Source organism: Eubalaena glacialis, chromosome 6, assembly GCF_028564815.1.
Source record: "Eubalaena glacialis isolate mEubGla1 chromosome 6, mEubGla1.1.hap2.+ XY, whole genome shotgun sequence".
Classification (NCBI taxonomy): Eukaryota; Metazoa; Chordata; class Mammalia; order Artiodactyla; family Balaenidae; genus Eubalaena; species Eubalaena glacialis.
In genome coordinates, this window is record NC_083721.1 from 16,616,534 (window position 1) to 16,904,891 (window position 288,358).

The following is a 288,358-nucleotide window of genomic DNA, read 5'->3' on the forward strand; positions in this document are numbered from 1 at the left end:
TTATCTTCTCAAAGAACCAGCTTTTAGTGTTATTGATCTTTGCTATTGTTTCCTTCATTTCCTTTTTATTTATTTCTCACCTGATCTTTATGATTTCTTTACTTCTGCTAACTTTGGGGTTGTTTTTTTTCTTCTTTCTCTAATTGCTTTGGGTGTAAGGTTAGGTTGTTTATTTGAGATGATGTTTCTTCTTTCTTGGGGTAGGATTGTATTGCTATAAACTTCCCTCTTAGAACTGCTTTTGCTGAATCCCATAGGTTTTGGGTCACCGTGTTTTCATTGTCATTTGTTTCTAGGCATTTTGTGATTTCCTCTTTGATTTCTTCAGTGATCTTTTGGTTATTAAGTAGTTCATTGTTTAACCTCCATGTGTTCGTATTTTTTACAGGTTTTTTCCTGTAACTGATATCTAGTCTAATAGCATTGTGGTCAGAAAAGATACTTGATATGATTTCAATTTTCTTAAATTTACCAAAGCTTGATTTGTGACCCAAATATGATCTATCCTGGAGAATATTCCTTGAGCACTTGAGAAGAAAGTGTATTCTGTTGTTTTTGGATGGAAGGTCCTATAAATATCAATAAAGTTCATCTTGTTTAATGTATCATTTAAAGCTTGTGTTTCCTTATTTATTTTCATTTTGGATGATCTGTCCATTGGTGAAAGTGGAGTGTTAAAGTCCCCTACTATGATTTATTACTGTTGATTTCCCCTTTTATGGCTGTTAGCATTTACCTTATGTTTTGAGGTGCTCCTATGTTGGGTGCATAAATATTTACAATTGTTATATCTTCTTCTTGGATTGATCCCTTGATCATTATGTAGTGTCCTTAGTATCTTGTAATAGTCTTTATTTTAAAGTCGACTTTTTTTGATATGAGAATAGCTATTCCAGCTTTCTTTTGATTTCTATTTGCATGGGATATCTTTTTCCACTTCCTCACTTTCAGTGTGTATGTGTCCCTAGTTCTGAAGTGGGTCTGTTGTAGACAGCATATATATGGGTCTTGTTTTTGTATCCATTCAGCCAATCTATGTCTTTTGGTTGGAGTATTTAATCTATTTACATTTAAGGTAATTATCAATATGTATGTTCCTATTACCATTTTCTTAATTGTTTTGGGTTTGCTTTTGTAGGTCTTTTCCTTCTCTGGTGCTTCCTGTCTAGAGAAATTCCTTTAGCATTTGTTGTAAAGCTGGTTTGGTGGTGCTGGATTCTCTTAGCTTTTGCTTGTCTCTAAAGATTTTAATTTCTCGGTCAAGTCTGAATCAGATCCTTGCTGGGGAGAATAATCTTGGTTGTAGGTTTTTCCCTTTCATCACCTTAAATATGTCCTGTCACTCCCTTCTGGCTTGCAGGGTTTCTGCTGAAAGATCAGTTGTCAACGGTATGGGGATTCCCTTGTATATTATTTGTTGTTTTTCCTTTGATGCTTTTCATATTTTTTCTTTGTATTTAATTTTTGATAGTTTGATTAATATGTGTCTTGGCGTGTTTCTCCTTGGATTTATCCTGTATGGGACTTTCTGTGCTACCTCAAATTGATCGACTATTTCCTTTCCCATATTAGGGAATTTTTCAACTATAATCTCTTCAAATATTTTCTCAGTCCCTTTCTTTTTCTCTTCTTTTTTGAGACCCCTGTAATTCGAATGTTTGTGCATTTAATGTCATCCCAGAGGTCTCTGAGAGTGTCCTCAATTCTTTTCATTTTTTCTTCTTTATTCTGCTCTGCAGTAGTTATTTCCACTATTTTATTTTCCAGGTCACTTATCCGTTCTTCTGCCTCAGTTATTCTGCTATTGATTCCTTATAGAGAATTTTCAATTTCATTTATTGTCTTGTTCATCATTGTTTGTTTGCCCTTTAGTTCTTCTAGGTCCTTGTTAAATATTTTTTGTATTTTCTGCATTCTATTTCCAAGATTTTGGATATCTTTACTATTATTCTGTATTGTTTTTCAGGTAGCCTGCCTATTTCCTCTTCATTTGTTTGGTCTGGTTGGTTTTTACCTTGTTCCTTCATCTGGTGTGTATTTCTCTGTTTTCTCATTTTGCTTAAATTACTGTGTTTGGAGTCTCCTTTTCACAGGCTGCAGGTTTGTAGTTCCCACTGTTTTTCGTGTCTGTCCCCAGTGGCTAAGATTGCTTCAGTGCATTGTGTAGGCTTCCTGGTGGAGGGGACTGGTGCCTGTGTTCTGGTGGATGAGGCTGGATCTTGTCTTTCTCATGGGCAGGGCCACATCTGGTGGTGTGTTTTGGAGTGTCTGTGACCTTATTATGATTTTAGGCAGCGTCTCTGCTAATGGGTGGGGTTGTGTTCCTGTCTTGCTAGTTGTTTGGTATAGGGTTTCCAGCACTGTAGCTTGCTGGTCTTTGAGTGGAGCTGGGTCTTAGCCTTGATCAGGAGATCTCTGGGATAACTTTCATCATTTGTTTTTAAGTGGAACCCGGAAATCTCTGGTGAACCAATGTCCTGAAGTCGGTACTCCCACCTTAGAGGCACAAGCCTGACACCCAGCCCGAGCACCAAGACCCTGTCAGCCACACGGCTCAGAAAAAAAGGGAGAATAAAAATAAAGAAAGGAAAAATAAATAAAATAAAATAACGTTATAAAAATAAAAAAATTATTAAAAATAAAATAATTGAGAAGAAAAAAAAGAAAAATAAAGAAAGGTAGAAGAGAGTAGACAAACCAAAAAAGAAATCCACCAATGATAACCAGTGCTAAAAGATATACTAAAAAAAACAAAAAAACGGACAGACAGAACCCTAGGACAAATGGTAAAAGCAAAGCTCTACAGACAAAATCACATGAAGAAGCATACACATACACACTCACAAAAAGAGAAAAAGGAAAAAAACCATATATCTATATATTAAAAAAAAATGAAGAGAGCAACCAAATCAAGAAACAAATCTACCAATGATAATAAACTCTAAATACTAAACTAAGATAAACATAAAACCAGAAACAAATTAGATGCAGAAATCAAACCCCAAGTCTACAGATGCTCCCTAAGTCCACCACCTCAATTTTGGGAAGATCTGTTGTCTATTCTGGTATTCCAGAGATGTAAGGTACATCAAGTTGATGGTGGAGATTTAACCTGCTGCTCCTGAGGCTGCTGGGAGAGATTTCCCTTTCTCTTCTTTGTTCGCACAGCTCCTGGGGTTCAGCTTTGGATTGGCACCCCCTCTGCGTGTCGGTTGCCTGAGGGCATGTGTTCCCGCCCAGACAGGATGGGGTTAAAGGAGCAGCTGATTAAGTGGCTCTGGCTCACTCAGGCCTGGCGGAGGGAGGGGTACGGAATGCTATGTGAGCCTGCGGCTCGCAGAGGCCGGCGTGATGTTGCAACAGCCTGAGGCGTGCCCTGTGTTCTCCCAGGGAAGTTGTCCCTGGATCACGGGACCCTGGCAGTGGCAGGCTGCACAGGGTCCTGGGAGGGGAGGTGTGGATAATGCCCTGTGCTTTCACACAGGCTTCTTGGTGGCTGCAGCAGCAGCCTTAACATTTCATGTCCATCTCTGGTGTCGGAGCTGATAGTCGTGTCTCGCGTCCGTCTCTGGAGCTTGTTTAGGTGGTGCTCTGAATCCCCTCTCCTCACGCACACCGAAACAATGGTCTCTTCCCTCTTAGGCAGTTCCAGACTTTTTCCCGGACTCCCTCCTGGCTAGCTGTGGTGCACTAGCCCCCTTCAGGCTGTGTTCATGCAGCCAACCCCAGTTGTCTCCCTGGGATCTGACCTCCGAAGCCGGAGCCTCAGCTCCCAGCCCCCACCCACCCCGGCGGGTGAGCAGACAAGCCTCTCAGGCTGGTGAGTGCTGGTCAGTACCAATTCTCTGTGTGGGAATCTCTCCTCTTTGCTCTCTGCACCCTGTTGTTGTGCTCTCCTCTGTGGCTCTGAAGCTTCCTCCCCAACCCCCGGTCTCCGCCAGTAAAGGGTCTTCCTGGTGTGTGGAAACTTTTCCTCCTTCACAGCTCCCTCCCAGAGGTGCAGGTCCCGTCCCTATTCTTTTGTCTCTGTTTTGTCTTTTTTCTTTTGCCGTACCCAGGTACGTGGGAAGTTTCTTGCCTTTTGGGTTGTCTGAGGTCTTCTGCCAGCGTTCAGTAGGTGTTCTGTAGGAGTTGTTCCACATGTAGATGTATTTCTGATGCATTTGTGGGGAGGAAGGTGATCTCCACGTCTTACTCCTCTGTCATCTTCAGGAACATTAATTATTGTTGGCGATGAAGAAGAAAGGAGCGCACTGAATCAATACTTCGTCTCTTCAGCCCTTTTGTAATAAGATGCTCTGTCCACGCAGTGTTTTAAAGGACCCCGAGACAAAATATAATAAAAAAGAGTAGGGATAAAATGAAGATTTTAAGGGTAGCCAATGGGTAGGAAAGAGTAAGAGCTCCTTTATAAGTTTATGTTAGTATCGCTGGGAGGAATGCTAATGGGTAGTAAGATGAATGTTTCACAAAAGTCATCTCTTACAGTATCATGTGATTTGGTGAAAGTGAAGTCAATTTACAGAACGGTAGTAGATTTACTTTGGCTTTGATTTATCTCAAGTTCTCTATGCTGCCTATGGTATTTACTTTATGTGCTTTTAAATATATGTAGCTAGAAAATGACTTCTCATAAGACATAAAATTCTATGAGCTATCTCTAGTCTTCTTCACAAACGCTTATCTGAAACCAGTGTATTGGTTACCAGGACTGCCATAATAAGGTACAACAGACTGGGTAGCTTAAATAACAGAAATACATTTTCTCACAGGACTGGAGGCTAGGAGTCTGAAATCAAGGTTGGTTCCTTGTGAGAGCTGTGAGAAAAAGATCTGTTCCAGGCCTCTCTTTCTTGGCTGGTAGATGGCTGTCTTCACATGGTCTTCCCTCTGTATGTGTCTGTGTCCAAATTTCCTCTTCTTATCAAGATATCAGTCATACTAGATTAGGGCCCACCATAATGGCTTCATTTTAATGTAATTCCCTCTGTAAAGTCACTATGTTTAAATACAGTCACATTCTGAGGTGCTGGGGGCTAGGACTTTACATAAATATTTTTGGGGAGACACAGCTTATAATAACCAGTATACATGAAATACCCCACCAGAAAGATAGTTTATGATTATTATATATAAACTTAAGTCCAGAAATTTTAAGCACTGAAGTCTAATTTTCCCCTGTTATACTCATGTGTTAAAAATGGTCACTAGTCTTGAGTGAGATGTGTGCCGATATATGGTTAAAAAGTAAAAATACTCACTTGAAGGGGAGTGTTCTCACACAAGTGCAAGGATGAGTTATGGGACAGTGTTTATAGGATCACTGACAGATTTAAAACTAGTCTTTCCAACCATATCAGTTTACACAGTAATTTTAGGGAAAAAGTAGATCAATCCAAAACATACAGTTAGAGGAGGTTCACTTGTGAGTCACCAGCGTTTAACCAGAGAACCTAGCTTTTCTAATAGTCAATTCAAAATAAGATTCCAGGTTGCATTTTGGCACAAATCTTTTATTTATAGTGGAGAATGATTTAGAAGTATAAAACAAACTATGAATTATGGATCAACATATAAGCCATTAATCAAGGGACGAGTGCACAGTCATTATAAGAAAATAGACCAGCAGATTCCTCTTGTAAGAAGTTCAAACAAAAAACATTTTTGTTTTTGTGGATATAGGGTTGCAAGTCAGGATAACCTGAACATTTTATTTTTAAAAGAGAGGTGGCAGAGAGAAAGACTTATGAGAGATTAAAAGTCTTGAGTGACGTTTCAAGCAAAACTAATTTTAATATGCTTATTGTACCACTGATACTATAAAATTTAAATTCCTGTTCTAATTTTGATGCCACTTGGTTTTATTCTTCCTCTTATTCTTTTTGTATTTAAGATACTCAAGAATTTCAAATAATAGAATATTAGACATTGCTTAGGCTTTTTTATTTTGCCATTTCCAGGAATAGCCTACAATTTTAATTGAAGACCTTTAGAAATACTATTTTGTCCAGGCATTGATAGGCAGCTAGGGTGACATGAATCAACAGATTCTCTGGATCACGAGGAATGGCTTTTGTCTGCCTCCATATGGCAATGATCAAATGCTTTGTAGTGCAGAGAGAAATATTGTAACTAGAGGTGGCACTTCCTAGAACTTAGGTCAATGATTGGCTGATTGAGAGCCCAGCAGTTAATAGTTATAGAATGTGAAATGGAGGCAGTGAGAGATTTGTTAATTATTTGACACCCTTAAGGATCTTGAGTATAAAATCAACATAAAATTACATATTCTTAGCATGGCATACAAGGGCCTTCATTATTTGGCTCCTGTTTGCTTCTCCAGCCTCGTTTTGTGTTGTTCTCCCTTCTTCTTCTAATTCAGCTCTGCTTGCCTTTCTTCAATTCCTCAGTGCCAAACTACTCCCTACCTCATGGCCTTTGCACAAGTTGTGCCTCTGCCTGACAGGTTCTTTTTCCAGATCTGAACATAAATGTAACCTTCCTCAGCCAGGCTATTCTGGACCCAATTAAAATTAGCCACTAAGTCACTCTCCATGTTATCTCCTTGCTGTACTTCTCTCCCTGGCTCTTATGTCCATGTCATATTTTTCTTGTCTATTTATTTTTTTTAATAGCCAATTGTCAGTGGCCATCTGACTGGAGTCTAACCTCTATGAGAGCAGGAGTTTATCTATCTTGTTATCACTGTACCTCCAATGCTTTGAAAAGTGCTTGGCACATAGTAGTTTCTTATTTAATATTTGTGAAATAAATAAGAAAGGAAGACAATTATTTACTCCCTGCCACACTGGGTAGATACCATCCTGAAGGATGTTTTGAGTTCTACATCATTTTTGAGGTAAATATTTGCTGTAATGAGCAGAGTTTTAGAGCTCAGTCCACTCCTGTTTGCCTGCTGACTCTTTAGTGCTGATGCTGGAGTGCCCATGGTCTCCAGCACTATGACTCCACATTTCCTTTTAATTGTCCTGCATTCTAATCTCAATGTTTGAGGGAGAGAGAGGAAGAGGGAGTGAGAGAGAGGAAGAGAGAGGGAGAAGAAGAGGAGAGGAAAGGAGATGAAGAGGAAGAAGAGGAAGGAGGAGAGGAAAAGATGAAGGAGGAAGAGGAGGGAGAGAGGAAAAGAGGGGAGAGGGAGCCATGACTCTAGTAAAATCCTGAAGAGTATATTTTTAGCCCTTCCTCCTTCCCAGCATCTTCCTTCTCCATTCTGGGTCATGACCACAGGTTTTTCTAAGAGTGACCTGAATGCAATCACTCTGGGTGGGAATTTAAGGTGGCCAATAGGGGAGCCAGTTTTGAATGAGAAAAGGGAGAAGTCTCTTTTATCACCCTTACATCTCCCCATACTAGGGCATGCCTACTCCACATTTAAGATCTGTCCCTGTAGACAAAAAGAGGCCTTCCAAAACTGTGTATTCCAGAGAAACACTCAAAGGTTAGGAAGGAGTTAGCAAAGGCTGGTTACTTTGTGCTCTAAAATGGAATTCTGTATAGGATGGAAATACCTCACTGAAAAAGCAATGCTTACAAGATTGAAAAATATCACTCACTGTCCAAAAGTGTTTTCAAAACTCAAAAAGAGAATCACTTTTATGTTGTCTTTAGAGGCTTCTGTATTAGCTAACTCACTAGGTAAGGCTGTACCATGTGCCCTGCGGAGACACTTATGCTACTTCCGATAACAACTTCTTGGATGAGATTTAAGTCAGATGGCACCTATTAAATTCCATATTCCAGTGGCTCATGTTTCAGTGAAATATTACTCTAATCTAATTTATCTGAGGGCATTTTCTTCCAAAAAATATGTCATTTAGTTTAACAAATTGCCTATCATGTTCTTCTTAATAGCCTCAGAATCCAAGAAAATGGTGAAAACTCAAGTTGAAATCATGGCTTTGTCTTAAGTCATTTGATCATATTTTTCACTCTAAAAACTTCTGGAAAACTTTTCATTTCAAGGTTTTGTTAAATTGCAAAATGTTTGATGGGCAGGTTTCAATATGTTTCCTGTGTGTGAAAACCAGAAAAGTGAATTATAAGCAACAATCGTGACCAAAAATAAGCTCCTTCACTAATAGTTGAAACAAAAGTAAAAGCAGTATAATAGAAATTGTAAAAAATAAGATTGTGAGAATCTGAATATAGTTTAAAGGATATATACGTTCATAGTTCACAGATAAGAATTGACATCTTAAGTAGTTTTGATTTTATAAACTGTTCATGATTCATCTTTTCTGAGTCAGTTATGTGACTTGTTTAAAAAATTGTGGACATAGCATCATGATTTTGGATTCAATTCCTGGAGAGAGAAAGATATATATATATATCTTTATATATATATATATATATATATATATATAGAGAGAGAGAGAGAGAGAGAGAGAGAGAGAGAGAGAGAGAGAGCGCGCGAGAGAGAGATTGCAAATTTTACTTTCATCCATACACGTTGTGCCAAAAGGGCCTCATAATGTGTGTGTAAAATAAGCATTAATTAGCTGGCTTTTCATGAAAATGTTTCACTGTGAAGAAAACACTACATTGTATTGTCAATACTTGTCCACAGGAGGAAAGTCTGGGATATCTTCCTTTCTGAAGAAAGGGCAATTTTATAATGATGCTTTACAATGGAAGTGCAAATACTAGTAAGAAAGCTTAGCTAGCATCGGAGCACTAAAACATGGATCTGAGGACATTGCCTACATTACTAACTACATTTCTTTTAGTCAAAAATAGTATTAGCCTTGAAACTAATAGTTTTTAGTTTATTGGATATACAAATTGACAAATGCAATTGATACCTACCTTAAAGTGAATTTTAGTAATCAGAGAATGAACACATGTTATTAAACTGGCCTAGTTTTCACTTGAAAGCTTCTCATGATTCTTAAAGACTGTAAGTTTATATTTCTAGACCCACCCTTTCACTTGAGTGTTCCATGTGTTTGATTGAATACTAGACATTTACATTTCAGTATTCTGCCTTTTTTCAAACTCAACTTGACCACAACTGATTTATCAAATCTTTGAAACCCGTGCTGCAACTCAAGTTTTAGGTTTTGTCAATGATATCGACATATTTTGGCTATTTGGGATTGGAAATATGGGGCAGAGTAGCTCAAAATAGTTGTTTGTGAAAGCACTTATGTGAATTCTTAAATTCTGTCCAAATGCAGACTATTAATATTTTTGTCTCATCCTCCATTTGCATTTTCTATATAAAATCATGCTAGTCTAACTTTCAATGTTTCAGTATCTTTCTCTATCAAATCTTCTGTTTGAACTATTGTTGCCATTCAAATCTTCATTATCTCAGGGGCCTGTATTCAGTAATAGCTCTGTTCATTTATTTATTCTCTTATTCAGAGCTATGTATTGCCCAACTATTCTGCCAGGTAATATGGCAGGTGGTTCAGTGGTTACAGTGATAAGAGAGAAATAGTTCCTGCCTCCATGAAGTTTACAGTCTAATGGTAAACGTAGACAGAGAAGTGGGTTGAAGCATGGTAAATATAATGAAGAGGAGCAGAGTCCTATGTTTGCATACACTGGTGAACCCAGTCTCGACTGTCAGAAAACCTTCTAGCTGATCTCTTTCTGGTCTGCAATGATGACATCAGTTTTCCTCAAACACCATTTATATCATATCATTCACACTAAAAAACTGACTAAACCTTGATCCCTAGTCCAGTCTGAATATGTTTAAAAGCCTCCATAATCTGGCCGGTTCCTACTCATTGACATATGTTTCTCAGGACACTTGCTTCTAGTCAAGAAGGTTTTCTCACTGTTCCATGAATATATCATACTTTCCCCAGTCTCTATGTCTCCTTTTCAGACATCACTACCTTTGTCCTTGATCCACACACAGTTTTACCCAGTTAAAAGCCCTGGTCAGAATGAATTCCTCATGTTTTGGATTTGAATGGCTAACCACTTTGAAATACTATCTCTTGTGTATCTCTTACAACTCCAAGTTTACCTTCTAGATTTGTACATTTTTGGATATTCCAGTTGGCACATCCAACACTGCTTTCTAAGGTGATAAGCAATTTCTTTTTTTTTTAAATCTTGAAACAAGTTACGTGAGCGTACATATGTGTGTGTTTTCATGGAGATTTTGCTTTAACAAGTTGGCCAAAGAGAATTCATCATACTTGACAAGTCACTAATAAGTCAAGATGACAATTTTCTTTGTCCAAACTATTGTAAATACCTTTAATAGAACATAATTATCATAATTTTATTGCTTTTCTATTTTGGCATTGAAATAGAAATATTCTAGTTATGGTACTTACTAATGAAGTATTTGGAACTTTTCATGTAAAACTGACTTTGGGATTAACATTTCCCATACTTGTTTTTGATATGCATATATACATACATAAACATACGCATTATGTATACATTTACTCACACTGTTACATATATACACATATACAGATTACATATTTATATATGTATATATGCATTAAGACCTTTAAACAAAGGGAAATTTGGATTAGCCATTCATGAGGAGGGAAAAATATGGTTTTTATAATTGAAGAAAAGCTTCCAGATGCACTCAACTGTGTTTAAAAATTAGCTTAGTTAAAAAAAAATCCCATCTCGCCATGGCCTTTATTCTTAATTAGAACAAGTGTCTTTGACATATTTGAAGACACTTGACTTAAAAATAGCCAAGTTGAAAGTATGTAAGAGTGACACGTGAGCACCATTCTTGACTGCACTTTGCACTCTATATCTGTTGCAGGCATCCATCTCCTTGACTTCAAAGGGAGTCCCCCTTCCCATGAAACCACTACACAGTGAAACAATCTGTCCATCTTCCACTTCCATTGTTTTTGAAACTCAGCATTAATATCTGTACAACTGAGCTCAGTGAAGTCTTGTGTCTGACAAAACATCCAGCACTTTACCACATGATAATAAAGTTCCTTTGCAAAGCTCCTGGTTCCCAAATGGAAATCCTGCCTTCACTCTGTGGAGATGATGAGGCTATGAGTAAGAGCAGACCAAGGTCTGTGTGTTTAAAATTATGGGTGTTTCATTAACATAAGTGCATCAACATGTGGATCAATCCTGCCTGATCTATGCCTAAAAATCAAGGGGAAGGATGTATTCAAGGACATATCCTATGGTCAGTATGGACAGATTTAGGACAGTCCTCTCCTCTTTAAGCAGTTACATGCACAGACCTGTACAAGACAAATTCATGCTCAGGAACAACAGTCCTGAGGCATGTCATGGTCCCAACACATCAAAGAAACCTTCAACTCTGATCACTCCACTGTACCACAAAAGCAAGAAAGAGGACAAAGACATTTCAGGAAGATCTGTGCAGAACTGGAAAGGAAACGATGGGAGGCTTTGGGGAGGTGGACTGGTATATAGAGTCCAGGCTTTGACAGCAGACAGACCAGGGTTTGAAACCTGGAAATATTCTTTACTTTGAAGTCTTGAGATAAGTCATTAAAAGTTACATAGCTTCTGTTTTCCCATGTGCAAAACAGGGAGAATAATATGTACCTTATTGTTTTCTTGTGAAATTAACAATAATTCCTGGCACGTAGTAGGTGCCTGTATTAGAACTCTCCAGAGAAAGAGAACAATAGGATATTTATCTATATCTATCTATATCTGTATGTCACATGAGCCAATCCTATATACATAGATATTTATATGTTATATATATGGAATTGGCTCATGTGATTATGGAAGTTGACAAGTCCCAAGATCTGTCATCTGCAAGCTGAAGACCCTGAAAGAGCCAGTGTTTCAGTCTGAGTCTGAAGACAGGAAAAAATGATGTCTCAGCTCGAGGCAGTCAGGCAGGAGGAGTTCCCTTTTTTGGGGGAAAGGTCAGCCTTTTTGTTCTGTTCAGGCTTTCAACTGATTGGGTAAGACCCACCACATTGGAGAGGAAAATTTACTTAGTCTACCAATTCAGTTGTTAATCTCATCCAGAAACACCCTCAGAGAAACACCTAGAATAGTATCTGACCAAATATCTGAGCACCCTCTGGCCCAGTCAAGTTGACACATAAAATTAGTCATTAGAGTGCTTTATAAATGATAAATTCTATTAATTATAATGACCAGAAATGCAGTTTATTCCCTTTTCTTAGCCCTACTTCTGTTTAACATCCTGCTGAAATTGAAATCTCATATTTTGCTTTGAACTTGATCCATTTAAATAATCAATACTTATTATTTATTTTAAAAATATTAATAATAACTATTTATTACTAATAAAAATGGCTACTTAAAGTCAAGAGAGCACTAGAACTTGGAATAAGGAAAATCATCAATGTGGTCTACTGTTTATAAGTGTGTTTTTTTAATGAAAGTTTTTTTAATGACACTTTCAATAGTAAAAGAAAAAATATAACATTGCCATTAGTACAGGGCACAGGAGTATAATTGGCCACGTAACTGTAATGAAGCCCACTGCACCCAGCCACGACTTCAGTATGGTGGCTGGAGGGTTAACGGGATGAACTCTAGTCATTCCTCTCCTCTGATTAGTTCCAAGGCTCAGTCCAAGACTTTCCATTTTATAACTTTGGGTAGCAATGCCTACCAATCTCCTCCTCCTTGCTGAGCATTATTGTACACCAGGTCACTCGCTGGTCAGCATGGTATAAAATAGACGTGTCTAACTTCACTCACTGTAGACATTTGTTGAATGAAAAGCCAAAGCTGTGATTCATCTGGAAGGGCTCCATCTGTCTTTCTCATAGAGGGAGTGGTAAAAATTACTACTGTCACAGGCAGAAACTTGAAGGGGTCTTTTTCAAGGGAAAGAGACAAAAACTTAGTCCTTTCCAGCAGTGGGGTGGCCAAGGAGTATGGACACACTGGTTCTAAACTAAGAGCCAGCACCAACACCTCATGTGACCTTGAGCAGCCTCAGTTTCCTCATCGGAAAGTGAAGGCTTGGACTGGATGGCTTACATGAACTTCCAGCCACAGAATCCTTTACTTCTAAGGGCACTGCTCCCTGTGGCAGTCGGCCTGCCCGGACCAGATGAGTGAATGAAACTTGCTGTATTGATGAGCTTAGACAGGCCACCTGCAGGGCTCACCTCCGTCCTCTGAGCAGACACGCATCTTGGAGTGAACCAGGTGGAATCTGAGCCCTGCCATGAAGACAGCATTGCTGTCATCCCATCTTTGAACCAAGAGGCAAAGTACATTTTTTTGCAAGTGCAGGCTCCAACTGAGCTGCTGAAACTAAACAAACACCACAGTGAGAGTGATATGGCATTATGAGCTCATTCAGAGAACAAAAGAGTGAGACAAATAAAGCTGCCCTGAGGCTGCAGAGTCATGCAAGTATGGAGAAGGAAATATGAAAAGGAGATCACTTCTCAATAAAAGCAATTAATATTCCAGAGCATTAAAATGTTTTATCTCATTTCCTCCCTGCAATTTAAAACATGCACAAACACATGTGTATATTTCCTCAGTATAAAAGTATTTTGGAAGAGAGGAAGCTCTGTGGGTTATATTCTGGAAAGCGATATTGTCATTTGCTAAGTGTCACTAAGGGGTTGCCTATGTTACTATAGAATAAGAAAAGGCGGTCTATTGGGGTATGCTTGAAAGTGAGACCAAGAATGGTGACTTAGTTTGGGTTCCCCCAAAGTGAACTTTGAGACAAGTATTAGTGGTAAATGATTTATTAAGGAAGTGTTCCTAGGAGAAATCTGTAAGAAGGCAGGAGAAGAAAGACAGAGGTAGAGATGAAACTAGTAGATCGTGGAGGAGAGCAGAGGATTCCCTTGATTCTGCAGGGGAAGTCTGGTGTGTGGCTTAGCCTCAGTTTGTCTCTGCTGGAGGCCAGGGAGCTGAGCTTTCTTAGTCTCTTGCCTGGAAGTCATTGGCTAATGCTGCACCTAAGGGATGAAAGCTTCCCAGTACTTGGGAAGCCTACAGGCAAACCTGGAACCCCTGAAGACAGTTCTTCAAAGAACAGTGTCAAATGCTGGCCACTGGGAGAAAACAGGCACCAAAGTTGGGGTGGGGCTAACAGAAACAGAAAGGAACTCAAGGAGATCTGGGAGGAGCCCTAAGTGTCCCTGAGGGACACGTCTCTGTGGCTCAGATGTACTGCATGAAGTCCACTGCATCCAGCCACGATTTCAATATGGTAGCTGGAGGGTTAACGGGATGAACTCTAGTCATTCCTCTCCTCTGATTAGTTCCAAGGCTATAACTGATATCTATTATCTCCTTCACTACCCATCCAAGTTTCCTCTCATTCTCTTCAGACTTAGGGGGCTTGCCTTCTGATGTGACCCAGATTTTCCTTCCTGAGCTATCTAGCTCCTGATTACTATTCCCTTTTCAGGTTGCAGTTGTTGTAAATTGTCCATTCACAGTAAAAATTTAGCATGGGGACATGAAGAGATGCCTAGCAGATACCCAGAGACACAGTCTTAGAATGGCATGCAGTGCACCATTATTCACTTTCAGGATTAATACCTATGAACAAAATGTAGAATACAATGATTTTAAATTCTAAAATGTTAATTATTTTATTTTATATAATTTTTCGGCTTTGTTGTGGTTTAATTGACACGTAACATTATTTATATTTAAGGTGTACAACTTGATGTTTTGATATACATGTACATTGTGAGATAATCACCACAGCCAAACATATCTGTCACCACACGTAGCCACCATTTTCTTTTTTCTTCTCTTCTCTTCTCTCCTTTCTTCTCTTTTCCTTTCTTTTTCTTTTTTTGTGGTAGGAACACTTAAGATCGTATCCTCTTAGCAAATTTCATGTATACAATACAGTATTGTTAACCATAGTCACATTACTGTACATTAATTAGACCTCCAGAACTTATCTCACATAACTGAAACTTTGCTGCATGATCTCACTTAAATGTGTGTCTTAGTCCATTCAGGCTGCCATAATAAATAACACAGACTGAGTGGCTCATAAACAACAGAAATTTGTTTCTCACAGTTTTGGAGGCTGCAAGTCCAAGATTGGAGAACCAGCATGGTTGGGTTCTGGTGAGGAAACTCTTCCAGGTTGTACATGGCCTACTTCTCATTGCATCTTCAAATGTCAGGGAGCAGAGAGAAGCAGGCTTTTTTGGAACTCTTAGAAGGGCAATAATCCCATTCATGAGGGTGCTGCCCCATGACCTCATCTAATCCTAACTACAACCCAAGAGTCCCTCTTCCTAACACCATTGCATTGTGGGGTAGAGTTTCAATATATGAATTTTAGAGGGATGGAAACATTCAGTCCATAGCAACATGTGATCTAAAATAGTCAAACTCATAGGAGCAAAGAATAAAATGCTGGTTTTGAGGGGCTCAGGGGAGGGGGAAATAGGGAGATGCTGGTCAAAGGGTAAAAAGTTTCTGTTATTTTATATAATTTTTATTATAATGAGAAATTTTAAGTCCAGTAAAATAAATCTCTCAATTCTATTGAGTTGTTTTGCACATTCCTTGTCACCTATTAGGCACCTAATACCTATTTGATGATTAAATAAATAAATACATTGTAAGATTTCAATAAATATATGTACAATGGAACAATAAAGTAATTTTAACAAGATACAGCCCACAAATTTAAGTTACCAATAAAGTCCAGTTTTCTAGGAAGAAAAAAGTCCAAATATACTCTTTTTCCTTTGTACTTAAAAGAGCATCAAGAAAAAAAAATGTTTTCTTTTTTGGGAAGCCAACATTCTCTCCACAAAGAGAAAATATTGGGCTTGCACAAGCCATTATTTGACGGCACTGCAAGATTGGAACGTTGCATGCTTCACTAGAAGCATAGTGTTCTGTTGAGTATCTGTCCCTTGATCCTCACACTTCTTGCTTCCTGACAAGGTAACGGAAGGGCGTGTCTGAAGACTGGGTTTAATGGTGTGCCTGCCAATTATGAAATGAGCAGCCATGCTGCCCTCTTCTTTGATTTTCAAACAATCACTAATTCAATGAATTCAGTATCTGTTGAGTACTTAGTCGGAGCCAGCTTCAGTTCTTGGGAATAAGTAAGTAGCAGTGGAAAGAAAATCTCTCTGCTCCTCTGGGCTTACACACTAAAAAAAGAAGAGTATTCATCAACAAATTTCAACAAAGAAGAGAGAGATATCAGAAGGTGACAAGTGCTAAGGGGGAAAACAAAAAGTGGGGAGGGGGTGGAAATTGCCAGGGGCTGAGGTGGGTGGTGCAATTTTAAACAGTAAATGTGTTGATAGAGAAGGTCTCAATTGCAAGATGATATTTGAACAAAACCCTCAAAAACCTGAGGTTGAGAAATGTGCTATCCAGGGAAAGAACAAGTCCAGGAAGAGGGAACGACAGGTAGAGAAAACCTGAGCATGTTTGAGGACTGGGTCAGGAAGTGTAGGGCTTTGAAGGCCATTGGCAGATTTGGGTGTTTACTCTGAGTGCTTGGATGACACAACCTGACTCGTGTTTTAACAGGACCATTCTGGCTGCGGGGTTGAGTATAGACTCTGGTAGAATAGGCCATGGTGCAGCATAGGGGTGGAGGAAGGGGACCAGGCAAATGGCACTGGTGTCTTGGATCACTTTGGTAGCACGAAAGTGGTGGGAAACAGTGCATTTGAATATATTTTGAAGTAGAGCTGATAGAATATTCTGGAAGATTAGGTATTTGGTTTGAGAAAAACCTGTCAAGAATAACTCCAAGACTTTTGGCTTAAGCATCCAGAGGAATGGAGTAGCTATTAACAGACCTGGATTATTATGGGGAGTGGAGGTCTGGGGTGATCAGGAGTTTGGTTTTAGACATGTTAGGTGTCCAGGTAGAGGAATCAAGTAGGCAGTTGGAGCCTAGTGTTCAGGTGAAAGTGCCATATTAAAAACCTACTTTGGGGAGTTATGAGCATATAGATGATACTTTAAAAACCATGAGACTGAATCAAGAGAGAGAGTACAGAGAGTAGAGGGCAAAGTTCTGGAACACTTCAACACTTAGAAGGGGAAGAAGAAGAGAAAGTTACAAAGGCAGTTGAGTACATCCTATGAGGTAGGAAAGGAAACTGGCAGAATCAAGTGTAGTCTTCTGGAAGCCAATTAAAAACTATTTTAAGGAGGGAGTGTTCAACCATGTCAAGTACTGCAAAGAAGTTAAGATGAGAACATTGACTTTTGGTTTTAGCAACATGGAGGTCTATTACCTTGACAAGAGTATGGTGAAGTGGTAAGAGGAAAAACTGAATGGAATGGGTTCAAGAACAAATGGGAGAAGAGAAGCTGGTGGAGAGTAAGCTTGGAGAGTTTTTCTATAAAGGGGAACAGGAAAACCACACAGTAGCTGGAAAAGAGAGTAGGATTAGGATAGAACAAAACATTTTTTAAATGTGGGAGAAATAATAGCATATTTGTATGCAAATAGAAATGTGTCAGGAGAAGGAAATATATTATTGGTGCAGGACAGAGGGGAGAATTGTTAGAGCAATGTCCTTGATTTCATGAGAGGGGATGTACATGCGGAGAGTTTAGCTCTCTACAATTTCTCACTGAGGTCAGACTCCATCCACCCTCCTGAACCCCAAATGTAGGGGTAGCATATCAAATTTATGAGTAACTCTGTAAGCCTTTCCCACATATTGCTGGTAGAATATCATATCTGATGTGTTGTGACGCCTAGACCACATATTCTACCACACAAGAAATTTTGAATTTCTTTTTTTGACATTAGCCATTTGCATTTTTTTTAAGGAGAAGGAATTGCGTTGTTATAAGACCAAATCACTTTCTAAGCCTAGAATATAAGGATCATGAAAACGAATATGGTATCCCTTCCCCAAATGATACTTCAATTTGTGATTTGTTCTTGTTCTCTGGCAATAATAACCTATTTGGCAAGCTCAGCAGAAGAAATGACACAGAGGACACTACTCCATCATCAAGGCCATTGATACTTCTTTGTTTCGAAGTCGGCCTCTGTATTGCCTGTACTTGCGTTCCCTGGGCCATGTGACCCTCATGGTGTCTTAATCCTGTCATCTATATTTGCTTTCACCTTCACTTGCACCACCCCAAGGAACACAAACCAGATTGGTTATCCTCTGCAACTTTACCCATCATTTCTGAAGTGCTAAACTCTGACATTCCATCTCCCACTACCTTCAATCTTTATTGCCACTGGGGCTCTTTCTGACCTTATCAATAACCACAGGGACTACTATTGGAAAAGACCTGGTTCCTTTTATTGGAGAATGGTATTAGAAACTAAGGTCGGCACTATGTCTACTGCTTTTAGGGTGGTGTTGCATCTAGATTCTCTCAACTGTCAGAGAAGGAAATATACTTGTATACCAATCCATATATCTATGCATATCTATAAATATTTCTATATGTATCCATCTTTATATTAAGCTAAGCATGAGTTCATATGGCTATCTCCAATTCTACCAGTATACATGGGGATCATTCCAGCATTTCCCCCTTGCTTGTCTGTAACTTTTATGACAACATTGAGAAATCTGGTCCCCACTCTCCACCATCAAATACTTAATTGTTCAATTTCAGTATACATGAATAGTGGTTTCAGAATTGTTAGCCCACATACCCATGAGAAACAACTTTACTAACTAAAGCACATGCATAGTACTTTGCCTAAAAGTCTTATAGTCTTTATTCATTTCCAAAATTATTTAGATCAGTACCTTACTTCCTCATCCCTTTCAGTGATGTTGTTTTATATACTTGTAATACAGTTAGATTGCTTTGTCACATCATGGGATCCCTTGACCTCTTAGATTGTTTTACAAAAATTTACGTACATTAAAATCCACTCTTTTGCTAGTACAATTCTGAGTTTTCACAGATATAGAGTGTCATATATCCACCACTACAGACTCATACAGAATAGTTTCACTGCCTTAAAAAATGACAGTGAAACTACTGGTAAAAATCTCTCTACCAACTCTAAAGTTTTGCCTTTTCCAGAAGTTCACATTAATGAAATCATACAGTATATAGCCTTTTAAAACTGGTGTCTTTCACTTAACAATATTTATTTAAGATATTTTTGCATGACTTGATAACTTATTCCATTGTATGGATATACTGCAGTTTGCTTATCCGTTCACTTATTTAAAGACACCTTGGTTGCTTCTAATGTTTGGCAATTACAAGTAAAATTGTTATAAATAGTTACATGCAGGTTTTTGTGTGGAAGTACTTTTCACATCTGTTAGGTAAATATCTAGAAGCATGATGGCTGGGTCATTTGGTAATACTATGTTTAGCTTTGTGAGAAACTTCCAAACTGTCTTCCAGTGGTTGTACCATTTTTTATTCTGCCCAGGAACGAACGCACGTTCCTGTTGCTCCTTATCTTTGTCAGCAATTGGTATTGTTAGTTTTTGGATTTTAGCCATTCTAATAGGTCTGTAGTGGTATCTCATTGTTGTTTTAAGACTGGTTTGTTTATTTATTTGCTTATTTTTTTCCTTTCAGTTTTATTGAGATATGGTTTACATACAGCATTGTATAAGTTCAAGGTGTACAGCATAATGATTTGACTTACATACATCATGAAATGATGACCACAATAAGGTTAGTGACCATCCATCATCTCATACAGATACAAAATAAAAGAAATAGAGAATTTGTTTTTCCTTGTAATGACAGCTCAGGATCTACTCTTAACAACTTTCATATATAACATACAACAGTGGTAATTATATTAATCATGTCTCTGGGGTGGGGCCTGGGGCTCTTGGAACTGGTGCCAGCCTGCTGGTGAGTGAGGCCAGGTCCTGGGGTTAGTGTTGGCTCACTGGTGGGAGGAAGTGGGCCCTGGAGCCTCTGGCTTTGGGGGCCAGGGGTCCCGGAAGCTGACGTCAGCACATTGGTGGGTAGGGCTGGGTCCTGGGGCAGCTGGGGACTCAGAGAGGTCTATAGCAGCTGGCCTGCTGTTGGGTAGGGCTGTGTCCCCACCCATCTAGCTGCTTGGCATGGGGAGTACAGGCCTGGTGCCAACCGGCTGGTAGGTGGGACCAGTCCCAGCGCTAATAAACTAGAGAGAGGACTCCAAAATGGCCTTTGCCAGCACCAGTGTCCTTGTGGTAAAAAGAGTTCCCCAAGTGGCTGCTTCCAGTGTCTCTGTCCCCAGGGTGAGTTCCAGTTGCCTCCTGCCTCACTGGGAGGCTTTCCAAGATCAGTGAGTGGGTCTGACCCAGGCTCTTTTCAAATGACTGCTTCTGCCCTGGGTCTTGGAGTGTGTGATTTAGCATGCACCGTTTAAGGGTGGAGTCTCTGTTTCCTACAGCCTTCTGCCCTCCTGAAACCAAGCCCTGGTGGCCTGCAAAGTCAAATGTTCTGGGGGCTCTTCTCCCAGTGCAAGACCCTTGTGCTGGGGAGCCCAGTGGGGCTTGGAACCTTTGCTCTCTGGGGAGGACCTCTGCAATTGTGATTATCCTTCCAGTTGTGGGACGTCCACCCAGGGGTATGGGTCTTGATTCTACCACATCTCCACCCCTCCTACATGACCCTCTGTGGTTCGTTCTTTATATCTTTAGTTGTAGAAGATATTTTCTGCTAGTCTTCAGGTCATTCTCTTTGATAGTTGCTCTGTAAATAGTTGTAATTTTGGTGTGCCCATGGGAGGAGGTGAGTTCAGGGTCTTCCTACTTGGCCATCTTGGCCACTCCCCAAGATTGTCTGGCTTTGCATCCCTGGATAGTTACTAGCTGTGTGCCCTTGGTCAAATTACACAGCTTGTCTAAGCTTCATCTTTAAATAGAAATAATGACAGTATTGATCTTCTAGATGGTGTTGGAAGGTGGTGATTAATGCCATATGAATAGAACTTGGTGTGTACTAAGTGCTCAATAAACATTGTCTCCCATCAGACTAAGAAATAATTTCCCTGAATGAAAGTACACAATGGTCAGAAGTTAACTGATATTAACTGTTTATTTTAAAACTCTCCAAATTCACCCCATTATTTAATACATACAAAAGTCTGCTCTTTATATTTTTAGAATAGTTCCCTGAAATTTTGCTACATACAGTATTCCTCATTGTCCTCCTGTAGGATTATGATGTCTTCATATATAAAACTGACCTTTACTTTCCAATTGCTGTACCTCTATTCATGCCACCTTTTTGACATCTTTTCTTTCAAAATTCAAGCCAGATTCCACTAAACCCAAATAATATGTCATTTTACCCAAAGAGCCCTTACTTAATGCTCTGGCTAGAAGAGACCTCTTCCTTGTTTGAAATAGAAAGTTTTAAAAATCTATTGCGTATTTATGGTTTATATAATATCTACTTCCAAAAATGTGAGACTATAAATAAACATGACCAAAAATTATATACGTATATACATAATGTATATACATACATATTAGAAAGTATATATCCTTCAAGGTGGTTGATTTGACAGGCTTCACTTATTTAAATTCCTCATTGGCAGTTTTATTCACAGCCAATATCCTGCAATTTTTGAATATCCTCAATTGTGGCTAGCATTCATCCTTTGTAAATTTTCTTTAGCTGCCTATCCTCTTTCTCTTTACTTCTCACATTAGTCTATTCAATAATCCCTGACTGTGTAACCCTATATAGAAATATACATGGAAATATGTCTATATATGAATATTGCTGGTTATTTTACAACAGGGGATCTTACAATTGCTCTTTTCACTCAAAAATTCCTTGTTGGAAATCATTACAAGTCATTAAGTATAGCACTAATTTGTTATTTTTAATGTGCTTTCTGCCACTATAAGTACATGACCTTATATTCTAGAGATTTGGACAAATGTATAAATGATGTATACCCATCATTATTATATCATACAGAGTATTTTCACTGCCTTAAAAATCCTCTGTGTTCTATTTATCTGTACCTGCCTCCCAGCTCCCCTGGCAACCCCTGATCTTTTTATTCCATATTTTTTGCATTTTCCAGAATGTTTTATAGTTGGAATCATATGTTATGTAGTCTTTTCATTTTGGTGTCTATCACTTAGTAATGTGCATTTAAGCTTCCTCCATGTCTTCTTATGGCTTGGGAGCTTATTTCCTTTTAGTGCTGAATAATATCCTATTGTCTGGATGTACCACAGTTTATTTATCCATTCACCTACTGAAGGACAGCTTGGTTGCTTCTAAGTTTTGGAAATTATGAATAAAGCTGCTATAAACATCTGTATGCAGATTTTTGTTGGACACAAATGTTCATCTCATTTGTTCACCTCATTCAGATAAAGATCAAAGATTGTAATTGCTGGATAGTATAGTAAGAGTATGTTTAGTTTTATAAGAAATGGCTAAGCTGTCTTCCAAAGTGGTTGTACCATTTTGCATTCTCACCAGCCATGAATTGTTGCCAGAATTTGGTGCTGTCAGTGTCTGGTTTATGGCCATTCTGATAGGTGTGTAGTGATATCTCGTTGTTGTTTTAATTTGCAGACCATAAGGTTTTCAAAGCTATGGACTGGTTCTTATTTGCTTTGTATCTCCCTAGTGCTTTGATAAATATTTGTTTAATTAATGGCTTTATCAAATAATACAATATGAATGTTCTATTTACAATGATGAGTATTTGAACTGCTGCTTTTTAATAATTTGATACATGTTCTTAAAGCACCTATTAAGTGCAATGCACTTGCTTTATGCAGAAATATAGCATAAAAGACACAGGCTTGTGGGAGAATATCAATAACTATATAGTGACAAGTCATGTGATGAGGGTCATGGGAGAGTTTTTGGTTTCTGCATTTCTGGAATGGTCATATTGGTCTCTACACGAAGAAATTGACCAGAGGTGGTTGCTGTGGTCATGACTTTCAAAAGATTAGGCTTTGATGGTTAAAGCCAATATTTCTAACTATAAGAATATGAATTAGGTGGGTTTTCATGCCTGAGAAATGACATCTCAATCAAAATAATGTGATCATTGATTATGTCTTTTGAAATCATTTTTAGAAAACTACCTAGTGTAATTTATTCTATAATTTTTAAACTCTTCTATTTAATTATGGTCAAAAGTATCACTTATTCAATTCAGATGAGGCATGAGACATTTTTCTCACCAGTATACTTTTACTATAATATATATTGAATGCTAGTTAGATACCTTTGAAAGGAACTTATTTTTGTACTCATGAAGCACTACAATTTTCAAGTAGAAGTGTAAGTTACAAGGGGATAATACATTGAGACTTTAGCCTTTTGAGCGAATGACTTAGGAACTTTAGAAATTTGATATTAAAAGTTAAGTCTAATTGTTTCAACATCTCACCTACTCAATAACTGGACATTGAACGTTCACACATACAGGCTTTACAGACCAGGTCAACCCCTAGGGTAGTTCCTCTTTGTAAATCTCAGAGAAACACCTTGGCAAAGTCAATGAGGGTATGGGCGTAAGATTTGGACATAATTCTGTGACTTAAGCAAATTCCTTAATTTCCCTATTTCCCTATTTTTTTTTAGTTGTAAAATGAATAAAATATTAGTTACTCATCTGCAAGGATTACATGAGATACTATAAGAAAACCTCTCAGCATTTATGAATTGCTCCAGAAATGGTAGTTATTATAATTGCTGCTTCAAGCTGATTAGTAAAAAATCCAAAGTGATATTATAGAATTAGTCATATTGTTTTTAATGTTAAACAAAAATAACTATGGAGAAGTTATTGGTTTTGGTCTGGGGCCAAGTTCAAGGTGATCCTGGGTCATCTTCACGTGCCAGAAAACAAGAAAAATCTTGAAGACTAGTGGGATCACTTCAAACGCGGGCATCTTAGAGAGGATACCATTGGCCAATTTTGGGAAAATAAAAAGCACCAAAAAGAATACTGACAGTGTATTGATTATAATACACTAAAGTTTTAAAAGATCCATCACTAATTAGGCACAATAAAAGAGAAAAGGAGGAGGGGTCAATAAAAGCACTTACTTTTATTTTTTATTTATTTATTTTTTTTAAACATCTTTATTGAAGTATAATTGCTTTACAATGGTGTGCTAGCTTCTGCTTTACAACAAAGTGAATCAGTTACACATATACATATGTTGCCATATCTCTTCCCTCTTGCATCTCCCTCCCTCCCACCCTCCCTATCCCACCCCTCTAGGTGGTCACAAAGCACCGAGCTGATCTCCCTGTGCTATGCGGCTGCTTCCCACTAGTTATCTATTTTACATTTGGTAGTGTATATATGTCCATGACACTCTCTCACCCTGTCACATCTCACCCCTCCCCCTCCCCATATCCTCAAGTCCATTCTCTAGTAGGTCTGTGTCTTTATTCCCATCTTGCCACTAGGTTCTTCATGACCTCTTTTTTTTTTTTTTTTTTCCCCTTAGATTCCATATATATGTGTTAGCATACTGTATTTGTTTTTCTCTTTCTGACTTACTTCACTCTGTATGACAGACTCTAACTCCATCCACCTCATTACAAACACCTCCATTTCATTTCTTTTTATGGCTGAGTAATATTCCATTGTATATATGTGCCACATCTTCTTTATCCATTCATCCGATGATGGACACCTAGGTTGCTTCCATGTCCTGGCTATTGTAAATAGAGCTGCAATGAATATTTTGGTACATGACTCTTTCTGAATTATGGTTTTCTCAGGGTATATGCCCAGTAGTGGGATTGCTGGGTCATATGGTAGTTCTATTTTTAGTTTTTTAAGGAACCTCCATACTGTTCTCCATAGTGGCTGTATCAATTTACATTCCCACCAACAGTGCAAGAGTGTTCCCTTTTCTCCACACCCTCTCCAGCATTTATTGTTTCTAGATTTTTTGATGATGGCCATTCTGACTGGTGTGAGATGATACCTCATTGTAGTTTTGATTTGCATTTCTCTAATGATTAATGATGTTGAGCATTCTTTCATGTGTCTGTTGGCAATCTGTATCTCTTCTTTGGAGAAATGTCTATTTAGGTCTTCTGCCCATTTTTGGATTGGGTTGTTTGTTTTTTTGTTATTGAGCTGCATGAGCTGCTTGTAAATCTTGGAGATTAATCCTTTGTCCGTTGCTTCATTTGCAAATATTTTCTCCCATTCTGAGGGTTGTCTTTTGGTCTTGTTTATGGTTTCCTTTGCTGTGCAAAAGCTTTTAAGTTTCATTAGGTCCCATTTGTTTATTTGTGTTTTTATTTCCATTTCTCTAGGACCTGGGTCAAAAAGGATCTTGCTGTGACTTATGTCATACAGTGTTCTGCCTATGTTTTCCTCTAAGAGTTTGATAGTGTCTGGCCTTACACTTAGGTCTTTAATCCATTTTGAGTTTATTTTTGTGTATGGTGTTAGGGAGTGTTCTAATTTCATACTTTTACATGTACCTGTCCAATTTTCCCAGCACCACTTATTGAAGAGGCTGTCTTTTCTCCACTGTATATGCTTGCCTCCTTTATCAAAGATAAGGTGACCATATGTGCGTGGGCTTATCTCTGGGCTTTCTATCCTGTTCCATTGATCTATATTTCTGTTTTTGTGCCAGTACCAAACTGTCTTGATTACTGTAGCTTTGTAATATCGTCTGAAGTCAGGGAGCCTGATTCCTCCAGCTCCATTTTTCGTTCTCAAGATTGCTTTGGCTATTCGGGGTCTTTTGTGTTTCCATACAAATTGTGAAATTTTTTGTTCTAGTTCTGTGAAAAATGCCAGTGGTAGTTTGATAGGGATTGCATTGAATCTGTAGATTGCTTTGGGTAGCAGAGTCATTTTCACAATGTTGATTCTTCCAATCCAAGAACATGGTATATCTCTCCATCTATTTGTATCATCTTTAATTTCTTTCATCAGTGTCCTATAATTTTCTGCATACAGGTCTTTTGTCTCCTTAGGTAGGTTTATTCCTAGGTATTTTATTCTTTTTGTTGCAATGGTAAACGGGAGTGTTTTCTTAATTTCACTTTCAGATTTTTCATCATTAGTATACAGGAATGCAAGAGATTTCTGTGCATTAATTTTGTATCCTGCTACTTTACCAAATTCATTGATTAGCTCTAGTAGTTTTCTGGTAGCATCTTTTGGATTCTCTATGTATAGTATCATGTCATCTGCAAACAGTGACAGCTTTACTTCTTCTTTTCCGATTTGGATTCCTTTTATTTCTTTTTCGTCTCTGATTGCTTTGGCTAACACTTCCAAAACTATGTTGAATAATAGTGGTGAGAGTGGGCAACCTTGTCTTGTTCCTGATCTTAGTGGAAATGGTTTCAGTTTTTCACCATTGAGGACAATGTTGGCTGTGGGTTTGTCATATACGGCCTTTATTATGTTGAGGAAAGTTCCCTCTATGCCTACTTTCTGCAGGACTTTTATCATAAATGGGTGTTGAATTTTGTCGAAAGCTTTCTCTGCATCTATTGAGATGATCATATGGTTTTTCTCCTTCAATTTGTTAATATGATGTATCACGTTGATTGATTTGCGTATATTGAAGAATCCTTGCATTCCTGGAATAAACCCCACTTGATCATGGTGTATGATCCTTTTAATGTGCTGTTGGATTCTGTTTGCTAGTATTTTGTTGAGGATTTTTGCATCTATGTTCATCAGTGATATTGGCCTGTAGTTTTCTTTCTTTGTGACATCTTTGCCTGGTTTTGGTATCAGGGTGATGGTGGCCTCGTAGAATGAGTTGGGGAGTGTTCCTCCCTCTGCAATATTTTGGAAGAGTTTGAGAAGGATAGGTGTTAGCTCTTCTCTAAATGTTTGATAGAATTCGCCTGTGAAGCCATCTGGTCCTGGGCTTTTGTGTGTTGGAAGATTTTTAATCACAGTTTCAATTTCAGTGCTTGTGATTGGTCTGTTCATATTTTCTATTTCTTCCTGGTTCAGTCTCGGCAGGTTGTGCATTTCTAAGAATCTGTCCATTTCTTCCAGGTTGTCCATTTTATTAGCATAGAGTTGCTTGTAGTAATCTCTTATGATCGTTTGTATTTCTGCAGTGTCAGTGGTTACTTCTCCTTTTTCATTTCTAATTCTATTAATTTGAGTCTTCTCCTTTTTTCTCTTGATGAGTCTGGCTAATGGTTTATCAATTTTGTTTATCTTCTCAAAGAACCAGCTTTTAGTTTCATTGATTTTTGCTATTGTTTCCTTCATTTCTTTTTCATTTATTTCTGATCTGATCTTTATGATTTCTTTCCTTCTGCTAGCTTTGGGGTTTTTTTGTTCTTCTTTCTCTAATTGCTTTAGGTGCAAGGTTAGGTTCTTTATTCGAGATGTTTCCTGTTTCTTGATGTAGGCTTGTATTGCTATAAACTTCCCTCTTAGAACTGCTTTTGCTGCATCCCATAGGTTTTGGATCGTCGTGTCTCCATTGTCATTTGTTTCTAGGTATTTTTTGATTTCCCCTTTGATTTCTTCAGTGATCACTTCGTTATTAAGTAGTGTATTGTGTAGCCTCCATGTGTTTGTAGTTTTTACAGATCTTTTCCTGTAATTGATATCTAGTCTCATAGCGTTGTGGTCGGAAAAGATACTTGATACGATTTCAATTTTTTTAAATTTACCAAGGCTTGATTTGTGACCCAAGATATGATCTATCCTGGAGAATGTTCCATGAGCACTTGAGAAAAATGTGTATTCTGTTGTTTTTGGGTGGAATGTCCTATAAATATCAATTAAGTCCATCTTGTTTAATGTATCATTTAAAGCTTGTGTTTCCTTATTTATTTTCATTTTGGATGATCTGTCCATTGGTGAAAGTGGGGTGTTAAAGTCCCCTACTATGATTGTGTTACTGTCGATTTCCCCTTTTATGGCTGTTAGTATTTGCCTTATGTATTGAAGTGCTCCTATGTTGGGTGCATAAATATTTACAATTGTTATACCTTCCTCTTGGATCGATCCCTTGATCATTATATAGTGTCCGTCTTTGTCTCTTGTAATTGTCTTTATTTTAAAGTCTATTTTGTCTGATATGAGAATTGCTACTCCAGCTTTCTTTTGATTTCCATTTGCATGGAATATCTTTTTCCATCCCCTCACTTTCAGTCTGTATGTGTCTCTAGGTCTGAAGTGGGTCTCTTGTAGACAGCATATATATGGGTCTTGTTTTTGTATCCATTCAGCCAGTCTGTGTCTTTTGGTGGGAGCATTTAATCCATTTACATTTAAGGTAATTATCGATATGTATGTTCCTATTCCCATTTTCTTAAATGTTTTGGGTTTGTTATTGTAGGTGTTTTCCTTCTCTTGTGTTTCTTGCCTAGAGAAGTTCCTTTAGCATTTGTTGTAAAGCTGGTTTGGTGGTGCTGAACTCTCTCAGCTTTTGCTTGTCTGTAAAGGTTTTAATTTCTCCATCAAATCTGAATGAGATCCTTGCTGGGTAGAGTAATCTTGGTTGTAGGTTTTTCTCCTTCATCACTTTAAGTATATCCTGCCACTCCCTTCTGGCTTGCAGCGTTTCTGCTGAAAGATCAGCTGTTAACCTTATGGGGATGCCCTTGTGTGTTATCTGTTGTTTTTCCCTTGCTGCTTTTAATATGTTTTCTTTATATTTAATTTTTGATAGTTTGATTAATATGTGTCTTGGTGTGTTTCTCCTTGGATTTATCCTGTATGGGACTCTCTGTGCTTCCAGGACTTGATTAACTATTTCCTTTCCCATATTAGGGAAGTTTTCAACTATAATCTCTTCAAATATTTTCTCAGTCCCTTTCTTTTTCTCTTCTTCTTCTGGGACCCCTATAATTCGAATGTTGGTGCGTTTAATGTTGTCCCAGAGGTCTCTGAGACTGTCCTCAGTTCTTTTCATTCTTTTTTCTTTATTCTGGTCTGCAGTAGTTATTTCCACCATTTTATCTTCCAGGTCACTTATCCGTTCTTCTGCCTCAGTTATTCTGCTATTGATCCCATCTAGAGTATTTTTAATTTCATTTATTGTGCTTGTCATCGTTTCTTGGTTCCTCTTTAGTTCTTCTACGTCCTTGTTAAATGTTTCTTGCATTTTGTCTATTCTATTTCCAAGACTTTGGATCATCCTTACTATCATTATTCTGAATTCTTTTTCGGGTAGACTACCTATTTCCTCTTCATTTGTTAGGTCTGGTGTGTTTTGACCCTGCTCCTTCATCTGCTGTGTGTTTTTCTGTCTTCTCATTTTGCTTATCTTACTGTGTTTGGGGTCTCCTTTTCACAGGCTGCAGGTTCGTAGTTCCCGTTGTTTTTGGTATCTGTCCCCAGTGGCTAAGGTTGGTTCAGTGGGTTGTGTAGGTTTCCTGGTGGAGGGAACTAGTGCCTGTGTTCTGGAGGATGAGGCTGGATGTTGTCTTTCTGGTGGGTTCGTCCACGTCTGGTGGTGTGTTTTGGGGTGTCTGTGGCCTTATTATGATTTTAGGCAGCCTCTCTGTTAATGGATGGGGCTGTGTTCCTCTCTTGCTAGTTGTTTGGCATAGGGTGTCCAGCACTGTAGCTTGCTGGTCGTTGAGTGAAGCTGGGTCTTGATGTTGAGATGGAGATCTGTGAGAGATTTTCGCCGTTTGGTATTACGTGGAGCTGGGAGGTCTCTTGTGGACCAGTGTCCTGAAGTTGGCTCTCCCACCTCAGAGGCACAGCCCTGATGCCTGGCTGGAGCACCAAGAGCCTTTCATCCACATGGCTCAGAATAAAAGGGAGAAAAAATGGAAAGAAAGAAAAAAAGAGGATAAAATAAAATAAAATAAAGCAATTATAATAAAAAATAAGATAAAAAATTATTAAGAGTAAATTTATTAAGAAAAAAAATTTTTTTTTAATTTTTAAAAATAGATTTATTAATTTTTTATACTAAAAATAAGAAAAAAATTATTTAGAAAAAATTTATTAAGAAAAAAATTTTTTAATTTTTTAAAATAAAAAATATGAAAAAACTTATTAAAAATTTTTTTAAAAATAGAAAATAAGGAAAAAATTATTAAGAAAACATTTATTAGGGAAAAAAGAAAAATTTTAAGCCAAAAAAAAAAAAAAAAAAAAAAAACGGACGGACCTAACCCTAGGACTAACGGTGAGAGCAAAGCTATACAGACAAAATCTCACCCAGAAGCATACACATCTACACTCACAAAAAAAAGGAAAAGGGGAAAAGTTAATATATCCTGCTCCCAAAGTCCATCTCCTAAATTTGGGATGATTCGTTGTCTATTCAGGTATTCAACAGATGCAGGCACATCAAGTTGTTTGTGGAGCTTTAATCCGCTGCTTCTGAGGCTGCTGGGAGAGATTTCCCTTTCTCTTCTTTGTTCGTACAGCTCCCGGGGTTCAGCTTTGGATTTGGACCCGCCTCTGCATGTAGGTCCCCTGAGGGCGTCTGTTCCCCGCCCAGACAGAACGGGGTTAAAGGAGCAGCTGATTCGGGGGCTCTGGCTCAGTCCGGCCGGGGGGAGGGAGCGGTACGGAGGAGGCGGGGCGAGCCTGCGGCGGCAGAAGCCGGCGTGACGTTGCAGCAGCCTGAGGCGCGCTGTGCGCTCTCCCGGGGAAGTTGTCCCCGGATTACGGGAGCCTGGCCGTGGCGGGCCGCACAGGCTCCCGGGAGGGGCGGTGTGGAGAATGACCTGTGCTCGCCCACAGGCTGTTTGGTGGCGGCAGCAGCAGCCTTAGCGTCTCATGCCCGTCTCTGGGGTTCGCGCTGATAGCCGCGGCTCGCGCCCATCTCTGGAGTTCGTTTAAGTGGCGCTCTGAATCCCCTCTCCTTGCACGCCACGAAACAAAGAGGCAAGAAAAAGTCTCCTGCCTCTTCGGCAGCTGCAGACTCTTTCTCGTGCACCCTCCCGGCTAGTTGTGGTGCGCTAGACCCTTCAGGCTGTGTTCACGCAGCCAACCCCAGTCCTCTCCCTGGGATCCGACCGAAGCCCGCGCCTCAGCTCCCAGCCCCCGCCCGCCCCGGCGGGTGAGCAGACAAGCCTCTCGGGCTGGTGAGTGCTGCTCGGCGCCGAGCCTCTGTGCGGGAATCTCTCCGTTTTTCCCTCTGCGTCCCTGTTGCTGTGGGATCCGCGCTGATAGCCGCGGCTCGCGCCCGTCTCTGGAGCTCGTTTAGGCGGCGCTCTGAATCCCCTCTCCTGGCACGCCGCGAAACAAAGAGGCAAGAAAAATTCTCTTGCCCCTTTGGCAGCTGCAGTCTTTTTCCCGGACTCCCTCCCGGCTAGCACCGAAGCCCGAGCCCCAGCTCCCAGGCCCCGCCCGCCCCGGCGGCTGAGCAGACAAGCCTCTCGGGCTGGTGAGTGCTGGTCGGCACCGCTCCTCTGTGCGGGAATCTCCGCTTTGCCCTCCGCACCACTGTGGCTGCGCTCTCCTCCGTGGCTCCGAAGCTTCCCCCCTCTGCTACCCGCAGTCTCTGCCTACGAAGGGGCTTCCTAGTGTGTGGAAACCTTTCCTCCTTCACAGCTCCCTCCCACTGGTGCAGGTCCCGTCCCTATTCTTTTGTCTCTGTTATTTCTTTTTTCTTTTGCCCTACCCAAGTACGTGGGGATTTTCTTGCCTTTTGGGAGGTCTGACGTCTTCTGCCAGCGTTCAGTGGGTGTTCTGTAGGAGCAGTTCCACGTGTAGATGTATTTCTCATGTATCTGTGGGGAGGAAGGTGATCTCCGCGTCTTACTCTTCCGCCATCTTGCCCCTCCCTCCGCACTTACTTTTAAATCAAGGCAATATTCTAAAGAACAAAAGTAGGGAGAAATTAGACAGTGAAATAGTTAATTTGGTAAGTATCAATATGGATATTATAATCATTGGGTTATATAAAAAAATTCATGAGGCACAGTGTTAAACTATCACCCCACAATTGCAAAGAAAAATATGTGTCTCTGTAACAGTAGATGAAGTTGATATTTAATCAAGTGATAAAATTCAATATCATTATTAGTGGGATAACTTGATATTATGTGTCTTCTGAAGTGATGCAACATGGACTGTACAATCCTACCTGTGAAATATTGTTTAAAAAAATGTTCACCTGCATTTAGTCAAGTCTTTAGACCTAACTTCCTGGTCATAAAAAATAGAGGAGCAAATAAATAACTCCAAACTGAAACAAGAGGACACATCCAGTATGTGGGATATTGTATGACTGGCCAAGACTCTTTGGGTGACTGTCCCACATAAAAAGATACACGTCAACTGTATTCAGTACATGACTCAATTGTAACCTGGATTAAAAAAAAAAAGAACAAAAGAAAAAGAAAGTCATTATATTTTTTAGCATATTGTATGTGTTATATGTATAATATTACATATATATGTAAAATATTACTTGTGTTCTTAGGTGCAGGAATGGTACTGTGGATGCTCTTATCTATATGATCTCATATATGAGTATGAATATTTGCTTAAGTATTTACAGTGAAATGTCACATTGTCTCAAACTTACTTTCCAATGTGGAAGAATTTTAACACTTGGTGAATCTAGGTAAGGAGTATATGCTGGTCATTGTATAAGCGTTTTATCTTTTCCAAAGTTTTCATGTTTCTCAAAATAAAAATTTGAGTGAGAAAAAAACCCAAAATAATCATTTTACTTTTTCAAGATTTAAAATTGTAATTATTGAAAAATTTTCCTTCGTGAATTACTTAAGGTAGACATAGATAATTATGCTCATTTGCGTCATGATAGAAGAAATTAGCTCTATTTACCAGTAAGGCAGACAGTGTCAATTTCTTTTAGTGGCAAGGATAACTCTTTCAGATTATCTCAAGGCATTTTTAATGTTTTTAATTTAAGTTTTAAAAATAAAGAGTCACATGGAGATAGAGAAAGCAGGAATCAGCTTCACAGCCCGGTTTAAGGGATCTGAGGAAGAGCTGTAGCACCAGCCCTTGTGGTGACAGCCCTAGTTCAGGAAGCCGAAGTGTCTAGTGTGGTGACTTTAATAGACGGAGGCTCTGGCGTCTTCAGCAACAGGAACTTGGTGCTCTTCCAAGATGCTGGACTCTCTCTACCACTCTTGTTGCTACCACATTACATCTCTCTCCCAAATTCTGTGACTCCCCCCATCCCCCATTTAGCTCTTTTTCTTCTTTCTCACCCATGGCTTTTTTTGTATCATGGCGTCTATGCTGCTCATTCTTTGTATATTTTTCAACTTCTTCATCTTCTACCAATTGACTGACTTTCCTTTTGTATTTCTGGTTTGAATTGTCCCCAAAAGAAAAAAAATCAATCAGCTAAGTTGATTACCGTCATCTCTGGTTGGATGTAATTTTGTTTATCTCAGGTCACCTACTGGATGTGATGGCAAGCCTTGAGATTCTCAGCCCTGCTGCTTTGGCCTAACCAGGTGTGTTGGCTTACAGAAAACCTATGTGTTAATGGATGTTACATAACAAAGCCATCTATGTGTAAGGAACCCCCTAGCGTTGCTTCCTAGGCAGAGCCTGTGGTGTGAGGGTAGCAGTTTCCCACAGAGTTAAGCAACGGGTGGACAAGAAGGTTGATAGGCTTTTATGGTACACAGAGTCAGAGTTCTTCTTACATTTGGTTCACCTTGTCTAAGTATGACTTCAAGAAAGTAGAGTCTCTGTTTACATTGTGAGAATTTTATTTGCCACGTAATTTGTGAGTCCACCTTTCAACGATCTAAGAGATGTTTTGAGATCTGTGAACTTTCAGCTATTGAAAAGCTTATATTACTCTCAGATGTCCATTGGGATGGGAGAGAGTGAGTACACGCTGCACTTAATAGTCCTGATCTTCTTGCCAGCTACATCTGGGGCTGGCATGGAAATTGTCTCGCAACATCACAGTTTCCTTATCCTTTGACTGAAATGCTCCCTCTGCATATCCTGCATGCAGAGAACACCAAAGTAGATCGTATCTAATTGCCACAGGCAGATGAATCACCTCTAGGAAACTGTGATAGTCAACAAAACTTGGACAATTTGTTTATCTATTTGGGCTCAGAAGAGTTTCCAAGCAAGTTGCATTTTGGATTTCTGGAATACCTATTATATAGTAGGTGAAGAGATGCTAGGCTGCAAATAAAGGTTTTTTTTTTTTTTAATGAGAAAAATCCAACTCCATTGGCATTCATGGATAGTTGGAAATGTCATTTACTGGGGATAACAGTAAATTATAAAGAAATGGATGGGTCTGCACACACCCATTAGTAACTGTAATTGGGAGCTTGTGGAGAGGAAGGGTGAATAATCCATGCCAGAAGGAAAGAAGTGTTATGCATGTAGTAAATCAGTTTTGTAGGTCACATGCTACCAGTGAGTGTCCTAGCAATTTGTAATAGTAATTTCACATTATTTCTGTACCACTAAGGAATAGATTTAAAGAAATCAGTCAATTAATTTCATATCTATTAATACACCATATCAATAAATCATAGTTATTATAAGGATTAGAGTAAGATAATAATAAATCAATTTAGCACACAGCCCAAGTTTCTTGAATGTCTCTAACATGAAAAGCATCAAGCTTGGTAATAGATGGCTTGAATAGTTCAGAGCAAGAGCTGTGGAGTCAGAGAGCCTGGGTTTGAATCTCAGCTCATGCTTTAGCCAGTGTTGACCTTGGGCAAATGATTTAAACTCTCTGAATTCCGGTTTGCTCATCTGTAAAACTAGAATAATACTGAGGATAATCTACTTCACAGGGTTGATGTGAAGTCTTGATATGCAAGCAAGGTGCTCAGACCCTGGCTTTTAGTATGTGGTCAGTAAATACCAGCTCTATCTTATTGGCAAAAAAAAGTGATACACACACAAACACCTACCTTACTGGGAGAAAAAGGAATATAACAAGTGCTATGAGACAGAGTAAAATAAGTGCAAACAAACTAACCATTAACTTCCTTAAGTTTATGGACAGGGAGCGATTAATTCCAACTTGGGTGACCAGAGGAAAGTTAATGGAAATTTTGACTGTAACTTAGAGAGAAGGAGGTCCTATAAGGCCTACAGATTTTGGTAAATCTATGTTTTCACAGTCCCCCAAAGACTCTCATTTTGCAAATGAAAACAATGAGGCTCAGAGAGGTTAAATAACTAATGCAAGGTCACAGAGGTGGTAAGCAGAAGCACACCGAGAAACCTAAATTTGTCAGATTACAGTGGTCTAAGTTTAAAAAATGGCCACATTGAGATTTTTTTAAGTATATGATTGCATTAAAGATTTTTTCCCTAAACATTTTCTCAAGCTATAGAGATATGTCCATGCCACTCTCTCACTTTGTCCCAGCTTACCCTTCCCCCTCCCCATATGCTCAAGTCCATTCTCTAGTAGGTCTGGATCTTTATTCCAATCTTGCGCCTAGGTTCTTCATGACCATTTTTTTTTTTTTTTTTTAGATTCCATATATATGTGTTAGCATATGGTATTTGTTTTTCTCTTTCTGACTTACTTCACTCTGTATGACAGACTCTAACTCCATCCACCTCATTACAAATACCTCCATTTCATTTCTTTTTATGGCTGAGTAATATTCCATTGTACATATGTGCCACATCTTCTTTATCCATTCATCTGTTGATGGACACTTAGGTTGCTTCCATGTCTTGGCTACTGTAAATAGAGCTGCAATGAACATTGTGGTACACGACTCTTTTTGAATTATGGTTTTCTCAGGGTATATGCCCAGTAGTGGGATTGCTGGGTCATATGGTAGTTCTATTTTTAGTTTTTTAAGGAACCTCCATACTGTTCTCCATAGTGGCTGTATCAATTTACATTGTCACCAACAGTGCAAGAGGGTTCCTTTTTCCCCAAACCCTCTCCAGCATTTATTGTTTGTAGATTTTTTGATGATGGCCATTCTGACTGGTATGAGGTGATACCTCATTGTAGTTTTGATTTGCATTTCTCTAATGATTAATGATGTTGAGCATTCTTTCATGTGTCTGTTGGCAATCTTTATGTCTTCTTTGGAGAAATGTCTATTTAGGTCTTCTGCCCATTTTTGGATTGGGTTGTTCATTTTTTTAATGTTGAGCTGCATGAGCTGCTTGTAAATTTTGGAGATTAATCCTTTGTCCGTTGCTTCATTTGCAAATATTTTCTCCCATTCTGAAGGTTGTCTTTTCATCTTGTTTATGGTTTCCTTTGCTGTGCAAAAGCTTTTAAGTGTCATTAGGTCCCATTTATTTATTTTTGTTTTTATTTCCATTTCTCTAGGAGGTGGGTCAAAAAGGATCTTGCTGTGATTTATGTCATAGAGTGTTCTGCCCATGTTTTCCTCTAAGAGTTTGAAGGTGTCTGACCTTATATTTATGTCTTTAATCCATTTTGAGTTTATTTTTGTGTATGGTGTTAGGGAGTGCTCTAATTTCATTTTTTTTACATGTAGCTCTCCAGTTTTCCCAGCACCACTTATTGAAGAGGCTGTCTTTTCTCCACTGTATATTCTTGCCTCCTTTATCAAAGATAAGGTCACCATATGTGCATGGGTTTATCTCTGGGCTTTCTATCCTGTTCCATTGATCTATATTTCTGTTTCTGTGCCAGTACCATACTGTCTTGATTACTGTAGCTTTGTAGTATAATCTGAAGTCAGGGAGCCGGATTCCTCCAGCTCCGTTTTTCTTTCTAAAGATTGCTTTGGCTATTCGGGTTCATTTGTGTTTCCATACAAACTGTGAAATTTTTTGTTCTAGTTCTGTGAAAAATGCCATTGGTAGTTTGATAGGGATTGCATTGAATCTGTAGATTGCGTTGGGTAGTAGAGTCATTTTCACAATGTTGAGTCTTCCAATCCAAGAACATGGTATATCTCTCCATCTATTTGTATCATCTTTAATTTCTTTCATCAGTGTCTTATAATTTTCTGCAGGTCTTTTGTCTCCTTAGGTAGGTTTATTCCTAGATATTTTATTCTTTTTGTTGCAATGGTAAATGGGAGTGTTTTCTTAATTTCACTTTCAGATTTTTCATCATTAGTGTATAGGAATGCAAGAGATTTCTGTGCATTAATTTTGTATTCTGCTACTTTACCAAGTTTATTGATTAGCTCTAGTAGTTTTCCGGTAACATCTTTAGGATTCTCTATGCATAGTATCATGTCATCTGCAAACAGTGACAGCTTTACTTCTTCTTTTCCAATTTGGATTCATTTTATTTCTTTTTCTTCTCTGATTGCTGTGGCTAACACTTCCAAAACTATGTTGAATAATAGTGGTGAGAGTGGGCAACCTTGTCTTGTTCCTGATCTTAGTGGAAATGGTTTCAGGTTTTCACCATTGAGGACGAATATTGGCTGTGGGTTTGTCATATATGGCCTTTATTATGTTGAGGAAAGTTCCCTCTATGCCTACATTCTGGAGGGTTTTTATCGTAAATGGGTGTTGAATTTTGTCGAAAGCTTTTTCTGCATCTATTGAGATGATCATATGGTTTTTGTCCTTCAATTTGTTAATATGGTGTATCACGTTGATTGATTTGCATATATTGAAGAATCCTTGCATTCCTGCGATAAACCCCACTTGATCATAGTGTATGATGCTTTTAATGTGCTGTTGGATTCTGTTTGCTGGTAATTTGTTGAGAATTTTTACGTCTATGTTCATCAGTGATATTGGCCTGTAGTTTTCTTTCTTTGTGACATCTTTGTCTGGTTTTGGTATCAGAGTACTGGTGGCCTCGTAGAATGAGTTTGGGAGTGTTCCTCCCTCTGCTATATTTTGGACGAGTTTGAGAAGGATAGGTGTTAGCTCTTCTCTAAATGTTTGATAGAATTCGCCTGTGAAGCCATCTGGTCCTGGGCTTTTGTGTGTTGGAAGATTTTTAATCACAGTTTCAATTTCAGTGCTTGTGATTGGTCTGTTCATATTTTCTATTTCTTCCTGGTTCAGTCTTGGCAGGTTGTGCGTTTCTAAGAATTTGTCCATTTCTTCCAGGTTGTCCATTTTATTGGCATACAGTTGCTTGTAGTAATCTCTCATGATCCTTTGTATTTCTGCAGTGTCAGTTGTTACTTCTCCTTTTTCATTTCTAATTCTATTGATTTGAGTCTTCTTCCTTTTTTTCTTGATGAGTCTGGCTAATGGTTTATCAATTTTGTTTATCTTCTCAAAGAACCAGCTTTTAGTTTTATTGCTCTTTGGACCATTTCCTTCATTTCTTTTTCATTTATTTGTGATCTGATCTTTATGATTTCTTTCCTTCTGCTAACTTTGGGGTTATTTTGTTCTTCTTTCTCTAATTGCTTTAGGTGTAAGGTTAGGTTGTTTATTTGAGATGTTTCTTGTTTCTTAAGGTAGGATTGTATTGCTCTAAACTTCCCTCTTAGAACTGCTTCTTCTGCATCCCATAGGTTTTGGGTCGTCATGTTTTCATTGTCATTTCTTTCTAGGTATTTTTTGATTTCCTCTTTGATTTCTTCAGTGATCACTTGGTTATTAAGTAGTGTGTTGTTTAGCCTCCATGTGTTTGTATTTCTTATGGTTTTTTTTCCTGTAATTGATATCTAGTCTCATAGCATTGTGGTCAGAAAAGATACTTGATACGATTTCAATTTTCTTAAATTTACCAACGTTTGATTTGTGACCCAAGATATGATCTATCCTGGAGAATGTTCCATGAGCACTTGAGCAGAATGTGTATTCTGTTGTTTTTGGATGGAATGTCCTATAAATATCAATTAAGTCCATCTTGTTTAATGTATCATTTAAAGCTTGTGTTTCCTTATTTATTTTCATTTTGGATGATCTGTCCATTGGTGAAAGTGGAGTGTTAAAGTCCCCTACTATGATTGTGTTACTGTTGATTTCCCCTTTTATGGCTGTTAGCATTTGCCTTATGTATTGATGTACTCCTATGTTGGGTGCATAAATATTTACAATTGTTATATCTTTTTCTTGGATTGATCCCTTGATCATTATGTAGTGTCCTTCTTTGTCTCTTGTAATAGTCTTTGTTTTAATGTTTATTTTGTCTGATATGAGAATTGCTACTCCAGCTTTCTTTTGATTTCCATTTGCATGGGATATCTTTTTCCATCCCCTCACTTTCAATCTGTACGTGTCCCTAGGTCTGAAGTGGGTCTCTTGTAGACTGCATATATATGGGTCTTGTTTTTGTATCCATTCAGCCAATTTATGTATTTTGGTTGGAGCATTTAATCCATTTACATTTAAGGTAATTATCGATATGTATGTTCCTATTACCATTTTCTTAATTGTTTTCAGTTTATTTTTGTAGGTCTTTTCCTTCTCTTGTGTTTCCTGCCTAGAGAAGTTCCTTTAGCATTTGTTGTAAAGTTGGCTTGGTGGTGCTGAATTCTCTTAGCTTTTGCTTGTCTGTAAAGGTTTTAATTTCTCCATCAAATCTGAATGAGATCCTTGCTGGGTAGAGTAATCTTGGTTGTAGGTTTTTCTCCTTCATCAAGTTAAATATGTACTGCCACTCCCTTCTGGCTTGCAGAGTTTCTGCTGAAAGATCAGCTGTTAACCTTATGGGGATTCCCTTATGTGTTATTTGTTGTTTTTTCCTTGCTGCTTTTAATATTTGTTCTTTGTATTTAATTTTTGATAGTTTGATTAATATGTGTATTGGCGTGTTTCTCCTTGGATTTATCATGTATGGGACTCTCTGTGCTTCCTGGACTTGATTAACTATTTCCTTTCCCATATTAGGGAAGTTTTCTACTATAATCTCTTCAAATATTTTCTCAGACCCTTTCTTTTTCTCTTCTTCTTCTGGGACCCCTATACTTTGAATGTTGGTGCATTTAGTTTTGTCCCAGAGGTCTCTGAGTCTGTCCTCAATTCTTTTCATTCTTTTTTCTTTATTCTGCTCTGCAGTAGTTATTTCCACTATTTTATCTTCCAGGTCACTTATCTGTTCTTCTGCCTCAGTTATTCTGCTATTGATCCCTTCTGGAGAATTTATAATTTCATTTATTGTGTTGTTCATCATTGTTTGTTTGCTTTTTAGTTCTTCTAGGTCCTTGTTAAAAGTTTCTTGTATTTTCTCCATTCTATTTCCAAGATTTTGGATCATCTTTACTATCATTACTCTGAATTCTTTTTCAGATAGACTGCCTATTTCCTCTTCATTTGTTAGGTCTGGTGAATTTTCATCTTGCTCCTTCAACTGCTGTGTGTTTCTCTGTCCACTCATTTTGCTTAACTTACTGTGTTTGGGGTCTCCTTTTTGCAGGCTGCAGGTTCGTAGTTCCCATTGTTTTTGGTGTCTGTCCCCAGGGGCTTAGGTTGTTTCAGTGGGTCATGTAGGCTTCCTGGTGGAGGGGACTAATGCCTGTGTTATGGTGGATGAGGCTGGATCCTTTTCTTCTGGTGGGCAGGTCCACATCTGATGGTGTGTTTTTGGCTGTCTGTGGCCTTATCATGATTTTAGGCAGCCTCTGTGCTAATGGATGGGGTTTTGTTCCTGTCTTGCTAGTTGTTTGGCATAGGGTGTCCAGCACTGTAGCTTGCTGGTTTTTGAGTGGAGTTGGGTCTTTGCATTGAGATGGAGATATCTGGGAGATTTTTGCCATTTGATATTACATGGAGCTGGGAAGTCTCTTGTGGACCAGTGTCCTGAACTTGGCTATCCCACCTCAGTGGCACAGCCCTGACGCCTGGCTGGAGCACCAACAGCCTGTCTTCCACACGGCTCAGAATAAAAGGGAGGAAAAAAAGAAAGAAAGAAAGAAGATAAAATAAAATAATATAAAATAAAATAAAATAAAATAAAGTAAAAAGTTTTTAAAATAAAAAATAATTATTAAGAAAAAAAATTTTTTAAGTAATTAAAAAAAATAAAAAGGACAGACAGAACCCTAGGACAAATGGTAAAAGCAAAGCTATGAAGACAAAATCACACAGAGAAGCATACACATACACACTCATAAACGGACAAAAAGGGAAAAAAATATATATCGTTACTCCCAAAGTCCACCTCCTCAATTTGGGATGATTCATTGTCTATTCAGGTATTCCACAGATGCAGGGTACATCAAGTTGATTGTGGAGATTTAATCCGCTGTTCCTGAGGCTGCTGGGAGAGATTTCCCTTTCTCTTCTTTGTTCGCACAGCTCCCGGGGTTCAGCTTTGGATTTGGACCTGCCTCTGCATGTAGGTCGCCTGAGGGCGTCTGTTCCTGCCCAGACAGGACCGGGTTAAAGGAACAGCTGATTAGGGGGCTCTGGCTCACTCAGGCTGGGGGGAGGGAGGGGTACAGATGCGGGACGAGCCTGCGGCGGCAGAGGTCGGCGTGACGTTGCACCAGCCTGTGGCGCCATGTGTTCTCCCGGGGAAGTTGTCCATGGTTCACGGGACCCTGGCAGTGGCGGGTTGCACAGGCTCCATCCAGGGGAGGTGTGGAGAGTGACTTGTGCTTGCACACAGCCTTCTCGGTGGCGGCAGCAGCAGCCTTAGCATCTCATTCCCGTCTCTGCGGTCCGTGCTGATAGCCGCGGCTCGTGCCTGTCTCTGGAGCTCCTTTAGGTGGTGCTCTTAATCCCCTCTCCTCGCATACCCTGAAACAATTGTCTCTTGCCTCTTAGGCAGGTCCAGACTTTTTCCTGGACTCCCTCTCGGCTAGCTGTGGATCACTAGCCCCCTTCAGGCTGTGTTCACGCTGCCAACCCCAGTCCTCTCCCTGGGGTCCAACCTTCAAAGCCCGGGCCTCAGCTCCCAGTCCCCACCCGTCCCGGCGGGGGAGCAGACAAGCCTCTTGGGCTGGTGAGTGCTGGTCGGCACCGATCCTCTGTGCGGGAATCTCTCCGCTTTCCCCTCTACACCCCTGTTGCTGTGCTCTCCTCCATGGCTCCAAAGCTCCCCCCCTCCTCCACCAGCAGTCTCTGCCCGTGAAGGGGCTTCCTAGTGTGTGGAAACCCTTCCTCCTTCACAGCTCCCTCCCACTGGTGCAGGTCCCCTCCTTATTCTTTTGTCTCTGTTTTTTCTTTTTTCTTCTGCCCTACCCAGGTAGGTGGGGAGTTTCTTGCCTTTTGGGAGGTCTGAGGTCTTCTGCCAGCATTCGGTAGGTGTTCTGTAGGAGTTGTTCCACATGTAGATGTATTTCTGATGTATTTGTGGGGAGGAAAGTGATCTCCACGTCTTACTCTTACGCCATGTTGAAGCTCTCCCTGGTAACGTTCTCATTGCAGCTTTGATTTGCATTTCTCTAATGATTAGTGATGTTGATCATCCTTTCATGTTTGTTGGCAATCTGTATAGTTTCTTTGTAGAAATGTCTATTTAGGTCTTTTGCTTATTTTTGGATTGGGTTGTTTGTTTTTTTGATATTGAGCTGCATGAGCTGCTTGTATATTTTGGAGATTAATCCTTTGTCAGTTGCTTTGTTTGAAAATATTTTCTCCCATTCTGAAGCTTGTCTGTTCATCTTGTTTATGGTTTCCTTTGGTGTGCAAAATGTTTTAGGTCCCATTTGTTTATCTTTTATTTTATTTCCATTTCTTTAAGAGGTGGGTCAAAAAGGATCTTGCCGTGATTTATGTCATAGAGTGTTCTGCCTATGTTTTCCTCTAAGAGTTTTATAGTGTCTGGCCTCACAATTAGGTCTTTAATCCATTTGAGTTTATTTTTCTGTATGGTGTTAGGGAGTGTTCTAAATTCATTCTTTTACATATAGCTCTCCAGTTTTCCCAGCACCACTTATTGAAGGGACTGTCTTTTCTCCATTGTATATTCTTGCCTCCATTATCAAAGATAAGGTGACCATACGTGCATGAGTTTATCTCTGGGCTTTCTATTTTGTTCCACTTATCTATATTTCTGTTTTTGTGCCAGTACCATACTGCCTTGATTACTGTCACTTTGTAGTATAGTCTGAAGTCAGGGAGCCTGATTCCTTCAGCTCCGTTTTTCTTTCTCAAGATGGCTTTGGCTATTCGGGGTCTTTTGTGTTTCCATACAAATTGTGAAATTATATGTTCTAGTTCTGTGAAAAATGCCATTGGTAGTTTGATAGGGATTGCATTGAATTTGTAGATTGCTTTGTGTAGTATAGTCATTTTCACAATGTTGATTCTTCCCATCCAAGAACATGGTATATCTCTCCATCTGTTTGTATCATCTTTAATTTCTTTCATCAGTGTCTTATAGTTTTCTGCATACAGGTCTTTTGTCTCCTTAGGTAAGTTTATTCCTAGATATTTTATTCTTTTTGTTGCAATGGTAAATGGGAGTGTTTCCTTAATTTCTGTTTCAGATTTTTCATTAATGTATAGGAATGCAAGAGATTTCTGTGCATTAATTTTGTATCCTGCTACTTTACCAAATTCATTGATTAGCTCTATTAGTTTTCTGGTAGCATCTTTAGGGTTCTCTATGTATATTATCATGTCATCTGCAAACAGTGACAGCTTTGCTTCTTCCTTTCCAATTTGGATTCCGTTCATTTCTTTTTCTCCTCTGATTGCTGAGGCTAAAACTTCCAAAACTATGTTGAATAATAGAAGTGAGACTGGACAACCTTGTCTTGTTTCTTAAGTTAAAGGAAATAGTTTCAGTTTTTCACCATTGAGAATGATGCTGGCTGTCAGTTTGTCATATATGGCCTATCTTATGTTGAGGTAAGTTCCCTCTATGCCTACTTTCTGGAGGGTTTTTATTAATCGGTGTTGAATTTTCTCAAAAGCTTTTTCTGCATCTATTGAGATGATCATATGGTTTTTATCCATCAGTTTGTTAATATAGTGTATCACATTGATTGATTTTCATATGTTGAAGAATCCTTGCATTCCTGGGATAAACCCACTTGATCATGGTGTATGGTCCTTTTAATGTGCTGTTAGATTCTGTTTGCTAGTATTTTGTTGAGGATTTTTGCATCTATGTTCATCAGTGATATTGGCCTGTAGTTTACTTTCTTTATGGCATCTTTGTCTGGTTTTGGTATCAGGGTGAGGGTAACTTCGTAGAATGAGTTAGGGGGTGTTCCTCCCTCTGCTATATTTTGGAAGAGTTTGAGAGGGATAGGTGTTAGCTCTTCTCTAAATGTCTGATTGAATTCACCTGTGAAGCCATCTGGTCCTGGGTTTTTGTTTGCTGGAAGATTTTTAATCACAGTTTCAATTTCAGTGCTTTTGATTGGTCTGTTCATATTTTCTATTTCTTCCTGGTTCAGTCTTGGTAGGTTGTGGTTTGCTAAGAATTTGTCCATTTCTTCCAGGCTTTCCATTTTATTGGCATATAGTTGCTTGTACTCATCTCCCATGATCCTTTGTATTTCTGCAGTGTCAGTTGTTACTTCTCCTTTTTCATTTCTATTTTCATTGATTTGACTCTTCTCCCTTTTTTTCTTGATGAGTCTGGCTAATGGTTTATCAATTTTGTTTATCTTCTCAAAGAACGAGCTTTTAGTTTTATTGATGTATGCTATTGTTTCCTTCATTTCTTTTTCATTTATTTCTGATCTGATCTTTATGATTTCTTTCTTTATGGTTTATTTCAGATTTTTCTTGTTTCTTGGGGTAGGATTGTATTGCTATAAATTTCCCTCTTAGAACAGCTTTTGCTGCATCTCAGAGGTTTTGTGTGGTCGTGTTTTCATTGTCATTTGTTTCTAGGTACTTTTTGATTTCCTCTTTGATTACTTCAGTGATTTCTTGGTGATTTAGTAGTGTACGGTTTAGCCTCCATGTGTTTTATTTTTTACAAATTTTTTCCTGTAATTGATATCTAGTCTCATAAGATTGTGATCGGAAAAGATATTTGATAGGATTTCAGTTTTCCTAATTTTACCAAGGCTTAATTTGTGACCTAAGATAAGATTCATCCTGGAGAATGTTCCATGAGCACTTGAGAAGAAAGTGTGTTCTGTTGTTTTTGAATAGAATTTCCTATAAATATCAATTAAGTCCATCTTGTTTAATGTGTCATTTATAGCTTGTGTTTCCCCATTTATTTTCATTTTGAATGATCTGTCCACTGGTGAAAGTGAGGTGTTAATTAGTGTGTTAGTGTTGATTTCCCCTTTTATTGCTGTTAGCATGTGCCTTATGTATTGAGGTGCTTCTATGTTGGGTTCATAAAAATTTACAATTGTTATATCTTGTTCTTGGACTGATCCCTTGATCATTATGTAGTATCTTTCTTTGTCTCTTGTAATAGTCATTGTTTTAAACTCTATTTTTTCTGATATGCGAATTGCTATTCCAGCTGTCTTTTGATTTCCATTTGCATGGCATATCGTTTTCCATCCCCTCACTTTCAGTCTGTATGTGTCCCTAGGTCTGAAGTGGGTCTCTTGTAGACAGCATATATATGGGTCTTGTTTTTGTATCCATTCAGCACTCTATGTCTTTTGGTTGGAACATTTAATCCATTTACGTTTGAGGTAGTTATCAATACGTATGTTCCTTTTACCATTTTCTTAATTGTTTCTGGTTTGTTATTGTAGTTCTTTCCCTTCTCTTATGTTTCCTGACTAGAGACGTTCCTTTAGCATTTGTTTTAAAGCTGGTTTGGTTGTCCTGAATTCTCTAGATTTTGCTTGCCTGTAAAGGTTTTAATTTCTCTGTTGAATGTGAATGAGATCCTTGCTGGTAGAGTAATCTTGGTTGTAGGTTTTTCCCTTTCATCACTTTAAATATGTCCTGCCACTCCCTTCTGGCTTGCAGAGCTTCTGTGAAAAATCAGCTGTTAATCTTATGGGGATTCCCTTGTATGCTATTTGTTGCATTTTCCTTGCTGCTTTTAATATTTTTTCTTTGTATTTAATTTTTGATAGTTTGATTAATATGTGTCTTCTCATATTTCCCCTTGTATTTACCGTGTTTAGGACTCTCTGTGCTTCCTGGACTTGATTGACTATTTCCTTTCCCATATTAGGGAAGTTTTCAACTATAATCTTTTCAAATATTTTCTCATCCCTTTCTTTTTCTCTTCTTCTTCTGGGACCCCTATAATTCGAATGTTATTGTGTTTAATGTTGTCCAGAGGTCTCTGAGACTGTCCTCAATTCTTTTCATTCTTTTTTCTTTATTCTGCTCTGTGGTAGTTATTTCCACTATTTTATCTTTCAGGTCACTCATCCGTTCTTCTGCCTCAGTTATTCTGCTATTGAATCCTTCTAGAGAATTTTAAATTTCATTTATTGTGCTGTTCATCATTGTTCGTTTGCACTTTAGTTCTTCTAAGTCCTTTTTTTTTTTTTTAATTTATTTATTTATTTATTTATTTTTGCCTGTGTTGGGTCTTCATTTCTGTACGAGGGCTTTCTCTAGTTGCGGCAAGCGGGGGCCACTCTTCATCGTGGTGCGTGGGCCTCTCACTATCGCGGACTCTCTTGTTGTGGAGCACAGGCTCCAGACGCGCAGGCTCAGTAGTTGTGGCTCACGGGCCCAGTTGCTCCGCGGCATGTGGGATCTTCCCAAACCAGTGCTCGAGCCCGTGTCCCCTGCATTGGCAGGCGGATTCTCAACCACTGCACCACCAGGGAAGCCCCTCTAAGTCTTTTTTAAACGTTTCTTGTATCTTCTCCATTCTATTTCCAAGATTTTGGATCATCTTTACTATCATTACTCTGAATTCTTTTTCAGGTAGCCTGCCTATTTCCTCTTCATTTTTTAGGGCTGCTGGATTTTTACCTTACTCATTCATCTGCTGTGTATTTCTCTGTCTTCTCATTTTCCTTAACTTACTGTGTTTGGGGTCTCCTTTTCTCAGGCTGAAAGTTCATAGTTCCCATTGTTTTTGGTGTCTGCCCCCAGTGGGTAAGGTTGTTTCAGTGGGTTGTGTAGGCTTATTGGTTAAGGGGACTGGTGCTTGTGTCCTGGTCGATGAGGCAGGATCTTGTCTTTCTGGTGGGCAGGACTACGTCTGGTGTTATGTTTTGGGTGTCTGTGACCTTATTATGATTTTAGGCTGCCTCTCTGCTAATGGGTGGGGTTGTGTTCCTGTCTTGTTAGTTGTTTGGCATAGGGTGTCCAGCACTGTAGCTTGCTGGTTGTTGAGTGGAGCTGGGTGTTAGTGTTGAGAAGGAGATCTCTGGGAGAGCTTTCACCAATTGATATTATGTGGGGCCTGGAGGTCTCTGGTGGACCAATGTGCTGAACTTGGCTCTCCCACCTCAGAGGCTCAAGCCTGACCCCAGGCCAAGACCCTGTCAGCCACTTGGCTCAGAAGAAAAGGGAGAATAAAAGAAAGAAAGAAAGAAAGAAAGAAAGAAAGAAAGAAAGAAAGAAAGAAAGAAAGAAAGAAAGAAAGAAAGAAAGAAAGAAAGAAAGAAAAGAAAAAAAGGGAAGAATAAAATAAAATAAAATAAAAATCAAATCAAATAAAGTTATTGAAATAAAAAAATTTAAAAAGTATTAAAGATAAGGAAATAAAAAAGTAATTAAAAAAAAAGAAAGAAGAGAGCAAGCAAACCTTAAAACAAATCCACCCATTATAACAAGCACTAAAAAGTTTATGAAAAAAACACAAAAAGATGGACGGACAGAACCCTTGGACAAAAGCAAAGCTATACAGAGAAAATCACACAAAAAAGAATACTCATACACACTCAGAAAAAGAGAAAAAGGAAAAAATATATATATTTTAAAAAAAGGAAGAAAGCAACCAAACCAATAAACAAATCTATCAATGATAATAAGCTCTAAATACTAAACTAAAACATAAAACCAGGAACAAATTAGATGCAGAAAGCCAACCCCAAGTCTACAGTTGCTCCCAGAGTTCACCGCCTCAATTTTGGAATGAGTCGTTGTCTATTCAGGTTTTCCACAGATGCAGGGTACATCAAGTGATTGTGGAGATTTAATCCGCTGCTCCTGAGGTTGCTGGGAGAAATTTCCCTTTCTCTTCTTTGTTCGCACAGCTCCTGGGGTTCAGCTTTGGATTGGCCCCACCTCTGTGTGTAAGTCGCCTGAGGGCATCTGTTCCTGCCCAGACAGGACGGGGTTAAAGGAGCAGCTGATTAGGGGCTCTGGCTCACTCAGGCTTGGGGGAGGGAGGTGTACAGAATGCAGGGCGAGCCTGCAGCAGCAGAGGCCAGTGTGATGTTGCAACAGCATGAGGTACACCCTGTGTTCTCCCAGTGAAGTTGTCCCTGGATCATGGGACCCTGGCAGTGGCGGGCTGCACAGTCTCCTTGGAGGGGAGGCATGGATAGTGACCTGTGCTTGCACACAGGCTTCTTGGTGGCTGCAGCAGCAGCCTTAGCATTTCATGCCCGTCTCTGTTGTCTGCGCTGGTAGCAGTGGCTCGCGCCCATCTCTGGAGCTCGTTTAGGCATTGCTCTGAATCCCCTCCCCTCGTACACCCCAAAACAATGGTCTCTTGCCTTTTAGGCAGTTCCAGACTTTTTCCTGGACTCCCTCCCGGCTAGCTGTGGTGCACTAGCTCCCTTCAGGCTGTTTTCATGCAGCCAACCCCTGTCCTCTCCCTGGGATCTGAACTCCAAAGCCGGAGCCTCAGCTCCCAGCCCTCCCCCGCCCTGGCAGGTGAGCAGACAAGCCTCTCAGGCTGGTGAGTGCTGGTTGGCACCAATTCTCTGTGCGGGAATCTCTCCATTTTGCCCTCTGCACCCCTGTTGCTGCTCTCTCCTCGGTGGCTCTGAAGCTCCCCCCACCCGCCCACCCCCCGTCTCCGCCAGTGAAAGGGTTTCCTAGTGTGTGGAAACTTTTCCTCCTTTGCAGCTCCCTCCCAGAGGTGCAGGTCCTGTTCCTATTCTTTTTTCTCTGTTTTTTCTTTTTTCTTTTGCTCTACCTATGTACGTGGGGAGTTTTTTGCCTTTTGGGGAGTCTGAGGTCTTCTGTCAGAATTCCGTTGGTTTTCTTTAGGAGTTGTTCCGCATGTAGATGTATTTGTGGGGAGGAAGGTGATCTACACCTCTTACTCCTCCGCCATCTTGAAGGTCCCTCTTTCTAGTATATCTTTAAAAAACATTTCCTAATTTATGTCTGGGGTTTATAGAGCTGTGTTATAGCACATACTTTAACAATTATACTGACAGACATAGAATTATAGAATGTTAATATTAGACAGGACATTAAAGGTTATTATTATTATTTTTAAAAACCCATCTATATAATGCTTAGTAGTTGCCAGGCATAATTTAACATGCTTTACAAATGTTAACACATTTGAACCTCATAGCAACAATACGAGTGGTAAGTAGCATCATTACTTCCACTTCATATATGGGAAAATTGAGAGCCATAGAAAGGGTAAGTGTGTACATTTCTACACTAACTACCCAGAGTTAGTGCAGACTTCACAGGTTAAGGGCACACTCTTTAAACAGACTGCCTTTACTTTATTTACCAGCTGCAAGCTCTGGGGATTCTCAGGCTACTCATGCTTTTGACAAATGGCTACAAATCTGGGGGTTCACAGAACTCAGGAAAGCACTATACTTATGACTGCAACTTTATTATAAAGATACAAATAAAGTGGACCAGTGAAATGAAGAGATGCACAGGGCAAGGTCTGGAGGGTCCCAAACGTAAAACTTCCATGTCATCATGACATATCACCATCCTGGCACATGTATATCACCAATCAGGAAGCTCAGCCAAGCTCTGATGTCTAGAGTTTTTATCTGGATTTCATTATCTAGGTGTGATTGATGAAATAATTAGCCGCACAATTGAACTCAACCTCTAACTCTTTTTCCTCCCTGGAGGTTGGTCAGAAGTTATCTGGCTGAAAGGCCCAACCCTCCAATTACATGTTTGGTCTTTCTGGCATGACATAGCCCACCCCCATCCTAAAACTATTTGGGGACCCACCAGGAGTCACCTTGTCAGCAAATGTTCTTTATCTGTAAGCAATGCTGCTCTAATATCAGCCTCATTCAATTCTCTCATTGAATGAATTTTATCTCGTTTAATCACTACAAGAATTCCTGAGGGAAATGTTATTCTCAGTTGATAGAGAAGATACAAAATGAGATTCAGATAAGTTATATTTCCACTTGTATATGGAATCATAACCCAGGCTCTCAATGTTTAATGGCAGTGTCCAGAGAAAACATTTGTTTCTTTTCACCATCAATTGGTAGCACAGGTCATTGAAAACATTCTAAAAAGTTAAAATCATGACTCTCATACAGATATAAAATGAACACATGTTAAAGATTTTTATTTATCTCATTATTAATGAGGGTCCCAGGCAGAAGATACAACTAGTTCAAAGAAAAAGTAAAATAGCAGAGATATTTATGAATCAGAAATACTGAAATGAATTGCAAATCTTTGCAAAACTGGATCTCTTTTGGATGTGGGGAGAGTTGTCTCTTCAAATGAGAGAATTTGTTTGCATGTCTATAGACAAGAATTATCTGCATCACCATCAGTTATCTACTAAAGGCAATGAAAGATTAAGAGCTTCCTTAGAATCAGAATCAGATAACAGAAGGTTGTGCTCTAAAGGATGAGTAGCTTTACATGTAACACATTTTCCTACACCATCAAACAAAGATTGATCAGGTTATCAGTTTGAGATGCCTTTATCTCTTCCTACAAATAGAAACATTTAAGACTTTAACCACCTTCAAGTTTTTAAATTCTAGGATATCTTTGCCTATATCTTAATTGCAGAGACTCTCATGTTTGAAAAGGTTGTTTGGCTCCCTGGAATTCTAAATGAAACATTCCAAGAAGCCAAGGAAACTTCTAGGGATGTATAAAGCTAAAAGAGAAAAACTTCCGCCATCTAGGAATAGTCCTAATATATTATTAAAAGAAATAAAACTGACCCATGTCAGAAATAAAACTGATGTTGCAAGAGAACATCTATATGAGTAGAAAATTCATGCAGTATGGAGAGGTAAAAAATTAAAAAGTAAAGGACACTTTACCCACCCCCAGGTGGCTCTCCAATATTATCTACTATTAGCAATGTATATGTCATTTTTATTACCCAAAAGAGAGTATATAATACAATGTTCTGAAACTTACATTAAAAAAATAATATATCTTGGAGAGTTTTACATGTATGTGAACACAAATCTACTCCATTATTTTTACCAGTGACATAGAATCCCATTGTAAGATGAACCATATACATTGTGGAAATAAAGGAAGACCACCCAAATGAGAATGAAGAGAGGTCATTTATTCAGTGTTTGCCGTAGCAAAGGAGTCATTGACCATTGCTTGTGTTTGGTAGATACTCAAAGGCTATCAGGTGACTGGGAAAGCTTTATAGTGAAAAGGGGAAAGGTTTAGGTATGTACTATTTCTGTTTCATACCTTTTTATTGCTCCCATATCCTCTTTCCCAGAGACAATTATTTAACTTTATTTTATAATTGCTCCTCCTGGAATTTGTGCATCTCTATTGTTATAAATAATGTGTGTATCCTGCCATGTTATAATTCATGAATTTTAGGGAATATCTACTTACTGGATATTATGGTGACTCAGGATTGAACTCTCTTATACTGTGTCTTGTGCTTTCTTCTCTCTTCTCAGTATAGTTATATTAGTGTTTATTCTATTTGACATTCATTGGACTTCCTTTACCTGAGGAATCATGTCTTTCAAAACTTTGGGAGAAAACTCAGCCATCATCTTTTTGAGTATTGTCCTTCCCCATTTTCCCTATAATTTACCTCTAGAGCTCAGAATAGACATATTAAGACTTTCTTACCCTTTTCTCCATGTCTTTTAACCTCATATTTTCCATATAATTTTTTCAGATGTATCATCCAACTCACTGATTCCCTTTTCAACTTTGTCTATTCTTCTGCTTTACATTTGTGTTGTTTTAAATTGTAATTACTATATTTTTCACTTCTATAGATTCTTTATTTTTCAAATCTTCTTTGTCATTTTTATAGTTTTGCTTCAATCCCCTCTTTGATTTCCTTGCACATATTTCCTTACATATATTTGATTTCCTTACACACATTTATTATTCCTTATACATATTTGTTTATACATAGTTACTTTATGCTCTTTATGTAATATCTCAGATCTTTGTGCTTTGGTGTTACAACTGATTTTCACTGAACATAGTTTATTACTTTGGATTACTTCTGATTTTTTTTTTTAATGTGAGGATATGCTTATTGTAACCACCTCTGGGAATCCTGTGAGGTTTGGGTGAAAGGTAATTTTATTTAGAAGGGAATTGCCCTTGTTCCTACGGAATAGGAACCAGGGGTACCATCAACTGGTGTCCATTTTTAACTAAAATTCTCACCCTGGGCTTCTGCATAGCACATAGTATACATTTATGCCATGGTGGGTGGCTTTGTTTTTTGGGTTTTGAAGAAATGGTTGACTTTCTTTTCTTTCTATCTCTGTTGTACAGTTTTTCTTCTTTTTCATTATTTTTTCTAGGGTGTGGCTCTCCTTCAGCCTCAGCTTTATGTAGGGTTGTCATTAGTCTGGTTCTCTGCTCCACCCAGATCCAAGGCTTAGTTGGCAGTACTCCAGACCTCTCTACCACCTACCCAAACCCTCTGACCACCAGACCACCAGGCTCTGATGATGTCCTTAGGGTATGGGACAGTTCTCATTCCTGGAGCAGTGCTTTCACCTTAATGAGATGTGATTTCTCTTACTTCCTTGTATGTTCTACTTATTTCAAAAGTTTTATTTTCCTGGCATTTTTTTTGGTGATATATTTCAGGAGGATTTTGGAATCTTTAGTCCAAGAAATTACAGGAAACAAATTTTTCAGTTGCCTTTATATATTGTAATAAATTCATTTAATTTTCTTCCTCAATCATATGCAGAAGATGCAAGGCAGAACTATTTTTATTTTACTAGTAAGTACTGCTTCCATTACTACTGGTATGGGTTTGCTGAAGAAAGCAAAATCTTTACAAGTTAGACCCAAGTTCCTGAATCCTAAATCTATTGAGAATTCATATAAAATATTGCGTTGAATGGCAGCTCCACCAAAATATCACCAAATTGTTGATAAACCAAAGCTGAGTTTATTCTTACTATGGAAAAGAGAACACTACTTTGAAAGAACCTTGTTAGTATCTCAGATTGAGGAGGACAAAATTGAGATATTTGTGAGATTTTGAACGCTGGTTTTAGGCAGGTCTTTCAGTGCAGGGACTTGGTTGTGATTGGGTAAGAATCATAATATAATTGTTTAGTTCTGTTGTGTATAGCAAAGATTTTGAAATAAGGGTTTCAAAGAGTCTTGGGTTATAAATTTTCTTTTGGTTCTTTCTATTGAAGATTTGATGGGTATTTCAGGAAGATCTTGGAATGAAAAATAAAATGATTTGCAACTTTTATATTCTGGGCAAATAAACATTTATATTCCTGGAATAGTAAAGTCTGGTTGATGGAAACCGTAAGACGTATGAGTGTAGATGTTTTCAGTTCTCAAGTGGAAAATAGTAGCTGTTTGAGAACACTTTATAAAATGGTACAACTTAATGATAAAAGGAACATCATTCACAGAACCGTGCAGTGCTGCACAGTTTGAACAAAATATGGCTATGGTGCTAAATGCACTTTTCTCAACAAAACTTCCAGTTGTGATATAATGATAGATGTGATCTCTAAAATTATATAATGTAACTAAAGTGATAAGACACTTTTTGGCACTTGGATTTATAAAATCTGAGGTGATGTGTTCAGGAGACTACATTTTTGAGATGTTCATTGTGATGCCTTTAGCCCTATTGTAAGGATCTTTTTTCTTCTGTAATCCCATCAACAGTCTCAGACTCCCTTACACAAGGACAACCAGAGGGCAGAAAAGCCTTTTTAGAGGGTTGCATGCTTTGGATGAAAGGGAAAGAATTCCTAAGGGGGTCTTTTGGCTTGAATCTTGCTTTTGTGCCCAATAATCTAAAGATATTGTATATCATTTAATCTAAGACACTGTCAATTGGAAGAAGATCCATTGTTTTATGTACTACAACAGAGAAACCCTACCAATTGAACTATGTAGTAATGCTCTCTTATAACCTAGATTTTTTATTTTATAGTCATTAAAATAGTTCTTTTATATCTAGAGATGTATTTTTATCACATGTCATTCTTTAGCATAGGTAAAAAGAACATATGCCAAATAAATTGTTTATTCTTAAGATGCTTTCACATAACATCTCTTCAGAAATACTTTTTGACTTGGAGGCATTGACGTTAGTGCTTTTCCAACAGTATCATCATCTGTGCCATTAAGAATGTTGGTAACACAGCATTTCTTAAGAATATTCCTCTGCTGTTTCTGAAATTCTCTTCCAATGACACCTATTCTGTAAACCTTGATGCAACATGTAAACTCTCTGGATCTTATGAGCCAATATCAAGGGAAGATTTTCAGGTAACAGTCAGGATTCACATTTCTTCATCAAATGGTCCTTAAATAGTTTGCTGGCTGATAGTTATGCCACCAGGAAAAATAACCAATTTGGTTTGTATGAGGTAATGGCAATTATAGTATGACAATAGCCTGGCTACTAGCAATTATAAGATATCATTAATTGTGTATCTTAGAATGAATGAAATGAAAATTTGTATTAAAAAAGCTACCAACTATAGTATTTCCTCCTAATCTTTCCTAATTTATTCTCTACTATATAATCTTGTTAACTTGATTTTCTTAGCCCTCTGGGAGAACTTCATTCCTACTTTAAATATTTAGCTCTAGGACTGAGTAAGCTGGCAAACCCTCTGCAGTGCCTTGGAGGGCTGGTCCCCTTTCCTTTTTTTTTTTTACAATAGGAATAGAAAAGAGTTTTATTTGAGCCAAACTGAGGACTATAGCTTGGAAGCCAGCTTCCCAGATTACTTTGAGAAACTGCTCTAGAGAAGCCTGGTTTTCAGTACAGTTTTATGTCTTGTGAGAACAAAGAACATCAAGCAAGTCAGGGATACATTCCTTCAAGGTTTAAAAAAAACAGATCAGCTCATGCACAGCTAGTCAGTATGGCCTTGGCACCTGGGAAGGGAGTCTTAGTATGGAAGGAGTACCAGCATTGGCATCTCAGGAAGGGAGGCATTTAATCTTTATTTTTAACATGGACATTCTTTACTTCTGGTCAATGCACACTTTTCTTTAATAATTAAAGCAGATGTACAATGTATGTTTGATAGGCCACAAACAGGCTATTTTAGTTAGCATAAAATGCAGGTTAACTCATGTATAAGCCAGAATGACTTGCCCATACCTCAATATGTGAACATTTCTTTTTATCACAGGTTACCAGAAACTTAGTATCTTAATCTCACCCTGAAGGCTATAATGTACAATTTGCAGAATGATATTTTACTGGTAAAACATATTAGATTCCTGGGTGGTATAAGAGGAAGTTTCAGTTGCAAGCTAGAATATGACATCAAATTAAGGAACTGGCCTTAGAAAGCTCACCATCTGAGAAAGAGATGTGATACTTATATGTCCCTTTTGGATTAAGTTATATAACCCAAGGTGTCCATGTGTGTGAGCTGGACTACCATCTGGTCCTGGAATGAAGTGAGACTAATAAATTCACTTAAAATGTCAGCTTCAGTTTAAACTATAAGAGCTAAGTGGTCCCCAAACAGAAAACCCAATAACTCAGTCCTTTGCTATTCAAGTTTCTTTAACACTCAGCAATAAACTAATCCCCAACTGGTGGAGTAACCTCAGTGGTTCTGACTCCTTTTTAGTGAATTTGTATGATATGCTGCTGATTATAATATTTTAAGGGAAAGCATAAAAACAGTTTACATATTTTGGAAATATATTCTCTAGTCTTTAGGAACGTAGTAAAGAATTATATCTACTCTACATCATCAACAATGACTTTTAAGGCATTAAAAATTTTTTTTCTTTCTTAATGTATCAGCCATTCCAAGCTTCTATGAAGCTTTTTTGCATTTCAGGGTTTCCTAAGACCACTGGACTCAGCTCAGTTTTCTTTTTTAATTCATAAATATAAAAGATTTATATTTTTGATATGGAGGGGCAAGAGATTTACCCTTGTCCTTCTTAAGTTAACATAACAAGATTCATTGGTTCCAGAGCAAAGGCTGTAATCTACATTGGGTATCGAGGTATGGGGAACTCATTATTATTAAACTCTCATATACTTAAGTATAAATTCTGAGCTTGCTTACTAAATACAAAAGGCATGGCCCATGGTTTCTCTTGGTTTCTTTCTTAGTTTAACTTTCTAGTTGAGGAAGGAAAACTTGTGCACAAACTTGAGAATAACAGCAGGAACAGTATATGTACACAGCAGAATGAGGGGCAATGGCAATAAATGCTTACAGATGTTGAGGGGGAGGGGTAATTTTTGGCTGATGAGTTGGAGAGAGTTTAGTGTAGGAGGCATAGTTTGTGGTGAGTTTCAGTGACATTTTCTTTTCACTGGTTTTACAGGGAACAGGGTAAGCACTTTGCTTTTCCATGTGAAGGCTTTCTTTAGTTCATTAGAGTTTCATGTTGTAGCAAAACCAGTTGGACTCGGTAAAAATGGCTGAGATGGTGCACCAGAAGCCAGGAATGCTGTCATTTTTTGCTTAAATGGGTGGGGAGTGGGGCGGGAGGCTAAACAGGATTCAGCAAGCAACTTGTTGGGGAGCTCTGCCCATCCCATCCTCCCTCTTCCCTCAGGTTACATTCTTTTTCTGAACCATCTGACCTTGCAGGGCCCGGTACATAACTGCTCCCTGCCCTGAGGTGGAAAAGTATAATTCACTGGGCCCATCGTGATGGGAATGGGCCCAAGAGAATGTGTAGTGAGAACTTTTCTAGGGTCTTCCTTTTTACTTTTGTTCAGATTTGGGAGAGGATGGTGGTGGAGAATCACCTGCTTCTTTTGGGAAGAACCTCTCTGCCCACATGTTTCCTGCAGCCACTGCTTCTCACCAAGCTCATTTACATAAGACGTGCAGCAAATGGTAAAAGCCAAGTCACATGTAAACTATATTAGGAAATTAATGATGTTCACTTTTAGCAACAAAATCTCAGTTTTTGCATACTGTCAGGTTTCTTGATGTTTTAGAGATTCAGAATTGTCATTTAGCAACTGTTTGTATATGAAAATTTGCTGCCAAGCCTCTTTTATGCTTTGTCAGTCAAAATGACACTTGCAATTGTCAGGTGTGACCTAAGCTACTTTCAGGGTAAGGAGAGTTTTGGAATTAAGCTTTTTCAAAGAAAGTTTAGTCACCAGAGTGAACAGCCAAACTTTGAATTTGGAAGAAAGCAAAACTGGAGCCTTCTGCACTCCCTGAGGGTGAAACATTCTTCAGTATTTCCAAGCAAAGGATTGGACCTGGGCTAATGCCCTTAGTGTTAGACTAAGGACTAGCGAATATGCATACTTTAGAATAAATAAAAATTGCTACACTTTTTAAATGGGCACATATGTCTTTCCTGTCCCATTTTATTTTTTTTTGTGGTATGTTTACTTAGTTCTCTTAAATATTTATCATTTTAAATTCACAAATTAAATAAAATGTACAAATCTAATAAAAGTCTATTATTTTAAAAAAACTAATAAAATTTAAAAAAATCTTAGTTTCACTGCCTCATTCAAGACAACATTTACATTTAAGTATGTTTGTATTTCCTTTACTAAGATAGTTTTTTTTTTTTTTCTTTTAAATCATGGTTATCTTCATTGCTAAGGTATAATTTTCAAAAAGGTAAAATCATGACTCATGAAAATGTAAACTTGTATCAAAGATGATATTAAACTCCCTAATTAATGAGAGAACCAGGAAGATGTTCAAACTTGTTCAAATGAGAATTTGAAGAATATATAAATATAAACATATATACACACACATAATCAGGAATGCTGACATGAATTTACTAATAGGTGGAACAAAACTGATTAATATCCTACAGGATGATAAAATATAATCTAATGATATATGTTTAGGGTCATCTTCAGGCTGGGGATAAATATTTCTACTAACAAACTTCATTTGCAGTGATATAAATAAGAATCATTTGCGGTACCATCAGTTTTCTGCAATGTGACTTCTACCTCTGCAGAGCTTTAAAATCACCTAATCATTAGAAATAGAATCAAATGTACATAGTTAAAAAGAATCAGATAACCCCTGGCTTCCATAACTCCACTGAAAGGACAACCAGTAATCTCTTTTGCCCATTTTTAACTGTTGGACAATTTTCCTGACATTACATTAAAAAAAAAATTTATTGGAGTATAGTTGATTTACAATGTTGCGTATTGTAGGTGTACAGCAAAGTGAATCAGTTATACATCTACATATATCCACTCTTTTTTTTTTAGATTCTTTTCCCACATAGGCCATTACAGAGTATTGAGTAGAGTGCCCTGTGCTATACAGTAGGTTCTTATTAGTTATCTATTTTATGTATAGTGGTGTGTATATGTCAATCCCAATTTCCCAATCTATCCCTCCCCCCACCTTATCCCCTGGTAACCATAAGTTTGTTCTTTACATCTGTGATTCTACTTCTGTTTTGTAAATAAGTTCATTTGTATCCTTTTTTTAGATTCCACATATAAGTGTTATCATATGATATTTGTCTTTCTCTGTCTGACTTACTTCACTCAGTATGACAATCTCTAGATCTATCCATGTTGCTGCAAATGGCATTATTTTGTTCTTTTTTATGGCTAAGTACTATTCCATTGTATATATGTACCACATCTTCTTTATCCATTCCTCTTTTGATGGACATTTAGGTTGCTTCCATGTCCTGGCTATTGTAAATAGTGCTTCCATGAACATTGGGGTACATGTATCTTTTTGAATTATGGTTTTCTCTGGGTATATGCCTAGGAGTGGGATTGCTGGGCTGACATTACATTTAATTACATTTCTGACTTTGGTGAGAGATAAATCTAATCCTTTTCAGGTGTCATTTTAGATGGAGGCATGATGTGTTGTGCATCCTTACAAGTTCATTAGTTATAGTGTAAGGCCTAAAATTAAGGTCCAATATTATGTGCTGACTTGACATCTGAGGAAACTGAGAGGGCCTTGAATGGTCCAATCGCAAATTCTCCTCCCCACTCTTCTCCCATTGATATTGACCTTTAGTCAAACAACTCTTCTTATCAAGGGGACAAGGCACATTTCCTGCTTATCCTGAGTAGAGATGGTGTTCTCTGCCAGTCCACATAGTAATTCAAACAGGCCAATCACATCCTCCTGTGGTAACCAGGGGCACCTCACCCTCTTGATACTACAAAGCCTGCCTCCCTCAGACCTTGGTTGTTCACTCTGGGCCCAAGTGCAACCCCTGTGTGTCTCTGTGCAATGTCTTTGGTTCCCAGGCTATGAGTATCTGTGACTAATGCTACTGTCAGTCTTATCTGTCCTGTGTTGCGTGTCAGGGTTCAGCCATCACCATAGTTGGAGGGTAAGAACCTCTCCTTCATCAATAGGTAAATAGGGGGTGGTTACAACATCAGTTTAGAGAGTTGAATAAGAACAGAGCAGGGGAAGGGAAAATAATATATCTAAGGGCAAACAGACCCAGGTCCAGCAGAAATGGTGAGTGAGACTCATGGGCTGAAAGAATGCTCTAAGTAGAAGAAAATTCATGTGTGAATATTAAAACCAAAGGGCAGAGTCTAGCTTCTTCAAGAGACTGAAAGTTTTTTCAAAATGACTGGAATATATGGAGAGTACAAGATCATGATTGCTTAGAGATAACCTGGACAGGTAAGATGTAGCAGTGAAAGCCAAGTTTAGGAATTTGGACTTTATCTTAAAAGCAATGGGAATGATTGAAGAGGGTGTTATGTGATCAGGATTGTGTTTAAAAGAATCTTTATGGTTTTAACACAGAGTGAAGAATGTTTAGAATAGAGGTTGGTAGCTAGTAAGGAAGTCATTAAAGCAATCTGGGTATAAATATGGTGCCTTTCCAAGAGTACGAATAGTAGAGATGGAAATAAATGGGCTTAATTTAGGAAATATTGAGAAATTAGGATTTAGTGGGTTTGGTGATGAATTGGATGTGGGTAGAGTTGCCAGATTTAGCAAATAAAAATACAGGATGTTCACTTCCATTTGATTTTCAGATAAACAACAAATAATTTTTTTAGTGTAAGTATGTACCAAGCAATAGTTGGATCACATACAAATTATTACTTGTTTAACTGCAATTCAAGTGTAGCTGGGTGACCTGTATTTACTTGACAACCCTAAATGTGTGGTTGAGGAAGAAGGAGGAGTTAGATGACTCCCAGGTTTTTGAAGTATGAAGTTGTTAGAGGAGTGAAACAAGGATTTTCTATTTACTCAGAATATGAATGCTTATTACAAATCAAACATTCCACAAAGAAAACCCACTTCAAAAACACATGTTTGTGAAGGTGATTTTACATTTTGATCTTCTTCATAAAACATGGTATATTTTGAATTTTTTTCCTTGGGAGGAAAGGAAGAACTGTCAGAAATAGAATAAAGTAAAATATGGGAGGATAAAGTAGCAGTATATTGTGAAAGGGAGCTCTGTTTAGGGGCAGGTGAGTAGGGTCTAAGGTGAGAAGACCCTGACCTTGGATTGTTTTGATGTCAGGTGACTATAGTTATGCTTGTTTCTGCTTTTCATTGTGGTTATATGTGAGTTTTACTTTATATTAAGGGAGGTTGTTCTACTCAACAAAGTAGTAGGGTTTATTAACTTTCAAGGGCAAATAAGTGAGATTCTGGTTATTAAATCTCAGCATCTAAAAGTAATGAATCACAGAGATTAATTTGGGATGAATCATAAACCAAAAAGTAAAAACTAAACCTATAGAACTTCTCAAAGAAAACATAGTGGATACCTCACAATCACAGGATAGACAAAGATTTCTTAAATAAGATGTGGAAGGAAAAAATCATAAGAGAGGAAAATTGTAAGTCAGATTTTAGAAAAATTAAAATTCTGTTTATCAAAGACATTGTTAAGAAATTGAAAGGACAATCCATAGATTGGGCAAAATATTCAAAGTACATATATCTGACAAAGGACTTGTATTAAAAATATTCTTAAAACTCCTAAATCTCAATAATAAAAGACAAACCTAATATAAAATAGACAAAAAACAGAAAGATATTTCACAAGAGAAGATACATGATCAGCCAATAAACTCATGGAAAGAAAATCAACTTCGTTAGTGTTCGGGGAAATGTATTTTCCTGAAGTCTACAATGAGATAGCACTTAACACCCACTTGAATGGCTAAAATTAAAAAGGCTGACGGTACTGTTGGAGAGGATGTGGAAAAATTGAAACTCAGACATGCTGGTGGGAGAATAAAATGGTACAACCTCTTTGGACAATGGTTTGGCAGCTTCTTATAAAACTAAACAAATATCCATCAGAAATTCCTCTCCTATGCATTTATACAAGAGAGGTAAAACATACACCCACAAGAAAATTTATATAAGAAAATTCATGGATGTTTTATTCATGATAAACCCAAACATAAAAAAATCCAAATAACCATCAACCAGTGAATAAACAAGTTGTGCCATGATCATACAATGCAGTAACACTCAGTGAAAAAAGAAACAAGCTACTGATACACAGAACAGCATGGGTGCATTTCACAACTTTAAGTTGAGTGAAAGAAGCCAGGTACAAAAGAGAACATACCGTATGGCTCCTTTTATGTGACTTTATATGATGTTACAGAAATCTAAGCAATTGTTGCGCAGAGGTGGTATGGAGTGGGATAGGCTGGAAAAGGGCAGAGAGGGAACTTTCAGGAGTGATGCAAGTGCTCTGTATCTTCATTGGGTTGTGGTTATGTGGGTGTACACATTGGCCAAAGTTAATTGAACTCTACACTTAAAAGCTCAGCATTTTCCTCCATGTAAATTATGCCACAATTAAAAAGATAATAGAAAAATAGACAGTGATAGAACTCTTTCTTATTTTGTGAGTAGAATAAATTACACAGATGGTTTTTTCTGCCACGAAAGATGAAAATGCAAAGGCAACACAAGTTGTCATTGGAGAGAAGAGTAAGAGGCTCAGGTTTGCACTCTAGATTCTCTTGATATCATCCAAATTTCTTAAACTCACCGTCCTCTCTGAGACAATATGCATAAAATTACATATGTAAAAGATCTTAGTAGAAACCCAAGTGGTAAGTACGTATCGTGAAATATCAGTCTTTTTCTTTTTCTCATTTGTGTTACTGTCCTGAGTGGTGACTGATGAATAAGTTGAAGAGTTTGTTCAAATCAGTTCACATAGGGTTGGTCTCATGCACACAGCATCAATCAACAATATCTAAAAAGAGAGAAAGTCTTGAGAGAAGATTTATGTATTTTTAAAGAGCGTATCATGTTTGCAAATTATATGACATTGTTTTCAAATATTTTGCTTGTTTAATCACTGGGAAGACTTTTTTAAAAAGAGCTACTCAAAATTATTTCTTTTTAAGAACTACTTTCAAACATATTTTTCTCTAGAAAATATTTTTCCCAAGAATGAATCTCTGTCCTGTGTCTCATGGAACACATTTTGAAGACACTGTTAGTAATTTAAAATATTCACAGATTCTCAAGTAATGCTGAGATGACAAGCTTATTAAGATAACTGAAATGAAATAAAAAAAGTACAAGCTTTGTAGCATGCAAGTTAAAACTAATGAACTCATGAAATTATGATCATATTATTTACAGGTTAAACATTCAATTCAAACATCTCTCACATCTGTAGTGAGAATTTTCAAGAGGTATAAAAGGGAAATCTTGTCTTATGGAGATTGCAGTAGCATGCTATTTCTTTAATAGAGTTAACAAATTTCTTCCTCTCAGTAAATTTAAGACTTATGAAATAAACACTCTACTGAATGAGGAATAAGGGACATACTATTTCAATTTAAAATGTTATACCATTTCCCCTTCAATAAACAATCAAAAAATGAAGAGAGAATATATTTTGCTTTTTTCTTTAACAGGTTTATAAATGATACCTGATTTTAATGTGGGTGAAAAATAAGTAAATGAATACTGCTTCTGTATACACTTCTATTTTAAAGCCTATATTCTTACTATTTAATACAATTTTCTAACACAAGAGACATAGCCCATGTCAAAACAGGATCACAGAGCCAAATGTGCTTATGAGAACACAAGTCTCCTGGAAATTGAAAAGAAATGTTGAGGATGGCTTTGAACTTCCACAGTGCATAGAATGCCTCATATTAACTAGACTTCAAGAGACTGTAATACTCCAACTAACTGTTGATTTATAGGTATTTTATTTTTACAATTCGCCACCTTTCTGAGTTTACTATTTTCCAACTGGGACTTCTAGATATAAAATTATATCACCTGTAATAATTGTAGTGGTGTTTTCTTCCCCTTTAATATTTTCACATTTCATTTATTTTTATACTGTATTTCATTGACTGGTACTTACAGGAAAATAATTATGGAAAAATGGGCATCTTGCCTGTGACAGATTTTAATAGAAATGCTTTTAAATTTCACCATTAGGCCTGATTTTTGCTTATTTTATTTATATATACATAAATGTGTATAATTTTCTACATTAAATTAATAGTCATCTATTCTTATTCTAAGTTAAAAAAAAACAGTCAGGAATAGAAGTTAACTTTTACAAATTAAGTTTTGGGTGCCTATTGGGAAACCATATGATTTTTCTCCTTTGACTTATAAATGGGATAAATTATACCTATAAAGTTTTACTGTATGATTTTATTTGCAAATATTTTATTTAGTACTTTAAAATCTATACTCATTAGTGACATTTGTCTGTAATTTTTTGTGATATATAAAATTTTGTTATTACTTATATGATTATACATAATGAATTTTTTTTTGTAAGATAAGGGATAGTTTGAACAACAAAACATTATATATTAAACATTTGAAAAAATTCACCTCTGAAACCATCTAGGCCTTTGGAAGATAGTCTTTGAAACCATTTCAATTAATTCTATGATTATAGTATTAATTGTCAATGAATTCATTAACCCATTTTATTCAACAGAGATATTAAATTGTTTATTAGTTGAACTTTTTTCCACAAAGTATTTAAGATGGCTAGTGGAAATATTAAAAATAGGAATTTGATCTTAAATTGCATGGTATATGCTGCAATTCAATTTTACTAATGAAAAAGCTATAGTTCTATTATATTCCATATTTACGTTGAGTGGAACAACACCTTCTGTGAGATATAAAATAAAAGTAACTGGTTAATGTAGCATGTCGAGAATCTGTTTCTGCCTGAAACTTGAGTCATAGGTTCTTTTGAAATAAGGGACTATGTTTTACTCATATAGGAATATATATTTTATTATCTGTATCTATACAGTTCTCTGGCATATAATGAGTGTTCAATAAATATTTGCTCCTTTAAAAAAGACATGAATGAATCAGGCAATATAAACACACATTTTTTTTTTTAGGATTGGCAGAGCCGTGCTGAGGACCATGGCACACGGACTCCTACTGGCGCCATCCCAGCCCTGGGAGCTATAGCATGGTCAGAACAAGTGTTTCTGTTCCTTTTTCTCTTAGAAACTGCAAAATACATCAGGCTAGCAGCCGGTGCTGGATTTTCCCTCATATATCCTATTGGAGGTTAATCATTAGGGAGGGGAAGAAATACGTTGTTTTGTTAGGATTGGTAGAAACAAAAGGAAGGTTAAACGATGCGATAAAATGTTAAGATTTGCATTTGGAAGGAAAATATGTTATATATTAGTTGTTAGATGCAGGCTTAATGAAAAATATTAGCCAAGGAGGTGAAACACAATATCCTGTTTAGACTTTTTGCTTTCAATTATCATAATAAAGTTACCATTTATTATGCTTATGTAACAATTAAAACTCATTTACTCTAACAACAATAATAAGTAATTGCTAGTTGCTTTTCATTTTTATCTCACTTATTACACATACCAATTCTATGAGCGAGGCAATCTTTTAATCCCCAGCTTACAGAGAAGTGAACTGAGTCTCAGAGGGAATGCCTTCGTAAGTTATGTGTGGAGTAAGTGGGAAGCCAGGCTGTAAATTCACACTTGTCTGGCTTCAAAACCATGTTCTAAAACACTAGACAACATCATCTGACCATTTCACTTTAAGCTATAAAACTGTTTTAAAATGTTCTCTCTGGGTCTCTTCTGTATCACCCCTGTTCCTTCACCATATTTCATCGCTTCCTCAGAAATCAAGTGGACATACACTACTGCAGCAAGCTGACTCTAATATTCCAGTCTCTTCAGCTTTTATCACCCTATATGTTTCAGCTTGCATATTTACATGACCATCAGAACCAAAGTTTGTTCATATGACATAAAGAGCTATGCTTTTTTTTCTTGAATAATCAATCACTGATAATAGTCTGGATGCTTTTTACAACTAATTTTTGCATATGGAAAACATTTTAACAACCTGATAGATAATACAGGGAAATTATATGAAAACTATCAGCATGTTCAAAATAAAGGTCACATGCAAGGCATTTCAGTTATTTGATAAAACTGTCATAAATTTATACTGCCGTCATCTCCTTTTGCAAATTTCTGGAGCAGTAAATGATCTTCTCCAACCTGTTAGTTTAGTTTCAGTTTTGGAATAGTAACTATTTCTCTTGTTTACGTCCAGAGACGTTTTAAGCTAGCAACCTTCCCAAGAATTGAGTACATAAAAGGTCACATTGACCCTGACTTATCTGAACATTTCCAAGTTTTCTGGCTAACCCAACAGGGCTCTAGATAACCCAGTGGCTACACAGCACAAAAAAGGTCACTGCCAAAGACATGTCTTGCAACATTAGGGCGGGTTTGCATTTTTTTTTTTTTTTGGAGTGAGTTTCTCTCCATATGAGATGAAGCAATTTTCATTTCTTCCAGATTAAAATTTCATTTCCTATAGAAGCTATCTTCTTTAGCTCACTCACCCCAAATGCATGCATTTTGGGATAAAAATATTGAAACCTACGAGGACTATTATAGATCAAGCAAAGGATAAATAGGGTGCATTAATAAAATAGAATAATAAATATTGATTTATATTAAATATAATAGTATATAAAACAATTATGTATCATAATTATAAAATATTACATTTATACATAAAATACACAATTGCAAAATATACCATATATAATATGTGTTAATTATGTATTATAATAATATAAATACTAGTAAATAAAATAATAAAAATAAAAATAGAAAGAAAGCAAGGTAAGAAAGTTTGATGGCCCAAGTAGTGCTTGAGCTCAGAAGAGTACTTTGCATGGTAGAACGGCTGTACGGTGGAAGTGACACTCTCATATAACCTTTCTTATATAATATTTTGCTGACCCTGATGATACTAATTCAATTACTCTATTTAAAAAATACATTGTAAATCAAATATACTTCAGTAAAAAAAATTTAAAAAACATATTAAAAATAAATTTAAAAATAAAAAAAAATACAGAAAAACACACAAAAAAGAAGTAAAAATCACTTTAATTCTACTACCCTTAGCCCCATGAATTTATAAAAAGAAAGACATGAAAATATATCTTCTATCTCTCCAGTTCTGCCTACTGAAATAGCCACTGTTTCTCGTTTGTTTTTAGTAGTTTCTAACAATGCGTCTTGAAGTGGCTGCCACCTCATCACCAGAAGCTCTGGCTTTCCCATGACCTATCAGTCTACCAAGAAGTACAGCCTGAGCCATAAATGGGGTTCAGGAACAGTGCTCTGCTATCTATCTATTCGAGTCACTGCTTCCCTGTCACATGTGAGGGAGCTCTGCACACAACCACTTTTTAACTGCTTGACATCAGGGCTGCCTCTTAGACCTGTACCTACTCCTTGCTTCTGCTTCTTTCTAGAATCAGGTGCCCAAACAGCCTGATGCTTGCTCATTTCTGCTTGGGAGCGCCTCTAGTTCTTCTCTCCATCCCTTGGCTTCAGTGTGAGATGCAGCTCCATAAACCCCTACTTCTTAGATGCCTTCAGTAAAACACACAGATCCCTTCTGCTCCAGAATTTTATTGCAATTTACTGTGGGGTGTACAGGATGTTGTTATACATTATTGGGTGCCCCCTTTAGCACTGAAGACACTCATTCTTCCTGCTGCAAAGAATGTTACCTGCTGACAGCTCACAGCTGAGTCCATCTTCAGGAATTGCCCTCTGCCAAAGGAAACAACCTTGCCCACGGTTATGGTTATGCACCTTAAGGGTGGAACAGCCCACCTTCAATGACTGGTTGATGAGAAGGTACAAAGGTGCAAAGAAGATGGCCCCCTTTGCCCATCATTAAAGGGCCAACCAGCTTTAGAGCTCCCTGAGGCATCACTGATAGCCTCCGTTGCAACCACATCACAGTTCAACTTCTCCCTCGGCTCAGTCCTGCTGCCTCCTCCCACCTCCCTTACAGGTGTTCCTGAGGACTGTCCTTAATTAACCACCTGCATACACATCCCTGTCTAGTTTGTTTCCTGGGCAACCTGACCTATGGCATGAGGATAAAAAGAATAACATTAAAAGCTGCACAGGTTTTAAAATTATGGTCCCAGGTCTTTAATTTCTGAGTCCTGAAATTGTAAATTGTTACTCTGATGGGATTCTGCCCTCCTCTATAAAATGGAAATAATAAAAGAGCTGTATGAAATCTATTTTCTAGGAAGATTATCTAAAGGTAATCTGAATAATAGTTTTCCTTTGCCTTGTGTTGGGTGACAAGTTCTCTAGGACCCTGTCCTACCCAAGAATTATCACTTCTCAGATTTACTTATTATCCCATCTGACTAGTAAATTGTCATGGAACAATAGATTTGTGTATATGATAACAGTGGGGAGGCTGACCAGTAAGTTGTAGTTCCTGGGCAGCAGAACCAACATACATACTAGCTGGTTGTGAATTTACTTGTAAAATGTGAGTGTGATCCAAGTCCCATATTAAGCAAGCCCTGGAATTTATAAGACTGAAAACTCCTTGAGGGCAGGGGCCAATTTTGATGGTAGGTACTCAACCTACATATGCTTTATTCCTGAATTAATATTCCTCTTCTACATGGAAGTAATAGTCAAATACAACCTGTAATTTGTTGATGAATATGTTAACCGACAAAGCATACAAACAATAAATGGATATTTCTCTCATTCCTTAGCATAGAATTAATTTGACATTAGGGATATTCTGAATATCAATAATGTTCCTTAGGATTTGCTATATATATAAAATCATGTCTGAATACATTTTTATTTCCTTCTTTCCAATCTTTATGACCTTACTCAATTTTTACAACCTTATTTCATTGGTTAGAACCTCTGGAACAATACTAAATAAAAGTGGTGAAAGTCCACATCCTTAATCTTGAAAAAGTGTTCAATATTTCACCGTTAAGTACTATGTTAGCAGTAGGTTTTCAATAGATGTCTATTATAATATTGAGTTAGTCCTCCTGCACTTTTAGTTTACTGAGATTTTTTTCATGAGTTTTTGTTGAATTTCTCAACTTTTTTTGCATGTATTGATATATTCACATGATTTTTCTCCTCTATTCTGTTAATCAATTACATTGATTGATTTACAGTTGTAAAGTCAGTCTTGAATACTTGGTCATGATGGATTATCCTTTACATATTGCTGGATTTGACTTACTAATATTTTGATAAGAATATTTACATCTATATTCATTAGGGATTTTGTTTCTTATAATGTCCTCATTAGGTTTTGGTATTAAGGCTATGTTGATCTCATAACATCAGTTGAAAAGTATTCCCTCATCCTTTATATTCTAAAAGGGTTTATTCAAGACTGGTATAAATGTCTGATGGAATTCATCAGTGAAACCATCTTGGTCTGAAGCTTTCTTTGTAGCTTTATGGGAAGGTTTCAAATTACGACTTCAATTTCTTTAGTGCTATTCAGATTTTTCTCTTTCTTTGCATCAGTTTTTGTGAGTTGTGTTTTTTTTTCCAAGGAATTTGTCTATTTATCTCAGTTATCAAATTTACTGAATTATTTTGAACATAAATGTCTTCAAAATATTTCCTTAATAACCGTTTGATGTAGGATCTGTAGTTATGTCCCCACATTCATTTCTAATGTTGGTAATTGGTTTCCGATGTTTCCTTCCTTCCTCCTTCCCTTCTTCACTTCTTTCCTTTCTACCTTCCTTTCTTTTTAAAAATTAGTCTTTTTAGATGTTTATACACTTTGTTAATCATTTCAAACCCAACACTTGGACTTTGATTTTCTCTGTTGTATTTTTCCTGTTTTCATAATATTAATAATTTCTTTATTGCGTGCCCACCATGTGCATCATGCCTTTTATAACATTTATCTGTAATTCTCAAAATAATATTGCAGGGAAAATATTACTGCTCTTAGTTTAAATTTGTGTAAAATAAGACACAAAGAGGTTAATTTTTTTGTGTGTGTATCTTATAAGTATATTTGAATTTAGAACTATATGATCGCAAAGATGATATCTTTTACTACATTATAGTGCCTCATGGCAAAGTTGTAGAGAGTTTGAATATATGAATTATGATTCTAAGTCCAGTTCTTGCCTCAGCACTAATCAACACCGCTAAACTTATCAGCATCAATACATTAGGGATGCCTAGTTTGCATAGCAATACGATAAAACCTATAGCCACTTTTGATGAGGTAGTCAAACCAGCATACATACTAATCATATCTAGAAACAACATATTGGTGTTTTATAATTTGCAGACAGGCAATCTTATCAAGGATATAAACAGCAAAATTCCTGGAGGAACCAATCACAGAATGGGAGTATTACCTTTTATTTCTCCATCCAGTTACTCTCACTGAAGCACAGTATTCTCTCCCTCTGCTTTCCTCCCTCTAGAAGATCAAGTTTTTGGAGTTTTCTCTAATGAGAGATTTCCTATTGGATCCAGTCCACAGTGATGGTCTAGGAAGATGCCAGGAGAAAAGATTCAACCACATTTGATGGATTGCAAAAATGACCCCAAGTCTTTATCCCTTAGAGACTAGTGGACCATGTTAGGAACCCCTAGGTGCTTTAACCTCTACTCTCAAGGAATATGTGTGTTAGGGTGAAATGTGTATCAATAAGAATATTTGGTCTGCAGGATTACATGATTTTATTTTGGAGAATCATCTGAGATGTTGGAGTAATCCTACAGTATATATAAGTAATTCGAAAGGCTACCTCAGATCAGCTTTCTGTTTATTACATCAAAGTCAGTGGAGTAAATGAAAGAATGATTTACTTTAGGTCTTAGACCTCTGCAGCACTGGTAAAAGAAAATAAAAATTACTACCAGGATGACCACATTTTTTCTTTGAATGCTTCATCTGCTCACAAAGTTACATGTGTTCATGAAGTCGTCTGACTGCCCAGATTCCTTCCCTTTACTACTTGTAGCAAGAAGCATCCAATCCTGAACTTTTAGTGACTTGTTCTTTCTCTGCTTCCTTTTTTCTAATGAAATGTATTTATCTGTTTTCCCATTCATGCGAGTTCTAAGATGAGAGAAGGTAATCAGATAAGCAAATTCACTTTATTGATGACCAATAAAGTATTCACATAGGTCATTGATACACTTACCCAAATACGAGAAAAGGTAATAATAAAAATTTCATAAACCCTAGGTGGTGGTTAATTCTGCCAATACATGAGTCCGTATATAAATTGTACAGAATGTTCAAACCAGGCTAATAAAATTTGAATTAGTCTCCTGTTAACTGGACTTCCTCATCTGTGAAATTGACACAGTGATAATATCTCTCTTAAGGTTTGTCATAGTGATAAAAATGAGATGAAAAAGTTTTCAGTTTTGTGCTTGTGCCATATTAAATCCTCTACAGAATATTAGCTACATAATAATTATTATTTCTAGAAATTTAGCAGCTTAAGAATATGTAGATTTAAAAGGATCAGAGTTTAATCTTTTTGTGAACACCTTAGGAGAAAAATGTATTTCTAAAATTAAATTTGTACAGCAGTGGTTTTTCCATCCATTCCTTTTGCAATTAGTACTGCCCTTTTGGACAATGTATAATATTTACACATTTCAAGAGTACTTTATAGCATTGATTGGTCGTATTTCATTAACAAGGGTATAGGTTTACCAAAAAAAACCCCTCTGACTTGAGAAAACATGAAGACAAGGTCATAAAGATGAGCAGGGGCCAGCCATAAATCAAATAATAGTGACAGTTGGGTAAGTGGGAGCCAGATGAGGGGGAGTGATGAACTCTATAAGGCAGACTAAAACATTTCCAAATACTGAGTAATCCACCCTTCAGTTCTCTCAAATGGCACATACTAATTTTTATAAATGACATGTTTATAAATGCCTTTATTACAAAATAAAAATTTCTAGACTATCATCATGAAGGGACAAAACACACAAGGAATTAATAAGGTCCTAAATCTACATGAGACAGCCAGACACATAATCATATTAAGACAATACAACGTGGCCAACATTCTATTACAGCCTGGAGAAAGAGTTAAACTTTGCTTGGGGGCCTTGGCAAGGACCGTAAAAAGGCAGTGACACTGCATAAGGATTGCAAAGCATAAGTAGGAGTCACTGAGTAAGAAATTAGGGGTTCTGGGGAAATAATCCTTTACTGAACTTGCCCTTCATCTTATCCTATGATGTAGTGGTAAGTGTTTCATGAATATTTTCTTACTTGAACTGTATAACCACCATATAGAAGGATATTCTATATCTCTATTTTACAGGTCTTGAAATTGATGGTCATATATAACAAATGCTCAAGTTTACACAGTTAGCTAGAGGCAGCTGTCCTCCAAATCCAGGACTGTATGACTTGATATTTTTTTCATTTCAAAACACTACCCTGAAGACATTCCAGGAAAAGATCCTCGAGTGGCAAAGTTATGGCATTTGGGGACAGAATGGTAAGTTGGAGAAAACGTAAGCAAGTGTCACCAGTGTGTAGCTCTGGGAAAGGGAAATGTGCTATAAGGAAATAAAGTTGAAGTATTGTCTCATATTCCATTCTCTTTAAGGCTTATCCTGTAATTTCAATGTTTATATTAACTCACATCTACTCACTTATACAACTATCACCCTGACTTCTCTGATCGGCATATACATGTCATCACATCAAACTACAAACCCATGTTTCTAGGTTTATTCTGTCTCTGTTTTCTTTCGCTTTCAGTATTATCTCTATCCTCATGAAAATAAAAATATCCAAACATAGATCCAATATTTAGACCAAAAGTGTAGACATTCTGTTCCCCCAAGCCCCGGACTCCATCTTATTAACTTGAACTTAAGAAAGAACTTTAAATGAACCAATTGTAACTGACCTGTAGCTATTCATGTGTTTTCCGAGGTAACTTTTTAAAAATTATGATTTACACTTCTGTTGGAAAGCACTCTGGCCAAAATAAATTAAAGGCCAAACTTTCTAGTTCAAAATTCACAAGGCTTTAAGTTTGCAGTGGTGTTTCATTTCAAATAAAGGTGGTTTGGCCAGCTCTAGTCCTATTCTAGGCTGGTCATCAGAAGTCCCATGACATCGTTTTTGAAATAATTAGAAATGTTAAGCATAGAGTTTTGGCCAAATTCCAGGTTAGGTCATTGGGTTCTGCCTCTTAAATCTTCTCTGTGGCCTCTAAAATCCTCTCTTTGGATTGTTGGGAAGCTACAAATGAGGTATCTCCTCACTCTGCTCAGAATGGCCATCATCAAAAAGTCTACAAATAGGTACTTCCTTGGTGGTCCAGTGGTTAAGACTTCACCTTCCAATGCAAAGGGTGCGATTCAATCCCTGGTTGGGGAGCTAAGATCCCATATGCCTAGCAGCCAAAAAAGAAAAAACATAAAACAGAAGCAATATTGTAACAAATTCAATAAAGATTTTAAAAATTGTCTACATTAAAAAAAAATCTTTAAAAAGTCTATAAATAATAAATGCTGGAGAGGATGCAGAGAAAAAGGAACCATCCTACACTGTTTGTGGGAATATAGCTTGGGGCAGCCACTATGGAGAACAGTATGGAGGTTCTTTAAAAAAACTAAAAATAGAGCTACCATATGATCCAGCAATCCCCCTCCTGGGCATATATCCAGAGGAAACTATAATTCGAAAAGATACATGCACCCAATGTTCATTGCAGCACTATTTACAATAGACAAGACATGAAGGCAATCTAAATGTCCATCGACAGATGAGTGGATAAAGATGAATGGATAAAGAGTATGTGAGATATATATATATATACATACATACATACACACACTCATATACATACATACACAATGGAATATTACTAAGCCATAAAAAAGAATGAAATAATGCCATTTGCAGCAACATGGATGGACCTAGAGATTATCATACTAAGTGAAGTAAGCCAGACCAAGACAAATATCATATGATATCGCTTATACATGGAATCTAAAAAAAAAAGATACAAATGAACTTATTTCCAAAACAGAAAGAGACTCACAGACATAGAAAACAAACTTGTTACCCAAAGGGGAAAGGTGGGGGGATGGATAAAACAAGAGGTTAGGATTAACATATACATACTACTATATATAAAATAATCAACAAGGACCTACTGTATAGCACAGGGAACTATACTCCATATTTTATAGTAACCTATAAGGGAAAAGAATCTGAAAAAGAATATATATATAACTGAATCACTATGCTGTACACCTGAAACTAACACGACACTGTAAATCAACTATACTTCCATTTAAAAAAAAATAGTTGACACACATGCTTGTGTATGGTACTAAGATACAAGTCAGTAGGTTAGTAGGTTTGGGAGATTCCTACAAAATTCTTTTACTGTAATAACTGAGGAGTCTTTATATTCTAGCAATCTATTGCTGTGTTACTAATACCCCAAAACTTAGCAACTTAAAACAATGACAGCATTTATTTTACTTATGTTTCTGCAATTTAGGTGAGGCTTGTGGAGACAAATGTTTCTGTTTCACTTGTCATTAACTGGACCAGCCCAAAGGCTGGGGTCTAGAATCATGGGATATCTTGATCATTTGCATGTCTGACAGATGATGCTGGCTGTCAGCTGGGACTACTGCTGTGGTTATGGTCAGAACACCTATATAAGACCTTTCCATTTGGCCACTTGGCTTCCTCATAGCTTGGCAGTTAGGTTGTGAGTATCTGAAGAGAGAGTCAAGTTGAGGCTGAATCACCTTTTTCTAACTTATCCTTGGAAATTATGTAAATGCCACTTCAGCAATGTTCTATTCACTTGGAATGAGTCACCTTGTCCAGTTCATATTCAAGGGGAAAGAATTAGATGCTATTTTTTTGAAAGGAAACATGTCAAAAGTTTGTGGCCATATTTTACAACACTGTACTTATCTTTTTGTCTTCATTTAAAATGAGGAAATGGAGCATCAGAAAGTGCCAGACTTGAGATTACATCCTAGGCTATCTGACCCCGACTTTAATTTTTTTCTCCATGCTAAATGTATTAAATGTATTAATGAATTTTTAAAGTGCACTTTTTATGATAAAGAACTTGTACTATTTTGTCTAAATCAGGTACTGGCAAACCATGGTCCATGGCTAAATCTAACACATCATCTGTGTTTATAAGTAAAGTTTTATTTCGACACAGCCATATTCTTTCATTTATGTGTTGTCAATGGCTACTTTTGCTCAACAATGGGAGCTGAATAGTTGTGACAAAGACCTTATGGGCTGCAAATCTAAATTATTTACTATCTGGTCCTTTATAGAGAGCATTTGCCACACTCTGCTTTAAATTGTCCATTTTTGTACACATCGTTTCTCAGCTTGAGGAGATGGACCACTAGCTTAATGCTAAAACTGAACAATGGTGCCCTAGGATGGTGGAACCCTAAAACTTCTGACCTTTTGTCCCAGGGGCCAAAGTGTCTGGAGCGTTGGACTATGTATTCAAAGCTGTGTACAATGACAAAGCGGTCTATAAAAACTACCCTTGTTATGTCCCTCAGGGTTTAATCAGAGAAGTAGACCTAATAGGGATTTCCTATAGAGATTTGACCTTATGCAATTTGGGGAGCTGGTTCACAGTACATGAGAGATTCTTTCTTCTGTATCTGGTACTGCAACCTGAAGTCATCAAAACAGGCATTCAAGAAGGGAAACATGGACAAGCTGTAACCTCTGATGATGAGGTAGAACCTTTGAGGGCACACTGGAGCCAATGAGATGAGTGGACACATGAAGATGGAATGGGACCCTCATCTGTCTCCTAATACCTCTAAGCCTCCTACTTTGATAAGGGGGGGTGTCCTGTAGAAGAATCTGGCAATTTGTGATTCACCTGGCCCAGGAGTCAAAGATGCAATGCTGAAGAGGGGTCTACAGTAGGGACAGGAGATTATGCAGGCTCAAATGCTGAATGCTGCCACCATGATTAGTTACCAGGTAGAACATGGGTATGTAGCTACAGCATCTCATGTCCAGTTACAACAACTACAAAACAAAAAAATCTGGTTGCTACTTCACTTCTGTCTTTTAAATCTTATGCAAGGTGCCTCTGGTCACCTACTCTCACAAGAAGAGAAGAAAATCTGGGATATGGAGATCTAGTCCACTTGACAAAATACACATCCACCATATCATGAAAATACAACTTCACAAAGTGTGTTCCAGGGCTCCCTGGAAGAATGTTTCACAGACATCTCAGTCTACACATCCTTACCAAACTGACCCTCATTTTCTATGTTCCACTCTTGGTGATGACACCACATCAACACAGACGTCCAAGCCAGAAACCTGCTAAACTTTGTAGATTTCCTCCTCTTTTCCAGCCAATCTGGCTCAAGTGCCCATTCTACCCCATAAATATGTATCTAAATCTTTTCCCTTTTTGCACTGCCATTACCTTAGTCCAGCCATCAGCATTCACTATGAGATTATTGCAATGACTTGATGGGAGAGGGCCTCTCAGTTGCTAATCTTAAGCTCCTTCAGTCATCTTCCTGACTGTTATATGAATAGGATTTCTAAAACTCAATGACCTCCCACTAAGTTGAAAGTCATTTCATGTCTCCTTGTATTATTAAGGATAAAGTCTCAACTCAGCATGGCATACAAAATCATTCATAATTTGAACAAACTACTCTTTCACTACTCTCCCACATTAAGATGATGCCCTGGCCGAAACACATTTGTGAGGCAAACAACATTCCACATTATTTCACATTCCCATAGCTTAGTTATGCTATTTCATCTCTCTTCTCCCCACTTCCTGATCAATGCCAATAGTTCCTTCTCCAGGATATCTCATATTCATTCTTAAAGATTTTGCTCAAGTTTTATCTCCTTTAGGACCCTCCTATAAACCTCCCCCACAGCTCCAATTTGGGCAGTGCTGTCCCTCCATACTCTTATCAACCACAGCATCCTAGTCTATGTATAGCATAGATTTATCACAACATGTGGCAATTGACTATGGATTTATTAATGATAATAATAGTTATTAAGGTATCTGAAGGTTATTGAATGTAAACTATACACCAAACACAGTGCTCAGAGCTTTACTGTGTCATTCAAGTCTTAGAGAAAACTCATGAAACAGGCACTATTATCATCCTTATTTTAAATGTGGAAATTGTCTCAAAAGTTAATTTACCCACGATTATATGCCTAAGAAGAGAGGTTCAAACTTAATTTCCTTCATCTCTGTGTCATTAGTGCCTTGAACAGAATCTGGCTAATAGGAGATACTCATTAAGTGCTTAATGAATGGGCAAGTCAATTAATGTTAATTTCAATCTTTTAACATGGTTTTATGTTTTAATGTCCTAAATCAGAAAATGACCTTCAAGTTGGTAATATTAGTTTTTATAGAAACCTGGTGGGAGATATATTTTTTGGCAGGCAGGCCATTCAGTGCATCTTGGATTACACCAAACCAGGATGTGCATGTACTCTATGACCACACGAAGGACCACACTTTCAGGAACCAGGGCTTTTTTTCTAATAACATCTCAAACACTAATATTTACTGTCAGCGCTGGGTGAATTACAGTGTCCTTACTTAACCCAAAGATCCAAATCATAGCAACAATTTCAGGTGAATGAATAATAAAATAATTGACAATTTAGATATGACAAAAATTTAAACTGCTTTAAAAAACTTGAGTACACAAAATAATAATTTAAAAAGATAAAATATAAATTAGACAAAGAAAATACAACTTATAATTTTAAACATATTAATAGGAAAATATAATGAAAGAAAGAATGGGAAATCAGTTTTCATCTGTTAGAAGGGCTACATTCAAAAAGAATCAGTGCTGTAGACATTGATTATTCTTTCTTGCTGCCCTGCCCTGAAACCCTCTTTCTATGGTTTGAAAAACTTCCTTCTGAGTAACTCATCTTATGAGTTTTTGTGGGAGACAGAGACTGCCTCTTACTAGAAAAGTTGAACTTCAGATACTAAATTTCCCAGCTTCCCATGCACTATGACTTAGATTCCTTGATGTGGTGCAAGAAGCAGGGATGGTAAGGCATTCTTTGGAGGGAGGTGGCAGTTGCAGCAAGTTCAAGTTTCCTGGTGCAGAATTAGCAGTATTATCAACTTTTTTGTTTCACAGTCTTTGAAATGATCTAAAATTTCTTTTCAGACCAATTCTGTGCCATGGTTTGTCTGTCGTTCAGGCTGTTTATCCCTAAGCCTAGTTCTTCAACCTCCCCAATGATTCTTTGAGCTACCTATTATCTTTTTAATAAGTGCTTTTTATGCCTAAGTCACCCAGAGTGACTCAGTTTCTTACATCTCCACAGGAAGAAGACACCTCTAGACATGCAGCAGCCAACTTATAAGTACGAGCTGATAGCCAAAGGAATCCTATATCATTTAACTCAGAGAACTAAAATTATGGAGCTGCTCAATTAACCAGCCTTGGCATTGCCTGTGTTTGGGCATCCATATCGACATAGTTGATAAAATTCTGGACTAGCAAGGATGTGGGGAAATTGCCATTTTCATCAGTGTTCAGCAACACTGATGTGAGTGTGAATTGGTACAACAGTTTGGGAAGTAATTTAACAGTTGGTATAAAAATTAAAAAGTACATATGTTCCTTGACCCAGCATTACCAGTTTTTGGAATCTACTCTGCAGATAAAAAAATCACTAGCATATATGGATATATAGAAGAATATTTATTGTAACATTTATAGTGGCAAAATCTTGGAAGCAGCCTGAACGCTCAGCAATAGGGTATAATCGCATGTACTATCTATATCCATATCCATATGTACATGTATATCTGTATGTCTATCTATGTATCATTATATAACTATTAAAAAACCTGAAAGAATGGCCAATATAAAGAGTAGCATCCTATTTTTATAAAATACAGGAATAAAAACTCCTCTGTGCTTTTCTGGGATATATTTGCATGAATGTAGATAAACATGTGGAAAGATAAGCTCCACACTGTTGACATTGGTTACTTCAAGGGAGTGAGGTTATAATCTGGAAAATGAAAGTAAGTAACATTAATTATTTTCTTTATGTGACTCAATATTATTTGGCTTATCCATGCATTATTTTTGAAGTTAAAAAAATCCAGAGTGGAAAATCTTTCTCCAAACACTATCATCATCTGATACTGATGAGTAAGTTTTGGGAGACAGCATATGGCAGTGGTTATGAATACAGGACTGGAGTCATTTCTGGGCTTAAATACTGACCTTTTATTTACTAGCTGTAAAAGCGGGAGCAGAATACTTTATCGTTAAGCACTGGTTTCCTCATTTATAAAATGAGAATAGTGATGTCTGTTAGTCCCTTGCCTTTCACTGCCTGTTATGGGACAGCTTCTCATTCCTTTCAGCAATCTCTCAGTGAAGAGATGGACCACAGGGTTCAAGAATTTTAGCAAATTTGTTACCCAAGCAAACTGTTAATGGGAGGCTCAGTATCCCATTCTATCCACTTCGTTGGATAGAATACAAACTCCCCAACGAAGGGCAGCAATTCTCTTCTCTTAGCTGGTCTTCGAGTAAATGCAGGGGAGTTAGCAAATGAAGATACTTGAAGTCTGAGCTGAGAAAGCACCAAAGATTGTCATTCCTTGTGCTAGCAATTCTTTTTTTTTCATTTGCCACATGTTCTTAAAGCACAGAGAAATGTCCTTCTTGGCTCTGTCGTATCTTATTTAGTTCAGGGATTCGATTTAATTTATAGCTACTAAACCTCATGAACAAATTTTTAATCCACCCTACCCATGTCTAAAATATTTACCCAATATTGTGTGTATTAGTTTGCTAGGGCTGCCATAACAAAGTATACTGTGTACCAGGTAGCTTTAAGAACAGAAATTTATTGCTTCACAGGCCTGGAGGCAAGAAGTCGAAGATCAAGGTGTCAGCAAGGTTGCTTCTCTCTGAAGGCTCTGAGGAAGAATATGTTCTATCCTTACTCCTAGATTCTTGGAGTTTATTGGCAATCTTTGGTGTTCCTTCACTTGTAGACACATCACTCAATCTCTGTATGCATGTATGCATTCCCCTTTTTATAAGGACTCCAACTGTATTGGATTAGAGGACCACCTTACTCCAGGATGACCTTAGCTTAATCAATTACATCCCCAAACAAGGTTACATTCTGAGGCACTGGGGGCCAGTATTCCAACATGAGGGTTCTTGGGGGACACAATTCAACCTACAACAGTATAGGTTGTAAAAAAGTGATTAATTTTTCCATTGACCTTTTATATACAATACTGGAGAAGAATGTACAAGGCACTCAGATGCATTAGTAATCACAATGGAAAGATGAAAAATAATCTTGAAAATGATGATTGTTAACAAAATATTCATTTAGAAGATGAGCAATCAAAAATGATATTTCTGTTAGAAGTAATTTTCTGTGAAATTTTAACCACTTTCTCTACCGCTAGTCTTTTCCATTTACTATCAGTGTGTCAACGTTATTTCACAACTAGTCAACTGGACCACAGTACAAATCCAAGTTCTCATTTTCCTTCATTTAACTTTTCTATATTTCCCTTTTCAATCGTTAATCACTATTGTTGATGACAAAGTTCCGAACATGCAGAGTTCAATTGACTTGACAAAATGGATGAATTATGAACCAATTTGTGCTTAATTTTCTAGCTGTTGTTTTCCAACCAATCAGTTCAATCAAGCACCTTACATAAATAACAGGAAATAACAATTAGTAAATCATTGAAATTCAGCTTATAATTCTGAGAAGTGAGCATATGTTGGCTTAATGGACATTGAGACTCTGGCAACTCTAGGCTTACAGCCCCTAGCCTTTTCTCCTCTAAAAACTTTTCTTCATTTCACATCAGTAATTAATTTATGTTATCACACTTTGGAAATTCTAAGTGGAACTGGGTCTTTCCTGAAATTGAAAGCTGGAATTTCCTTATTTTAGCATTTGGGTCTTTTATTTTATCATTCCAATTTTCTCACTCCCTTCTTGCTTGTTCTTCAACTCTTACCATAATTGTCAGTTTCTTGGACCTGCTGTGTTCTCCAGATCTAACATCCTTCTTTTGGTTTCATTTTTCTTTCCTGCCATTCATGGAATTTATGGTAAATCTGTCACTACATCTCAACAATCTTCAACCCTGGCTTCTTAGTAGAACTGGAGAAAAATCTGTACCTTACAAGTCTTTTTTGTTCACTACAAAAGGTCACTAGAAGGCAAACATAGCTTAAATTCTAGATTTAATAGTCATTGTTCTACAAATGCTTTACTGACATTATAAATGGGTGCTGTGGTGATTTGTAACACCTGTTCACAATATTTTCCATGTCAAAATACTTGTAGCCATGGTCTATAATGGATGACTTTGGGGCCTCAGTTGCAGCTGAGAACTAAGTAAAATGTTAGGTTTTCCCAGAGTCACTATCTTGGATCAAATCCATGCGGTAGTTGGATGAGAGTCTATTCAAGCCTGAGTCTTGGTTGGGTTTCTCATTTTAATAAGGGGATGTCAGTCTCCCTATGGGCCCATTAACATATAAAACTCTGCTAGCTATTGTTTACATGCCTACATGCCATATGACCTTCAGGTTCTAGCCAGAGAATTCCCTGCTATGCAATTTTTATCAAAAAAGAGTTGGGGGTAATAATATTCATGGAGAATTGACTAAAGAATTTGTAATCCATGTGCTTCCAGAAATATTCTAAATTCCACCTTAGATGATGCTGAATTAAGCCACATTTTTTGTTTGCTCATAAAATTATTTTTATGGAAATTAAATGTTGGAACTACGCCATTGGCGTTATTTAGGGAAACTAACTGGTAGGTTGCTTACTGTACCGCAAAGTGCCCTTTTCATGAGGATCCACAGGAAAAATTTCTCTTAAGTTTCTCTATTAGAAAAAAGTTTTTCAGAGGGAAAGTCTATTTCATTCCCTGCTTTGTTAGATAGAAAACTTAGAACATAATTGTAGACCAGCTATATAAATACGATTTCATATTATGCATTTGGGGGTATAACTTTAAACTTGGCCATTTGTGACGGTTAATTTTATGGGTTAGCTTGGCTGGGCCACAGAGCCCAGATATGTGATCAAACACTATTCTGGATGTTTCTGTGAAGGTGTTTTTTGGATGAGATTAATATTTAAATTGGTGAACTTTGAATAAAGCAGATTGTGCTCCATAATGTGAGTGGGCCTCATTCAATCAGTTGAAGGCCTGATTAGAATGAAAGGCTCTGCCAGCAGATGATTTTTGGGCTTGAACTGCAACATTGATTCATCTTAAATCTCCAGTCTGCTGGTCCACTCTGCAGATTTTGGACTTGCCAGTTTCTATAATCTTGTGAACCAAATTCTTAAAATAAATCTCTTTCTACTTATATACACATCCTATTGGTTCTGTTTCTCTGGAGAATCCTGTTAATAAATCATTATTCCTTCTATACTAATTTCTCTTTGCCTTAATTTCCTTACTCTGTTTTTTATACTACATATTTTTTAGGATCTTACAACTCCTTGTAAACATTAAACATGGAGTAAATATATAACTCAACAAGTAATACACAGAAAGGGTGACTTCTAAAAAATATGTTTATAGTGTCTTTTAAAACAAGGCTATTCTGTTGGCCTTGAAGGAGCAAACTTCCATATTGTGGAGGGAGCCACATGGCAGAAAATGATGGATGGCTTCTTGGAGCTGAGAGTGCCCCCCAACTGACGGCCATCAAGAAAGTAGAGATCTTAGTCATTTAGTTGTATGGATCTGAATTCTGCCAACAACCAGCGGGCTTTAAAGAAGACCACGGGCCTCAAAAGAGATTACAGCCCCTGACAACTTCTTGATTTCATCACAGTGAGACCCTGAGCAGAGAATCCTGCTAAGTTCCTGGACTCCTGATCCATGAACACTGAGAGATAATAAATTTTGTTGCTATATTTAATAAATATAAGCTACTATATTTGTGGTAATTTGTTGCACAGCAACAGAAAACTGATACAGAGAAAATCAACCAGATTTACCAATATCAAGATAAATTTTAGTAAAACAAATTAATCATGCAAATAAAATCAGATTTTTGTACGACTTGCTTATGTCAATGCTTTATGCCAGAAGGCAATGGAGTAACATTATTATGATATTTGAGAAAAAAATGTGAGCCAAGGGCTTTATATTCAGCCAAACTACCTTTTAACTATAAAGGCTAGTAGACAAACTACTATGAGCATATGAGAACTTAGAATTTATTGTTTTCATGAGTGCTTCCTGAGGAATCTATTAGAGAAAGATTTTTCAGACAACCAAATGACTGGAAAAGTGCTGAAAACAGAATTACTGTGAGCTTAAAATATATACTGACCTGTATAAGTCACATAAAATGATGACTATAGCAGAGAAGCATACATATGTAATAGCTATATTCTCTGGCAATATCAACATAGTACAAATATAAAAAATGGAGGCAGAATGGAGAAGCCATATAAAATACAGAATACAAATTATTCACCTTATTGTTAATAATTGAAAGCAAAAGATAATACTTCAAACCAAATGTGAGATGGCAGGAGAAGAAAGGGTAAAAGAATATACTAGTTAATTTTAATACTGTTTGTAGTAGGAAATTCATAACCAAACTATACATAATTTATATGCATTATATTTGTATGGTATATAGTAGAAAATCAGTTGATAATGACCAAAAATGGAGCCTAATGGAATTATATAAAGATATTGTATACAGGTTACCCTTTGGAAATCAGAGAAACTTTTCTATGTAGTCTTCATACACTACTATGGAGCAATTGTCTGGATAAGTGAAAATATGAGATGAAACCAATTTTGTAATATGCTACAGTTTATTAATTGTGAGGGGAAAAGTATTATGCATATATACATCTGCTTTTATTAAAAAAATTAAAGGATAAACCATAAAATTAAAGAAGTTACATTGGAGATTGGAGGAGAAGTTAGGCTTCTTTGAGTACATGTCATTTTGCAGATATAATTTTTGCATCCTGTAAATAGTTTATATAATTATTAAAAAAATTCAGTTAAAATTGGTTCCTAATCAATTAAAATTCTAAAAATTAAAAATAATATGGAATAAATGACCATAAAAATGTGTCCAGTTAATGCATAATTCTACAGAGAAGATCTTTTGCATTTGGGTTTTAAACATCTCAGTTGTTTCTACAACCCAGTTGGTTTTCTACATCCCTCATGGGATATAGCCTGAGGACAAAAAATTCCCCTGCACAATAAATTTTCTCAAACCTTTTTCTGTCACCCATCTATGGTAGCTTTGGTAATATTATTTGGTGCCTGTTGGGTGTGGCCTCATACCTCAGCTGGCTTTATACATAGTTTGACTTAAGAATGAAGTACTAGATTCAAATAAGTGAAATTTCTTTAAAAGGTCTTTTTAACAAAGAGAATAAAAGAAAAAAAGCAAATGAAATGGGAAATGAATTATATCTATCTATCTATCATCTATCTATCTATCTATCTATCTGTCTATCTATCTATCTATCTATCTATCTATCTATCTATCTATCTATCATCTATCTATCATTTCTCTCTATTTATTCCTTTCCTCTCAACTTTCAATTTCCCTTCCTTGGTTTGGGAAAAACCTAGTCAAGCCTTGTGACCTTAGGAAGAAGGGTCTTCTATTGGTTTGGTTAGGAGAGCTCTGCAGTGGGAGGGGAAAGAGAAGGATGTAAAATGCAACACAAAGCTATTTAGAAATATTGGTCAAAATATTCCCAGTGAGTGGTTTTCCATGGAAGTTCCCGGGAGTTTTTTCTTCCTTTTCCCCACACATTTCCCCTTCACACTATAGTACCACATTGAGAAAATAAAATAAAAGGTGTTTCTTTTTTGGTGTCAGCAAATAAACCCTTCATCCTCTTCCTTTCTCCCCCAAATCCCTTAGCCTTAGAAGGTTTTGGAGACCCAGTCTGCCTTGGAAATCAACTGATGAGATATCTCATGCCAATCTCTCTGTACTTTTATTCCTTCATAAGTTGTCTTAGAGATGCATATTACACTGCATTATGAAAATCTTGCTTATTACCTTGTCCTTGCATGACATATATGAAATGTGGTTGACTTTTTCTTTCATAAAATAGTGAATTTCCTGACCCAATGGGAAAAAAAAATTGCTAGAAGCTATAATTACGTGTTCAGAATAGTTGTGAAATGCAGATGCTAGAGGCATAACAAGCATCTGAAAGTATTATTGCAGTTTGTACAGTTGCCTGTTTGAAAGGCAAGTGCTGAACTTCATCTTCTTAATTTTTATTTTTCAAGCTGAAGCTTGCAGAAAGTGACTGTACTGGAAACTGTCACTCCCTTGGATTAAGTCCAAGGCCAATGATGTAATTGAAGGGGATAAGGATAAGGATAAATGTTTCCCCACTTAGGAGATGATTTATCTCATCAAATGGGATAAATGTAAAAGTCTATCATCTCTTTCTTCACCTTACAGCCTTCATTACTCATCCTGGACCCACCCCATGTTCTTTCAAGTGAGCTATTTCAAGGTTTGCACTCCATCCCCCAGCAACCTTGCTTTTTGCTCTCTCCCATGGAGCCTTTCACAAACTCCAAACTTTGATCAATCCTTTTTTTCTCCTCCATCTAAGTGTGGGATATTCCCATGAGCACTTAATAACACTAGGTGATCAAGATACTGGGAGGTCTTCGAGGTGCTGGGAGGGGGGTGAGAGGGTTTTACACGTGGGAAAGATGTGAATTGTCGTGGTAGGATGTCTGCAAATACGGCTGCCAATTCTTCCCATGTCTGTTGATTATGTGCCACTCCATTCTCAAGAAGGGGAGCGTATTTCCCTTCTTACTGAATCCGGGCTGACCCTGTGACTTGCTTTGACCAATAGAACACAGAGAAGATGCAACTGCATGATCTCAGACTTAGGTTTTTTTTTTGTTTTTTTTTTAACATCTTTATTGGAGTATAATTGCTTTACAATGGTGTGTTAGTTTCTGCTTTATAACAAAGTGAATCAGTTATATATATACATATGTTCCCATATCTCTTCCCTCTTGCATCTCCCTCCCTCCCACCCTCCCTATCCCACCCCTCTAGGTGGTCACAAAGCACAGAGATGATCTCCCTGTGCTATGCGGCTGCTTCCCACTAGCTATCTATTTTACGTTTGGTAGTGTATATATGTCCATGCCACTCTCTCACTTTGTCCCAGCTTACCCTTCCCCCTCCCTGTATCCTCAAGTCCATTCTCTAGTAGGTCTGGATCTTTATTCCCATCTTGCCCCTAGGTTCTTCATGACCATTATTATTATTATTTTTTTTAGATTCCATATATATGTGTTAGCATACGGTATTTGTTTTTCTCTTTCTGACTTACTTCACTCTGTATGACAGTCTCTAGGTCCATCCATCTCACTACAAATAACTCAGTTTCGTTCCTTTTTATGGCTGAGTAATATTCCATTGTATATATGTGCCACATCTTCTTTATCCATTCATCTGTTAATGGACACTTAGGTTACTTCCATGTGCTGGCTATTGTAAATAGAGCTGCAATGAACATTGTGGTATATGACTCTTTTTGAATTATGGTTTTCCCAGGGTATATGCCCTGTAGTGGGATTGCTGGGTCATATGGTAGTTCTATTTTTAGTTTTTTAAGGAACCTCCATACTGTTCTCCATAGTGGCTGTAACAATTTACATTCCCACCAACAGTGCAAGAGGGTTCCCTTTTCTCCACACCCTCTCCAGCATTTATTGTTTGTAGATTTTTTGATGATGGCCATTCTGACCGGTGTGAGATGATATCTCATTGTAGTTTTGATTTGCATTTCTCTAATGATTAATGATGTTGAGCATTCTTTCATGTGTTTGTTGGCAATCTGTATATCTTCTTTGGAGAAATGTCTATTTAGGTCTTCTGCCCATTTTTGGATTGGGTTGTTTGTTTTTTTGATATTGAGCTGCATGAGCTGCTTGTAAATTTTGGAGATTAATCCTTTGTCAGTTGCTTCATTTGCAAATATTTTCTCCCATTCTGAGGGTTGTCAGACTTAGATTTTAAAGAGCATTATTGGCTTCTTGAGATCCAGCATCATGCAAGGGAGCTTGAGCTTCATCAGCTCCTAGAATTTTTAATCACTGTGGATGTCACCAAATATTGAGAGTAAAACCATCTTAGAAGTTCAGCTCCAGTCCAACACCCTGTTAAGTGTACTGTAATATTATGAGAAGCAAACCACCCACCTAGCTGAGCTCAGCCAATCCACGGAATTAAGAAAACTATAAAGCTTGTTGTTGTTTTGAGCCACAAAGACTTGGGATAGTTTGTTAGGCAGCAATAGATAACTGATACAATCACCAAGTCAAAAGATGATTTTGCTTGCACATACACTTCCATTCTCGGAGGGGAAATAGAGTGTGGTTTAGTGAAGTAGTTGTTGGGGATGATGGAGCCCTTCTTCAGTTTTTCCCCCACTTACTCCCATACCCTTGTTCAAGAAAAACAGAGACTGTTAAATGAGGCAAAACTGATTGTATTCAGACTACTGCAATAGGGAAGAGAGACTCCAGTATAAAGTGAATTTCACTCCAATTAAGACATCATTGACTGAGGTTTTTAAAGGGAGAACGGATAGGGAACAAAAAGGGACCATAAGGAAGTAAAATGGGAAGGGACTAGGGGGCGAAGTGGAAGTAGAAAAATTACAGAAGGAGATAGGCGGAAAATTACTGAAAATGGTTTAGCAAGGTGGGTTGGGACAGTGTATTTTTTTGCAGTTTGGCAGCTTTGTGTTTTCTTGAGCAAAGACAGCCTGAGGGTTAGGGTTACTTTTAGGATTATGGTCTAGTGCAGGTGGAAGCCAAGCTGAAGTTTGGTCAAGTCTCTTAGCACAGTGTTTAGGCAGGTCCTCTGTGCCACGTGGGAGCTCACAGTTCACATCCCTCCATGCAGATGACCTCAAGTCCTTCTTCAGTGATGAGATAGAGTGTGAACTCTGCCTCCACACGGATACATTCTTCATGGGAGGATGGGATGTTCCTCTATTTACATTTTCCATCTCTTCTCTTTGCTATCTCCCACTTTATTTCCTTATGGATTTGCTTCATAAAATAGCACTTCTTCCTTCTCTATTTTCTATCATAACCTCTGCAATAGCTCCTCCTCAACATTTCAAGTCTCTCCACTATTATTATGATTCTTCTCTCACCTTGAACTCTTTCTAAATTCTTTTCTTTTTCTTTGCTTCATGGCTGAGTGCTATGGGGATTATTTACACACACTTTCCTCACTTTTTATCACCTACTCTAAGTAAATTTCCGTGTCAGTTGAACTTTTGCTGGAACAACTCACCCATGATCTTTGAACTTCCAAATCTAGTGCGAATACTCACCTCATCTGGAAACCTATTTTTCCCAGTGCTTTTGTGGTTTTTTCACTCATCTTTCTCACTGTTTGTTTCCAGTCATGTTTTAATTGCTCATCAATCACTTTTTTTTTAATGTAGGGTTGTGGACCAGTGTTCTTTCTTCAAGCCTCTTTTCTCATTAAACTTTCCCTGATTTAACTCATTTATTATGTTACATGCTGAAGATTATTTTTTTTAACATCTTTATTGGAGTATAATTGCTTTACAATGGTGTGTTAGTTTCTGCTTTATAACAAAGTGAATCAGTTATACATATACATATGTTCCCATATCTCTTCCCTCTTGCCTGAAGATTATTAATGTATGTTTTTGGTCTAGTCCCTGTTATTGAATTATCCTACTGTCTTTTGAAGCTCTCTGCCTGAATATGTGAGAGGTAATTCAAACTCAGTAATTTCTTGCTGCCACCCCTGACACTTGCCAAACCTTGGCTCCTGTGTTTTGTTTGTTAGCATAATCCTTTTGCCAGGTCAGAAACATGGGCTTGATCCTACTCTTCTGGACTTCCCCTTACCTCCTGAATCTTATCAGTTTCTGTGTCTTAAATATATTATGATTTCTACCTCTGCTGGTCATTTCCAATTCCACAGCCTTAGCTAAGCTCTCTTGCCTAGACTGTTTCAAAAGTCAGTTTTTGAAGTTGCTTTTCCCTTTTATTAATTTTTAATCTCTCTGTATTCATACCAATAATTTTTTTTGAAATGAACATTTGATTACATCGTACTTTACACTTCAGCTATACTCAGGGCTCAGCTGAAGCATCATTTCCTGTATGAAGCCTCCGTAGTACTTTCCTTAGCACTCTTCACTCTCTTTGCTCTTCCTACTCTAACTTGCACAAACCTCTAGCAATGCACTCAGTCCACCATTTTGCAGTTTACACGTTTTAAGGTCTTAAGGATTGCAGCTTCCGTTGTTGACCTCTAGAGATCTGTGTAAAGAAACTTGGGCTCAGTCAGCCCCCAGATGTTTCAGTCACAACGGGTGAGACACCAGATCGGAGTGTGAAACCATCTTAGAAGTTCCAGTCCCAATCAAGCACCCTGAAAGCTAAGTTTCTAGTTTCTTTTGTGAAGGGACTGTTATTCGATTTTTGATTACCTATCATTTATCAGAGGGGTTGACAAAGTATACCATGGGCTAAATCCAGCATGTCTCCTCTTTTTGTAAATAAAGTTTTTTTGGAACACAGCCATGCCCGGTTGTTTGATGAATTGTCTGTGGCTTGTTTCATGCTACAATGACAGAGTTGAACAGTCACAACAGAGATCCTATGGCTTACAGTGCCTAAAATATTTACTATTTGGCCTTATAGGGAAAAAGTTTGGTACTTCTGTTTGTGAATGAATGGACATAAAGTGCCATGAAAAGGATAGGTCACATTATGAAAAAAAGAATGGTGTATTACTTTGCAATCATTGTTGCTTTTGTTGTGGTCATCCATTTACAATACTTGATGTCAGTTTATTTATCTCTTGTAAAAATAAAATACAGTGTGTGTGTGTGAGTTGTGAGCAAAAAAAAAGAAAAAAAAGAATGGTGTATTATTTAGGGTAACTATAGCTGTTATACAAATTAATCCCAATATTTTTGAATGTAAACAAAATCAAAGTTTCTGTGTAGTGTATATTAACAGGTAACAGGTTAGCAAGAAGCTCTCCTCCACACAGTCATTCAGGGAACCTGGTAAATGCAAGTTCTTCAACAGGCAGCTTCCAAAGTAAACTTGGGTATGAAATAGGCTGTGTTCCCAGGAAGGAAAATAGAACAGAATATTATGGTAAGCAGATAGCAAACTCTGCCACACATAGTATCATTATCACTGGTATAATTTTATTAACAAGTGTCTCCTTTATGCGAACGCTTGTTCAAGTTAATTTATTAAGCTAATGCTCATTCACGTTAATTACTTTAGTAGAATTCTTCTACCAGACATTATGGTGAGGTAAAGGACACTTTAGTGAGAGTGGTGACATTGGTAAGGACTCAGTCGGGGAAGAAAGCAAGTAACTTTTGGAACGTGGAACATTTTGAAGGGAAAATAGGTGGTTTATCGTAGGGCTTTTGTTAGTCAGAAAAAGAATGGAGGCCTTGAGTTCCTAGGAGGTTGAGGTGAGAAAAGAGAGAGACAGGAAAGGAAATGTGAGGATCTGGAAGACAAGCTTCACATCTTTGTCTTGGGCTTCTCAGAGCACAAGGTTTCAGGGGACATATGGCAGAGATGATCAGGCATTTAGGGATTGTTTTAGGGGTTACCACAGAGCAGGATACAATCTCTCTTCAGGCAGTGACTCACTTTTTTCTTTTTTTTTAAATTTTTTTTTAGAAATTTCATGTAATGTCTGAAACATTTATATTAACATATTTCCATACAAATAACCCAAAGAAAGTTTTGTATAGGTTGATTTTGTTTGTTTGTTTTTTTATAGTGCAGGTTCTTATTAGTCATCAATTTTATACACATCAGTGTATACATGTCAATACCAATCACCCAATTCAGCACACCACTATCCTCACCCCTCTGCAGTTTTCCACCCTTGGTATCCACACGTTTGTTCTCTACATCTGTGTCTCAACTTCTGCCCTGCAAACCAGTTCATCTGTACCATTTTTCTAGGTTCCACATGCATGCATTAATATAAGATATTTGTTTTTCTCTTTCTGACTTACTTCACTCTGTATGACAGTCTTTAGATCCGTCCACATCTCAACAAATGACTCAGTTTTGTTCCTTTTTATGGTTGAGTAATATTCTGTTGTATATATGTACCACAACTTCTTTATCCATTTGTCTGTTGATGGGCATTTAGGTTGCTTCCATGACCTGGCTATTGTAAACAGTGCTGCAGTGAACATTGGGGTGCATGTGTCTTTTTGAATTATGGTTTTCTCTGGGTATATGCCCAGTAGTGGGATTGCTGGATCATACGGTAATTCTATTTTTAGTTTTTAAGGAACCTCCATACTGTTCTCCATAGTGGCTGTATCTATTTACATTCCCACCAACAGTGCAAGAGGGTTCCCTTTTCTCCACACCCTCTCCAGCATTTGTTGTTTGTAGATTTTCTGATGATGCCCATTCTAACTGGTGTGAGGTGATACCTCATTGTAAATTTGATTTGCATTTTTCTAATAATTAGTGATGTTGAGCAGCTTTTCATGTGTTTCCTGGCCATCTGTGTGTCTTCTTTGGAGAAATGTCTATTTAGGTCTTCTGCCCATTTTTGGATTGGGTTTTTTGTTTCTTTGATATTGAGCTGCATGAGCTGTTTATATATTTTGGAGATTAATCCTTTGTCCGTTGATTTGTTTGCAAATATTTTCTCCCATTCTGAGGGTTGTCTTTTCATCTTTTTTATGGTTTCCTTTGCTGTGCAAAAGCTTTTAAGTTTCATTAGGTCCCATTTGTTTATTTTTGTTTTTATTTCCATTACTCTAGGAGGTGGATCAAAAAAGATCTTGCTGTGATATATGTCAAAGAGTGTCCTTCCTATGCTTTCCTCTAAGGGTTTTATAGTGTCCAGTCTTACATTTAGGTCTTGAATCCATTTTGAGTTTATTGTTGTGTATGGTGTTAGGGAGTGTTCTAAGTTCATTCTTTTACATGTAGCTGTCCAGTTTTCCCAGCTCCACTTATGGAAGAGCTCCACTTATTCTTTTCTCTATTGTATATTCTTGCCTCCTTTATCAAAAACAAGGTGACCATATGTGCATGGGTTTATCTCTGGGCTTTCTATCTTGTTCCATTGATCTATGTTTCTGTTTTTGTGCCAGTACCATATTGTCTTGATTACTGTAGCTTTGTAGTATAGTCTGAAGTCAGGGAGTCTGATTCCTCCAGCTCCGTTTTTTTCCTTCACGACTGCTTAGGCCATTCGGGGTCTTCTGTGTCTCCATACAAATTTTAAGATGATTTGTTCTAGTTCCGTAAAAAATGCCATTGGTAATTTGATACGGATTGCATTGAATCTGTAGATTGCTTTGGGTAGTATAGTCATTTTCACAATATTGATTCTTCCAATCCAAGAACATGGTATATCTCTCCATCTGTTGGTATCATCTTTAATTTCTTTCATCAGTGTCTTATAGTTTTCTGCAGACAAGTCTTTTATCTCCCTAGGTAGGTTTATTCCTAGGTATTTTATTCTTTTTGTTGCAGTGGTAAATGGGAGTGTTTCCATAATTTCTTTTTCAGGTTTTTCATCATTAGTGTATAGGAATGCAAGAGATTTCTGTGCATTAATTTTGTATCCTGCAACTTTACCAAATTCATTGATTAGCTCTAGTAGTTTTCTGGTGGCATCTTTAGGATTCTCTATGTATAGTATCATGTCATCTGCAAACAGTCACAGTTTTACTTCTGCTTTTCCAATTTGTATTCCTTTTATTTCTTTTTCTTCTCTGATTGCTGTGGCTAGGACTTCCAAAACTATGTTGAATAATAGTGGCGAGAGTGGATATCCTTGTCTCTTTCCTGATCTTAGAGGAAATGCTTTCAGTTTTTCACCATTGAGAATGATGTTTGCTGTGGGTTTGTCGTATATGGCCTTTATTATGTTGATGTAGGTTCCCTCTATGCCCACTCTCTGGAGAGTTTTTATCATAAATGGGTGTTGAAATTTTTCAAAAGCTTTTCCTGCATCTATTGAGATGATCATATGGTTTTTATTCTTCACTTTGTTAATATGGTGTATCACATTGGTTGATTTGCGTATATTGAACAATACTTGCATTCCTGGGATAAATCCCTCTTGACCATGGTGTATGATCCTTTTAATGTGTTGTTGGATTCTGTTTGCTAGTATTTTGTTGAGGATTTTTGCATCTATATTCATCAGTGATATTGGTCTGTAATTTTCTTTTTTTGTAGTGTCTTTGTCTGGTTTTGGTATCAGGGTGATGGTGACCTCATAGAATGAATTTGAGGTTGTTCCTTCCTCTGCAATTTTTTGGAAGAGTTTGAGAAGAATGGGTGTTAGCTCTTCTCTAAATGTTTGATAGAATTCACCTGTGAAGCCATCTGGTCCTGGACTTTTGTTTGTTGGAAGGTTTTTAATCACAGTTTCAATTTCATTACTTGTGATTGGTCTGTTGATATTTTCTGTTTCTTCCTGATTCAGTCTTGGAAGGTTATACCTTTCTAAGAACTTGTCCATTTCTTCCAGGTTGTCCATTTTATTGGCATAGAGTTGCTTGTAGTAGTCTCTTAGGACGTTTTGTATTTCTGCGATGTCTGTTGTAAGTTCTCCATTTTCATTTCTAATTTTATTCATTTGAGTCCTCTCCCTCTTTTTCTTGGTGAGTCTGGCTAATGGTTTATCAACTTTGTTTATCTTCTCAAAGAACCAGCTTTTAGTTTTATTGATCTTTGCTATTGTTTTCTTTGTTTCTATTTCATTTATTTCTGTTCAGATCTTTATGATTTCTTTCCTTCTGCTAACTTTGGGTTTTGTTTGTTCTTCTTTCTCTAGCTCCTTTAGGTGTAAGGTTAGATTGTTTATTTGAGATTTTTCTTATTTCTTGAGGTAGGCTTGTATAGCTATAAACTTCACTCTTAAAACTGCTTTTGCTGCATCCCATAGGTTTTGGATCATCGTGTTTTCATTGTCATTTGTCTCTAGGTATTTTTTAATTTCCTCTTTGATTTCTTCAGCGATCTCTGGGTTATTTAGTAACGTATTGTTTAGCCTCCATGTGTTTATGTTTTTTACGTTTTTTCCCCTGTAATTCATTTCTAATCTCATAGCGTTGTGGTCAGAAAAGATGCTTGATATGTTTTCAATTTTCTTAAATCTACTGAGGCTTGATTTGTGACCCAAGATGTGATCTATCCTGGAGAATGTTCCGTGCGCACTTGAGAAGAAAGTGTAATCTGCTGTTTTTGGATGGAATGTCCTATAAATATCAATTAAATCTATCTGGTCTATTGTGTCATTTAAAGCTTCTGTTTCCTTATTTATTTTCATTTTGGATGATATGTCCATTGGTGTAAGTGAGATGTTAAAGTCCCCCACTATTTTTGTGTTACTGTCGATTTCCTCTTTTATAGCTGTTAGCAGTTGCCTTATGTATTGAGGTGCTCCTATGTTGGGTGCATATATAGTTATAATTGTTATATCTTCTTCTTGGATTGATCCCTTGATCATTATGTTGTGTCCTTTCTTGTCTCTTGTAACATTCTTTATTTTAAAGTCTATTTTATCTGATATGAGTATAGCTACTCCAGCTTTCTTTTGATTTCCATTTGCATGGAATATCTTTTTCCATCCCCTCACTTTCAGTCTGTATGTGTCTCTATGTCTGAAGTGGGTCTCTTGTAGACAGCATATATATGGGTTTTGTTTTTGTATCCATTCAGCAAGCCTGTGTCTTTTGGTTGGAGCATTTAATCCATTCACACTTAAGGTAATTATTGATATGTGTGTTCCTGTGACCATTTTCTTAATTGTTTTGGTTTGTTTTTGTAGGTCTTTTTCTTCTTTTGTGTTTCCCACTTCAAGAAGTTCCTTTAGCATTTGTTGTAGAGCTGGTTTGGTGGTGCTGAATTCTCTTAGCTTTTGCTTGTCTGTAAAGCTTTTGATTTCTCCATCGAATCTGAATGAATCCTTGCTGGGTAGAGTAATCTTGGTTGTAGGTTCTTCCCTTTCATCACTTTAAGTATATCATGCCACTCCCTTCTGGCTTGTAGTGTTTCTGCTGAGAAATCAGCATTAACCTTATGGGAATTCCCTTGTATGTTATTTTTCGTTTTTCCCTTGCTGCTTTAAATAATTTTTCTTTGTCTTTAATCTTTGCCAATTTGATTACTATGTGTCTCGGCATGTTTCTCCTTGGGTTTATTCTCTTGGACTCACTGCGCTTCCTGGACTTGGGTGGCTATTTCCTTTCCCATGTTAGGGAAGTTTTCGACTATAATCTCTTCAAATATTTTCTCTGGTCCTTTCTCTCTCTCTTCTCCTTCTGGGACCCCTATAATGCGAATATTGTTGCGTTTAATGTTGTCCCAGAGGTTTCTTAGGCTGTCTTTATTTCTTTTCATTCTTTTTTCTTTAGTCTGTTCCGCAGCAGTGAATTCCACCATTCTGTCTTCCAGGTCACTTATCCGTTCTTCTGCCTCAGTTATTCTGCTATTGATTCCTTCTAGTGTAGTTTTCATTTCAGTTATTGTATTGTTCATCTCTGTTTGTTTGTTCTTTAATTCTTCTAGGTCTTTGTTATACATTTCTTGCATCTTCTCTATCTTTGCCTCCATTGTTTTTCCGAGGTCCTGGATCATCTTCACTATCATTATTCTGAATTCTTTTTCTGGAAGGTTGCCTATCTCCACTTCATTTAGTTGTTTTTCTGGGGTTTTATCTTGTTCCTTCATCTGGTACATAGCCCTCTGCCTTTTCATCTTGTCTATCTTTCTGTGAATGTGGTTTTTGTTCCACAGGCTGCAGGATTGTAGTTCTTCTTGCTTCTGCTGTCTGCCCTCTGGTGGATGAGGCTATCTAAGAGGCTTGGTGGGAGGGACTGGTGGTGGGTAGAGCTGAGTGTTGCTCTGGTGGTCAGAGCTCAGTAAAACTTTAATCCACTTGACTATTGATGGGTGGGGCTGGGTTCCCTCCCTGTTGGTTGATTGGCCTGAGGCCACCCAACACTGGAGCCTACCTGGGGTCTTTGGTCGGGCTAATGACAGACTCTGGGAGGTCTCACTCCAAGGAGTAGTTCCCAGAACTTCTGCTGCCAGTGTCCTTGTCCCCATGGTGAGCCACAGCCCCCCACCCTCCTGCCTCTGTAGGAGACCCTCCAACACTAGCAGGTTGGTCTAGTTCAGTCTTCCCTGGGGTCACTGCTCCTTCCCCTGAGTCCTGATGCACACACTACTTTGTGTGTGTCCTCCAAGAATGGAGTCTCTGTATCCCCCAGTCCTGTCGAAGTCCTGCAATCCATTCCCACTAGGCTTCAATGTCTGATTCTCTATGAATTCCTCCTCCCGTTGCTGGACCCCCAGGTTGGGAAGCCTGACGTGGAGCTCAGAACCTTCACTCCAGTGGGTGAACTTCTGTGGTATAAGTGTTCTCCAGTCTGTGAGTCACCCACCCACCAGTTATGGGATTTGATTTTACCATGATTGTGCCCCTCCTACCGTGTCATTATGGCTTCTCCTTTGTCTTTGGATGTGGGATATCTTTTTTTGGTGAGTTCCAGTGTCTTCCTGTTGATGATTGTCCAGCAGCTAGTTGTGATTCTGGTGTTCTCGCAAGAGGGAGTGAGAGCACGTCCTTCTACTCCGCCATCTTGGTTCCTCTCCTCCTCACTTTTCTTTTTAACAGTTCCCCAAATAATAGCAATAGCAAAAGTGATGGAGAAAGCAGATTACAGAGTTCTAGAATTTCGAAGATAGGAATGTGAAAACTATTAAACTGAAAATGCTTTCTTCTGGCAGATCAGACCATTGTTGTATGTTGTATGATCAGGCTGTTGTTGTATGCTCGTTGAGTTCTGGGGCTCACTGAGGTTGAGCCTTGGAGAAAAAAAAAAACACAGGAAAGATAAACTAATTCCTCAAAAGGGAAGTTCTCTCTCTTTTGACATTAGGGGGGCAAAAGAGGGTGAGGTAAGAAATAAGGAATTTTAAAGAATCCTTCTCTGTCTAGAAATTTTAGGTTCCCAAATAGTCCATGAACTAATTAAACATTTACTGAACCATAAAAGAAAAGCTAAGATATATTCCCTCAAGTATAAATTTTTTATTTTATTAATTAGTTTCATGTGTACAACATAGTGATTTAATATTTTTATAGATTATACTCCATTTAAAGTTTTTATAAAATATTGGCTTTACTCCCTGTACTGTGTAATATATCATTGTAGTTTTGGCTATTTGGGGTCTTTTGTAGTTCCATATAAATGTTAGAATTAATTTCTCTAGTTCTGTGAAAAATGTCATGGGTATTTCAATTGAGATTGCATTAAATCTAGATTATTTTGGGCAGTATGGATATTTTAATAATATTAATTCTTCCAATTCATGTTCATGGGATATCTTTCTATTTCTTTATATTATCTTCAATTTCCTTGATCAATGTTTTGTAGTTTTCCGAGCGTAGATCTTTCACTCCTTGGTTAAGTTCATTCCTAGATATTTTATTTTTTTTGATGTGACTTTAAATGGGATTGTTTTCTTGCTTTCTCTTTCTGATGGTTCATGTTTAGTCTGTGGAAAAGCAACACATTTCTGTATACTAATCTTGTGACCTGAAATTTTACTGAGTTCATTTATTAGTTCTAATAGTTTTTTGGCAGAGACTTTAGGTATACTATATATAGTATCATGTCATCTGTAAATAGTGACAGTTTTACTTCTTCCCTTCCAATTTGGATTCCTTTTATTTCTTTTTCTTGTTTGATTGCTGTGTCTAGGACTTCCAAAACTGTGTTAAATAGAAGTGACAAGAGAGGGCATTTTTGCCTTGTTCCTGATTTTAGAGAAAAAGCTTTCAGCTTTTCACCATTGAGTATGACGTTATCTGTGGGTTTGACATATACGACCTTTATTATGTTGAGATATATTTCCTGTACACCAACTTTGATAAGAGTTTTTATCATGAATGGGTATTGAATTTTGTCAAATCCTTTTTCTCTGTTTATTGAGGTGATCATATGATTTTTATCCTTCATTTTGTTGATGTGGTGTATAGTATTGATTGATTTGCAGATATTGAACTATGCTTGCATCCCTGGAATAAATCCCACTTGATCTTGGTGTATGATCTTTTTAATATTTTGTTGAATTCAGTTTGCTAATATTTTGTTGAGGATTTTTGCATTTATATTCATCAGAGATATTGGCCTCTAATATTCTTCTTTTTATAGAATCTTTGTCTTGTTTTGATATCAGCATAATGATGGCCTTGTAGGATGATTTTGGCAATTTATTCATCCCAATTTATTAATTTCTTCTAGCTTGCCCAATATGTTCATATATAACTGTTTGTAGTATTCTCTTATGATTTTTTGTATCTCTGTGATATTGATTATTGCAATTTCTTTGGTTTATTTTCTTATTTTGTTTATTTGTGTCCTCTCTATTTTTTCCTGGTGAACCTGGCTAAACACATCAATTCTGTTTATCTTTTCAAAAAACCAGCTCTTGGTTTCATTGATTATTTTCTGTTATTTTTTGGTCTCTATTTTATTTACTTCCTCTCTGATCTTTATTATTTTCTTCCTTCTGCTGACTTTGGATTTTGTTCTTCTTTTTCTAACTCCTTTAGATGGTATGTTAGATTGTTTGTTTGAGATTTTTCTTGTTTCTTGACATAGGCCTCTATTGTTATAAACTTCCCTCTGAGAACTGCTTTTACTGTGAACCACAGATTTTGGAAGTTGTGTTTTTACTTTCATTTGTCTTGAGGTATTTTCTGATTTCCTTTTAGTTTTCATCATTGATCCATTGGTTTTCTTCAGTAGCATATTGTTTAATATCCACGTGTTTGTGTTTTCCCCATTTTTCTTCCTGAAATTGATTTCTAGTTTCATGACTTTATGGTCAGAAAAGATGCTTAATATAATTTCTATCTTCTTAAATTTGTTGAGACTTGTTTTGTGGCCTGGAATGTGATCTACCCTGGAGAAAACTTTCTGTATGCACTTGAAAGGAATGTGTATTCTGCTGTTTTTGGATGGAATGTCCCACAGTTATCTATTAAGTCCAACTGGTCTAATATGTCATTTAAGGCCACTGTTTCCTTATTGATTTTCTTTCTGGATAATCGGTCCACTGATGTAAGTGGGGTGTTAAAGTCCCCTACTAATATTGCATTACAGTCAACTTTCCCTCAATTTCTCCCTTTATATCTGTTAATATTTGCTTTGTATATTTAGGTGCTCTTTTATTAGATGCATATATATTAATGAGTATTATATCCTCTTCTTGTATTTACCCTTTATCATTATATAATGCCCTTCTTTGTTATATATTTCTTCTCTTGTTACAGATTTCATTTTAAAGTTCATTCGTCTGGTGTGAGTATTGCTAGCCCAGTTTTCTTTTCATTTACATTTTCATGGAATACCTTTTCATATCACCTGACTTTCAGTTTGTGTGTGCCTTTAGCTCTCAAGTGAGTCTCTTGTAAGTAGCATATAGATGGGTCTTTTTTTTTTTTAATCCAATCAGCCACCCTATGCCTTTTGATTGGAGCATTTAGTGCACTGACTTTTTTTATTGAATTACAGTTGATGTGTAATAAGTTACAGGGTACAACATAATGATTCATAATTTTTAAAGGTTATATTCCATTTATTGTTATTATAAAATATTGGCTATATTCCCCATGTTGTAAAATACTTCCTTGTAACTTATACCTAACAGTTTGCACCTCTTAATCTGCTACCCTTATATCGCCCCTCCCCCTTCCTTCTCCCCACTGGTAACTACTAACTTGTTCTCAATATCTGTGAGTCTGTTTCTTTTTGTTATATTCACTAGTTTGTTGTATTTTTTAGATTCCACATATGTGTTATCATACAGTATTTTTCTTTCTCTGTCTGACTTATTTCACTTAGCATAATGCCTTCCAAGTCCATCCATGTTGCTGCAAATGGCAAAATTTCATTTCTTTTTATGGCTGAGTAGTATTCCATTATATATATATATACCACATCTTCTTTATCCATTCATTTGTTGATGGACACTTAGGTTGATTCCATATCTGAGCAATCTTAAATAGTGCTGCTATGAACATTGGGATGCATGTATTTTTCAAATTTGTGTTTTTGTTTTTTTCAGATGTATACCCAGGGGTGGAATTGCTGGGTCATTCATATGGAGTCCATTGACATTTAAAGTGATTCATAGGTACGTACTTATTGTTATTTTCTTACTTGTTTTCTGGTTGTTTTTGTAGTTCTTCTCAGTTCCTTTTTTCTTCTTTTAGTCTCTTCCCCTGTTTGATGGTTTTCTTTAGTGATACGATTGTATTGCTTTCTCTTTTGTTTTTGTGTATCTGTTGTAGTTTTTTGATTTGTGGTTACCATGGGGTTCATATATGTTGATTTATAATTATATATACTTATTTTAGACTGATAGTCATTTAAGTTCAAACATGTTCTAAAAGATCTACATTTTTTAGTCCCCCCCCCCCGCATTTTGTGTTTTTGATGTCATATTTCACACCTTCATGTTTATCCCTTAACTGTTTATTCTAGTATAGTTGATTTTTGCAATTTTTGCTTTTACTAGTGGGATTTTTTTTTCTTTCCTATAAATTCTTATTTATTGTAGCTTTTTCTCTTCTATTAGGGAAGAACCTTTAACATTTCTTTTGGGGTCAGTTTAGTATTGATGAACTCTTTTAGTTTTTGCTTGTCTGAGGAGTTCTTTATTGTCCCTCAATTGTGAATGATAACCTTGCTGGGTAGAGTATCCCAGGTTGTAGGTTTTTCCCTTTCATCCCTTTAATTATATCATGCCACTCCCTTCTGGCCTGCAAAGTGTTTGCAGAAAAATCAGCTGATAGCCTTATGGGGGTTCCCATGTTACTCTTTGTCTTTCTCTTGCTGCCTTTAGAATTCTCTATTTTTAATTTTTGCCATTTTTATTATTATATATCTTGGTGTGGGTCTGTTTGGGTTTATCTTGTTTTTGACTCTCTGTACTTTCTGTATCTGGATATACCTCTTTTCTTCTTCAGGCTTGGGAAGTTTTCAGCCATAATTTAATCAAATATATTTTTGGCCCCTTTCTCTCTCTCTTCTCCTTCTGAGATCCCTATCATGTGAATATTAGTATGTTTGATATTGCCTCAGAGGTCCCTTAAACTATCCACATTAAAAAAAAAAAAAAAAAACTGTTTTTTCTTTTTGCTGGTCTGATTGGTTGATTTCCACTATTCTATCTTCCAGACTGCTTATGCATTTTTCTATATCACCTAGTCTGCTGTTAATTTCTTCTAGAGTATTATTCATTTCAGTTATTGTGTTTTTTAGTTCTGTTTCTTTTTCGTATTTTCTAGTTCCTTGTTAAAGTTCTCACTGTGTTCATTTATTCTTTTCCCAAGTTCAGTTAGCATTTTTATTACTACTGCTTTGAACTCTTTATTTAGTAATTATTTATCTCTGTTTCATTAGGGTTTTTTTCAGGTTTTTTTCCCTCATTCTCTTGTTTGAAACATTCTTCTATCTTCTCAGTTGTTTAAATTTCTTTGCCTCTATGAAATTAGGTGAAAGAGTTACCTGTCCTGGTCTTGAAGGGGTGTACTTTATGGGAGCGTCCCTATGTGGTCTGTATGTGGCCAGTGACTTTGGTGGGAGAGCAGGATCTTAAGTGAGCATGGGTCATGTCTTATCCTTGGGTGTGCTGACAGCTGCCGTCTTGATGTGAGGTAGGGCTAGAGCCAGATCCAGGTGTGAACTGAGGCTTATCCTGTGCTCAGTGACAGTCACCACCTTATGAGGTGGTTGGGGCCCAAAGGGTTGGAGCAAAAGTCCTGAGGGTTGGGTCCAAGCTGGTTTCATTTCCTCTATGTATATGTGTACCCTCTTTGGGAATGGCAGCGTCCAGCCTAGTGGAAAGCAATGCTGGAGCAAGAGAGGCTGGAACAGGCATCTGGTGTGAGCTGGGTTGCAGGCTGGTGTGGTCCCAACGAGCCGGTCAGTGCTTCAGGCAGTTTTCAATCTGCTTCCACCATGCTGTTCCTGGGAGTGAGCAAGCATGTACATACACTCTTGCATGTATGAAAAGAGTCTCACTTTCTTATAGTTGTTTTCAAACCAGCTAAGTGGACTCCTTTTCCCAGTGTTAAACCCCATGGCTGTGGTGCCCAATATGTGGCTTGAACTCTTCACTCCCCAGGGAGGATCTCTGAGCCTGTGATAGCCACCCCCAACTTCCACGGATGTGGGTCTCAATGTGATTGCTTCTTTAGCCTTCTTACTTGACTCCACGTGGATCTTTCTTTACAGCCTTCGTTGTAGAAGAGCTTTCCTGCCAGTCTTGTTTCTAGTGAGAGTTGCTCCACATGTAGATGTATTTTTGATGTGTTTTTGGGGGAGGTGAGCTCACCATCTTTCCACTCTGCTATCTTGATCTTCCTCCTCCTTCAAGCAGTTTAGAAACATCACTTCACAATATAGGACAATATATAATGAAGCATAAATGTGTGGGATTCATTGTAAATATATGGTGAATTCTCTGCAGAAATGAGAGGAGGAACAAATCATTATTTATTGCAAAAATAATGTTGAACAGGAAACCACCCCAAAACTTAGTAGCTCAAAACAAAAATTATTAGTTCTCAGAAATTTACAGTTTGGCTGGGTATCTTTTAATCTAGGCCAAATACATCTGCCTTTGGCTGGGCTTATACAAATGGTGGGCCAGCTGATTGAGGATGGCCTCAGCCGGAAGAACATAGCTCTATTCCATGTGTTCTCTCATCCTTTAGCCTCCTTTCTGAGCTTGTTCTAAAAGGAATTTCTCTATTTCAGCCACTGTCAAACTTTTTGATTTCAGGAACCCTTCATATTCTTAAAATTATTGAAGATCCCAAAGACCTTTGATTTAGGTTGGTTATAGCTATCAATATTTACTGTATTATAAATTAAAATGGAAAAATTAAAAATCTTTATTACTACATTACAAATAACAGTAATAAAATAAAAAGCAATAATAAAAAATTTTAACATAAATGACATATATTTGTGAAAAATAACTATATTATTCAAAATAGAACATTGAGAAAGTGGCATTATTTTAAATTTTTCACAAATCTTTTTATTGTCTGGATTAATAGAAGTTAAACTCTCTTATCTACATCTGCATTGAATCTATTATGTTATGACTCTATGCAGATCTTTAGATGGAAGAGGGAGGAAATTGTAGACTCTCTAAAAGGGTCTTGGGGACCCCTAGGATTCCTTGGGCCATACTTGGAGAACTGCTCTATTCAAGTTCTCCATAGAATTTATCATGGCAATCTTTGGAAAAAGAATTAAAAATGCAAAAAGAACATATAACAAATTGTGATTTTTTCTCCCCAAACTGGCTATTCACGGTGAATGTTTAAAAAAAAAAAAAAAAAGGTTTCCTCTAATTTGCTGTAACAAGAACAAAAAAAAATCTATGATTTTTGGGCCAGTGCCCCAAATCACTTAGTCATCATGCCAAAAATGCAACAAATAAGAATTTTAATCATGGGAAAAAGTTTCAAAAGATCTGACTAAATGCCTAGGTTGAATTTGATAAAACTGTGATCTTAACTTCCATATACCATGCTTTATTGAAGGGATATTTTTTTCACCATTCAAAAAATTCCAGCCAATTTCATTGAGATTCTTCATGTTCCAGAAACTTCCTCAAAGCTGACCTTTCATTCTCTGGTGACCTGGGCAAGAATTTCTCAGAAATCAAAAGCCTGACTGCTCAGTCAGATTGGGAGTGGCATTTCCTAACATTTTGATTGGAAAAGAAAATCTGAGTTCTAACAAATTCATTTCAAAAAGAATGAGCTGAAGTTTCTTTGCCTAATGCCATTTACAAAGCTCATTACAAATTCTTAAACTAATGCAGTTGATGAAGAAAGTGAATTATTAGTTCTGGTTTTAAAATTCCATTACAGTATCCATATCTTTCTGTTCCACTTCAAAAAGTAGATTATGATATTAGTATGCAGCCCAACCCTTATTTTAATTACAGATTATAGAATAAATGAATTTAAATAACAAGTATCTTAAAATCCAATTTTAAAGCATAGAAAATTTTAAAATTAAAAAAACACACAGAAGGAAAGATAATCACATACAATCTTACACAAAAGCTACCACTGTTACCAGTTGATTTTTCCCCCCAATATTATTTAATTTTTGCTGGCATCATTAATACAAAGTTATTTTACATTAATTTTACACCTTTCCTTTTTACTTAAAATACATGATGGGCTTTTTTCCCTTTCCTCTGTGATTAACCACAGAGACAGTTTAAAAAAAAAACCCAAAAAACATATAGCCTACTTACTAAGAGGAGTTCTATCTTTATATGTAAACAATGACTTGTAAAAGGCATTAAAAGTGACCTCAGAGGGAGAGAGATGAACAGTCCCTAGGAAGCCTTAGATCCTCCCAGGCAGCGATGGCTGTGCGTTTCCTTCCTATTACCCTTGAGAGGGACGTGTGGTTTGTGCAGTCCTCCGGGTTGACCCCTCCTGGGAGAATAATTCTGTCATTTCCATTAGGAAGATGATTTATTGAGGGCAGTTCCTTTTTAGGACTGGACAGGAAAATCACCCTTGCAACCTGATGATGCTTATTTCCTCTGCAAAGCCCTTCAATGACGAGGTCGTAGCAATTACGTTGGCCTTAAACGGAATCACAGGCACCTCTCTAATTCCTTCTGTAATCTTATCTGGTAACACAAAGGTAACCACTGTGTCCTCGTGGTTTGGGATGGATGTAAAGCAGGGAATGTAGCTCCCAGATTTCTCACAAGAGAACATCCAGCCCAGTAACAGATATGCCCTAAGGTCATGCTGGAGAAGCCGGATGCTGGACGGTGGGTATTACAATTGCACATGCCCTTGTAAACGTGAATATGATTGCAGCTGGAAAATAATTTTCTATCAAGGCACATGGCAAGACATTTTGCTTCCATCTATTGATATCCCTTTGTTTCTCATTGAACCTCAGGGAACTCAATGATTCAGTCCCCGTTTTTCAAAAACTGTTCCTTTAAGTACAGTTAAAGGATGCCCCTCTGCATCCCAGTAGAGGGCAGTTTCCTCAAGCCTACAGTAGTACATCATTGCTAAGCTCCCCTCACTTCTCAGGTGTGGTTGTTCACACCTTGTCCTGGAGAAAAGTAAACTTGTAGTCAGGTTACATGATTACACTGGCTACACGGCAGCTTGCGTTGTGCTAAACTGGTCATTCACGCAGATACTTCCTTTAAAAAATAAACGTGAATGCAGTTGTGGTTGTGAGGAGTGAGTGCCACAGGGAGAGTAAAGAGATCTGGGTCCTGGTCTTGGATTTGTCACTAAATAGCTATGTGATGTTAAGCAAGTCACTTTAGTTCAATTCTGCATCTGCAATGAGGCGTTTTGAACAGTATGACCTAAAAATTTTAGATACAGGAGAATTTTCCTATAATATCTTTAAAGCCCCAATAAAAATATATTTCAAGGCTGAGAGTTTGAAGTTAAAGAAATGGCACTATATATTAAGTAACATTAAATCAAATAGTTTAACTGATTCACAATATCAACTTTATAGATTGTCACCAGTCTATGGGAGTCAGACTAAATCATCTTTAATCTTAGGAAAATTCAACAGGGCATGACATTTGGGAGTGAGAACTGATTTCTGACCCCGCATTGGCTTCTCCCTAGCTGTCAGACTTTGGGTGAATTACCTTAACTTTCTGATTCTCAGTTTTCTCATGAGCAAGATGAGTGGGGTGGGCTAGATCAACATTTGCCCAAAGAGGACCAGTAGTTGAATAAGTTTGGGGAAAGATAAGCAGGGGTCTCTACTGCAGCAAGTCTTGAACCCTTTCCACAGGGTCATCTAACACTTATTTACTGGGAGCCCTTTCCCAGAGTGACAGTCGGAACATTGAACAACTGGTCAGCCTGTCACTGACCCATCAGAATGAATTCTGGCAGCTCTGAATCCACTCTGGAGGCCCCCAGTGGCATCTGCCAATCGTTGCTGGGTCCTGGGAAGGCCTAGAGAGAAGCTGGATTACCAGGGAGAGTGGGCCCTGGTCCAATGGCTGTTTATTAGTCTCTATGGAAATATGTCAGTATTTTCACAACTGACATGGCACCATAGTAAGTACACACTATCACATCTGCACTGCTCTAGGGTGAAGTGGTCTCTCTAACTTTGTCTCTCAAAACATGATGGCTGGACAAGCAGCAGGAGCAGCCCCTGGGAGCTGCTTAAAGAGGCAAATTCCTGGGTTCCACTTGAGATCTGCCAAATCCAAATCTGCATTTTGACACGATCCCCAGGTCATCAGTGTGCACCTTACAATTTTGGAAGTGATGTTATACAAAATAGGCCTCAATTACTTACAATGCACAGGGATTTTGGCTGGTGCCCACAGACAATCACCAAAGAGTACCGGTTTTCACTGAGAAGAAAAAGATAAATAGTTTCTGCTGAATCAGAGGACTCCTTTCCCTGCTGGATGCCAGGCACTGAGAGCATGCCTATTTTTTAGTTTCCTCTGCTCTCCCTGGTGACTGTATACCGTTGGCTGCTCCTCTGTTTCCCTGTGGTTATTATTAACCAGGCAAACACTCCCGAATCTTTCCTTCTTATAATTAGATGAGTTCTAGGTGGGTTCTTGATGGGCTCAAAGCTCTATCTTCTCAAATTCTAACTCTAGGAACCGACTCTCCTTAGCTGGCTTTGGGATGATGGCCAAGCCATTTAACCCTCACGGATTTTAGTCCTCTTAATTGTAAAATGGCCTCAAAGGCCTTTTCCTCTCAGGCAGGGATGGCTATGTCATTTTCAGGACACGATTGAAAGTGAAAATGCAGGGTCCCTCTTTCAAAAAGAAAATTTACAAAGTTCAGTTGAAAGAGTAAAATATACAGCTTTTTCCTTAAAAAAATTCTGTTACTTATAAAATGAAATAGGAGTAATAGTGATAAATGTATAACAGCATAAACTTGCAAATACAAAATACAGTATTTCTGTGCCAGAATAAAATAATAATACTACATCTTTTCCATCAAATGTGATGATCTTTAAATTTCCCTTCCGAAGCCTGCAGATAACTGTTTTGCAATGTTGCAGCCGTTTTCAAAACCAGAGGCTCTAAACTCTGACAAATCTAATAGCTCCCTGATTTGTCTTATTGCAATGTCCACTTTGACTTTGTAATAATTTACTGACACAGTTTATTGCTTGTGTACTGGAAGTTTCTGTCCCTGTGCTAGTCCAGAGAGTTAATAGTTGTGCAGATGCTGTGAGGATGAGCTCCAGGCAGGTCAGACCAGCTGCTTTCCCACTGAGGGTCCTTCCCCCATGGGAGGCCCTCCTTTCCTCCAGGGCTGCAGCCGCTGCTGTCACTGCTGCTATTGCTGCCACTGTCAATGCCAATGTGGGTCCCGATCTTAGCACGGCTGCTCCTGGAGGCCCTGAGGAGGCCAGAGCTACCCCAGGTGTGCACAGTGATTAGCCAGGCCAGACGCTCCACACTGCCCACCTCCAGCTGTGACGGGCTGAGCTCACCTCCTAAGCCCACACATGTGCTGGCTGCCTCCCAGTGGGTTATATCTCCTCTGCTCATGTACATGCTTCATGGTCCCAGTGGGTCAGCTTACACAACTCAGGTTCAAAGTTTGGATTATTAATAATTTCAAGAAGGCAATAGCAGTTCATTAAACCAAGTGCTGGGCCTCTTCTGAGAGTGAGACTCTGTGTAACTACACAGGTGTAACACCCATGAAGGCCGTCATGCTGGAAGGTGTGATGGAAATTATGCTTCCAACTTGGATCTGTATCATTATTTTTTTAAACATCTTTATTGGAGTATAATTGCTTTACAATAGTGTGTTAGTTTCTGCTGTATAACAAAGTGAATCAGCTATACGTGTACATATATCCCCATATCTCCTCCCTCTTGTGTCTCCCTCCCACCTTCCCTATCCCACCCCAAAGGGAATCCTCTGTATCATCATTGATTCAAACAAGCCATTCATTATTTATTTTATTTTTTGGGGGGGAGTGCTGCACCACATGGCACGCGGGATCTTAGTTCCCCCACCAGGGATCGAACCCGTGACCTCCTCATTGGAAGAGCAGAGTCTTAACCGCTAGACCACCAGGGAAGTCCCGTACTCTTTATTAATGTACCATGTTTATAACCTTTCTTATGGAGCCATTGATATTCACAATGATGGATTCAAATGAAACATTTAAGAAATTGTTTTTGCCATTAGAAATTTATTCCAAAGGAAAAATTAATAAAATTAATTTAATTTTAATTAATAAAATTAAAAATCCATGATCTGCAGAATATATTAATTTCTTGATTAAGCAGGTAGTTTTCTGTAGGAGGTTAAAGACACTTAATATATTTAAACTCAGGCTAATTTTCTTTGTGAATCTGGAAGTCTGAACCAGGCCTTTAATGAATAGTGAATGAATGAATAAAAGTCTTCTTGAGGAAAATGTGGAGAAAACCTAAGTTCAAGGAAGTTAGAAATTGGGTCAGATGTTCTAGAATGGTGATTTTCAAACTATATTTTGCATTGGGAATCACTTTGGGAGCTCAAGAAAAAGGCAAATACCCATGTCTCTGCTCCCCAGAGAGTTCTTATGGACCAGGTCTGGGGTGAGACCCTGGGATTTGTATATTTAATAAGGATGCCAGGTGATTCTGACTCAGGTGGTCAGTGTACCAGGAAATTCAATGTTTTAAGTCAGCATAGGGGTTCTGGATTTTATCCCCTAGCAAAACCAGACCAAGAAATTAATGGGATTGGGCAGACCATGATGGATAGGGCAAGAATTTTCCTGCCTGGCTCTGAACTAAAAGAGTACCTACCCCTTTAGTTATTTTTATCTCCAGATATTGATATTTTTATGGCCTTCCACTTTTATCTAGGAGCTTGAATTCATCAGAAAAGGTATCTGGGAAGTGGGCTATGCTTTTGGAAGACATATGCTTAAATCGGGTAATGGTGTGAGAAAGAGGTGAAAGGAAAGAAGAATGAGGAGAAGAAAGGAGGAGAAATGAAACTCAAAGATTGGAAGAAAACATTAATTCCATTATGTATATTTATTGTATGTCTGTTTTGTTACAAGGACTATATTAGACCCTGGGGAATTATAAATTGAAAAGACCCAGTTCTTAGAAGAAGGTGCCCATGTTATTTTCCTTCCCAGCAATTCTGTCTACTCACCCCCACTCCCATCTTACTGTCCTTCTCCTTCCCCATCTTAAGAGAATCAAGATTAATGAAGGAGAGAGGAAGAAGATGAAACAAGGGCAACGAAAAATTCTGTACAAGTTGTTCTTGCCTGTTGTTGTATCTCATCCAAGTTCAAACATTTTTGTATTTCCATTTTTATTTTGAGCTACCAGGAAAGAGGTGAATTTCTACATCTCTGCCTTCATCTGGACTCTATTTAGTTGCTACAAATTGATATTTTCTGATTTGAATAAAGCACATATAACTGTTATCATCTTATAAGTTCACAATTTTAGTTTGAACTTCCTGTTTAGTTGATGGTTTCTAGACAGTTAAATATGTTTAATTTTCTGAGCTTTTCTTTCTATTGAAATGATTTGTAACATGGATAACTATTTTAGTGGACTCTAGGGGCTAAAAAGAAAAAAAAAGATTAAGGAATGAAGTATTGCTGTTTATATAATAGGATGACTTTTCTTGAACATTTCGAGAACTTTAGATTTCACTGAGTTTCCATTTCTGGTGAAATATCTGAACACTAATATCTGAGTTTTCAGGCAAGCCACAGCTTAACTCTATTGCCATATTTATCTAAAATTGATTTTTCAACTATTTATAGTTGAAAGCTAATTTAAGGAATAATGCTTGAAATAAGTTTCATTTAGTGGGTTATATATATATATACCTTTACTATAAAAAACTTTATAAAATTACCATTTGATCTAGACTAAAATTTATCGGTCAACATGGTACTCTATTTAAAGGGCTTTTAGGACAAATATTTACCATATTTGTGAAATTTCTTTATAATAAGGTACACAAGTACCTTATGAAGGATTCATCTGAGATTCCCGAATATGTGTACATATATATTTTAAGGTGGGATCCGGAGAGACTGAAATGGGTCTGTTGAACCACAAGATCTCATTGTTGGTGATGTTTATCTTCATGGCTCCAACTTCTAGCACGACACCCCAACATGTTTATTAAATAAACTTTTATGTCCCTTTGATTTAATATTGAGTATATTTTGAATTTGATACTAAAATTGAGCTAAGAGGCACTTCCAGGCCTCCCAGCAAAAGGCTAGATGTTGCCAAAGTTCTTCAGAACACTGCCGGAGTGTTAGCATTGTGTTCACAGCTCACCCAGGGTGTTTGCAGAAAGGCAAAGATATAGAGCTTTGAGGAAATTATCTGGGTAATTCATGGAAAAACAACAACAAGGAACAATGATATTGAGGAAAAGAAAGGTTAGGGCCTGAATTAATTAGTCTATATGTAATTTATTTAATTTAGTGATTATAATTTTATTCTTAATAATTATAATAAATTATTTGTATAATCACTTAAAATGATTGTTTTTACACAAGTTTTATCTATTCTCAGCTAGATACAAAGACTTCAACATCACAGATCCTATCAATTTGGTTAAACCCAAGCCATATAAGTGACCTATTTATTTCTTCCTTTTTTTGCAGGCACAGAGCTAATCCCAGGGCAAAGCAATACCATTAGGTAAGCCCTTATCCTTCTCTTGTGACTTTCCTCCCTGCCCAGTTCTCCAGCCTGTTACATATGTATTTACGTACTTGGTTTGTTCCTACTAACATTTCTAGCACTTCTGCTTGCTTAGTTTCTCCTTCATATGGAGATGATGAAGGTATAAAAATACTGTCCCTGTGAAAGAACCTTATAGCTTTATGAAGCCCACACTTCAGGTAGTTTGGGCACTTATGCAAAGAACGTTGAAAATAACAAGATCAGTAGTAACTCTATATGTTTATACTCTATACATTTCAAGATACTAGGTTCTTAACTCTGGAAGAGACATAAAGATCATATAGCCCAGTTGTCCTTTGGTAAATTAACTTTCTCTTCAGCTCCTATAATAACGTCTGATGTCTTTTAACTTATATTTGAACATCTCCGGTGTAGGGAAACTCATACTTCTCAAAGTTCTTTAGAAATGCCTTCCTTTCCATTGACTCCAACCCATTTCTCTGTTAATATATATCTATTAGTTTGTGTGTGCATGCACACGTGCATGTGTGTGTGTGTGTGTGTGTGTATGTTGAAGATACTATTAAGTAGTTCTAATCTTTCTTCCATGGATTAATCCTTGAAATATTTGATGACATCTATTCCATGCAACCCAAATCATCTCTTCTCTAGGCTAAATATGCTCAAATTCTCTCAACTATTCATTACATGATCCTGATATAGCTCAGGTTTCTAATTCTTTCACATACGTCACTTGAATTTATTCTCAGAGTAACATTGCAAAATAGGTAAGGATTTGTAAAACTCTACATTTACAATGAGAAAACTGAGAGGCTAGGATATTGGTTGGAAGAGAAGAGAACTGATGCCCACTAGTTTTTTATGTTATGGCCTACTTATTGCCATCTTTAAAAAAAAAAAACTATTGCAAGAAAGAAACAGTTTAGACATAAATTTAGGTCACAGAAAATTACATTAAAATTTTAATTTTCAGGTGTTTTAATGTTTAATCAAGGATACAAATTTTGGAAATTCCTGAATATTAAGTTGGTAAATCATAAGATAAGAATGTGAGAGAAGCCATCCATTTCATTTACCCAGCACTCTTCAAGAAATATGTTTTGACTGGAATTTTTTGTTGCTAGAAAACTTTCTAGACTCAAGTTAAAAAACCTACATATACCATTTCCCTAAATGAAACAATCTCTCTTTGCTATATTTTTATATAGCCTTGATTTTCACTCCCTCTTTTTGGCATCAGGAGTCCTAGAGATTTTACTAATGAGCTCATAGGTTTCCAGTTATTTTTGCATTAAGAATTAGAGAAAGAATACTGTTGGTCTCTTTTTAAACAGAAGGTGTACTTTCTCATGGGAAAAATACTTATACCTGAGAGGTACAATTTCATTTTGTACACTCTACCTTCTAAATGTTACTTTTCATGCTGTAATGAATTCAAGAGGAAACTCTACCCTTTCCTCTAAATGACTCATGATGTAATGCTTTTACAGATTAAAAGCACAGTTTGACTAATGGGCCTCATTCTTACTTGTAAGGTTTTATACATTTCATCATGTTCACCCTATTGGACACACCACAGACTACATAACTTATACATTCTAAAAATAGAACATATGAAAATTGTTGATTCAAGAATCAGAGGTCTCATTCTAATTGAGTGCTTTAGCTTGGAATTTAACCACTAATAATGCTAAATTATAATGTCATGTAGGTACTTTTATGGATGGGTCGAGTGTAAAAAATAAAACCATTAACAGCATTATGAGATTGTTTAAAGTAAAGATTATCACTATGAACTGTTAGATTAGAACAGTAACCAAGTGTTACAAATAAGCAAAAATAACCCCACTTGTAGTAATGTCTATTTTCTGATATATTGAATATTTTGATCTTTAAATGGCTGGTGATCAATATTTGTTTTTGAAAATAAAGAAGTTTGTTTAGATAGTTGATCATATATTTTTAATTAATTGAGCCTTAAAGATCCTAAATAATAAAGTAAATAAAATGAAGGATAATAGGTAAGCAAATAAGGATGGGAAGAAGGAGGGAAGACCCACAGGAGTTTTAGGGGAAAATGGTGTCATAGGAACACATTATGATTAGAATAAAGGTACTTAATACCATCATTTTTTTTTAACCTAATAATTACTCATGCCTTTAGGAGAATCAAAAAAACAAGTAAACACTGGAATAATATTAACTAAGGTATTAATGTCCTCATTCCCATATAGTTAATTTAGTTTTTTATAGTAGCATATTCTACTTTTTTTTTTTTTTTTGTCTGCAGCATGTGGGATCTCAGTCCCCAACCAGGGATCGGACCCACGCCCCCTGCATTGGAAGCCCAAAGTCTTAACGACTGGACTACCAGGGAAGTCCCTAGCATATTCTACTTTTGTATTCACCTGTCAAACATATTTTTTAATAGACATAAAATATGTCAAGTTTAGGAATTTCAGATGCTTGTTCCATTTTACTTAAAGGAATTGCTTCAGTTGGGATATATGAGGTTCTGGTACCAGTGAACCATTCGAGCAGAGATGTCAGGTAGACCTTTGGTTATGGGGAAGGCAAAGGAAGAAGCCTCAGCTGGTGGTAGTCACGGAATAAGATGAAATTGCCTTAAACAGCAAAAAATACAGTCACATACAATCTCAAAGGGCTTTTATAGAAATGACAATTCATACTATATTTACACATTCATTGGAAAAACCCTGCAGATTTAGATCTTTTTGCCAAGCCTCCAGAGTTTAAGAGGAGCCAGATCTATAGCTGTAATAATTTCACTCTGTACTGATGATAATTATGGGCTTCTTATCTTTCACATTCCCCTTCTCCTCTCTCTCTTCTCTCCTCCTACTCAATTTACTGAGAATTTTATTTAGAGAATTTGTTTTTCTAATAGTTGTAACTAGCATAATTCACCTACCCATAAGTTTCCATAAATAGGCAGCAGTGAAGGAATGAGAATAATATCCAGTTAATAAAATGCATCACTAATGGTATTTTGTCCCAGAATTTTCCTAGTCATAACTAATATTAAGCAGTTGCCTTTTATACTGGGTGAAAATTTTTGTATCAGAATTGTGAGCTAGGATGACCAAATGTTCTTGTACCAGGAGACTGGTAGTTAGGGATGTTCCTGCTTCCCTTGAGAACATTTGGAAAATGATTTCTATTTATCAGAAAGGATTTGGAAATTTCTGTGATAAGATGATAAATTCAGAATATTAATTGCTTATTAGTAGACTATTCCCATTTGAAACAATAGAAAACTCCAGGAAACCTGATTAAGAAAAGGGAAAACCCCACCTGTCCCCTCCCTTTTTATAGATCCTTGGGAAGGGTGTAGACAGGAAGAGGAATGATATGTATTCACCGTATTCATTAGAATGGAATATAAAACTGAACACAGTATTTGCATCTGAGCATGAACGACAATGATTCCATTATGTACTGACCTTTAGAGGAAGGGGTCAGGGAGGTTTGAATAGTCAGTATTTGGGCTGTAAGACAAACCATTCCAGGACACAGGCTTTCAGTACATGATGAGGCTTATCCCAGAGATCTATAGCAGCAAAAACAGCACAGAATGAAAAGGAAGTCAAGCCAGGGATCTGACAAGAGAAAGTGGTGCCTACATAAAATAAAATAGATTGTTATGAAGCCAGCCAAGATGCTGTCATAACATTGCAAGGATCTCATTTCCATCTGTGCCCCTTGCAACATTGTTTTGTTATGTACCAAATGATGCAAATCAACAAACATGGAAGGTGGTCCTCTGCTTCAATTATTTTATAATCTAAGATACTCATAAAATTATTTCCTGTCAACCGAAAGCACTTTGGAATATTTAGCTACCAGGCTACATTGTACAGTACACAGTGTTTAAATCAGCAGATCAACATGGTAGTCTGAGAATTGTCATTTATTAACTTTGAGTAAGTTACTTCATCTTTCTTTGCCTGATTCTTATTTGAAAAATGAAGATAATTATTGAGATAATGGACAAGAAAGCACTTTGTGAACTCAAAAGTTTTACATGGTATTGCCAATCTTTTGGACAAAAAAGCTAAAAAACCTATTGTCATAGAATTGAGATTGCTTTTCCAGTGAGGGGGAAATGGAAAAACTGTCGGCTCAAGCAGAAGTGGGAAGATCATTTGGGGAGTTCAGAGGCTTTTGTCCAGGGTGAAAATGGTGTAGGGGTTGTCATTAAACATTTACAGATTCACACCTGCAGAAATATATTTTTTAAAACAACTTTTCTATACCCAAGCCTAACTATAACAGCTTCCTTGCCACTGTCAAGGAAAATTCGATTTTCCAATTTAAGTTGAAATAATTACTGTGCCTTTACATTTATCAATTTAGTATTTAAATTTTGTCAGTTCAAGATTTTCTCTTTCCCATTTACCTTCTTATCCTTTGGATGTAATTTGAGTCCCAGAATGGGCATATGTACCATCTTGGCTTTCATGACATTTGCTTCTACTATTGACTTACAAAACCTATCCAGTGCTTCAAGTAACTTTGTTTCAGACTATATCTGTCCAGGATTGTATAAAGAAAGCCCTCCCTGTTACTTCAGTTATTCAGGGGAGAATATGGTAAAAGAAATGAAAAAGTACAATGACAAATAATTAAACATAGTTATTATGCCTCAGAGGGAAGACAATTCACTCTTTTTCAGGGTCCATCAAATTACTGTGCCAATAAAGACACAGACCTACTAGAGAATGGACTTGAGGACATGGGGAGGGGGAAGGGTAAGCTGGGACGAAGTGAGAGAGTGACATGTACATATATACACTACCAAATGTAAAGTAGATAGCCAGTGGGAAGCAGCCGCATAGTACAGGGAGATCAGCTTGGTGCTTTGTGACCACCTAGAGGGGTGGGATTGGGAGGATGGGAGGGAGGGAGACACAAGAGGGAAGACATATGGGGATATATGTATATGTATAGCTGATTCACTTTGTTATAAAGCAGAAACTAACACACCATCGTAAAGCAATTATACTCCAATAAAGATGTTAAAAAAAAAATTACTGTGCCAAGGTCACAGTGATGCCTGATGTCTAGAGCCTCTAGCAGTTAATTCTTTGAGATGGACTTAACTTGGAGGGGATAGGAGAGGTCTATGGAAGGAGAATAGCTTTTAGCAGCACCATGATTGCCCCTAGAGATGGTGGAATGGAGCAGTGATTAGTGGTTAGTAATTACCTCTCCCTGGTAGAGACAGCAGGGATAGTAGAGTAGAGGTGGTAATTAAAGGATGAAACAAGTGGTGGTAGCAGTAGGGAGAACTTGTTCCATTAATGCCAGAGCATCAGGAAGATCCCCTGAGTGTTCTGAAAGACCCAAGTCAAGGAAAGCTTGATGGGTGAGAAATATTTAATGTAATGCTATTGCTGTGTGTTTCTTCCATTCAGACAAGGCAGTGGTTCTCAGCTGGAGCTGATTCTTCCCTCTAGGGGACACTTGGCAATGAAGGAGACATTTTTGGTTGTCAAAACTGGGGGAGAAAGTGCGGTACTGCACCTAGTAGACAGAGGCCAGAGATGCTGCTAAACATCCTATCATGCACAGGGCAGTCTCTCACAACAGAGTCATCCAACTTAAAATGTCAGTAGTGCCAAGGCTGAGAAACCTTGACCCAGGGAAAGATATTTTCAAGGGCTAAGATTCTGCTGATCTACATGGTGGGGTGGTAGGAATTTGAAATACAAATAACATTTTTGGACAGTGTTAGGCAGGAAAGTACCTACTGTAACTATTCAACACAAACTCAAGTGCTTAATTCAGACTATGCCTACTTAATGTTTTTAAAATGAGTAAGGAAAAATAGCAATCAGTGATTAGAATGTTCTTTATGAGTTCCAAAAAAATCAGAATTGTTCAGGCCTACATATTTCCCAATTTTGGCCACTTCTCAAAATTACCTGTGGGGGTTTATGAGTATTTCAGAAATTCTGATTCAGTAGTATAAGTGTGGAGCCAAACATTTATATTTTTTGAAAGATTTAGATGAGATTCTGTTGCCCACTCAGGGTTGAAAAACACTGTTTCACAGTCACATTAAGAAAGCTAAACTGACTTAAATAACATTCTGACTCTTCTCTGCTTGCAAATCTGATGGTTTAGTGGCTTTAGTTGGGGAGAGAGGGTCATGGATATGTAGAAACATATACCACTCCACCTTCATTCTATGTCTTATCCATAGCCTAAGTTTAAAGAGCTATAATAGTTTTGGGATATATAGATAGATGTACCTACAAAATCTTTTCTCTTTCTTGCTTTTTATAATGAATTCTCCCAGCAAAAATGTGTGGCCCATGAAGGCTTGATGAGATATTCAGGCAATCTATGTTACTACTCTTAAAAAAAGTGATCCCTTGTGTTTCTCCCTTTGCCCTCTTGACCTCCGTGTGACTTTCCCACCACTCCACCCTCACCCCCAACCACATTTGAATAAAGTTACTGATGAGGAAACAGGGTACAGAGATTAAGCTCTCCAGGTTACACAGGAAATCAGGGAGCCGATTGGGATCGCATTTCCAGCAACCAATCCAGAAATCCCACCTAAATAGTTTATCTGAAGTTCTGGAAGGGCAATCCTTGCCAAAGCAGGTTTCAGATGAAAGAAAGTACAAGCTGGTTTGCCCATTTGAAGAAAATACACACAGAGACACACATCCACACACATGCAAGGATTTAACTTTTAATTTTGATCCTCTCCATTGTTCATCTCTTGATTTCAATAGTTCAATGTTCAAAACAATATCCACCGGATTCAAATGAGCACAATATAAACTGTTAAACTTAAATTATATCTTTTCCTAAGACTGTTCTAAAGAAGGTGCTTTTTTTTTTTTTTTCCTTTTTCTTGTTTTTCCTGCTTCAAACAGGAGGTGCATTCTCCTTATTTTCCTGTCTTCAGGAAAGTCAGATTCCCTAGTGTTATCAGTACCTAGGAATTATAGAGGGACATCTTCAATTCTTTGGAAAAAAAAAAAAAGCAATATTATTTTAAATTTTGCCATTGAATCCACTGCAAGCACAGCTCAAATCATTTCTAGCCCTCTTCATTTGCATGGAAGAAATGACTAAAAGTGATTAATGAGAGCTCTTTGAGAACTTTTGATGACAAGTTTATTGGGAACTGTGAATATGGAAACTGCTATCATTTCTGTTTCTAAAAATCATTGCCACGAAATGAGTGAAAAACATTATTAAGCCCAGAAAGCCTTTGCTTTTACACCAAACAGTGAAAATGGAATAAAAAGGCAAATCAATATAAACATTATGTGTTCCAGATGAGTTTTACCACATGACAACAGAAGAGTGAGACAGGGTTCTGAGAACTAAGTGACAGAGACTGAAGGAATGTAAACTGTAAGCCTTTTTTGTTATTATCTTAAAAAAGTGTCACATTTTCTCTTGTGACTCTGGAAAAATGGTAGCTGATAAATATAATTTATTGTCCAATGCCAAAGGCAGATGTAATTGTCAAGATACTTCTCTTTTGCTCTTTACTCTGGGACTTATGAGCCAGAAGGATAATCTTATGGGTAAAGAATTGCTTATTCACTCTGTAGGTCTATAAATGGCTACAATCTAAATTTTTATCACTCGTTATAAAATTTCAGGCAGGTTTGAAAATGCGGGAAAGATAGACTACCTAGAACAGGGGTCCCTATTACCCAGTACTGTAGTTTATTGCTTTATTTGTCAATAGAGAACTCAGGAAGCCACAATTCTGAGGTACCCTCTGGAGTTATTAGGTAGAGGTAGCTCTGAGCTACCAACCTAGAGTAGAGAATTCTCAAACGTGGCAATGTTCCTGGAGACAATGTGGCCAAGCAATTAGGAAGTTTCTAAAAAGGGAGGAGGACCTTTGGTATGTCCAGATATTGGGAGCACATTTCAGAGCTTCTGGACAGGATGTTCCACTTTTGAACGACTTATGCAAGGCCTGTGTTCTGATTCATCTTAGCGTGCTGTGTTTGAGAGCCTTCGTGTTGAGAGCACTGTGGCAGCTTTCTTTGTATTTGTGCTTAAGTGGAAAAGATAGAGGTTATCCCAGAGGCCAGAAAACAGTAATGCATCTCCAGATAGCCTGATGGCATTGTAGTTCCAGAACTGCAGAACAGAGCCCAGAGCAGGCTACTGAGACTCTGAAGTGTAACTTTAGCTTGGTTAAATTCTTGGTGGAGAATATGGCGTAAGAAAAAGGGTTATGGTCGTATAACAATGATTATCTTTGGTTTCAAAACATTTACTTACAAAATCATCTTCAGGGGCATGTAATCACTGTGAAATTATAGTGTAACTCTCCAATCAAACTGTATATGATCATCAAAACAAAGAAAGGAGTAAAGTCAGTTTAGTTGAGATCTGTGAGCCAAGCTTGTAGAGAAAGACTGGATTCTTGTAGTAGCTTACCTTCCACTAACTCCGTGTTGCCAGTCAAGTCACTAAACTTCCATGTGCCCCACATTCTTCAGCTGCAAAATAACGTGCATACCTGGCTCAGAAGACCTTTGTAGGGAAAGACTAAGAAAGTGGTTTTTTTAAAAATTAAAAAGAACAAGTTGTTATAAAAATGTATAAATTATTTAGGGGTTGTTTCTGGCCTACAAATGAAGGTATCTTGTTTTCATTGGGATGAAAGGGGATTTTTATATTACATGATTTTATAAATCGATCATATGTTATATAATGCATTACATGTTAAATGTTATATAATAACAGCAGCTGTAATTATTTGTGAGTTTTATAATACTGTGTCAGATACTGTGACAGTAATTTATGTGTATTATCTCATTTGCTCCTAAAAGCAATGGCAAGGCAATCTGCTGAGGAGATATTATTGTCTCTAGTTTTAGAGATGGGACAACTGGGGTTTGGAGAGTTTGGAAAAGTTGGTCATCCAGTTAGAAAGTGGTGGATGCATGATTCAAATCCACTTCTCTTTGATTCCAGAGCCTATGCTCTTGGCCACTGCTATGGCTGAATTGTGTCCCTCCCAAATTCATATGTTGAAATCCTAACTTCTGGTACCTCAGAATGTAATGGTATTTGGAAATAAGGTCTTTAAATAAGTAATTAAGTTTAAATGAGGTCATTAGGGTGGGCCCTAGTCCAATATGATTGGTGTCCTTATAGGTAGAGGAAATTTGGACACAGACACACACTGAAGTAAGACCATGTGAGGACACAGGAAGAAGACAGTTATCTACCAGCCAAGAGAGAGGCTTCAGAAGAAACCAACCCTGTCAACACCTTGATCTTGGACTTCTAGCCTCCAGAATTGTGAGACAATAAATTTCTATTGTTTAAGTCACCCAGTCTATGGTATCTGTTATGGCAGCCTTAGCAAACTAATGCAATCACCATTATATCTTGTCAGCTCACCATTATATCTTGAATATCAGGAAAGATATTCAGTCTAAGAAATCCTTAGCTAATCTGAGAAAATCATCAAGTCAGAGGCAAATAATTTCAGCTTGTTTCTATCTCTACCTTATGTCATCTAAACATAGAAATTTCTCATCTTTTCTGTGGTGGATTACCTTACTATTTAGCAAATATTCACTCTCCTCATCTCCGTGGAGGAATATACCTCCCTGCCCCACTTCTGTTTACTTGGTCATGGTACTTACCTTAGTCAATTAGATGTTGAATTGAGGTGAGGTTGAGACGGTGAATTGAACAGAGGCTTGAAATGTTTTTGCACACTAACCTTGCCTTTCTTGCCTCTGAAATTTGGACCCCAGAAAAAAAAAATGTTGAGCAGACTTGAACCTATCCTGCAGCTTGGATCAGGAGTCCAGCCTGGCTCAGCCAAACTGTAGCTGACACTCAGTTCTGTGAGAATAAATAATTGTTGTTTTAAGCTATGGATAGTCGAAGTGGATGTTTTCTGTGTGGCATTACTGAGGCAGTAATGATGTACCTGTTATCATTTTATCACATGGTATCTACTAGCACACTATGTGTGGGTCCTATTGTGTAACGAAAGTCTCCATGGGTTTTCCTGTTTGATTTGGGAAAAATCATGCCAACCATCCTCTGAATATTTCCCACATTCTGAAGTTCAAGTCTAGAGAGGCATTCCATTCAGTTTAAATGATTTCTGGTCTTGTGGAATCTCCTTCTAAAGGGAAATTTGGACAGAGGTGTAACTTCTGAAGACCAAATCAGCAAACCTTATTGTTATTAATTGTTAAGCAGCTGGAACAGGATAGAATCTGTAGAGAAAAAAGACATTGAGAAGGGAGGAAAATATACAGTGGGATGCCCAGCACAAAGAAATAAGCAATGTCAAAGGCAAACTTCATGCTCTTTGATTTTGTCAAGAATCGACCCTGGTCCCATTGTAGAGTAGCCCAAATTAGGTATTACCCAATATCCAACAACAGTAGAATGAATAAATAAACTGTGGTATATTTATACAATGGAATAATTTATAGCACTTGTTATGGATTTAATTGTGTTCTCCTCCAAATTCACATGTTGGAGTCCTAATCCTCAGAACATTAGAATGTGACCTTATTTGGAAATCAGGTCATTGCAGATATAATTATTTAAGATGAAGTCACACTGAAGTAGGTTGGGTCTCTAATCCAATATGACTGGTGACCTTATAAAAAGAATGCCTTGTGAAGATAGAGAGATACAAACAGGGAGAATGCCATACGAACATGAAGGCAGAGAACAAAATGATACACCTACAAGACCTGAAGTGCCAAAGATTGCTGGCAAGCCACCAGAAGCTGAGAGGCGAGCATGGAACAGGAACAGATTTTCCTTTACAAGGAACTAGCCCTGCTGACACCTTGATCTTGGATATCTAGCTTCCAAAATTGTGAGACAACAAACTTCTGTTAAGCAACCTAGTTTGTGGTTACAGCAGCCGTAGGAAACTAATAGAGCAATGAAATGGACATACTTTTCTTCCATACAACAATATGGATGATTCTACTGACTATATTTTTGAGTGGATGAAGCTGGATGCTACAGAGTGTGTAATATGAATGCCAATCTATATAAATTTCAAACACAAGGAAAATTAACTCCTAACGATTACCTTTCAGGTCAGGGGACTAATATATAGACTAGAGTATATATAGACTTTCTGGGTATTGCTCTATTCTATTTCTTGACTGTGCAGTGGGTACATAGGTGTGTTTTTCGTTCACTTTAAAATAGTTTATTGTGCTGTACTCATGATTTGCTATGTTTTTCAGGCATGTTGCATGTCAATACAAATGATAATTTAAAGGATATCCATGGGGAGACATAGTGGGGGAAGAGACTGAAACTAGAGGATTTAGAAGCTGTATTTGACTTTGTAAGTAAGTGCATGAGAGGGGACATGGGATGATACCTAGGGCACAGCGGAGGGTTTGGCTCAGACTGGAGGAAAGACACTTCTGTGCTTGCTGAGAAGGTTCCAGGTGCAACATAACAGAAGCAGAGTTTGTGAAGTTTCCACTTTATCAGAGTTCTCTTCTTTCCTTTGTCTCCAGTAAACATTGAATTTAGTATTCCCAAAATACTTTTTGGCAAGTCTCTTTACATTTTCTAAAGTTCATTTAAAACACCATCCGTTTCTCTGGCAAAGCCGGGGAGCGCTTGTGTCCACATGACATGACTCCTGTTGCTATGGTAATTGAATGTTTACTAGAGAAAATATTACCAGTTAATAATAGCCTGGATGGAAATAATAGCTACTGCGAAGCCCTTCAGAGTTACACACCATCAATTTCCAATTTGCTGAAATAGGTGCAATTTGCTTTTTGAGTTTCAAAGTATTAATTTTTCCAGGGCTTCATGATCCTTCCCCCACACCACGCACCACACACCCACACCCACACATCCATATGCTTCTAAAGAATGTTCTGTTTGTCCAAAATGATGATTGAGGGAAGCTGTTATGTTGGAGCCTCATCATAATCTCAACAGTAGGAATAATGAATAAATGAGAAGTTTACTATTTATTGGCTTCGGTTAATAGTGAAATCACAGAGGGAATAATCACAGACAGAGAGTATAATTCATACTATTTCTTATACTCAATCTTTTCCAGAATCTCATTCCCAAAGAGTAAACTAACAAGCAGATGTGTTGAATTACTGTGTCAAAAATCATGCTTGTATACAGCAGAAACTAACACAACATTGTAAAGCAATTATACTCCAATAAAGATGTTAAAAAAAGAAATCATTGTTGTGCATAACAAAAATGACTTTTAAGGTATTCAGCCCACCCTCTCCCCGAGTCTGGGCTTTTTATTCATTTGTTCCTTTCTTGATTGATTGCTTCTTTCTATGATTCATTAATACAGCAAATGTGTATTGAGCTAGTCACAAACCTGGTTCCCAGGTATGCAGACCCTGCCCCTGCCGTCAGAGGAGCTTTCGAGATAGGGGATGCAATGTTTTGATGAAGTCACTCCTCCCACCACCAGCTTTCCCAGTGGATGCCAACAGAGGTGCAGCTGGAAGAACACAGCTCATGCCTCAAGTTCCATGTCCTCCCACAATTAGACAACTTTCACCCACATGGTGGAAGCTGTGTGAAAGCACGGGCTGGGGGCTGTAGTCTAGCGCCTGGGCTTGTGGGAGGGAAAATCCCACCTCCAAAAGTCAAGAAAACAAACAGCACCTCTGAGAGTCCAAGCTTATGCTTCCAGAAAAAAACCTGGAGAAACATTTAGCTACCATGATGACCAGCTCTATCACATTTCCACTGGACCTGTGAGGGTAGGAGAAAGGGTGAGTGGACCAATTTGACACTTTGTGGACATGCAATAAAAGGCCAGGTCATCTTTGGAGATGGGCTCTTTTCCTCTAAGCCAGTGGTTCTAACACTTAATAGACAAGAGAATTACAGAGTGGGAAGGAGAAGGGTTAAGAAATGAAGACATGTAGATTGCTAAGCTCCACCCCTAGACTGTGATTCAGTATTTCCAAGGGTGGAGCTCAGGAATATGCATTTAAACTAGTTCTCCTGCTTGTTTTGATGATGGTGGTCCCCAGGCCACACACCTGTGAAAGAAGAGACAGGTTGGCACTTTAGTTAAAACATTCTTAATGGTGGAGGGCACGTGAAATGGGGCAAACAGATGCAAGAGAGATTAGTTAGAAGGATAATGTTCCAGGTGATAGATAATAAGTCTGGGTAGCAGCAGGGGTTTGGAGAGGAAAGATGGGTGAAACTTCGAGAAAGATTAGGTCAGGAGGTAGAACAGTTACAAGCCTGGCTATCCACATTGCCCAGAGAGAGAAGTCACAGCACAAGGACCCAGGCTTTATATTTACTTGTGTGGGTCTGTATGGACTGCCTTTCACCCCAGCATTTATCCAGATTCTTAGACAGAGAAGGTTAAAGTGAATGAAAGCAAAGTGCTGTACATCTGAGCCTGTGGGAGATACATACCAGATAATACTGCATTGTAGACTCTTAATGATGGTAACACATGTAGAGATGGAGAGATTTTTAAATTTTATTTTTGTTTGTGTGTTTTCCTATATGAGCATGGTGAGAGGTTATGCCTGGAACCAATGTTTGGAAGGATCAAGGGGGACAGGGTAGAGGCCAAAAGGTGGGAGACACCCTGACAATTAATGTGCAATTGTTGAGGAGTTGCTGAAGTAGACACACTGATTTGACACTACCTACTCCAGAGGAGTGTGACCTAAAAATAACTTGGATTATAATTCTGCTGCTGTTTAATATTTCCTTGGGTACTACCCCTGCTGGCTAGAGCAAAGACAATGACAGAAGTTCTGCAGTGGTGGCTCCAGAGCAAGGGGTAATGGAGAGGACAGGTAGCCAAAGGGATAGTCAGAACACCTAGAAATTGTGCATTTGGCAAGGTCAAAATGCAGGATGTGATGATGGGGACTCAGTTACTCTAAAATAGGAGAGCCACAGTCTGGAAGTCTTTGCATCAGAAACCCTGTGCCATAAGCTCCTGTTTCCTTCAGCAGAGCCTTATTCTCTATCACTTACCCAGAGTGAGAAAGTGAAAAGTGTTGTCCAGCAAGCCACTCCTCCACAGGGCTACCAATGGCATTTTGACTTCAGGGGGGCCTGCCCACAAGGCATGGGACCATGGAGTGGAGAATAGATTGCACTTATGTAAGAATGCACATCATCTTTACTCTTTGCTTATGAGCTGTTTCTTAGAGAACTAGTTTATGTGGAGACTAAGATGAAAGTCAAGGAAACAGGTACCGTCAAGTATATTGTTTGGTCTAAGAGATGGAAGAATGCATGATTAGTTTCAAAACAGATGCCTTGGCTCTTTCATATTTGTAATGAACATATATCCCTATTTTGGCACTTTGTCTTCAGATCAGGGATTGGCAAAAGACGACTTGTGAGCAAAATCTAGCCATGTCCATTTGTTTACGTATCACCTATCTCTGCTTTTCCCCTACAACAGCAGGGTTTCACAGTTGAAGGGACTCTATGGTCTGCAAAGCCAAAATGGTTTACTATCTGACTTTTTACAGACAAAGTTTGCCAACCCTTACTTTAGAAGAAACCTTTAAAAAGTTAGAATCACTGAGATGTATTTCCCTAATGATTAACGTCAATGAGGAAAATAAATTTCATTAATGAAGGTGACTAATATTTGTAAAATGTTTTTACATACATATTAACCTCATAATCTCCATGAAAGTGTTTTGAGGTAGGTATTCTGAGACCTGCTTCATGGATGAATACGTGGAAGAGGAGAGGTAAAATGATTTACTTGACTCTCACTTTGGGGAACCAGAACCAGTGTCCCAAACGTCCTAAATTCATGTGATTTCTATTATTCTAACTCTACCCTAGAGCTGAATGTATCTGTTTATGGAAAAAAACCATCTAGTATAATTTCCAAAGTGCTGAGAAGACCTTTGAGCTCCCAGACATCTCAGCCCAAATCCCAGCACTAGAAACTCATTTCTTGGGGGCAACATGTTCCTTTTGAGATGTAATATGCCTCTGGGAAGGTGAACCTGTTAAGTCTGGTTACAAGTCACTTGCATTTTCTGACGAATGTTTTTCTCCTAACAACAAGACATGATGCCCTGTGGTGAAGGTGGTTTGGAGGAGACTGAGCAGAGTGGTGGGTGCAGAAGGACAGTTTTCTGAGTGTGGCCAGGGATGCAAAGGAATAGATCTGGAACTGGGTGTCAGGCAGTCAGGAGAAATACAAAGTGTAAGTCTCCAGAAGGGGATAAGTTTTCTCTTTATTCACAATTCTTCTAATCGGTGTTACAGTCAGAGCAGTGCTTAAGCTTAGGCAAATGGGTGATGGGTCTCATTTATTTGATTCATACATTCTTATCATCTTTTCTCTCCAGCCCTGTGACCAACCTTGTTCTTCATCTCACAGTTGCCTGGATACTTGCAGCCTGAGTGCTGACAAACTTCTTCAAGGTGAGAAATTTGCTTTTGTGAAAAGTCTAGAATTATATCCCCAAGGAGGTTTCTCACCACCAGAGGGTCCCTGGAGCAAAGTTGAGTACTCTCTGGCAGGTTGTAAATTTTGCATATGGTGCTAGCAGAGAGAAGAAGGAACAGCAGCAAATGTCAGGACCACGTGGTTTCCAGTTAGATTGTAGTCAATGTGATATTTGTATGATGCACTGTGTTCTCTGTTCAAAGATGTTCTTGAGAGAGAAGAAATGTTGCATGTTTCTTTGGTGCCAGGTGATGAATAATCAAGGGGGAAACTGGGGTGGAAAATCAGTTTTGGATTTGAGTGTTGTTAGATAGAAGCTAGAATTGTGGTTGTTTATGTTGGTGGCACTGTCTTAACAAAGGGGAAATGTGTTTTTCTGTCTCACTTTGTGGTGGATGACAGAAAATGATGTTCAAACCTGATATGTATGTGTTATGGACATTCTGTTTTTTTTAAAGAACACTCTGTAAATAATAGAGTTGAAATACACACCCTGAAAATATGAAATTAACTCAGTGAGTAGGTTAATTCATCTATTTTAAGATATTACTAATTAAATATAGAGAAAGATGTAGCTTTCATAGATGAAACCCAATAACCATTATATTTTTATAATGGTGTCATCTGTCCCTGTTTTTTTTTTTTTTTTTTTTTTTGGAGAATTTTATTCATGTGTGTGGATCTTCCTTCATAAGGTAGAGAGAGAACTGAACTGGGAGTATCATTCTTTGTGTGCCATCTCTATTCTTGCTCTTAATCAAATGGCTTCAGGTAGATCACTGTGTTTTTCTTACTCGATTTTCTTATCTGCACAATGAAGAGACTGGATTAGACAACTTCTTTATTTTCTTCTACTTCTTAGGATGTAATTAATTCTCTGCTTCACTTGGGCCATAGACTCTTGTCAACATTCCTTTCCTCTCCTTTTGATCCTCTGAAATGCTGTTTTCTCTTGACATGACTCACTAAAATTAAATTATTTGACTTCAAGTTCATCATCTCTCATTCCTTTTGTTTCCAGTCATTTTGCCCTCAGTGTTAGCATCTTGGCTGCATAGAATTTGAAGATGCATAGGTTAGAGTCGCACCTCTTATCCAAAATATCTGTGACAGTCATCATCCTGATTCCTTTTGTTCCTCTCCAGAAAAAGAAAGCCTGTGATTTCCAAAGCTCGAGGCATTTATGCTGGCTTAATTTTAGTTGTGTCAATTATGACTGAAGTCTTGTATGAGTCTCTGACACATTAGATTTAGTTAAGGATGCCATCATTCTATTATTTTTAAACCCATTTCTCTGGGTAATATAATAGGCTTATTGACCCTACATAAGTGTATCACACAACCATTCTAACCAAAGATTATGAATCATTATGATTTCATCAAGTTTGAAGAGAAGGAAGGAAACACCGGTGGTATGAAGCAATGCAAAAAAAAAAAAAAAATCACAGAAAAACGTATTTCTGTTTTTAACATTCGTGAAAGTGTTACATGTACAATCTTGCTTCAGAGTGAAGGAGGGAGGGAGAGAGGGGACTGGCTTAGCAATGATGATGTGCTGCACATTATAATGACAAGGAGAACGATGTCCCAGTCTGCTCTGAAGAGTCCATTTGGAGTGAGAGGTCTACTTCTAACATGACTGTGTCCATACGAAACAAATGCATCACATGACTTTGCCCGACATCATTTTCCCTGCTTCACTGCAATTGTCTGGAGACCATGGAATGAGATGCTGTTAAGTCATAAGCCCACAGATATGTAGGAGTGTTGAGCCAAGGCAAGGTTGGCAGCTTGGAAAGTTGTTTTATGACAAATACTAGGTTCATCTTGGCCTTTTTGAGAAAAGTTCCTTCAACACAGTGAATGATTCTGGGTTTCCCTGGGAAATGAAAGTTCAACAGTGGTGTATACACATGAGCAGTGGTCAAATTCTTGATTAAAAAAAAAAACTGAAAAAACCCAATGGTCATCCCGAGACTGCTCTTAGTCTAGGAGTTGTTAGGAATAGAATTCCCTCATGTACACACAGATTCCTTATGGGGCTGCCGCATGAAGATGGGACACGACTAATGCTTGTCGACCATTTCGGCTGAAGTTTTTCTACTTAAAATGCATCATTTGATCTTCAACCTTCTTGTACTCTTTGAATCAGACTGTTTCAAATAATAACATAAGTGAACTATTAATAGTATAATCTTTTTCTTAATTAAAAAAAATTATTTATTTTATTTATTTATTTTTGGCTGTGTTGGGTTTTTGTTGCTGCATGCGGGCTTTCTCTAGTTGCTGTGAGAGGGGGCTACTCTTCATTGAGGTGGGCAGGCTTCTCACTGTGGCGGCTTCTCTTGTTGAAGAGCACAGGCTCTAGGTGTGTGGGCTTCAGTAGTTGTGGCACACGGGTTCAGTAGTTGTGGCTCGTGGGCTCTAGAGCACAGGCTGAGTAGTTGTGACGCACACGCTTAGTTGCTCCTCAGCACGTGGGATCTTCCCGGACCAGGGAAACCCATATCCCTTGCATTGGTAGGTGCGTTCTTAACAACTGAGCCACCAGGCAAGCCCAATAGTATAATCTTAATGTTAAGATCCCAGGCCCAATGTCTGAAGACGTTCATCTTCTTTTCTCCACAACATCTATTTATATGAATTAAAATGCATATCAATAAATGGAAACAAAAATTGAAATTCAGAGGGAGAGGTCATGGAAGGCTGCAGTTTTTAAATATTGGGACTTGAGAATGACAAGCAGAGAGGAAGAAATAGGACAAGAGTATCAGTGTCCTTAGCTTCTGATTTATTTCAAATTCAGCTGACTTGGGAGCATGATCCAGTTCTTCTTAGTCTACATTTGTCCCACAAATGTTTCCTGTGTTTAAAAAAATGGGATGCATCTTGGCTGTGTATGTGTGGGGGAGGATGGTGGAGAATAGCATTTCCAGAGAGTTTTCTTTTCTGCCTTTCAGTGTTTTACAATCCGTGTTATGGTTATTAAGGGCTGATATGCCAATCTCATTTGTTCTCGAAGTGAACTATTTAGAATGTTCATCTTAATAGTTCAATAGATTTTTTTTGGCCACCCCACCTAGTTATTGCCCCAAATAAGTACCTCAAGTAAACGCATATGGAATAATTGCAGACAACTGTTTTCAGCAGTCCCTTTAATCTATAAAACAGATATTTTATTCTGTCACACATTTGCTACTGACGTGTATTTAAAATTTTTCACCTCTAGTGAATATTTTAATTGTTATGAAGTGAAGAATTCAAAATGGATGTATGATTTGATTTTGTCAGAGTTAAGCAAAGGCCTGTATATGACTCATTGGGTTGTTCTATTCTTTGAGAGACTTAAAATTAAGAATTTGGAGAAAAAGTAGAGATTTGGATTATTTCCAGCCAAAGATTAAACATTTTTTGTTGCTGTAATATATTGATTTTTGGCATGTGATGTCCATAAATGGGAAAAGGAAAGAATAAAGAATCTTTAGCCCTCAATTTGAAACTGTATGGACCATTTACTACTAGGCTGATGAGAATTTTATCACCAGGATGTGGATATGCTTAGAAGGAAGCAGCTGATAAGGTTTACCAATTTCAGCCCTTCATCAACCTGTTTTCAGCCTCTGGACATTTAATTCCAATTTTCTCTACTTCAGAGGTCTCTCTAAGCTGAGACTCAGATTGAGAAGTTTCTTCTCTGGAACTTTTGCCATCTGGAACAGACTCTTTGCATTTTCATCCCTTGCTCCAAATCTCAGCTGGGATCAATCATGTCTCCCTTATTTTATGTCCCTTATCTTCCTGTGTGTGTTGAACAAGTTCCCACTACTAAGCAAATGACCCCAACTTGAGTCAGGCCTGTGTGCTTTGAAGGGAGCCAGTGTAGCACCAGCCCTGACCCAGAGGTCCTGGGTGAATCTGCTAGACAGTTTAGGGCTTCTCCCTGGGAAGCACTCCTCACCCCATACTTTTGGGAAGTTAGTTAATAGGACAAAATTTACTTAATAGGAATTAATGAAAAGGTTTTGTAAAACCAAGAGTTCTGCTATGTTCCAGGCCTCCCAGGAGCCTTCTGGTTATTCAGACATTAGAGGAAGATGTATCTGCTTTACTCTGAGCCTGCCAATGGCACTTCTGCTTCTGTCCTTTGTCACACACTCACCTCTTAGATTTCCTCTGGTTTTGAACATACTTTCAGCTTTTCCTTCCCAAGGTCATCCTGGGTCTGCTCCTGTTGTGTCTTTCTTGGCCATTCCAGGTCCCTGCATATTTCATAGGGATATTCTTGGCTTTTGCTGGTGAAGACATTCACTTCCTGCCTAGTTGCACACATATCCCTCTTCCACCCGCCTCCTGGAGCCTCAAGTCCTGAAACAGCATTTCAAAAGTGCCGTCTGGCAATATTTTTCCCTCTTCTTTTTTTTCTGGCTACAGATCATCAAAATTTACTGTTTATCCCATTTGCAATCCCTCTTCTCTATAGTAGTGCTTCTCCATGAATGTGCATGTGCATCACCTGGTGAGGTTGGTGAGAAGCAGATTCTGAATCTGTCGGTCTGGCCTGGCCTCCACAGTCTTCCCTGGTGGTGCAGGTGCTGCTGGTCCCGGGATCACACTAAGAGTAGCAAGGCTTTATAGTTCTTGATTTTCATTTGTTGGAGGCTTACTAGGTTTCCAGGGCTGCCATAACAGAGTGCCACCACCTCGGTGACTCAAAACAACAGAAATTTATTCTTCCACAGATCTGGAGGGTAGAAGTCCAAAATCAAAGTGTCTACAGGGCTCTGCTCCCTCTGAAAACTGTAGAGGAATCTTTTCCTGCTTCGTCTTAGATTCTGGTGATTTTCTGGCAATTTCTGGTGTTCCTGGGCTTGTAGATGCATCATTCCAATCAGATGGCCATCTTCTCCTCATGCGTCTTCACATTGTCTTCCCTCTCTCTATCTCTGTGTCCACATTTCCCTTTTTATAAGGACACCAATCATATTGGATTAGAGCCTGCCTTAAGCACCTCATTTTAACTTGATTAACTTTATGAAGATTTTATTAGCAAATAAGGTTACATTCTGAGGTATGAGGGTTAGGATTTCAACATATTTTGGGGGGAGCCACCATTCAACCCATAAGAGAGGCCTACCCTCCCACCCCTAGCCAACTTTATGTTATTTTTTTCTTAAATAGAATTCACTACTTCGATCAATAACTAAAACATGAGAAACTAAGTATCTTTAATTTAGAGTGGGCCAAGAAATGTGTAGATCTGGAGTCACTAAGAAAGAAACAGTAGAGTAGGGATATTAAAAAAGAAAAAAAGAGGAGCCCTGATGCTCTGTTCTTTTAGGTTTAACAGTGGGAGAAAGCATGGACTTTTGAGTAGGCCAGTTCTAAAATTTGAATCTTGACCTGTTACTTATTGGTTCTGGATTTGGGGGGCAACTTACTTGCTTCTGCTAAACTTGTTTCCTCATAAGAAGAATGAGCATAATGACACTTGGTAAATAAAAGATAGTTGAGGAAATCAATAAGGCTTCCAAAGCACCTGGTACGTATCAATAGTAGACATTGAATATATGTGATCATTAGTTTTGTAAAGTCTGTGTTCTGAATATCCCAGCAGAACTGTCAGTGCCACCCAGCCAGGTCATCCAGTGGACCCCCCAGGGCTGCCAGATCAGCTTGCAGTAAGTCACTGCCTTTCTCTCTCCTCCCTAAACCACAACAGTGATTCAGAAGTGCAAAAATGAGAAAGGGACTACATTTCATTGTGTTTCTGTGTGATTTTCCATCATGGATCTAAAATGCTGTTTTCTCCCATGTTTCTATATTTCAATGTATATCATAATTTTCCTTGTTGCATTCACTTTTTTTTATAAATAATTTTCCCTAAGTGGATGCTGTATAAAGATATTTCCATCCTTTGATTATTGTTTGTGTATAAGGATGGGCATATGAAATGTGGTGCTTCTAAAAGGAATGTAGCAGAACTCACTTGAATAGAGGCCATTCACTTTGGTGTTTGGATGGAAAATGACATCATCTGTCACTAGTCCGGCATGTGAACACTCATCGTTGGTCATTTATGTTAGATAGAAGATTTCCGAAGTAGAGTTTGAATGAAAAATGAGAATAGTTGAGGAGGATATGCTATAGTTGCAAATTCATTTGTTTTCTAGGTATCTGTGAATCTTATAATGCAAAAGCAAAAAGATCTTGCTTAGGCTAGGTTGAGGTTCCAAGTTGAATTTGGAGCAAGTATCATTCGTCTCTCATGTGCCAACCGTGTTAGAAGCTTACATATCCAAACAGTAGGGTATGAGACAATGGAAATCTTTGTCCTCACGTTTCTGTTAATATTAAGGCAGACATCATTCCTGAACTGGCCTATTATTATAGGTCCCTATAAACTACAGTGAACTAAGAAGATACTTGGTGTGTGTGGGTGAGTTGAATATGCAAACATTACACATACATGTAATGTGCTTACTCCTATATTTCTGTGTTATTTTGCAATTGCCAAAGGGGTTTTTTTTTTTAAGGAATAAGGGCAAAACTTTTTTTGAAGATTATTTGATTTCCCCCCCCCACCCCGCCCGGCAAAACATCTAGTAATGGTGGAGGAGTTCGAAAGACCTTAGAGGAAAGTGGCACTCCAGATGAGAGTTTACTTGAAATGAAGTGAAACTCAGTTGTTTCACAAGTGAAACAGGCTTAAAGGAACGTGCAGGGCATTCTGAATGCTTGCATCTGGTTTGATTCAAATCGTCTCACATTCGTAGAGTTTCAAATGAAAATAAAGTTCATAGCAAAACGAAATGCTATTTAAACCATGCAAACTGGAGCCAGTGAAAAAATTCATCCTTATAACTGCAATGTGTGAAGTTCTGGTTGGTAAGTCATTTTTCAGAGAAGGTATGCAAAATTAAACCAGATACACCTTCATGCTTGGGTTAGTTCTTGGGGTTAAATTAGGTCAACCTTTCTCATCCAGTGTCTCAGCAAACAGTTTCCTCAATTTTCTATCCTGTAACAACTATTTATGGAGCTCCTACTATGTGTGAGTTTTCACCATAGGTGTATTGGTGCTACAGTGTTGGTGTGTGTAGCGTATGATTCATGCTCTTGAGGAGTTTACACTCTAGTGGTAAAGACAAAAACACATGTTTTTATGTGGTAGAATAATTTATTGAATACTAATGAAGCTGATAAAAGAGGGGGAGAAAGTAGAATTTGTTGTTCCACTCCTTAGGCTAGAGAGCTAGAAACACATGGTTTCTAGACCCTCCTAGGACTTCTGTGTTGGGGCTAAGGAGATTATCACAGCTATGAAAAGCCTAAACTTGCTACTTTGCAGGGTTTGGGGGAGAACTCTGTCATGGTCAATCACAAAGTTATCTGGATCTGACACCTCAAATAGGCATTATCTACCTGTATTAGTCAGGGTTCTCCAGAGAATCAGAACCAACAGGAGATATATAGGAGAGAGAGAAATAGAGACAGAGAGACAGAGAGAGACACACACACACCACACACATGTGCGTGCATGCACACACACACACACACACACACATGGATTTTAAAAAATTGGTTACATGATTGTGGAGGCTTGGCAAATCCAAAATCCGCAAAGTGGGCCAGCAGGCTGGAGAGCCAGGGAAGAGTTGCAGTCCATATCCAAAGACAGTCTCCTGGCAGAATTCCTTCTTGCTCAAGGGAGGTCAGTCTCTGTTCTATTCATGCCTTCAACTGATTGGATGAGGCCCAACCACATTACAGAGAACAATCTGCTTTAGTCAAAGCCCACCAATTTAAATGTTAATCTCCTTCAAAGCCACCTTTACAGAAACATCCAGAAGAGTGTTTGAGCACAGTTACAGGCACTATGACCCAGCCAAGCTGACACATAATTAACCATCACACTGCTGTTGATGGTCTGGAGTACACATGGTGAAATGTTGTCTCAGCAAAGATCAGACCCTATGATATACCTAGAAAGAGTCCTGTCTGGTTTCAGAAGAATATTAAGAGGTTTGGACTTACCTTTTCTGGAAGATGGCACCCACGAAAGAAAACATGGTTACCGGAGACAGTAACATAGAAGTAAAATATTACTGAGGTTTCTCAGTGCTTAGTACATAGTAGGTACTCAATAAATACTTATTGAATTAATAACTTAATAACTCCCCTGGTTGGAATGTAGCTAGTGTGAGTTAGAAAGAATTTCTCCAAGGGGACATAGATGTTTTGAAAGGCAAAAATCGTGCCTGGCACTCAAGCTTACCTACCTGGTGCTTGGAAGAATTAGGGCAAATAGACTCAGCCAGCTTTTGAATGAGTGCTAGGGTTACTATTCTTAATTCAGGATAGAGAACGGGTTCCATCTTGTTCTGGATGGGCTCTGGATCAAAAGTAAATTTTCCCTGTGGGAAGAAAATATTTGTTTAGTAAAAGAATAGATAAGACTAAAAAACTGAGGTACCTAATTGGTTCATTTTTCCATTTTCCTCTTTCAAATAGATAGATAGGTCTCTCTATGCCAAGAGGAAATTCATATTTTAGAAAAGTCAGGGTCCATCTAAAATATTGTGATAAGTATCCTGAGGGGAGAATGGGGAGAGATAGAGAAGTGGGGAGACCTTTGAGAATCAGGTTGGGATAGGGGAAATGGAGAATTGTCAAGAATTAAAAGAAAATGATAATTAAGTAGTGGTCTCCAGACAGAACATGGATCCAAGCCCTTCTGGCTGGTTTTGCCCTTAGGGAGGATACACTAGAGGCTGGATCTCCACCATAGCCTGGGATAAGAGATCCACCAAACCACCACTTAGTAGAAACCACAGATGTCAGTCATGCCCATGATAGGTAAGGAGTGAGAACCTCCTTTTCCATTTTAGGAATCCCATTAACATCCTGGATTCTGGAGCTGCCCTGAGATGATAGGGGCTCCAGGACTGTTTGAGATAGACTTTCTTAACATCTTTGTGGATTAGGAACTCTGGAACCATTAAAATTAGATCTAAAGTTTTAAAAAATATTGGATTTAAAGTTTAAAAAATTAAAGTTAAAAAATGGGTCTGTGAACTGAGATTTATAGCTACTATATTTATTAAACTAGTTAGAGAATAAAGTACTGGAGGTAGAGTGAAGGACATAAGATATCTTTAATCTGAACATCAAGGAAGACTGTGTTAAGAATTTAACATCTGAGTTCACCTTGATGACTTGGAAAAATAGGGCAACTCGTTATTGCTCATCCTCTCTGGGTAGAAAAATTAGGTCTTTTTCTGCAACCCTGGCTTATGTTCTGTCCTCCTCTGACTTCTTGGAAGCAATAGAGGCCTATAGGCATGCAGCCTTCACCTCATGGTCTCTCATCATCCATCATGTTCACAGTGCTCTGAGGTTGTATACACCAGAGCTCCTACTTTAAGCCCTAAATACAGTTGACATATACAATCTTTGAATTTCTAAAAACACACATTCTCTTTTCTCTCTTTTATTCCTCTTCCATCTACCTTCTCCTTTTCCTTTTCATTTAACAGTTTAGCATGTCTCTATTTAAAAAATATCTCTCCTCTCCAACCTCAACATCAATTTTTATCAGTGTGAACAACTAGAACCCTACAGTAGACTTAAGTCTTGGCATGGAAATGAGGTAAGAGGTACATATATTAAAAAAATTATAGTATATTATTACATATCCAAATTTTAAATACACCAAATAATATTTTTCAGATCACAAAAGAGACAATTTAACAAAAAAACCATATGAGGTGGTAAGGGATTCAAATGAAACGGGAGTTTAGTGGTCACTGCTGTATTCATAACTTTGAACCATACATTTTTTTAAATTTATTTTTTTAGTTTTTTGAATTTTATTTTTTTTATACAACAGGTTCTTATTAGTTATCTTTTTATACATATTGGTGTATATATGTCAATCTCAATCTCCCAATTTATCCCACCACCTCCCTGCCCCACTTTCCCCCCTTGGTGCCCATACATTTGTTCCCTACATCCGTGTCTCTAGTTCTGCCTTGCAAACCGTTTCATCTGTACCATTTTTCTAGATTCCACATATATGTGTTAATATACAATATTTGTTTTTCTCTTTCTGATTTACTTCACTCTGTATGACAGTCTTTAGGTCCATCCATGTCTCTACAAATGACCCAATTTTGTTGCTTTTTAGGGCTGAGTAATATTCCATTGTATATATGTACCACATCTTATTTATCCATTCGTCTGTCGATGGGCACTTGGGCTGCTTCCATGACCTGGCTACTGTAAATAGTGCTGCAATGAACACTGGGGTGCATGTGTCTTTTTTGAATTATGTTTTTCTCAGGGTATATGCCCAGTAGTGGGATTGCTGGGTCATATGGTAATTCTGTTTTTAGTTTTTTAAGGAAGCTCCATACTGTTCTCCATAGTGGCTGTATCAATTTACATTTCCACCAACAGTGCAAGAGGGTTCCCTTTTCTCCACATCCTCTCCAGCATTTGTTGTTTGTAGATTTTCTGATGATGCTGATTCTACTTGGTGTGAGGTGATACCTCATTGTAGTTTTGATTTGCATTTCTCTAATAATTAGTGATGTTGAGCAGCTTTTCATGAGCCTCTTGGACATCTGTATGTCTTCTTTAGAGAAACGTCTATTTAGGTCTTCTGCCCATTTTTTGATTGGGTTGTTTGTTTTTTTGGTATTGAGCTGCATGAGCTGTTTATATATTTTGGAGATTAATCTGTTGTCTCTTGATTGGTTTGCAAATATTTTCTCCCATTCTGAGGGTTGTCTTTTTGTCTTTTTTATAGTTTCCTTTGTTGTGAAAAAGCTTTTAAGTTTCATTAGGTCCCATTTGTTTATTTGTGTTTTTATTTCCATTTCTCTAGGAGCTGGGTCAAAAAGGATCTTGCTGTGATTTATGTCATAGAGTGTTCTGCCTATGTTTTCCTCTAAGAGTTTGAAAGTGTCTGACCTTACACTTAGGTCTTTAATCCATTTAGAGTTTATTTTTATGTATGGTGTTAGGAGGTGTTCTAATTTCATTCTTTTACATGTAGCTATCCAGTTTTCCCAGCATCACTTATTGAAGAGGCTATCTTTTCTCCATTGTATATCCTTGCCTCCTTTGTCGCAGATTAGTTGACCATAGGTGTGTGAGTTTATCTCTGGGCTTTCTATGCTGTTCCATTGATCTGTATTTCTGTTTTTGTGCCAGTACCATATTGTCTTGATTACTGTAGCTTTGTAGTATAGTCTGAAGTCAGAGATTCTGATTCATCCAGCTCCGTTTTTTTTTTTTTTTTTTTTTTTTTTATCCTCAAGATTGCTTTGGCTATTCAGGGTCTTTTGCATCTCCATACAAATTTTAAGATTTTTTGTTCTAGTTCTATAAAAAATGCCATTGGTAATATGATAGGGATTGCATTGAATCTGTAGACTGCTTTGGGTAATATAATTATTTTCACAATGTTGATTCTTCCAATCCAAGAACATGGTATATCTCTCCATCCGTTTGTATCATCTTGATTTCTTTCATCAGTGTCTTATAGTTTTCTGAGTACAGGTCTTTTACCTCCTTAAGTAGGTTTATTCCTAGGTATTTTATTCTTTTTGTTGCAGTGGTGAATGGAAGTGTTTCCTTAATTTCTCTTTCTGATCTTTCGTTGTTAGTGTATAGAAATGCAAGAGATTTCTGTGCATTACTTTTGTTGTTATACAAATATAATTTGTATCCTGCAGATTTACCAAATTCATTGATTAGCTCTAGTAGTTTTCTGGTGGCATCTTTAGGATTTTCTATGTATAGTATCATGTCATCTGCAAACAGTGACCGTTTTACTTCTTCTTTTCCAATTTGTTTTCTTTTTATTTCTTTTTCTTCTCTGATTGCTGTGGCTAGGACTTCCAAAACTATGTTGGATAATAGTGGTGAGAGTGGACTTCCTTGTCTTGTTCCTGATCTTAGAGGAAATGCTTTCAGTTTTTCACCATTGAGAATGATGTTTGCTGTGGGTTTGTCATATGTGGCCTTTATTATGTTGAGGCAGTTTCCCTCTATGCCCACTTTCTGGAGAGTTTTTATCATAAATCGGTGTTGAATTTTGTCAAAAACTTTTTCTGCATCTATTGAGATGATCATATGGTTTTTATTCTTCAATCTGTTAATATGGTGTATCACATTGATTGAGTTGTGTATATTGAAGAATCCTTGCATCCCTGGGATAAATCCCTCTTGATCATGGTGTATGATCCTTTTAGTGTGTTGTTGGATTCTGTTCGCTAGTATTTTGTTGAGGATTTTTGCATCTATATTTATCAGTGATATTGGTCTATAATTTTCTTTTTTTGTAGTGTCTTTGTCTGGTTTTGGTATCAGGGTGATGGTGGCTTCATAGAATGAGTTTTGCAGTGTCCCTTCCTCTGCAATTTTTTGGAAGAGTTTGAGATGGATTGGTGTTAGCTCTTCTCTAAATGTTTGATAGAATTCACCTGTGAAGCCATCTGGTAATGGACTTTTGTTTGGTGGAAGATTTTTAATTACAGTTTCAATTTCATTACTTGTGATTTTTCTGTTCATATTTTCTATTTCTTCCTGGTTCAGTCTTGGAAGGTTATACCTTTCTAAGTGAAACATACATCTTAAAGCAGCAATAATGCACAGTTTTACTTTGAAGTGTTGATGATAGAAAGTTTATTGATTGCAACTCTTCCAAGTTCTCAAGAACCTTTGTAGACTTCCTTGTCTTCTTATCTTCAGTCACTCAAGTTTCTTGTAAAGTGTTAGGTAGAGAGCAGTTTCCTCTTTACATATATTAAAAGAAGACTTTCACATAAAGATCAAAAAGATTGTTCTTTGATTTTTTTTTTAACTAGGAAATCTTTACTTTTTTTTTAAACCAGCCTTAACATTAAAGAAGAATTCATTCCAATGCTTCTCAAACTTTTCCAATAAATAAAAGAGAAGAGAACAGTCCAAAACTGATTTTACAAGGCTAGTATTACCCTAATACCAAAGCCAGGTAAGGATAGTACAAAAAAAGAAAACTACAGGTCAATATCTCTGATGAATACAGATGCAAAAATTCTCAATACAATTCTAGCAAACCAAATTTAAACACATATTAAAATTATCATGAACCATGATCAAGTTGGTTTTACCCTTGTGATGAAAAGATGGTTTAACATATGGAAATCCAAAAATGTGATATACCACTTTAATAGAGTGAAGATTAAATTATATGACACTTTTGATAGATGCACAGAAAGCATTGACAAACATCAATACAGTGTACCCTTTCATGATAAAGCTCTCAACAAATTGAGTATAGGAGGAACATACCTTAACATCATAAAGGCCATATATGACAAACCCACTGCTAACATTGTAGTCAACCACGAAAAGCTAAAAGTTTTTTCTCTCAAATCAGGAACAAGACGAAGGTGCCCACTCTTACCACCCCTCTTCATCATAGTGCTGAAAGTCCTAGCCAGGGCAGTTAGACAAGAAAAAGAAAGAAAAGGCATCCAAATAAGAGTGGAAGAAGTAAAATAATTGTCTCTGTTTGCAGATGACAGTTATTGATATAGAAAATCCTAAAGCTCCACCAAAACACTGTTAGACTTAATAAATAAGTGAAGTTGTATAGTACAAAATCAAAATACAAAAAAAGGTTGCAATCAGTTACATTTCTGTACATTAATTCTGAAAGAGAAATAAAGAAAACAATCCCATTTACAATAACATCAGAAACAATAAAATACTTAGGAATAAATTTAACCAAGGAAGTGAAAAACCTATACATTGAAAACTACAGACATTGATGAAAGAAACTGAAGAAGACACAAATGAGTGGGAAGATATCCTGTGTTCATGAATCAGAAGAATTAATATTGTTAAAAATGTCCATACTACTCAAAGCCATCTATAGATTCAATGCAATCCCTATCAAAATTCCAATGGTATTTTTTCACAGAAAAAATGGAACCAAAAAAGACCCCAAATAGCCAAAGCAACCTTGGGAAAGAAGAACAAAGCTATAGGCATCACACTTCCTGATTTCAAACTGTGCTACATTGCTATAGCAATCAAAACAATATGGTACTGGCATAAAAAAAGACCAATGGAACAGAATTAAGAGCCCAGAAATAAACCCACACATATATGATCAACTAATATTTGGCAAGGAAGCCAAGAATACTCAATGGAGAAAATATAATCTTTCCAATAAATGGCGTTGGGAAACCTGGATATTCACATACAAAACAATGGACCCGTATCTTACATCACCCACAAAAATTAACTTGAAATGAATTAAAGACTTAAATGTAAGACCTGAAATTGTAAAACTCCTAGAAGAAAACATAGGGAAAAATCTCCTTGACATTGGTCTTGGCAATAATTTTTTGCATATGACACCAAAACACAAGCAACAAAAGCAAAAATAAATTAGTGGGACAACGTCAAACTAAAAAGCTTTTTCATAGAAAAGAAATAATCAACAAAATGAAGAGGCAACCTATTCAATGGGAGAAAGTATTTAAAAGCCATATATAAGGTTAATATCTAATATATATAAGGAACTCATATAACTCAATAGCAAAAAATAAAAATAAAAAACAATCTGATAAAAAATGTGCAGAGGACCTGAACAGACATTTTTCCAAAGAAGACATACAAATGACCAACAGGTACATGAAAAGATGCTCAATGTCACTAATCATCAGGGAACCGCAAATGAAAACCACAATGAGATATTACCTCACATCTGTTAGAATTGTTGTCATAAAAAAGACAAGAGGTAAGTGTTGGCGAAGATGGGGAGAAAAGGAAATCCTTGTGTATTGTTGGAGGGAATATAAATTGGTACACCACTATGGAAAACAGTATAGAAGTTCCTCAAGAAATTAAAAATAGAACTACTATATGATCCAGCAATCCCGCTTCTCGGTTTATATTTGAAAGAAATGAAATCACTATCTTGAAGAGATATATGCACCCTCGTGTTAACTGAAGAATTATTCACAATAACCAAGACATGAAAACAAACTAAGTGTCCATTGACAGATGAATGGATAAAGAAAATGAGATATATATGCATATGTATGCATATATATGTATACATATATATTATTCAGCCATAAAAAAGAAATTCCACTGTTTGCAACAACATGGATAAAATTTGAGGGCATTATGCTAAGTGAAATAAGTCAAACAGAAAGAAAAATTCTGTATGAGCTCACTTATATATGGAATATTAAAATAATCGGCTTCTCACAGGAGGCTTGAATATTTTGGCATAATTGACTTGGGGGCTGAGCCCAAGTCCACATCAAGGCAGGACTAGGATGAGACAAGAAGGAACTGGAAAGGTCTGGGCAGCCCGAGGGCAGAATCTTGACAATTGCCCCCGCCAAAAAAAAAAAAAAAAGAAAATCAGCTTCTTAATCTTTTGGTTTTACTTAAAATCTGGCACATGTCTGTTGGAGGATAGAGCAACCAGATGTTTGGACTCAACTTCTTGTCCTTCCCTTTTCTTAGATCCTGATACCTCAAGGCTTGTCTGTCTCAGTAGCTCTTCAAATATTTAATTATGTATATGTATATTTACATATATTTATGCATATATAATGTATAGTTGTATCCATCTGTATAGTTATAATACTTTATTCATCTTTTCTAGTTGTTTTCAGTGGAATGGTTAGTATAATATGAGCTAGTGATATTGCCAAGTGTTATATTTCTGTTTTAAATGTTGACTATTTAAGGATACTAAATCATAAACTAAAACTTTCAATATAGTGATACTATTGGAAAAATAATTTCAGTCCTAGGAATGGCTTATTCACAAAGATGAACTCTTAAAATGGGGTTAGAAATTTAAGTATCCTTGATGATTTCATATGTCTTAGGCTTTCCAGTATGAGAGCAAAGCAGATGGTTAAAATAATTATTTAGGAAATTTCAAGCAAAATGTTTAAAAGTTATCTGTAGGTTATTTGCTCACCAAAATCATATATTTTCTGTTGCTGAACTTTAACATTTAACATACAGGCCGTGACTGTCCATTTAGAGGGGAGAAAAAATATATAGAGTTAATGTAAATTTTCTAAAAATGATCCAAGAACATATAGTTTCATTTCATTTTTCATGCAGTGCTGCAGTTAATTTTTTCATATATGAATACAGTATTCTAAAAGTTTGAACATCCTAGTACATAAGACTAACACAGCATATGGTTGTGGTGATCGAGATAATTAAAAATGGTAGGCATTCTGGGAACACATAGTCACAAAAGCTTTTTAAAAAGGTCAAAATGAAAACATATTTTGGAAGATGGAGATTCAAAAATCTCACTTTCCTTGAATAACATCTGTTCTTTACTTCAATAAAGATTCCTTTTCTAAAAAATAAATATTGCTCTTCAGTCAACTGGTAGAGGCTTTTATAGAATCTTCTTTTGCAGTAAGAGAGTGCCTTAAAGTAGAATGGGTGAAGGTAGGATAGGCAGAGGAGTGGGAGAGCACATCCTGTATACCTGCTTTATTATAAGATTAGTTTTTTTTCTACAATGTCTGTGAATACTGGACTGAAATGCTCTATGATACCAAGGGGGACAGAACATAGAAGACAGTTCACATCTACTGAAATAGTCCAATAATTACACACCGTTTTTATTAAAAATTTATTTATTTATTTATTTATTTTTCAGACAAGAGCTGTACTTAATTTGTGTATTTGGTGCCTAAATGTCCTTTCAGAAAACTAGCATAGTATATGTTCTATAGCTAATGAAAACCTATACTTACAGGTCATAATGAATATTTCCTTCTCACAGGTCAAGTACACTCAAAAATATGTTGCTTTAAAAAATAAGTAAATAGGGTTGTTTGGCTTGAGGTGAACCAGCACAGGAGACAACAGGCTCTTTGGTGGGGCTAATGGCAGACTCCGGGAGGGCCCATGCGAAGGAGTACTTCCTAAAACTTGTGCTGCCAGTGTCCTTGTCCCCCCGGTGAGCCACAGACACCCCCGCTTCTGCAGGAGAGCCTCCAACATGAGCAGGTTCACAGGCCAGGAACATGCAAGAATCAAGAGGAAATGTATTTCCATCTGTATGGCTGACAGGGTCTTGGTGCTCTGGCTGGGTGTCAGGCTTGTGCCTCTGAGGTGGGAAAGTCAAGTTAAGGACATTGGTACACCAGAGACCTCCCAGCTCCACGTAATATCAAACGGCGAAAGCTCTACCAGAGATCTCCATCTGAACACTAAGACACAGCTCCACTCAACGACCAGCAAGCTACAGTGCTGGACACCCTATGCCAAACAACTAGCAAGACAGGAACACAACCCCAGCCATTAGCAGAGAGGCGGCCTAAAATCATAATAAGGTCACAGACACCCCAAAACACACCACCAGACGTGGTCCTGCCCACCAGAAAGACAAGATCCAGCCTCATCCACCAGAACAGAGGTACCAGTACACTACACCAGGAACCTACACAATCCACTGAACCAACCTTAGGCACTGGGGTCAGACACCAAAAACGACAGGAACTATGAACCTGCAGCCTGCAAAAAGGAGACCCCAAACACAGTAAGTTAAGCAAAATGAGAAGACAGAGAAATACACAGCAGATGAAGGAGCAAGGGAAAAACCCACCAGATGAAACAAATGAAGAGGAAGTAGGCAGTCTACCTGAAAAAGAATTCAGAGGAATGATACTAAAGATGATTCAAAATCTTGGAACTAGAATGGAGAAAATACAAGAAATGTTTAACAAGGACCTAGAAGAACTAAAGAGCAAACAAACAAGGATGAACAACACAATAAATGAAATTAAAAATTCTCTAGAAGGAATCAATAGCAAAAAAACTGAGGCAGAAGAACGGATAAGTGACATGGAAGATAAAATAGTGGAAATAATTACAGCAGGGCAGAATAAAGAAAAAAGAATGAAAAGAACTGAGGACAGTCTCAGAGACCTCTGGGACAACATTAAAAGCACCAACATTCGAATTACAGGGGTCCCAGAAGAAGAAGAGAAAAAGAAAGGGACTGAGAAAATATTGGAAGAGATTATAGTTGAAAACTTCCCTAATGTGGGAAAGGAAATAGTCAATCAAGTCCAGGAAGCACAGAGAGTCCCATATAGGATAAATCCAAGGAGAAACAGGCCAAGACACATATAAATCAAGCTATCAAAAATTAAATACAAAGAACAAATATTAAAAGCAACAAGGGAAAAACAACAAATAACACACAAGGGAATCCCCATAAGGTTAACAGCTGATCTTTCAGAGGAACTGCAAGCCAGAAGGGAGTGGCAGGACATATTTAAAGTGATGAAAGGGGAAAACTACAACCAAGATTACTCTCCCCAGCAAGGATCTCATTCAGATTTGAGGGAGAAATTAAAAACTTTAGAGACAAGCAAAAGCTAATGGAATTCAGCACCACAAAACCAGCTTTACAACAAATGCTAAAGAAACTTCTTTAGCATTTTCAAGAGAAGGAAAAGAACTACAATAACAATCCCAAAACAATTAAGAAAATGGTAATACGAACATGCATATAGATAATTACCTTAAATGTAAATGGATTAAATGCTCCAACCAAAAGACACAGACTGGCTGAATGGATACAAAAACAAGACCTGTATATATGCTGTCTACAAGAGACCCACTTCAGACCTAGAGACACATACAGACTGAAAGTGAGGGGATGGAAAAAGATATTTCCTGCAAATGGAAATCAGAAGAAAGCTGGAGTAGCAATTCTCATATCAGACAAAATAGACTTTAAAATAAAGACTATTACAAGCGACAAAGAAGGACTCTATGTAATGATAAAGGGATCAATCCAAGAAGAAGATATAACAATTGTAAATATTTATGCACCCAACATAGGAGCACCTCAATACATAAGGCAAATGTTAACAGCCATAAAAGGGGAAATCGACAGTAACACAATAATAGTAGAGGACTTTAACACCCCACTTTCACCAATGGACAAATCATCCAAAATGAAAATAAATAAGGAAACACAAGCTTTAAATGATACATTAAACAAGATGGACTTAATTGATGTTTATAGGACATTCCATCCAAAAACAACAGAATACACGTTCTTCTCAAGTGCTCATGGAACATTCTCCAAGATAGATCATATCTTGGGTCACAAATCAAGCCATGAAGAACCTAGGGACAGGACAGGAATAAAGATGCAGATGTAGAGAATGGTCTTGAGGACACCGGAAGGGGGAAAGGTAAGCTGGGAAGAAGTGAGAGAGTGGCATGGACATATGTACACTACCAAATGTAAAATAGATAGCTAGTGGGAAGCAGCCACATAGCACAGGGAGGTCAGCTTGGTGCTTTGTGACCACCTAGAGGGGTGGGATAGGGAGGGTCAGAGGGAGATGCAAGAGGGAGGAAATGTGAGGATATATGTATATGTATAGCTGATTCACTTTGTTATAAAGCAGAAAGTAACACACTATTGTAAAGCAATTATACTCCAATAAAGATGTTTTTAAAAAATAAGTAAATAAAAGGATATCCATAGATGGTTATTTTCTGTAGGCAAACTCAGTACAAATGAATCATCTCATTCTGTCTCTAGCCTTGAAGTAGTTAATACAAGTTTATGAAGGCTGTAAAAATGATTTCTGGCATATAAATGTGATTGAGTTGTGATTCAATCAACATAGTTTTAGACTATCCCCAGGCAGATGTTAACCGTCAAGCCCTAGTATTGTCAAGTGTCATGTTCTTTTACTTTTGTTAACCAAGACACAGAGTTTTTATGTATTAATCATTGTATCTCTTGGCATCCAGGGGAAAAAAAAGAGCCAGAAACACAAAGCATAAAATGAATGGCAATGAAACAGAAAATTGCTAAATACAATTTGGTGGTCAAATCATGCTTGAGAGGGAACTTAACTTTCAAGGAGTTATACAGCAAATTGACACCATATCTTGTCACCGTAATTGGTAAGCATGGCTCTAACATCCCCCTGTCAAAAGTAAAAGGAAATAACAAAATTAAAAAAAAAAACAAACCACTTGTACCTTGAGACAAATAATAAAAATATCAACTACACAAAAACAGGGTTTTATCATATTTGGACAAACAAGAGATGTACCATATCTTTAGTATCAAATGGTAAAATGCCTTATGAATATTTTCTGAAACAGTGTCCTGATGCCCTAAAATTTCCTTCCCCCATTACTTTACCAGGCTCTTCCCTATTCATGTGAAATCTTTTTTTTTCCTTCAAAGAGGTTGGAAGCTTTTCTTTGATGCTCCCAGTATATCTTGTACATACCTTTATTAATATGTTTAGCATTTTGATGTAAATTCTCAACTCTTTCCCTCATTATATTATGAACGATGAGGATTATATCTTATTTTTTTAAACATCTTTATTGGAGTATAATTGCTGTACATTGTTGTGTTAGTTTCTGCTGTATAACAAAGTGAATCAGCTATACGTATACTTATATCCCCATATCCCCTCCCTCTTGTGTCTCCCTCCCACCTTCCCTATCCCACCCCTCTAGGTGGATACAAAGCACCCAGCTGATCTACCTGTGCTATGCAGCTGTTTCCCACTAGCTATCTATTTTACGTTTGATAGTGTGTATATGTCCATGTCACTTCTCTCTCTTCATCCCAGCTTACCCTTCCCCCTCCCCGTGTCCTAAAGTCCATTCTCTACGTCTGCGTCTTTATTCCTGTCCTGCCCCTAGGTTCTTCAGAACCTTTTTTTTTTTTTTAGATTCCATATATATGTGTTAGCATATGGTATTTTTTTTTCTCTTTCTGAATTACTTCACTCTGTATGACAGATTCTAGGTCCATCCACCTCACTACAACTAACTCAATTTCGTTTCCTTTTATGGCTGAGTAATATTCCATTGTATATATGTGCCACATCTTCTTTATCCATTCATCTGTTGATGGACATGTAGGCTGCTTCCATGTCCTGGCTATTGTATGTAGTGCTGCAATGAACATTGTGGTACATGACTCTTTTTGAGTTACGGTTTTCTCAGGGTATATGCCCAGTAGTGGGATTGCTGGGTCATATGGTAGTTCTATTTTTAGTTTTTTAAGGAACCTCCATACTGTTCTCCATAGTGGCTGTATCAATTTACATTCCCACCAACAGTGTAGGATGGTTCCCTTTTCTGCACACCCTCTCCAGCATTAATTGTTTGTAGATTTTTTGATGATGGCCATTCTGACCGATGTGAGGTGATACTTCATTGTAGTTTTGATTTGCATTTCTCTAATGATTAGTGATGTTGAGCATCCTTTCATGTGTTTGTTGGCAATCTGTATATATTCTTTGGAGAAATGTCTATTTAGGTCTTCTGCCAATTTTTGGATCGGGTTGTTCGTTCTTTTGATATTGAGCTGCATGAGCTGCTTGTAAATTTTGGAGATTAATCCTTTGTCAGTTGCTTCATTTGCAAACATTTTCTCCCATTCTGAGGGTTGTCTTTTCGTCTTGTTTATGGTTTCCTTGCTGTGCAAAAGTTTTTAAGTTTAATTAGGTCCCATTTGTTTATTTTTATTTTTATTTCCATTTCTCTAGGAGGTGGGTCAAAAAGGATCTTGCTGTGATTTATGTCATAGAGTGTTCTGCCTATGTTTTCCTACACACCATTTTTAGCTCCAAAGATTTGAATGTATTTTTATTTTTCTTTCCCACTAAGATTAGAAAGAAGCCAATCTTCTAATTTCACATGTTGGAAGAATTAGTCTTCAGAATTCTAAAACAGACTGAATAGAATCAGATGATTAGTACCCTACATTGCTGACCTAGTTTGTCTTCTTTCTGTTTAGTTTCCTTATAATTATGAACTATCAGACCTGCGTGTGACTTCAAAAAGCAATGTTTATGATTCTGTAAATGGAATTTTAAGCTTCACGTGGGTATGTGATCATAAGATTGTATTATTTTTCAACAAATATATCCTATTTGGTGGAAAGTTTCATATTGCCCACTTTTATTGAGAAATGTTTAAGTAATTACTTTAAAAAATAGTCTGTTGAAAAATAGTTTTATTTTGTGAAGGGTCATGGGTGACTTTTTCAGTGCCTCTTTGTCTTTCACAAGAGGACTATAAAATACCTTTCCAGCCTTGTTTCCTGACACCGTTCTTCATCTGTTCTGTGCTGCAGCTGTGGACCTTCCAGCCAGCACCTGAATAAACTGTGTTTGCTCAGTCAGTTCTGACTTTGCACTTGAAGCTTCCCTTGTGTGAAGGCTCATCCCCCACTTTCCCTAATTTTTCAAGACTGAGCTCAAATTGTATCTTTATGAGAACTCCAAGGCTTTATGTAAAAAATCATTCTTATATTGTGACAATGAACACACACTGTGTTATAATTATTTGTTAATGTGTTTATTTCTCCCTATTGACATTGAATTTATGTGGGGGTAAAGTCAGTATTGTATTATTTGTCTCTGAATTACTGATATTTAATATGGTATTAGGCATGAGGGAACAATGGATACATCTTTACTGAATAAAAAAGAATGAATCTAAGCTAAAATACCAAGCACCAGCATTTCTTTCAACATAATGTACCTTATATTTCAGTTTTTCCTCTTCTTGTTATTGTTTAATTAAACATCTGGGAAGAGCAAAAGTCTATTTTTATTAATGTGTGAGTCTATGAAATATCTGATACTTGATACTGTATTATTTCTAAAGATTTTAATTAACGACTATAATCTATGCCTTTGAAAGAATGTCCATATTGTTGTGCCTACAAGGAGTAGTTTAATCTCTCATTCCTGTAGGGGTTTCTGGCGTTTCTGAAGTGAGTGATGGCATATACTGATTCAGTCTTAGCAGACTGTCACATCAGCTGACTCAAGATGGAGCTTTTTGGTGCATCAGAGGTGGATGGACGTCAAGTGTCCCTTTGATGGGATTCTCTTTCTCTTTGGAATCTTAGTGCACAAATGTATATAGGGAAAGAGGCAATTGACTGCCTTTTCTCAGCATGAAAAAAGAATTTACAACCTTTTCCCCAAAGTGAGAACCAACCTCCAGTCAAAGGATTGCATTTGGAAATTATCACCACCTTGTTTGATACAATAGAAAGTAATATGCTGTTCAATTCTTGTATATAGTGTTCACTCAGAGGAATTTCACCATAGATGCAAATTACCCAGATCAAGAAATAAATGTAATTTTTGCTAGCAAAGAGATTGTCTTTATAGGAAAATAATGGCTTGTTTGTGAAGAAAAATGTCGTGAGATTACTTAGAAATTTTTTTACTCATGAAATAGATACTGTCTCTTTACTAGTATATTTATTTGGTACCATTGTGCCTAGGGCATTGCTCACCAATTTATTAACTCTGGATGTTACTCAAATGCAATCTACAGCCAGATTCTTCAACTTTGAAGGAATTCTTCAGCATCATTAATATTTCTCTTAAGTTCTCCAGTATTTCAGGTAATCATGCATATCCACTGCACAGGCAAGCAAATCTCTGAAGGTTCTATAGACTTCCAACTGTGTTTGTTACCACAAGAACATTCAGTTCCTAGAAGTTAAAAACATATCTCTAAGCAGCTCATAAATTCTGGCTTCAGGTTTAAACTGATGTCAGATGTCAGAGTCAATAACCCCCATAGTTGGTGTGCTCTCAATTCCATATCGTGTCATTAATTCACTTGACCTTAAAGTGTGAATCTGCTCCACAGATGGTTACCTGAGCCAGGATGACTCCTATAGTTAAGCAAGTGACCTTCAGTTCAGCTCTATATAGAGAGACATTCATTATTTTGAAGTCTGAAGGTTATTTTCTTTAAAATACTTAGAAATACTGGAAGTAGTCAAGCCTGTGGATCTCAATGTTGAGTGTGTATAGTAATCATCTGAGGGAGTTAAGATGACATTCAAGAGATCCACCCCAAGATAATCTAGTTTATTGTATGGAGTTGTGGATACACACCCTGGTGATTATGATCCAGGTGGTCCAAAGATCATACTTTGGGAATCAATGCCTTGAGCCTTATAACCCCTCTTCTTGGTAGGTTTGTAAGCCAGTTGTAGGACCACAGGAGCTGGTAGAGATTCTTCTCAGGGGAGAAACCTTTAAGAGAAGGCTATGAGGACTGAGGAGCAGAGTACCAAAAAAGAAGATAGAGGGCCTAAAAATCTTCGGTTCAGTTTAAAAATAGTACCTCTTCTTTGTGTTCATGATTGATAATGAGGAATCATTTGGGATTATAATCACGTTCTAGTGAAAAGCGACTGCTGAAATATTGATAATTAAGGGAAATGACTTTATGTTAATGAGCAGTGGGTGACTTTTGTCTTTGGTGACACTGAAGTGATGTCCCAATCACTGTACCAATCGAGTTTGTATCCCTGGATTGGAGTCTCTCTATTTTATCCTCCATGCACTTCACAGAGGATGAGGATGTCAGTATGAAGACCGTAGTTGGGGTCACATTAAAAAAGAGCAACAGGGAGCAGTGTAATCCTGCTTATTAGGAAAGAGGATGGAGCTGGACTACTCCTTGGCATCAGCCAAAGCTAGAAACTCAGTAGGAGACCTGCATGGTCAGGCATCAGTCTGAAGGAGCAGGTGCAAATGTACACCTTGCTATTATAGTCCAGGAGGAGGGCACCACCATGTGTGAGCTCAACCCACCTTGAGGCTGAGGACTGGAGAACAGACATGAGAAAACCAAGTGAATGCTCAGATCTGTCATTTTTTTGTGTGTAATTCAACTAGCTGGTGTCTTCTATGCCTTTTCTTGTTCTATGAACTTATTTATATGTTTATTCATTCTCATTTGTTAATTCTGCTAACATTTTTTAAGGGTCTACATGTGCCAGGCACTGAACTAAATGAGGGAAATGAAACATTAACTGTGGAATTTGGTCTAGTGAGGGAAACAGATGAGGACAGGTCATTACAATGCTGGATGGTAAGTGCTATAACAGGGAAATATGGGGTGCCATAAGGGCACAGAGGAAAGGAAGCTTGCTCAGAGTTGGGGATCCAGGAAGGCTTCCCAGTGGCAGGAGAATCTGAGCCCTGAAGGATGAGTATTATTGGTCAGAGAGTTGAAGAAATAGTGTTGTAGACAAAGGGAATAACTCGTGAGAGTCATGAAGAGGGAGCAAGAATGGTGTGATCACGGAACCAAAAACTCAGCATATGCATGGACCATCCTGAAACCTGGGCATAGAGATGAGACTGCAGAGGCAATTGTGGAGAAAATGGAGCCTCACTGGCTTTAGGGAATTGTATAGATGTATAAGTTCATATTTGGGTATTGTCTTCCTGTTCCTTTCTTACAAATTTATGGACAAATTGGGACTATATATTGCCCAAATTCAATACATTCCATCCATCATTTTATTTCAAATTTTTTTTTTTTTTTGGCCACGCCGTGTGACTTGCGGGATCTTAATTCCCTGACCAGGGATTGAACCTGCACCCTCATCAGTGAAAGGGCAGAGTCCTAACCACTGGAACACCAGGGAATTTCCCCATCCATCATTTTAGACCCCAATATAAGCAAATCAAGCCACATGTTTTATTGAAATTGTTATTCTGTAACTAACCTTAAACTTAAGCTAAAAAATATCAAAAATGCTGAAGTTTTATTTAATAGGTGATAAATAACTTTCATGAACTCTGACCACGTGCTGAACACCTTTCAGAATGCTTTGCAAATATTAATATATTTAATCCTTATAAATAACCCTTTATGTAGATATGATTACTATTTTCTTATCACAGGTGAGAAAACAGAAGCAACGGGAGGTTAAGTCACTTGCTCAAAGTACATTAGAGCTACCTATTGCAGGACAAGTCTAACTCCAGAATTTATCCTCTTCACTCTTATGTTTTACAGACTTTTTGTTTAAGTCTATCTATTCATTTTTTTAAACTGACTTAACCAACACAGTTTATTTCCTTACAGTTCTTTTTTTTTAAATTTATTTTTACAGAGTTTATGATTTAAGAAATAGCTGGTGCAAAGAAGCAGAGTGATAGCATTTCTCTAGTGGGTGAGAAGTATGATTAGGGCTCAAAGTGGCTGGTTTCTGATCAGAAACAGAGAGGCTACCATTTTTACAACAGAAAACGTATACAGAAGAGGCACATTTTAGACAGCTCATGGACACCACTCTCAGTCCTTGCAGCCCCACCTGTTATTTCAGGCATCGTTTTGGAGCACTGTTTTCACCAGCTGTGTGCAGATGAGATAGACTTGACAGCATCTCTCCTTGCATCTCTTGTTTCCTACTGTGGGGATTCTTAGGTGTTGCTGTGGGAGCCCTGTTGGTCTGTACACATGTGCAACCTGGAAATTCAGGGAGAAAATGCCCATGGCATCACCTTGAACCAGGGGGAGCTGGGGGACAAAAGTCTAGAGATCAATATTTTCTCCTAATTCTAAGCTGCATTTCATAAGGCTCATCAGAAGTCCCGTTGGTTTGAGCTGGATCAGTTGTAGCAGTCGACCATCTGGATGATGCAGCCTTGTACTGGCTTTCCCTTGTTCCCTGGTTCACTTTTCCTGGACTTCATTTCTGTTCTTTGGGATCACATTTGCATATAAATTCCTGGCATGCAGACCTCTGTCTCACTCAGACTCTGCTTTGGAGGAACTAAGGCTAAGATGATGAGTTAGAACATTGGTCCCAATGTCAGAGTAGTTTGATAATTAATTATGGTGTAAATGGTAGAATATGACATTGCTATTCTTATAGGAATAAAGCAATGGTGATTCCCTTTTTAGGTTTAAACGTTGGAAGATGAGAGGTGTATAAAAGTCTCCAAACTGAGCTCCAGATGCAAAACTCCATAAGATTTTCCTCTGAAGTACAGAGATCAGAAACACCCATCAGGCAGAACTCATCATAGTAAAGTCAGACAAGCAACATTTATCTCTGGGTTCCATCACAAAATAGTTACAAGATTTGGGAAAGGTAATAGTTTCATGGTTTAGTACCTCCCTTTTCTGGCTGGAACACAGGCATGTGGATGATTGTTACTATCTGTCTTCAGTGTTTTGTACAATGGTGTTTATAACACTCTTGCTGCTGTTCGGAATAAACCCTTGGCATAATCACATAAAGAAGTGTCTAGAATTGTGAAGATGGTGAGATTTTTATCCTACTTGCAAACTAACAAATTAGCCTGCCACAGATTTTTGGATGCTGGTACAAGATACAAGACCCCTGGGTCAGAGATAAAGGACAGTTTATTACTCACAGTAATAGCAGTAGCCAGAGTATCAGCATTTTTGTACTGGTACTTCAGACCCAGTTCTCATCAGGTGATGCAAACAGGTCCAGGTGATACCTGTACATGTAGTGGGTTGCATTACAGGAAATGAACTCTGAATTTAGGGAATTCAAATCTTTAATAATGGGAAGCAAGATACCTGCCCTTTGCTCTGGGCACTCGTCTTTTTTTTTTTTTTTTTAACTTAATTTCCGCACATTTCATGTTCATAAACATTTTACTAGTCTTTATTTATTTATTTATTTATTTATTTATTTATTTATTTATTTATTTATTTATGACTGTGTTTTGGGTCTTCGTTGCTGTGCGCAGGCTTTCTCTATTTGTGGCAACTGGGGGCTACTCTTCGTTGCGGTGTGCGGGGTTCTCATTACGGTGGCTTCTCTTGTTGCGGAGCATGGGCTCTGTGCATGCAAGCTTCAGTAGCTGCAGCACGCAGGCTCAGTAGTTGTGGTGCACGGGCTTAGTTGCTCCGAGGCATGTGGGATAGTCCCAGACCAGGGATCAAACCTGTGTCCCCTGCATTGGCAGGCGGATTCTTAACCACTGCACCACCGGGGAAGTCTCAGACATTATCTTTATTAATCTGTACAGTAATCAAACATGCCCTTTACTGTGGAGGGAAACGTTATATTAATTTTCTAAGGCTGTAATCAAACCTTCCTTTGGCTCCAGAGGGAGATATCTATCTCTATTTTCCAAGGCTGCTAAGTACACAAACATCCTTGAAAATATAATCTGGATAAAGGGCAGGACATGAAGAAATTTGACCCATGGAATATTACCTCCCAGTAGCTCTTCAGAAACTTTGTGTGAAGAGTATATGGAGTATTACACTTGCATGAGACCCATGCCTGCTGCCCGGGAGGGAAGAGTTTTGGATGCCAGGAAATGGAAGTAGTCATACTGATGCTACCCTGCACAAGGTAAGGAGAATATTTTCTTATCTCATTTACACAAGCACCAGTTGTTTATTAACAATCTATTGTTTAGAATTGTTATATAAATACATATACATGTATATTTATAAGTAAATAGATGTATTAGATATATAGTCAGAGCTAAGCATAGATATATAGATATATAATTGAACTCTTTTGATCTTAGTATAAATGATACACGTGACTTATTTTATTATTGCCACTTGTATTTCAAGTAGTATTTCCTTGTACTAGATTTTGTTTGGAGAGTTATTAAAGTTGTCATGATCTTCAGAAAGAAAGATAGTGCAACACGACATGCTTATATTGTAATGGTTTCACAAAACTTTCACTGAAGGGGCATATGAATATTATCTGGGTAATATGGACTAAAGAAAGACTATGTAGACATTTCAAGGATAATTGGACATAGGGTCTGAGCTGCCATTTATACCCAGGGACAATCGTATTCCATTGTTGGAGAGGGCATATAAATGGAGAGCTAGCTTGGGTCAGGTTCATTGTGGGTGGGCTCATTCCTCATATCCATATGGCAGTCATATCCCTGGTTCCCCAAATGTATAATTGGAGTGGTTATACTGTACCAGCCAGAAGCTCTCAGCCTGAAAGTGGAATGGGATACCTTTTTTGGTACAACTATGTCAACTTTGTGTTGGCACCTGGAAGGATGAGGTGCCATCCTCCAGGGTGTATTAAATAACCTAAATCAGTGATCATAAGATGGTGTTGTTTTCCCAGCAGGTGGAATAAGAGGGTCTAGAAATAGGAATGGAGTGGCCCAGCTTGCCACCACTCCTATGACCCACTTGAGGGAAATTTTACCTTTCTTTTCCTTTAATTTTAGGCTCTGTGTGTTTGGAGGTCCTTGATCCCTGAAGGAGAATGGTTTCACTAGGAGACAAAATAAAAATCCTATTGAACTTTAAGTTATTATGGCTGCCTGGTCATTTCAGTTCCCTCATATCAACAGACAAGAAGGCAAGGAAAGAAGATATGTCAAGGTAGGTGACCCCAATTATCAAGTGGAAGAAAGTTTGCTGTTTCACACTGGGGCAGTTTGGCACCACTGATCCACTAGTGTGTTTCTTGGTACTCACATACTCCATTGTGATGGGGTGTAATATACAAGTACAACAGCCATGACCCAAGAATTACATGGTGACCAGGGACTCAGATCCCTTAGAGATGAGAGTTTGGGTCACCCCAACAGGTCAGCTACCTAGACCAACAGAGGTACAAACTGAGGATGTGGAGAATCTAGAATGGGTAGTAAAGGCAGGCACTGATGAGTATCACTTAGAGCCTTGAGAACAGCTGTGGTGGAAAGGGCTGCAGTAGTTCATTCTACTAACCTTCCTCTTGTGAGTTTCACTGGAAAATGAGACCAATTAGAATCCTGAAGAAGATGTTCCTAGATGGGGAGAACTTATTACCAGCAGCAAGTAGATTCAAGCATCTTAAATTAGGGTGGACTGTAGTGAACACTGTTATGTGCCATCCAGATCACTCTCTTCAGAGCCAAGGTGCTCATTCCCCAAGCCTGAATATGTTGGCTGCTGATGGCTCTGAGCTCTGCCCCTCTCTGAGAATTGCCCGTGGTAGACAGACACTCCTTCCCTCAAGGTTATGCTTCCTTGCTGGGAGAACTCAGCATCCAATAACTAGTCAGTTGGGGGTCCAAAGGCCTGACCCCCTTGACTTAGCTTGGGATAATTCTCAAGGGCCATCCTCAACTCAAAGCTCTCCATGCTGAAGTTTTGGTGTAACCACACCACAGTTCAACTTTTCCCTCTGCAAAATCCTACTTCCATCACTCCCTTATATGTATTATTCTTGTGAAGACTTGCCAATAAACCCCCTGTATGCAAATCTCAGTGTCTGTATTCAAGAAATCTGATTGAAGACAACCTGTACATCTATTTCCGTGTAGGACAGTTTGGGTGATTTAAATTAATAACAGCATACCACCTTTGGTTTAGTATTTACTTAGTTTGGAATGAGGGTGAGAGATTTCAGGTAAGAGAGAAAATATGTAACACAATATTTTTCCATGGTAGATGACCAAATACAGGGAAAGAAAACTGTACCTTCTCCCTTTGTAACAATTACAAAAGAAGAAATACGGGAGGGTGCCATCTCTTTTCTGAGGCTCTGATGCCTACAGAAACTTGAAAGGGAAAGGCCACGCCAATTCTGGTATGGACTACTTTGTCTTTGGCCTTGTAAAGGGCAAAATTGGGACTGCAAGAGTGAAAGTGAAAGAGTAATAGTTTGCTTCTCTCTCAATTCCCTTGCTATTGGATTTCACTCCGGGCTGGCTCGCCCAGTACTGTGAAGTTCATGAGCTGTGTTCTCATTCTGACTCAGTGTGAGGGCACACACTTTTCAGGTCACTTTAGTAGGACAGCAATGAGGGTGAAAGTATTATTTGTAATCACCTCTTTTGTGTTCTTGCAAGTTAAGCAATGCTGGATAAAAACCCTCTTTTTACTCAATTCTGGACAATTTCAAATTGAAGCGTATTTTTACCATGAAGAGCAGACTAGAAATCCTGATACTTGACTGAATTTATTTATTATTAGATATTCTCTCACTATGGCAATGTGGTGAAGTGGCCGACAGCCTAGCACTACTCACTTTTCCCTTGCTTCCAGGAAGTAGTACAATGATGGTTAGCAGACATGGCTGTAGAAACATTTTCTTTTAAAAATTCCTGTGATGACATTGAATTGTATGTCAAATATATACATATGTATAACCAAAAATATGGAAGCATGTATTTTTCCAGTCATATTTAATTGCATCAGCATAGAGTTCATATTGACTTTTGCAGCAATAGCCAATGAGCCACGTGTAGCAGAATCCAGATGTTTAGATTACATGCTCTGCCAATCCATTATACAAAGGTTCAATTATGACAATGTCTTGCATTGTGTGGAAAGAAGAGCTGCATCGCCAATAAGGAAATACAATTGAAGGCTGATTACATTGTTGCTATTTACAAATATGGGGGGATTTTCCTACTGACAGTGTTATTTTCAGTAGGAAGTGGTGAGGTTGGGCGAAAGGATTCATGGCTTGTGTTTCCATGAAACCCTTCTAATTGTTACTACTTATATGACAATGTATTTGTTTCATTAACTCCAATCACAATCGCACTCATACACACACACCACAAAATACATGAACACAATGAATGCTTAAGAGAGATGTAAAGTACTCAGGGGCAGAGTGATTGACACCCATTGGGACAGAGCAGGGACAGCTTCCCTAAGGGATTCCTGGGGCTAGATACTGAAAGATGGGGTTTTGGCTGTTGCAGACTGGGGAGAAGGTAAGTGAACAGAATCGAATGAGCCAAAGACAGATATGAGGAAAAGGCAATGTGTTTTAAACATCTGCTGTATTCCTGTCAGTATTTATATATTTAGGCTCTTCTTTTTGGGACAGAGCAGGGATGGGACATTTCAACAAATCAAGTTGAATTCATTTAACGATATCAAGCTGTAAAACTCAGTGTTCTTTAGTGGGAGTCACTATTTTATTTGTCCCAACAACATTAAAACATGCATGCCTCCCCCACAAAGCTCCCACCTGATTTGACACAGTTGAGAAATAAGTAAGAGAGACAGGTTCATGAACATGATTGTAGGATAACATGAACATATGGCTCTCAGAGGAGTAAGGAGAGAGAATAAAACATAGAAATGGTTTTATCAGGGAAAACCATAGAAAAGAAAGAGTTCTAAGATCATGGTCACTCTTCCTGGTCCCTCAGCTGCAAACATCAGCTAAACCAGTATTGATTTTGCTCTTGCAGTTGTTAATGTTTAAGCAGAAAGCAAGACAGGGTGGTCTTACAGATGTGTGCTAAGGGTCTTTTTTTAAGTCACAACTGTCAGTGATCGTTTTGTTTCTTCTCTCCTTACCATCGTATTCACGTTTGGGACTTCAACTTTGACCTCAAGGTGAAAGTCATCTAAACCGATGTCTTCGGACATCTTTACTGCAAAGCTCTAGTACCCCATTCCAAGCTACGAGGTGCCTCAGACTCAGCAGTGCAAATCTTAGCTCCTTGTTTCACTGCTCCCCCTGTTCACATCCTTGCATCTCCCAGCCAGACCTCCTACCTCCTGTTGATCCATCTCTTCGTGGTAGTAGTTTGCTCTTTGTTCTCTGTGGTCAAAGCTTTGGCTTCATTCAATTCCTCTCTCTTTTGAACTTTAAAAATCAGTCGCTTGCATCAGTCTTTTTCATTTCATTTTCTTTACAATTGAAGTGACTCATGAATCATCCCTTCTCTTCCATTCCAAACACTAATGACATACGCTGGAACTTCAATTTCTCCTAGTGTGTGCTCTGCAGCAAGCTTCTTAATTGGTTCTTCTTAATCCATTGCTCATTCCTTTACCTGTACACTTTCTAAAATGCAAATCTGATTATGATGAAGAAGTTGATAACAGTAGCTAAATGGTAGGGAAACTAAAACCGCCCACCTTGTTGGTTTGTGATGAAAATTAATCAAGATGCTATTCATAAGAATTTAGCTTAGTTCCTGGGATATAATATATTCTGAATAAATATTGACTAGTATGTCTCTCTTTACCTTAGAAACACGATGTATATATTCCCCTTCTCAAATACACCTGATTCTCCCTCACATATGGGGCTTCTCACATCCATTCCTTTAGCTGGAACTCCTTTGTCCTGTCTTGAACAGGGTAATTCCTATTCGTTCTTCACTGTCTGTTCAACATTATATGTTTATATCCAGGTCTTCCCTGAGTAGCCAGACCTGTTTAAACCACTCTGATGTGCACTTCAGCAGAACTCTGTATTTCCAATCTCAAAGTTCTTGTGTTCTGGAATAGAAAGTCTTCAAACCAAAAGGTTGACGGGCAAAGAATATGGAGCATATTTATTTTCTATAACTGATCTCATCTTTCTCAATGACCCTTATTCTAGTGAGGAATTCTAACATGCCTTTAGGTTATTTCCATTTTTTCCTATGTAATTTATTGGGTGTCATTTGATTTCTTTCGGGTTTATGTCCAGTCTTCCATATTTCTTCTCTGATCTCTGTTCCTCCTTGCAAGGACACCCACGATGGTCCTTTCTTGGGACTTGACACCTCCTTGGCTCTTACAGGCTTGGCAGACCTCTCTGAACTTTAGCCACATGCTACATTAGTGGTCCACTGCAGTCTCACCAGTTCTTAATTTTTCTGCCTTTGGAAACCTCCACATGGCACACGAGGACTTCTGAGCCACCCTCCTGCCTTGCAGAAGCAGAGGGAGGTTCAAACCTTCCTTCTGCTTAGCCATACTTGCAATACTCTGCAAGGGTGAATAAATTTACTGGGCTCCAGGAAAGAAGAGGATGTGGCATTAGAACAGTTTCATTCAGGGGGAAAATGAACTGAAAGGGATATTTGAAAACTATCCCTTTCAATCTAGGGGAGGGTGGAAAGGATAAGAAGCCAAATAAGAAGGTCCTATTTGGGGTTCTAAGAAGAGACCACCTCATGCGATGCCTCTCACCCCAGCCTGGGTAGTCTTACAGTAGAAATAACAAGTGTGCTTAGTCAGAAAGAAGGTCAGTGATCACACTCCTAATCCTTTTTCTCCTCAAAGCCTTTCCTGACACTTTGCCTCCATTTTATCCTATGTATTTTTCTATTATTGTACCCATGTCATTCATTGCATTTTCAATATCTATCTCCTCTTTCTCAACCAGTAGTCCTCAGCTGGAGTTTATCTTGCCCCCAAATGACAGCTGGTAATGTCTGGAGACACTTTTCATTGTCATAACTCTGGATCAGGGATAAGGGGGTGCTATTGGCATCTAGAGGCCAAGGGTGACGTTAACATCCTGCAATGTGCAGGAAGGTTCCCCACAACAAAGAATTGTCTAAATATCAGTAGTGCTGGGGCTGAGAAACCTTATTCTAGACTGTAACGTCCTTAAGGCAGGAACTATGTCTTATTTATCTCATCTCTATTACCTCACGTATTGTTTAGTACACAGTAGAGACTTAATAATTGCTTTTTTAATAAGTAACTGCATAAAGAGCATGAATGAATGAAGAGCGGACATGTCATTTTTGAAACCCCCAAACCCTTTTGGTTTTGGTTCTTCTGGTTAGTATAAGATTAAGTTTGGTAGCTGAGCAGAATAAATGTTACACCTAATCTCTTTTGGATTCCAGACACTGGTACAATTTTTAAAATTCATACGTCTTCTGAAGGAGAGGAGGGAGATAACATGGCAGCAACCCCTTGCTTATTCCTCCTCCAAGCCACCTCCCCTAGCAAATAGATGATGTCATGACCCTGAAAGACTTTATGAGGCTGTATCAGAACACAGTATGCTGTTGGATATTTCCAGCCAATGATTAAGAAGTCTGACTAGAACAGTTCTACGGGCATGCAGCATCTTCTTTCAAGAATGGGAATTGGTAGTGAATTATGGTCCACATGACACATGTGTGCCACTGCATGGTTTGATTGTTTGAAGGGCATCTCCTGAAACAAACTCTGAATGGGAGAAATAGTGCAACAGGGTGGATGTGTCAATGGCAGAGTTCTGGTAAGAAGTATGCAAGTGATCGAGGGACTCTGGTTTTGTAGTTTTCTAAGATGGAGTTATCAGTTATCTACACCCAGCCAAGTCCTAGCTCATTCTCACATGTGTACAGTGCTCACTCTTAACTAGTTTGTACAGTTGTTTTTTTTTTAACCATGCTGTCTTTCTGGAAGTTTTAGATAGTCTTCAAAATATTTGACATTCCAGTTGATCCTGTGATAAATTGACATGAGTGAAGAAAAAAGAAATGAAAAGATTAGGAATTACCATTTTTCTGATTTCCAAAATGGCCCTTTATACGAAAGAATCAACTTGGTTGCAAGAGGTCTATTTTTATGTGAGGATTACTATTTTAAGGGTAAATGTCTTATTGATGTACATTAGATAATCCAAGACATATTTTTAGATGATTGCTAATAGTAGATGTATTAAAACTTGGTTGTAGAATGAAGAAATTTGCAAATACTTGTTTTACTGTATCCCTAAAAATGAATAACCACTGCTTCCTTTTCATGAGAGAGCTGTATTTGGTAACATGGAGTGAAGAAATAATTTAGTCCGTGAGGACTTCTGTCAGATCAATAGCAGAGGAAGAAAGGGAGCATCCAAATGGGAGGGAGCCCTGGCTTACTCACTTGCCACTTGCAAGCCACTCTGTGAGTTTTTGATCCTCAAACAATCCCAGAGGGGGCCTGAGGGAAAATATTTATCCTCCGTATTAAGGATGAGGAAAATGAAGCATAGAGAGACTGAGTCACTCACCCAAAACCGCAAAAGTGGTACCTTGTGTAATTACAGATTGAGTTCCCATCTGTGAGTGAATTCCCTTCCATCACCCCACTGCCTTTCTCATAAGGAAATAGGCTAGCGGTTCTCTACTTAACCTGCTGCCTATAACAATCACATGAGCAGCTTTCAAAGGACACTGATGTCCAAGTCCAACCCCAGAATATCTGCTATAGTTGGTCTGAGGGAGGCGGCCCAGAAGTTAGTTCTTTTTTTTTGCTCCCCAGGTGATTCTAAATTGTTACAAATGTTGAGAACCACTGGCCTGAGTCCTAATGGTCCTGCAGTTGGTTTTGTCCTTTGTATCTGAGCAAATCTGTTTATTTTGGACTTTTTCATGGTATGTTTACAAGAATTTGACAAGGAATTAAATATGCCTTAATTTGAGTGACACAGAGCAACTTCTTGATTATTTTCCATAAGAAGGCAGGATGTTATTAAACCAGCTCTATTAAGCGGGGTTTATAATGGAAGATCATAGGGTTAATCATGAGTAAGAAAACAAAGTTTAGCTGTGTGAAAGGTAAAAAAATCTTTTCAATTTACTGCATTGTATCTTTGGAATCGGTTACCAGTGGCCTGGCTCATCAGTGGAGCATTCTTGAGGCAACTGCAAAAACACACGCAGTTCACCAGGCCATGAGCTAATTAGTCCTGGCTCCAGGCCAGGTAACACTTAGATTAGAGGTCACTGTTTATCCTATTGTATTCATTTGAAAAGTGTATTCCTTATATTGGAATGCCTTTGTGTTTTCCTCTCTAGGTTAAAGTGTTTGAAAGCCATAATGTGATGTTTTGCATTTTGAAGTATAGATCCAAGGACAATATTGTCTTCCATGAAGAATGGGTCCCTTGACTATGTCTTATTGTACATGGAATTTACATGACCCCTGAGACATCTTTAGCTCATTCTTAGAACATGCTCTTCTTTATTTTCTAAATTTCTATTCTCACTGTTATTTTTGTCTTTTTCTACATTGTTTTTCTTTTCTCCCTACCTACATCTTAGGTCTACCAAGGATTTGTGACATCACCAATGAGTCTCATACATGCTCAGTGTGTACTGTCGAACTAAAGAGGTCAATTGTCTCTGGCCTTAAGTACCAAATTCTTTCTGTTTTACATTCAGTAGTTTGGCCTATTAAGGGAGTCATATACCTGTTTGCAATTTTAGAAACAAACTACGTAAAACTAAACTTAACAAAGGGTGAAGCTATGCCTCAAAACAACGGCCTATAAACTAATCTTTGAAAGAAAGTCAATTTAATGTGTCCATCTTTTAAGGAGAAACCCTAAACTAAGTGTGTCTCTCAAATACTAAAACTTTGATATCCACATTGATGTCCATTTGATATCCACATTGGATGTATCATCCTTCTTTTGCCTTCAGACCTTTTAGACTTTGTAAAAAGGTGGAAGAATTGTGCTGTGAATTCAAGGCTTCTGTTCACACTTTTCCTATAATATGATATGCCTGAAGATGATACTAAATCAGATATCAGGGAAGATAAAGAGCTATGACAGATCAAATTTTAGCTCTTCCCTCCTGTACCACTCCCACAAATATACGGTCTCTAGAATAAGGGCCAGGATTTGCATTTTTATCATTTAGATAACTCTAAGACATCCTTATTAGCTGATCCCCTACAAATAAAAATAATTTATATAAATGCAACCAGATTAAAAAAAAATTGACTCTTCATGAAACTTGAGAGGACAAACTGTCACATTGACCTCACTGTAAAGAAAATGCAGCACTACACTTTTTATTGTTTTCTAAGGAAGGGAAAACCTAGGTAATATTTTGGACTCTTCCAGCCTGGCTGAGCCCACTGAAGGCCTAACTGTCAAGGGTGCTGAGAGCAGAGAAGTCTGCCTCTAGGACATGCAATCTGTGCTTTCTTACCAATGCACATCAACTCACAGATCCTTCTCCCCAACTAGCTTCCTCCTCTGCTTGTACATTTTTCATGACCTCCCTCATCAGCCTAGTCTTCATTTCATTCCCTCACCTTCCATCTGAAGTTTCCAGATACACTTTTATGTTTTATGCATATGGCAGGCTTGATGTATTATTTGGTTAAAGTTTATATAATACAAAATCTCTTCATTGTCATGATCATTGGCTTTGTTTGTTTGTTCCTTTTTTTGAGCCTAGATCAATGGTTAGCTTTGATCACTGATTGTAAAGTTCCTGCTGAAGAAACTGTTACTGAAACACAATCTCAAAGAGTATAAAGTGCTACTGTTTCAGAATTTTTTGACAGAATTATTTCCCAGTAACGTTTTCCTGGAATTGTTCATTTTTTTATTTGTATGAGGATTCACAGTTACGGAGCATTCATGAATGATGTTACACTTTTTTTCTTTTATGCTTTAGAAACTGTTGCAAATGAGCAGTGCATTGTGACCTCATTGGCTGTACTTGATAAAATTGATGTGAGGTTATGGGTGAGGAGTGAGAGGGAAGTAAGCCACCTCCATCATAGGCACACAGAGTTGTCAGATAGTTTTGTGCCTTTTGTATGTGTGGCCCCTGCTTGTGTGGTGTATAAGGAAGAAATGTAGAACATCTCACAGGATGTATGTGGTTGGCAATTGGAAATTGTGCATCCAGCAGATGTCATCTAATGAGAAAGCTTTGTAGAGAAAGTGGTATTTAGTTTGAAAATTATAGTCTAGTTTGGATGTTGATAGGTATAGGTGCAAGAAGGGAGAGGGTAGTGAGAATAGGAAAAATAGGTCAGTGAATACAAAGTCAGAAAGGTGAAAAGGCCTCAGAAATTGTTCAGTTGGAGCATGGGATACAGATGAACAGGATGCTTTGAGAAATGGGATTGGGAAAATTGCTGTTGCTGACTGTGTTCCCATGCATTCTGGGAAATGATGTGCTATTTCTCTTCTACTAGAGATTTTGAAGACACTTTTTGGTGTGAAATCAAAAGCTTGAAGGAGTTCACCTGGAATTTACAGACAGGCTATCTGGTCCAGCTTCTTCTCTTCAGAGATGGAAGTGGTATTTTGTACTGATTACAAACAGAGTGCTGGACTTGGGAGATGGGGGGAAAAGAGACTCCTCGTATTGACTCTGATTTACTAGCTTTGTGAACTTGGATGAATTACTTAACTTTCCTAAGCTTCATTTTCCACATCTGCAAAACAGCAATGAAGGGGTTGTTGTGAGAGTGAGGAAAACAATGCACGCAGTGCTTAGCTTAGTGGCTGGAATATAGTAAATGTTAAAAATATCTGCTGTTATTATTACTGGTGGTGCTATTGTTATTACTCATGGCTTCAATGCTATAGTTTTTCACTCTTTCTTGCTTTGTTTTTACTGAAATTGCCTGGTTTGACTAGAGTCAGTGGTCAACTGTCTTGACCTCAGGACAATTTGGTAAATGCAAATCCAATGTGCAGAAAGTCACCTAGAAATCAGCAGTCAGCGTCCTGTAAGAATTGGCCACCTGTGCCACGCTTCCTGTAGTAATTTCTGTTCTGCATCTGGCTGTATCACTCCAGCTTCCAGGTATGGGAATGGTAAGAATAACGGAGGTAGAGATATCTCATCCCCAAACTCTCCTTTTTGAATGTTGTTGACTTCAGTATTTTCTAGAAATCTTAAACAGCTTTCAATCTCAAAGAACAAGACAAACACTTTTTTTTTCTTTCCAACCCTTAAAGTACTTTTATTAAGTCATCAGATGAGCACTTTCTAAGGGAAAAATAGTTTATGTGTGGTTTGGATGCTAAACATTGACCCAGCGTCAGGCCTAAGAGGGAGAAGGCCAAGTGATGCCTGCTGACACATAAGTAATAATAATGGAAAAAATAGACTGTCCCAAGTTTGCTAAATAAAGCCATACATTTGGAAAAGCACAATACACCAAACTCTTATATGTTCCTTTTTTTTTTCAAGATTATTCTTTTCATTGCTCACCAGCATTATATTATTTTCTTCCAATACACATATTTTCCCAAGTCCCACTGTTGCCATAGTCTTCTGCCGTGTGTTCTATATTTTTGTACAGTGCTAGTCATGATTAGGTAGTATTAAGCAATACTTAGGAAAGCAAGCTGTTTGAAATGACTTTTTCGGCTAGGAATTTCACAGAGACTGTATGTAGTTGTTCTTCTTACTTTAGGGATTAATTACTTTACTAATGCAAACAATGACTGCAATATAAGCTTTGAGAGACTGACTCACTGAGGAAACAAGACAGGTTTGGAAATGGATCCCTTGCCATTGACGCACATGGAGAACTTTCTGAAAAATGGTAATCTGAGAAATTTAATTGCTGCAAAACTGTTCACATAAAACTGATACTATCAGGAAGTGGGCCATAATTAAATATTCTGTGATTATATGTCAGTTTCAAAGGGATTGCCTTGCACAGCCAGGTGTTTTGCTTTCTTGAAATGAAAGAAAAGGGAAGTAAATCAGTTTTCAGTTATTTGGTGCCATTTTCTGTTTTCCTCCCCTGGGAAGTCATTCTGTAGATCTACAAAATGAGTTAAGGATGAGAAGACAAATTTAGGAGATGAAAAAGCAAGGTAGAAATGTTTATTTGCTCTGTACCACCTTTGTGATGTTGGAGTCCTTCACCTTTCTGCGCCTCATTTTTTTCTTTTCTAATATGGGAAAGACTCTTATAAGCCAGTGCTCTGGGGGAGAGTTACCCAGAATCCCTTTAGGGAACATTACAGATTGGGGCTGGGAGAGAAAAGGACCCAAGTGGATGTCAACCAGCACAAAGCCATGTTTTATGTTGGGCTTTTATTGATTTTGAGCAAAGTATTTTTTGGAAACAGTATTTTTAAATCAATGCACTGCTAGGTAATGTCTAAGTCCTTTGTAGCATTAACATCCCTTGAATCTATGTCTTTGATGACTACTTAGAAGCACCTGAGCAAGGGGAAAGGGAGAGAAATAAAAAAAGCAAAGAAACTGATTCAGTTAGTAATCCTTAAAAAAAGCCCTCTTTCATTAATTTTTTTCCTTTAAATGTTTATTTACTTCTATTATCTTGAAAGCAATATGTATTAGTTGCAAAAAGGTGAAGGAAAGATTTCACAAATACTTGCAATATTTTACAGATCTACTTCTCTTGGTAGCTTTTCACTTTTAATGATAAGTCTCTGAGATAAGCACCCAATCTTTTATTTCTGTTCTTTTTTATTACTTGGTTTTCCCAAGAAATAAGCCTGTACCTTATTTGTAACTCCTTTTCCTATGTCATTATTGGGATCATTCTATCAGTCAAAAGATCCTACTACTTAGGAAAGCATGGAAGCTAAGGACTTATGCTCACAGATGCTTATATACATACATATAAATGTAAAAAGAATATTTATAATCCAGCAATTTCACTTCTGGGTATTTATCTGAAGAAAATGAAAACACTAATTTGAAAAGATGTATGCACTCCAATGTTCATTGCGGCATTACTTACAATAGCCAAGATATGAAAGCAACCTAACTGACCATTGATAGATGAATGGATAAACAAGATGAGGCATATATATATGTGTGTGTATATATATATATATATATATATATATATATATATATATATATATATATATATATATATAAATATATACAATGGAATATTACTCAGGCATAAAAAAGAATGAAATCTTGCTATTTGTGACAACATGGATGGACCTGAAGGATATTCTGCTAAGTATAATAAGTCAGACACAGAAAGACAAATACTGTATGTGGAATGATATGTGGAATCTGAAGACCAAAACAAACAAACATAAAACAGAAACAGACTCACAGATACAGAGAACAAACTAGTTGTTGCCAGAAGAGAGGGAAATGCAGGGCTGGACAAAACAGGTGAAGGGGATTAAGAGGCAGAAACTACCATTTATAAACTAAGTAAGACACAGGGATATAATTTACAACACAGGGAATATAGTCAATAATATTGTAATAACTTTGTATAGTGTGTAATCTACAAAAACACTGAATCACTCACAATGTATACACCTAAAACTAGTATAATATTGTTAAGTCAACTATACTTCAATAAAAAAAGAATATTTAAACACTAACTTCCTTTCTGTTAGTACATAGTTGCAGTTGAAGGGCAGTTGGTGTGAGTGTTTGTGTGTCTGTGTGTGTTGTGGGAAGCAAAGTAGAGGAAGTGGGAAGCAATTTAGCATGCTGGAATGTCATGGAATCCCATGTTTTGTGTCGCGTAGATGATGCATTGTAGGAGTGACATTATTGTGAAACTTTTCTCAGTCCCAGTTTCCCTCAAAGTGGGTTTGGTTCAGTTTTTCCATTTCAGTGTTAAAGGCATGACAATGTATCATGATCTTGTCTAAAAGCAGCCTCTCACAGATTATGATGTAGAAAAACAAACTCACTCACCTAATATAAACACATAGAAAGCTTCTCTCCAGAACTTATGCCATCAGATCTGTGTCATTGTATCCTGGGTGCCAAGTGAGAATTGACAACTGTCTACCAAAGGTTTCAAGAAAAGAAGACTTTGCTTTTATTTTAGAAAATACCTTTTTACAATATTCAGATTATGCTCACTCCCTTGACATTATATATGCTTGTAATGATGACTGTCCTCATTTCCTGTTATAACTAGTTCCACATACCTTTCACTGTAGACTTTGTTAGTTCTTTCCCCTTGGGAACATACTCTTTCTTTGAGGTTCAAAGACCTCTATGTCATAGGCTACCTGGTTTTGCTTAACAGTTGGTCCCACTCTGATCTTGTTTCCAGTGCTCCTAAGTTAGGCTCTTTTTGCTTTGTGTCTTTTGTCCAAACTTCCACATTATACTTGGAGAGGCAATACGATGTATAGAAGAAAAATCTTGGATTTGATTTAGAAGACCTGGATTTGAGTCTTGACTATTCCCCCTCCTTGGTTGTATGATGTGGAGAAATTCACAACATTCCTCTCTTAAATTTCTTTACCTGTAAAACGGGGTAACAGCTATTATCTTCTCCCCAACACTGTTGAGTTATCATAATGAGATGCCCTATAAACTGGCCAGCAGTAGTCAAATTACATTATTACTATCATTATCATTATTATTATTACACTTCTAATAATTGAGTTGCTCTCGTTTTTCTATCCCCCATAGTTAATTGGCTCTCTAGGAAATTTTGTGAGATCAGGATAGATCCGTGGCCTTGCTGATCTTCTCAGAACCTAGAAATCTGACCATATGAGCCCTGATAACTACGATTAAGACTTGATTCTGATGTAAGACTTGCTCAGCATTGATGCCTTTCTGGAGCTCTGTCTGCCCCAGGCTCACGTTACTCTCTGCCTGCCTAATTTTTTTTATTGGGGTTTAGTTGCTTTACAATGTTGTGTTAGTTTCTGCTGTACAACGAAGTGTTTCAGCTATATGTATACATATATCCCCTCCCTCTTGGACCTCACTCCCATCCCCACATCCCACCTATCTAGGTCGCCAGAGAACACCAAGCTGAGCAACCTGTGCTATATAGCAGGTTCCCACTAGCTATCTATTTTACACATGATAGTGCATATATGTCAATCCCAATCTCCCAGTTCATCCCACCCCCCCTTCCCCGTGTCCACACGTCTGTTCTCTACGTCTGCATCTCTACTCCTGCCTGGCAAATAGGTTCATCTGTACCATTCTTCTAGATTCCACATATATGCATTAATATACGATATTTGTTTTTCTCTTTCTGACTTACTTCACTCTGTATGACAGTCTCTAGGTCCATCCACATCTCTACAAATGACCCAATTTCATTCCATTTTATGGCTGAGTAATATTCCATTGTATATATGTACCACATCTTCTTTATCCATTCATCTGTCGATGGACGTTTAGGTTGCTTCCATGTCCTGGCTATTGTAAATAGTGTTGCAGTGAACAGTGGGGTGCATGTGTCTTTTTGAATTATGGTTTTCTCAGGGTTTATGCCCAGTAGTGGGATTGCTGGGTCATATAGTAGTTCTGTTTTTAGTTTCTTAAGGAACCTCCATACTGTTCTCCATAGTGGCTGTATCGATTTACATTCTCACCAGCAGTGTAAGAGGGTTCCCTTTTCTCCACACCCTCTCCAGCATTTATTGTTTGCAGATTTTTTTTTTTTTTGTATCTATTTCCTCTACTAGAATCTGAGTTCCATGGAGGAGGCAATATGCTGTATACATCCCTACCTTTGTACCTTAGCATAGCAAAGCAACTGTGGCATAGCAAATGGGCAATAAACTTTGTTAAAAAAACTGCTTATTGTATATTGTATGGTATAATGTGTCATTTATTCCATAAATTTCTTGATGTCTACTAGTGGAATGGATTGAATTGTATCCTTCTAAAAGATATGTTGAAATCCTAACTCCCAGTATCTCAGAAATGTGAACTGATTTGGAAATAGGGCTGTTGCAGGTATAGTTAGTTAAGTTTAGATGGTCATACTGGGGTAAAGTAGACAACTAATCCAAAATGTCTGATGTCCTTATAAGAAGAAGGAAATTTGGATTCAGACTCACACAGAGAGAAGAACTCTGTGTGATGATGGAGGCAGAGATTGGAGCTATACTGCCTCAAGGCAAGGAACACAAGGATCAAGAGCCAACACTAGAAGCTAGGAAGAAGCAAGGGAAGATTCTCTATTAGAGGCTTCAGGGAGAGCATAGCCCCACCAACATCTTGATTTCAATCTTCTAGCCTCAAGAGCCATGAGAAGATACATTTCTGTTGTTTTAAGTCACCAGTTTGTGGTAATTTGTTACAGAATCCCTAGGAAATTGATATAGCTAGGTAATGACTAGGTTCTGGGATCAACAGCCAGCAAGACACTTTATCTCCACCCTCATGGAGCTTTGCACTAGATAGCTTCTCTTTACCCCTCCAGATCCATTCTTCACCCTTCACCTCCCTGCTTCACTAGTGAGGCTGACCAGTATGGACTGTATCAAAAAGTTTCCTTGTCTTCCTGCTTCAAGTTGCTTTGGGCCAGTGAGGGAGACAGAGGCATGAAGGTGGGCTATTTACTCTGCTAGCTTATGACTTGCTGGGTCACTGTGGATTGACTGCTCCTGTTATATACAGTCACCTTTCTGGGTTCTGGGAACCTGACTCTACTCTTCTTTCTTTAGCTCTGAGAGTGGTGAGAGCTCCCCACTCTCATTACTCATGGGTCACTCCACTACCAGTTTTGGTTCTGTCCACATCTTTGGAAATAGTTCTTTTATTAAACTCACCTGGAATTACTCAGTTTGAGAGTGCCACTGTTTCTTGCTTAGAGTCTGGGTAGTTTAGTGACTGAAGAAGCCACACAATAAACATGTAAGCATATTTTTAAATGGACAGTCCAGAAATTAATTAGTAATATTAATGTTAATTACTATTACTACCGAAGGAATAAACCAGTACATTTTGTTTTCTTTCAACAATCAGAAAGAGAATTAAATAAATAGGTTACTTTAGTGCAGAATTTGATTCATTTAACAGCACAGAGGGGGAAAACTACTTTAAAGATCACAGTGTCTAATGACTACAGAACAAATGGGAAATTTGAGAAGAGAACATCATCATAGTGTTAATTGATTTCACGTGGTTTTGAGCTTTTCTGGCACTAGGAAGATCACTACTGTATATGGTTTACATATGACTGGTGTCTAGTGCCAGAATGCAACTCCCTCCTATCTATTAAGTGCACTTGGCCTTGTGAGTCAGGAGTGAGATCTTGAATCTTCAGCAAATAGGACTGCCTAATTTCTATTTGTCCAAGAAGTAATGCATGCAGTTAAAAAAGACTTTTTTTTTTTTTTTCCAACTAAGAAACCCCAAAGTAGATTACATTTTAGGCTGAAGAATTTATATGCTTATACTTAGAAAATTGGTTATTTTGTATTCATACACATGTAATATCACTTTCCTTAATGCATATGTTCTCAATAAAAGATAAAATTTCTATTGCATTCTGAGGAAGACTCAACATAAGTTAAAAGCATTGTATGAAAACCTTCAATAGTGAAGATGAGTAAGCAGTAATAAACAATTATTTTCAAGGCAGAGTTACCTAAAATTTTTTCTTGATTTTTTACTGCTTATGGGATAAATTTCAAACTCTTTGGTTTCACTTTACCAAACTTACTTCTTGCTGTTCCCCTGAGGTCTTCTGTATATAGCCAAATGGGATGTGGTGGGTTTAGTTGAAAATAATGCAGTAGTCTCTTTCTCAATACCTAGGGTTAGATTTCTATAAACCTTATGTGAAATGAGATCATGAGAATCAAAATTCTGATGAGTATAGTTTATGTTTATTAAAGTAGAACTGTAAAAACAACCACTAAGGTACCATTGTATGTACCTTCATTTCGTAATTAATAGCATTGGATGGGTACATATTGATCACCGGTAACTTTTCAATATTTCTTCTCTCCATATTTTAAATATAATCATTATGAACTTGTTTAGTTTGATCCTGTTAACACAGAGTGAAGAAGTTTTCCTGTGTCTGTCTGCCATCTACATCTCCAAGGCCTTTCTGATTTTATGACTTGAAATTACCTTTCTTCACCATTGGTTTCACCATATTTCCACAGACATTCACATGCATGCCTGAATTGGAAAACAAGCTTGGGGTGGTCCTTATTTCTCAACCTCCATTTCCCAATGCAGGGATGAGTGGTGCTAATTTTGAACGTGATTACTGCATAACAAAGTCCCTCCCCATCCATAGCCTCAGGGATGTTTCCACCCATAAACCAAAAAGTGCAGTTGCAAGGTTTGGAATTAGCTCTCCCTCTGCTTCCTTTCTGTCTCCTACGGTTTTATTGCATTGCCTCTCTTTTCTTTTCTCTGCCTCATGATTTATTGCTGCTTCCTCTCCCCAACTTCTAGTTCCCTATTTCTCTAATTATCTACAGTAGGAAGAACCTTAAATTCATGTGCACAGTGACCAACATTCCCTGAGCACACAGTGCAGAGTAAATCCATCTGAAGTAGAATTTCACACAAAGAAAATTTGAGATTGGGCATGAGTGATTATTTGACACATTTTTTGTGGGGTCTTCTTGCCTTTGCTTGTAATCTTGCCTCTTCCCAGAACAGCCTTTTTACTCTTGGCCATCTGGGAAATGTGTATTCATCCCTTAAAACTCAAGTTAGATACCACTTCCCCTGGGGAAACTTTCCCAGCCTTATCAGGCAGAATTAGTCAATTCCTCTGTAGCCACATAGCTCTTTGGTCTCGCTTGTTACAGCAAGAAAGTGTTTCCTTTTCAATAGCTACTATGTGCTTGGTACTTACCACATTGTGTTAGTACATGTTTGCCTGTCTGTCTCACTTAGTTGACTTTGAACTTTTCAAAGCAATGATATTTTTGCCTCTTTTTATCTACCTCAGGGTTGAAGGTGGTGGCATCTGGGCATGGGATATGAATACATGTTTGTTGAGTAAATAATGTATAAATATTTGAAAGAATACATTAAATGAATTAGTAAGACTATCTGGTAGATGGATGTCAGACTAATTTATTGAATATGTATACATGATATGTATATATATATGTATTTTAAATAAATGTTAATTCGTATTTTTACGTGTATTCAATACATTTTTATCTTTAGGTTTTATTAGCTGGATTGCAAATTCTGTGAAAATAGGAACTGATACTTATGCCCTCAGCTCCAGGTACTTTGTGCCCAGTTGGCACTTACTGCATGTCTTTTAGAATTTATGAATGAAGAATCAAAAGACAACAGTCTTCAATCTTTTTTTAAATGGAGACAAGCATATTCAATCTGATTATTTTTTCAACCCAAGCTGCATCTTTCTTAGTTCTGTATCACTTTTATAAGCGACTGGACATGGAAAAGGTGAAAGTTTGGACAGAGAGTGGAGGTATAACTTATTCCCAGTCATTAAGAAGGCTTTCCTTTGGAAAATTCCCCTCAATACATCAGAAATAAATGCTTTGAAACAAAGGTGAACCCGTGGATGGAACTGATTTGCACATTTAAAAACTACCTCATGACTGCAGGCATCAGTTGATTCTTTGGCAAACCATTGTTTTTTCTCATCCATAAGTTGTTTGTTTTTGGAGGAAATGGGGTATTCTGTTGAGAGGAAAAATATATTTTCTCACTCTGAGTACTTGTCTTTCTCACTTCTGTTAAAATTATAGTTACTGATAAAATCCAAGCCTCTTTGGTGATGGTGATTTTTTGTATGATATCTACAGATACAAATACTGCATATGTCAAAGAGACACATGCACAAACAAAACAGCACATGCTGTACTCACAGCCAGTTACACAGAATGCTCATGTGTCCATCTGTTGCTTATTAATTTTCTTCCTGCTATTTGCATCATTCTTTTGAAGAAGCTCCAGCAGTCTATTGCTTTGGCCAATTGTTTATAATGTCTATAAATCAGGGACTTGAAGCAAATGAACTGTCTAGGTTGTGTTTGCAAAATATTTGGATCTTCTGGTTTTGTTTTATTTTCCTAGCTTTAGAAAACATATAGATTAAGCTTTGATTGAAGCTTATTTTCTAATTACTCATTTTTTGGGGGGAGGGGGGAAATGGTTTACTTTATTAGCCAATTAGTAGGTTCAAATCCTGTGTTGGTGTCTTGCTCAGTTTGTTTTTAAATTCTTGCTGTAAATGTTGACAGTTTTTCTTTCTCAAGAGTCATCTGAAAGGGCAAAACAAAACCCAAAACCCTATCAAGTACATTTTTAGAAATCAGATAAAAGTGCCTGGGGAACAGATCTCTCTTCTAGCACCAGTTTTTAACATTCAGCTGTGACATTTTTAACAACGGCTATAGTTCAATGATTAAGTTCAGATTTGAGGTCTCAATAAGCTGCGTTTGGAATATGGGAATTTCTATTAGAAACCCTGGTAAAGAGGACAACTAGGGAAGGAATCCAATATTTCATGTTGATTTATTGACTATGTGCGTCAACAGCATGCTTTTAATTTGCAGAATAATATAAAAATACTGAGAATCTGTGCCTAGGTCAAATATGAGTCCATATTTTGTGTCACAGACATTATAACCAATCCTCTCCCTTTATTCCCAGTCACGGTTTTATAGAGGGATGAGGTCGACAAGAAATTAGGGCTAACAGCATGAGTGAATCAGTTACATAAAATGTTTATGAGATGATGAGAATAATGCAACCTTAAGGGGAAATTTTCCTGTTTTTTGGTATTTTTATTCAAGAGATTATAGGTGAATGGACGAGTTGTCCTGATACCTAAACAGGTCTACACAATGTGACTTAAGTTCAATTGACAATCTATGGGGATTTTGACTTATATCTTTCTTTTTTATGTGACCTTGGTTTTGATGTACATATATACCCAAAGAGTATGCAATTTTAGGTGAATAAACTATGTCAATGATTAAGCTACTCAGTTTAATAAGGGTGCTAAATGTATTGTTTATAACAAAAGTTACTGGTTGGTACCATTTACGTCTGCAGAGAGCTAAACAGTTTACAGAAACTTTCACCTCCTTGACTCACTTTAGTGGAAGAATAAGGATTATTAGACTCATTTTGTAGATCTGGATTTCAAGGATCAGCACAATTCATTGATTCATGACCAAGATTAAAAGAAAACCTAGATGCGTTCCAAGGCTTATATCACAGTTCTTGATTTTTCAATGTCTGAAAATATACTCATTGCATAAGGTACATAAACTTATGTGGCCACCTGTTAAGAAGTAGCTTTGAAAATGGAATTTGAAAGTAATTACCACAAGAGAACAAAAGATCCTGATGTGCCTTCAGAATCCTGAAAGCAAGAAATCATTCCCTCCACAAGACATTTTGTGTGCTATGCATGAACCATTTTCTTAGGAAAAATACCAAGATTTTGGCAATTTTGAGATGGTGGATTCTGCCCCTGAATGCTTCCTTTAGTCCAAATGGTCCCATTCAGTGAACAGAATCAGTCAAACTGCTTGGTTTCTTAGGAACAAACCAGTAAACTAAAATGGAATCTTTCAAACTGATGTTTCAATGAATACTAGCTCCAGGAAAGATGTCTCCAGGTATTTCAAGAACAAATTGTACAGGGTCAAACAATTTGGGAGAAGGATGTAAATAGATCCCATTTTGGGAGATGTAAATAACATTAGTTCTGAAGTAAAGAAATCTGTTAAGTATTTTCCTAGTGTTTCTCAAACTTACTGGAATACACATCCACATACATATATATAAGAATATATTTTAATTATTAATTATATATTCATTAATACATATTAATAACTTGAGGAAGCAAGTTTGGGAAATTTTGGAAAAGGATTATTTTCTTTACCAATTATTTTAGCTTTTCATTATCATAGCATTTTATAGGATTTATGAATTCTACTATGTTATAAGATTTTTAAATATTACTGTGCAACAATTAAATCAGACATTTTAAATATAAATGAGGTTCAGAGTACAATAGAAAATCTCTTTTTTAATGTACACAATTCTGCTTATATGAGGTTATTCTACTCCTCCAAAGAAACTTCAGGGTGTGAATTTGCTGACTGAAGTCCTCCGCCTGGCAGTGTAGTTTGCTACCATCTGGTCCCATCTGCCTCCCCAATTTCTTCCTTCCTTCCTCCCTCCCTCCTTCCTTCCTCCTCCCTTCCTTCCTTCAACATAGTTGAACTCAACACCACCAGTCAACTGGGTATAATAGATATCTATAGACTACTTCATCCAAAATCAGCAGAATACACATATTTTTTTCTCAAGCTCACATGGAACATTCACCAAGATAGACCACATTCTGGGCCATAAGACATACCTTAAATTTAAAAGATTAGAAAGCATACAATGTCTGCTCTCAGATCTTATTTCTTTATTACATGAACACATTTTGGAATAATAACCCTCCTTCTTTTGGTGGGATCTGAATTCTTTTAAAGTTACTTCTCCTGGGGGTCCTTGTGTCCACTAGACTCTCAAGTATCAGATGGCAGGTCCCAAAGCAGCCCCAGGTCACTGTTAAGTTAAGACTCAGAAGCAGAGCTATCCAGCACCTCCCAAGGGCAGCTCTTTCCTTGCTCGTTATCCAGAGGATGGCTGACTCATGGTGTTCCATGCTCTATGCCCTGGTTTTTGTTCTTTGGCCTGTGACCCAGCTCCCCCATGGTTTCTCCACTTTTAGCTTCATTTCTCTCAGCTGTGACCTGTGTTCCTGGTTTTATCTCTGGTTTCCAAGTAGAGTTTTTTTTTTTTTTTTAAGTTTTCCATTATTCTGCTCCTGACTTATTGCTGATATGTGTTTCATGCTTTGCCCTCTGTCCTTGGCCATGAGTCTGACTAACTGGAAATTGCTGATCAAGGGCTGGTGGCTATCACCTTGAGCATGCTGACTCTTACGGCCCTGGCACCACAATAACCTCGTTTGTGCTGTTACAATAGTGCGATTTCTCTTTTCTGAATTATGACCGCACATGTGCCCTGTACTCCTTCCTTGCTATTTATTATACAGTACTTTCTCTGGTGAACAAGGCCTTTACAGTGCAAAAAATTAAGCTAGGTTTAAGAGATTCCAACGATTATGGATTATACTGAAATAGAACTCAAATCTGCAAACACTGTTAGTTTCAGTGAATTCTGGGCTCCTCCAAAGTGGTCCTGGATTCTTTATTAAATTACATAACAAGTCATTCAGTCTCTGCCCTAGGTCTCCCTAGTCACAAGGGGGCAGATTATAAAAGGTCAGAAGATAGGAGATGAATATTTATCATTAGAGAGTAGGAAATGCTGGCATTAGAAAATGGTTACATAAACCAAGGTCTGGTAGGGTGATGAGGATGATAAGAGATCCAGAAATGCAAATGAGAAAGGACACACCTCCCCTCCTTTACATTCTTTCTTTTCCTCTTTCCTTTTGCTCTCAATATTACACATTTTTGATGACAAAAATGGGATAACTACACTTATGTGTGAAATAAAGCATAAATGATTGTCATGTCTACATGAATGTTTCTATTTTGTTTCATGTGCTGTGTAAGTTATGTAATGATAGAGAGAGAAAGGAAAGATATGTGATTTATTAATGAGCTAATTCACATTAAAAACTCTCCAAGGAAATCATGAGTACATTTGTGTTTCTTTAACACAAGTAGTAGTGGAGATAGATCTACACAGGTAAAGAAAACAGAAACTAAATGGTGAAGAGAAAGTTGTGATTGCTCTAAGCTCTGTCACCACCAATCCTGTCCCTTGATCACCTCTCACCCCCACCCTCCTCTTCCTGATCCTCTGGCAGGAAAGAAACCTGTGGCTTGTAGGGATATATCCCATACTGGATTCCTTAGGCATAGTGTACAGAGCTTTTGAACAGAGAAAATAATAGAGGCACTTGTGATGGCTGATTCCTCAAAGTCTAAGGTAATAAAAAAGAGCAGGGTCTCTGGTTCACAAAATATAAGGTGTGACATAGTTTACATGCCAGACTGTAGTGGAACAAGACAAGAGTAAAAACATATATACTCCTTCTTATAGAAGTGATTTTAACAAGAATGTAAATAGATCATGCCCTCCTACTCAGTATATTTTATCCCTAAAATAGGTTTTCAATCTTTCTAGTTTCTACCATTTTCTAGACTTTTGTATAGTGGACAAAATGTGAGTCATGATGGCCTAATGTATAACGTTTCATTTTGCAAAAACATTTATATAGTATAATGGCTTTCAGACGTTGAGTGATCCTAGTGGGCTGTGTTCTCAGAGTATCTGCGTCTTCCTTCTGGTCATATGCCCTGACAAGCCCATTCTGCCTTGCCTCTCAACCTCCTGTGGGTCTCTTGTCCACAGGTCATACAGACCTTGCCCAAATAGTCTAGGGGGTTGCCATATGTCCCTTGTAAGGCCAACTAGAGTGATTTTTTTTTTTCCAGTTAACATATCAACATGTAAAGAGAAACTATCTTTTTCATTTGGGAGGATGTGAAACTGGGTTGCTGGCAAGCATGTTTCCAGCTAGATGGGGAGGAGCTACCTACAGAAAGAAACCAATAAAAACCAGAGTAAGGAGGTGGATGCTGAAAGGGGTCTCAGTTTCTGCCTGTCCCCCTTCCATCTCATGAGTTATACCAGTGGTATTCCCAGCTACAGGAGCTGTGAATTCCTCTTTTAAGCTTGTGATAATTTGCATAGGACTTTCATTACTTGCAACAAAAAGACTCTGAATATAACGTGTGATGCTAAATTTAAGACAACATAGAGCTCAGTTCACACCACCACATTTGTGTGTGGGAGCGAGGGGGTGGGGATGTGAGGAATAACCTCTGGACTTGCCCCAACACGGACTTAAATACCACACATTTGCACATGCACTATCATTCAGGTTTGCGCCCCTCTATAAACGGGGCTTGAGACACGTTTATCTTTATGCCCCAGGGACCCCAGGGCCCAACACCTCCTGGCACAGGATCAGTGTTCAGTTAATGCTTCATAAGTAAAATGAATCAAAGAATGAAAAAAGAGAGATTCCTGCAACTACAGTCTGGTGTGATGACATTGGCTTTGTGGAAAAGAGTAGATTTGAGGTACATTTTGTAATGAAACTCACTGTCTCTTCTGTTAAAATCAATCCTTTGTGGGTGTGGGTGGGGAGGCTGATAATTTACTTGTGACTTGATTCAATCCAACAACCTTCAAGTGAAGCATATGGCTTTAATGTCGGTCAAGTGCATTTTATTTTGAAATTGTCTTAATTTTACCTAATATGGTCTTTATGAGGATTAAGGAAAAAAATACATAGATTGCTTATTGCCTGGCACATAGTAAGTACTCAAGAAATGGAAGCTATAATTAGAAAAACAAACCTATGATACAAAACAAACAATACACAAAAACTCATGGAGTTTGCTCCATTGACAAGTTGCTAATCAATCATCAAAGTTCATAATTGCACAGGTCTTGCCTCCTTAAAATATGGGATTGCACCCAAGAGAAGGTGGGCTCTACCAAACACTTCTCTACCTCCTGCTCTTCTCTCTGTTTGTATACAGCTTTGCCTCTGTATCCAAACTCCTGAGTTTGAAGTGTGCATGTGACACAAGCAAGGTGGCTGGCTGTGTTGGAGACACAATGACGGCCATATTGTTATAGCCTATTTACTTTCCTCCATTTAGTTGTGGACTCCGATCCTAATAGTATCTATGAGCTGGGGGCAACAAAATTTCTTTAGAATTGGGTCAGCAACTATAATCTACTTCCGTTTCTTCTCCTCGTGTGACTTCTATGATGAGTAAGCCCTGAGCACCCTTGCTTTCTGATTTCTGGTTGAGCTCAGCCAATGGGAGTTTCCAATGAGGGATCTAAAGATGGTAGAAGAGAGCATGGGATGCCGATTCCCTCAGCCATCTTCCTGCTGGGCTGCAGGATAATACTTTTTTCTCACTTTTACTGCAGGCCACCAGTTTCTAGGCAAGCAGTCACTTCTATACCTATGATGGAAGCTACAGCTTTCTGGGTTCTGAAAACTGCATCCTTACTTCCCACTTCAGTTCTAGCTCCTCATTTTTCTTGCTTGGGGTGTTTCAGTGTTCTTTTTTGATTTCTTTTAACCCTACCCACTGTTTGTAAGTAGTCACTTCATTTAACTTTTCCCAGTGACCCTGTTGGAGTTTACAATTTGTTTCCTGGAACTCTGGCTGATATAGAGCTTATTACCTGCCAACACTTTTCACTTAGGGAAATGATCTCCTTTAATTATCACATCAATACCCTTTAGTGATACATGTTATCTAGGTAAAATGATAAAGAAATTTAAACTCAGGGAGTTTTATTAACTGGTGCAAAGGCACCTATCTAACAGATAGGAGAGCCTGAATTCAAAGTCAAGTCTTTGGGATCTTAGTACAGAGACGTATCCACTACCCCACACTGTCTTTTCTTCAGCAGCTACAAGTGCTTCTACCAGTTCAGGAAAATTCAGGAGATGTATGTGCTTCTGTCCAATGCATCTGAGAGAAGATTTAATTTAGTACAACAACTCTATTTATAAAGGTCTTAAGAAGTATATACAGTTCAAGTTTCTGAACACACACATCCAGCATTACCTAAATGTTCATTTTATTATGTCTTACATCTGATTCTTAATTGTTAAGAATTCTTAACTGCACTGGAATAATTGTTAGAATAAATGTAATTGACTCACATCACAGTGCATTTATCCACAGATCTTTACAAGCATTCATGTGTTGTGTAAGTGTAATTCTACACTTTATTTCTAAAAACTTGAATCAACTGTGACCCCACATTATTTTTTTACTTGCACATCTGAATATCTAAGTGCCCCCCTCCTCCAAATTACAATCACATTTGTCAGTCTCAATTCTAAATTTGGCAAAAATGTATTATTTTTTCCAGTCCTCCATTTTCCCAAAAGACTTCAGTCCAACTGGCCCCCATCAAGAATGAAATTTACATAGTCAGTCCCTTTGGCCTTTGTCTGATAAAGTTAAGCATTGCAACTTTGATGACTATTTCTCAAATACCATTATTTTATTCCACATAACAGATACTTGAACTTATCCCTTTCTTTCTGAAATTTTTCTGTTAATAAATCATCATTTTGTCTCATTTCATTGTGGTCTCAAACTCTCCAGCCCATCAATGAGCATTTCTGTCACTGGATTCTCTGACAACAATAATCAAGGCACAAATTTGCCACCTCCTCTGCCAGAGTTATACATGCTGAATTCCTGAAGGGAAAAATTCAACTTTTATTAGATTGTCTACCACCCCAGTAATTATTTAAATTGAGTAATAGATTGTCCTGATAGTGGTCATTTCAGTCAGGAAGGTCCTGGTGGTATCCCCGGTCTTTGAACCTCCAAAGACAAAGTTAATTTCTATTCTCAGGCCACTAACAAAGCAATGTGCAATTTCAAAACCAGTCAAGACACAGTTCTATGAGGAAGACCTATTTTTCATCAGAGGGAGAAAACAATTTTAGATTTTTGTTGAGAGGCTGAAGGACAGCATGCAATGGGTGATGGAAAGGAAAGAACAATCAATATGGAACCAAAGGCTCAGGTTAGGTCCTGGAACCATCTCAAACTTATAGCTTGATTGTTTTCCCTAAGTCTCTGTTTTTGTTTCTCATCTGAATGATATAGATAATAAGGAGAGAGGAAGGTACTTACCTTCTCCAGTTCATTGGTGAAAAGATAGAATGTTGGCAAAGACGTGGAGAAAAGAGAATCTTTGTACATTGTTGGTGGGAGTGTAAATTGGTGCAGCCACTGTGGAAAACAGCATGGAGGGTCCTCAAAAAAATAAAAACAGAACTACCATATGGTCCAGTAATTCCACTTCTGGGAATATAACCAAAGAAAGTGAAAACACCCATTCAAAAAGATACATATGTCTCAATGTTCATAGCAGTATTATTTACCATAACCAACAATCTAAGTGTCTATCAACAGATGAATGGATAAAGAAAATGTGGTATATATATATATATATATACAATGCAATACTACTCAGCCATAAAAGAATGAAATTCTGCCACTTGAAACAATGTGGAAGGACCCAGAGAGTATTATGCTTAGTGAAATATGTCAGACAGAGAAAGACAAATACTCCATGTTATCACTTATACGTGGAATCTAAAAAATAAAACAAATGAATGTATATAAAAAAACAGAAACAGACTCACATATATAGAGAACGAATGAGTGGTTACCAGTGAGGAAAGGGAAGGGGGAAGGGCACGATAGGGGTATGGGATTAAGAGATACAAACTACCATGTATAAGATAGATAAGCAACAAGGATATATTATACAGCAAAGGGAAATATAGTCACTGAGTTATAATAACACTAAATGGAGTATAATCTATAAAAATATTGGTCTTGCTTTAATTTTAAAGCAATTGCTTATGCTCTCAGATTACTACTACATGACAGCTACCACATAATGGCACGTGAAAATGCTAAAGTAAGATTAATTTTTTTTTTCTGTTTAATGGAATGAGTAAGCATGATCTAACCTAATTTTCTAACTTCTGGTGGTTTGGTTAAATAATTACCTAACACAACAGGAATACCCAATTCTTATTTGGGAGAAAACTAGTATTGTACCAGCAGAATAATTTCCCCAAAATGTATCATCCTGCCAGCTTTTAAAAATTTCCTTCTTGTGTGTTAATTGCACACCATATTCATATTCGTTTTCTTCCTTTGTATTATAACCCTAGTATTATTCCAGACAATGGACTCATTTCTCAACCTTCTCTGTTATGTGAGGCTATGTCACTGAGTGCTCGTCAGTGACAAGCACTCAGTGACATATAAGATGTAAGCAAAAATCGAATCCAAGAAGTCAGAGTGGCTTGGCTCAGGCACTCTTGTTTTGGAGTGGTTAGAAGTCATGACTCACTCAACATTTCTCCTAAAGACTTTGAGCTGTGTAGGAATAAAGACACATCTTAAAGTGATGCTCGGTAAATGATTGCTCACTTTCTGACTGATCAACTAATGTCGGTGTGATGAGAAGTAGGGGGAAAGCAAGAACTAGTTAGATACAATTTATTTATTATCTGGAAGTTCAGTGAAGGAATAAATGGAACATTGATTAATTTAAGCAAGTCTGGGTCTGCTGGGAGACAATTCTCCATGGGTCTCTTATATTTCTGCATGTCTTGTAAACAGAGACGCTGATGATCTTTTCGTCATCCCAGGTGATCTTTTCAAAGATGTCTGTAGAGCAAATAGCCTTGCAAGATAGAGAGAGCTTCTCTCTCTGGAGCAGAAGGCAGATTTGCTTACTGTTCAGTTTAATATGGGCAACATTTCCCTCTGGAGCAATGGTCGAACAGTTTGCCTGCAGCTCATTATAAAAAAAATGGGGTTTCATAAGCAAAGGGTTGCTCATCTATGATCCAAAATTACTGCGTGTGCAGCATCTGCATGGGAAAGTGTGAAGCCCATCCTCCTTTCTGTGCCTTGAGTAATAAAGATTTTTCTCTTTGATCTATGAATCTGGTGTCTTTTGACCGTCTCCATGAAATTGCAACAGGCTAACAACCTGTTAGTTGCAAGTCAGGTGAATTCTTATACCCTTCATTCTTGACAAAGCTTTCCCAGTCTCATACGGTAGAAGAACGTGTTAGACTTATGACGAGGGAGCCAGAGAAAGTGATGCAGAGTCAGTTATGGGCTCCGTTGACATTCTATATCTGGCAACCAATGCCTTGAGTGAACACAGGTTCTGTGATCATTCAGGGATCCCAAACTTATCCTCAAAGCCAATACTGTTCATGAGGATAGTGGCAGTTGCATTGTGTTGACCAACTCCAGTAAAAAAAAACAACTCCTGCTAGAAATAAAATTTATCTGTAGAATCTTCCCACGCTTTTATTTAGCAACTTTTCTGGGACTGCAACCTTAGCTCCCCACTGGACTCTGGAGATTTATTGCATCCCATCAGTGTCACATCCATTAATGGCATGACACACGAGTTCTGGAACATCCATTCAGCAAATATGTGCCTGGTAAGTGAACATTCCCTGTCTGGGTTCCTTCTTCCCCCAAATCCCACATTGTTCTCTGACCCTCATTTCCAAAAAACTTTAAAAAATATCTGACCTTGTGAACTAATTCTTTCTTTCTTAGAAAACTGATCACCTCCAAAGAATTAGAACAGAATGAGCAAGATTTGAGACAAGCAAGAGAATCTCAACATTAAAGACGCAAAGTTTGAGAACAGACATAACTGGTATAAAAATGTGAATAATGTGACCTTTATCATCCAGGGCACGCTGCCTTGGAGGAAGGCAATCAAAGGACACAATTGTATAACATGAGAACAATTTTAGAGGTTTTGCCTTAAGAATATCTACACAAAAGGAGGCTGGACCAAGGCCTCATTCTCCCAGAACCCCTTGATCATGCATATATTCTTGACATGTTCAAGGTCTTCTTGCTGTCCCATCAGCTCCATTTTCAATTTGCTAGACTGTGACCTCTTTCAGTGGTACCGCAACTGCTGTTTCTGTGTATCAGCCTTATATTAATAAGGGCTTATTTCCCTAAGAATATTACATCTTACACCTCCTCTCTTAAGAAATCTGGCACATATTTTCCTGGGGCTATATGGGAGGACATTTGGATAGTGCTATACAGTGCCACACTCAAAAACAGGGGAGAACATACTATGGCCCACAACCTAGGAAGCATTTTTACCTGTGAACTTGAACTTCACTAACTGAAATGAAAAGAATTCCATTTTTTTTTCATTAGTAGACATATATTTCCAAAAAACTATAGTCAATTATTACTGTATTTTGAATTTCATCAATAAAAACTTTATGGACATTTGTTTTCTCTCTTGTTGAATAAGTAATTTATATAATATTTTTGTTTCTTGGTCCTTGAAGCCAAAACTATTTACTATCTGGCCTTCTACAGAAAAAGTTTGCCTACGCTGCTCCGATATAGATCCCAGGTGGAACTGGAATCTTGCTGCCTGATTCTCTTCTACCTGGGAGTGAGGTCACTGCCTTCCATATAGTCCTGCTCCAAGCTGAGAGGTTGGGAACAGATACAGGTTGTGTTTAATGTAAACAGAACACACAGGTAAGAAATTTTAGTCTGATTCTTTAAACACAATTTTTCACCTAAAAATATTTTCTTCATCAGCCATTGCCACCATGGTATCATAGGAGAGTTGTTGATGATTCCTGGGCTTCAGTTGCCTTACCTGTTCAAGGTCATAGTGATAAACAGGCCAGGTGGTCTGGATCCTCTCAGCATCCATAAATATATGCATTAGCTAATCTGTGTTCTAAGAAGAGGTAGAGTTAAAATAACATAATCCAATATGTTGAACTATCATATCACTATTTAAAAAATATCATTGAAATATGAAAATATTTTGACATATAATTTGCTTTTCTCCGGAGCAATTCTTTAAGTGATATAGTGATATAGAAACACTCATAAACACTGTGGGTAAAAGAAGGTGAGTTTGGCATATTTTTATTAAAACTATTCTAACATTTACTTAAACATTTCAAAAAGCCCAAACATTGGAGTTTGGAAGATGCGGACTTGTATATGTTATTCTTTCCAGGAAGTTAAATAAAATTATAAAGACTGGAAACATAGCAGCTGTTTTAAAGGAATGGCTTGCTAATGGTTTGTCCTAAGTTTCCGGGCATTAAGAATATGATATGGTTTCATCCTTCTGTGACGGCATTGAAAGGACAAACGAAGCACAATTTACCTCAGGGGAAGGATTTTTGAGGGCAACAAAGACTTGTTTAACCTGCTTCTCTTTTACTTTCATAATTTCCCACAGCTGGATCTTTTACTGGCAATAAAAAACACTCATTCCCAAGGCAGGTATCTTTTCTGTCTTCATGAACTCCAATTAGTCTCTCTTTATTTTCCCTTACATTTGGTACTACTAGGGCAGGCTGGTACTATTCTCTGAAATATTCTTGCTACATTTGCATTTTTTATTGGCAAACTGGCTTTTATCATAAGTTATAGTCACTCAGTTCTAAAAAGAAGAGACAGTGTACTGCCTTTCCCATCCTGCACCCCTGCCCTGCCCAAAGATCAAATAAATTAACACCAGAAAAGTATTAACTATAAATTATCTAAATTGTGTTACACATAAGATGACAAACTATGGACAAAACTTCTTGCTAAAAAGAGGAAGATGAAATTCTCATTTTTTATTGTTTTTCTTCTGCACTGTATTTGTTTTCCATTGGTGCAAAACAAATCAGCATAAATTTAGTGGCTTACAACATCATCAGTTTAATATCTCACAGTTTCTGTAGGTCAGAAATCTGGGCATGGTTTCAATGGTTTCTCTGCTCAGGGCTGCAATCAAGGTGTTGGTTGGGGTTGGGGTCCTAATCAAGTTCACTGGTTGTTGCGTTCTCAATTTTCCTTGTAGATGTTGGTCAGAAATTACTCTCAACTCTCTGGGTTTCTCCAAGTTTCTTGACACATGGCCATTTCTGGCAGCAACCATGCATCAAATCTTTCTTACGCTTTGAATCTCTGACTTTTCTTTCTGCAATCAATCAGGGAAAACTGTTTGCTTTTAAAAGACTCATGTGATTAAATCAGGCCACCTTGGTAATCCTTTATCTTAAAGTTCAATGATTTGTGTCCTTAATTACATCTGCAAAATCTCATTGCAGCAGCATGTAGGTTGGAGTTTGATTAACTGGTAGACTGTGTGTGTATATCAAGGGCCTGAAACTGTGGAGGGTCATCTTAGGGTTCTGCCTACCACATGTACTATTACACATGTACATAGTACATAATAAGCGATATTTAGAGAGAGTAGAGAAATTGAGAGACTAAAGAATGTTACAGAGCAAAAATAATGGGAAAAAAACCCCAAAACCAAACCCAAACTTCTGTCATTAGTCCTTGGTTTGGCAAGTGTGGGGAAATTTTCAGTGATAAACTCTTTGGAAAAATACCTGAGTTGGAGGAGAATGTTTCTAAGAATGTCAGACTAACTGGGAAATTGCCATGTGTAACTCTGATTAGGGACTTTTTTTGTGAGTCAATGTAATTGAGACGCCCAACCATTTTCTCCAGTCTTGACAGGGTTCTTCTCAATGCTTAAAATAGCATAGTCAACTGTTGGAGAAAAGATGGATTTTCTGCCTTTAACAGTTTGGCTGTCATTAATTTCTACAAAAGGCATAGTTTTCTGTTACAGGGCATACATTATGTCAGGGAATGAAGTTGTAAGTGCTTAGTTGGGGAGTGCTAGGGTCCACCAGCTCAGCATCTTTCCAACATCCCTTTTATATACCTGAGCTCTTTTCTCACTTACTTTGAGATTCTTATCCCATTCTTATGCTTAGGTTTCTTCTTAAACATCTCTTCCAAGAGATGCCTCCCCTTATTCCCCCATTTGATAACTGTTAATCATCTTACTAATTGTGTTTACTTGCTTTGTCACCTTTTCCCCTCTAGAATGTAGGCTTCCTGACAGCAGGACCTTATCTGTCTCATTGTCTGTTGTATCCCAGTGCATCTTCCCAGTCCTCTACCCCATACTTGGCACTACGAAGGACCACCATTCTGGAGACTCTCAAAAGAAGGTGCTTTCAGAATGGCTCTGCCCTGGTAACATCAGGGAACATTTAGGACAAATTCATCTCCTAAATGAACTATTGTAAACTTACCACTTTTCTGAAAACTTTGAAGGAATGGTTTCCAATAAAATAAAATGCAGACCCGTGAGAGAAATTTTGTGCATCAGATGTGAATTTGTGACACCCTTAAGTTAGCTTTCTGAAATTGAATCCTTTCTTGGGTCTTTGAATGAGGCTGATTTTCTGCTTCAATCTCATTCTTGAGCTCTCGACTAGTACAAACATGTTCTTGGATGACATCTCCACATGGATGACCCTCCAACATCTCTAAAGCAACACATTGAAAATTGAAGTCATTCCCTCCTGCAAAGCTGTTCCTCTCTGTATCGCATCTCAATTAAAGGAAACACCACTGCTCAGTTTGCCATAGAAGAAGCTACCAGTCATCCTAGACCCCGTGCCCTCATTCAGCCTACACTCCCAGGCCACTGTCAATGCTTGTCAATTATTCCAATGCTCATTGGCTCCAAATTACCTTCAGAATAAAGTTCAAACTGCTCAGCACATAAAGTGCTGCTCCCTACCTACCTCTCCAAGATTGAACTATTTGTAATTCCTCAAATACACTCCTATTCTTCTGGGCTCTGTTCATGCTATTATCACCACATGCAATGACTACTCTCTCCCTCACATGCCTAGCTCTCTCCTACTTATTCTTCTACTTATCCTTCAAAATCAAAATCAACTGTTACCTCCCCTCCTCTGGTCCCTACCACTAAATGGGTTCAGTCCCTTTTCTATGCTTCTGTAGTCCCCTGTACATATATTTCTTTTATATCATTTTTTTATGCTTACTGAGACCTGTTGTTTGGCTGTTTTACTTCCTCCGAAGAGAATAAAACTTGAGGTTAGCAATTTCGTGTTTTTCATCTGTGTTACTGTGTTACTAGCTTCATGAATAGTACCACTTCTTGAATGAATGTGTGAGTGAATTAAATAGGTGAATATTGAGAATGCATGTAGAGTGACTGTTGAAACTGCAGGTCAGTTGTTCAGGATGCTATGAATACTTCCTTATGTTATGGAGGTAAAAAAAAAAAGACCTTGTAGTCCAGATGTTCAAATAAAACACAGTGAAACAGGATTGCATTCCCAAGGGTATATAGTCATTAAACTTTTTAGGTTTCTTAGTTTTCTATTTGTTTATCCAAATGAATATTTCTTTTTCTTTAACTATGGAGAGTAATATGGTTTTCTTCATTTTGCAAAGGAGAACAATCATTTATAATACAGGGAGAGTCCTTTTTGACCTTGAAGATGATACGGAATGGAAAGCATGTAGATTGTTCCAAATTCCACAGGTGTGTGCCACATGAGCCTCCGTTGATGTGGTTGTGAAGTGTGGTTTCACAAGTCTGTATCCACAGTACCTTAATATTGAGAAATATAAACACATGTTATTAATTTAAGTAGCTTTCCATTTTGGCTTTAGAGGTTGTTAGACAAATTTCACTATGTATTTCAAGAACAAGAAGAGGAGGAAAAATTAGTATAAATTGCTCAATTGCATCTCCACAGTATAAAAGACATAGGGAATTTGTTCACCATCTACTCATTTGATCAATTCAGACAACCAGGATCTACTTCTTTGACCTGAGTTAATAAGCTTGGTGGTCTACATTGATCAGATTAACTGGAAATTACTTAATCCTTATTTCAATTTATTTTGCATAAAAATGGCAATAGAAAGCACAATTAAAACAAATCTTTACATAATTAACAAAATAGGCCTTCATTAATTATTTATGAATTCTTGGCAGAGGAAGTGTCTTAGTCCTGTCGGGCTGCTATAACAAAATATCATAGACTGGGTGGCTTATAAATAACAGAAATTTATTTCTCACAGTTTTGGAGACTTGAAGTTTGAGATCAGGTTTCAGCATGATTGGGTTAGGGCCCTCTTCTGGACTGCAGACTTCTCATTATATTCTCACATGGTAGGAAGGGGGTAGCTCTGTGAGATCTCTTTTATAAGGCCACTAATTCCACCAATGAGGGAATTCCACACTCATGACTTAATCACCTCCCAAAGACCCCACTTATTATACTATCACTTTGGGGGGTTAGGATTTCAAGGTATGAATTTTGGGGAGATACAAACATTCAGACTGTAGAGGTAAGCAACGAATCTGAAGTTAAGAAAGCTTGTAAATCAATCTCCTATCCATCTTTTATTAGACAACAACAAAGGACTATGTTAAATATGTGATCTATGTGTTCTGATTTTGATAATAATAGTTTCAAATGAAAAGACACATTTTCACGATGATTCATATAAAGAAGAAATATAGATTGGTTTAGTTTTCCACCTGCATTTCTTCACAAGGGAAAAAAAGACCATGTAAAAACTATAATCATGGGAAGCCTTTTATATAGAGTCTTTTTGGCTTATGTACATAGATTTGTAAAGTCATAAATGTTTTGATGAACTTGAGGTTTCTTGGGAGCCTCAAATTTTTTTAAGGCAATTTAAAATTACATCTTATATTGGGCTTAAAGAGGTCCAATAAATAGGACTCTTATAACCTACATAAATCCTGAACCAATTGAAAAAACAAATGATTCAAATGATGTAGACCTCTTAAAATGTCCTCAGTCCTCAGTTCCTTTCATTCTTTTTTCTTTATTCTGTTCTGTGACAGTGATTTCCATCACTCTACACACTACTATATATAAAGTATATAACCAACAAGAACCTACTGTATAGCACAGGGAACTACTCTCAATATTTTGTAATAACTTACAAGGGAAAAGAATCTGAAAAAGAATATATGTATGTATATATATGTGTATATATACATATATATACATATATATATATATACATATATATACATATATATATATAAAACTGAATCACTGTTCTGTACACCTGAAACTAACATGACATTGTAAATCAACTATACTTAATAGATGATTAAGTATAGTTAATAGTTAATAGTATAGTTAATAGTTAATCAATAAAAAAACCAATAGAAGTAAAAACTTAAAAAAATTTAAAAACACAATGTACATACCTTAATTAAAAAATAGTTTATTGCTAAAAAATGCCAAAACAATTATAATTCTAACATCAAAGATCAGATTGGCTGATCACAGATCACCATAACAATTATAACAATAATGAAAACGTTTGAAATAACACAAGAATTACCAAAATTTGACAAAGAGATATGAGGTGAGCAGATGTTGTTGGAAAAATGGCACTGATAGTCTTGCTTGACACAGGGTTGCTGGGAATCTTCAATGTGTAAAAAATAAACAGTATCTGTGCAGCATAATAAAGTGAAATTCAATAAAAAGAAAATAAAACAAAACAAAAAATCTCCACAAAAGACATTGACCAAATTATTATTCTTTTGTTAAACTACTAAATCTGTTTTTGGAGAATGTGATTGCCAATAACAGCAGGACTGGAAAATCCCAAGCTTCCTCAACTGGGACAAGATCCTCCAAAACATGGAGCAAAAATGCACAGATGAGAGCACATGCTTCTTGCAGGCCTTATACTTACAGGACGGATGGATCAGGAAGAGGCTGAGAAACTTGTGTCTAGTTTCACCTTCCAAACTCAATAGTCATATTAAGCATGATGCTCCCTTGGGGGCTGAAAGAGGGCATAGCAGAGACACTTGGCTGATGTGCACATCAGTGGGGCATACTTCACGTGGAAGAAGTGGAGTAGTCACTCATCTTTAATGTTATATGTTCAGTTAAATTTACTCACTAATTATATCATGATACATAAAATAAAATTAGTTGTCTTAATACTTTGTTTTTGGCCATGTTGAATTTCTCTGTGTTCTGATGGCAATGAAGCACTGATGATTTCTGAAATGTATTTCCCAAATCTTCTTCTTTTGCAAACATATTCAACTGCAACAGACCAAACACATTTCCCCAAGTGCCTACCCTAAAACTTATGCCTGAAGGGGATGGTATGATTATCAAAATTATCATCTATGACTGTGGGCATGTATTTCAAAAGCTAAGATTATGTTTTACACAAAACTTACAGATGGAAACTAAAAGCACAAATATACAGATATGTTTATATATGCAGATACTTGGTATTCAGTGAACTAAATATTCAAATATTTGTGAAATTTTTCCAAGTTTTGTCTGTGTGTGTGTCATGAGAACATGACTATTTGTATCACATGCCTGAAAAGAATAATTATTTTGACAACTGAAATGTTCATCCTCACCAACATTCTATGTGCATTTTATCAAGATTTAGTAAATTGAATAGTTTTGTTTATGAGACACTATTGGATTTTAAAAATTAAATATATAAGGAATTGCACTACATGTATAACATCTAAGGCTCCTTCTTCTATGTGTTCTCTGATTGTAGATTTAGAAAACAGGAGATTTGAAGATGGAAGGTTACCAGTGAGTAGTTCATAAGGACCAGAGGTTCATCACTGAATTAACTTGAATTAATTAGAAAAATGCTTTTGTTAGTTTTAAAAAGTGATTTTAAAGATGAAACTAACATGTAGCCATACCATTTCATTAATATGACTTGTCTTATTGAATTTCTACTGAATAAATAATTCTAAAATCGATGTTTTAGCTTAAATATGTTTTAGCCACCTCTGTAATAAGCTTTCATGAATTGACCTTTCTAGGTACATTTTATTTCCTGGGTGCACAGGGTATATATATATATATATATACACACATACATATATATATATAAAGGAATCTGAATGAAAACAGTTGCAGACTGCATTTCAAAATGAAGCACTGTGCTTAATTTCTTTTATCCTTTGCCACTACCCACATAGATTTCATTATTTAAAGGGCACAGAAAAACCTACTGCTTATATGAATCAGCAGTAAACTTTTTTTTTTTTTTAAGAAATACATGTTTAATCAGAAACAGAGGCTAATTCTTTTACAGGCTTGTGTTGTGGTCTCCTGACTTCCTGAAGAGGCATGAATCAAACCACTAAGCCACATCATAAAATACTTTATTTGCTTTGAGGTATCAGTTATTATTATTATGAGTGAAATGCATTCAGAAAAACAGACATGTTAAAAGGCAACTTCATCTTATGTTCCCTGAGTGTGAATTTCTGGTTGTCCTATAGAACAATGAGCTTCTAGAGACTGAGTTTATGCAGTGTAACAACAAAAATTAGACATCTAAGTCAAGCTCAGTAGTAGAAAAGTTAAGTAATTGGACACCTGGGAGTACTATTCTAGGGTGTCTTCTTTTTAACTATTATTTGAACTTGAATTCATAGTCTGAATACATGGTATCTAGGATTGAAATAGTGCAGGACAATTCTTTGATTTGCCTCTAAAAAATAAAGCAAGGGGACTCTGGGTCATCAGAATTTGTAATCTTCTACCTATATCCAGTTTCAATGTGTAAACAAAGTAATGGATCCTGCCTAGTCTATGTTGTTTATATTGTTGTATATATACATAATGTCTACTCTTCCTCTGGTTGAAGAGGTTAGAAAGCTATTAACTATATTTCCCAGACCTCCTTGCATCTGGGGTTTGGAAGCAATGCAGATTCACCAAACTGCCTGACTCCCTTGAGATTTGGAAGGTGTATATAAGGCAGAAGCCATTCTCCTGCAGCTTGTAGCTATTGCTGTTAGCCAGCAAACTCACAGAAATAGGAAGTCTTTTAATTTCAGTTTTCCACTGTCCATTCTGCAGCTCCCAGTGTGCCTAGAAGCAGAGAGAGAGATGGCAGCTTTTTTTTTTTTTTTTGGCCTCGCCACGCAGCATGTGGGATCTTAGTTCCCCGATCAGGGACCGAACCTGTGCCTCCTGCAGTGGAAGTGTGGAGTGTTAACCACTGGACCTCCAGGGAAGTCCCAAAGATGGTGGCACAGTGATCATGTCTTCCAATCTTGGAATCACAGCTGCCGATAGCCATTCCCCAGCTTCTTGGATGTGGAGAGGCCACTGGAGCAATGTCATTTGTGCTTCCTCCTTCCAGCACAGCTCCAGTGGTAGCTTTAGTGGGTTCATTTTGATTGTTCTTGAAGTCATTCCAGGATGCCAAGCCTAGAAGCTGTTTCTTGAGCCTTTCTGACAATTTTGTAAGCACCAGATTCCCTACTTTAAATCTGTCCCAGTTTAAAACACTTAGGGTAGTTCCTCTGTCCTGCACAGAATTCCTCCTAATGCATTAGGTAAGCAAATAAAGAAGTGAATGTTTGGAATATAAAGTTCTATTTCACTTTTAATAATGCTCAATAGTATTACTTTAAAGTTATACCTCCACTTTCATCTTCACTAAATAATGAAAGACTGGTATGCCCAAATCCCAATTTACAATCCAATAAATTAGAGAGTAAATTTTCACAGTAAAATATATTTTTTCCTAACAATATACAATAAGGGTTAATTTATTTTTGACTATTTAAGATATAAATCACTGATGTCTTTAAAATAGCCTTAAAAAGCAGACACAAAATTTCAAGTTCCAGGTATATTGTGGTGAGAGAAAGATGCAGCTGTACTTTAAAAAAAATAAAGAATAGAATAATACTCAATGAATATAATAATAAGAGCAGTGCAGTGTTGTGTTTTTTCCTGTCTGGATAGTCAAAGGATTTATAAAGTCTGGGTGAGCAGACAGTTCTATAGACATAAGTTCTCCATGGAAAACTCCTTGGATCCTGTTCAAGGCCAGTGCTGTCTGAGCTCCATTTAAGTGATGGCTCAAAGCAATAGCCAGCCATGGAGAAAAGCACTGGCTTGGACACCAAGAACCCAGACTAACTCAAGAAAGGTCTCATGAGGATCACTGGCCCTAAAATAAATTGAATATTCTTTGTCTTCTGGTTTGGTTTCCATGGGAATTTGTGTTTTTGGGGGAAGCCTGTCTCTTCCTGGCCAAATTATTTGGACAGTTCAGTCAGTTCAGCCATTCAGAGAGTTCAGCTGACTGGATATTTTGTCTTTCTGTCTGGCACGAAGTGCTGGTAGGATTGGCTGGGTGAAAAGTATTGTCATGTCTGAGTCAGTGCAGTTTTTGGTGATGCTGGGCAAATTTGGCTCACTGTTGGTTGATGGGAAGAGATGGCATGAGCAAAGAAAACTGAGTGAATAGATAGGTCATGGGTGAATTTGAATATTTCTTAATCCAAATTCCTTGTAGTTATTTAATGATAAGCTTGTAATCTTTCTTGTCCTCCCCACCCCCGCCACCCCTGAGAGCAGGCAAATGATTCACCAGATTGGTATGGGTGCCTTCATTGCTATCATAGAAGTGGAGAAAGGACAGACAATAGTAAGATTTTCTTTACTGAAAAAGTGGTTTATGATGCATTTCTAGGACATTTCAAGTCAATTCAGTTTAATTTACAAAAATATATTGTACACAAAATCAGTGCAGCTTAAAGGGACCGACATGGGGCATTAGTACAGGCACGACAGGTGTCTCTACCCTTAGGGTCTGGAGTGGTGGTTCTCAATCATGGCTGTGTGGTAGGATCACTTGAGAAGTTTTTAAAAAATACTCCTGCCTGGGTTCCCCTGCAGACCACTTAAATCAGAATATCTGTGGCTTGAGCTCAGGTGCTAGTGTGCTTTTAAAGTTCTTCAAGTGTTTCTAATATGTAATCAGAGTTAAGAACTATGCTTAGTGGAATAGAAATACAGCATGTGATGAATGCTGAAATTTATGGCTTAAATTAGGTTGGTATCGAGCTTTTTAGCACACTAACATTATTTTTTTCTTGAGACCATCTTTTACAAACACACAGCATCTATTAGCCCTCACACAAAGTCCCCTTTAGAATTTGTCACCATGGCAATTTGCACTTATCCTTCCATAATACATGTAATCACATTTGACATTACAGGTCATTATCTGTGTTCCTCGGTAGTGTGGAACCACAGTGAGAGTAGATTGTGTTGCTCTATTACCTAACACAGTGCTAGGCACATAGTAGATGGTCAACAACTATTTTTTAATTGAATGAATAAATGATTTTGCTAAGTAAGTTACTAAGTAATGATTTTGCTAAGTAAGTTACTGCACTCATGTAATCTATTATTCATTACTAATGAGGTTCTCACCTATATTCTAGGTCATGGATCTGTCCTGAAGATGTTATCAAGAGCATAAGAAACAGATCTGCTATGAAAGTTCGGACTTAGAACTAGTACTTAAAGTTACTTTTGTGCGTTATCCTTCAGGCAGGCTGGCCTCCCTCCCACAACGGGGAAAGTAAGAAAGTTTTTGTGTCTGGAGTTTTGTTTTTTGCTATTTGATTTTCATTGAAAATTTTAAAATTATTCCTTTTCATTTTTCCAATACCATAGTAGAAAATATTACCTCAATTATATGCCAAGTCAAAGTGTCTTCTTAATGAAACTTTAATTGTTCCATTATCAAACTGCCTTTCTCATTCTCCTTTTGGCACTATTCTAAAATTTGATTTGTGCTAAAAACTCATTTCTTTCTCATTGGTTACTAGGAGACAGCATTCTGTGAGCTGTGTGCCTCTTCATAGCTGAAGGCAAAAAGCTAGCTAATTCAGAATCAGGAAATAATTAGCAAATTCACACATTATCCTTCTGTTTAGACTACAAATCCAAAGGCTTCATGTTAACGGATACTTTCTCTTTTGATCGAAGGGGTTCCCATTTTTTTAAAAAAAATGTAGTTAGAATTTGGCTTAATGTTCAAAATATCAAACTCCCCAAATCCCACAATCTGTTTAAAAAAAAACAAACATCTCTGTTGAAGACAGGGTAGGCTATTAGCTAAAGAAACGATGTGTTTGAATTTTAGACAGAAGATAATCATTTCCAGACACAAATACACACACACACACACACACATCACATATATATATATATATACATATATATGACAATAGAAATATCAGATCCATGACAATTAATAATACATATGCAGATGTGTAACTGGCTAAAAATAAGGAAAATCAAATTTATTAGAGACAGACATGTATATCCAAGCAGGCTTGATATGTGTGTGGCTTTGCCAAGTTGAAAACTGGTTAATAGTAGTCTATATTCTATTAATTCAAAAAGTCTCCCAAAATGGAGGCACTATGATCAACTGTATAGACACCTGCTCTGGAAACAGAGGGAGTCAAAACAGGGCTGGCATCCAGGGAGCCCACGAGTGTCCTACGACTCACTGTGAAATCAAAGATGAAGGTGATATTTCAAGGGGAAGGAGAAAACATTCTCTAACATAAAAAACAGTCACTTTTACACTGCATACCTCCCCAGTATATAGTCTTTAAGGAAGACAACAAAATTGAAATTCTTAGTTGCTAACCCTACTTAAATGTTTCTAATATATTATGAAGGAATTGGATTATCTAGAAAATTCCCCCCATAGAATTCTATGATTTCTTTTCGTTTTTTTTAACATCTTTATTAGAGTATAATTGCTTTACAATAGTGTGTTAGTTTCTGCTTTATAACAAAGTGAATCAGTTATACATATACATATGATTTCTTAAGCATATTTCCTATTAGTTTCTGCTTTATAACAAAGTGAATCAGTTGTACATACACATATGATTTCTTAAGCATATTTCCTATTATAAGACAGCTTGGCATACTGGAGAAGAACCCAGACTCTGGAGCTGGAGTGCCCAGGTTCAAGTCCTTCTTCTGGCTTTGAAACTATAATCAGACCTCACTTTTTAAGGCTTTAGCCTCCCCATCTGTAAAATGAGGATAATGAGGGTTTTTCTGAGGACTGAATTAATATTTACAAAGACTCAGAAGAGTTGGGCATATAGTAAGGACAGTATGTGTGAGTATTTTATTAGATAAACAAATGATTGGAGATTCATAATATATACCTCCCTGACTCAGAGAAACATCTGAAAATCCTCTTGATTTTGGACAGAGCCAGCCTGTGGTCGGGCCAGGGCAGCTCAGAGAGCACAGTGATGCCTTTCATACTTTCCCAGAAGAAATATTTCCTGGAAGCAAGAATTACATGGTTTGCTCTCTAGCGTGACATCAATAAAAAGCTAAGCCTTGATAAGGAGCGTCCCATAACTGTGGCAAATGGAAAGATGGAAGGAATAAGGCACTTTCAAAAATGCCTTAGAACATCCTATTCCTGTGCTCTTTCTTGCTGCCCACTCCTTACCTGCTTAGGTTCACCCTCTGTGAAAATTTTCCTCTTCGCCCCTCCCTCACAGATGGAGGCAGCCCCTCTCCGCCTCTGGCACCACAGCAGTCTGCAGTTCATCCCTCTTAAAGCCAGACTCATCACATGGCATCAGGGTCATCTGGTGTCAGGAGATGTGAACTCAAAACAACCCCTCTTCCGAGCCCTAGTTGTTTCCCTCTCCAACTTCCTGAATAGTTATTCCAAGCCTTCACCAATCCCAGTGCCCCGCCATCTCTGTTTCTGCTTTCACCAGAAAATAAAGGCTTGATTGTCTTTAACATAATGGCTCTTCTTCCTCACACTCAACTGCACTTGCCCCTTTGTGAACACTATCTTAGCAAAGATGTTGTATCACTATCCCTGTTAATACCACCCTTTGGTGTTCTACCTCATATTTCTTGGCACTGTCTTGGGGAACTTGTTCCAAAAATGATGCCTTCTTTTCTGTATCTTCTACTTCTTATTCCCCATTGATGTTGTCTTTAGTTTTGATAAAGATTTCTGTTTTCACCTTCTAGAGGAAATGGTTCCTAGACTCAGTTTCCCCATCTAGCTACTGTCCAGATGTTTCTATTCCTTCTCTTCTATTGACATTATTCACTATTGTACTTTGGCCTCACACCCACCATTCTGCTGACGTCTTTCTAGAAACCCTCATCAATGACCTCCTAGGTGTTATATTCGATGGGAAATTTTGTTTCTCTTCTTCCCTGACCTTCTTTATGATATTAGTCTTGTTTACCACTTCCTTCTCCAACTTTTATTTTTATGTGAATTGTTTTCTACCTCTCTGGTCTTCTCAGTGTTCTTTGGAGCTTTATTTTCATTTGTCCATACCTTAAATGTTAGGATTTGCCAGCCCTTTGTTCTTAGTCCTCTTTTCATGTTATTCCACAAGGGTAATTTTATCCCCTTCCATACTCTTGTCTACATTCAGTTGCTCATAACTCTCAAATTTCTTTCTCTAACTAGCTCCCTCAGTTGAGCGCCAAAGAAACACATTTTGTTCCTAGCTGGATATCTCCACCTGTTGTCCCATTACTAAACTAATCTTCTCACCTGAAACTTACTCTTCTACCATCTTTTTGTGATCCTGGACATTACCCTCACTAGCCCCCCTCTACCTTACATCCAGCATCCATTCAATCCATCATCACATCCTGTAAACATGCCTCCTAATTGCCTTCTTTCCTACCAACTCTGTCATAATATCAACTCATCAACTCGTGTCATCTCCTGCCTCAACTCTTGTATATTTCTCTCTGCTGTTAGTCCCATTCTTTGCTGGTCAGTTCTCCACTTTGTGTCAGATTACCCACAGGATAGAGTAAAACTTATTCAGTTGAACTTCACTAACCTGTGTACATGCATCTTTCAATGTAATCCCTTAACACTTCCACTAAAACTCCTTCACACATGTGGGCACATACACATCCACATTACTGAATTACTCATGTTAGCTGAGTAGACGCTCTCTTTCCTCTCTGTTGCTTAGTTGCTGCTTTCTCTGCCCAGAACATCGTTTCCCCTCTGCCCAGCAAATGCACACTCACTCAAGTTGCCATTTTTTAAAGTTTTTTTTCCAGTGACTTTTCCCCTCAGTTCTTACGGCAGATCTGGTGTATCTCCTCCTAGGATCACACAGCACTCCACACGTAACTCCATAATAACAATGATCTCATCACATTGTAATTGTTGTTCACATGTGTGCTCTCCATTCTACTTTAAGCGACTTGAAGGTCCATGAGCCTTCATCTCTGTTTCCTCAGCTTTGGCCAGAAACACGACTAGGTGAGAGGAAAACTGGTGGAGTAATTTGTAATATTTTAGAGATGGCAGGAACTTCTTTGGGAGGAAGGGGAAAAAGAAAACAACTCAGAAAATTTTGTTGTGTATAAGGTCAAAGAGTGATTTCTCCCACATCATTTCTTCCATAGTGCAAGGCTGGTGCAGGGAGGAAAGCCTAACACATAAGGGGGATTCAAACCATGATGTAGGGGAAGAATTAGAAGCTACAATTTTTCTTTATTAGAAAAAACAAGGACTGTGGTGGTCATAGTTCTGTGGGTGGCTGTTGTGTGTGAGTGGGTGTGCTGATAAATTCAGTTTGTAGAAATATGTTAAACTCAACAAAAGCATTTCTAATGTAAGGTATGAGGATCAGGGAAAGGAAAGAAGGAGGTCAAATGAATATCATAAAAGAGTGTCATCTCAGGAATGCTAAGAGAGCATGAAAACTTAATTAATTACACCTATCATGTTCTAGGGCATTGTTAGATATAATGGAGATACAAAGTGAGCAAAACTAACAAGCAAATCAAAAGCAAAACAATCAACAATAACAATAACAACAAGAAAACATTGCCTTTACCTTCATGGTACTTGAAATCTAGTGGGGGAAGAATGAAATCAATTAAAAATCATATTAAAGAATAAAACATTACTTCAATAAATGTTAGGAAAAAGAGTTATGTGGCATTGGGAAAACACAAGCAAGGAGGTTGCAGCTGGTTAACAGAAAACTCCATTACAAACATGTTCCCATGTAAACCAAAGCAAAAGGAAATTGAAGAGGTTGAGTGTATCATATTCCTTGTAGGTTTTGGATGAAATTTCCATCAGGTCCATCCTGAATTCTTTCAGCCCCTGTATATGTGGGATGGGAGTTTATTTCATGGCCAATGTTGCTAAGAGTTGCAAGTGATTATCAAGGGGAGAAAATATTTTCTGGATCATTTATTGCTTACTGTGTATCATTGACAGTGGGTGCTGCTTTAACACATGTAAATAAATATCATCAGAACAAAAAGTCATTGAAGCTAATTAAGGGAGATTTATTTAAATCAAGGTCTACATCTTCTGTGAGAGAAGAAATGATGCCATCAAAAACTGGTAAAATCTTGTGTAACTTTCTTCTCTCAGCTGATGAAAGTGTTTCATAGATTATTATTAATTCTAACACTGATAATATATTGATATTGATTGGCAGTGCACACAAAAAAATTCTTATTGAGGAAAAACACAAGCAGAAGATAGGCATTATGGGACTGACATGCTGTCTGAGTTTTGGAATGTTATTTGGCAACTGGAAATGAATATGTAGATAAATCAGATTATGGAAACATTGAGATCAAAGATGTTGAAAATGGATGCACTGAGAAATTATAAAAATATCTAATATTTATTGAATAGTTTTATGTGTCAAGTAGTTTGACAATTTCTTTACATATCAACTTGTACTTTATTTTCATGTCTTGTGCAGTTATCTTCACTCATGATGGTGCATCTAAGAAATTCCACAAATGTTATCCCTGCATATTTCAGCTAATATTTGATAACTGCAAAGGGCACAAACATTCACACATGGAGTTTTACAACCCATATCACTCAAAATTAACCTTTAGTGTAAAATAGGAATATATTAGCAGAAAACCATTAAAGTGAAAATAAGAATATGAAAAACAGACATAACATCTAATGAAGTATATTTAAAAGATCCAGAAATTCTGGCCCTATTAGACTAGTATTGGAAATATGAGCAGGATAACTTCTGGAAATCTAATATATAGCCTAGTGACTATAGTTATAACAATATATTGTATACTTGAAATTTGCTAAGAGAGTAAATCTTAAGTGTTCCCACCACACACAAAAAATGGTAACTATGTGAGGTGATGGATATGATAATGAGCTTGATTGTGGAAATTATTCCACAATGTATACATATATCAAAACATCACGTTGGACACCCAGGAAAGCAGCGGAGGAGGAAAGAAACCCACGTACCATGGCAGGAGTGCGGGGCCCACGAAGGGGCCAGAGCAGCACCACATAATCCCCTTTACATCTGAAAGAGCCTGAATTCAGTGATCTAAGCCACTGGTATCGCAGGGTTAAAACAAAGCTGTGCGGCTGACAGAGTCTTGGTGCTCCGGGCGGGTGTCAGGCCGGAGCCTCTGAGGTGGGGGAGCAGAGTTCAGGACACTGGACCAACAGAGACCTCCCGGTCCCACGTAATATCAATCAGCGTGAGCTCTCCCAGAGAGCTCCACCGCAACTCTAAGACCCAGATCCACTCAACAACCAGCAAGCTCCAGTGCTGGACACCCCATGCCAAACAACTAGCAAGACAGGAACACAACCCCACCGATTAGCAGAGAGGCTGCCTAAAATCATAATAGGTTCACAGAACTACAAACCTGCAGCTTGTGAAAAGGAGATCACAAATGCAGTAAGTTAAGCAATGAGAAGACACAGAAACACACAGCAGATGAAGGTGCAAGATAAAACCCCACCAGACCAAACAAATGAAGAGGAAATAGGCAGTCTACCTGAAAAACAATTCAGAGTAATGATAGTAAAGATGATCCAAATCTTAGAAATAGAATGGAGAAAATACAAGAAACATTTAACAAGGACCTAGAAGAACTAAAGAGCAAACAAACAATGATGAAAAACAAAATAAATAAAATAAAGAATTCTCTACAAGGAATCAATAGCAGAATAACTGAGACAGAAAAACAGATAGTGTCCTGGAAGATAAAATAGTGGAAATAACTACCACAGAGCAGAATAAGGAAAAAAGAATGAAAAGAATTGAGGACAGTCTCAGAGACCTCTGGGACAACATTAAACACACCAACATTCAAATTATAGGGGTCCCAGAAGAAGAAGAGAAAAAGAAAGGGTCTGAGAAAATATTGGAAGAGATTATAGTTGAAACATTCCTTAATATGGGAAAGGAAATAGTCAATAAAGTCCAGGAAGCACAGAGTGTCCCATCCAGGATAAATACAAGGAGAAACACGCCAAGACACATATTAATCAAAGTATCAAAAATTAAATACAAAGAACAAATATTAAAAGCAGCAAGGGAAAAAAACCAAATAACATACGAGGGAATCCCCATAAGGTTAACAGCTGATCTTTCAGCACAAACTCTGCAAGCCAGAAGGGAGAGGCAGGACATACTTAAGGGGTTGAAAGAGAAAAACCTACAACCAAGATTACTCTACCCAGCAAGGATCTCATTCAGATTCCACAGAGAAGTTAAAATCTTTACAGACAAACAAAAGCTAAGAGAATTCAGCACCATCAAACCAGCTTTACAACAAATGCTAAAGGAAATTCTCTAGGCAGGAAACACAAGAGAAGGAAAAGACCTAAAATAACAAACCCAAAACAATTAAGAAAATGGTAATAGGAACATACATATCAATAATTACCTTAAATGTAAATGGATTAAATGCTCCAACCAAAAGACACAGACTCACTGAATGGATACAAAAACAAGACCCATATATATGCTTTTTACAAGAGACCTACTTCAGACCTAGAGATGCATACAGACTGAAGGTGAGGGAATGGAAAAAGTTATTCCTTGCAACTGGAAATCAAAAGAAAGCTGGAGTAGCAATTCTCATATCAGACAAAATAGACTTTAAAATAAAGACTATTACAAGAGACAAACAAGGACACTACATAATGATCAAGAGATCAATCCAAGAAGAAGATATAACAATTGTAAATATTTATGCAACCAATATAGGAGCACCTCAATACATAAGCCAAATGCTAACAGCCATAAAAGGGGAAATCAACAGTAACACAATAATAGTAGGGGACTTAAACACCACACTTACACCAATGGACAGATAATCCAAAATGGAAATAAATAAGGAAACACAAGCTTTAAATGATACATTAAGCAAGATGGACTTAATTGATATTTATAGGACATTCCATCCAAAAACAACAGAATACAGTTTCTTCTCAACTGCTCATGGAACATTCTCCAGGATAGACCATATCTTGGGTCACAAATCAAACCTTGGTAAATTTAAAAAATTGAAATTGTATCAAGTATCGTTTCCAATCACAAAGCTATGAGGCTAGATATCAATTATGGTAAAAAATCTGTAAAAAATACAAACACTAAACAATATACTACTAAATAAACAAGGCTAAACAATACACTACTAAATAACCAAGAGATCACTGAAGAAATCAAGGAGGAAATAAAAAAATACCTAGAAACAGATGACAATGAAAGCATGACGACCCAAAATTATGGAAGGCAGAAAAAGCGCTTCTAAGAGGGAAGTTTATAACAATACAATCCTACCTCAAGAAACAAGAAACATCTCAAATAAACAACCTAATTTTACATCTAAGGCAATTAGAGAAAGAAGAACAAAAGTAATCCAAGGTTAGCAGAAGGAAAGAAATCATAGAGATCAGATCAGAAATAAATGAAAAAAAAATGAAGGAAATGATAGCAAAGATAAATAAAACTAAAAGCTGGTTCTTTGAGATGATAAACAAAATTGATAAACCATTAGCCACACTCATCAAGAAAAAAGGGAGAAAATTCAAATCAATAGAATTAGAAATGAAAAAGGAGAAGTAACCACTGACACTGCAGAAATACAAAGGATCATGAGAGATTACTGCAAGCAACTATATGCCAATAAAATGGACAATCTGGAAGAAATGGACAAACTCTTTGAAAAGCACAACCTGCCGAGACTGAACCAGGAAGAAATAGAAAATATAAATAGAACAATCACAACAACTGAAACTGAAGCTGTGATTAAAAATCTTCTAACAAACAAAAGCCCAGGACCAGATGGCTTCACAGGAGAATTCTATCAAACATTTACAGAAGAACTAACACCTATCCTTCTCAAACTCTTGCAAAATATAGCAGAGGGAGGAACACTCCCAAACTCATTCTACGAGGCCACCATCACTCTGATACCAAAACCAGACAAAGATGTCTCAAAAAAAGAAAACTACAGGCCAATATCACTGATGAACATTGATGTAAAAATCCTCAACAAAATCCTAGCAAACAGAATCCAACAGCACATTAAAAGGATCATACACCATGATCAAGTGGGGTTTATACCAGGAACGCAAGGATTCTTCAGTATATGCAAATCAATCAATGTGATAAACCATATTAACAAATTGAAGGAGAAAAACCATATGATCTTCTCCATAGATGCGGAAGAAGTTTTCGACAAAATTCAACACCCATTTATGATAAAAACCCTCCAGAAAGTAGGCATAGAGGACACTTACCTCAACATAATAAAGGCCATATATGACAAACCTACAGCCAACATCGTTCTCAATGGTGAAAAACTGAAACCGTTTGCATTAAGATCAAGAACAAGACAAGGTTGCCCACTCTCACCCCTAGGATTCAACATAGTTTTGGAAGTTTTAGCCACAGCAATCAGAGAAAAAAACGAAATAAAAGGAATCCAAATTGGAAAAGAAGTAATAAAATTGTCACTGTTTGCAGTTGACATGATACTATACATAGATAATCCTAAAGATGCTACCAGAAAACTACTAGAGCTAATCAATAAATTTGGTAAAGTAGTAGGATACAAAATTAATGCACAGAAATCTCTTGCATTCTTATGCACTAATGATGAATACTCTGAAAGAGAAATTAAGGAAACACTCCCATTTACCACTGCAACAAAAAGAATAAAATACCTAGGAATAAACCGACCTAAGGAGACAAAAGACCTGTATGCAGAAAATTATAAGACACTGATGAAAGAAATTAAAGATGATGCAAACAGATGGAGAGATATACCATGGTCTTGGACTGGAAGTATCAACATTGTGAAAATGACTCTACTACCCAAAGCAATCTACAGATTCAATGCAATCCCTATCAAACTACCAATGGCATTTTTCACAGAACTAGAACAACAAATTTCACAATTTGTATGAAAACACAAAAGACCCCGAATAACCAAAGCAATCTTGAGAAAGAAAAACGGAGCTGGAGGAATCAGGCTCCTGGACTTCAGACTATACTACAAAGCTATAGTAATCAAGACAGCATGGTACTGGCACAAAAACACAAATATAGATCAATGGAACAGGATAGAAAGCCCAGAGATAAACCCACGCACATATGGTCACCTTATCTTTGATAAAGGAGGCAAGAATATATCGTGGAGAAAAGACAGCCTCTTTAATATGTGGTGCTGGGAAAACTGGACAGCTACATGTAAAAGAATGAAATTAGAACACTCCCTAACACCATACACAAAAATAATCTCAAAATGCATTAAAGACTTAAATGTAAGGCCAGACACTGTAAAACTCTTAGAGGAAAACATAGGCAGAACACTCTGTGACATAAATCACAGCAAGATCCTTTCTGACCCACCTCCTAGAGAAATGGAAATAAAAACAAAAATAAACAAATGGGACCTAATGACACTTAAAAGCTTTTTCACAGCAAAGGAAACCATGAAAAAGATGGAAAGGCAACCCTCAGAATGGGAGAAAATATTTGCAAATGAAGCAACTGACAAAGGATTAATCTCCAACATTTACAAGCAGCTCATGCAGGTCAGTATCAAAAACACAAACAACCCAATCCAAAAATGGGCAGAAGACCTAAATAGACATTTCTCTAAAGAAGATATACAGATTGCCAAAAAACACATGAAAGGATGCTCACCATCACTAATCATTAGAGAAATGCAAATCAAAACTACTATTGGGTATCAGCTAACACTGGTCAGAATGGCCATCATCAAAATATCTGCAAACAATAAATTCTGGAGAGGGTGTGGAGAAAAGGGAACACTCTTTCACTGTTGGTGGGAATGTAAATTGATGCAGCCACTATGGAGAACAGTATGGAGTTTCCTCAAAAAACTAAAAATAGAACTACCATACGACCCAGCAATCCCACTATTGGGCATATACCCTGAGAAAACCATAATTTAAAAAGGGTCATGTACCACAATGTTCACTGCAGCTCTGTCTACAATAGCCAGGACATGGAAGCAACCTAAGTGTCCATCGACAGATGAATGGATAAAGAAGATGTGGCACATATATACCATGGAATATTACTCAGACATAAAGGAAACAAAATTGAGTTATTTGTAGTGAGGTGGATGGACCTAGAGTCTGTCATACAGAGTGAAGTAAGTCAGAAGGAGAAAAACAAATACTGTATGTTAACATATATATATGGATTCTAAAAAAAAAAAAAAAGGTTCTGAGGAACCTAGGGGCAGGACAGGAAGAGAGACACAGACGTAGAGAATGGACTTGAGAACATGGGGAGGGGGAAGGGTAAGCTGGGACGACGTGAGAGAGTGGCATGGACTTATATATACTACGAAATGTAAAATCGATAGCTAGTGGGAAACAGCCACATAGCACAGGGAGATCAGCTCAGTGCTTTGTGTCTACCTAGAGGGATGGGATAGGGAGGGTTGGAGGGAGACGCAAGAGGGAGGGAATATGCAGATATATGTATACGTATAGCTGATTCACTTTGTTATACAGCAGAAACTAACACACCATTGTAAAGCAGTTGTACTCCAATAATGATGTTAAAAAAAAAGGAAAACAAAAAAATGCTAACACCTAGTGAATATATAATAACCAACTATATAGTATAGGGAAAACAGAAGACTTTTCACTTCCTAAGTTAAATATTGTTTAAAAATTTAGTAGAAACCGTTTATGATGAAAATTTTAAATAAAAATAAAATTTGAAAACTAAAAAAAAAACCCACAAAAAACAAATAAATCACGTTGTACACCTTAAATATATACAAGTTTTCTTTGTCAATCATATCTCAATAAAGCTGGAAAATAAATAATAAAAATCCTGGAAATTTGGAAGAATCTATGCATATTAGTTAGCATGATGGATGGTTACTTTATTCAAATGGTCCTCAGGGGAAAGAATCAGCAGTTCAATCCGTCAGCATTGCAAGTTTTCATGAGATCCAGCATGGCAAAAGATAAAGAATTCACACTGCTTCACTTTGTCTTGGAATAGGCCTTATTTTCTATGAAGGAACTGTTTCTTAGTTGGATGAATGCTAGGTTAATCAAACACAGAAATCCTTGTTTAACTGTGGGCTCAAAGGGAAAGTTAGTGAAAATGGTCTTTAAATTTCCATTCTCTCTTCAGGATGAAATGTGGAATTAGTATTTTTCTTCCATTTGAATTCACTGGTGACATAACACTCATGGTCTTCCCACCTCCACTTAAAAAAAAAAAACCAAAAAACACTCTATTCTTGTCAATGTGCGTCTCAGCCAGGAAAAATGACATTAGGAAAAACACATTGTACAGGTTATGGAAAGGGCAAAAATGGAAGTCTCAAAGTGAAATATTCTTCATGAAAAAAAATAGTTCTTTTATATCTCTTTGGTGATAAAAATGCCACCCAGTTTTAGAAACATTTTATATTTAATTTTACTCACCACCACTTTTTAAGAGAGTTGAGAATACCAATTTCCTTGATGGATAGACTAAATTACAAATTATTGCTACCCGGATTTAGGAAATTTACTCCCTATTTTATGAATACATTTTTAGATATTGAAAAAGAAAAAACAAAAAGAGGAATAGGTCAATTTTTTCCCCCAGTAAATATATGTTTTTCTTTGTTTCTTAAATGAAAAAGTATTTTAAAACATTGCCAATCGTTTTTCACCTATGATGTCTGAATTTTGTCCACGAATTTGCTAAGTGTCTAACGTGTGCTGATACATAGGCTTCATTCTATTTGTCTCCTCCAAATAATTAAGAGACACTTCAGGAGGAATCAAATCTGTGTTTCCTCCATTTTTTTTCTACTCTGATGAGAAAAAAAAAAATCCAAAAACCCTTATAAAAGACAGTTGTAACTAAACCATTGGTGTTAGTTATCCTGGTGCTTTTAAAAGTGAAACTCGGTTTCCAGGCTCTCTTAAGTATTTTAAAATCCAGATTGGAGATGGGAACGTATTTCTAATGATTTGTTTAGTCTGGTAATTATCAACCCTTAACATGGGCTGAACCAGCTCTCTCGTGATTGGTGCTCTTATCATCTGTTACATTGTTATTAAGCATACATGTTCTCATAGGAAGCGCTAGGGCAAGTTACCCTGGGCTTTTTTTTTTTTTTTTTTTAAATATTTATTTATTTATTTATTTTTGGCTGTGTTGGGTCTTCGTTTCTGTGCGAGAGCTTTCTCTAGTTGCGGCAAGCGGGGGCAATACCCTGGGCTTTTGAATTTGAATGTCTGCTCAAAAGTTTAGTCACGTAAGTGAATTTGAGGTTTCTTGGCAGAAGCCAGATTTTCATCTGGTTCTTCCCTTTTTCAGAGTGGATGACGTAGCAGCGTTCCTGTGGAGAGAAATGGACACTTTGAACATCCCAGAAGCCATCTCCTTTTCTGAAAAAGAGCAAGGCCTTGTTGGATAAACTGTCAGTTTGGGGGGCTTCTCTGTTGATATATAGCTCTCTGTGTCTCCAGTCATTTGTCTTGAATGCCTAACATCTGCGATGGAGTCTATGGGCCCCAACTCTTGGTGCCTCAATTCAACCTAACAGCCATAAATGCCTACCCTGGGCAAGGTACCCTTCTAAAAGCAACAGAAAGATAAGACTCTGACCTCAGTTAGATTACTGTTGAGGGAGAATAGGGTGGGGAAAAACTCATTGCAAAAAGCTATAATAATAGATCTCCATCTACTAAGTACCATCTGCTAAGTGGAATATGAAAAGTGTGAGGGAGGAATTTGACACTGGAGAAGGATTTTGACAAAGACAAGAAGAAAGCCTTCTAGACACAGCAAACATTTGGTTTTAGTTCTGTATCAATTGACCCCAAGTTACATTTCCAGTTCTGCTGTTTACTATTTATGCAGTCATTTAGTTAGACAATGAGTCAAATGTGTGTGCATATGTGGATTAATTCTTACTGAGTGCTGGGGGAAATGAGCCCAACATTCATGAAGCTTGCAGCTTATCAGAGGAGAAAATCCCTGTCTTAAAGGGAAATGCTCAGAGAGTAAAATTTAAGTTGGAAGGTCACTGTTGTGAGGTGAGGTACTGTTTCAAGTATTGAAAGCATTGGACTTGAGATTAGTAGAAATGGACATAGCAAGAAAAGAGTTGTGCACACAAGACTAGAAAACTCATGAGAGAGGTGGGCTGGGCTACTGACTTGCTTGCTTTATTTGTTCTTTCATTGAACAGTGAGGTGTTGATTGCGTATGATGGGTCAGAAATTATGTTGGGCATTGGAGGCAAAGGAACTAGACAATGACTTCTTTTTTTTTAAAGTATCCACAAACTGAAAGGGGAGGCTGAGCCTCCAAAATCAACTCTTAACTTAGAGGAAAGAGGAGCATTAGACTTCAAATGGAGATATAGGAATATGTACATATTAAGAAAACTGAGCTGAGTCTTAAAGGACTAGGAGATGTTAAAGAGCTGCACAGGACGAGGGCAGTACTTGGAAAAAAATCTGTGTGCTGTGAGAGAACATAAATTATTCAGCATATTTTTATGTGTGTTGAGAACTACATGTAGGACAGAAGGTTGAGAGCAGCAGGTGAGTGAAAATGCTGTCGGAAAGATATAGTGGGGCTAGTGCATGAAGGGTTAATGAGGATGCAACACATCAGCGTGGAGATGAGCCACACAGTAGCAATATTTGATACAGTATAGTTAAGGCTTGGAGAATGGCTGCATTCTAAGGCAGAAAACTCTATGGAGAATATATCTGAGGGACAGACCTTTAGAGTTAAGTAATATGCACAGATACTGCTGGAGAAGAAAACCAGGACAAGTAGCTGGGAATGGTCAGAAAGCAGAGAGAAGGCAAGAGAAAAGATTGTTAAGACTGTGACATAGAAGCCAAGGTAAAAGGCCATTAAGGCCATTAAGAGAAAGTCAAATACATTGAAGGGATCCTGTAGAACAAAAACCAAGAGGTCACCCAATATGGCAGCAATAAAGTCGTTGGTGACCTTTACAAGAGCAAACTTGGCACGTTGTTGGAAATAGAAAGCAAACCACAGGGGGTGAATCGGGAAGTAGGTGGAGAGGAAATAGATGTAATGGGTGTAGAAAATTCATTTGAGAAATCTGGCAGAGCTCTTTCCTGGCGATGAATGGCCAAAGAGAGAGCAGAGTTGATAGCTAAGTGAGGAAGCATGTTGCCATTTACTGTTATACATAAACTATGTGTTTCAGCCCAAATCATCTAATCTCTGTCCCTGAATGTGTATTTGGCATTTCCTCTTCTGAACTACTGCTCAGCTCCTTAAATTATTTTTGCCCCTCCTCTCTTTTTATCCAAAGTGTATTACTCACTCAGTTTAAGATGATGTCCTGCACGGAGTAAGTGTTCAATGTATTTAATTGATTGAACAGTTTCTTCTTTGCTTCATTGTGTTTGGAGATTCTGCTAATATAAGTCAGTTCCAGGAGACAGAAGAATAAAAAGGATTAAGGGCATATTGGAAAGAATAAGCATTTCAGATCTCTCACACAGGAGAGACATCAAACCTCATCATATTAAAGGCATAAATGAATTTTTTTCCTGCCAGTTTCTGTGGGAGACACTCAACTAAAAACTGTAATTTTAGGCCAAATCATCCACTGAACAAAGAAACAAAGAGAAACAACTCACCCTTCACAACCTACTCAAAGGGATTAAATTCACATTCTGAGTTATGAATGTCTTAGGATAACACTTTGAAGATTAAGACATGAAAAAAAAAAAAGGTTAAGACATGAAAGCTCCAAATTTCCCCTCTATTCCTTCTAAAGAAACATCTAGAACTAAAAAATTAATAAAGTTTCCAATAACAGAAACACATATTAATTTTGTATTTGCTATATAACAGACATTATGCTAGTAGTTTCATGTATGCTATTTCATTTCCCTCTCACAGCAATCCTGGAAGAACGGTAATATTAGTATGAATTCAAAGATGAGTAAATTGAAGCTCAGAGGTGTGTAGAAACAGGTCTCAAGTGATCTTTAACACATATTGCTTCCCCATTAACATTACTATATTGCATAATCATTTTGTCCCAAAGTTTGTATAAAAACTTGATTTTTTCCAAAATGACTGCTTACTGTAAGCATTTAAAAACTAAAAACAAAACAAAACAAAAACCAGACAGCTATCTGTGAGATAACACATTATGAAAAATATTAGAAATACCAACAACAAATAACACAAATACTAATGAAGATGCCACTTATATTTCATTTTATCACATGGTACTCCAACTATTTTACAGATCGATCTTTTTCCTACATGTGTTCTCATTCAGTTATATAGAGCTAAGTGCTGGAAAATCCAGAATCTTGCTGGACTGCTCTTGATAAAAAATTTCTGGTTTGGAATATGCACTGAACTACGTAGCTAGAAAAGGTTGAACATCATAAAATCTGTTTCTTTTGATTACAACTGGCCAGCCATGATCATGCAAAACTATCAGAAGAAGACTGAGAATGGAAAATGGGAGTTCCACCTTAGAGTGATAGTTGGCTCTGAGGGTTTAGAATGTAACTCAAGGGTCCCTGGCTCTGGAACTCAGATGTCTAGCATAGCTGGCCAGCTCTGGAAATTTTCAGAGATTTCTGGCTGGTTTGTTGGGGCCTGGCTGGCTGGCTTTGGAGAGGCTGTGTTCTGGGTTCTCCCTGGTCCAGAGAACAGTGAGCATATCCAGCTGGCTCCTACATCTGGCCAAGTTGGCAGATGAACTGATTCTACCTTTGGGGGGCCAGGAGTCAGAGAGGCTCATGATCAGCAAATCCAGGAATGAGCAAGAAACTGATAAATTAGCTGATGGATTCCACTCACCAGGGGAGAACTGAGTAATGTAAAAGGATTTTGTTTTCACCTCTATGATTCAGGTACTGTTAGATTTTATGTTAATGAGTTTGGTAATTGGGTCTCCTTAAAGAATGAATGGGTTTAAAATCTCATTATATGGATGTGACAAAGCTTCTCTCCTTGACCAAACTCTAGCCAGGCTCCTCTGAGCCCTCTTCTCGAGTAAGCCTCAATCTTGGTCTATAAAAACTACACACCCTGAACATAAATGATTTCATCCACCTTCTATCCCCACATTGAAAGACTTAAACAAACACATAGTTTCTAAAAGCTCAAGGTTGAATCCCTAGGGGGAGCCTAGACCCCCTTAAAGTATCTATCTTAGGAAGCTCAAGGCTGCTAAAATAATCTACTATTTGCTCTAGCCAACACTTGATCATAGGCCTCTGATCACCCTTTCTTAGAGCGTTTAATAAAAAGTGTGAATCCTTCCTCTGTCCCCTTGAGATGTGTATGTATCTCCTGTAACTCAGGAGTCCTCAAGGAACTGAAAGCCATTCATTTAAAATGCAGTCACCAGGAAGGGTGGTGTCTATGTTTCCCAGTCTCTGTAGGAAGACAGAATCCTAACTTTGACAATTGTCATCTAGCAGAAACAGTTGGCCTAGTTGATATTTACACTGACCAACCATTTGTAGGTTTTCACTTCCCTTACTCTCCTGAGCTCCCCACTCACCCCCTCCCTACTTCCTCATTCTCCGTTTAAAACACCCAGTTACCTGTGTACATCGAAGTTGACTTCAGTTCACTCTGAACCCTCTTCCCTATATCAATAGTATATTTTGAATTAAGATCCATCCTTATCATTTTAACTAGTGTCTGACTGTTTATCTTTGACAGACACAAACATTAATCTTTAAAAAAATTAGCTTTAAAACAACCAAATACCAAAGTCTGTATACTCAGGAAAGTGAATTTAGGAGGAGAGATTTTTGGGGTGATTGTATTATGTAACCTCTAAGACGGTCCCCAGTATTCTCCACTGTTGTAGTATTCATACCCTTGTGTAATCCCTGCTCAATGAATATGGGCTGGGATACATTGTCTTGATTCTAACAAATAGAAAATGGAATAAGAGATGGGAAGTCACTTCTGAGATTAGGTTATAAAGGACTGAGTCTTCCACCTAGGAAGCTCTCTTGTTGTCTATTGGATGGCTCACTCTGGAGGAAGTCAGCAAGGCAGCCCTGTTGAGAAGCTCCAGAGGGAGAACTCAAAAACAAATCTCCTGAGTCCTCCTAACTACTATATGAGTGATCCTAAGAGTGGATTCTCCTTTACTTGAGCCTGGAGACCACTGTAGCTCCAGTCACCACCTTGATTGCAGACTTGAGAGACCACCTGGCTAAATTGTTTCCAGATTTTTGACCCATAGAAACTGAAATAATAAATACCTGTTGATTTAAGCCACTAAATTTCAGGAAAATTTGTTATGCAGCAGTAGGTAACTAATACAGTGACCCACATTTACCCAAGTGGTTTACCTAAATTTAGAGTAAGCTACCCCTACCCATGCATGCAGATCTTACATTAATATGTTGTTTCTATAGACTATTATCATATCTAAAGAAGGAATTATCACGGCTTTGGTTCAGAGCAGAAGTTCCTTAACTCACTTCTGTGGTAATAGGGAAACACATATATCTAGTTTTTTTTCTTCTGGAGAGTTTCATCAGTTTAAATATGTGCCATGAATATCCATCTTCAAACAAAATTCAAACTTCATACATTGGGGTCAGAAATTACTTTGGGATTCTTCTTACCAACATTGCAAAATTATTTCCTAAAGTCATGTAACTTTTGACTGAATCCACTTTTAAAATGCCCTGGGTGGTTTATATTAATTCTTCTATTTCACCTGAGATGTCAAGCTCAGATGAGAACTACCACTTCTGTGGGGATTTTCATTCTTCAGTTAATCTATGTATTGAATGTTTTATCATTGAGCCAGCTGAGCTTGTGGTGGCTGAGTCCATCTTTCTATGTACAGAATTACCCTATATTTGTCTTATCTCACCCATGTTATCACATCTTAGCCCCAGGGTAGATAACACCTTTGACTAAATTTCATTCAGACCTGACAAAAATATTTAAAATAAAATACATTATTTGCATGAGTCCTTTTCATGTAAAAAGTTATTTTGCCTAGAAGTTGATTGTTATTAATTTTAGTGACAACTTCCTCAATAGCCTCATATTGCGAGAGTATTTTAAAGCTAAGTTTCTTTCCACCACCACCCAGGGACAAATGCCATTAAATAGTGATCAAAACTTCATTAAATTAGGTAGTCTTAATGTTAAGGGAATGTTAAAGAACCATTGGTCATTCAATATTAGAACGTAAGAAAAATAACAACAAAAAATCCTTACGGTAATCTAATTATTTGACTTGTCAAAGACTTTACCTACAATACTGCAATAACTTTCTGGAATGGGTGCTATTATTGTTAGCATTTCGCAGAAGAGGAAACTAAGGCACAGAGATGTTAAGTTACTCTCCCAAGGTCACATCACTAGTAAGTGGTAGAACTGGGGTTTAAACTGAAGTCAGGCTGGCTCCGGAATCTGTATTCTTACCCCGTGTATGATACTGCCTCTCAAAAAAAGGTGTGATTTTCTTTGTGCTCTATAAAAACAAGTGGAACCATAAAGTTGTTCAGAGTAAACAATGTATGCTTTCTTCTTTTTTAAACCCTGTATTGACTGTAAGCAAGACCCTCAGAAACAACCTATGGTCCCTGACCGTAATTTTAGAACTACTTCCCTAAGCTATGCTTCCCTGAAAAGCAAAATTTTCTCTACTATTAGGTCAAACCCTATATTGATGCTTGAAAGATGAAAAAGAATATTGTATTTGGTTGTATATATGTATATATATATAATGTGGATCGGGTTGTATGTATGTATGCATACTTACACATATATACATGTGTGTAGATACAGAATGTTCACATATATATACATGTTTATAGTACAGAATGAAGTTCTAAATTTCTTTTTTTTAAGTTCTCAATTTCTTTACCAAACCAAAAAGCTAATCCACAATTGTGGTAGGAAAATAATGGTCCTGCCCCCTAAAACGTTCACATCCTAATCTCAACACATGTAACTATGTTCTTTTTCATGGCCAAAGGGACTTTGCTGATGTAATTAGGTTAAGGCTCCTGAGATGAGGAAATTACCTTGTAGTATTCAGTTAGGGCAGTTATAATCACAAGGATCTTGATAAGAGAAAAGCAGGAGCGTCCGGGTCAGAGAGAGACTGGAAGACGTTTCACTGCTGGTTTTGAAGATAGAGGAAGGGATCACGATCCAAGGAAAGCAGATAACTTCCAGAATCTGGAAAAAGAAAGTCAACAGATTCTCCCTTACAGCCTTCAGAAGAAACCAGCCTTACAGACATTTTGCTTTAATTCCAGTGAAACCTATTTTGCACCTCTGACCTCCAGAACTACAAGATAATGAATTTGTGTCGCTGTAAACCATTGTTTGTGGTGGTCTGTTATAGCAGCAGTAAAAATCTAATACAACCATCTAAACAGGACATCTAAAATGTCCTCTAGAATTCATCTGGAATGAATTTTCCCATGTTGAAAAACTGAAGAGACCCAAATCTGTCTTGGGTGTCATCCTTGGGGTTCCTTATCTCCTTTATCTTGAATTAGGCATCATTTTTCTCATGCTTATTTCTTTTTGTCTGAATTAAACTGTGATAGCTACTTGCAGGCTGTTGGTCTTTTAAAATAATCTGTATTTCCACCTTTTCAGTGCACCACGTCCATGTAGAATATCCTACACAGCAGAATCTTGATGCATACTTGATTTATTGATTACATTTGCTTATCACTATTTTCTGAATTAAGATTCTTGTTAGTAATTTTCTGGAAAAATAATAACCACAGTATAAACCAGAATGAAGTTCAAAAAATGATTGCCCTGTTTTTCCTTCTCTATTCCTGTGTTTTGAAACATTTAATTTAAATTTACTTTAATTTGTGTACAGATGATTCTCATACCAGAGCCATTACAGAATGTATGAAATACATGTTGAGAGAAAAATAACATAAAACAGATACTCCTTTTCTCCTGATATTTAAGGAAGAAAAATGGATTTGTTTCTGTCCAAAATTTCTGTGTTCATAAAAAATACTTTTGAAGCCCTCAATGCCTGTTTTCACCTTCCCATTGGCTTGTGCTTTTCTATATATTTCTGTACCCTAACTTCATCCTTTTGCTATATATGCTGTTTATTTAGACAGCCTGAACAATAGTGTTATCTAAATTGTATCAAAGCAGGGTCTGTTATAAGGATATATCTTAAACAAGAACTTTAATGTTCCATTGAAATTTAAACACCTTCTAAAAGATGGCATTCTGATTTTCCAACATCTCTATTCTGGAAAAAAGTATTTGTCCCTGAAAAATTAGCTTGTTTCTTTATAATTTATTCAGGGATAGTTCTAACCTGCACCAAAATCTGCTGTTATTGAAAATGAGTTGGCATTTTCCTTCACAAAAGTTGAATTACTCATGATATTCTCTACCACACGAATCACGCTTATATACACATTTTGCACTTTGAAAGGGAAGGTTTGTCTAAAAATGAGAACTCTTTTTTCATCTTAGCTATCAATGACTTGGCAAAATAATCTCAATTGGATGTTTATAGTATATTTTTTTGAATATTAATTTTGCTAATGGTGGTTGTGATCTTCATTTAGAAAAAAGACAGGCCACGTAGGGCTCTTTTGGGGACAATCTGGTCACCTGGCTTGCCCTCTCTGTACTATTCTCTTTTTCTCAGAGGCTGTGGGTATGCCAGGGTTGGTCTGCTCTGCAGCGGGGCTATTCCTAATTGAGAAGAGGGTGGATAGAAAGCCCAGCACAGGGCCTTATAGTACAGATTACAATCCTTGATTGCAAATTTACAAGGGAAGGCAGGTGAGTTTTAGGGACTGAGCACCAAACCCCACTTCATATTCCCATGTGGATGTTATGATGAAAAGTAATCACATGGAATTTGAGAGATCTAAAAAATTACAGTGTACATGCAGGTAAAACACTTGAACCAACTAGAAATACATATTGTTTAGCGTTTGTGGAAATTTTGTGCAAAGAACACATGGTGGCCTTTTTGTGGATGATGTTATAAACTGTGCATTGGATATTGCCAGTGTATCCTACTACATGAATAGCTAGGAGCCAGGTAAGAATGTTTCAGCCTGCCCAGAAATGCAAGGAATATTTTCTAGGCCATATGGAAGAGACATACAGTTTAAGCAGTTCGAGGAGAATAATTGGAGCTCCTCCCACTAAGACTGTGGGTAAAGATTCTGGTCCTTTTAGACTCAAGAGGCAGAGTGAAGCCTGAGAAGCTTCTTCCTTTAGGGCAACAACCTCCAGCCCTGACACCTCTTGCCTTCCAGTGAAATAAAGTGCAGTGATGTCCTGGCTCCTATAATCTGATTAACAACTGCTCTGCCCACGGGACTGAGAAAGCAAAGGATCAAAGTTAGAGTGAGTGGGAGTTTCATTGTCACTTCAGGCTAAGAGAGAAACAAGAGAAAGGGGCTCCTGTTCTGGTTCTTTACTTATGACGATTTGTATGTGTGTTTAGAGGGCCGGGAGTTGGGGCAGGGAGAAGACTTCAAGGGTCTCAGATTAGTTATTCTTGATTAAACAATAGAAATAAACTCACACTTTAGTTGAGCAGCCTCAAGAAGACAAGAAACATTGAGAGTGAGCCATTGAATTGAGGACTATAGAATTCGTACAAGTGGGTAATATAAACCCAAATTTCTATTTTGAAGGCATATGTTATATAATTTATTGGTTTACAGAAACTGAATTTGTGATATTTTAAGTTTTACTTTAATATGACCTATTATCTATCTATCTATCTGTCTATCTATCTATCCATCCATCCGTCTACCATCTGTCTATCATATGCCATTCTCACTAACCAAACAGCCGCACAATCAAACTTTTAATCTTAAACAAAATAGAGATGGTTAAGACTTTCTCTTATCATTTGGTTATACAAATAAGAACTATTCAGGCATTTAGAAAAGTGTATCACTCCCTGAGAAATAATGTCACTTTTGGCTTTCTTCCTCAATTTTCAATTGCAGGCTAATTGAAATAGAAAATGTGGCATCTACAATGTAATTTCAATCCATTTGAGATAATTCAGAAAATATTTTTAATATTAGCTTCCTTTATTTTTTCCTGGATTTAAAAAATTATCCAGTCTTCTTTCATTTTTCATGCAATCACACACTCAGATATGAATATTCGCTGTTTAATACATCAATTGAAGTTATATCTTGCAAAAATTCATTTGTACATTCTATCAAATTTGTACTTTTGTATCATTCTATCATTTGAAAATTCTATCATTCTATAAATGAAGTCAAGAAATATTTATCTAACAATAGAGAAATGAATGATGTAATAGTCAACTTGCAACCCAACTTCTGCCTCTTTTATTTAGATGACTTAATTCTGGAAAAATAATTTTGGAGAATTTTATTAAAGCATAGTATTAACCACAAAGGTTTTAAGCGAAGCATGTTCCTACCCAGACCACTGCGTTGATGAAAGTTTTTTGGCTTAGTTGAGGACCCCACAGAAGCCCGAATTGCTTCGGATGTTTTTATTTGCTGCCGTGCATCAATGTTTTTAATAATTTTCAGAGTGCTTACACTTTTACTGCAAAAGGATAAAGAACTCGTCACACAGATAACGTTTTGTAGCCCATCTCATCTGTATGTTTTAGAGCATTCTCAGGCAAATTTTTAAATTTAATGGGATTCTAAAACAACTTCTCATTATTGTATATGAGATGACCTAACACCTACTTTGGGAAGTATGTGTGTTTGTTCGGTGGTCGATTGAACCAAGTCATGAACAAAACACTGGAGTAAAACTTTAATTTCCTCTTTAGTATCTAGCAGCTGACCTCTCTTGTTGAGTAAAAATCAAATGGGCTTCACACAGACAAGAACACTATTTAAAAAAATTTTTTTTTGCTCAACAAGGGAAAATAATTTTGTTTTAACTTCCATAGTCGAATAGATACATTCTTACTGAAAGAAACAAAATATTCTTAAAGAGGATATAGAAATACTGTAAATAAAAAAGATTTTTAAATGATATTACTAACAAAACCAGATAATTTTCACAAAATTAATAATACACATTCTGATCTCAGAATTAGTTATGTACAATGTCAGTAAGAAGAACTATACTTAAGTCAGATCTCATAAGACCCACTTATAAATTTTCTCAAAAAATTATGGTTCTAGTTTTGTAGACCTAAACATGCCCCCATATGCATGAAATATAGTGCTCTATTTTTTTGCAGTTCTATAATAAAGTTTTTTAATAAATAAGTTTTTTTAAAACTGGACAAAGTCCATGTTTAATATTTAAGGTACTATTTACCATGGAAAAGGAAAAAGATGAAATAAATGAAATCTATTATGGTATAGTACTATTGCTATACATCTTTCAAATAAAATTTCAGATCTTGAATTTATATCTTAGATTTTATACCTTTGATGAACTGTATTTAGAGATAATATGTTAAATATTTCACTGTCTGTAATTTACAAAGTTTCCAGCAGTTGATAAATAGTTTCTATTCATGCATGTAACTCATGGCCCAGGTTTAAGGCAGAAAACCAGAGAGTGAGCTAGATAGATTATGTTTTATCTTTAGCAGATGGCAGAAAGGACACTGAAATAGCAACAGATACACCCTGCAGTGATGGGACTTAGTCCTGCTTTCTGTAACAAGCAACTTACAGTGAGCGAAGGCTTGTATAGTGAGCGAAGGTCTGGTAGGTCAGAGTGCAAGTTACCTGGGAGCCTTGGTAATGATGAGAAGCTGCACACTGCATTATTTTCATAGCTGTCATAGTCTCATGGCTGCAATCCTCCCATAGTCCAGAGTTTAGTGGGCAAGTAGGAGAGCTTACAGTTTACTATTTCTTAAAGAAGATGGCTTCTTCCCTAAATGGCTAAACATTTCATTTACATTCTGATTTTAGTGTATCTCTGATATATTTATGCAGTAGTTGTCCTCAACTGTTTCAGAAAATCTAATTTTCGTGGTTTATTCATTTCAGTGTTTTTCCTACTTTCAGATAATGGGATGAAGTCACCTGGGTCTCTTACAGGTGTTCCATAAACTCAGTCAGATGCCTATGCCCAGCCCTCACGTCTTTGAAGTTCTCACTTTCTGGTATCTGTGGGCTATGCTCGTGCCTTTCTTTTCCTCACCCCAGTCAGGTCCTGCATTCTGAATCTCTTGACATCCCTCTCTGTCTTCATTCCTGTTTCCCCATTTTAACCCATCATGCTTCTTGCACCTAGTTCTTCCTTTTTGGATCATGTCGTCTGTCTATACACCTTTTTTTCTCTTCCCCACTGACTCTAATTTCCCAGAAATTCAGTACCAGCACACACTGGTGCTATGTCAGAAATCCTTCAGCAAGTTGGCGGAAATGAAGACTCCCTGAATTTTCTTCACACTCCCCTCAGCTCAGCCTTTGCTAGTCCTGCTTTTATCCTAATGACCTGTATACCTCAGCCGAATAGATTGGCCTTTGTTTGCAAGTCTCAGAGGCAGTTAACTTGCATCCATCTTAAATGAAGGAGGTTCTTTTTTTGTTTTGTTTTTGTTTGTTTGTTTGTTTTTGTCTTCTCTCTCTGAAGCCTGTGTTTTTAGTGAGCAATTTTTAAATCTGGACAATCCAGCACCTTGGATGTTTGGCCTCCATGAAAAATTTCAGATGTAGAGGTAGCTACTTATTTTAACTAGTGAATAAAGCTTTCATATTTAGGGAAAACTTGATGTTACAGGAGTCTATAGTGTCTTTTACTTTTGCCTATTTATTTATCTATTTGAAATACAAAATTGGGAGGAAAAATCTGCTCTCGCTTCAAATCAGCAGACAAATTTTGTTTGTCAACCAGGTGTGTGGTTACTGGAATAGTGATTATTCTCATTCCTCTTGCTAAGAAACATCCCTCCAGATCAAAACTTGACTTGGCAACAGCACATGTTTCTACAAATCGATTGAGGTCAAAGTGTAGATGGTACTTGTCATGGTTTCATGGATCAGGTTTGTGACAGAGTGGAGCTTGACAAATTTAACAGGTTAGGAAGCAGAGTGGATATAGTAAGTGAGGTAAATCTGTGAGAAAACTGGCAATTATCCGGTAAATATCTTACGTAGACACTCACTTGAGCCTAGCTGGTTGTTGTTGGGTGTGTTCGTATTCAAGTCAAGGATCAGTAGTTAGAAATGGGCTTGTATCAGTTATTTATGCTATACTAATGTGTACAACAAACAACCACAGGACTGCAGTGATATATAACAATGAGCATTTATTTTTGCACATACTTTTAAGATTGGCTGGGTAGTTTGGCTGAACTGGGCCAAGCTCAGCTGATCTTGGCTGGGCTCACTCATGCATCTGCAGTCAGTTAGTGGGTCAAATGGGGTTTGGTTGGTTGAAGATGTCTGCAGCTGATACAGTTGGTCTCTGCTTCATGTGGTCTCTCATCCTCCAGCAGGCCTGGGTTTGTTCTCCTGGCAAAGACAGTGTTCCAAGAGAGTGACAGTGTATAAAGCTTTTTGAGGCCTGGCTCAGAAGTGTCCCACTGTCACCTTTGCTATATGCTGTTAATTGGCCAAAACAAGTTACAAGGCCAGTCCTGCTTTAAGTACTAAGGGAATAGGCAGCATGATAGTTGGGAGGAGCTGAAAAATCACGTTATGATGGGTACAGGTCAAGGGAGGCCATTAATCGGGGTTAATGACACAATATACCACAGTATTCATCCCATAATCAATTGCAAAGTAAAAAGTTACTGGGGAAAAATGTTCCCCCCAAATCAAATTGGATTGAAGTATATTAGAAAACAGAACCAAGCACACATCTCTAGAAAATTGGACAGTGAGACTGTGAGCTGAGTGAGTCCAGAGTCCTTCCACTAGAACAGAACCCTTTAACACATTGCTTGACTGGGATGTGCGACCAAGTGGTTTCTGATGCCTTAGGTGTGATTCATCAATTACAGCTGCGTTAGGTGCTGTGCTTCTCAGTACCAGTTGGAAATTGGTGTTAACACTGACTTCACATGGCTAGGTATTCTGGATCTGAGTCAAACTAAGGTGTTAATCTGAAGGATTTGGATACAAAAGAAAGGGGGGAGGAAAATAGTGACTCTAATTATAAGGAATGTGTTCTTTAAAGCTGAGAAATAGGCTTTTCATGTGTCTTTCTGTTATTCCATTTCAGAAAAAGGAAGTCAGGTGGTTATTAAAATCTTTTTTTAAAAAAGGACATAAAAACATGAAGAAGAATTTGTGATGATGGGACAAGGAGAGATTGGTGGGCATGAAGAGTCAATGGGCTTATTCCAGAAAAGTGAACAAAGGACATGTGATACAAACATGTAAAGGAAGTTTTGAAAAAAGACAAACACTTATTTCCTCCCTAGGTAAGAATTGAAAGAGATAGGCTCAACCTGCAATAAGGAAAATATAGAGTCAGGGCAAGCTATGTAATTAAAACCAATTGAACAGTGGAACATGTAGATAAAGGTAAATTTGAAATCCCTGGCACTAGAGAATGAAAGACTAGATTCAAATGTCTACAGAGATTGTGTAGACAGAGAAGAATTTGTGTGTCAGGCAGTTAGTTCATGGGATGACCTCATTTTAAGCAGTTTGGTGATTTTTTGTTTTTATACTGAGTGCATCTTTCTTACCCTTTATATGTATCTTAGCAGAGGAAGTTTGTCTTTCCCCAAATAGTCTTGTGGTCAGCTTTATGTTTCTTTAGACAGTTCCTTGCTTCCAAGTTCTCTAGAATATCCAGTGGGTAACATTCTAAAGTTTGCTTATCTAAATTTCCATAAGAGGCTTTTATAAAACAGAAATGAAAGATATCAGAGAGAATATTATTACATCAGAGACTTTTTCTGGTCAGTCATGCAGGAGATAGTTGGATCTGAATTCCAGCTTTCATTTTACAAGCTGTGTGACTAAGGACAAGTTTCTTTAAGCCTAGGTTTCTCTATTTGTAAAATGGCAATGAAAATAGCAGTATTTACTTATGTCAAATAGATACCATAGCAGAGGAAGCTACCTGAAATGCTTAAAAATAAGAACAGTAACTATCTCTTGTAATAGGAAGTCCTCAGTCAGGGTTACAGGATCCTTCTGACCCCAGGTTCTCTCCACTGTTATGCCATCTATAGGGTTTTATTCCTTTGGACATTACAATGTTTAAATAATGAAGTCTAGAAGACCATTTTCGGAGTTTCTCCTTTTTTTTTTTTTTTTTTTAAACATCTTTATTGGAGTATAATTGCTTTACAGTGGTGTGTTAGTTTCTGCTTTATAACAAAGTGAATCAGTTATACATATACATATGTTCCCATATCTCTTCCCTCTTGCATCTCCCTCCCTCCCACCCTCCCCATCCCACCCCTCTAGGAGGTCACAAAGCACCGAGCTGATCTCCCTGTGCTATGCGGCTGCTTCCCACTAGCTATCTATTGTACATTTGGTAGTGTATATATGTCCATGACTGAGTTTCTCCTTTTAAGTGTGTTATGCGCTAAACTGTGTCTCCCTAAACTTCATAGGTTGAAGTCCTAACCCCTAGAACCTCAGAATATAACCTTATTTGGAGATAGGGTCTTTTTTTTTTTTTGATAGGGTCTTTAAAGAGGTAATTAAGGTTAAATGAGGTCATTGGTGTGGACATAATCCAATATAGCTGGTGTCCTTATAAGAAGAGGAAATTAGGACACAGACACACAGAAGAAAGACCACACGAAGACACAAGAAGACAGCCACCTACAAGCCAAGGAGAGAGGCCTCAGAAGAAATCAATGCTGCTGACACCTTGATCTTGGACTTCTAAGCTCTAGAAATGAAGGAAAATAAAATTCTGTTATTTAAGTCACCTGGTTTGTGGTATTTTGTTGTGGTAGGCTTAACAAACTAAAATAATGTGTGAGAGAATATTCCAGAAACCACTTTACTAGACTCTCCCTCACTAATCATTAGCCACAATTGTGTTACGTGTCCCTTTCTAATTCACTCACTAGCAAGGTTGGTGGGATTATCATAACTAAATGAATGAAGTCCCAGATCTTTGGAAGATAGTGGACACTAGAAAAAAAGGTAAGTTTTGTTAGAAAAGAAGAAAAATTATAGCAAGAAAGAATCAGAAAAATGAATGAAAGAATGTCTCTATATTATGGGTGGTTGTGAGGATTAGACCAGAAAACCAGTGTGAAACACTTACTATGGTGTCTGACAAATTAAATTTATTATTATTATTATTATTTCTATTATTGTTATTAAGCTTCATTAGCTGGAATTCACAGGACCAAGGCCTTGCAATTCTTTAGAGGAGAATGTATTATTATTTCAATAACACTTGTTTTGGGTAGGAATATATATTATACAGCATTCCTTTGTACTGCAAGCAGCATTATAGTATGGTTCCAACAGAAGTCTAATAAGAAATAATAATTGTATCAGTAATTTTGTTCTCTCATTTGAAGGAAGAATTACATAATTGTTGATAATTTATTTATATACAAATCTATAACCTTTATTAGAAAATGGTTTTTGCATTGAAATGCAAACTTCATGGTGGGTTAAATGGTGATTCATTAAAAGATATGTTCATATTCTAATTCCCTGAACCTGTGAATGTTACCTTATTTGGGGAAAGAGGTCTTTACAAATGCAATTAAGGTAAGGATCTCGAGATGAGAAGATCATCTTGAATTCTCCAAGTGTTCACTAAATTCAGTGACAAGTGTTCTCGAAAGACACACAGAGGAGTAGACAGACACACACGGGAGATGTGAAGACACAGAGAAAGTTGTGGCTACAAGCCAAGGAATGCTGACAGTAGCAAGAAGCTGGAAGAGGTAGGGAAGGATTCTTCCCTAGAGCTTCCAGAGAGAGTATAGCCCTGCCAACACCTTGATTTCAGACTTCTGGCCTCCAGAGCTGTAAGTGAATACATTTATGCTGTTTTAAGCCACCAGGTTTGTCCCAATTTGTTGCAGCCACCTCAGGAAATGAATGGCAATCAAATGCCTGTTGACTTCAATTATTTTGCCATGTGCAATTCCTGAGCTATTATGAATTTTTAGAAACACTTTTCTGTAAGAAATTTATCTAGGCGAGTGCAAATGCTGAAGTCAAGTTGAGATACTATACAAGTATGAATCTGAATGTCTAATTTACCACATTTGTCATCTGCTCCAAGGTTGCCCTTCAAGAGGATGAGGTTTTCTTTTAGATGTCAAATGTTTCACAGATAATCACATGTTAAATATACACTTTTATTGTCTGTGAGTGGGAAAGTACATTTTCACCCCAAGAGAGTATTTTGTAAACAGTAATATTAATAAAGTTATTTGGCTAACTTTGAGCCTCTGCAGGAGTCTATAGGTCATTGAGTTACTTGCAATGACCCACCCCACCCTTTATTTCTGAGAGAGAGAGAGAGAATGAATAAATATTGGGAGATGCTCTTTAAAAGACAACCACAGCATTATGCTTAAAGAGGAGAACTTCTTCCATTACTGCCTTATTTTTTTTTTTAACTTTCAGATAAGTTTTGTCTTGCATCATATATAACAACCCAAACTGAAATTCATTAAATAATTGGACAATTCTTATATGCAGTTTCCTGTACCTATGTGCATAACAAGATATAAGTAATTTTCACCTTGTCACAACAAAACTTAGTATTTGGGAAAAAAAAAAAACAACTAAACTTTTAAATCAGATTAGGCACATACTGAAAAGTGGCAGACTGAGTGTAATGATTCCTAGGTAGTGAAAGACACCCCAGTTTGGAGATTTACAAAAAAGGGCAGAAAAAAAAGAATGGAAATGTCTAGAATCACTCAGTATTAAATTATATCAAATACATTGTGTTTTTTTTTCATTTTGATTTTACGTGGTGGACTTTTGTCTTTGGTCAGTTTAATACCATTCTAGTGGGGGAAATAGTAGTGTTTTATCATTTGAAATTTGATTTTGGCTGTTTCTCTGTACTCATGCCCATGTTCTACAGGCTATGAGCAAAATGTGTTCTTAATCAAGTGCCAATTCAACCTAAGAACAGCAATAATAAAGATCTCCTAAGGGCGTAGAGATAGTTTGTGATGATTAATTCTAGGGCCCCAAACACCCACATTGTAGAAACCTCTGGAAATTCCTACCATCAACATGGTCTTTTCACTTTTCTTCTAAAGAAAAAAAAAATAATAAAAAGATTTAATTTTTTTCCAACTATTAAACTCTAGATAATTCACATATTAAAACCTTTGTTTCATTGCTTTCACTTGGTTTTGTTAAGAAATAGTGTATTCTGGCCCTCTCATAGTAGTATTGCAGTGTTTATTCAAGTTTCTAAAGAAAGAGATTGTTCTGAGAATGCAGATGTCTAAGCAGTTAACATCACAAACTTCTTCAGTTGCCAAGGAAATTGGAAAACTTGAACTCTTCTGCAAAACTAATTTGCTAAGCTGTGCATCTGTATTTGGATTGTAACTACATGCTTTCAGCTATTGGTTTTGTCTTCACTCTCCTCACATCTCTTTTTGATTCTGCTTTTATGCCTTGGTCTTCAGTGAGGTTGTATTAAAAGAGATCTGGCAGGTACCATCTCTAGTAGTTTTACCCAATTTAATTGCTTATTTGCAACAATGAAACTTGGGAGAAAATCAGAGGAAAATTTTGTTATGACTTTGATTTTAATATTAGTTTACAGTGAACAGATATTTTCCTAATACATCTGTATCTAGATGTTGAGTATTGTGTAAAACCCTATTGTGAAGTAGATGCAGCTTTTTTTTGGCTCCTTTTCAGTAGTCAACCTGCTCCCCAACTCCTAGTGGGAGTAAGGTCTTCATGTAGCTTACTCTCCATCTTACTTATTAATTTAGCAAACACTAAATGCTCATCCCTAATGTATACTTGTGCTAGGGAAACTGCTGTGGGAAATTCAAAGAAACATGTTGGTTGAAACAGTGATGTAAACTATAACTCAAGAGATGACAAATCATGTAGTAGGTACAACTAGAGAAATGAGGAGAAAGCCTTATTTCTAACTAAAGTAAACTTGAATTAAACCATGCCTTTGGAGTTTTCTTCACTAAATATGAAGTAAGGGAACAGGAGGAGGATGCCTAACAGTGGTGAAAGGCAGCTGAAAATGTATGTGGGTGGGAAAAATATTATCCAGGAAGAGGGACAAAAATAATATGGCTGGCTTAGAGAATTGGGCTAGAAAAGTATATCCAGGACATGTCACAAAGGGCCTGGAGTACTTATAAATTATTAATCAAACAAGTGACATGAGTTAGTTTTCCTTTAATAGGATTAATGTGGCCAACACTCAAAGACTGGGATGCAGATCATGATCCACAGACCACCTGCATCAGGATCACATGGGGATGCTTATTAAATATGCAGATTATCTACTATATTGGTTTATCTCTGAAAGTGATTATTAGCCACAGGGAAGCTTGAGAACTACAGGAATAGAAGAGAAAATGCTGGGACGTGGAGAGACCATTTAGGAAGTAACTAAAATATTCAAGGGTAACAAAAACACCCCACAGCTTGTATAGAGGAAAGAAAGCATAGATATTAGGTCAAGATAGACCTGAGTTTAATACCATCTCTACCACTTTGGACTTTGTATGGCCCAAGACTAATTTCTCTGAGCTTTAATTTCCTCATCTATAAATGTTTAATTAACATTGCCTACTCATAGAATTTAAAAACATTCAGAGTATGTAAGAATGCCATGTACTGAGCATAAAAACAGGTGCTTAAAATATAGTTTCTTATTTATCAAGTTGGAATGATAAGTGCATGGATGTAGGAAATCTTCTAATCTCAAATGATTAAGAGGAGATTGTGTATTTTGCCTTCATCCTTGGCTTAAATTATCACCCTGTACATATGACTTAAAGTTTATCTCTTTATGTTTTATATCTCTTTGAAAATTCATATTCCCTACTTAGTACTCTTAGATGACTCAAAAGCCCCTCCAACTTAACATTTCCCAAAATGAACTCATGAAGTTTCTTACAAATCTGTTGTCTTCCAGCATTGCCTATTTTGGTAAAGATTTCCATAATCTGTGAAAGTACACTAGTCAGAAACTTAGGAGTCATTCTTGACGTCTTCCTTTCTTCACTCCCCATATAAAATTGTTTCCTCTCTTCCTGTATCATCAATATTTCCTCTCTACTGGGTCATTTCTATCAATATACAAACATCCTGGAATCACTCCCATTTTTTAAAAAATCCTCCCTTGGTTCTACTTTTCTGTCCAATTACTGACCCATTTCTCAAATTTTTTTGAAGAGCAAAGTTCCTTATGGGTGTTATACATACTCACTGACTCTACTTTTTCTCCCTTTCTCTTGAATTTAGTTAAGTCCGATTTTTCTCCCAAACCTCCACCCAAACTGCCCTGATCAAAGCCCCAATAACCTCCATGAAACTTTCAGTGTCTTTTGTGTATCCCTTTCCTCTTCTTAGTTGCTCAGTGTTGGAGAGCCTCAAACCTCAGTACTTGTTTCTTTTTTTAAAATTTTTTTTTGACTTTTTATTTTATATTGGAGTATAGCCGATTAACAATGTTGTGATAGTTTCAGGTGCACAGCAAAGCAACTCAGCCATACATATACATGTATCCATTCTTCCCCAGACTCCCCTCCTATTCAGGCTGCCATATAACATTGAGCAGATTTCCCTATGCTATACAGTAGGTCCCTGTTGGTTATCCTTTTTAAATATAGCAGTGTGTACATGTCAATCCCAAACTCCCTAACTATCCCTTCCCTCCACCCTTCCACCCGCCCCCCCGTAACCATAAGTTCATTCTCTAAGTCTGTGAGTCTGTTTCCGTTTTGTAAATATGTTCATTTGTATAATTTCTTTTTAGATTCCACATATAAGTGATACCATATGATATTTCTCTTTCTCTGTCTGACTTATTTTACTCAGTATGACAGTCTCTAAGTCCATCCATGTTGCTGCAAATGGCATTATTTCATTCTTTTTTATCGTTGCTCAGTACTCTTTTCTTAAAAAGATGTATCTAGCACCACTCCCAGATAATCTCACCCACAGCTTTATAAAATTCTATTGGTTCCTACACTTGCATCTTTAGTCCAGATGTCACCCCTAAAATCCAAGATTTATTTACTAGACTGCCCTGTCAGCATCTCCACTTGGATATGAAAGGATAAAAGTGTCCAAAACCAAATAATTAACTGTTAATCTTCTCTAAATTTATTCCTACTCAGCTTTCCACCTCTCAATAAATGGCACACACTTTTTCATGTGCTTAAATCATTTGTTTTATTCCATGGGAAATTCATTGAAATCTTTATTTAATGTATATCTACTTTTACCTAACTCACAATTGAAAGAATTATAATCATATTTTTCTCAATCAATAGCAGATAAGAAATGGAAAAGTAAAAATAGAAAAGGGTTTCCAGGGGAAGGCTCATGAAGAAGTCAAGAAGAAAGAGCTGGATTCCAAAGAGGAAGAGGGGTGATTTAAAATGAAGAAAAAGTATAAGAGTTAATGCTTGTTATTATGCTGCTGCCATCAATAAAAGGATAATTTATGTTTGGTAAACACTGTCTATGAGGGTTGAATTCGGTTGATAAAGTGAATTCATCTCATCAAAATGGCTATGAGATAATAAAAATTGGGCACTTGAATGATGTTGAAGGTTTGAAAAGCAATAAATTTCAAGGAACTGCATCTTATTCTTTGTCAATGCCGTCAAAATACAAACATTAATTTATTTCTTCATTTTACATTTTATCATTTCTGACTATCTACAATATAGACACCTGGTTATGTGTCTTAAAAGAAAGTGGCTTAAAAGGAAATCAACCCAATATCATTCTTCATCTTCCATAGTTTTTGATAATTCTTTCTTCGTGTATTTTCATGACATGGGGTCACAGCTTCAGTGCAAGTGGGCTAAAACTTCCTGTTGTATTTTACATTCTCTTTCTAAAAATTTCTGCTTATACAACATCAAATTTCTCTTGTGCTCTGGGTTTGTAAACCTGCGATAATTACCTGAGATGATCTAAGCTCTCAGCCAATGTAAAATTATTTTATACATATTTTGGACATGCTGACAAACTTCCTCTGTTTATTTTAAATTCTGTTCTTCATTACAAAAAGACAAATGTGCATTGACCTTATGAGTTTTATAGTGGAAGTCAGTCTTAACTGTATGTGTTAATTGGATGATGGGGATCTTTTGCTTTTCTTTATATGCCATCTGGCATTTATCCAATACATTTAAAATTAACCTTCCTATATAATCTCACTTACCATGTGTTTATTGAGTAACTAATGGTGTTGTGCCAGGAGCAATGGGAGGTGCAAAGGAAAATTGATCCATGGTGTTAGTATTTGGGTGCTTGAGTCTAGTGAATTAGAAAATGCACACAAAAAGCACAGAGAATTACCAAGGCCAGGTTGTAACTGGTTAAACACTTGGATAAAATGATGTAGCTAATAGAGATAATCCTATGATATGACAAGGTACAGTGAACTAATTTCAAGATTATCTCTTTTTAAATTATAGCCATAAAGTGCTCTTACTTAGAACCACAAACACTTTCCCTAGTTCTAAAGATTGTGAAATAGCTTATTTTTATTCTAATATGGTTACATGTGAAAGGAATAAAAAAGATTCAATAAAAGAAGCAGAAAATTTAAAAAGTGTTAAAAAATAATTCCTCACCTCCTCTCAATATAATGAAGTATAAATAATCAATACCTTGAAGTCCTTTGGATCTTTCAATGTCTTGTTTTTAAATGTCATCATCGATGATGTTATTGTTATGTTTATAATTTGGACAATGGATTTAATTTCTGAAACAGCCAAAAATATTTTATTCCAAATAGTGAATAAGGTGAGTTTGGTGACAAAAACATAGTGTGATTATAAAGCACTGAAACTCATTTTAGGGTGTTTTAATGCAAAAAACATCTCACTTTCATAATTTATGAAATCTACTGTTTATTTAATGCTGGTCATAAGCCAGGATCTATGTATTTTCTCATCCAAGTCTTAACAACAATTTTGTGCAGTTGTACTATTATCTTCATCTTTCAGGTGAGAAAACTACAGAGAATAAATAACTGGTAAGAAAGAGAAGTAGATTCCAGCCCAAGTCTGTCCTTGTTCTAAAGCCTATATAATGTCTTCAAATTGCAGTTAAAAAAACCACCCAAAAAATCATAGTTTGTGCTCTTTTATAAGATTTGTGATCTTAGGCAAGTCACTTAAATTCTCCAATCCTTAATTTCTTAGTTTCTCAAAACGGAAAATTATGTCTACCCCGAACTTATCTGAAAAAATTATGGTCAGGACTAAATGAGACAATTACTAAAAAAAAAAAAAAAAAAAAAAAGGACTTTGTAAAACATCAAGACAAATTGCAAAATGTAAGATAAGATGAGAAAAACTAGAAATAAAACATTTATTAACAATATTTTGAGTAATGGCATTACTCATGGCATGCAATGATATAGCCTTTGGTTGCAACTTCTTTGAAAGGAATTGCAATTTGGATGTAGATGTCCTTATAAAAAAAAAAGTCTTATTATGTAGCTTAGAGTTACCAGCTAGGCTACATATGTTCACCAAAAGAACTTGCAAATTTAATGCAAAATATGGTCAGTCTGATTATTTGTTTTCAAGTAGACCAAACACACAGGTAGCAGAATTTTTCACTCTCCAAGCATTGTATTAGCATCATACAGAATTGGATTCATAGATATGTATATACATGGCACACACACATAAACACATATGCATGCATATAAATGGATAAATGGACAAATCACTAATGAATTGGAAAGAACACTTGGAAAAGCTGTTTTAAGCTTGTGACTAAGTCAGATGGGGCTGGCCTCATAAAAAGAGACAGTCACTTGGAAGACTATAAGAAAGAGATGGTGCAAAGCATACTGGACCTAGTTTCAGTGCTCGGATATTGGTCCTAAGATCCCACTTAGTATTCTGTGACTTGGACAATTCATTTAATCACAGTCAACCTCTTTTCAGCCCTTGTGAAAATAGCTTAATAATACTTGCTATTCTTGTATCACAGAGTTTAGAATTAATTTAGTTCCTAGAGAAGAGGTACTGTATCATCCATTTTGGCATCCTTAAAGTCTAGTTCATTACCTGTCAAAGATAGATGCTTGAGAAATGGAAATGAAAACAATTTATAAACTGTTGGTATATTAATAGTTTCCTTTATTCATTCAAATAAAATTCTTCACGCATCTACTTATGCTGCCTGCCTGTTATAATACGATTCTGGAATAGTGGATAATAATAAATTATTTCAACTCCTCTGAATACAACTCAAGTAGTCATTTTGATGTGATGCATTTAGATCATACATACGTCACCTGTTTCTTGTGCTCAGACTGGCTAAAATGTCAGCACCATCAATGAATGGGTGAGATTAAATTAGTACAATGCAAATAATATAGCAGGAGTGCACACGGTTTTCAGTAAGTTATTACTCTTTTTAAATGAGGCCTATCATTATGTCATCTATTGATGTAAAAGTCACCTTATGTCTGAGTAGTGGGCTTGTCTCAAACACGATTATGTTTATTCCCTCATGATTTTACAACTGGTCTAGCTAAATGCAATATTCTAAGGTTTACCCCTGAGCTAATTGCTCTGATGATCTCTGAATTGCATTTTCTCAAACACAGAAATTGTCTAAAATCAGATTGCGATTATTAAATAGCTTTGCTTCAACTAAGGAATCATGTTACATATGCAAATATGCTCTCTGTTTTCTTTAAGCATAATATTACTTGCCACAGGAAAGAAAAGCTTCCAGATTTCCTAATTTTGAAAGGACAGTCTGCAAAATGATCAGAAAGTTCAAAATGCCTAACTCAATGCCGTTTATCTTGCCTTCTGAATAACTGCCTGTTAATTCCACACAACACTCTTTAAAACATAAACTTTCCTGCAGAGTTCATCTAGCGTGCTATCTTTTAAGGAGATTTAGCAGCTGAAAACTTATTCTGAGCCCAACATCCAGGAAAGACACATAACCATGCTTTCTTTACAGACTTTCACAGACATGGAGGAAAAAGTCTATTTTGGTTAGGGTGGAGGGTATAAGGCTGGAAAACAAAACGAATGCCTTTTAAGCAAAAAGCCCGTAGGATAGTGATGAGTAGGAATCAAAATTGTCTTTCTCCTGGATGCAAGAGTTTATAAATTAACACTCGAAAATTTTGTTTCCAACTGAAGTTCACATACATTATTTCAATCTATAAGTGCTTAGAAAGGAAATGCTTGTTGCAGATTGGAAATGTGCTGGGAAATGGGAAAGACTCTTAATTCGGACAAAAATTAATTTATTCAACAAGAATTTGTTGCCATCCAATGAACTATGGCACAAGTGTCTTGGTTACTTTTCTGGACATTTATTGATTAAAGGTAACCATGTCAACACAAAAATAGGTCAGAAGAATCCTAGCCAGTATGTTCCTGATGGCTTTATTCAAATCGGCTCTGACACTTCACAGCCAGGGCTCTGTTAAGGTTATGAGTCTTCTTCCCTTATTGGCTGCGTAATTGCTTCAGGTAGTGTTCAAATGAGTACTTATGCTAATGTGCAGTGACTGTGGCACTCCCATATACTCTGGGGAGATACAAATTTCCACTTTTCTGGAAAGAAATGTCTCACTACTTATCAAGATTTCTTAAAACGTTTCTGACTCCTAGCCAGGTAAATTCATATTTAAGATTCTATCCTAATCAAAGAATTAGAGACATATGAAAGATGTGAGGAATATTTTTAGAAATAAAAAGGTGGAAAAAACTTGAAAATTTAAATAAAGGGAGTTACAATAAAATGGTATTGGAGCATTTTTGCCACTATTAATCATTGCCACTATTAATCATCATTACCTGTCAAAGATAGATGCTTGAGAAATGAAAGTGAAAACAACTTATAAACTGTGGTTGTGTTAATATTTTCCTTTATTCATTTCCTTTATTCATTCATTTCCTTTATTCCTTATATTATTCATTTCCTTTATTCATTCAAATAACACTTTTTCAGGTATCTACTATGCTGCCTGCCTATCTTTATAATACGATTCTGGAAGAGTGAATAATAGTAAATTATCCATTTGTTTGACTGAAAACAAAGTTAATGTCCATCAGTAAGGGAATGGTTAAATTAATTATGGCAAATCTACATCTGGAATATTATGTATTAAAAAATAACATATTTGAGCTATACCAGTTGACTCTGGGTGTCCGTGCGATGTTGGGTAAAGAGCAAGATTTAGAACGTATTTATGGTAGGATTCTCTCTAGGTAAAACAACTCAAAGAAAAAACTCCTGTATATTTCTGTATACACGGATACATCTATGTGCATAAATAGGATTATGTAGGCACAGAAAAGATAAAGAGAGATAACTACTGAGATACACTGTGAATTATTTTATGGCAGAGGAGAGCTGATAGTGAGTGAGAGGTAAGAAAGCAAAAAAAAAGGAAAAGAAAAAACAGATAAACAGTCACATTTTAAAACATTAAGCAAAATTATACATGTTTAGTTAATTGCGTAAAGAAAATAATACAATATTTTCACTTACTCTTTTGATGGCATTTAATACAATGGCGAACGCTTACTATGTGAATGTATGATGAAACAATATAAAATTCTGTTTGGGCTTCAGTCCCTAACTTCCACAGACACCATTCTTATCAAGGTCACCCCTGACTTCCATGTTGCCACTTTCAATGGACCCACTTAAAAAAAAAATTATTTTAGGTACTTTACTTCTAACACTGGACAAGAGTGACCACTTCTTCCTTCTGGAAACATCTTCCTCTCTTGATTTGCTTGACTCCACATTTTTATGAGCTTCCTTCTCCTTTTCTGTTCTCTTCCTTCTCATCTCCTTCACAGACTCCTCCATTCTTGTGTGACCTTAAGATGTCGGCATGTCCCAGGGGGGATACTAGGATCTTGTTTCTCTTCTTTCTACACACCGTGCCCCAGAGATCTCATCTAATCCTCTGGTTTGAAATTCTATCTAAATTGCTGACCATTTCTAAATCTCCCCCCAAATTTTCAAGTTGTATTTATCCAACTATTACTTAACAATCTTCTCTCTTCCCATCCACCCTCTCCTTTGCACCCCCAACCTTAGGCTTTCTGATCTCTTTAACTGGCACGTATGTATGCACGCACTTGTATCCAACAGTAATCCAAGTGTTACCTTTGACTCTCTTCTTTTTCTCACAACCATCAGGCAGCAGGTGCTATTAAGTTTACCCCAAAGACATATCTTCAGTTTATCTACTCCTCTTCATCCTTCCTTCTGCCGTCTTTTGTTCAAGTAGCTTTCATTGCTCTGAATATGATCACAATGGCCTCCTGATTTGGCTCTTGCTTTTACTTTTGCCCATTAATAGTCCGTTTTTCACCCAGTAGCCATAGTGATCTTTTGAAAAGCCAAGTCAAATTATTATACTGGACTGCTTACAGTACTCCAGTGATGTCCCATTTCACATGGACTAAAGCCTATACTTCTTTGTCTGGCTTACCAAGCTTACATGATCCAGACTTTCTGACTTCTCTCACCTGATACCATTTTTCTCCTCATCCACTGGGCACTCTTAGCTGAACTAGTCATTTTCTGGGTTCCTTGAACATACCAATCTAATCACTTTTCTTGAGCCTTTAATCTGGCTGTTGACCCTGCTTGGAGTAACCTTCCTCTTAATCTTCATATGGCTGTTTGATTCCTTCTTCATGGCTGGTTGATTCCTTCTTCCTATACCTCTTTGGAGAAGCATTCCTGACAATCCAATCTAAACTAGTCACCAGGACACACTCTAGAAACCCACCCTATTCTATTTCTCAAAACTGTACTTATCTCTACATGATATTTGTCTTTACTTATTTATTATCTACCTTTATGCACCAGAAGCTGTGTAGGGTCATTGCCTTGTTTGTCTAATTGACCATACTTTGCCACATAATGAGTATGTTCTCAGTAAGTATCTGTTGGGTGGATGAATGAACAAGCATTGGATGTTTTAATCAATTTCCTTATCTGTGATTAACCTGACAGTAGTACCTATATCTTCAAAGAGAAGAAACATTTGTTGAATAATAACATGTGTCCTACAGCATGTTTTGGACTTTAAGTATTTTTATTCCATTAACCTTTCAAGACAAATGTGTGAAACGACTACAGTCCTCCCTATTTTATAATACATGAAAGAAACATGAGACTCAAAAAGATTAGGGGTCCAAGGCCACCCAGGTCAGTATTTGAATATGTTTATTTGCTTGCTTTTTCTAAAATATCATGTAACTTCCTTGACATTTTACTGCTCCTCATTTACCAATATTTGGTCCTGGATAATCCCTCAACCTGAAAAAAAATTTTATCTGCTCCTTTTTTGTGAGTTTCAAAGTTTGCCAGGAACTATCTTAAAGCTATCTTGATTTGGTCTCTACAAACTTGTGCTGTATCTCTTACGTGGGTTCTCATTGTTTTTCCAAAATAGTTTTCTTCATTTTATGTTTACTTTTTTCAAAAGCTTCTCTTCTTTTCCAAACCAGCTCTATATTCTCTAAAATTATCTTCCCTCATTTCTGTCTCTAGAAACTCTCTGAAGCTTCCCCAGTCTTTGATCCATTCATTTTCAAGAGTATGCCGAAGTTCAGGTCAGTCTGTCCTTGACCCTCTTCTCTTTTCCACACTTTTTCTCTTCATGTTCATTGCTTGAGTGATCAGGTCAGTGTGGTTAGCTTCCTCCCCTAATATCTCCTCTAAACTCTAACTTTAAGGTGCCTTTTAGATATTTCTTTATGGTCATTCTTAATCAACGAACCAAACCACATTCATCATTTCTTCTCTTGAAATGACCTCTGCCTTTGACACTTCTGTCTTTTAAAAATACTATCATTATTAATTTTTGTTATTGTCACTACTATTCTTCACGCAGCCAGAGGATTCAGTGTGGTTTTGATAGCACTCTCCTTTTCAATCAGTCTCAAATTCTTATGCATTCTACCTTTGTTTCTTCGATTTTGAAAACTGAACATTTTCACTAAATCTAAGTAGGAAATGTTAGTCAATTTTAAAACTCTTTACTCCAACATTACCTTTCCTACTTCTCTTTGGGAGGCAGTAACTGACTTTTCTTCCTCACCACCGTGGATGGAGAAACATGAGTTAAAATGATCAGAAGATGACCTTTTCAGCTATAAGAACAAGGAACTTGTGGTTTAGCTCTGGAACTTCCTGTGTTCATTTCCTTTTAATGAGTCTTTCAAGCTTTATCTCTAAAACTATTTAACTTTGACCTTTTGCTTCTTTAGACTAATAATTATGTAATTAACTTTGAAGGCATGTCTCACACCACAATTTATCCCTTTGCCACAAAGACATTTGGATCAACATTTTTTCTACCTTTTCCTACCTCTTTGTGCACAATTCAGATCTCAATCTGCCAATACAAACATCCTCCACATTTTTAGTTTAGCCTGAGGACAGAGGCCAAGGGAATGCCTCAAATCATAGACCTTTGGGCACTATACTGAAATAATTTATTTCTGATGACAAAATTAATAAGTGTTCATTATGGAACAATTGCAAAACACTAGAAAAATCACACGCACATAAGCACCACGATGCAGCCTGAATTCTACAACACAAAAACCACTATTACTATGCCTTGCATTAGAATATGTGTGTTTGTGTAAATATACATATATCTGCATATATACATGTTTAAGTAAGAACACTCTATGCATGCTGTTGGAGTAGGTATGTTTTAAGTTAATGTTTTCCCATGTAAATAATCACACTTCCGTAATGCTGTTTCAATGACTACATAGTTTGCTCTCATGTAATGATTTTGTAGGTGATTTGAAATCATTTCATTATTTTTGTGCTGTTAGATTGCTTCCAGTTTTTTACTCATACAAACAATAGATAAACACTCTGAATTAATTAGCAATTCCTGATTAAATTTTACTCTAGTCTGTAAAAGGGATTTTAAAAGTAGTGCTTAAATTCTATTTTACAGCGTTGCCTTCTAAATGCAGTCTATAAAGAATTCATATTCAATTCCTTTTGTTATTTCAGGGGTTATGGGAACACTTTATTGAACTTTCTGGAAGCCCTCTGTTAATGCTTTTGCTTGAATGATCATCATTTCCAGAAGCCTTTATTTAGTTTTTAAATTGCAAACTATTGTCTCCTAGATAATTAATTAGAAAGCACTTTTACCCTAAGTTTGAATGTATGGAGATTTGTCATTTTCATTCTTTCCATGAACATATGCTAAGTGCTTAACACATTCAAGCACCATGCTGAAAGATGGAAATAAAGCAGGAGCAGAGACTTGTCCTGGTGAAGGGTCAGAAGAGGAAACAGTTGAGTAAATGGACAGAGTGCCATTAATGGACATCTCTAATGGAAGGTGGTTGGTGAGAATGTAAGCAGGGCAGTCATAGGTTAGGTGGCAGATGGGACTTCAGGGAAATCTTCCCAGTGGAAACGTCACCTGGACTGAGCTTTAAAAGATGCATAAGAGTTAAATAGGTACAAAACTGAACTTGGTTGACAGTTATGATTTTCTTTCATGGAACTAAGTGTGGAATGAGTCACACTTTGTGCTCTTGAAGCAGGAAGGGCCAAGAGATTTTAAATACACAGTGTGGCTCAGTTTATAGAGTAGCTGGTTCCGCCACTCCTTTGTTGTTTGATAATGTGTGTGTGTGTGTGTGTGTGTATAAGCAGTAGTGATTTAGAAATCACACGTGTATATTTCTATAATGCACAAAAGATTTTAAATCTCACTTTTAGATCTTAGTATTCTTTTTCCTTTCTTTTAATAATGTAGTCAATAAAGTAAGTAGTTTTTAAAATATTTCACATTCAGCAAACTTCTGTTAACAGTAATCTCTAGTTTATAGTCTCTTTTACTTATTTCTAGAGATGTGGGCCTTACTTTTTATGACGAATATTACTTTGTTCCTCTTAATACCATATGAATTTAAGATAACATGAGAGAGAATGATAATACTTTGAAATTTTCAAATCCATGTTGAAACATTAGGGGTTTGTACTATTTTAAAAATCCCCATGAGGACAGGATACTTTCTATAATGTTTTCTCTGTGTTATGTTTATGTAGATCAGGCAGAATAAGGAATATAACATTAAATTTATTGTGCTTTCAAAAATTATTGAACTGCTGTTCACAATAGCCAAGACATGGAAACAACCTAAACATCCATCGATGGATGGATAAAGAAGATGTGATACATATATACAAAGGAATAGTACTCAGCCATAAAAAAAGAATGAAATAATGCCATTTGTAACTACATGGATGGACATAGAGATTATCATACTAAGCGAAGAAAATCAGAAAGAGAAAGACAAATACCGTATATATCACTTATATGTGGAAGCTAAAATATGAAACAAATGAACTTATTTACAAAACAGAAAAAGACTCACAGGCATAGAGAACAAACTTGTGGTCGCCATGGGGCGGGTGTGAGTGAGGGAAAGATCGGGAGTTTGGGATTAGTAGATGCAAACTATTATATATACAATGGATAAACAACAAGGTTCTACTGTATAGCACAGGAAACTATATTCAATACCCTGTAATAAACCTATGGAAAAGAAAAAAAATTATTCAGCTGGAAAGGGCTTTAAAGCTATACCTAGTAGTGCAGCTACTCCTTTTGTTGTTTTTAGCATCTTTATTGGAGTATAATTGCTTTACAATGGTGTGTTAGTTTCTGCTTTATAACAAAGTGAATCAGCTATACATATATATATATCCCCATATCTCCTCCCTCTTGCATTTCCCTCCCACCCTCCCTATCCCACCCCTCTAGGTGGTCACAAAGCACCGAGCTGATCTCCCTTTGCCATGCAGCTGCTTCCCACTAGCTATCTATTTTACATTTGGTAGTATATATAAGACCCTACCACTCTCTCACTTCATCCCAGCTTACCCTTCCCCCTCTCTGTGTCCTCAAGTCCATTCTCTACGTCTGTGTCTTTATTCTTGTCCTGCCCCTAGGTTCTTCAGAACCATATGTTTTTGTTTGTTTTTGTTTTTTTTGATTCCACATATATGTGTTAGCATACGGTATTTGTTTTTCTCTTTCTGACTTACTTCACTCTGTATGACAGACTCTAACCCCATCCACCTCACTACAAATAACTCAATTTCGTTTCTTCTTATGGCTGAGTAATATTCCATGGTATATATGTGCCACGTCTTCTTTATCCATTCATCTGTCGATGGACACTTAGGTTGCTTCCATGTCCTGGCTACCGTAAATAGAGCTGCAATGAACGTTGTGGTACATGACTCTTTTTGAATTATGGTTTTCTCAGGGTATATGCCCAGTAGTGGGATTGCTGAGTCGTATGGTAGTTTTATTTTTAGTTTTTAAAGGAACCTCCATACTGTTCTCCATAGTGGCTGTATCAATTTACATTCCCACCAACAGTGCAAGAGGGTTCCCTTTTCTCCACACCCTCTTCAGCATTTATTGTTTGTAGATTTTTTGATGACGGCCATTCTGACTGGTGTGAGGTGATACCTCATTGTAGTTTTGATTTGCATTTCTTTAATGATTAGTGATGTTGAGCATCCTTTCATGTGTTTGTTGGCAATCTGTATATCTTCTTTGGAGAAATATCTATTTATGTGCTCTGCCCATTTTTGGATTGGGTTTTTTGTCTTTTTGATATTGAGCTGCATGAGATGCTTGTAAATCCTGGAGATTAATCCTTTGTCAGTTGCTTCATTTGCAAATATTTTCTCCCATTCTGAGGGTTGTCTTTTCATCTTGTTTATGGTTTCCTTTGCATTGCAAAAGCTTTTAAGTTTCATTAGGTCCCATTTGTTTATTTTTGTTTTTATTTCCATTTCTCTAGGAGGTAGGTCAAAAAGGATCTTGCTGTGATTTATGTCATAGGGTATTCTGCCTATGTTTTCCTCTAAGAGTTTTATAGTGTCTGTACTCCTTTTAAGAAATGTAGAGATGCAGGTCCAGAGCGGACACACGTCTAATCATAAGGCTGATTATTGGGAAAGCATGAAACTAGACCCTGTTTTTTTAAATCTGATACCCTTCACAACGATTCATCAATTTTCTCATTTACTGCCATCATTCGGTGTTATTCAATTGAGACAAAGACAAGATTGGAACACATTGTAGTAATATTCCCTTCAATGAAAGGAACTGATTCCAATAACACTAAATACCTTATCAAAATTCTAATTTTTATTTCTAATTAATTATTTCCAGAAGGGAATATACTTTCCCCTTAGCTTCCAGAAAAATGTGGCCAGAGGTGAGAAACCTCACCCTCCAAGGACCCTACAGGTTCTTTTCATTCTAAAATGCCTGAGGAAAAGAAGACAGTGTAAAAGAAGCTATGTTTACAAGCAAGAAATCCTGTGTCCCAGTGCATGGGGAAACCTGTAGAAGAGGCAGTTGGAAGCCACTTGTGTATTCTTCATCCTGGTTATCTAAATTATCTGTCTCCATCTGGAATGTATTTCTCAGACTGCTTTGATATCTAGATACCTTTACTAAATGGGACTTGTACTCTTATCTAGTGGTACTACTCTCAGATGCTGGAAGAAAGTTTTTCACTTTTTAAGGAATTGATAGGTCATTTATTCAACACACTTATTTATTCAATGCACTTTAATTCATTCAAAAAATATTCAGTAACTTTTCTGTGCCTGGCCTTCTAAGAACTTTTATTCTGATGTGGGGATCCAGACAGCAAACATTAAATATAGTAAATAAGCACATTTTACAGCGTGTTAGATAAGGGCTAAGGAAGAATGAAACAGAAGAGAGTAAAACGATACTGGAGTACGGATGTGGGCAAAGTGGTTTCTATTGATCACTGTGTCAAGCATTCCTGTATAAGGGTTTTCCATGCATTGTCTGATTTATTCCAGACAACCACCCTGCAAACAGGAACCGAGGCACAGTGAGGTTAGTGACTAGGTCACACTGCTAGTAAGGAAAGAACCAGAATTAAAATCCAGACCCATGGCCCCTGTAGAAGAGATTCAATTTGGGGAAAGCAGGTACTCAAATAGAGACCTGCAGAATACAGTGGGATAAGTGGTGTAAGGCATATCCAAAGAACAAGGGTTGGCAAACTACCGCCTACTGGCCAAATCTGGCCTGCCTCTTGTTTTTGTAAATAAAATTTTATTGGAATTCAGTTGTATTATTTTCTAAGTCACAAATTTGGTGACTTAAAACAGCATACCTTTATCCTCTTCCAGTATTGGAGGTCAGAAGTCTGAAATCAGTTTCACTGGGACAAGATTAAGGTGTTGGCAGGGCCATGCTCCCTCTGGAGGCTCTAGGGGAGAATCCTTTTCTTTGCCTTTTCCAGCTTCTAGAGTTACATGCCCTGGATTCCTTGGCTTGTGGTCCCTTTCTCCATCTTCAAAGTCAGCACTGTAGCATCTAGCTTCAGTTGTCACATTACCTTCTGCTTTCTCTGTGGTTAAATGTCCTTCTGTTTCCTTCTTTTTTTTTTTTTTTTTATAACTGCAGAACTCCATGACTTTATTATTCCTATATTCTCCATGACAACTATCATACATTTATTTTCTTTTTTTTCTTATCCAATTGTTTTATTCTTCATTGATGTATAACTTATTTACAATATTATATTAATTTCAGGTATACAGCATAGTTATTCAGTATTTTTACAGATTATATTCTGTTAAAATTTATTACAAGATAATGGCTATAATTCCCTGTGCTATATGATATATATATATTTTTTCACACACACACACTGTATTTTATTTTTACAAGAGATAAATAGACTGACACCAAGCATTGTAAATGGATGACCACAACAAAAGCAACAATGATTGCAATTACCAAACACAAAACACACTCATACTATGTCATAATATTGACATTCAGTCCAGTAATCCTCCACTGTAACGTCTCCTTTACTTTGCAGTGAAAATTGATTTGTATATGTTTCCTTCTTATAAGAACACTTGTGATTACATTTAAAGCCCAACCATATAATCCAGGGTAATCCCCCTTTTCAAGATCCTTGATTTAATCACGCCTGCAAGTGCCTTTTGACATATTAAGTTACATTCACAGATACCAGGGATTAGGACCTGGATATCTTTGGGGACCCACCACATCAGACATGTTAATTTGTTAATGTGTTGTCTATGGACACTTTCTTGCTACAACAACAGAACTGGCTACTTTCAATGGAGAACACATGACCTAAAATATTTACACGTGGCCCTTTACAGAAAAAGTTTGCAGTCCCTCACTCTAAAAATTAAGCACCTTCCTTGAGGGAAGAGGAATTTCTGACATAAAAAAAATACTGTTCCCTGGGAGGGAAAGTAATTAAATCAAAAGCTAATTACATCAAAGTTAAAATAAATCAAAATTCTCTCACCTTTTGCTATACAGTACAAAGGCAGGGTCTTCAAGCAGAGGAAGATTTTCTTCTGCTGCCTCATGTGACTGAAATCTTTATTCTGACCCACTGGAGAAAATATCCCTTTGGGATTAAAAGCAAAACACTAATTTAGAGTCAGTAGAGTATAAATGTCTAAGCTGAATTGATGGCATGCACCAACATAGTTTCCCAATGATATTTTGCAAAGCAATGAAGTAAAGAGTTAAGTGAAGTGCGTGCTTACACAAAAGTCTTCTTAATTAAAAAAGTTTTTTTTAAACTAGCATTTTGGACCCACATTATGTCAGTCTGTTATTGTACAAATGGAAATTTAAATTTCAGGTTTACATAATGTTTACCCTCTAAATATCACCATAACTGCCACAGAAGTACACAAGACATCTGGGAATACAGCACAGTTTTAAAAACTATAGTTTTCATAGTATTGCAACAATGCTGTTAGGAAACATACAATTATAACTGACCCCAAATTTGCAAATGCTGGCAAAAAAACATGCAGGATTTTTGATGAAAGAAAATTGTTCATGTGGCTGAGTTCTGTGTAGAATCCCAAGATTTGTAAAGATCATTGAATGGTTAGGTCTACAGTGGAGAGAAAACAAAAGTCAACTCTTTATGTTTAGAATCCTGTTCCTGACTTCACTACTTTGGATTTGAATTTTTGTGCATCATTATTTTTCATCATTAAGCATAATGACAGCTTAAGGGTAGTAATAGCCAGTACTTATGCAGAGCTTCCCATGAATAAAATACCAATGTAAGTATTTTATTCACATTGAGGCATTTAATCCTTCCAACTGGAGCTATTATTACCACTTTATAGGAGGAAAAGTCTAGGGAGAGAGGGACTAAGTTGCTTGGCCAAGATCACACCACTAAACTACATAAGACTAAAGATTCAAATCCAATATAAAAGCTATCCTTTTAGCCATTATACTGGGCTGCCTTTCACATACACATTTATGCAAAGGAGCTCCTGATCTGAGATGCACAGGAGACAGTAAGTACATTAGTGAGCCATTAGCCCTGTTAGGCCAGAACAATTTCTTTCCAGAAGTTTCTGAAAATCCTCTAACAAGGGGTTACACACTTCTGTAATATACCAATATACCTATAATTCATTTCAGATTCAACTTGCTAATTTAGGCTATTGTTCATCAGCTTTTAACTTTGGCTACATATTAGAATTTTCTGGAGAGCTATAAGAAAACCAGTGCCTGGCTCCACGCCAGGCCAACTAAGTCAAAATCTCTGGGGATGGGGCCCTGGGTGTTGGGTTTTAGTGAGAGCTTTCTGAGCGATGTAGCCAGAGGTGAGAACATATTGTGCTTTGGGCCCTAACACACCTCATAGATGTTAGTTCTGAGGTTGCAAACGCTTTACCATCAATCACAGCATTACGTGTTAGAGAAGAGAACACTTTCAACTACCTAATTATTAATCAAGACTGAGACACAGGGTGCACTTGGATAACGCTTATATATTTTGGATTCACTAGGAAATCTCTGAGTGTTTTTTGATACCTTTAGTGTTTTCCAGAGCCAGAATTCTAAGACTTTTAACATAACTTTGCCATCAGTGAGCTAGCTCCATGGAAAGAGATGGGAGGAATTCCTTTCTGGTGTACATTCCAAATCTTCCAACGTCTGCCAACCCAGAAGTAAAGGGAATATGTGTGTGGCTACCCCATTGGACTCCATTTTTTTTTTTGCACCAGCCTGTTGTTACTTAATATGCTGCCTGATCTGTTTCATATCTATTCAAGAAAGGAAAAGCTTCTAATTCTTAAGAAGAATACAAGGATTTGGCCAAACATTTCCAGAGTTCTGATTATGACACTGAACAGATCAACAGACTCTATTCACTTCAAGCAATCCTAACATCCAGCTCTGCCATAAACCTGAACTTTTTTTTTTCCATGATGGAATAAGCCTCAAGCAGGCCAGCCATGGAGGATATATGTTAAAACCGTTAAGGCTTATTAGGACAGAGCAGCATGCTTGTGAGATGTCGATGCTGCTGAGATTTTCCTCCATTCCAGGCACAAACACACACACACACACACACACACACACACACACACAGTGAGAGAGTTCAGCTGGATGAGTCTTCCAGTTTATTAATAGCAAGGGAAGGAATCATTGCATATGGAGGCGTAAAAAAATGTAATATTTTTCCCTTGAAATCAATGTCGTGTTTATTAATCCTAGAAGAAAGAAACACTGGGAGGTGACATATGATGATCAAGGATATTATGTGTTTTCATCATTCTAATAATGAATCTTAGAGCCTTGTTGGGCTGACAGGCTGACTGGGCATCTACGTAAATTCCATAGGTGTTCCTTGCCTTTGTCCTTGGAAACACGCTACAGTGGAGAGTTTCATTTGACAGCACCCTGGACTGTTGAGAGAACTGAGAGAAAGAGTTGACAAGATGATCTAATAGATCTTTTGTGTTTCTTACTTTTTTCCTGGGTGGAAATAGTAAGCAAGTATTCAGAAGTGGTTCTTGTCCTTTAGTGGGTGAATAGAAAATGCCCATATTTGTACACACTTACTCTAGATATCCTTTCATGTGTGAATTTCCATTGTTGTGGACCAGTAGGAAACTCAAAGAACAGCAGAAATGCAGGGACTCTGGCCAGAAGTTAAATGTGGCCATAATAGCTCCTGGGGATGAGACCACTGGCCACTGTAAAACTCTTTGAATGGGAAGCTGGGTTTGCACCAAAATATTTCTCTTCCAGACTTTCTCCATCTCTCAGTACTTTTTACCTGGCCTCTTTTATAATGAAACAGTGACAACCACCTCTTTCATGGTCATCAGGATTCTGGTATTTTTCAGAATACAAAGGTCATTACTATACTTGGACCAACATTAATTTTAAATCAGGTTGGGGACATATCAGAGTCATGTCTTGACATTTTGATATGGGCATATTTAGATGCTGCTTGACTTTATTTTTCCTTCTGCCTCTAAGTCTAGGATGAGGACAAGATGGCTTCTCATTGAGTTTTCTACAATGGTGGGATACACATGAGATTATATGGGAAAAAAATGTGATGCACAACAAAGTTGTAGCCCTACTGTGATTACAAAGGCTAGTCAATCCAACAAAGCTGCCTTGTGTGATGGTCTTCGGTGTGATGGGCAGCTGGCATGATTCTATTTTTCTTTTGCATTACACATTCTCAATGTCTAGTCCTCTTTTAACGAGCTTATAGCAGCTTTTGATTGCATTCTGACTTCTGTCCAGGTCTCTTAATTCCTACTATACTACTTTGCTGAGATCATTCCCTTCCATCTAAAACACCTGCCCTTCCTCTGCCAATTTGTTCTTCTTCATGACAATGAAAGTGCCTTCCAAGTCCACTGTTTCAAGTGTCATTCACATCTGATCAGTTCTTGACATTTGTTGAGATGAACAATGCAAGATTTTTATTTACCATTTTGGAAGTAATAGGTCATTTTGTGCATGTTTCCTCCCAGCCAGGTATCAGTGTCCTTAAAACACGTCCTAAGATTTCCAATACCCTCTCTCCTCCTCAGTGCACAGTGAATGCTACCTAATTCAGGATGACACACTAATTGCTTGGTGAATGAATCTGATATGCTTAGTATAATTTTTAGTATTTTATAGAGAACAATAGCAATAGAAGTGGGATCTGGGAATGCATATGAATTAATACAAATTATTTATATACCCATTGTTTACAGTCTAAAAGAATAAGAAAACTTTCTGAAGAAAATGATGCTGTGAGCCCAAATAAGCCTTGTTAAGTTTCACAGTTGCTTATTTTGGAGGGCTCCTGAATACATGTATTCAATGATTATATATACCTGACTGAGAATCTAAGAGAAGTCATTAGCTCAGAGATTGTTACTAGAAAATAATAAAGAAATATGTTAGACATGAATTGATTTATCTATTTCCAAGGCCTTAATAAAAATCATCATTTTGAGCCCTTAGAATTGATTCAATTACTTTAAAGACATTTTTAAATTTTAATTTTAAAGATAATTTTGGAAAGATACTACTAATGAGGAAAAGTTGTGATTGAAGAAAGATATTTTCCTAACATTTATTTTTTAGGTACATTGGAAAAAATTATCCCCCAATGAAGAACCAGTTTTGTCCTTCTGAACATTCAATTATAGTTAATGCCTAAAATGCCACATCTAAGAAAATGAGAAAAATTACCCAACAAAGTGTTAAAACATTAAGACAGGTAGAGACACAATACTGGGTGGGATTCCAGTCTGCATATTAATTCCATGGTCTAGAGAATTAACATATTTTCCCAGAAAAATCACATTTATTTTCTGGGAGTAGTTATGATTAATTTAGTACCAAAATCAGTAGCTGCTTAATGGGTTTCTATATTACTTTCTTGGAATTGAAAATCTTTCTTAAAACAACAGCAATTAATTTTATTTTCCTTGTCCTGTAGCTAAAGTGAATATTTTGTGTGATATTTGCCATCCAAAAATATTTTTTCAAGTTTTTGTTTCTTTTATTTGTGTCTAATTTCCATAGGTTGCTTGGAGGAACCAAGTACTTTAAAATAAGATACTCTGAGGGTGGAAGAATTGGTTACAGTGGAACTAATGAGCTCATTCATTCTTGATTTCTTGATATTTTATCTAGAGAAGAATCTGAGGACTATAATGTGTTGTATTAGTACATGTGTTTATGTCAGTTAATTTTATTGGTACTTGAATCCCATATTGTACATGCAAATAGAGCTCTGAACATGCAAATGCATTTGACTTCAACATGAAAATATTTACCTGTGCATACAAACAAGTGAGATTTCCTACTCATAAGCTATAGTGTTATATACTTTCATTTTTAAGTTAATATACAAATTTCTCTCAATATATAGAAGACATTAATTGCCCATATAATAACAAATTTTTAAAAATACTTTAAACCAGACTTCAAATTATGCTAAATGCAAAAATAAATAAATACAGCCTGGACAACACGTCTAAGAAGAATATATTCAACTCTACAATTTTCAAAATAATAACATAATGTAGCATTTCACAAAATAGCTTAGACTAGGAAAATAAAATATTCACAATATCAAGAATTGTGACCTTGTGAAAGAAAACATACTGGCTAGAGTAAAACAAAGACGTCAAAATTGTAATTCTCATAATTCTTCCTATTTTCTATTTAAGGATGATGTCAAGTACTTCAAAATGTTCCTAAAGGTAGCCTTTTTAAATTGACAGGTGTAGGTGGCATTATTACCCTGAAAGCTAATCTAATATAATGATGTTAGATGATTGTACTAGTGGTTAATATTCCTTCTCAAGGAAAATTTCCACTTCTGAATAATCAACCTCCAATAGTGAAATGATCTGAGACGGACCTTGAATTTTTTCAGTTGTCTCAGTAATATTTTTTAATGATTCCACTTGGTTTGGGAAGAGTGAGTATTTTTTTTTTTTTTTTTTTTGAGTGAGTATTATTTGATGAGGCCATTACCTTCAAGAATCAATTGGCTGGAGGAGCTTCAAGATGCCGGAAGAGTAAGATGCGGAGATCACCTTTCTCCCCACAAGTACATCAGAAATACATCTACATGTATAACAACTCCTACAGAACACCTACTGAACGCTGGCAGAAGACCTGAGACCTCCCAAAAGGCAACAAACTCCCCACGTACCTGGGTAGGGTAAAAGAAAAAAGAAAGAACAGAGACAAAAGAATAGGGACGGGACCTGCACCAGTGTGAGGGAGCCGTGAAGGAGGAAAGGTTTCCACACACTAGGAAGCCCCTTCGTGGGCGGAGACTGTGGGTGGCAGAGGGGGGAAGCTTCGGAGCCACGGAGGAGAGCGCAGCCACAGGGGTGCGGAGGGCAAAGCGGAGAGATTCCCGCACAGAGGAGCGGTGCTGACCAGCACTCACCAGCCCGAGAGGCTTGTCTGCTCCCCCGCCGGGGCGGGCGGGGCTGGGAGCTGAGGCTCGGGCTTCGGTCGGATCGCAGGGAGAGGACTGGGGTTGGCGGCGTGAACACAGCCTGAAGGGGTTAGCGCACCACAGCTGGCCAGGAGGGAGTCCGGGAAAAAGTCTGGAGCTGCCAAAGAGACAAGAGACTTTTTCTTGCCTCTTTGTTTCCCGGTGCACAAGGAGAGGGGATTCAGCGCGCCGCCTAAACGAGCTCCAGAGACGGACGCGAGCCGCGGCTATCAGCGCGGACCCCAGAGACGGGTGTGAGATGCTAAGGCTGCTGCTGCCGCCACCAAGAAGCCTGTGTGCAAGCACAGGTCACTCTCCACACCTCCCCTCCCGGGAGCCTGTGCAGCCCGCCACTGCCAGGCTCCCGTGATCCAGGGACAGCTTCCCCGGGAGAACGCACGGTGCGCCTCAGGCTGTTGCAATGTCATACTGGCCTCTGCCGCCGCAGGCTCGCCCCGCATTCCATACCCTTCCCTCCCCCTGGCCTGAGTGACCCAGAGCCCCCGAAACAGCTGCTCCTTTAACCCCCTCCTGTCTGAGCAGGAACAGACGCCCTCAGGCGACCTACATGCAGAGGCAGGTCCAAATCCAAAGCTGAACCCCAGGAGCTGTGCGAACAAAGAAGACAAAGGGAAATCTCTCCCAGCAGCCTCAGCAACAGAGGATTAAATCTCCACAATCAACTTGATGTACCCTGCATCTGTGGAATACCAAATAGACAACGAATCATCCCAAATTGAGGAGTTGGACTTTGGGAGCAATGATATATATGTGTTTTCCCCTTTTTGTGAGTGTGTACATGTATGCTTCTGTGTGTGATTTTGTCTGTATAGCTTTGTTTTTACCATCTGTCCTAGGGTTCGGTCTGTCAGTTTTTTTTTTTTTCATTACTTAAAAATTTTTTTTTCCTTAATTATTATTTAATTTTATTTTAATAACTCTATTTTATTTTACTTTATTTTATTTTGTTTTATCTTCCTCTTTCTTTCTTAATTTTTTTTCTCCCTTTTATTCTGAGCTGTGTGGAGGACAGGCTCTTGGTGCTCCAGCCAGGCATCAGGGCTGTGCCACTGAGGTGGAAGAGCCAAGTTCAGGAAACTGGTCCACAAGAGACCTCCCAGCTCCATGTAATATCAAACAGTGAAAATCTCCCAGAGATCTCCATCTCAACGCCAAGACCCAGCTCCACTCAACGTCCAGCAAGCTACAGTGCTGGACACCCTATGCCAAATAACTAGCAAGACAGGAACAAAACCCCATCCATTAGCACAGAGGCTGCCTAAAATCATGATAAGGCCACAGACAGCCAAAAACACACCATCAGATGTGGACCTGCCCACCAAAAAGACAAGATCCAGCCTCATCCACCAGAACACAGGCACTAGTCCCCTCCACCAGGAAGCCTACAAAACCCACTGAACCAACCTTAGCCACTGGGGGCAGACACCAAAAACAATGGAAACTACGAACCTGCAGCCTGTGAAAAAGAGACCCCAAACACTGTAAGTTAATCAAAATGAGAAGACAGAGAAACACACAGCAGATGAAGGAGCAAGGCAAAAACCCAACAGACCTAACAAATGAAGAGGAAATAGGCAGTCTACCTGAAAAAGAATACAGAATAATGAGAGTAAAGATGATCCAAAATCTTGGAAATAGAATGGAGAAAATACAAGAAACCTTTAACAAGGACCTAGAAGAACTAAAGAGCAAACAAACAGAGATGAACAACACAATAAATGAAATTAAAAATTCTCTTGAAGGGATCAATAGCAGAATAAATGAAGCAGAAGAACGGGTAAGTGACCTGGAAGATAAAATAGTGGAAATAACTACTACAAAGCAGAATAAAGAAAAAAGATGAAAAGAAGAGAGGACAGTCTCAGAGACTTCTGGGACAACATTAAACACACTAACATTCTAATTACAGGGCTCCCAGAAGAAGAAGAGAAAAAGAAAGGGACTGAGAAAATATTTGAAGAGATTATAGTTAAAAACTTCCCTAATATGGGAAAGGAAATAGTTAATCAAGTCCAGGAAGCAAAGAGAGTCCCATACAGGATAAATCCAAGGAGAAACACGCCAAGACACATATTAATCAAACTATCAAATATTAAATAAAAAGAACAAATATTAAAAGCAGCAAGGGAAAAACAACAAGTAACATGTAAGGGAATCCCCATAAAGGTAACAGCTGATCTTTCAGCAGAAACTCTGCAAGCCAGAAGGGAGTGGCAGGACATATTTAAAGTGATGAAAGAGAAAAACCTAGAACCAAGATTACCCTATCCAGCAAGGATCTCATTCAGATTTGAGGGAGAAATTAAAAGCTTTACAGACAAGCAAAAGCTAAGAGAATTCAGCACCACCAAATCAGCTTTACAACAAATGCTAAAGGAACTTCTCTAAGTGGGAAACACAAGAGAAGAAAAGGACCTACAAAAACAAATGAATAACAATTAAGAAAATGGTCATAGGAACATACATATCGATAATTATCTTAAACGTGAATGGATTAAATGCTCCAACCAAAAGACACAGGCTCGGTGAATGGATAAAAAAACAAGACCCATATATATGCTGTCTACAAGAGACCCACTTCAGACCTAGGGACACATACAGACTGAAAGTGAGGGGATGGAAAAATATATTCCATGCAAATGGAAATCACAAGAAAGCTGGAGTAGCAATTCTCATAACAGACAAAATAGACTTTAAAACAAAGACTATTACAAGAGATAAAGAAGGACACTACATAATGATCAAGGGAATGATCCAAGAAGAAGATATAACAATTGTAAATATTTATGCACCCAACATAGGAGCACCTCAGTACATAAGGCAACTACTAACAGCGATAAAAAGGGCAATCGACAGTAACACAATCATAGCAGGGGACTTTAACACCCCACTTTCATCAATGGACAGATCATCCAAAATGAAAATAAATAAGGAAACACAAGCTTTAAATGATACATTAAACAAGATGGACTTAATTGATATTTATAGGACATTCCATCCAAAAACAACAGAATACACGTTCTTCTCAAGTGCTCATGGAACATTCTCCAGGATAGACCATATCCTGGGTCACAAATCAGGTCTTGGTAAATTTAAGAAAATTGAAATCGTATCAAGTATCTTTTCCGAAAACATCACTATGAGACTGGATATCAATTACATTAAAAACTCTGTAAGAAATACAAACACATGGAGGCTAAACAACACACTACTTAATAACCAAGAGATCACTGAAGAAATCAAAGAGGAAATCAAAAAATACTTAGAAACAAATGACAATGAAAACACAATGACCCAAAACCTATGGGATGCAGCAAAAGCAGTTCTAAGAGGGAAGTTCATAGCTATACAAGCCGACCTCAAGAAACAGGAAACATCTCAAATAAACAACCTAACCTTACACTTAAAGCAATTAGAGGAAGAGGAACAAAAAAATCCCAAAGTTAGCAGAAGGGAAGGAATCATAAAGATCAGATCAGAAATAAATGAAAAAGAAATGAAGGAAACAATAACAAGGATCAATAAAACTAAAAGCTGGTTCTTTGAGAAGATAAACAAAATTGATAAACCATTAGCCAGACTTATCAAGAAAAAAAGGGAGAAGACTCAAATCAAGAGAATTAAAAATGAAAAAGGAGAAGTAATAACTGACCCTGCAGAAATACAAAGGATCATGAGAGATTACAACAAGCAACTCTATGCCAATAAAAATGGACAACCTGGAAGAAATGGACAAATTCTTAGAAATGTACAATCTTCCGAGACTGAACCAGGAAGAAATAGAAAATATGAACAGACCAATCACAAGCACTGAAATTGAAACTGTGATTAAAAATCTTCCAACAAACAAAAGCCCAGGACCAGATGGCTTCACAGGCGAATTCTCTCAAACATTTATGGAAGAGCTAACACCTATCCTTCTCAAACTCTTCCAAGATATAGCAGAGGGAGGAACACTCCCAAACTCATTCTATGAGGCCAACATCACTCTGATACCAAAACCAGACAAACATGTCACAAAGAAAGAAAACTACAGGCCAATATCACTGATAAACATAGATGCAAAAATCCTCAACAAAATACTAACAAACAGAATCCAACAGCACATTAAAAGGATCATACACCATGATCAAGTGGGGTTTATCCCAGGAATGCAAGGATTCTTCAATATACACAAATCAATCAACGTGTTACACTATATTAACAAATTGAAGGAGAAAAACCATATAATCATCTCAATGGATGCAGAGAAAGCTTTTGACGAAATTCAACACCCATTTATGATAAAAACCCTCTAGAAAGTAGGCATAGAGGGAACTTTCCTCAACATGATAAAGGCCATATATGACAAACCCACAGCCAACATCATCCTCAATGGTGAAAAACTGAAACCATTTCCACTAAGATCAGGAACAAGACAAGGTGGCCACCTCTCACCACTATTATTCAACATAGCTTTGGAAGTGTTAGCCACAGCAATCAGAGAAGAAAAAGAAATAAAAGGAATCCAAATTGGAAAAGAAGAAGTAAAGCTGTTACTGTTTGCAGATGACATGATACTATACATAGAGAATCCTAAAGATGCTACCAGAAAACTACTAGAGCTAATCAATGAATTTGGTAAAGTAGCAGGATACAAAATTAATGCACAGAAATCTCTTGCATTCCTATACACTAATGATGAAAAATCTGAAAGTGAATTTAAGAAAACACTCCCATTTACCATTGCAAAACAAAGGATAAAATATCTAGGAATAAACCTACCTAAGGAGAGAAAAGACCTGTATACAGAAAATTATAAGACACTGATGAAAGAAATTAAAGATGATACAAATAGATGGAGAGATATACCATGTTCTTGGATTGGAAGAATCAACATTGTGAAAATGACTGTACTACCCAAAGTAATCTACAGATTCAGTGTAATCCCAATCAAACTACCAATGGCATTTTTCACAGAACTAGAACAAAAAATTTCACAATTTGTATGGAAACACAAAAGACCCCTAATAGCCAAAGCAATCTTGAGAAAGAAAAACGGAGCTGTAGGAATCAGGCTCCCTGACTTCAGACTATACTACAAAGCTACAGTAATCAAGACAGCATGGTACTGGCACAAAAACAGAAATATAGATCAATTGAATAGGATAGAAAACCCAGAGATAAACCCACGCACATATGGTCACCTTATCTTTGATAAAGGAGGCAAGAATATATAGTGGAGAAAAGACTGCCTCTTAAAATTTGGTGCTGGGAAAACTGGACAGCTACATGTAAAAGAATGAAATTAGAACACTCCCTAACACCATACACAAAAATAAACTCAAAATGGATTAAAGACCTAAGTGTAAGGCCAGACACGATCAAACTCTTAGAGGAAAACATAGGCAGAACACTCTATGACATAAATCACAGCAAGATCCTTTTTGACCCAGCTCCTAGAGAAATGGAAATAAAAACAAAAATAAAGAAATGGGACCTAATGAAACTTAAAAGCTTTTGCAATACAAAGGAAACCATAAAGAAGATGAAAAGACAACCCTCAGAATGGGAGAAAATATTTGCAAATGAAGCTACTGATAAAGGATTAATCTCCAAAACATACAAGCAACTCATGCAGCTCAATATCAAAAAAACAAACAACCCAATCCAAAAATGGGCAGAAGACCTAAATAGACATTTCTCCAAAGATATACAGATTGCCAACAAACACATGAAAGAATGCTCAACATCATTAATCATTAGAGAAATGCAAATCAAAACTACAATGAGATATCATCTCACTCCTGTCAGAATGGCCATCATCAAAAAATCTACAAACAATAAATGCTGGAGAGGGTGTGGAGAAAAGGGAACCCTCTTGCACTGTTGGTGGGAATGTAAATTGATACAGCCACTATGGAGAACAGTATGGATGTTCCTTAGAAAACTAAAAATAAAACTACCATACGACTCAGCAATCCCACTATTGGGCATATACCCTGAGAAAACCATAATTCAGAAAGAGTCATGTACCACAATGTTCATTGCAGCTCTATTTACAATAGCCAGGACATGGAACCAACCTAAGTGTCCATCAACAGATGAATGGATAAAGAAGATGTGGCACATATATACAGTGGAATATTTTTCAACCATAAAAAGGAACGAAACTGAGTTATTTGTAGTGTAGTGGATGGACCTAGAGACTGTCATACAGAGTGAAGTAAGTCAGAAAGAGAAAAACAAATACCGTATGCTAACACATATATATGGAATCTAAAAAAAAAAAAAAGAAAATGGTCAGAAGAACCTAGGGGCAAGATGGGAGTAAAATGCAGACCTACTAGAGATTGGACTTGAGCATACAGGGAGGGGGAAGTGTAGGCTGTGACAAAGTGAGAGAGTGGCATGGACATATATACACTACCAAACGTAAAATAGCTAGTGGGAAGCAGCCGCATAGCACAGGGAGATCAGCTCGGTGCTTTGTGACCACCTAGAGGGGTGGGATAGGGAGGGTGGGAGGGAAGGAGATGCAAGAGGGAAGAGATATGGGGACATATGTATGTGTATAACTTATTCACTTTGTTATAAAGCAGAAACTGACACACTATTGTAAAGCAATTATACTGTAACAAAGATTTTTTTTTTTTAAAAAAAGAATCAATGGGCTTTTACATCTTCAATTTGGCCTCCCTTTCCCATCTGAACTCATTCTTACATTGACTTCTCATTAGGAAGAAAGGAGACAGATTGCTTGTGGTAAGGATGACATGGCAGGAAATGCTCTGAACTGGATGTCCTGAAAGTTGGGTTTCTCTTCTTCTACAAGTAAGCAGATTATTGAACTCCTTGAACCTCAGTTTTGTAAGGGAAACATTCTCTTCTTTTAGATTGGCTAAATTGTTTCTTTAAGAAACAGAGATGAGACCTAAAGATTTAAAAGACCTGAATAAAATGTATTCAGTTGGATAGAAGTACAGTCAAAAGTACAGACTCCACATTGCTTTGTGCTTACCTCTGCTCTCTACCATGACTCCTGAAAGCTTAATGGTTGTGTTTCCTAGATAACCTCACCAATTCTCAGTTGAACCATGACACATTATACCTAAATACACTATCTTTTCTACTAGTATGATTTTCTACCATTATTTCTACTAGTAAAAAACTTACACTGTCTTCCCATACAAAATGAAATCAGTATCAGTAGATCTAAGAAAGAAAGAAACATGTTAAAACAGCAAAAGCATTTACAATTTATTGGCCCTGCTTCTTTAACATTTCCATCAATTAAAAAATTCTTGTAGATGTGTATTTAGGGACATATATTATTGCAGAAAAATAAAATTTATTGGCATTTTGCTGTACATTAAGTGGAGAATGTTAACCTCCTTTTGGAATTACTCTAAGGTTGAGAATGTTAATCTGAAAGAAACCAGACTGAGAAGGAGGTCAGACTAGAGGACAGGACCAGAAAACAGGGTCATGAAGTTATGTAGTTATACTTGGCCGTTTGAATTAGAATTCGATTTAGAAAACTATAAACCTATTTTAGAATTTAACTATTTTGAAGAAAAGGCAAAATAAAAAGCTTTCTTTTTTTCTATTTTCTCCTAGGGAAGTCCACTTAAATAAATAGTAAATATGTAAATGGTAAAACAACCACGATTGTCTTCAATAAAGTACAATGGGTCTCAAAGCACCTCTAACATTTTTAGGGGTTTATGTCAGTGCCTTCTCCTTGATCCCCCCCCCCTGCAAGATTTTACTTTGATACCTGTATTACCCTACAGTTTCCATAGTTGTTTATCTCTCTGTGATGATGATATTGATCACCAGTTACTTAGTCTGATTACATATCATTTTTTTCAATGATTGACAGCTAAGAACAATTATAACAAAGTAATATCTTTGCATTTCTATTCTTTCCCTAAGTAATTTCATTTGGACTCATGGATTTAATTAAATACTCCCTAAAAATGAATGACTCTAAAATCTATATTTAAGTTCTAACTACTCCCCTGGGGAGGTAGCAGAATACCCAAGTGCCTGCATGTTGGTCATTTATCAGAATGTTAAAATCAATCTGTTCAAAACAGAACATTGCAGTAAATAGATGAGTGCTATTTTTTATATTATATAGAAGTATAAATGCCAATGATCTGGCACAAAATTATATTCCTTTTTTCCTTTCATAAAACAATCTAAATGTTAGTCAGATATTTTACTTTCACAATAATACAAAAAAAATGTGGCAATAATTATTATCCAAAACTGTTATGCATAGCAGAGTGAAGATTCTTTTCTTCCATTTCCTGTTTTCCTCTTATTATTTGAACCAGAGTTTATTGTTAATTATAAGGGGAAACATCCAAAAACTAAATCCATCTCCCAAATGAACTGAATGGATTTACCTGACACAAAACAGACTAGAATCATATGACCACAGATACCACAAATTTGTGGAGTTCCCACATTGAAAAAAGTTATTTTTATCTATCAGCTTCTGCAACAACAGCTTCATCTGCTTGCATGTTCTTTCTTCTGTTTTGCAAACTGGCTTCATTTTAAAAGGAGATTTAGAAATTTAATAGTAAAACCATTAGAATGGGAGAAGTCCCCTTAAGAAAACTTGAAAAAATTATGAAACATAAAAGGCAGAGAAAGAATAAGCAAGAACATACTTGGAAAAAGACAAACATGGAAAAGAGGAGTGGTGGATCATGGCAAAGCCTTTCCCAGTGTCGTCAATACTCTATTTAGGGACAAAGGCAGTCACTTCAAGACCGCAGCAGCTGAAGTCACCACAGGGCCACCTGTGAACTCAATAATACACACAATATCATTGTTAAAAGTAATAACGATAATACCATAACTGTTAATAATAATATTAGTATATCAATAACTACTTAACTGAGGCCATGGAGAATACCAGACATGTGGCATGATATCAAAATTCATCAGTTAACTCTAAGAGATGGATACTGTGTACACTTTACAGATGAGGAACTATATTCCTCCGCTCCCTTGGTCCTTTTCTCTCTCACCTTCAGAATGACTCCCACAACCTTCAGTTTTCTTCAGCTCAACAAATATTTATCAGATGCTTATAATATAACACAATTACAGATGACACAATTACTTTTCTCTTAAGAGACTCATAATTTAGAGGGTCGGAGTAGCAAAGAAAGAAAGAAAATGTAAAAAAGAAAAGAGAAAGAGAGAGAAAGAAAAGGAAAGGAAAAGAAAGAAAGACTTAAAAGACTTAAGTGATCAACACAAAAAGCTATCTACAAAGTAAAAATAGTTTGTGTAAAGAGTGATTAACATTTTGTTGGGCTGGGCTGGTTTGGTTCAGGTGACATTTGAACAGTGATGACTGAGAATGTATTAACTGAATTGTAATTAACCCTCAACAAGTAACTGAGGATGGTAATTCTTCCATTGTTAACATTTCTAAGCACCCTATCTGAGAGGTCCAATGAGGTTCATGAAAGCCATTGAATGAATCAAACACTTGGCCAGATGTTCCTAAGTCACCATAATGATTCTCAGCTCCTTTGTGAATTGAGTAGTGCTGGAAGGGAAAGACCACTGAAGGTGAAAGAGAAGCCTCAGTGATGGTCTTCCCCCAGACTATGATCTCAATGATTTTGCCCTAGTGGCATTCCATATTGGTAGCTATGCTCTGGCTCCAAAGCTTTGCCTTTGACAGCTCTACTATGGAATTCTGCCCTGCCCCCCATCATGATGAACTTACCAGCCCTGGAGTCATTTCCTTACTGAACTATAATTGCCATTTAATGTAATTCTTTCATCCCCTTTTAAAGGATTTTAATATTGAAGGCTTATTTTCTCTTTTTTTCCTGGCCAAGTTTCTTTCCATTGCTTTCAGCTTTATTGTCTTTAGAAATCCTTTAAATTCTATGACAGAGCACTAGAGGAAATGAAGCAAGGAGCTGAGTATATACCACCGGAAACCAGCCCAGAGTTAATACCTACACCATTTCTCTTGAGTGTATGTCTGATTTTATAGCTTCATCCAGAGCACACGTGATGAAATGATTTGTGACTGATGGGAATGGAGAACCCCAGGATCCTTGCTCTCCCTCCAGAATAGGAGGTAGGAAAGGGCTCTCTGCAGTGAGGCAATGGATGCATTTCCCAGACACTCAGGGGCTCTTGTAAAGCCTCCTGGAAGCCATCCCTGTTCCATTGCTGACAGGCTGACTGGCAGTGCAAGCACACAGCTGGCTGTGGATGAGAAAGGGCAGTGAGAGGAGAGGGAGTGGCCAAGGAAGGACAGAGAAGAGGGTAAAGCTCAGGAGTGCGCTTTGATACCAAATCTGGTAGAACGATTCTAGATTTTACCATCATCTCAGAGGACATAGCTACTCCATGATGGTTAGCACAACGTGTGAGTATGGTTAGCACATCCTGTGAGTTTTATTAGAGGTCATAACACACATTATTTAACAAATGTCAATGTATACTCTTTTGCTCTCTGACTCTGAAATAAATGTGGGGAATTCCAAGTTCTTTTCTATGCAAACAACTGGAAGAGGAACCTATAGCTCTTAATGCAATAGAGGCAAATTGTAGTGTCATAGGCTTGTGTCCTATGAAGCATGGTAGTTGCCAGTGTGGAAGATTCCAATCATCAGGTGTATTTTTCTTTCACTAAGGGAAACTGATCCTTAACCAAAGTGATGCCTTCTTCCTAGAAGGCTGATCACAATCGTTTTTAGAAATCAACATTTTTTTATAACAACAACTAATTAGGAAATCCTGAATATCTTAATTACATCTCTTCTACAGAGGGTATAATCTAAGCCTCCCTATTCTCATTCTATCTTCAGAAGAGACAGAGAACAGCAGGTCACCATCTTTAATAAAACAACTTTATGTAGTTGCTGGAGATTATTAAGCCACTCATCAGCTTGGGTCTTTACTTTAGTGTGGAATAATCATTGTAACATTCATATGAAGTCACAGCTTTGAACACCAGTCAAGAGTGTTAATTTATTTCTTTGGACTCTCCTCTCTAGTTGTCAGTATTTTCATCTTAAAGTGACAAAGTCATAGTTAGGAGACCATGCAATATCAGAAAAAGCAGATATTCTTTGGCTCTCTCCCCTGAGAGACACAGACATTTTCCTGCAGAGATGAAACAAAAAGTTAAATTGATAAATGAAAAAAGGGCAACCATCCCAGGACTGAAGCAACTTTACTCTTAAAGATGCTAGCCTAGGTCTTGCCTCGTATGTCATGCTTAAGAAATTTAGCCCTGAAAGGTTGGCAACAGGAATCTTTCCTGAATTGCTCCATGGGTAGGAAAACTCAAGTCAGTTCAGAACAAATTTGAAGAAGAAAAGTCATGTTTTTCTCACATTTTCAATTAATTAATTTGGTGAAAGGTGCTGGATTTGCAGTACTTAAAAGTAATTCTCTCTCTCTCTAGGATATACATATTGATATGAGGATGGTAAAAGTGGTGTCCCCTTTTAGCCTTAAATTGCTATCCATTGAGTTGCAGTGGTCCTGTTACCAATCACTTTCTAGCTTTTGCTGAAACTACAAATTATAACCCAAAGTCAGCCTAGCAGATGACTTTCAGAAGTCATGAGAATAAAACAAAGACTCAATCTGGAAAACTTGCATTGGGTGCCATCCTTCTTTTCGCTTTTTCTCTCTCTGATGTGCTGTTCTCTGCCTCTGACCCATGCTCATCCCCATTGGATCAGCCCTAACTTTCTCTTTCAGAAACTCCTCTAGCACCTAAACATGATAGATACAGGACCACCCAAGTATTGCATTGTAATCCTAAATTGTTCCCATATATACAGTAGTCCATAAAGAGCAGATAAAAAGAGGATAGAAAGAAGTTTGCTTATTAAGTCACCTTTAGTTCTTATATTTCTTGGGCTCTAAATTGTCTTAACCCTTCTCATGTCACTGCTTATTGATTTTTTTGGTAATTTACTATAAATTCATCTCACATTTTCTTGAGACAGGGCTTTGATAATCCTAATTCAATGATACTAAAGTATAGGGTTAGATTTGAAATATGTTAATATCTGTGATGAGCTACCTCTGGTTGGGTGCTTCTACAATATGGTCCAGTGTATAATTTCATCAGGATGATAATTTTCAAATATCATGGTAGTACCAGCATTTTATCTTAATTACCATTTACTATCTTAATATGACACATTCATGGTTGGGAGACAATGATTTTAATGCCTAAAAAATCCAACAACAAGTGTCAATTTTCCAATTGACATTTTTTTATTCATAAATTATGTTCCTGTGTTTTAGGAGTGTATTCCTTTTTCTTATCACAATATATAACTCATGAATGAAAAAAAAATGTTGCATATGGGTATATTAATATTTCCTGAGTTTTCTTTCTTAAAAAAATGATTGCATGTGATAGCTCAAAATGAAATTTTGAAAGCTTACTAAATTTTAGTCAAGTAGTGGTCGGACTTGGTGTATTTTATTATGTATTTTAAAAAACCCCAGGTTCAGGATAGCATAATACATAGTTGTCAGAATTTTTAAACAAATAAATAGAAGAAAAAAGTGAAAGATTATTGCCTAATTCTGGGAATAATAGACCAAAGAAGGAAAGCTTAATTTTCATACAGCACTGATCATATTCTTTTTATACATAAGATTACTGACCAAACATTGATGTCTAATAAGAGTCTATCAGAATTGAAGCAAATAGAAGGTCTCATGAGCCGTGACCTACAAGGCTGTTTAGTGATGGGGAGAAGAACTCTGAGGCTTTATTTTGATATTGACCTCCTTTGAAAGATGCTCAGCACCGCAGGGATTCATTCGAAGCAGCTGTAGGCCCTCTGCTTTCCCATCTGTTTGCTTGGACTTCTTGTATTTTGATCAACATGTCAAATTCATGGCTTCTGCTGTCTTCCTAGACAAATCTTTCATGACAAAGGAAAAACATCCCTGTTGTATCTCAGCTCTCTTTTACTGAGCTTCAAAGGGCAAATGGTTAGGAGCCATATGGCAAAGTCTGCTTTCTGTTAGATCTCTTGTTGGTCATTTCCCCTTCCAGCTCTAAACGAGTATAGTCCAAGATTCCACTCAACAGTGAGCCACGCTGAATTCCTGAGGATGTGATCAAATCAAAACCCTATCTATGTGTGTCTGGAAAATAAAAAAAGTAACAGAGTACTACCAGGGCTTGATTATAATTCTATGTGCATAGTCAAATTGTAACTGAAAGGCTCTTTCTTCTAACTATACTTTAAAAACCTGTGTCTCAAGTTATTAGTAAATCAGGTGTATTACATGATTCCAAGTTAGGCATTTTTGATTTCCTAATGGAGTTGTTTATAGTTGATATGAAACTTTCCACTTAGAGCAAAAATTAGAAAATGTTTGAAGAACAGGGCATAAGAAACTGTCTCAATTATTTAAAATATTTCTTGATAATATATGCTTAAGCTTTGGGCATATTTAAAATAATTTATCAGAACATTTGTAGATGCTGAGCACAACTTAGAATAAATTTATATTATTTGAAAGACTTATATACTGATTTTAAGCAATTTCTTTCTTTTGCATTCCAAATGTTTAGTTGAAACAAGTCAGCTATTCAAAATGACATTTCAAATATATATAATATATAAGATGTATAATATATAAGAAAGGGAAATAAATATTTGGCCAAATTTTCAGAAATCTGAATTTATTTCTTCAGTGCTACCTGATAGCCATCAAGTTTTCCACCATTATAGATTTCAGTAACTTATTTGACATTTTCTTTCTTACTATAGCCATAATATTACTATAGCCATAAATTTATTATTATTTTTTTATATGAGAACCTTTATATCTGGAAGGTCTAAAAGAGTTCCTGAACTTTTTAAACTCTATCCTTAGAATTTATTTTAGAATCTGTTAATTCAAATTTAAATAGGATAAAGCATGGTTATATTTTACAGGGTTAAAAAACAGTGGAATCCATTCTCTCCCTCTTAATGTTGAAGGAAATGCACCAAGACCTCATACAAGAGTGTGGAATCAATGATTTAGAGTGCTGGGATGGTCCAGAAGAAGAGCATCTTACTTTTGCTTCTTGGATGATGATCTGGAGCAGTTTCTTTTGAAATTATGTCATATTTTGATACAGGCAATATTTGTCACCTGAAGTCCATCTCTCTCTTTTTTTTTTCACTCCCCTCATCATTTCTAGTACCCACCCTTGTCCCTAAACAGTTTCTGTGCCACCTTTATTGCTAGTTAGGAACCAGTGATCCAATAAGGCCCTTCTTTGAGGGCATTTCTTCTTCCAGAAGTGGTTGTGTTATCTAGTATAAGTCCAAATCTATGATCTAAAAACCTTAGGACCAGATAAGTTTTAGAATTCAGAAATTTTACAACTTCAGATTCTGATAGGTGTTATGGTACATATACCCCTAACTTGTAATCAAATATACTCATATTTTTACAGTGAAATGTAACAACTAATTGGGATAAAGTTAATAAAGACTGCGCATAGTTTCAATCCAGATTTTGCCACCAAATGAACTGGGGAAAAAAACCAAACTTTCAGTTTCTTAGATTTCAGAATGGCAAATAAATGATTACAGACCTATAAAAACATCACAAGGAAATACAACCAATTGAATGAATTTGTGGGGTTGGAATATGAGACAGAGGTGGGCCTTCCCCTTCCAATGCATTCCAAAACATCGTTAGCTTTCTTCTTTTATCTACGGGGGAAGAATACTAATGGGCACCTAACTTGTTCGTTTCAGGAAGATTAAGACCCTGTTTCCTAAGGCTTCTTTTCAAAAATTCTGAAAGCATGCTAACACCCCACTTCACCCCCAAATCCACACATATACACATCCATACAGAATCACACATTTCGAAGGTAAATGACAATAAACCTATTTTACAAGATACATTCTTGCAAATGACAATAAATGTTAATTTAATTGTAGAATACAGATACCATGAAAAAAGCTCAATTTCTTTGAAATTGTAAATGTATAATTGTATTTAAGGATGAAGATGTTTGCTCTACTTTTTATTTAAATTTCCTTTAAGATAAATGCTAGGAGGGGAGCACTTTTTAAAAACTGTTTTTGTGGGAACAGAAAATGAATCTTTCTTTGATCCTTTTTGAAAGAAATTGATATTGGCTCTTGATATTACCACAGTCAGAAATGCATCGAGATCAATCAGAAAGAGCCAAATTCATGTCAACTTTAAAGGATAAAGAAGGTTTGAAGTCATAAAATGTGGTTTTTGGTAAATAAGTAACAACAAAAGAAATTTTCTTTAAAAACACAGGGTAGTTAGAAAATACCCATGTGCACTCATCTACTTTGGAATGAGCATGAGACCTATTTAAACAAAAATTACTCCTTATTCCAACAATTCAGAGAAAAGTACAATTTTGCCATTCATGTTGATGTTCATACATTTTAGTGAGCAAAGGTCCCATGGGGACAGCCTTGTTCTGCATATTACTTTTACTGATTGCAGTTTAGGAATAAAAGCCACTAAGACTTCCATGAAAAATTAATCACTGTTCTGGGAGAAATACTTCAGAGAACATTGGAACTGACATTTTTTTCTCTGTAACCCAGAGTGGGGTCAAAGGTTATTTTAACTCCTCCAAGGTGCTTTGGATACACCAAGGAGCTTATTCTGAGGCACAAAGGAACTGAGGTGAATTGATTTCATCTTGACCGCTGGGTAGCACTGGAGGAAAAGGAATGGACTCTTGGTAGTGTTGCTTAATGTAGTCTGGTCCAGCTGCTGGGAAAACAATGCAAAAGTCACCAAGAGTGAGGCTGAAAGAGGCCTTGAGAAGTCTATCTTTTTTGCAAGGCTGGCATGTAGGGCACTGATACAAAGGTGGTACTGAGGGTGGTACTCAAGGGAGTCTAGAGTAACAGCAACTGAAAGCTCATTGGGAGCCACATCAGAAGGAGGACTTAACAGGTTAGCATCAAAGGTCACTGTGGACATAAAGAGAAGTTTCAAGTGAAAATCCAGCCAATGTCATTGGGGGAAAAAGGGATGCTGCAGCTATGGAATCAGGTCATAAGAAAGTGGAGTGGAGAGCCCAGTTACCCTGGAATGAAAGCACTGCAAAGATTGCTAAAGAGAACATCTATGTGCTTAGTCTGGTGTGGCCAGGGAAACAAAGGGCACATAAAACAGGCCCCTGGTGGCAGGACACTGGACACGTGGTCTTTTGAGGGCTTTTCCAGTACTATTTTTTGATTTCTAAGCAAAATTCAAGGAGGATGTAACAAAAGCAAGTTTCCACTGTCCAAAATGAAAGATTTTTATGCCTGAGGTCTTTTGTTATGTGATTACTGATTTTTCCGCTTCTGCGCTTTGTTTTCATTGGTCAAGAAGCATGAAGTGGAAGGAAACCATCTATCAGTTCCTGCAGCTCTTCCTCCGGGACAGACATATCAGATGGGCAAGCCTAGAGCAATACAGTATCCCAACAATAGCACTGCCAACGAGGAGAGCTAGCCTTCCCTCCGGCAAGAGATTCCCCAAACAGGTACATGGCACTGACTTCAGAGATGTTTGTTAGTGGAAGAACCTGAGTGTTTCAGAGACTTGAATCCTGGCATGTTTTATTTTAACTGAGGCTCCTGTTGGAGATAATTCTTAGATGCCTTGAGAAGTCCTATCATGTAGAGGAAGCCAATTAATTATAGGATCAAAGACTCAGATGAAGGGTGACTTGATCCAGAGGATATGAGTAATGCTTTTCAAATAGAAGTTTTGAATTACACTCATCTGTCTCCACCATCCCCCAGGTAAAAATATAATATGAAGTTAAATTTCTCCTGAAAAGATGACTTTATTTGTGCTTATTTTGATACTAAATATTTCTGCTTATTCTTTTGACTTTAGTGCTCTATAGCATGAGACCAAATGCTACCTCTCTAGAAGAGCTCTTTGTAATCTAGTAGAAGGTACACTGAGTGATGCCCTCCACATAAGACCCCCCAGTTACTGTTCTTGCTATCCCAAATCAGGTTCAAGTCTAGTTCCCAGGATCCCTTTTCAATCAAAGAGCTACTTCAAATTTCCTCTTAAATAGAAATTCTGTGCTGGCTGGAAATAACCTTACAATATCTGCCATTGCCTTTATAAATTTTCCTGAGATGATTTTGTAGTCATAATTGTGAGAAAGAAGTTTAGTAGTTTATTCCTTCATTGAGTCCAGAATACACTTGTTACTCAGGGCAGTTGCCAACTCTCTCTAATCATCCTCTCATGTAGCTGACAAGTTGATAACATTAAAAAAAAATGTATAAAGGGCCATACATTTGTGGAATTGGCAGGTAAACATTGAATTGGTAGGTTACCAATGGGAACTTTTGTATTTTCATTCTGATGTTCTATGATTAATCTTACATTTCTTAGATTACGGGCATATTTAAGAGCTAAAATCACTTTTGGGCACATATGCAGTAGTGAAATCAATGCATATCAATTTGGCCACATAACCAGAAATCACAGGGCCTAAAAACCTTTTAATTTTGTGTAATAAACCAGAGCATTTTTTTCCTCTTTGTAGTTTTTAATTTTTTTTTTCAAGCGGAAATGCCTAAATTTTAAAAGTTTTGAAAACTGACTCATGTTGAGTGAATATCCAGACACTCCCAGATAGAGAAAATGTCAAGGCTCCAAGATTTGAAAATTCCTTGCAGCATCTCAATGAGATTGTGATGTCTTCTTGCTTTCACTTGTAACATGTTACCATCTAGATGTTCTGTGGGAACCCCGTCAGGACTAACTTCTGATCCAAGCATGAAAGAGTCGCATAAGAGTAAAACTATTGAGGATAAATCTTTAATTCTGAGTAGCCTATACTTCATTAAAGTACTTATGTGTTAGAATTCTAGTGACGGTTTAAGGGACCCACAGCCTGAAGTTCACTCTTTTTCTGTGTTCCGTTCCCTTAAGTCTCTGCAGAACCCTCCAGGCTGGATTCAGAATGTTTCTGATTCATCCCTCCAACTAGCACTCTTGATGAAAACTGAGAGATACTAGACAGACACAAGATGGCAGTAGCATACCATGTAAACCTTTATGATTTGATCTCAGGGATTAGAGTTGTATTAGAAATCAGAAGTATTTTTTCACGGTTATTTTTATCCCTTTTTTGGGGGGTCAGGGGGTGGGTCATGGACCTCTTTGACAATCAGATGAAAATAAATGGTGGTTTCTCTCCATCCCAACCACTATATATGTATGTACATATAAATTTCTGATGAAGCTCTTCCATAGACTCCTAAGGATAAAAATACCCAATTATAAGTCTGGTTCTATGAATACTAACATATCATCAATTTGAAAATAAATACACAAAAGGAACAGAACGATACAAAATGTTCAGAAATTTAAGTATCAAGGGAAAACAGACTCAGAAGTCCAGGCCAACTTTTATAGCATTTCATCTTCTGTGCTGTCTTTCTACGGAAGACTGATAAACTGGAAACCTCTAAACATTTGTATTGTTTCTTAGCACTTTCCACTATAAGAGTAGAGACACATCAATTAATTTGGTGATTATTTCTTTGTTATTGATGGGTTCTATTTTGTGTGTTTGTTTTTTAATCCCATAAATGATCATTTTACAAAAGTTTGATGGTTTCCTTCTATGAATTATCTGAATTCAAAAAGCACACGCAACTTTTCCTAGGTCCTAAAAGATGTAATTTTTAAAAATTATGAGCTTGTATTCTTTTATTGTTCTTATTATTGTTTTTAAAAATATAGCACAATATAATCTCTGTGGTCTAAGTTATCAACTAGTAATTCAGCAATTCAGATGTATAAATACATCCTAAATTTAAAAATATGTTTAAAATAAAATAAAATTTCAAGCAGAATAACACATGGTTTCAATTAAAGTTTTGTTATTTGGCTCTACAAATCTTAGTAAAAATCCTGAGGAATGAGTTCTAAGTCTGGCACAGGTATGGATAAAGTAACCAGCTTCCATGATTGGTTTGTGCAAACTTGGGAAAAAAAAGAATGGGGGGGGCACAGCTGATTATTCTAGAATTCTGATTCAGAGTTACAACTTTCAAGTTGGCAAGAAAGTATTGGCGATTTCCCAGAAGCAAGCAGCTACCCTGGATTTTACAGAACACCAGGGGGCAGAATTGCTCTTTTCAAGTCTCTGCCCCGAATAAAAATTTAGAAAATTTTGTAAAGAGCAACAGTTGTTGAGACACTAAATATCCACAAACTTTAAGGTGATAATACATGTAACAAAAGAAAAAATGTAATATGAAAAACACATTATACTAGCTTCTTGTAATTTACATAAAGAAAGCGAATATGTTATGGTAAGTTTTTTTTAAAAAACGTGTTTAGTAAGTTACTAGAGGTTCACAGTGAATCATTCTCATATTTTAAAAACTACCTGTGTTTTTTTATGAGTTGCAATAATGGTTATAAAATTTAAAGTTAGAAAAGGTATACTCAACAAGTATCATTTTAGTGTATAATTTTAGGTGAAATTTCATACAAAGTCTAAAATGTATATTGACACCAGATTTTCTCACCTAAAAATACAAATTTTGTTTGTTACACAAATATATCAAAACATCTTATGATTATGGAAAAGATAGCAACACAATATGATGCGAGGACCATACACCTTCAAAACATCAGTATTTGAGAATTATGTAATCTATAATAAATGTTAGTCATTCTAGTAGATATGACACAAAGACATTTTCCTAAATTTATCTGAAAGCGTTAAATCAATAAGTTTATTTATCAGATACCACCATGTAAAATATTTTAAAATTTTTATATTGTAGCAGAGATTGTCAGAATTTGTGTATTAGTATGAACAGTATCCTGAAAAAGTAAATTCTCTGATTGAAGAGCTATACACAGCCCCTATTTTATTTTCACATGGAATGTTTATGAAAATGTAATTTATAACTGAATCACTTTGCTGTACACCGGAAACTAACACAACATTGTAAATCAACTATACTTCAATATAATATAAACATTTTTAAAAATTAAAAAAATGTTATTGGAAGTCAAACAATAAACTTAAAGACTATAAAGAGGGTTAAATTTCTGAGACCTAAAAAATGCTCTCAAGTCCTCAGTTTTGGAGTGTGAAGAGACGGTGTCCATCAGGCCTGGACAATCCTTTAGGTGATGTGAGCTCCAGGGAGCACCAAAGCCCAGCGTTCTGGGACAGGAAGCAACTTCCATCAAGGTGGTTGATGGCCACACAACATTCACCTAACTATTGGGGAAAACCAACAGGGCATTTTTCTTTTCTGCAGGTCCACAGCTACTTCCTTGACTTCTTTTTTTTTTAAACTTAGTTCCCTGACCAGGGATCAAACCCTATCCCCCTGCAGAGTCTTTAACCACTGGTCCCCCAGGGAAGTCCCACTACTTCCTTGACTTTTGACTTCTCCAGGGCACTGGAGGTGGTAATATGGGCAGTCTCCAACCTCTTACCTCAGCATCAGGTTACTTGCTTTACACAGCAGGGATCACAGAAAGATACTGTGCTTTCCTCCACCCTGCAGCCTGGTCAGTGAGTTTGGGACCTCTTTTGGCCATATTCTCACATGGGCAGGGGTTACTTCTGTCAACCTCTCCTCTTTCCACCACTTATTGCAGCTCTACCCCCATCACCAAGGGATAGAAGAAGAGTCTGAACTAAGAGAGGACACGACCTCCTAGTGCACCACTTGTGCAAGCAAGTTTAGGGTGCCTCTGTGGGCCCATATTGGTCCAGGAGAGAGGAAAGCTCTTCCATTTGATGTTAGCATTTGCTCACAAATACCCTTAAACACCTGAGAGGGGGCAATTCCACTTTCCTATCCCTGTCCCTCATCCCCAGCTACATGAGATAGAAATAATGTATTTGCTTGGGTCTGTCAATAATCAGAGAGTATCTGAAAAAATCAAATATAATGTACTTAGAAAGATAGATTTAGTCTAATCAATGCATGATTTATGGTGGGGATAAAAGGTCAGAATATCTGAAAGACAGATTTAGAGTGGTCAGTATAGGATACCTGTATGTAGACTATCATACATAGAGAACTGATAGCTTTGTTTTTTTAATTTTTTTAACAAAGGAGAATTTGTACTTATGCATACCAATGTGCTGGTTTGCCATTTGGTCTGTGGGATGTGAAGGACTTAAGTGAGGAGAAAGAGAATTAGAATTTATTGAGGATATACCGTGTTCTACACACTATGCTATTCATTTTATTCCCTTTATGTTGTGATAGCTTCACAATAACTCCCTGAGGTCCCATCATGAAGCCCACAACGGTTTGGTCTCTATAAGTAGGACTTTAGCTTATTGATTTTTCTTTCTCCTTCCTGTGTTCACCTGCTGTTTAAAAAAAAATTATAAAAAGCCTACTCTATGGTCATTAATGTTGATGGTATAAAAATCATGATCTCTCTCACGTGTGTTGGGTCTTACACAAATGAATATATCTCCATTAGCAGAATTTCTAGTCAGTGGCTGAGAGGGAAATGGTTTTAGGTGAGAGGAAACAGTGTGGGCCAGGATAACACTAACAATACCCGTATCTCTCTAGGCATAAAGTATGGGTGTTGCAAAGGAAGCCGTCAACAAAATGAACAAGCAACCTATGGAATGGGATAAAATATTTGCACATCATATATCTGTTAAGGGGTTAATATCCAAAATATATAAAGAAGTCATAAAAATCAATAGCAAAGAAATAAATAGGGACTTCCCTGGTGGTACAGTGGCTAAGAATCTGCTTGCCAATGCCGGGGACATGGTTTCGAGCCCTTGTCCAGGAAGATCCCACATGCCACGGAGCAACTAAGCCCGTGCGCCACAACTACTGAAGCCCGCGCGCCTAGAGACCGTGCTCCACAACAAGAGAAGCCACTGCAATGAGAAGCCCGCGCACCGCAACGAAGAGTAGCCCCCGCTTGCCACAACTAGAGAAAGCCCACGCACAGCAATGAAGACCCAATGCAACCATAAATAAATAAATAAATAAATTTATTTAAAAATAAGCGTAATTTAAAAAAAAAAGAAAGAAATAATCCAATTGAAAAATGGGCAAAAGACCTGAAAAGACATTTTTTCCCAAAAAGGCATACAAATGGCCAACAGGTACAGGAAAAGATGCTCAATATCACTAATCATTAGAGAAATGCAAATCAAAGCCACAAAGAAATACTACTTCATACCAGTTAGAGTGACTGTTATCAAAAAGACAAGAGATAGCAAGAGTTGGTGAGTATGTGAAGAAAAGGGAACCCTCATGGACAGTTGGTGGGAATGTAAGTTGGTGCAGCCACTATGGAAAATAGTATGGAAGTTCCTCAAAAAATTAAAAATAAAACTACTATATGATTCAGCAATCTTACTGCTAAAGGAATTAAAAACAGTGTCTCGAAGAGACATCTGCACCTCCATGTTCATTGCGGCATTATTCACAATAGCCAAAATATGGAAACAGCAGATGTTGTCAACAGATGAATGTGTCAACAGATGAATGGATAAAGAAGATGTATGGAGTATGCATATTACTCAGTCATGAGAAAGAAAGCTATCTTGTCATTTGGGAAAACATGGATAGACATTGAGGACATTATGCTAAGTGAAATAAGTCTGATAGAGAAAGACAAATACTGTATGATAACACTTATATGTGAAATCTAAAAAAGCTGAACCAATAGCAACAAAGAGTAGAATGGTAGTTACCAGAGTGGGAGGTAGGGAAAATGGGAGATGTTGGTCAAAGAGTATAAATTTCTAGTTATAAGATGAATAGATTCTGGGCGTCTAATGTATAGCATAGTGATTATAGTTAATAATACTATCTTACATACTTGAAAGTTGCTTGGAGAGTAGATCTTGAATGTTCTCACCACACACACAAAAAGAAATAGTATTTAGGTGATATGATTTAGGTGTTACCTGATGCTGTGGTGGTAATCATTTTACAATATATAAGTCTATTAAATCAAGACACTGTATCTCTTAAACTTGCACATCATTATAGGTCAAGTACATATATCTCAGTAAAGGTGGAAGACAATAAAATAGGTGTGTCATGTCTCCACATTAACTGTTTGAACATGTTTTCTAACATCTCGCAGATCAGTAACTAATATGATACAATTTTACCTATTCTAATAGTGAGGTCAACTTAATTAAAAAGAAAAATGGGGGCTTATCTTTTCTCTTTGAGCTTGTGTTCACTCTTCAGTCTCTGAATTCTGACTAAGTCTTTGAAGAATCCCCTTACATCCTAGTTGAGTAACTAAAAAATGCTGTTTCTCACTATCTCCATGAGTTAACATGAGTACAGCTGATGTACAAAACACCCATAATGGTTTAACAGAGCCCAGAACCTTTTGAGATGAAAGAAACAGACTAGTGTTATATGGGTGTTCTGTTTGGATTTATATTAACAAAAAGTCTCAAGTAAGAGCTAGAAAGGTACTTTTCAATTTTAATCCAGTTCAAAACTGCAATATCTCTGTTTAAGACTGAGCATCTCCCTGAATTGTGTTTGCCAGATTTTATAGTTCTAAGAGAGAAAAACATTTACCAAAGATTCTTGGTAAACACTATTTAAATCATTTGGCTGTAAATTTTTCCTTGACATATTTCCAAAGTTTTCCTCCAAAACAAGCGTTTCAAAATAAAAGAGAACTACGTTTAAAATCATGAATAAAAATGAAAACATTTGAAAAAATCTCCGGAGGTCTGAACTCAGATATGCTAATTAGTCTTATCAGTCCAATATGTTTTGCCAAAACAATCTTCTGCTTGATTTTAGTGTTGTTTTTCTGTGAAGATCAGTTTTTGGATATGTTTCATAAAGAACAAGAAAGAACAAGGAAAACAGAATAGAATGAAGAGCTATTTGCATATGATATGACAATGCATGGGATTATTATTTCATTTCAGAACACTATATACAGATTTGGGTACAATTCTAAATGGCGAAGACTGTATGTGGTTATTTCTACTTGAATTTTCATCAAACCTATTTTTATAATTCCACCATGGAATAGATTATTCTATAAACACTACTTTCTTATTCTACCTAGATTCCCACACTCAGAATACTGGTACGTGTTTATGGATGTGAACAAAACTAACCAAATACAATCTGCAAAATTATGGGGAAGACATAGAGAAAGAAAAAAGAAAGCTCAAAGTAGTCATGAAGGTAAGTATGTAAGAGAATGTCCTTGTTCTTGGGAAGTACGTGCTAAAGTGGTCAGGGAATAAGGAAGTGTGATGTCTGCAACTTAATCTTAAAGGTTTAGATTTATATGTATATATTATTATATTATTTATGTGTATATTTAAAGAGAGAAGAAGAGAGGAAGAGAGAGCATGAGTGAGCAAGTTGGCAAAGTGTTAATTGTTAAATATGGCTGGAGGAAGCAAGAGAGTTCTTTGTAAATTTTTAACAACTTTTCTGCAACCCAGAAGTTATTTTAGAATAAAATATTAATGTATAAAATAGCAACATGAAAGAAAAATCATTAGGAGTTGAGAGTAGGAAACAGAAGTTCTATTGCATTTAAATGCTTTGACATTCAATTTCTTCAGAGATGTTCTCTTGGTGAATTAGAACTCTTTTTCCTTTCATCAGGAAAACTCTGATATCAAAAATAATATACAACAAATATAAATCAAATAAACATGGAGCTAACATGATTAAACTGGAAACATGGGACATTTAGCTTCTCGTCACCTTTTTAATCCTACATTGGTCTCTGTTGTAGCTCAGGCTGCCATAACAAAATACTATAAACTGAGTGGCTTAAACAACAGAAATTTATTTTCTCACAGTTGTGAAGGCTAGAAGCCCAAGATCAAGGTTCTGGCTAATCTGTTTCTGGTGAGAACTCTCTTCCTGGCCATCTCACTATGTTTTCATATGGCCATTCCTCAGTGCTTGCATGTGGAGAGTGAGAAAGAGAGCTCTCTGGTGTCTCTTCTTATAAGGACACTAATCCTGTCAGAACACAATCCCACCCTTAGGACTTCATTTCACCTTCATCACTTCCTTAGAGGCCCCGTCTCCAAATATAACCCCATTGGGGTTAAGTCTTGAAGATATGAATTTTGGAGGGAAACAAACATTCAGCCTATAACAGTCACCTTCAAAGAAAACCAGGTTCTCAAGAAACATAGAGAATCAATGCTTTATACTATATGCTAAATTGTTTTTATGGTGTAGAGTACAACTATATGGGATAATATTCCTGACTCCAGCCCATACTTCTCTCAGCAAAGCATCATCCTATATTTTATTGTGACGCTATTTTCTCAAAAGTTTGTAGCAAGTGATGTACACCACATGGTTTCCTTATTCTTGTTTTCTATGACTTGGTTAATATATTTGTTATGATAGCATATTATGAAGTATCATCATGATATATTATGGCTTTTATTTCCTCAGTGTTGATTCCATTTATATTCTGTTTTGTGTTAAGAATTTAGTCATCTCGGCATTATATAGGCTGATTCTAAAAGTTGAAAAACATAAATTTCAATTAAATTGGCATGTCTATGTAAATAACCTTTACAACAGTGTCAAATGGTGTGATATAATTTTGTCTCCTTTTCTACAATGACAACCCCATTGATACTGCTAGGAGAATGTTCAAATCAATTCTCATTTCTTACTGAGTTTCAAATACTCAAAATCATGACCCATTTTTGTTTTCTTCATATCTTTACCATGCTTTTTTTTACTACCTGGGGTTTCTAAATGCTTTCATTTTGTTTTGTTTTTCTTGTTGGAAAAAAGAAACATATGTTTTCTTTGTCACATCATCTAGCTTTTTGCTCATTCTATCTATTGCTTAAAATCCATTCCATTTTTCCTATAGAAGGTCACTGGCTTCCTGTTTTAATTTGGACCAGTAATTTGATATGTGGACCATAATTGCTTATGCAGATGTTTGTTTTACTTGGAGTTTTGGATTGATTTCTTTTATTTCAGGTTTTGATCATAGCCTTGATTTTATCTCTTCTCTCAGTCATGCTATCTATTCTTCAGAGTTTGTTTCTTTGTTTTGCCTGGAGACTTTTCTGCTGAAGTCCATGTTCTTATGATCTGTCTGAACTGGTTACTTTCCAATTTACACAACTATCATCCTGGGTCAACAATTCATAACTTTCTGGGTTGTTGAATTCACCCCTTTATTGATCTAATGTTGTCTTTATTTTTGACACTCCCCCCCTCATTTTGCTGCAGTATATTGTATCAGTTAAGGTTCAATCAGAGAAGCAGAGCCAACATAGATAAAAGAATAAATTATTGGGATCAGACCACATATAATAGTGGGAGCTGACAAAGAAGTCTATGGAAGACTGTTGACGTTGTATCTGGTGGTGGACCTGAAGTTGTCATAGATCTACAAGGTTGGTAGTTAGGGGAAAAAGTTGGATATGGAGTAGAAGAGAGAGCAAGAACAAACTGGAACCTATGAGAAAAAATTGGAATCCACGAGGAAAAACTGGAACCAACGTCTGAGTCTTACCTCCTCCAATCTTGATGATATGAGTGTCCTACAGTAGGAACAGATCTCTCCACCTGGGAGCAACATCTATACCTGAAGCTAAGGAAGAGATCTGGCAGGATCTGAAAGAGCTGTGGGTCTGGCTGCTTCTGCATTCCACAAGGTGATTCAGCAGATCAGTGACAATGTATGTGAGCTGCAAGGTTCCTTACATCTGCTAGTGACCTACAGAGATTAACAGCCACTACTTGGCTTCCGCTGTCCAAATCTTGTGCAATTTATCTTTTGGCCTACCCTCATCCAGAATATATAGGAAACAGAATTCTGGAAGACCTAGTTCTAGCTTAACTAAGTTGACACCATAGAAAGATACCATAGTCTTCCCCTTATCAACTTGACATTCAACTTGAGTTTTTTTTTTTTTAACACCTTTATTGGAGTATAAATGCGTTACAATGGTGTGTTAGTTTCTGCTGTATAACAAAGTTTATAAGCTATACATAAACATATATCCCCATATCTTCTCCCTCTTGTGTCTCCCTCCCACCTTCCCTATCCCACCCGTCTAGGTGGACACAAAGAACTTGAGTTTTTTAACTTACAAATAAAGACATAGAAAAATCATGTTTCTTGCTAACAACAGAACACATGATAACCATCTCACGAGAAGAGAAAACAATATCCCTCTGACCATCTTTGGATAAAGCTCTTTTCTTTTCTAGATTTCACATTCCCTCTTGGAAGCTCTGAGCTTAAATGTTGAGATATAAGGTTAATTACTATTAATTATGTATATTTTATGTTAGTAAGGGAATGAGAGAATAATATTTAAAAATTTTTTTTAATTTAAAAAATCAGTTAATATATACACTAATATATTCATGTTAACGTAATGAAGAATATTCATAACAGTATAGTTCTAATTTCTTCAACTTATGTTGTCATTGTGCATTTTTGAAGATTAGAATGGAATTACCTGTCTTCCTCGTCATAATGTATGTTCTGTAGAAGGAAAGACTATATTGGAATTGTTTATTACTTTATCCCCGAGGACAACAGCTGACACAGAGCAGACATTTAGATAGCATTTGATTAGTATTGGACTGTTTGTGTATGTGTGTATTTGTGCTTATGTGTAAATGTGCACATACCTTGATGTTCCTGGGTGTTTTAAGAACAGCTTTCAAGTTGAATGTTGCCTGAAGAAATTTAGCTACTGTACAGATACGATTTCACATGCAATTTCCCAACATCTACACTAACAATTGTCCCCTCTTGCTCCTTTGTGCCATTTTGGTCTCCAGCTAAAGCCACTTGAAGTTCTGCTGTTTGAGGGTTTCAAGACTGCTTTGATGTGAATTCCCCTTCATAAATATTTTCTTTTTTTTGTTCCTTGGAGCTACCCAGTGAGGTACCCAGAGCAGCTATTATTATTTTTCTAATTTACAAATAAGGAAAGACTCAGAAAAGAAGTCATGTCATTAGTGGTCATAAGAACTCAAATTCAGGTCTTCTATTAGTCCAGTGCTCCTAGCACTATAGCATATTGGTATTTCACAATTTTAAATGTTTACTAATGGACTGAACTTGAATAACACACTAATGGAAACATCAAATGGATTTCCTCTTCCTACAGCTGTGGTTTTGAAACCACATAATATTGCTCAAGGGACAAACTAAATGTAAGTTTCTCTGCTATAGTTCAGTCATATGACACATGATTAGAAACATATAAAAATTACTAATAAAGTTAGTTACTGAAAGCATTTCTAGACATTTGGCATGACCCAGTTTAATGTTTCAAACTGTTTTTGATTTTTGGTCTTTATTGTACAGGATTTAGCTGTTTTTCTGGCCCCTTTGTCACCAATACTGACTCTCTGGGTATGTGCTTCAGAGTTTCTCCCTCACATCTCTGTGGTTTAGAAAACCAAAAGTGGTATCTCATTTTCTCTACTAAAGGACCTTCTTCAACATTTTGAAATGCTGATGACATTTACGGAACACAACCCTGAAAAAATAACCATATGCTTTGGGTTTGTCAAATTCTTACCCAAAGCAAGTGTTCAACATGCAAAGAGATATTTTAAAAATGCCAGCACAGTCATTTTTAATTAGTGGACATTCTTTGTCAGGAAGGTAGGGCTTCACATTTCTTCAGGTATGAAGTTATATATGAATATGTTTTGTCTCTTTCTACTTAAAAAACAAACAAATAAATAAAACCTCTTCATTTTATAATTAGACTAGAGTGAACTTAGCTTCAAATTCTAATACTCAGATTGTTGTCTGGGAACAAGTCATCATTCTATTAAATCTGTTCCTCATTACAAGGGGTATCTATTACCTGAATAAATGCTTTCAAGATCTTTTTCCATGGCATGCCTTTGCCATGAGCCAGGCACCGTGGCATTGTACACCATTATCAGATTATCCAAAGGAGCTCAGAGGGTTCATAACACAATGATGATTTTCTTTATTCTGAAATTTCATTTACCATCTCTACAAGGGAGTACTTAGATTGATTTTTGCTTCATGTGTTTCTATATTTTCAAAATTAAAGGAATGGATCTTTCTTACTGGCTGAACATCCAGAAGCAAAAAGAAAAGTTCATTAAACAGTCTGCAAAAAACAAATTTGGACCAAAACACTTAGTACTAAATCCTATTGTGGTTATAAAACCAGTATTAAGCAGGTGGCCACCGGGAATCTGATTGTTCCTGCTCATGATAGAATTCTGAAATAGATACTAATTGTGTGGTTTTGTCCTCCCTGGGCTCCAGAATCTTGACTGTAACAATCAGGTAAATCTATTTTCTGTAATCAACTTCTCATGTTGAGTTAGTAAGCCTCCATCTTCTCTGTGGTTTGATCCCTTTTGCCTCAGCAAAATTGTTGCATTCTATTTGCCCTAACATGAGTCATTTCCTTGTCTCAAGGCCCTTATTTTAAGTCATGGATGCATAACTATGTATGCATTTGATCAAAGTTTCCTCCCAGTATGATTTTAAAAATCAATCTCTCTCAAGAGAATTTCTGCTTCAGGAAAGATAGAGTATATGTACTCCTACTAAGTACAACTGAAAACCCCAGACATTATATATAAAACAAACATAAGAAGGCTTTGAAAGATGAAGAGAAGAAGGCAGACTAGCTAAGAATCTTGAAACCCAAAGAATGACATGGTAATGAGTTCGTGTGTTTTCTTTTTACCTCATATATCTCAAACTTGGAGCTGAAGAAGCTGGAAACCCAGAAAAGCCAACAGCTGTGGAAACAAAAATTCCCAACAAAAGCCTGCTCTCTGTAGCCAAAGGACCAGGAAAGGGGCAGACTTGCAAGAAAGAAAACTTTTAGATAATAACTGCTCTACTCTGGCCAGACACCATAGAGAAAACTGTGGTCTTACCCCAAACCCAGGCAGCAAAGGTCAAGTGAGGGGCTTAGATTTCCACTCTTGTTCGATTGTGGAAAGGTACCTCAAACTCTCTCTGGGGTGGTGTCAGAGAAGGCTGAGTAGGAAGTTGTAACTTTAATCCCTACTCAGGGAAATGAGTCACACTTGTTGGGCTTTCATCCTCACCTGGAAATACAGAGAATCTCTCCATTTCCTTTCTAGAGGAGAGTCAGGGCTTTCACCATTGTCCACATTACCTTCTCTGTGGTGTCAACGGAGGCCACATGAGAAGCAATAATAAAGCACACTACTCTTCTCAGCCAGGATGATATCAGGGGATGTCTAGTGGGGGAGGTGGAACTCCCACACTCTTCCAACAGTAACAAGGATCGCCTCTCCCCCTTGGATGATAATGGAAGGTAGATGGGGAACCTGGACTTCTATCCCCACCTGGCAGTAACAAGTAGGCATTATCTCCTGTCTGTGCAGAGACAGCCAGCTAAAACAGGCTTCAATAAGACCAGAGTCTCATAACATAATACTGAAAATGTCCATGATTTAATAGAATACCACTCATCATGCCAAGAAACAGGAACATCTCTAACTGAATAAAAAAAGACAATCCATAGATGCCAATACCAAGACAATGAAGATATTACAATTATCTGACAAAAATTCCAATATAGCCTTCACAAAAATTCTTCAACAAGCAATTACAAACACATTGAAAATAGAAAGTAAAAAGTACCAGCAAAGAAACAGAAGCTATAAAGTAGAGCAAAATGAAAATTTTAAAACTGAATAATATAATAGCCACCCCCACCTAAAAAGAAAAAAAAAAAACCCTCAAAAACCTCAATGAATGGGCTTTATAGCAGAATGATGAGTTCAGGGAAAAGAATCAGTAAACTGGAAGACAGAGCAATAGAAATTACCCAATCTGGTATTATAAAGAATATTAAATATTCATGTCATCAGAGTTTCAGAAGGTGAGGAGAAAGAAAGTGGAGCTAAAAAAAAAAAATCCAAAGAAACAATAACTAAAAACTTCCCAAATTTGGCAAAAAACATAAATGTACAGATTCAAGAAACTAAGAAATAGGTTATCCAAACATGATAAACTCAGAAACATTCACACCAAGACATTTCATAGTTAAATTTCTGAAAACTGAAAGTAAATACAAATCTTAAAAGCAGCTAGTGAGAATTGAAATCTTACCTATAGGAGAAAAACAATTTGAACAACTTTAGATTTCTTAGCAGAAATCAGTGGTACAGCATTTTTTTTTACATGCTGAAAGAAAAGAATTGTCAACCCAGAATTCTATATGCAGTGATCATTCCCATCAGAAATGCAGAAAAAATTATGACATTTTCCAAGTAAGGAAAATTAAGATACATACTTTATCAGCAGCAGACCTATCCTAAAAGAATGGCTCAATAAAGCTCACTGTATTAGTTTGGGTTACCATAACAAAATACTACAGACTGACTGACTTAAACAACATTTATTTTCTCATAGTTCTGGGGCTTGAAGTATGATATCAGAGAACCAGTATTGTCAATTTCTTGTGAGGTCTCTCTTCCTGTCTAAAGAAGGTGGCTGCCATCTCACTGTGCATGTTCACATGACCTCTTTTCAGTGGAGAGAGACAGAGATACAGAGAGCAAGCTAGAAGGTGATTGCTAGTTCTTTGGTGTCACTTCTTATAAGGTCACTAATCCTGTCATATCAGGACTCCCCCTTAGGATCTCACTTAACCTTAATTACCTACTTAGAGGCCCTATCTCCAGATACAGCCACACTATGGGTTAGGTCCTCAATGTATGAATTTTGGAAAGACACATTTCAGTCCATAGCATTCTCTAAACAAAAAGAAACTGATAAAAGAAGCAAACTTGGAATATCAGGAAGGAAGATAGAGCATGTTACAAGCAAATATATGGGTAAGTAAAATACATTTTACGTCTCCTCTTGAGCTTTCTAAGTCGTGATTGATGGTTGAGGCAAAAATTGTAACACTGACTGATTCAGTTGTTCTAAATGTATAAGAAATATTTAAAATAATTATATTATAAACAGGAGAGGGAAAAGTGATGTAAAGGGAGGTAAGCTTCAACACTTCGCTTGAACTGGTAAACATTCAACATTAGTAGAAATGATGTTATACAGATATATACTGTAATACCTAGAGCAACCACTAAAAAGCTATATCAAGATATATACTAAAAATCTTGATAGATAAATCAAAAGGAAATTCTTAAAAATTGTCACATTACCTATGGGAAGACAGGTAAAAGAAAACAGACAGAAAATAAAACAAGACCTAGATGACAGACTTAAGACCCAAAATATTAATTACATTAAATATACCAATTAAAATACAAAGATTCATAAGGTAGATTAGAAAACATGACCAAGCTACATTCTGTCCATAAAATACTCACTTTAAATATAACAATATAGGTAGGTTAAAAGTACAAACATGGAAAATATATGTCATGAAACATTAATTAAAAATAAAAAGCAGGACTGGCTATATTATTATCACATAAAGTAGATTTCAGAACAAAGAAAATTGCCAGGGACAGAGAAGGGTATTATATAATGACAAAAGAGTGAATACACCAAAAAAGTTATAGCAATCCTAAATGTGTATGCTTCAAACAATAGAAGTGCAAAATATGTGAAACAAAAGATGATAGAACAGAAATAAGTAGACAAATTCACAGTTTTGTTGGAGACTTCAGCACCCTTCTCTCAACAATTGATAGACCAACTAGACAGAACATCAACAAGGGTCTAGAAAAATTCAACAACATCAACTTTTAAGATCTGGCTGATGTTTATAGAACATTTCTACACAACAGGAGAAGAAAAATTTTTATTAATGCCCCTGGAACATGTATCAAGACAGATCATATGCTGATCTAAGCAAACCTAGACAAATTTAAAAGAATTAAAATACAAAGTGTGTTCTCTGATCACAATGGGATCAAACTAGAAACCAATATGATAAATATAAAAAGGAGAATCTCCAAACACTTGGAAACTAAACAGTGCATTTCTATGTAATCAATGGGTTAAAGGGGAAGTCTCAAGAAAAATTTTAAAAAACACAAAATGAAATGAAAATCAAAATATATCACGTTTGTGGGACATAGTTAAATTAATACTGGAAAGAAAATTTATAACACTAAATACACACATTAGAAAAGAGGAAAATCTCAAATCTTGCTATCACCTCACAAATCTAGAAAAAGGAGAGCAAAATAAACCTGAAACAAGCATAAGGAAGAAAATAATAAAGGTAAAAGTATAAACTGATAGAATTAAAAACAGAAAATTAATAGAGAAAATTAATGAAACAAAAGCTGGTTCTCTGAAAAATCAAAAAATTGACAAACCTCTAGCAAGATGAACAAAAAATAAAGAGAGAAGACATAAGTTGCCAATTATCAGGAATGAAATGAGGATATCAGTACAAAGCCTACAGAAACCAAAAAGAAAACTACCAAGAATTCTATTTACAAAAATTTGTCAACTGAGGTGAAATGGACAAATTTCTCAAAGAGCACAAAATGTCACAACACTCCAATCAGTAGTAAATAATTTGGGTAGCCCTGTAACTATAAAGGAAAGTTAATTGTAACTAGATCAAATTTGTAACTAAACTCCTAAAAAAAAAGAAATCTCCAAGCACAGATGGTTTCCAGAGAATTCTACTAAATTTTAAAGGAATTAACACCAATTCTACACAGTCTCTTCCAGGAGAGAGAAGTGAACATTTCTCATTATTTTTATGACATTTGTATTCCTTGATACCAAAAACAAAGAGAATAACACTAACAAAACTACAGCAGACCAATATATCTCATGAATAGGGATGTAAAACTCTTTATCAAAATATTATTAAATAGAATTCAGCAATATAGGAAAAGAATTCTGCACCATGACTAGTGGGATTTATTCCTGTAGTGGGAGGCTCATTTAATATTTGAAAACTAATCGATGTAATTCAGTATATTAACAGGCTAAAGAAGAAAAATCACAAGATTATATCATTAATGCAGCAAAAGCACTTGGCAAAATTCAACACCCAATCATGATAATAACTTTCAGAAAAAATAGGAATGAAGGAAACTCTATAAACATGCTAAAGAACATCTATAAATCACTTCCATCTACCATCACATTTAATGGTAAAGGCTGAATGCTTTGCTCCTAAGATCAGAAACGAAGCAAGGACATTCACTTTCACCACCACTATTCAATGTAGTGCAAGAAGGTCTAGACAGAACAATATAAGGCAAAAAAAGGAAATAAAAAGCATGTGTTTCAATAGAAAGGAAAGGAAGAAGTAAAACAGTCCCTATTTGTAAACAACATGATGGTCTACATAAAAAAATGCCAAAGAATCTACAATCAACTCTCCCCACACCCAAATAAAACTCCTAGAAGTAATAAATGAGTTCAGAAAGGTCACAGAATACAAAATAAACATAAAAATGTCAATTCTATTTCAGTACACTAGTAATGAGCACATGAATTAAAAATGCAGTGCTGTTTACAATTGCTCAAAAAAATGAAATGAAATACTAAGTTGCAAATTGAACAGAACACCTATAGGACTTGTATGATGAGAGCTATAAAACACTGATGAGAACAAGCAATGAAGATCTAAATAAATGGAGAGACATACTACACTTAATGGATTCATAGATTCATGTGTTCATGGATTGGAAGACTCAACATGATAAACATGTTGATTTTCCCCAAATTGATATCCGGGTTTAATGCAATTTCTATCAAAATCCCAGTGAGACTTCTATGTAGGTATAGACAAGACTATTCTAAAATTTTCATAGAAAGCAAAATAACTGAAATAGCTAAAATAATTTTAAAACAGAATAAAGTGAGAAGAATCAGTCTACCTGATTTCAAAACTTTGAAATATAGTCATCAAGATCATTTGGTATTGGTTAGACACAAAGACCAATCCATAGTGGCTATTGGAGTCCTGATTTTCACATCTACCATGGTTTTGAGGCTGCTGGTTCTCAAGGCTACTGCAGAGTTACAGGAGTATGGGTGGATGGAAATAGGGCAAGTTAGGAACATTACACATTTCAACTGTTCTCATTGGGATCCACCTTTTTTTCATGAGCAGGCTATAGACGATTGAAAACCTTTCATTAATTTCAAAAAGTTGTGAAAATGTTGATTCAGAAAATTTCTGCCAGTATTCTCATAGCTTTTATAGAGAAATGGATTTTCAGAGGTCTTTATGCTGCTGAGAAGGTTTCTGCCTTTTAAATTTTAATTACTCATGAAAATTAATTCCTGTTTCCCTACACGGACATAAAAATACATACCAATTTTACATTATATAAGTGAATTCACCTTATAAAAGGGTTTTGTTTGCAAATATTAGAATAGTAATGGAATATGTGGGAAGACCTTATGCCATAATTGCAAGTTGGTATCAATAATAATTCATTAGTAATTGGTCTTAAGCTTTATTTCTTCTATGAGTTTTGGAGTTATCAGTGTCTGTATTGCAACATGCTTAAAGATGCTGAGATGTCTAGAGACCTGGGGTGAGAAAGTGCAGGAATAGCAAACATACCCATCAGAACTAGGTATTTTAAGAAAGGAGAACTAGGTCACACACAAAATCATAAAGATGATAGGAACCCCTCCTTTAAAAAATTATATGTTCCATTTTTTGGTCTATTCTTTCCTTTGAAGGTCATTTGCCAAGATCATCCCCAAGGATATAAAAGTTACACACAGTAAAAACTCAATTAGTACGCCAGAAAAGTTAATTGCCTTCTAAACCCATATTAAGTGTCTCCCTTCCTATGGAAATACTAATAATACTTGATTGTTCCCTTTAGAAAAGTGAAAAATAGTTATTGATTGCTGATATAAACTACGTGGTTCACTCTCCTTAACTTCTCATCTTCTCTCTTTTTCAAATGCTTGGCATCAAATTAAAAAATACTTTTGGACTATTTTAAACATTCTGGAAGATATAGAGATATTCTAACAAGCAAAATGTATTCAAACAGATATTTGCAGAACATATGTTAAATACCAGTTTTATCTGTAACTACTCAGTCTTTTCCCTCTTGTCTTGTCAACTGCTAGCCTAGTGCCACAGAAATTCAATTAGAGGGACCCCCAACGTCTGTGTAGTGCTCAGATTCGGGACTCTGGTTATCTCTGCCTGTTTAATTGGGCTACTCATTTCTTTATACTCTCTGACTTCTAGTCAATTGACATCTCTTATTTTTAATTATTTTTAGATTCCATATATATGTGTTAGCATACAGTATTTGTTTTACTCTTTCTGACTTACTTCACTCTGTATGATGGATTCTAGGTCCATCCACCTCACTACAAATAACTCAATTTTGTATCTGTTTATGGCTGAGTAATATTCCATTGTATATATGTGCCACATCTTCTTTATCCATTCATCTGTTGATGGACACTTAGGTTTCTTCCATTACCTGGCTATTGTAAATAGAGCTGCAATGAACACTGTGGTACAAAAATCTTTTTGAATTATGCTTTTCTCAGGGTATATGCCCAGTAGTGGGATTGCTGGGTCATATGGTAGTTCTATTTTTAGTTTCTTAAGGAAACTCCATACTGTTCTCCATGGTGGCTGTATCAATTTACATTCCCACCAACAGTGCAAGAGGGTTCCCTTTTCTCCACACGCTCTCCAGCATTTATAGTTTGTAGATTTTTTGAGGATGGCCATTCTGACCAGTGTTTCCTTATTTATTTTCATTTTCGATGATCTGCCCATTGGTGAAAGTGGGGTGTTAAAGACCACTACTATGATTGTGTTACTGTCAATTTCCCCTTTTATGGCTGTTAGCTTTTGCCTTATGTATTGAGGTGCTCCTACATTGGGTGCATAAATATTTACAATTGTTATATCTTCTTCTTGGATTGATCCCTTGATCATTATGTAGTGTTCTTCTTTGTCTCTTCTAATAGTCTTTATTTTAAAGTTTATTTTTTCTGATATGAGAATTGCTATTCCAGCTTTCTTTTGATTTCCATTTGCACAGAATATCTTTTTCCATCTCCTCACTCAGTCTGTATGTGTTCCTAGATCTGAAATGGGTCTACTGTAGACAGTATATATACGGTTCTTGTTTTTTCATCCATTCAGCCAGTCTGTGTCTTTTTGTTGGAACATTTAATCCATTTACATTTATGGTAATTATAGATATGTATGTTCCTATTCCCATTTTCTTAATTGTTTTGGGCTTCTTATCATAGGTCTTTTCCTTCTCTTGTGTTTCCTACCTAGAGAACTTCCATTAGCATTTGTTGTAAAGCTGGTTTAGTTGTGCTGAGTTCTCTTAGCTTTTGCTTGTCTGTAACGATTTTAATTTCTCCATTGAATCTGAATGAGATCCTTGCTGGGTCGAGTAATCTTGGTTGTAGCTTTTTCCCTTTCCTCAGTTTAAATATGTCCTGCCACTCCTTTCTGGATTGCAGTGTTTTTGCTGAAATAGCAGCTGTTAACCTTATGGGGAATCCCTTGTATGTTATTTGTTGTTTTTCCCTTGCTGCTTTTAATATTTTCCTTTGTATTTAATTTTTGATAGTCTGATTAATATGTGTCTTGGTCTGTTTCTCCTTGTATTTATCCTGGATGGGACTCTCTGTGCTGCCTGGAGTTGACTGACTATTTCCTATCCCATATTAGGGAAGTTTTTAACTATAATCTCTTCAAATATTTTCTCTCCCTTTCTTTTACTCTTCTTCTGGGACCCCTATAATTTGCATGTTGGTGCATTAAATGTTGTCCCAGAGGACTCTGAGATTGTCCTCAATTCTTTTCATTCTTTTGTCTTTATTCTGCTCCTTGGTAGTTATTTCCACTATTTTATCTTTCAGGTCACTTATCCGTTCTTCTGTCTCAGTTATTCTGCTATTGATTCCTTCCAGAGAATTCTTAATTTCATTTATTGTGCTGTTCATCATTGTTTGCTTGTTCTTCAGTTCTTCTAGGTCCTTGTTAAACATTTCTTGCATTTTCTCCATTCTATTTCCAAGATTTGGATCATCTTTACTATCATTCCTCTGAATTCTTTTTCAGGTAGACTGCCTATTTCCTCTTCGTTTGTTAGGTTTGTTGGGTTTTTGCCTTGCTCCTTCATCTGCTGTGTGTTTCTATGTATTCTCATTTTGCTTAACTTACTGTGGTTGGGGTCTCCTTTTCACAGGCTGCTGGTTCGTAGTTCCTGTTGTTTTTTTTGTCTGCCCCCAGTGGCTAAGGTTGGTTCAGTGGGTTGTGTAGGCTTCTTGGTGGAGGGGACTAGTGCCTGTGTTCTGATGGATGAGCCTGGATCTTTTCTTTCTGGTGGGCAGGACCCCGTCTGGTGGTATGTTTTGTGGTGTCTGTGACCTTATTTTGATTTTAAGCAGGTTCTCTGCTAATAGGTGGGGTTGTGTTCTTGTCTTGCTAGTTGTTTGGC

General features: G+C 37.1%; 2 long non-coding RNA genes across 2 annotated transcripts; both read left to right on the forward strand.

Annotated features, from left to right (window-relative positions):
• Window positions 1-3,597: 3,597 nt before the first annotated feature.
• On the forward strand, window positions 3,598-125,563 carry LOC133093186 (uncharacterized). The gene is made up of 5 exons (XR_009701248.1): window positions 3,598-3,820; window positions 64,227-64,303; window positions 99,491-99,559; window positions 110,110-110,146; window positions 125,527-125,563. It is a non-coding gene; the product is annotated as an uncharacterized LOC133093186 (long non-coding RNA).
• A 28,190-nt stretch (window positions 125,564-153,753) lies between these two features.
• Window positions 153,754-195,545, forward strand: LOC133093185 (uncharacterized). Its single transcript, XR_009701247.1, has 3 exons — window positions 153,754-153,861; window positions 154,721-154,877; window positions 195,461-195,545. It is a non-coding gene; the product is annotated as an uncharacterized LOC133093185 (long non-coding RNA).
• Window positions 195,546-288,358: the final 92,813 nt, after the last annotated feature.